Source organism: Zonotrichia leucophrys, chromosome 13 (genome assembly GCF_028769735.1).
Source record: "Zonotrichia leucophrys gambelii isolate GWCS_2022_RI chromosome 13, RI_Zleu_2.0, whole genome shotgun sequence".
NCBI lineage: Eukaryota > Metazoa > Chordata > Aves > Passeriformes > Passerellidae > Zonotrichia > Zonotrichia leucophrys.
This window is the reverse complement of record NC_088183.1, coordinates 7089684-7348224: the sequence shown is the minus strand read 5'-3', so window position 1 is coordinate 7348224 and position 258541 is coordinate 7089684. Positions and strand designations below refer to the sequence as shown.

At 42.4% G+C, this 258541-nt stretch overlaps 3 protein-coding genes across 4 annotated transcripts; 1 reads left to right on the top strand and 2 right to left on the bottom strand.

The window, feature by feature from the left end:
* The first annotated feature begins 30154 nt into the window (after positions 1–30154).
* CNOT6 (CCR4-NOT transcription complex subunit 6) lies at positions 30155–62835 on the top strand. Of its 2 annotated transcripts, none has more exons than XM_064724938.1 (12): positions 30155–30326; positions 44634–44747; positions 47258–47444; positions 50809–50894; positions 51858–51947; positions 52051–52119; positions 53525–53682; positions 54189–54343; positions 55290–55444; positions 56403–56633; positions 57890–58092; positions 58750–62835. In XM_064724938.1, the coding sequence occupies exons 2-12, from the start codon at positions 44636–44638 to the stop codon at positions 58960–58962; spliced, it is 1659 nt and encodes a 552-aa protein (XP_064581008.1). In that variant the 5' UTR covers positions 30155–30326; positions 44634–44635; the 3' UTR covers positions 58963–62835. The 2 variants fall into 2 exon arrangements, with proteins under 2 accessions (XP_064581008.1, XP_064581007.1); XM_064724937.1 differs by having other exon boundaries at positions 51858–51962.
* A 10698-nt stretch (positions 62836–73533) lies between these two features.
* On the bottom strand, positions 73534–78305 carry LOC135453630 (uncharacterized). Its single transcript, XM_064724882.1, has 2 exons — positions 78160–78305; positions 73534–76488 (listed from the first exon to the last, which is right to left on the bottom strand). Exon 2 carries the CDS (start codon positions 76484–76486, stop codon positions 75497–75499), a length of 990 nt encoding a protein of 329 aa, XP_064580952.1. The 5' UTR covers positions 76487–76488; positions 78160–78305; the 3' UTR covers positions 73534–75496.
* Positions 78306–86795: 8490 nt separating this feature from the next.
* ADAMTS2 (ADAM metallopeptidase with thrombospondin type 1 motif 2) lies at positions 86796–257350 on the bottom strand. Its single transcript, XM_064725057.1, has 22 exons — positions 257155–257350; positions 255855–256216; positions 195160–195319; positions 143338–143540; positions 132297–132380; positions 121575–121731; positions 120646–120751; positions 118884–119027; positions 116245–116377; positions 114673–114786; positions 107557–107702; positions 105977–106152; positions 102017–102150; positions 101082–101205; positions 100382–100462; positions 98730–98893; positions 97434–97593; positions 96230–96362; positions 93794–94001; positions 93319–93448; positions 92235–92324; positions 86796–87943 (listed from the first exon to the last, which is right to left on the bottom strand). The coding sequence occupies exons 1-22, from the start codon at positions 257240–257242 to the stop codon at positions 87483–87485; spliced, it is 3558 nt and encodes a 1185-aa protein (XP_064581127.1). The 5' UTR covers positions 257243–257350; the 3' UTR covers positions 86796–87482.
* Positions 257351–258541: the final 1191 nt, after the last annotated feature.

Below are 258541 nucleotides of genomic sequence, written 5' to 3'. Positions count from 1 at the left end.
CTGCAAGAAAGAGAAGCTCAAGAGTGGTGTCAGCTGAGCAAGAGGCAGGGAAAATACAACCTAGAGAAAGTACAAATCATCTTCTAGCTAACCAATTCAAATTAAAATTGACAGATTTGGGCTGATGAGTAGAATTGTAGAATGAGTAGAAAGACAAGATACAAGCATGTAGCTACCAAAGAGTTGTAAAAGACTCACAGAGATATTCAGTCTCTTGTGTGTATTTGCTGAAAAATTACCTGTAATTGTGTTGCTGAACTGTCTGTAGATCCTCAGGGCAGAATCCAGCTGGTTACACAGAAAGGATGAACAGATTGGTGGCGTCTTCCTGACTTGTACTGGCCATGACTTGGTTGCCTTTGTGCTATCTACAGCCATAATTCAGGGAACCTGGCTCACCTTTTACTGGGTTATAGACCTGTCTAAACAAACAAACTCAAAGTGTAGCTGGGCTAAAATAACAGCAGAGGTTAAAGACAGGGCCTCCAAGGAAAATAACTGAATAGCACAATTTGGCAAAGAGCTAAAGCTGAACATTGTGTTTTGTTCCCAGTGCTCCTAATGAAGATCTAAAGTAGAAAACTTAGAATTGTTTGTATCACCTCAGGAGGAAACTGGGTAGTTTAGGATTCTGCAGCAGAAATGAATCCTAGAAGACAGCTAGAGAGGTGATTTCAAGTTTCACCATTTTTAGATGCTCACTTGGAGTCTCTCTGATGGAAACCCCTCTGTAACACCTGGTGCTTCATTGTGACTCCAGCTCTCTGAGAACATCACTCCTTTGCAGAGAAGGGTGTTTAAGATAACAACGAGGACAATGCTTTAAACAAGATAGCAGACAATGGCACTGAGTTTGAAAAGCTCCTCAGAGACACTGGTTTAGAGCAGGGTGAGCCATACCTGACACTAATTGTAGCAGATCGTGACTCCTTCAGTCACATTACACACAGAGTTGGATGTTGGGGGTGGGAGAGCTTGGATTAGGACAGCTCAGTAGCTTTCATTTGCACTGCAAAGTCTATCAGATTTGGGTTTTTAATTTGACACAGCAGTTTTGACCCTCATAAAAAGAAATTTTTCCTTGATCTTTACATTCAACTCAGCCAGTCTTACAGTTCCCCAGCAGGGCAGCCTGATGAAAACAGGCTGCTGTTGGAGGTTCTGCTTTCTGTACAAATCCAGGCTTGCACATTAGCTAAGCCATATTTGCTGCAGGGGAAGAACTGTTGATTTTTGTTTTTTCTTTCCCATCCCATTTTTTCTTTTCTCTGGGGCATCCATCCTAACATCTCATCCTCTGAACAACACCTGGGCATGCATGACACCACCAGAGAGGCAGGAGCAGCCAGAACTTTACCTCTGAGCAAAGTTACTCAGTGGCCATCTGAACATTTACACTGGATGTTTTCCTTTTCAGCTTCCACCAAAGGGTGTTTGTTTTTATCCACTCCTTTTATTTCCTCAGTAGCAGCAGAGATGTTTTGAATAAGGCAAGGGGAATACTTCTGATTGTTTGGATTCTGTTCAACATAGGCAGATTTATGTGTTTACCCTGGAAATGACTTATTGGATCATACTTTGAGCAGAGCCAGGGAGCCCCCTTGCCTCCACCTCCCCCAGCCAGTCCCCAGGGCTCGGCCATAATGTGGTTTTCATTATAAGCAGAAGCATTTTCTTCCTTACTACAGTATTTTTCATTATGCAGGGAGGAGAATAACTAGGAAACTCAACCTCTGAAGGAAAAAAAAAAAATTAAAATTACTGGGGGAGGGCAATAAAGGTCTTTTAGACTCATATGTGTGCAGTGGTGTTAAAGATGTGATGATGGAAGGTGTTGGAAGCCTTATCCTGTGTCTACAGTGCAGCAATGTGATAAAGTAAGGATTGGTTTAGAACAGACCTCAAGACTCAGTTTGGATCTTTGGTGTGCCCAGGTTATTGCTGAAGTTCAGGTGAATTGATTTGATTTGGTTTTTCCAGTGGTGATTTTACCAAGGGAACATTCCTGCTTGCCAGCCCACCAGCCCCTTGTAGCTGAGTGAAATTGATAAATGAAACTGATTGTTTCTAGAAAGATGAAGGTGTTGATGAAATTCCTCTTCAGTTTCACCTTTATTTGGGCTTTATTTTTCCCGTGCCTTCATTATATGTGGGTTAATCAAATCCAAGATCTCTCTCTTGTTTCTGCCATGTCCCTACAATGAGCTCTGCAGGAATACCAGAACATAAACTTTTTTGCCTGGAGGAGGAGAGGACAGAGATCCCCTGGGTGAAGAATTAATTGCCACTTTTTGGTGACAAAAGTATTCATCCCAGTAACTTGCTGAGTGACTGAGCTTTTGCAAAGCTTTTTTGCCAGCTTCATTCACATCACATTTGCTCTGCTGTGAAGGATTAGAGCCCAATTGCCTCCTCAAAAAAAACCACTTTTGTAGTTATGTTACCTGCAAGAAGAGCTGGGACACCAGCAGGGAGATCAATCTCGTGCATGTGAACCCCACTCACCCCAGCTCCCAATTCCTGCACAACAGGAGCCCACTTGCTGCAGACCCCAGGGAGTGTGGGTTGCTGTGAACATTTCCGCAGTTTCTTGTCCCATGGAAGTGTCCTAATAAATCCCCAAAATAGCATCAGAGCTTGGAGGGATTCCTGCCTCTGCAGCCCCTCATATATATCAGTTTCAGAGGCTGATATGTATTGAATTACCAGAGTTAGCATCTTGGTAGAAGAGAAATTCCACTGGATGACAGAAAGATCTCCTGTTACCCTCCTGAGGGGGGAAGAAGGGAAGGGCTGTAGGGCAGAACTGCTCTTTGACATGTCAAGTTCCAGCCACAAGAGGTTATCTCAAACATCTGCTGTTGATTTGCCTGACTCTGGAGGCAGACACACATTTCACACAGCAACTCTGCCTCTGCATTTGGTGTGCAGAGGCAAACCAAAATTTCTTTTGCCTTCTGTTTTTCTTTTTCATCTCTCACTCCATCAGTGTGGGTTAGTGTGGAGGAAGTTTTACTGAGTGATTTCCTGGTTTATGTGATATTTTTACTTTAATGAGGATGAGAGATGATGAAGCTGAGCAGTGAACAAGTCCATCTAAAATTCTGAGGTTTCCATGTGAATTCCTGGTGTGGGGTTCATGCACCCCTCCCACAGCATCAGGCATCACAAGCCTTTGATGCATGAGACATGGCACAGTCACCTCTCCACAAAACGAGACATTTCCAAATTAATATATTTTCTCTTTTGATACTTCCTTTTCAGCTGTGGCCTTGCATGAGATATCCCAATTTTGCTGGTTTGCAAAGAAAACACAAAGGCTAGCAGATATAATCACTGAGGATATTGAGCAAGGAACCATTTACCCAATACTTGAGCCATTCTCCAGATGTACCTAGAGCATCCCTACCATATCACATGGAATTTTCTGTGGCAGAGAAGACCAGCTGCCAGGCCTGGGACAGAAAGAGCACTGCTGAAACTCTTCTAGAGACATTTTATTAGACATTTCCAGTGTAATAGCAAAGCTTGGAGCAGTGTGACATTTCTCACTTTGGGTGGGACAAATGATATTTCATTAATCATTGCTTGTTTTGGAGTTACATCACTGTCCATGAAATTGAAAAACAGAATATGTGGTGTAGTTTCGATAGGTTTGACCATCAAATTACGCAAGTCATCCTTCCATAGTAGGGAAGTGAACAGGTCACTCTCATGCTCACAACGCCCAGTGTGGCTTTTTTCCATTTCCTAATGTCTTTTTCAGCTGAAAGTGGCTGTGCCTAAGTCACACTGAAAATGACACAACTGAAACATTTCGTCAGTGACTTCAGCTGTACCAATGATAATGCTGAAGATGCAGACTGTCCCAGCAAAAAAACTTCTGTTTTCCATGTGTTAAAAACCAGGCATAGAGCTGCTAGAGCAAGGCTTGGTTAAAATTTGCCAGTAATATTTTAAATAACTGACACCAGGGAGTTTTGTAACTCGCCATATTTATGCATGGGAAATGCACAAGCCAGTTGCCATCCCCCTTCAGTGTTTCAAGGCAGGGCTGGCCATTTCCAGCTGTGACCTTTGCCCACGCTGGTGCATTGCTCAAGGACAGTAAAATGAACACCACAGGGATGGGTGAATTCTTTGTGGGATCCAAGCTATGCTCTGCTGGGTACCCAGATCCAGCCAGCTGCCCTTTGCAGCAGGGGGCCCTTGTAGGTGTGGGCTTTTCTGGTCAGAGCATTTCTGTGTGCGCAGCACAAGCCAGGATCCCACAGCAGATGCTGGAATTTTTGTGCCAACTATAATCCTAGAGAGGCACTGGAGATTTGGCCAGGTCTTGTTCCTGTTGAAGGTAATGGATTTTGACACCATTCTCAATGGGCAGCACAATCAGTCTTCCAGGGGGGATTCTCCCCCATGTGTGATTAAATGTGTGTACAAGCTCCTGAGTCAGTATTTCATCGGTCATTCCTTTAATTGAGTTTGTACTTTTCAGACATACAAAATAAACATTGATTTCCTATGTTAAATGGAGAGCAATAAATTGGCGTTGCACACTTTTATTATCAGGAAATAGTATAATACCCAGGAATCAGAAATGTGCAGGTTTGTGTGCTGTACAGCTAAGCCCAGGATGAAAAATTCCCATTACTGGTATCAGAAAAAGACTTTGCTCAACAGTGTTTATTCACATACATGATGTAAATTTATGTTTGTACATGAAGCATGATGTGGCCAGCCCATAAAAATGTAGAGAATGATAAAGCAAGAGAAACAATATATAAAATTATAATCTTCTGCCTCTACAATATTCAGCTACATCTGTGTTGAATCAGAGTTTGGCTGCTGAGGATGAGCTTTCAGAATATGTTGTTCCCATTTTTGGTTCTTTAGGGAATTGGGGAGCTTTTCCTCTGAATTTTCATAAGCTCATCTTTTCATATGGCAAAGAGCTCACCAATTACAGAGTCACAGTGTGGTAGACAGGCAGAAGAAAATGCTAAATGGAATTTTATTCTTTACATTTTTTAAACTTCATGTACCCACAAAGTCTTGGGCAGAAAGCTCCTTGGCACAAAACCATTACATGGCTGGGAGGCAGACACTCTCTGATTTCTGAAGTGGAAGAAACCAAGATGTTGGAGCCTGATATGCTACTGCACAGGCTAAAATAACAATTAGTGAATAGTTTCCACCCTGAAATTCCAATATCCAAATATAGTCTGAGACCCTACTGCCACACCAGGAATGGAGCTGGGAAGTCCCTGTAGTAGCTGGTAACAGAAATGACTATTGAGAGACAAGGTTTAAGTAATTAAAGAAAATATAGAAGCCAAGAGTACAAGTAGCTGGCTACATTTTAAGACCCAAGACTCAGAATATGCCATCTGTTGTATGTTGATTTTTAATGAATTTCTGTACAGTTCAGTTCTCATCCCTCTTTGAAGATCTATCATTTACCAGGTAGAGTAAAAAAGCTCATTCCCTGCAGTTGTTTCCCATCAACAATTCATGATCAAGAGTTGACCACGTCCATTGAAGCTGCTCAAAGAGTGAGCCTGTAATTCAGAAATGGCCAATTTCTGTGTGCTGGAAGGCTCACTTCATTTCCAGCCCCATATTCACATGGCAGCTCCCATAACCCAATAACCCCTGCCTGACCCTGCCACAGGCAATGTTCCTGGGGGCCAAATCAAAATCCACAGCTTTTCTATTTCAGATCTAGCTCCTTCTCCTAAACCATAGCTACATGGTTGATTGGAATTGGGATTTTTTAGTAAGTGGGGTTGTGCACTGCAGACTCAGCCTGGGAGACCTCAGTGTGTGATGTGACCAGCCCATGCTGAGCACAGCAGTGATGCTGCAGCCCCACAGCTGCAGTGCCACCCCTGACAGGGCCTGGGTGAAGGCCATTTAATTAATAAATATTTTCAGCACAACAGTGAAGCTTTTCAGGTTGACAGTGAGGGGTTCTGAATTGAATATGCAGCCCAGGTAATGCTGGCTGCCCTGTCCTGGTTTTCCTCAGTTATTTTTAATCCTTTGTTGCTATGGGAGGTCTTGCTGGGATGTTTCTGATTTGGAGAGCAGTGTTTTGCATCATTTCCCCTCTAAACCAGACTTGCTTTCTCTGTTGTGGTAAGCAGCGAGACATTATAGTAGTTCACATTTGTTTAGGTTTGTGGATTTTTTTGATGGTAACTACTTACACATCCCCTTTCTGTAGCAGCTGTTTTTCTGTAACTTGCATCTGTGGCATATTTCTGAGGCCAGGAGATAACAGATTTGTTGCTGAATGCAGACATAATGTATGTTGTCAAGGCTCATACACAGTGAAAATCTGCACTGCCTCAGAATGCACCAGGGTTTATTTGTTTTCTCAGTTCAAGCCTCCCTCGGTGATCACTTGCCTGGCTGGAGTTTGGCATAAATTCTGTGCCAGGATCAAGGGAGCTGATAGCTCAGGAATATTTGAACCATTGAGTCAGTTTGGGGTATTGAGGGTAGAGGGGAGACTTTTACACCTACAGCTGTGGGGTTTTAAGGCAATAAAGTACAGCACTGTAAAAGGGTACTGTTTGGTTTCTTATGACACTTAAAATGTTCACAAGAGGGCACAGGAGCCAGCCTTGGTTCGTAGCTGCAGAGAAGGGGCTGTTTGGGCTGTGTGGGCTGTGTGGGGCTGTCAGGCTCCACAGCAGTGATTTGCTGTAGAGGATGTTCACAGTGGCCAGCACAGAGAGCAGAGTGCAAGAGACACAGAAAACATCCCCATGGCACTGACAGCAGGCTGGCAAAATGGGCTGAGCTCTCTGAGTCCCACACTGAACCCAACACAGTTCCTGGGGTTCTGAATCTGAACCTCTCCCATCTCTTTGGCAGCTGTGAGCAGTGATGGGCAGATCACATCCCTTCCACCCCCAGAGGCTCCTCAGACATGGGCAGAGGCTCCTGCTGCTTATTTTGCAGCTCAGAAGTGAGAGCATTCATGTTTTCCATTGCAGCAGTCCTCCCTGCTCTCCACCAGCTGGCACCAAACCCCTCAGCTTGGCAGCTCACTGGAGAGGGGAAGGAAACCTGACCAGAAAGTATCAGAAAGGCAGAAATAATGGATTTTAGGGGAGGGTCTCCTTTATCTGATCTACAGTTTCATGCACCCTGTCAAGACTCACATCTTGACATGTGCCATACATCAAAAGAAAACCCAAAAGAAGAAACAGATTTTTTTGTTTTTTGCTTTCAACTCAACAGAATGGAGGATTTTCTTAAATTTAATAACAAAAGCATTTTCATTTTGCTTCAAACTTCATTTCCTTATGCTTTATCCATCTTCTGAAAGATGCCCACATCTATCTGCTTCAAATTTCTACCTTTTATCATTCAGTACATGGAATAACCATTATAGCACCTGAATGTGCCTGAAGTCTCATTTCACATTCAGATGTAGAAAAACAGGATAAACCTCTATTGCAAGTTATCAGAGGTAACACCAGTTACACTACCAGCATCTTTCCTTGATATCTCATTTCCTAAAGAACAGGAATGTGGTAGATCTCACCAAGATTTCAGTAAAGGCTTTGGTTAGTTCTTACCAGGAAAATCAAAGAAACTGGGGGAAAGGGGCATTAATAAAGAACTGTTGATAAAATAATTCCCCCAGTTAAAGAGAAAACATTGATTTTTCATGGAAAAGGGAAACACCAAATCAGCAGCAGAAAAAGGAACTATTGACTGCCCACGTCACTTAGGGAGTTCCTCAAAGACAGATTTTGAGAAGTGACATCCTCAGTCCACACAAGTGAGAGTGGACATTGATTGCTTTCTATAAATACCTGGAAAGATAATGCCTGTGAGAGAGAAGAGCTATTTAAGAGCCATTTTTGCAGGGGAACAGATGAGTTTAAGTGACAACCAGACCATCTGAGCAGTGGGGTCTGGAACCGCCTCCAACAGGCACAGAATCCAACAACCTGCACCACAAACTGTGGCATTCCCCAGGAGGGGGTTTTGTGAATTATTCCCAGATTTATCTCACTGCTCACCCCTGCAGGATGTGCCACAGAGGTGGCAGCTGTTCCTTAGCCCTGCAGGTATCACAGACCGAGCAGTGGTGGGTGATGCTCCAGCTCCTCTCCCAGCCCTGTTGTACTCTCTGGCCTCTGGGCATTGCACAAATCCAGGCTCTGGCTCCTTCCTCCTGCAGCATGGAGGTGTCAAGTTCCAGCCTCTGAAAGCCTCAGAGAGAAACTTGTCTCTGAAATAAATCAATGCTGAGCTCAGCAATGCCAAAGGTGTAAAAATCCTCATGTGCTGCAGGCATGCAGGGGGCACAGGAGGGCTGGGCTGGTCTCTGAGATAAACTGAGGGTCCCTGAGCCCTCCATGAGGACTGGCACAAGGCAGCCCATCCCTTCTAGCACCTTCCTCCCTCTGCTCTCCATCCTTCTGCCTGGTGTGCATCCCCCTGAGGGAACAAGGAGGCACACAGCACAGGGATGATGCCCAGCACAGAGGTAGACATGGGGTTCTAGCAGGGTCATTTGCCACCTCCTCTGTGGTCTGTTAACCTCCCTATGAGGGGTGTAAACAGGTGAAATGAAGCTGCACATCCTTGCCAGGCAGGGTGGAGCTGTGGCCAGCCCTCTCCAAGGCTGCTGTTGTGGGCATGCTGTGCCTGGGAGCAGTGGGTGCTGTCTGAAGGGCAGGAGGAAGGAGCTGGCTCCTGTGCAAGGGTCACAATTTGACCCTCAAAACCAAAGAATGTGAAGTCAACTTGTGAGGATTAGAGATGCTGGGATTCAGATTTCTTTTGAGTTTTTCTCTGCGCTTTAAAAATCCCACAAAGCACGGAGGATAAAAAAATGCACCCAAGCAGTCTGAAATTCTTCTGGCTTCCAGCTCAGCTCGGGATGACTGTGGCACAATGGATTCCAGATGCTGAATTTCCGGCAGTGGCTCTCACACACCCACACACACACACACAGAGACACACACTCACACACACACACACAGTCCCTCAGACATAACCCCACACTCCTACACACAGCAGAGGCTGGCAGCATGACAAACAGACATTGCAGACTCCCAAACTCATTCCCCCAGACCTGACTAATGCACAGGCTAGTCAATATTTTGGATCTTTTTGGGTTAGGGTTAGTGTGATGGTGGTCACAGGGGTCTTATGTTGAATTAAGATACGGAGATCTGACTCCATGTTTCAGAAGGCTTGATTTATTACTTTATGATATATATTACATTAAAACTATACTAAAAGAATAGAAGGCTAGCTAAGCTAAGAATAGAAAAAGATAACAAAGGCAACTGTCTCGGACTGTCTGAGCCAGCTGGGCTGTGATTGGCCATTAATTAGAAACATCCAAGATGGGCCAATCACAGATCCACCTGTTGCATTCCACAGCAGCAGATAATCATTGCTTACATTTTGTTCCTGAGGCCTCTCAGCTTCTCAGGAGGAAAAAATTCTAAGGAAAGGATTTTTCATAAAAAGATGTCTGTGACAGGTTAGGGTTATGCCTAGGGTTGGGGTTTTTAAAGCAGAAAGCCCCGAGCTCCAGGCACACTGCAGCAGCAAAAGGCATCCCAAAGGGAGAGCAAAACTGCCACAACATGGCTGCATCCACAGCTTTTTCCTTGGGACCATCCCTAACCCTAGGCTGATTTTGAAAGAGGTCTGTTTTATTTCTAAACTTGCTGCTGCTCATAAGTCTAAATCTCAGAACTGGCTCTGTTGCTTTCCTAATTAAATGCGAAATATCCCCTTATCTTCTCACCTTAAAAATCAGCCATTGAACACTCCATTGTGCAACTTCGTCTGCTCCTGCGTGGGTGGTTTGGGGCTGGATGAATTCCTCTAGCTGGAAAGCAACTGGAAACAATTTTGCATCACAATTTTTTCTCTCTTTGCATCACGATCTTCTCTCACGAGAAGAGAAGAGAAGAGAAGAGAAGAGAAGAGAAGAGAAGAGAAGAGAAGAGAAGAGAAGAGAAGAGAAGAGAAGAGAAGAGAAGAGAAGAGAAGAGAAGAGAAGAGAGAAAAAAGAGAAAAGAGAAAAGAGAAAAGAGAAAAGAGAAAAGAGAAAAGAGAAAAGAGAAAAGAGAAAAGAGAAAAGAGAAAAGAGAGAAAAGAGAAAAGAGAAAGAGGAGAGGAAAATGCAGGACAGGATGACATTGCCAAGCTGCTGTGCAGAGGCTTAGCTGTTAACAACAACAGGGGAATCAGTCCCTTGGCATTGAGATGGGCCCACAGGATTTGTTAAAGGGACTTGGCTGGGGACAGAGAGCCTGAGTTATTGCTTGGATAAAGGGAAGACATCCAGGCCTGATGGGCTTCCCATCAAGATTTCCTGGAGAGGAGAAAATCTCTGCAGAATCCTGCCCTGACCTTTTTCCATGCTCCTGTGCCTGCCCAGAGCTCACTGGTCTCTTACCCAAGCCAGAAAGGATTTACCTTGGCACCCAAGACTGGATCATGTTAGTTATTGTTTGGGCTTTTTAGACTTAGGGTTGGCTAGAAAACAGCATTATATTTAATAATAATAACAAAGAAATGGAAGCTTCAATGTTTATTTCCTTATTTCTTAGAAATGAAATTGAAACTTTCCAAGAAAATTAGCTCCCCACAACTCACCCTCATAAATCTTCCAGTCAGCTTGACTTCAGGGGAGGTGTTTGCTTGCTTGTTTTTGGTCTTTTTTAGTAAAAAACATAATCAAAATTTCCCAGTCTTTTTGTCTGCTATGGAAGTAGGCAGGGAAAGAGACTGAATGGATGTTTTCAAATGTTTTAAAGCACCCCTAAATAATTTGGAGGTCTGGAAGAAGCCATATTTCCTTGGTGAGGGTCAGCTTTCACCCCAGCCGGAACCAGCTGCAGCTGCAGTTAGAGACAACAGAAAAGCCCATGACAGATGGCACATATATAAATATAAATATATAAATATATATATTTGTGCTATATATATATATATATATATATTTGTGTGTACATGCCAATCCATACAGCCATCCACCTTTGCAAAATGTTTTGTGACCCCTCAAACGGACTTCTTCAGAGCAAAATATTAATATTGCTTCATTGTGGCAGGAAAGCAGCTTTCCACCTCAAGAGCTTTGTCAGCTAATGGGGAACAAAAAAAACTTAACTGCTTGCTGGAAATGCAGAAATTAATTGCACACAATTTCATTGAATTCCTGGGGAAAAAATATTTAGTATCTTAACAGCTTTTAAATAAATGGACTGCCAACTGCAAACAGCTGAGCTCCAGAGAGAGGGCTTGGCTCACAGTGGGAACCAGCCCAGGGCTAACTGCTAACGTGGCTTTTATTCAGTGCTTTTTCTCCAGGTATGGCTGTCATCCAAGAGGATGATAAACTGCAACACCTTATAATTATTCCAGCAAAAACAACTTGGAACAATGCATTTGAAATTAAAGGGTGCCTTAAAGATAGAAAGAGCGGTGAATATACTTTCAGTACCTCTTTGTATTATTCTTCAAGGACAAAACTCTGTCTTCTCTACAGTTTATATGAAGTGGGAGAAAATCTGACAGCTCCCAAAACTACTGGACACCCCATGTGCCAGCAGTGACTTTGGCTGGGCTGTTCTGAACCATCCTTCCCCCAGGCTTATCAGTGGAATATGGCTAGCTCCCCAAAAATATTCTATTCACACTTTAATCTTCCAGCACTTCAGAGAGCCTCTCAGCAGATCTGTGGTGCTCCAGCAACTGCAGTCCATCAAATGCCTTTAAGAATGCAAAAAAAAATGATAAGAAAGGCTGTGGATGAGATGCTGGGCTGGGAGTCAGGAGGGTTTAGTGCTGCTCCAGCACAGCCAGGACCAGCCAGGCAGGGTGGGGAGCTCTCCCCAGCACCCCACGCTCCCCTCCCACTCTGTTTCATCCTTTTGGGGCATGGAGCCTTCAGGGAAAGCAGCACGTGTGTGAGGCCAAAGGCAGCGTGGAGCAGCTCCACTCTCATATTGGGCTTTTAGGCATCAGTGAAATACCAACAAGAATATATTGACTCAGACAGCAGCACTCCCCTCCTCTCCATCACCACTCGTGCATGGCAAACACAGCCCAAGCCCTCAGCAGCTCCTGCCCACACCCAAAAATCCCCCCAAGCTGCCCTGGCCCCCCAGGAGCTGCCTCTGCAGAAAGGGCTCTGTATCTGCACCAGCAAGGTCAACAACTCCTGACACTTGTTCAAATAAAGGCTCAAATTCATCTGACTGCTGTGGTCTCTGAGGGCTTCCTGGAATTGTGTGGGGGGGGGGTGTGTATCTGTGTCTGTGTGTGTGTGTGTGTGTGTGTGTGTGTGTGTCTGTGTGTCTGTGTGTGTGTGTGTGTCTGTGTGTGTGTGTCTGTGTCTGTGTGTGTGTGTGTGTCTGTGTGTGTGTCTGTGTGTGTGTCTGTGTCTGTGTCTGTGTGTCTGTGTGTGTGTCTCTGTGTGTGTGTGTGTGTGTCTGTGTCTGTGTCTGTGTGTCTGTGTGTGTGTCTGAGTGTCTGTGTATGTGTGTATCTGTGTGTGTGTGTCTGTGTGTGTGTGTGTGTGTGTCTGTGTGTGTCTGTGTGTCTGTGTGTGTGTCTGTGTGTCTGTGTGTATCTGTGTGTCTGTCTGTGTGTGCCATGGAAACAGGATGGTGAGAGGCAGCAGGCTCATGCTGGGCAGGAGGGTGCTCATCAGGGTGTTCCCCTTCAGGGGCTCATCAGGGTGTCCCCCTTGAGGAGCTGCTGCAGCCTCTGGAGAGCAGGAGGTTGACCCTGAGGAATTTAGCAGACCCCTCTATTCATTTCTGAAGGAGGAAAGGAATTAGGATATGAAATGAAAGCTGAAGACAGGATTAGGGCAGAGGGAGCTAAAGGGGAGGCATGTTGAGTCAAGCGCCCTATTCCTAAAATCTTATCCAATATTTTTTAAACAAAGTTAATGAAAATTTTTCCAGCCATAGTTCTCTTCAGATTTGTGTTTTCTTCTCCCATGATTTGTAGCATGACCTTGTTATTTATGAGAAATGTGAAGGCAAAGGGATATATGTGCATTAGGAGCACTGAAACTCAGACCTTTACAGGACTTTTCTCATAGAACCTCAGAACATCTGTTTATTTTATCACATCCAATTACCATGGAGATGTGAACACCCTGTGTTATTCACAGGAAGATGACATAGCTATTCTTCTGCAAAACAGAAATTGCTTTTTAAGTATTTCCAATCATAAATCAGGAAAACACCCAAAAATCCACGTTCCACCCATGGCCCAAAACACCACACCCTATTCTGTCAATTTAAAATAAATGACTGTGATAACCTTCAGCTCAATGTGATCATGAACTATTGATTTGTCCTTCTGGGAATAGACAAGGAAAATTGTCCAGAGAGTGCAAGCTCTCCTGCATGAACCTCATTTTTCTGGTTTCCTTTCAAACCCCACTTTCCATTACCTCAGAGTGAGTTATGTCCTATTAGCATTAACTAAATAAGGGGATGTCCCATCTTTATTTAAAACCAACAAAGCCCAGCATCCCTCAGTATGTCACTGAGGTGAGGATGATGCTGGCTGAGGTACAGCCCCAGCATCTCAGGGAACACCAGCACTGCCTTGGAGGGGCTCGGGAGCACTGGGGGGGATGTGCTGCTCCTGGGCCTCCTGATCTGTTTGGATAATTAGAACTCAGCTGTATTGGGAATTAATTCAGCGCCTCCGGCTCTTCCAGCATTACAAGGACAATTGCCAGGCACAAGGTTTTCCTTTGTAAAATGCAGCTTTAGTCTCATAATCCCAGGCTGATATTTCACCCTCCAGCTATTTCCCACATTTTTTTAATGATTAAAGTAGGCTTTCAATTAACATGTCTTATGGATCAGATACCACCTGCAGATACAAACATAAACATCAAGAAAAGAAAGGTTGCTCAAAGGCTAGAGAAAAATCCCATACTTTGTCACTTCTTTAAATCCAACCAGCCTGATAGGGAGCAGATGCTCTTGCTGGTGCCTCTGGAGGAGGAGAGGTTGAGTTTTCTGTTTGTTCACCATTCAGCACAACCTCCATCAGCAGCAGCACTGCTGAGTTCTGTGGTACTGTGGGACACAAAAGGGATCATCCTATAAATGAGTGACTTGTTTAATGCAAGAGGAATACAAACAGGCATGATTATCCATTTAAAAAATATTTTAATAAATAGCTTCATATGTCAGGTTATTTTTCTGCAGGATTGTACACATTGGTGAGTGAGAGGAAATTCCATTCTCTTATACCTTTGCACCATTAGGAAAGCAGCCCTCGAAATCTGAAATGACTGGCTAATATTATCAGAATAAAACTGCACACTGCAGGAACTCCAGCTGATATGAAATGAAGATGACTTATCTGGCTGCAATTTCCACTGGGGAAACCACAGGTTTGCAGAGCTTTAGCTCTGGCCAGGGGCACGGCCAGCTGAGCTCATCGGGGCCCTCAGCAGTGATGCAAAACAAGAATTGTGCAAGTCTCTGAGATAACTTGTCTGCTCTCCTGGGAGAGAGAGCAGCAGGGTTTCAGAGGGCTTCCAACCTGCAATGGAATATTTTCTTGTGGAATTCAATCAGAGGCTCACAAATGTTTAAGGTTATATAGGCTGTTAAGTGGTCTGGAATACACAATTGTAAATGTTTGTGTACCCTTTTGCAATTTTTACAGATGAAAAGGTTGTATCACGGGCTGTGTTTACACTTTAAAAATTTTAGGTGGTCACTAAGTTAGAAGAGCTTTGCTTGGCTTAATTCTGAGTTTAGCTCATCAAAACTTGGTCTTCTCTGCTCTCAAAGTGTTGTACCCACATGGGCTTGGTGTCTGTGTGCCCCTGCCCTCCCCTGGCAGGTAAATCAGGGTCTGGCAGGGCAGGGGCAGGGAGGGCACAGCTGGCACAAAATCTGTCACACATCTCAGGCTCCCCAGCACCTGCTGTGTGCAGGGGGCACTTTGCTGACTAACAGCCTATTCAGGCCCAGCAGGCACAATTAGGATCAAATCAGGGTCCTGCTGTGCTGAGGAGTGTGTTCTTCTGGAGAGCTGCAAATTTATACATGATGAGAGCCACGAGGATGGAGAGCACAAAACATATTAGTGTTTTTAAAACATGTAACATTCGTGGAGTGTTTTTTTCCCAAGTTAGCACTAACTCTCCTCCTTTTGACTTTTTGTTATGTGAGTCATAGCTAGTCAGGTAACACAGCAGCAAAAATAAAAATCAGAGGGAGATCTGAGGGTGAGGAGTCCTGGTCTTTGGAGTGAAGTAGAGCTGGGGATCAAGACACTAAAGCCAGGAGAGAGGCAGAGGAAGGAGCTGCCACGTCAATGAGAAAGAGCCACATCACTTTTGGAAAAGGACAGTGCAGGGTAGGAGCAGGTACAAGGGGATGGTGACAGAAGAGAGAGGTGCTGGTTTACAAAAACCCTGGCATATGGGTTCACATGTACCTCAATCAAAACACTTCTAAAGGCTTACTAAGAACCAAAGGAAACACTGTTGGTTGAAAATAGGTATTTATCCCCAAATCATCGTACCTTCAAATTAAGAACTTAGGAATTGCTAATAAGTAATAATATGCTCGTAACTGTGTCATAAATTCCACCCCTTTCCCTGCAAAGGCAGCTGTGATAACAAAGTTGATTTTCCTTCCCATTTCTTACAGGCAACTGAATGATTGTGGAAAATCCAGTGATCTGTGTAAATTCTGCTTTGTGGCTGGCACAGCTGAGCTGGACTTTTTATGGAGCAAAATGTCCTGAGTGGGGAAGCTCTGCAGTGCCTCACTACAGGCACAGCCAAACCAGGGCACACCAGCCTTGCTCCTGCTCCTGCTGGTTTTGGAATTGGGACCCCAGGACCCTCCTAAAATACCCCACTGGGCAACTGTCCTGGGGCATTTCACCAAAGGCAAAGGCAGCCTGGGTTGTAGAAAGCAAACTGCAAATATTTTACAGCATTCTTTTTAAATGGCTTGTTCTCCAGTTCAGCTTCTTGGCTGTTTTCCAGAGATGGGTATCCAGAATACTTCCTTTGAACTGCTTGGAAGGGAGTAGCTGTCCCTTGGAGTTGTGGTTAGTCCCTCTGGGAAGGTACCAAAGAGAAGCAGCACATCACAGCCCCCTTTCTAATATTGATAAGTGCACATGGATCATCTGTAACACAGCCCATGCTGTAAGGCCAGCTATTGATTAGAGCAAAGAAACAGATCTAAATGAGCAAAGGGAGAACAGTGATGACTTTGAGCTGGAATTCATTGCTGGTCATTCTTCAAACCAGAGCTCTGCCATCCAGGAAACACCCAACCCTCCTCCTGTTTTCTGGGGCCAGTTACACCTACTGAAGGTCAAATATCTTTATCTTACAGCTGATGGCTTGACCAGAGCACCTGAGTGGATACAGAAAACTCATGAGAATTCTGTGGTTTGGGTTGTAAAGCAGGCAAAAATGACAATTGCTTAGTCCCCTGTAACATTTTGAAACCTACTTTTTATATATTACTAAGCTATGTATGAGGCAATGATCAGTTCTGACTGAGAAATCTGGAATTTGTGTGTTCAGCTGTTACTTGTGATATAGGAAGGAAAACATCTGCATCAATTCAGTCACTTCTGTGAGCAACAGTGTAGATCCAGACACTACAGAGCAGGCAGAACTTGTATTAAAAATCTGATGATTAGGACATATTTGTGCACCATTTTAAAAATCTTTTAGTACATTTAAAAATATAACAAACAACTAACAAACAAAAAGCAAGTCTTTTACATCTGCCCGCAGTGGTAACCAGTTAGAGCTAAACCCAGAAATATCTGGGTTTTTTTACAGCTTGGTTATGTGGAACATTACTTTTTCTGTACATGGCAGTGCAGCAGTTCAAAAACAAAGGTCTTTTATGGACAAGCTACAGGCCATTCAAAATACTGCCCAACAGCTCTCCTGCCAAATGAGGAGGATTTTACACCATATAACAACATAGTGTAACACACCCAACACACCCTGTGACGCACCAAGGAACTCTGTGTCACCCACAAAGTTACTGGAAGTGATGCTAACAGAGGTAGTTCTCTTTAAAAGCGTTTTTTCACCCTGAATTGTGTGGGTTGGCTTTTTCATCTGAGCTGAAGAGGTGGTCTGAGAAGCCTCATTTGAATTCAGTCAGTCCAGCACGAAGGAAAATTTGCTTCTTTAGAAGTGCTTGAATGTTTCCATTAAATTGCTTTTTTCTCTCCTAGAGGCTTTATAACCATTCAAGGCACTCCAACACCGAATTTACATATACCACCAGTCTCAGTAAGAACAACAAAATTATCCACACTCATTGTAAAAGCACTGAGCTGCTCTGTAGGGCCATGATGAGCCCATACACAGCAAGAACCAGCCAGTCCTTTGATCTGAACCTACACATCCCACTCTTGGAAAAGCAGGATTGAGGCTGCAGTCTGCTTTTCAGTGATAACTGACAGGATTCCATCTGAACTCATGAGAACTCTCCCATCCAAGAAACAGAGGGTATCTCTGCATTGGCTTTGTCGCTGCTGGCTCTGGAGCAGATGTCCCCTCTGCATTCCTGCCCCTGATCACCTCCACTCCCCTCTGCCCTCTGCAGCCTGGGCTGCTCTCCTCTTCCAGCTCTCCCATGGTGAGGAGCCAGAAGGTGAACACTTCACCTGCTGCACTGTGTTATGATTTTCTTCATTCAGAAGAAGAAAATCTGTGAGAGATTTTCTGTGCTGGAGAGATACAGTTTGTGACAGGGCCAGCATGTTCCTTAGGGCTGTACAAGCCTACAGCATAGTACACTAGAAAAATGCACATAATAAAACACCCTGAACAATCCTGACCTCCACAAGCATCACCTCAGCACCAGAAATACTTAAATGAGAACTGTGTAAGCTGAGAAAAACACAGGTATGTTCTGAATCTCTTCAGGCAAAGCTCCAGCTGAGAAGCTCTTTTTTCCTACCAAACAAGACTCACAGGATCTGGGCTCTGTAGGGAAATTGGCCACAGCATCCTCTCATAGAAAGGAAAACCTTTTCCCTCTGGCTGGACCCTACTAAACCCACACATCTATAGGAAAAGCTCTAAATACATTTTCAGCTTGCCCTTGTTCAGACCCACTTGGGAACACCTCAGATTCACCATTTCCTTAATTTAAACATTTTGCATCTGAAAGCTGCAGATATGAAAGGTCAGCTGGGGATTCTTATCAGCTTTACCAGAGTTTTCCATGGGAATGTCCCATTAGGGTGCTGTGTCTCCACCAAGCAGGGTGGAGTTGCTCTGATTACTAATGCTCTCCTCAGCCCCATCTATATCTAAGAGCAGGACACTGAGGGAGTTCCTGCCTGTCCTGGCCAGGAGCCAGAGAACTGAACCTCTGACATCCCACAGAGCTCATGCACAGGGAGGGACACAGACTTTAATCTGCTCACCCATCACTAACAACAGAAGAACTCTGTTTTGGGCCAAAATTAAGTTGCCTATCTTGTCACTTGGGCTAGAAAACAGCACCAAATGGCAGTCAAGGGACTCATTTAAGCATTACACCATGTGAACCACCACCAAGAGGGTTGAATGGCAGGCCTTTCCAAATAGAGAAACACCTGTATCACTTGGCCTTTCAGACTAAAAGTGCTTCTGTTCCTGAATGAATGCCTGTGACCTGTCTCTGAGAAATTTTATCTATTTTTTTTTAAGCCAGAACTGAGAAACAAAGTTAAAATCATTCACATCACTAAGCAAAACCAGATTGTCCCAGTTCCACCTCCATGCTGGTGTTTATTCACAATTTGGGTTCTTTTGCTGGGAGGCCCAAGGATGTCACACAAAGGAAGGATTTTGTCCTGGACCCTGCTCCAGCCCCTGATACCACCATGATATCACCCCAGCTATGAGAAGATGGAAGGGATATTGAGGTTTTAGTTTCTGTTGACAGAGCTGGGCAGGATCCTGCACATCCACATCCCTCCTCCAATTAATAGCATGTTCCCTGCTGTGCTGAAATTAAATAATAAAGAGCTGACCAGCCTGCTGGGGACATCTCTAACAACGTGAGCCATCTGCACTCCTACCATGGGTGGTTCCTCCCACGTCACCACAGTGAAGGTTACTGGCAGGACACCCAGTCTACTTCAGGACTTGTTCCCTGAGCTGTCCTATCATCCCATCCTGAAGGGAATTTTGCTTACACACTCTGATATTTCTGCAAGCAACACCCTTCTGAAGCAGCATGTTGCAATTACACGTCAGAATTTGGCTGTTTCACCAGAAATTTCATATCAGTTACTACTTCTACATTTACTTGAGAACAAATAAGTCACTGTTAGCAAACCCCCTTATTCTCTACTTCAGATGTGTCTTTCATAGGATGGTTTACTAGAGTATTTTTTTTTTTAATGTAAGCTTTACAAAAAATAACTTTACAAAAATGCAATGTCATTGAGGAGCCATTTTTGCTATTAACAGTCACCATGTGATTTACCAGCTACTGGGACACAAAATTAATATTCACTTTTCTGGAAAAGCTGGGGTTTGGCTCAAATGCAACTCTGGAAAGCAGGAGGACTGCAGTGGTAATTCATCTTCTAGATTATCCAGATGAAAATGAATGAGGTTTTACTGGTAAAAGTTTAATGAAACAAAAGGTTATATTGCCACATAAGGTAATAAGCACCTGCCTGAGAAAGCTTGGCACAGGAAAACAGAAGGCACAGTGACTAGAGTGTATTGAGAACCAATTTAAACTGCTCAGAAGTTCTGCAAGATTTCAAATTCTGGCCAGTTCCTGGGAAAATGGTTACTTTTTCTAAATTTAAGTTTGGAACAGAATACCAGCATGGTGCTGCAGAAGAAAAGTTCTGGTTTGTCTAAATCAAGACATAAAAGCTCAACACAATTTAATTACAATAGGCTCATAGTTCAATCCTGAGAAAACTTAAGCAGTTCAAAACAAGTGGAGCCAAGTTGAATCACATATTCCTGTGACAGTATCCATTTCCTAGAGCATTTCCTAGGGCATTTCTGCTCTCCCTGCTATAAATGAATATATACAGATAAGAGTTTAGGCACATAATATTTTTACAAAAGCAGCTACACCTGCAAACACGGGCCACATGAGAGGGTTCAGCCTCCTGGCACTCCTGCCCTGGGCTGACAAGGAAACAACCCAGTGGTTATCCCAGTGGCCAAACTGCAAGTGTTGCTGTCCACATGTGGGCGTTTGTAAGGGCAGTCTGAAAGCAATTATAAACCCAGTCAAACAAGAAACCTGAGGTTAGATTGTCTTAATTTCATTTAAGACATGTGATTGAAGCTCTGCTTTTTAGGCCATAGTAGACTGTCATAACATGTCAGTTAATTACATAAGCCCAGTTATTAAAAAACAAACAAGTTTTCACTTTTATTGGAGCTGAAATATTTCCAAAGCCAGCAGTAAACAAAGTGTCTGTATTAAATAAATCTCAGGATGAATGTGTTATTGACACATGGATTAACTGGACTGGATGTTTCAGAGCCACGTCCGTGCCTTTGCCCGTGCAGATGCTCTCACCAGGCCAACAAAAAGTATTATCTTATCACAAACCCTGCAGGAATATTTGTCCAAAAATGCTTCCATTGCTCCTGTTGCCCCTCAGCTTGCAGGGGAGAGGGGTCTGTACATTTTGCCTGCCAGCTGGAGGGTGGGCTCAGCCCTGCCTGTCTGACACGCTGCCCTGGCCACCTTCACACCTCTCAGGGGGATTTTGGGCTGGAGGAGTGCTCCTTTCAGCAGCCCTGGTGGCTGATGCAACCACTTTAATTCACTTTAGTTCAGGTCCGCAGAGTCTGCCTGAGCTCGCTGCTGCTCCCAGCCCGGTGCTCTGCTGGCTCAGCATTACCTGGGCACTTCCACAGGGAAATGATCCAGCAAGGATTGCAGCCGAGCCAAGACAGGCTCTCTCGGTTACACTGCAAAGGAACAGAGGAAAGTGTCTGTGGAAATGTCAGGGGCTTGGGATTTCGTGGAAAAACTGAAAAACTTGGAGGCAAGCCAGGTGCTCATCCTCTCCAGAAGCAGCCTTCCCACCCCTTCCCTTTGTAGAAAATCAGATGAAGCTTTGCAAAGCCTAATTCTTTAAAAAACCCCAAAAGTGATGAAATGAACATGTGCTACCACCTGCTGTCCATTATTTGGAAGAGCAGGGTCCCCAGCAGGGCCTGGCACCCACGGTTTCCCGCAGCCCCAGGTCCCACCCTGGCCCCAGGACATTGAGAGCAGCTTCAGCCCATGCAGGGCCAGTCTTGGGGAGATCAGGGGCACCTGTCACCCCGGAGAGAAGGCATTTTGTTGAATTCTCCTGAACAAACAGCAGCATCGAGGAGAGAATCAGGAAATGAGGTTAAAGAGAATGTCAGAAAGTGCCCAGGCTGATGCAGTTTCTTGTGGCGTCAGATCCATGGACAGACATGGAGGTGCCAAAATGGAGAAAACAGCTCCAGACATCCACGTCCTGGGTGCTCTCTGGGGCCCCTCAGCACCCCTGGCACATCCCTGACAGGCAGCTGCTGTCACAAACAGCCATTAAGGCCAACGATTCACCGAATAAATATGGGTTTAAATAGACCAATTCCTGTACAGGTCACTTCACTTCCACACGTCCCCACCAGGGACTGGCAACTCAAATCTGAAGCAATAAATCACCTCGGGCTGGCAAGAATAACGGCCCAGAGCTCACGAACACAAAGAATGCATTTAATCCTTTTCTGTTGCTGTGGTGAGCAAACAGAGCGTGCCCCGTGCATTAGGCAGCTCTCTGTGTTAATGTATTACCTATAATTATTTGTAGAACAGAACAGAGACCAGTGGAGTCAGTCCAGGTACTCACCACTCATTGTAGCCAAAGGCTCCCAGGAATCATCATCTTCCCAAAGTGCTGATGAAGAAAGAATTAAGGGAGTAAAAGGGTTTGGTTCTAATTTTAAAAAGAGCCACATATGTCCTGAACCAATGGTAACACATAAGATCTTACAGGGGCAAAAAAAAAAGAAAAAAATTCTGGACACATCCAAAATCTTCCTTTATCCTTCTCAAGCTGTGCAGAGGCTTCTCTTTTTGCAAGGGCCCTGGGCATCAATGTTACCCATCTCAAATTCTTTTTGCAACATGTCACTGGTCCGTGGTGTCTCCCATCCAAAACCCTCAAAACACTTCTACAGTTAATTAACCAAGCACATTGTTTTACAAAGATTAAACAAAGGAATCCCTCACATACAATGTTACACAGCTGAGCAGCAGACTCTAAAGAGCAGCTGAGTGCAGAACACATTACAGACATGTCCCAAGCAGCCAAAGTGCTCAGCTGGGCTGGCAGAGACCACCCATCAAACAATTCTGAATAAGAGATTGGGAAGAAGTTGCCTTTTCCAAGAACATGTGTCAAAATAAAGTATGGCTAAATTTAATTAATAAATGGCTCAGATATAATACTCTGATCAACTGCAACAGAAGGTTGGATTGCAGCAGATATTTCATGGGTAACTCCCCTGGACTTCCCCAGCCTGCTGCAGTTTGCTCTGAAAGGAACCCTCACCAGGTCGGTTTGGAAGGGATCATTTCCATCAGCAATCGTACCCCAGTTCTATCTGAAACCATTTCTGTACAGCCAACATGCTGGAACAATGGAATAAAAAGGCCAATACAGCATCAATAAAAGTAGAAAGGCTAAAGGTAATCAGAAAGAAAGCAAAAAAGGCAAATAAGGTAATTCAGGCTTTACAAATACGTCAAGGGTTTTTCTCTAACTTTCCATCTGCCATGAAGACAAGAAAGAAATATTCTCTGGTGAAATAAAAATGAGCAAAGGAAGAAAACAACATGTGTGTTAAAGCCATTTTTCCAAAGCCTCAATGGCATTTCTCTGCCACAGCACTCCACATCTCTCCGTAGGCTCGAGCCAGCGAGCGGATGCTGGGTTACTTCACTCTCATAGCATGAACTCGTACTCCTTGCTATTCTCAATCTGTCACATTCAACAATCACATGTGAAAATGACTCAGGCTGCCAGTTGTCTCAGTGTTGTGCTCGTTGAGCATTTGCCAGTTCCTCAGGAGTAGGCTTGATATTGAAAGCCACACTTTGGGAAACGTGATTTTGCCTGAGCCTGCTGCATTAGGCTCAGACATTTTGGGTTTTTTTTTGTCTGACAAATTTTTGTCCTTTTTTTAATATTGCAGACCAACAGTTCTGGACACAGAGGAAACAACAGCAGGTCAGATCAGTGGCTTGTTCAACTTGGCATTTTGTTAGTCCTGGGGGCATTTATTCCAAGTGCCTAATATTTTAGAAGGAATGGAAAAGCCCTTAATGTGCCACACCAATCATCAGCTGTAAACAGACAAATTTTCTTCCTGTCACCTGCAGTGATCACCTGGGAAGCAGGCAGTGATTTTCACCCTCTTTTTGAGCAGAAGCTGTTCCGTGGTGCCGCCTTTTAGCCAGCATGGCTGCAGACACTGAGTCACCCCCCAGCCTGTGCTCCCTCAGCTCAGTGAGGTCTCCCAGTGCTTGGAAACAAAACTCTTCCAGTTTCATCACCTCAGCCCCAATGCCTGCCTTCAAAGCCTTCAAAAAACAACAGAGCCCCAAGGTGCTGCTGCCTCCTCTGAGTGCAGGGGCATCCTGTGGTGATCCTCCCACACACAAGGATGTGCCCACACTGCCTTGGGTGATCCTGCTCCAGATATCCCAAAGCAATGGATCTGGTCCTACAGGCAGGGAGCAAACTAATGTGTAGCTCCAAGAGAGGCTGAAAAGTTTTCATATTTAATTATTTTGGCTGCGCTGGTGTTTGACTCAATACTATGTTGTCCCCTCTCTCTGCATACCTGATATCCTAAGGAAAGTGTTTTGTCAATTCAGATAATATTATTACAGAAATAGCCACACTTAACTACCAGCTAAATTTATTTGGTAATTTTGTAATTTTTTTTGCAACCACCAATGAAAAAAGCCCCCAAGAATAGCAGGCCTATAATAGCCTCAAGATTAAAGGGTACTTTATAAATTCTCTGGAGGGTGTTTTCCCAACCAGAGACCGTCCTTAGCTAAAATTCTTCAGATAAATAATAATAATCTCCTATACAAAACATTCAGTAATGAGGACATTCAACGTCTTGGAAATGTGAAACACATTCCATAAAGAAGACTATGCATAATTTAATTGGAAATTTTATGAAGTTGCTCACTGTTAAATAAGCAAAATTTAGGCCTAAGATTTGACACAGTCAATAATAATATTAAGAGATTGATTCCAAAATCCTTGTGCAACCCTTTTATTGTTATTCAAAGTAATTAATCTGACTTGCTGATTTACGAAAGGTAAACAATATATCACTCATTCTGTCCCTCAAATATCAAAAGTAAGATCATAGGGATAACAAAGAAAGTTTGCTACATTTCCTAATAATGTAGAAAATTGATTTTTTCTTCAGGAAGCCTCTCCAGCGTCCCCCAGTTCCACAGATAGCTGTCTGAAAGCATACGGTTTGTGTAAAGCCTGTGTGTACCATATGCACGTATCACTTCACTTGCCACTGAAACAGTTGTGTCATGGGTGGAATGTGGCAACTCTACCCACACACAGTAATGTGATACAACAGATGAAGATAGTGGAAAGCCGTGAAACTGTACGGAGAAATTTAAGTAGATTGAGTCCATCTCTACTTCAATGGGAATTAGATCAGGCCCCAAATGAGAATTTATGCATGACAGCTGGATTAACATATATATTTCCTGAAAGACAGTACCTTTATAAACTGAAGAGTTCCATAGTGTCACACTGGAGCATTAGTTCATTTTTTATTAAGAGAGAAACCATCATTTTGTAATTCACGGTAATTTCCTCCAGGACATAGGTCTCCTTAGTTATCTCTTTTGATTCCTGATCCTACTTAATTTGCAAGGGATGAGACTGCAGCAGGGACAGCTTAGTGTATATTTGAGTTATAGTCCTCATATATTCTGGTTCATGAGCAGGAAGAAGCGCGAGCACGAGAGACCCAATTAAATTAAAAGTTCCGCACTCTTCCATTTCAGCGAACGGTCAGGCGACAAATGATTACAGCATTATTGCATTTTCTTACACAAGAAAAACTGCCCACCCTCTTCTTTTTTAATAAAAAAAGCCCCATGCCCAGTGGGCAGTGGCCTGCCTGCCTGACCCACGGTGTGAAATCCTGGCACTGTGGAAAGCTGGAGCTTCCCACCCGTGGCATGAAGCTCCATCAGCCATGCAGTGCCACGGCAGGGGGAAGCTTTACAATGCAGGAGCACAGATGGGATCAGCTTGCAAGTAAATATGTTTCTGTTGCTAGAGAAAAGCATAGAAAGCGACGATGAATAAAGATGAAAAATAAGATGCTGACAGAGGAAGAAGAAAAAGCCGCCAAAATGGGTACAAAGGGAAGAGGATCTGGTAGAAAACACCAAAGATCTGGATGGGTAGTTTGAACACTGGCTTTCCTTCCATTAAAGAGAATCCTTCCATCTTACATCAATAATGCCATTATTTGGCATTTAACCTCTCCGTTGTGACTCCATAACTGGGCATTCAGGTATTTCATAGCAATTTGCTCTATTCACTCACATACATAAAAGCTTTTGCCGTGAAAGGCAAAGCCTTATGCTCTTTTTGCAGAGCTTTGAATGCAACCAGGAGCTCTGCCCATGTAATGAATGCAGGCAGGTCATACCATTAACATTTCTTTCCTATTATTAACTTAGTTCTAGTATGAAAAGATGGATATCATCTTGGAGAAAGGTGACCAAGAGTTAGACAGGTGATTCTAGGAACAAAAACATGCAAGAATCAGCCTGTGTCTAAAAAATGACAATGAGGTAAACAACATCATGGTTCATAAATCCAGCTTCCTAACAGACTTCAGATTTTAATATTTGATTAGGACAAGTAAGAATTAATGGCATTCTTAGATCTGTTACTTCACTGCTACAGTATAGCACAAATGTACACATTAGGAAGAATTAATGACTCAATGCTCCACAGACCTGCATGCTTGAGATAGAGAACAAGACTCAATGCACATTTTAAACTGCTGCAACCCTGACAGTTTATCAAATATCTAAATAATTGTAAGAGTAATCTAAACATAGTACACAAGCATATCAGGTGATGGCAGAGTTATATGGTAGTATCCATAACCAGAAAAAAGGAGTTCAAAACTCTTCTCTTGCTGTGGAAGTCTTCCTGCTAAAATGCAGATATTTCTAGAAAGAAAGCTTTTGATCATATTCAGTTTCTTTCAAAGTACTTATTCCACTTTTGTCTAACAATGCATATTAAAGTAATTCTAAGGCTGCAAAGCCCTTACCTACAAATTGTGCCATCCCAGGATTAAAATTCCTGAATTCATCTCTGTTGTGGATATGCATAAGGGGAAATTTCAATTACCTTTTTACATACAGGTCTTCTGGAAACCACTGAACTCCATTCCATGCGGAGAAAAGCAGGAATATTAATTGCCTCAATGCTTTTTGTATGGAGCTTTCACTGTAGTTTTAATGCTCAATAAACATCAAAGATTTATCTTTACTATCCAGCTGTGAAAGAAGATGCTCTTACATTCACTCGGTAGATGGAGAACAGGCCATAAAACTTAAGGCTGAAATCATTAAAAATGCAATGATTTCAGAAGCACAATATGAGTGCTCCAAGTCCTCATTTTTCAGACTACCTGTCATTTTAGGCATATGCCATGTTCAGAGCAGCTATCCCACTGATCTCAGCCATGGAAGCCATGCTGCAGTTCAGATCCCTGTATCTATACCCACACAGAGTGAAAATGCAGACCATGATGAGGCTCTGCCCTCCTATTTGGGATCCCTCTCCACCTCCCACTTACTCCTTCTTTCCTTCTCATTATCTCCCCTGCTTTACCATAACTGTGCTCTCCTCTTTGATTCCTTTCCTGCCTCCAGTTATGTTGCTTTTGTCACATTTCCTGGGCACACAAAGTGAGGGAGTGGGTAGGACTGAACTTTTCCTTGGTCACCCCTTCTGTAACCCCAGACACAAGAGATCCCACAAGCCACAACCCCGCTGTGCCTGCTCTCCCTCAGGTTGGCATGACCATGAGCCATGCAGGATGGAGGTCATCCTTTACCACATAGAACTTAGAAGTCAAACAAGCCTGTACTGTGCAACTGTATATAGATACTTCAAGAGTACATCTTTACCAAATTTAGCAATTTAAACAAAGCAAAAAAGTACCATTGCTCTGCCACAAAGACAACTCTCTACCACAAGTTTCACATCCCTCTGTCAGTGCACAGAAGCACCAGAACCTTGAACCATCTGTGTTCGTCAAACGGACCCAGTGGCCTCCCTGAGGCCTCCCAGGCACACTCCCAGCTCCACTTGGACATGTGCCTTCAGAGAGGAGATGGTGGGGGATACTGAGATTTTTTAAACTACTCACAGCAAATACTTCCATCTCCAAGTGTAAACTGAGAAATGTTGTAGGACATTCACCTGCATAGTGTGGCACACGCAATTGTGTGGTACAGGAGATTTGGCCCAGCTGAAGGCTTATTCCACAGTACAAAAAAGCATTTTTGGTTTAGAGTTAATGAATGAAAACTTACACTCGGAGTACAGTACATCTAATGTTGTGTTTTAAATGGTGGCCAATTTCTGCTTAACCTGGTTGTCTTTTACAGCACTCCTGTCCCAAACTCAGGACAAGAGCACTCAGTGTGACTTGGCAGCTCCTGAGATGTATGGAACTGTCATGGGCAGGTAAAAGATTAATGGGAAGGGCTCTCTCTTGATTGATGAATCTGTGACCTTGAGCAACCAGAGCACTTGCACCAAGTATATCTGCCATGTGAGACAGACAAAATGAAAGAGGCTCATGTTACACTCTCAGATCTCATTAAGCACCCAGACCAGAAACACCGATACTGGCACTGGCCATCTGCTCTGCTGTTTGCCTGGTTACAGGTCTGATAACACTTTCAGGGAGCAAAAGTTAATCAGACGTACAGATGAGCAATAGCACTGCTGCACAGGAAATTCAGTGGAACATAACAGTTTCTAAAAAAAACCCCCACATACCTGTTTTTACTTCATTCTGCTCTTTCAAACCACACAAGCTGGCGGTTAAAAAAATTGTTGACATAAAAGGCTGTAACTTTAGGCTCTCCAAATATTGACTTTTTTTATAAATAACCTGTAAAATCATAATAAAGTTCACTAACTTGAAATCTGCCAAATTGCAGTGATCTCCTGTTACAAACAGGATTGTTTGTAATTGCTTTTAAAATATTTTCTCTAATGTTCTCATTTGCTTATCTCAGTTATTTGAGAATTATTTTCTGTCTTGTTTCTCCACTCACAGTGTTGCAGGCCTTTCCATGTTTAATGTACTATTACCCCAGCATCCATCCCTGAAGAATAAAGGTTCCCTGCAAGCATTTTTCGAGAGACTTATGATCAACTGAATTTTCTTTGCTGAGCAGCAATTCCTGGAAAATCCTGCAACGTATTCAAAGGCTTTCCTACTGCTTTTGGAGAATTAGCTCTGGGCAAAATGATATAGTCTACTGAGGCCATATCTGACCCAGAAAGTATTAACTGAAGAATGTGCAGGACAGCTGCTTATCAGAAAGAAAAGACATGCAGTGGAGGAGAATGACAAGTAGAGCTACTGGAGTCAGTTGTGAATGACTGTCAGCTCTCCAGAGCCAGCCAGCTCGGGGAAGCAGATACGGCATTCTGCCGGAGCCCGTGCGCATCCGTAATGGAGCAGGCTCGGATATCTTAGCACAGGACTGCACCATGTGGAGAGGAGATAGTTTATCATCCAAGAGCATTTCAGATATATGATATGATAAGGCTGAGTAGAAATCTGAAGTATAGCAGGATTATTTCCAGCCAAGTGTCAACCCTTCCGTGGAGGACGTTCTGTGAGCAGGTTTGGTCAGCAGCATGCCAGGGTCATGTTTTCCAAAGCACTGATCTCCACGGATGGGGGTGGTGCTCCTCAGAAGCCGGACCTGGCACCATCCTCTTTCACACTGAGTTCAAAGAGAATGCCTCGCTGCACAACAGTGTGAGTGCCATTTATTTCCAGCTACATATCCACTCATACCTAAATGCAGGCCTCAATTCCTATTCAGCTTTCCCAGATCATAAACAGGGCTCTGGGACAGTTCTGGGTATCTGGGACAATGTTTTTGTTTTCACTATTCCTTTGGATGAAGTGATGTGTACCAAGTGACCATTTGCCACAGCATCATCAATTATTCAGCATTTTAACCCTCTGAAAAACTGACAAAATCCTTAATTTGGAAGTCATTATTTAGGCGTTTTGCTAGTATTACACCATGGATGGCACTTCCCCACCATCATTTCACTTGGCATCTCTCATCATAAAGTGTTGTTGTGCAGGGACAATAATAATAACGCTTAATGAGAACGTACTTTATTTTTCTAAATATCTTGGTTTGCATCCAATAATCAGTTCATGGAGAAAATTACGTGAGCCACAATGTGAGTTTCAAGAAGGTGCTGCGGGCGATTCTGGGGGACATTTCACAGTAAACATTGTTCCCGAGTGTGTCGCAGGGAAAGATCCAAGGCACTGGTCTCCCATTAAAAACACAAACATAGAAGACATGTTGTCTTTCCTAAAAAGCGTTTGGCCTATCACCCACATCGTCTCTGAGCTCATTCACTTCAAGGCTGAGTTCCCCACTTGGCCTTTTTCAGGAGAATTTAAAAGTTCGTTTCCAAACAAGTGACTATTCCCATTCGCCTTCTGTGGCCTCCTACTAGGAGCCCCATTCCTGCCATGCCCCACTTGCACGGCTCCAGCCTCCCTCCGCAGCCCCCCCGTTACTTTCACCCACTTTTCCTGAGCCGTACCCCCAAACCCGCTCCCAACTCCTCCCTCCGCATCCCCCCTGGCCCTGCCGCCCCTCCCCGGCCTCCCTCCGCGGCCGCGGAGCGTGCGCGCAGTGCGGGCGGCCTGGGCAGGTGGGGCGGAGAGCGGAGCGGAGCGGAGAGCAGGAGGAGGAGGAGGAGAGGAAGAAGGAGGAGGAGGAGGCGGAGGAGGGGGGCCGGCCCGCCCGCAGCCGCCGCCGCCGCCAGCGCCGCCATGATGCTTGTTTGCTTTCAATGAGTGTGAGGAGGAGGCGGGGGGGAGCTGCTCTCCCGTCCGGCCCGCGGCAGGAAACAAAGAGCCAGGCAGGCGGCGGAGCGAGGGCGGCGGGGGGACGGGGATGCTGCAGCCACAGGTAGGGGCGGCCCTGGCGCCCGGCCCGGAGCGGGGGGCTCTGCCCGGGGGGGTGGGGGGGCAGCACTGCGGGAGGAGCGCGCTGAGGGGGGACCGGCGCTAGCACGGCCAGGGGGGACCCCCGGGCTCGGCGGGGAGAAGCCCCCGCGCCGCGACGTTTGGGGGTGTCAGGGGGGCCCGAGGCCCCTCTGGACGTGGGGGAGGTCCGGGGTGGGGGGGTGTGCTGGGCCTGGGCAGCCGCTGCTGCGAGGACGCCCGGAGGAGGCTCCGCGGCCGGGGAGGCGGCGGGGAACGGCGGCTTTGGAAGCGGGGGCGGCGGGGAGGGGGCTCCGCACGGCCGGGCCGAGCCCCGCGAGCGCCCACCGGCGAGCGGGAGGCAGGGAAGGAGGCTGGGAGGGAGCCGGGCCGGGCGGCGCCGCGCAGGAGCCCGGCTGTGTTTGCATCGAGAGGCAATTAAGAGAAATTAGTATAATGGCATCTGGAAGCCTGAAGTTGTTTTTTTGTTTTTGTTGTTGTTGTTATTATTATTGGTGCTGGTAGGTTTTGTTGTTTTTGTTGGCTTTTTTTTTTTTTCCCTCACCGTGCAATTGAGTTTAAAATAATTTTTAACAAAAGGCCGAGGGAAATGACATCAATCGGGGGAACTGCCCGTCCACCCTCCACGCACGGCGCCCCGCGCCGCTGCCTCCCCGGAGGCCGATCCGCCTGGCTGGGCGCGCACCGAGGGGCGGCAGCGCTGCCTGTCAGCGGAGCGCTTCGCCTGCTCCGGAAGGAGCCGCGGCAGCCGCCCGCCCTCCGTCCTTCCCTCCCCGCCCCGCCGGCAGCGGGAGCCGCGGCCGCGCTGGCGCCGGGGCCGGAGCGCCGCTCGCTCGTTCCGGCGGAGGGAGCGGCGGGGCGGGCGGGAGCCCTGAGTGGCAGCGGCGGCGGCCAATGCGGAGCCGCACGGGCTGTGAGTGACAGCGGCGGCGGCCAATGGGGAGGCGCGGGGGGCGGGCGCGCGCGGCCGCGGGACAGGCGCATGCAGGGATAAACAGAGGGAATTGGGGCGGGGGGCGGCGGGGCTGGGATTGCGATCGCGGCGGCCCCACTGTCGGTCCGTAACCGGGCGGGGCCCGAGCGGGGTCCCTGCTTCGGCTGCGGCACGAGGAATGAGCGCCTGGGCTGCCCGCCGAACCGCATCGTGCGGGGGAGCGGGCGGTGGGCAGATCCCGCACCCCCCGGTCCGTGCTGGGGCTCACAGGACAGCCTTTCCTCCTCCAGAATTTTATGGAGAGCGTTAAGCCTGGGATCAGACAAGGCTTTAGAAAAGGAGATATCTAATGCACCTGTCTGTGTCTTGGTATCTATGGTGAACACGTATTTTATCAGCATTTTTTCCACAAACATTAAAAATTCATACGAAACCTATAGGTTGTAGTCCTAGGTTGGACTTGATGATCTTAGAGGTCTTCTCTAACCTGATTCTTTACTGCTTTGCTTTGTGTAATGTGAGAACTACATTCAAAACAAATTCAGTAAGCTAAAGGTTTTGTTGGCTTTTTTGTTCTGTGTTTTTTTGTTTTGTTTGTTTGTTTGTTTTTTAGTACAGCCATCTGTATTTCCACAAATGCACAGAAAATTGCATCACTGTAAATAGGAATTCATGGATGGTATTTGCTTTGTAACTAGAGTTGCAGATTGCCTGTTTTTTCATTTGATTTCTGGGGCTTATTTTCATAATCTAGATTTCAGCACAGTGGGTAACTAATTCAAAATCCAAGGGATTAAGAAATACCTGTGGTATTTGTCTGGCTTAAATACAAAGATGTGCAAGTGTTGACTGGTAATTGTATTGTATCTCGCATTTCTTTTCATTCTGGAGCAGGTCTCGTAATTGGGAATTTATCAACATTTCCACTGGGGTAATTTTACAGGATTATCCGCCCTCTGTTCTTCCTGCTGGTTCATCTGGACTCTGTGGAGTTTGCTGCTAGCAATGAAGCCTTCTGTGGGGGTTTATTCATGCTATTACTGAAATGGAGCCCTTCGCATTTGGATTAACTCTTTGTTCACTTTTCACCTGAATCGTTTGGATCAGCCCATGTTTAAAAAGGATCCTACCAAGCATCTTTTCTGTTTGCATTCTGAAGTTGAACTCTGAATACAGTCTCATGTTCAGGCTGTTTACTGTGCTTGAGTTTTAGAGGAAGAATTGAAATATAAAGATAGATGAAACTGTAATACTGGAGGGGCAGGTAAATACATTTGACATTTTATACACGAAGACTTGAAAACATGTTCTGAAGGGTCACAAATTGAATGAGCATGGTACCTTTTCAAGATAAGGCTGTACTAGATATTAGGAAGACATTCTTATAACCAAGTGCAATGTTTGTGGTGGAAACCACTGTCTTCAAAATGGTTCCAAGACTGAGCAAACTGAAAATTTTTTCCCAACATATGAACAAAAGAGTCTATATTTGAAAGTGTGGCTGTATAAAAAAATGGTTCTGTTAATCTGTTGCCAAAAAACTTAAATATTAGTGCTCATAGCACACTGTGCCATGCTGTTTGGCTCACCACTGTGCCAGGAGTCCATGTGGTGAACCAGAATTCTTCATCCACTTGTGCAGGCCCTGTTGCAGAGGCCCTGGTTCTGTTTGCTAACAGACTGGTGAATTTTAAATTATTATCTGTTTTTGTCACGTCCTTTTGGCTGTACACTTTTGTATGTGCAGTCTGAGCATTACACCCCAGTCTCAAACAGGGCCACATTAGGCAAAGTTGCTACACAGAAATCTTTAGGTATGAGAATGCCTTCAGTCTTCAGAATTGAAGGGATGTACAAGAATTGACACTTATTTCTATTTTCAGGAAGTATGTGTAGTATTGAACAATTACAGTTGTGCACATTGGGCTTTAAAAAGCTGCCAGTGGCCTTAAAACGCCACAAGAATATTCTCCACAGACCCAACCACCAGATTTTAGTTCTAGTTGCATGAGGCAGAGGTTGAGCCATGCCCAGTTGCATACAAAGTATCTGGGGTTTTCAATCCATATATTGAGGTTTTACACTACTTCCCATGTCAAAACACTGCCATTACTGATTCCAGTCTAAATTTAGCCTTCTCCATGGTGTAATTTTGAAAGCTTTATGCATAAATTGCTCAAGCTGAGTCACTGCAGGGTTTCATCTGTTTTGTTCCTTCTAAAGTCTTGGTGCTTCACACTTGGAAGTGTGATTATTGTACAATAGCCTGCAAGATTATTAGCATTGTGTTAAGTGACATAATTTATGTTCTTACATTGAAATTGGGCTGTACAAGTCCACTCAACAAGGGAGCCTTGGCATCAACTTGGGGACCTGCACTCTCAGTTTCTACATGGAGCAGTTTCTGCAGCTGACATCTTTGAGAGTTTACAAATGCTTAGGCAGGTCCCAAAGAAAAAGCTGTTTAAATGCTTAACATGTACTTTTAGCTGCTAATTGCACTTCCAAGATGGTGCTTGTTTAAAAAAAAAAGATTGGCAACAACTCAGTTTTTCCTTTTGTCAGACTCCAACATGAATCCTTTTGTTAATGCCTTGGAGGCCTTTTTTCTAGTGTATAAATCAAGGAGGGACTAGGAGCAGTAAATATATACAGTTGTTTATTTTAGAACTAAAATACTTGCTGTTAGGATTCCAATTTATGCTACAGTGGAGAGCTGCAGGAAGAGATTGATTTGACTTCAGATTTTTGTAGACTGGGAATGCTGTTAGTTGTTCTGTGGAGGCTGCCAGCTCGACATTGTGATCACAGCCTGGATATTTGGATGGCTCTCTTGTGCACCTTAGTTCATGTTCCTGGTATGCAGCCTTTATTCTGCAAGTGAAGGGGCTCCCTACCTGAAGACCTTCCTAAAGTTTTTGTTCCATTTTATAATACCAGTATCTCCAAAGCATCCTTTGAGCTTCCCCCTTTCTCCAGCAAGGCAGCAGTTGCAATTGGAAGACTGGGGTTTTCCAGAACATGCTGAAGCAATTTGAGTGATGGATCCTGTCATGAAGGTGCAGCATCTTGCCATGGTTAGGAGACCAGGAATATACAGTAATGTCATATCCTGCATGTTACAAATTATATGCAGCTTTATTGCTTGAGCTATTTTGGAGTGTATTGATGGGTGAGATGTGGATCCTGCACATTGATCTAACTTAAATGCCTCTCCACAAAAGTATCTCTCTGCATAAATCAGTTTGCAAAGTCAGGGATCAGGAAGAAACTTGCTCCTGAGACAGATCTTCCTTGTGATTTTTGCAACAAAGGCCACGTTTAGCCAACACCTCCAAAGACAGAGGGTTTGAAACTAAACTAAAACACCACCGGGGCTGGCCGTGCGCCATCTGATGTGTATCACCTGTCAGAGCAAGGAAATGGCTTCATAATGGCTGAGTGTAAAAAGTACTGGGGGATTTTATGCCACACTCTGACCATTAATGCTTTTAAATATTGTTTTAAAGAAGTTTTAACAGTTGCTCACCCAGCAGAGGAGCTTTGTTTGACAAAGCAAAGGTCTTGTGGATCAAGGGGAATTTCAGTGCAGCATGAATCACAATTCATCTGCAGAGTACTTTCAGGAATGGGAGCTTTTAGGAACAACTAATAAGGGTGAAGAATAATTAAAACTAGTAAGGAATCCTGTTTTGATGAGGAGCATGAAAGATCCACCTCTGGAGATTTGCAGTGGCCAGTCATGGCAGAGGTGCTTTCTGTACAGGGGACTAGATCACCTCATGGTTTCTTCTGATTTAGTAGGTCAGGACGTCTCTCTAGGGGCAGAATTTGGAAAGCTGCTGCTTTGGTTGCTCATCATCCATATCAGTACAAGCATTGCCAGAGTAATGCTCAAAACCAGCCAAGGATGTGGCTGAGCAGTGATACTTCATTATTTAAAAAGCCCCAGCCCCCACAGCCTCAAAGCCCCACTTTCTTAGCTGAGTCTCACTGTTGGTTTTCAGTATTGTCTCACAAACAGCTGCATCAACACAACTGAGAGAGGTGGTGCAGTGGAACATGGGGACAGGAAAGAAGTCTTGAGTTGGCTTTTTGCACAAGAACGTGGTTGTGGAAAAACATTTCTGGGCTTGTTGGTTAAATTTGAAGTAAAACCAATCTGTGAATTATTTGCTTGCTGTCAGGATGTGGCTAGATGTGTTGAGCATCAACTGTGCAATGACTTCTGTAACATCCTGACCTTCAGTTAGTTTAGCAACACTAATACTAACAAGCATTTAGGTATCTTGAAATTGTGTTCTAGGAAGGCAGAGATTTTTGGATATAGACACTGACATCTCTTGTCAAGCTCTAGTTCAGTTCTACAGCAGGAATGCTGAAAATGAGCTCATGTCCAAACTTCATTTAAAGTAGCTGAGTTCTCTCTTACTCCTTAGTTCTGTTGTGAGACTAAGAAATAGTGTTTTGTGTGGTGACTTCTGGTTTTCCCCCATGGAACAACAGAAATGTGGTAAGCATTCTGCAGACACATAAAGGAAAATGTGGTAAGGAACATGTTGGTGCATGTGCCAGTATTTAGAGTAGCTTACTGAGTTGGACCAAGATGAGAAATTTTGCACTAGGTCCCCTAAACAAAATCAGTGCTCTGTGTATTGTGAAGAATCATAACTAAATTGTCAAATATGATTGGATACAACCAGTGGAGTGGGAGTTTTATTATATTATTGTTTTGGAGTGTAAGGCTATTCTCAGCTTTCTAGAGACATTTGTAGGTGAAGGCTTTTAAGCCTTGGTCTTTATAAAACCTGAAGCTAAATGTTTTACAACACAGCTTTTCCTTTTTAAAGCTGGTCTTTTAGGTTCCATCTGACTTGTACAGTACACAGTTCTGTATGCAATTTATTTAAATTCTTAAAGTAATTAGTGAAGCTGACATCTCTTTAATATATTGGCTTTTCAGAATACACTAACAGAATGTGCAAAAAGCTGAATGCTGTGTGGTACTCATTAACCAGCCAATGTGGTTCCAGGGGTACCAGTTAAGGTCAGGCTTTGCTTTGCAATTTGGTTTTGTGTTAGTGTTTGTTTTGTATACAGCAGCCTTTTACTAGAGTCATAATTAGATACAATTTCTGATCATTAAGAGCTATTCTAATCATCTGGACCATGTTTGCAACACTGAGAACATTTGGATATCATGTTTCTAATGATTATATGTTGTGCAGGGGAAGGGGTGGGAATTTGAGGGGTTTTTATCATGGCTCTGATACAACAGGTCTGTCTTGGAGATCTGTCTAGAAGATGGAGGCATCAGGGACCTCTGTCCTCAGTTGTGCCTTTTTTACTCTGACCATTTTAGATTTCTCTTCTGAACCTAAACTAGTTTTAGTAGCAGCTGAACATGGAAGTGGCAATTGCTTCTTTGCATTAGTGAAATGATGGTAAACAAGTTTTTCACACTTGTGCAAGCTTTAGAGGATTACATGTACACCATTAAAACATGGAGCTGCACATTGCTTATCTGTGGGAAATTGTAATAGGCAGGGCTTGGGTAGAAAAAGTAGAAGTTGGGAAAATGACATCCTCCCTAGGCCTGCCACTGCCAGCTGGAGCCAGCCAGTTTGCATCTCCATAAACAAGTTGTTATGAAGGACAAAGAAACCTTAATTAAATTTGAAATACCTGCAGGTCAAAATTTAATACGCTCTTCTTAAAAATATGAAATGACTGAGTTTTGTACTTACCAAAATTTAAAGCCTGTTCTAGTCAGGCTAATGGAGTCTTCCTGATTTGAAGACAGCAAGTAAATCCTTTGACATTTATGGCCCAGTTTATCTGAACCAGGATGCTTTGCTTGGGTTTCAGGAGGGTTATGTTTCATTTTAGTCAGCTTTGGCTAGATTAAGGGGTTTGCTGAACTTTAACAGCTTTATAGATTTTTAAAAGAATATTAAAGCATTTGTCAGCTTCTGAGTTTTCTCTAGTAGAACTTATATATGCAAATTCAAATAACTCATCTGATTAATAATATTCCAGATACACTTACATGAATTCATGGATATTGAGTTAATCAGTATCTTGTATTTATTATTACACATGTTCACATGCATGTTCACAGCCCACAGCATTATCTCAAGTCTGAAAAAGAGGAAGGGTAACTCGTGGGTTTGTATTGGCAGTTGTTTAAAATTACAGTTTTAGAAGTCCTCAAAATAGGATGGAGAAGCATTACATCCCTGATGAAGCCATTAAATCTTACTATGCTAACAGCCACTAAAATGTGATCCTAGGGAGTGAAAAAGCACTTGGAATGAATCAATTGACTTCATCTTGACTCAACAGCTTTTTTTAAAATAATTTTAATTTAGATTATTCCAACATTGAGCTATAAATTGGGTTCAAGGGATGTTGACACCTTCCCACATGTTACAGTTGAGTCTCTTGCGAGGGGGGAGTGTTTCAGGAGTTGTCCTGGTGCTGCTGCAGTTCTGCCTGTGCCCACAGCTGGTGCGTGCCATCCCCTCCCCACGCTAGGCAAAAGGAAATTTTTAACTTAGAGCATGTGTTCTGAAAAATCCAGGTGTTGACCTTCAGCTGATTTCCCAATCAGATTTTTCCTAGCCTCATTTTTTCAATACCAAATGCTTACTGTAAAAAAAAAAATATTACTTGAACAGCTTTTTTTCAAATAAAATGCCAAGAGTGTTTGTACTAGTCCACAAATAATAGGTGTTTACACAACAGAGTTGGTATTTGCCTTGAAGTAGCATACTAGTAGGGAAAAAATAAATATGTGGTTTCTTGCAACACTGGTGTTTTCTTTGTATATATTTCAATAGAGGGATCTGGTTCTTGTCTACAAAGTTAAATGTAAGGTTTTATTTCAGTAGATATGCCAGTCCTTAAATTTCTGTTTATTCAGCCTCAGAATATTTATGACTTTAGTTCTGATGTACTATAGTGTGGATTTCTCAATTCAGAGGTAGATATAATTATTTTGGATTTTTTTTTTCTCTTGAGTGATGGCTCACACCTGTTTTCCTGAACTTTGGTTTATCTGCTTGTGTATTGTAGCAAAATATATTTTTCAGATATATTGCATGTTACAATACATTGTAGAAAAATACATTCTGTATAAAATACATGTAGTAACTATGTGTAACATAAATATATATTGTATAATATATTGCAACATAGTACACATTATGTAGCAAGTCATGTTTCTTGGCAGAATGTGAGTATTCTTCCATAATATGGTGTGTACCTGCTAGTAGTTGGGAAATTCAAAACCAGAGGCACATATTAAGATTTATTTTTAAAAAAACAAAATTTCAATTTAGTATGTTTTGAATAAGACATTTGTAGAAATAAGATAACATGAAGTTTAGAAGTCTTTGTAGGAACAGTATCAGGATAAAAAAAAACCATCCAGTTCTCTTGTTATGTCTTAGATGGGTGGGGTGGTGTCAAATTATTTTAAATAAGGATTTAACTGAGTTACATTAAATGTACTTCACAGGGCACTTGAGGTTTAGCTGGGTTGCATTGGGTATTTGATTCCTTTCCCCATCATGGTATCTTGCCCATGAATATTTTTCCATCAGTTTTCAGTATTGACATCACTCTCGAGTTTGTTGCCCAGGCATGGAACAGGCTGAGGATAAATTCAGTCATTGACTCAACTCATCAAGTCAAGTGTGTAAATTCTGCAGGGACTGACCTTTATCCTAAACCCTGTTCAAGCTGCTGTGGCTTTTCTGTGAGGACGTGCCAGATGTTGCACCTTGTCATCCTGGCCAGGGACAGTGTTGTTGCTTATTTGCCCGTACTTCAAGCTGAAATGTAATTAAGTTCCCATAGAAATTCATGACTTGCTGAGTAAAGCACCACCAGAGAGGACAGGGAAAGCAGCAAGCTTGATTCATGTTGGAAAAGCACTTTTTAAACAAGGGGTGGTGGGTCTTTGAGTAGGAAAGGGCAAATCTGCAGTTTTATAGTAAAACTGAAATATAGCACTATGAAATTATCTTAAAGATTTTTTTCCAAAGTAGAGTAGTTATCTTTTAGAGGTACTTGTATTCCCTTTGAAGAAGGTCACTGTTTGGAGTTGAAAGCAGAAATTCCTGTTAATTCTAATAAAGCTCAACAGTAGAAATTAACCCTTTCCATACAGATTAACACATCTGATCAGCCTATACATTGCTAGACCTGCTACAGCCTTAAGTTATCTAAAATGCAATGTACTTTGCCTTCAGTTAGGATTTCAGACTTTGTTCAGTGTTACTGTTTAACTGGGTGAGGGTAGCTGGAAGCAAGGGTTTGCTTCCTGCTATGGAAGAAGAGATTTTGTGTCAGTGTGGCCAGAAGTGCCATTATGGTGCTGTCCTGATTTCAACAGCTGCAGATCCACACATGCATATACAGGAATAATAACACAGGAGTGCAATCTCCCTCAAATATATATTTTTTCCTCTTTCCCCCCTTAGCCAGTTTAATTCTCTTCACCAGCTCCTTTGTTATCAGACAAAAGTCAATGCTGATGCAAGAGTGAAGTGGAAATACAGGGTCCTGGGGAGGAGGAACTGCAGCAGGACCAGCTTAGTTCTGCTTCATGCATTGTAAAACCACAGTGCAAGTGGTAGAGGGTGGGGAAGATCCTAAATTAACTTTGAATTCAAAACAGACCAGTCAATTTAAGAAACATTTATATTTGTGGGGAAGGTCATTGAAACCCATTTTAAGTGAAACTTGGGATTGCATGGAAAAGAGCTTCAGGGTTATAGGCACAAGGTTACAAAAGAATGGTCTGGGGTGAGCTTCCAGTTAGAGTTTGGAGAGAGAAAGGGGAAAAAAAAGTCTCTCATATGTGCTATTGTTTTCTTATGAAATCTTTGAGCAACTTAATAGATTGCTTTCTATCCTGCTACTTTTCAGCAGTTGAGAAGTAATTTATTTGGCAAGTAATACTGCACTGCATCAACAAATGGAAAATATTGTCCAATTGTCTTGTTACTCCTTACTTTATTAGGTCTAGATTTGCATCATTTATGTACTGTTTTTAATTAAAGTAGCAAAAGTTTGAGTAATTCTGCACTTGATCAGGTGTGGTGCTGCTTTGTTTACTTTCCCCTCCTGGCTATCTCCAGATCTGCTTTAGTGTGTCAGTGACAAGTAAAAGCAAGGGGAAGGAGGGGAATTCAAAAGAAGTCACTGATATGTGTTAGGAGCTTTCAGAAGCAGTTGTAATGCTTCAACATTGGGATTGAATTGAAATATTTCTAAAGGTACTCCCAGATTTGTAAATGGGTTTTATAGATAGTTCATAGTAACTATGGAAATAGTTATTTCGGAATAGTTGATTGGATCAGCTGAAATGACATCTGAACACTGTGTTGCTCTTACTTGTTCATAATTTTCTACACAATTTTAGAATTCAAGTTTCCCTAATTTAAAGATGATGTTTTAGGGGCAAACTTGACTTCTACATCCATAGTAATGGTATAAAAGATTGTACTTGGCCTGCAGGAGTTGTCCAATTTGTTTAGTTTTGAAATCAAGGTAATTTATCATGGTATTGTAGAAAGCATTTCAGGAAATGAAGAATTGCTGCAGTATTGGGGTGCTTAAAAAACCCCCAAAACCTTAATCTCAAAGTGCCTGCTCACCTACTTATTTTGTTTAAATCTTCTCATCATCTTCCAGTTTCTACCCTTCCACAGAAGGGTAGAACAGGAAAAAAAGCTGTCACCTTTACTGCCCTGTCACTCATAGCAGGCTCATTTCTCCATTTTGAAGACATTATTTATTGGTAGTTTCCCCAGTCACCTGGAGCATAGTCTAGCTTCCACTTTGCACATGTCCATAGCCAAGGACACTTAGCATTCCAAATGTCTTGTCAGGCAATGAGCTGAATTCCCTTCATTCTTCTGTGAGTAGCAGAGTATCTAAACCACCTTGGCCTCCTGGAAATCCTTTCTAGACCATCAGCTCCTGCTGACGTGGTGCCCTCCATGGGCCTGGTGCTGTGGCTGGTGGTGACACTGTCCTTGTCCAGCACAGCCCCAGTGCCCAGGCTGGCCGTGCATGGCCTGCCTGCAGCCATGGCTGTCACCTGGAGGGACAGGCAGCACCTGGGAACACTGGGCTTTGTCTGCAGTGCTCTGTTCTGAGGGAAGCCAGAGCTCCATCCCCCACCTGCTGCAGGAGCCAGCTTTGTCAGCCCTTGACATAACAAAGCTCAGGTTTTTCCTTCTCTTCCTTGTCCCTGTCACCCTTCCCTGAAGGGGCTGTTGGTCCCTGTTGTCCCTCACCCTGTCCCAGTGCCAGTCTCTCAGCACCTCTGTACAAACAAGGGCTCAGGGCAGTGTCTGCACTGGAGGCTTGAGCTGGAATTCCTGTGTCCCACCTGGGCCCTGCTGAGCTCATGGGCCTTGCTTGGCTCAGTTTCTGTGGGGAAAGGGGTGTTCATTCTGTGTGGGGACTGAGTGACCCACGGTGGGGGTGGGCAGCCACACTCAGTACAGCTCTCAAGCTTTTCTGTTTCTACAGCTATTAAAATAACAATTTTAGTCACCTGGTACAAGGTAGTAAACTATTTCATTTGCATTCAAACATACTTAATGTCCTTTTCATTAAATTTATGTAGTCTGGAGCATTTTCCAGGAATCCATGTCATATCTTTGTTATAAAGATTTTCTCCTTTACAAACTGATTTACTGTATGCAGTAAGAACCTAACATTAATGGTGTTTCACCATCTGTATTGGTGTAAGTGAAAATTACAGGTGGTATAAGCTCTTTTGAAAATTACCATGATGATTGTTAAGAGCTGCAGTTATCAATGTTTCTAAGGATGTTCAACACTATTTTATGGGTCTTACTAAAAATTACTTTAGTCTGACAAAACTCTATTACTTAATCTGATGTTTACTTTACCTCAGCTTTTATGTTTTACTGTAGCAGCTTAGCAGGTGCTAAATTTGGATTTGGGGAGGTGGAGAAAGGAGACAGTAAGAGACTGATTTTCTTGAACTGCTCAATGCTGTGAAGTTTTGAAATGCAATTGAAGGTGTTGTGCTTGTATTTTCTGCTGTACTGTGAGATGCTATCCAAAATTAGCCTTCCTGTCAGTTCCTGAGACATTTTGAGTTGTGGGTGATAGATGAAGATGTGCTAATGCCTGGTGTGACAGTGTCCTGGATGTGCCTGTGCCAGTGATGCTCTTGGGCAGCAGTAGCTCCTTCAGCCAGGAGGCTCTCAGGCATTTGCTGCTTTTTTGGCACCTGGTAACCCTAAACAGCAGGGACTCATCCTCTGAGAAATGCAGCAGTGAGGAGGGAAAACCATCCAGAGCAGGAGCTTTATTATAGAGAGGGAGGGTGACTTCATTGAGATGGAGTGACTGGGAGTACAGGATCATCAGGATCCAGTGTTAAACCCCCAAATTCTTAAATCTCTAATTGTTTTAGTGTACATTAACAAAACCCACTGGAAAAGTATGTCATCCTCTCCTAGCAGTGAGCAGTGATACAGTGCTGGTACCAGCAAAGCTGTTAATTAGTGCATGTGATTGAGTGTGCTCTGGGGAGCGTTCGTGTTCCTGTACTGAATGAGATTTCTGTCTTTGCTATACCTGCTTCTCGAAAAATTGGAACATATTTATTAATTCAGGGAGCAGCAGGAAGAGAAAGCAGTAAATGTCTGACTAAGGTAAATGTTTCCTGACAAGCTGGAGCATTCCTACTTGGTCTTTGTGAATTATATATAATTATGTGTAGAAATTTCAGAAGAGATGCTCTGTACATTACTCTGATATATATTTTTGCATATTTACTGCGGGAAGAAGTTAGGCTTTTACATTTCTGGAGATTGTAATCCACTCTCCTCTCATTTAATTAGTGAAGTTTGATGAAAAAAAGTGTTACACTTGGCGATTCCCACACCCTGGGTACTCAAATGCCTTCACTCTGGAAGGAGCCTCACCCAGCTGCTATTTATAATCTGATCCTTTTACCCACAATTCACTTCTTAAAGGGGAATTTCTTTTCACTGCAGAAATCTGGTTTTGACCAGTAGTGGGAGTGGGAAAGGGAAGGAGGAGTGTGACTTAGTAAAAGAGCTGTTATATTAAAGTAAGCATGTGATACCTAAAAGCTTTATTTTAATTAAGATGCATAATTGTCAGAAAGTTTTGGTGGATTTCTTTTGTTTTGTTTAACATGCAGAGTAAACATTTTTGAGTAAAATCAGTAAACAGATGATAAGTCTGGTTGATAGTCTTATTTACTAGGAGTTATTCTTTGATTTTTTTTTTTAAATATAATGACAACATTTTTCAGTTTGTCACAGGAAATGAAAAAATGAGAAAGCCTTAAAAGACTTGGTAGGAAGATGTCCTTAGAAATTTGACCAGTATTGCTGCTTGCTTATTGAGTGCATTTGGGTAGTATTACCATATTGCTGAAATGTATTTTGATGAATAATTGCATAATGTTGCTTGTAATATGTTTTTAAGTGTTATTTGAGCCAGCATTGTTTAATTTCTCTATTTCATATAAATAGATTTATAGCTTGTTGTTTGTTGGAGAGGAATGTTTGCTTCTCTGTCATGGTGCATGATTGAGTATGGTAAAAAGAACCTAGAAAAATTATTCTTATAAAGTTACCAGGAATGATGTGAAAAAGAATGAGACGAATGAAGTTAAATTTTGGTATAAAATACCTGGTGGAAGAAAGTGATAGAAATATTTACCTTGGGTGCAATATTTTCAATAATACCTTGGGTTGCAGAGAGTAGGGTGAAGGTTAGATTAAAACCTATCACTTTGCAGATTTAAAGAATTGAGGATCTTTTTGAAACCTTAATTCTTTTCTTGATGCTGATTTGTGTGAAAAGCTGAGAATTGCAGTAAACCTGGAACTGATGGGTAATCAGAGTTATTAGCAAATATTTTCTCTAAGGGTATGAGATCCCTGTGGTCATGGTCATCCCTTGTTGAAGAAACAGGAGCCTGCAGTGGGATGTGTTGGTTTTGAGGAACACAACATAGCCATGGAAGGTGGTGGGACAATTTCTAAACTGCTTTGCAGATTCTGGTGAATTTTTGAAGGGGGCTAAGCTGTTGTCTGCCATTCCAGGAGTCTTAGGAATCTGTTTTTCTATTTTATAGCAGTGTTTTCTCTTCAGCAACATTTGTAAATTGGCACATTATCTGTAGTTTGGAGAAGTATTTGGTACAAAAGCCGAGTATGAAATTTAACTGAAATGGGAATTACCTTCTGAAGAATTCTCAGTATGTAATATCTCAGTTAATCCCTTGCCTTTTGGTTTCAACAGGAATGCCCAAGGAAAAGTACGATCCACCTGATCCACGGAGGATGTACACAATTATGTCCTCAGAGGAAGCAGCCAATGGAAAGAAATCACACTGGGCAGAGTTGGAAATAAGTGGTAAGGAACTGAGGCATGGTCCTGAGTTAAGAACTCACTGCAAGTAGTGTGGGCTTGGAAAATCTGGGGTGGAGTTACCTACCTTGAAATGAGCCAGCAGAGCACAGGGAAAGCTGAGGGTGTGTGGGGGGAAGAGCTTGGGCTGGGATAACACAGGGAGCTGTGGGAGGGGTAAAGGTGGGGCAAGTGGGAAATCCCCATGTGTAGGAAAGTTTTCAAGGTGACGATATGGATGTGAAAGTGAGAGCATGAATTGAAGATTTAACTTCTCAAAGAGAACAAGGTGAAGTTGGGGTTGATCTGTAGTGGTATGTTCTTACTGTAGGTAATGTAACAACAAGGTATTAGTCCATGAAGCAAAAGTTTTCTGTTTAAAAGCAGTTGTAAATTTTGCTTTGCTCTTAAGAGTAAAAACAAACACCAAAGCCTCCACAATCTGTGCAAGCTTTGAGATATTATTGTTGGACTCTTGAATCTTTTCTGAAAAGGTCAGAATTCATAAGCATGTATTTCAACTGGTCAACCAGTCTCTTGATTTGTAGAGTAAATCCTGAGTTTGCTACAAAAAGTGTTTAACAGGAAATTCAAGCAAATATTTTAAGAATTAAAAAATTTTGTGACATTTTAAACTTAGGCTGTAATTTTGTGTAGATACAAAGGTTCTTTAAGCAAGGGCAAAAATTGCCATGTGGGATTTAAAATGGCTGTAGAGAAATTTGAGAAGAAGAGAAATTTATAGAAGAAGGAGTAAACAAACAGTTCTTCAGATTGTGAAGAATCTTTCCATCCAATTCACTGAATCTGTGCCTTGCTTCCAGTACCACGTGCCTCCCCATGTGAATAGCATTCTTTACTGAAGGTTACAGATGCAGAAACCCAGTTAAATGCTGCTTCAGGAATCAGCATTATACATCAGCATTAGGCTTGGAATCCTCTTGGACATCTGCTGCTCTGCATAGGAAGTGCATTAAGTGATGGCTCTTTCCTTTCATGCCTGGTAATCTCACTGTAGACTGATTCCCGCCGAGGGAGGTGCTGCAGTGGAGAGCCTGGATCAGGGATGTTGATTGGAAATCCTTTCAGCTGCAAGGCTTTCTATGATCACAGTCACCTGTTTGCATTGGGGGTGGGGGAGAGGTGCTAATTCACTTTTAAAATGCAAAGAGCTATCCATTTGTGTTTAAAGCCTTTCAAAAGATTTCTTATTGAGCATTAGAGGAGCATCAATCCCTTAAGAACTGTATGCATTTGCCTTGCAAAATAAAATGGGCAGTGTTTTTTGTTTCATTCGTGTTCACACTGTCCTTTCCTTGCAAAATACTTGGTCACATAATACAGCTAGCCACAAATGTTTTAACTGATGTCATTTAAATCGTGTTTTTTCATGACAGGCTTTTTTATGCTTTGTTTTGTTACAGCTCACTGGAAATTATGCCACTATTAAACATTTTGTTGCCAGGGACTGAGTCCCAGATGCACATGTCTCAGAGTAACCTTCCCTGGGCACTAAATATGAATTCTTGAATTATGAATTATTATTCTTGAATATGAATTATTTTGGAGAAAATAATTTAAGGAAGGGAATTAACAAGTGTGTGTGTTGGTATAATATTAACTAGATTGTTGTTAACCTTGATGAGTCACAGTGGGCATTTTAAAGTTCTTCCAGCTAACGTTTTGCCTTGGAAAAACTGGTAATGGTACTCCTAATGCTTTTGGTACAGTGAAATGATTTATGTAAATGAAAAAGGATTTCCCCTTGGAGGAAAAAACTCTTGGAGACAAGAAATATTTTGAGACCTTCTGATGATATCTCACATTCTTTGCAGGCAGCAGTGTAAAAATCTTGATTCTGTCACACAAATCCATGTTTCCACACTTCAGTTTATACAAAAAATCATACCTTTTTTAAAATATCTGGCAATAGTTGATACAGCTTTTCGTTGAATGCCAGATGGAAATCCATGCTCTCAACTAAGCATCTTAGTCACCCTAAATATAGTGTTTCTATCTGTTCTTGGCTGGATTAATGCCATAGAGTAAAGATTTTTTGGTTTGAAAGATGTGCAGAAATAAGGGATGAACCAAAGCACTGTCTTTCATCTCAGACACAAACTATAATTGAAAAAAATCTGTTTCTTACACTTCTGTTAATGATAAATCATGGTCAGCTAGTTATTATGTTTTGTCTTGTATGGAACTAGATAAAGACAGATGTTTAAGCCTTAAATATGGATGAGGAAAAACAACCTCAAGCATCCTTGGAAATATCTTGCATTTTCTCACACAATGACAAATGTTTCATCTATAGAATTAGTGTTTATGGAATTTACATTGAATAAAATAATAATAATAGTAATAATAGTAATAATAATAATAATAATAATAATACCCACAAGCAAAACTCCCCCTCAAATTCCCCTGCCCCATACACACTTGAGAAATGTGCTATTATTGCCAAATCTATGGATTTTAAATGTTCTGTTTTCTCTTGTACCTTTCTTCCACAGGGAAAGTGAGAAGCTTAAGTTCATCTTTGTGGACACTGACCCATTTGACAGCTTTGCATCTCAGTGACAATTCCTTATCCCGTATTCCTTCAGACATTGCCAAGCTTCACAATCTGGTATATCTGGACTTGTCCTCTAATAAAATCCGCAGTTTACCAGCAGAGCTCGGAAACATGGTGTCACTCAGGTATGTAAATCCTATCAGGAGTTAAAATTCTTCTTTTATTATCTTTGTAGCAATAGTTCAAATTTCAGCATAAGTAAAATCCCCTTTTCTCCCTTCTTATCTGCCTCCCTGAATACTTGCTGTGGGCTGTGCAGCTACAGCAGTACTGGCTTTTGTGTGATCTCCTGTTCTGATGTATGACAGCACAGAATGAGCCTCAGAAGTGCTTGGTTTGATGGCAGTCACCCATTTTATATTTTTCCTTATCAGGTTTCCTCTCAGGCATCTCTTTCCAGATTTTTTTACAAATATTTTATGTGGTGTTTGTCTCAAAGAGTAAGTGAAGCACCAAAAAAAAATTGCTTTTAACTCATAGTAAGGTAGTAAAAAGATCAGATTAAACATTTATAATTGTGTTGACTACAATGTTGTCCTCTTTATTCACATTCAGTAATTATATTTAACAATAGTTCTTGTTCTGTTTATTGTATAACAATTGCAACATCTAGGATCATCTAGTATGTCAGTATCATCTCCTCCCCACCTTTGCTGTGATGTAACTGCATTCCTGTGCAAACTGGGGAGGAGAAAAAAAATGTTGTAATCACAGCTTTTCAAGTTTTTTTTCCCTTCAGTTTTGCAGTGCCAAGATGTACAAAGTTAGCCTGGAAGTGAAATGTGAATAATGGTGCCTATTTAGATTGCACTTAAGGCTGCAGCATTTTACTTTGTAAAAACACTGTTACATAAATATATAAATTATTTATGTAAGAGTAAATATTTACAGGCAACAGTCTTTTGCCCTTGACCCAAAGGAAGAGCCTTATCTTGGGTTTATTAGACAGTTGCCAGTAATTGCCTTCATTGCTTTTAATTTTGAAGATACTTCTGAACAGCTTTCTCAAATCCAGAAAATGCAGAGTCTGAAAGTAACAAGAATGTTATTAGAGCAATGGACTGCCAGCACAGCTTTCATGAAATTGGAAGCAAAACAAGTTTGCACATAGAAATATCTGTCATTGCATTTTCCTCCCCTTTAGAAAAGTCTGCTCTGTTGGAGAGGATTAAACTAGCTGATTAAATTGGTGCTAAAAGCTCAAATTCCAGAGCAGTTCAAGCCTCAACCTTGGAGGCTGAGCAAAGGGACCTTGCTTTTTGAAGTATAATTGGCAGCTCTGTTTTGTAGCATGTTGTATAGTTGCTTTCAACTGGAGAGGAGTCTGTTCTAAGCTCCAGTTCTTTGCATTACTATTTCAATTAAAAGCAGTTATTAGTTACAGGTTTCTTCCCTTGTTTATTCAACTCCTTGGATATTGTGAAGTAGCAGCCCTAGATTTACTGGAATAGTCTCAAATTCATCTTTGTACTTAATTAGCCTCCTTTCAGTCTTTTTAAAACATTTTTGTAAATGTAACACTTGTGACATGGAGATAGCTTAGCAGTGCAGAGTCATCAGTAATGTCAAGTCATTATGCATTCTTCCCAACACCACTTCTGATTTATTCTGGCCAATTCTATGAAGCTGCAGCTCTTGAGAGTCCTAAGTTTCTTCTGAGCAGATGAGGGTAAATCTTGTAAATGTGAAATGTGTAGCTAAGGTCTAGGATCACATAAGCTTTCTATTTATGACCACAACACAGCACTTGAGCCCAAATCTCTAGTTGTGCATGAACCCATTGTGCTCCTCAGTAATTGCAGCTGCTCCGTGGTTTTTTTTTTACTGTAGTGTAAGTGAAGAAAAGCCAAAAGCACATCCTATATGTGAGAGCACATTGCAGGTCCCAGCTGGGCCAGGATTTTGTGTTCCAAGCTGGTGTGGCTGCAGACTCTTCCCCTGGAGTCTGGGAAGTTGTTCAAACTAATGGTAATTCAACCATGGGCATTGCTGATATCCCAAGCCACAGAAATCATTTGTGCTCTCAACACTGAGAGCTGATAACAGCTCCCCCCCCAGCTCCCACACCTGGAGCTCTGGGTTTGGTCTGTACTGTAGAGCTCTCCCAAGACTCCTTTCATCTCCCTTTTTACTGCAAGTAGTTGAAAAAAGAGATGTCAGAGCAGTAGGATTTCTGATCTTTGCAGAAAAAGGAGAGAAAAATAAACAGTGTAACATGTTATCTTGGAAAGCTCAGCTGTAAAACAGATCCTCTTGATATGCTTGAAAGAGCTTGAGTGCACCCCCAGTACATTTGCAGGTGACACAGAGATGGGTGGAAAGGTTGATGTGCTGGAGGGCAGGAAGGCTCACAGAGGGATCTGGACAGGCTGGGACCGTGGGCTCAGTGCTGTGAGTTCCCTCAGGGGAGGTGCTGGCTCCTGCACTTGGGTCACAGCCCAGCAGTGCTCCAGGCTGGGGGAGCAGGGTCTGGGAGGCTCCCTGGTGGGGGTGTCAGCAGCAGCTGAGCATGAGCCAGGTGTGCCCAGGGGGCTGAGAAAGCTGATGGCACCTGGCCTGGACCAGCAATAGTGTGGCAGCAAGACCAGGGCAGTGACTGTCCCCTGTGCTGACACTGCAGTCAAATCCTGGGGTCGGTTCTGGGCTGCTTAGGACAAGGAAGACACTGAACCCCTCCAATGCTGTTCTGGAGAAATCAACAAGAGTTAAATTAACTCCTGCTTCCAGGTTTCCTTTTTCTTTTTGTTGCCCAGAAATATTTATCAAGTCTCTAGATACCAAGTTCTGAACACTTTTGAGCAGCAAGTTTATTTCAAGTTCTATTTCATAGAATCAATCTCTGATTAGTGGGGATCCATTTAGGAAAGTGAAAAGTTTATTTTTTCTGCCCAGTTTGTTGGCATATCAGAATTCAGAATATGAATTCTGCTCCTGTCTGTATATTGCTTTTGTGAGTTTCAAAGCACATATTTTGTCTTACCACTGAAATTATGAACCCAAACCAACAGAAAATTACCGCTGCAAATGACTATGGTAATAAAATGACTATGTAATAAATAACTATGGTAATGCCATCACTGTAATCATACTGCCGTGATCTTGGATTTTTAATTTGATTTCAGGGATGTAATTTCCCTTTATTTCTTAATCACAGCTGACCTGTTTCATGGTCTGATTTGTCTGAGCTGTTACTGCATCATCACTTGTAGATTCTAAAGTGTTTAATTATTGCTAATGTTCACAAAATGTCTGACTTTTTAAGATAAACTCTCCAAACAGATCCTTTCCTGTGTACTTCAACATAATGTGTTTTGTCTGGTGTATGTGTCTGAGTACAGCAGGATTTCCCTAACAATTGCTGTTTAGTCTCTGAATTTTTCAATATTGTGCTTTGCTACTATATTGATTCTCTTCTAGTTCAATTTTTGTACTGCTGCAGATAAACATTGCTCTGTTTTCAGACCCATATGATTCTTGCTCTGTCTACAGGGAACTACATTTAAATAACAACCTGTTACGAGTTTTACCTTTTGAGCTGGGAAAACTGTTCCAGTTACAGACTTTGGGTCTGAAAGGTACTGCTGTTTTTTTCTTGGTGTCTGTGCTTCTTTAGTGATACTGCTGCTGAGCTGTAATGGCTGTAGTCTGCTAGTTCAGAAAATGTTACTGATTAGCAATCCAGATGTAGCTGCTCACTCCACATTTATAAATACTGTTGCTTAGGGATTATTTAGAAAAATAACAGGTTTGACAGAGCAGTGCCCATAGAAAGAGGTTTCCTTTTCTTTTTGCAAACTGTGCAGAAGCTTTCTGTTGCTTACATGGGGGTTGAATGCAATTCTGCTTTAACTAAGAAATAGTCTGTGGTTAACTGGGGTACATCTCCAGCCAGAAAGGGAACATCCTTTGTACAGCTGCAGCGTTCTGTGCTGTTTGTGCAAACAGCAATTTAAGGCTTTTCCTTTCCCCCCCCGCCTCTGAACTTTATGGAGCCTAGCTGTAAAATTGCTGACCTTGGGGAATTTTGAGTCCCTAAATCAGAAGCCCTGAGAGATATAATGCCTCTATACACTCTTAAGTTTCAAAAGTCTGTTTATCTCCCCCTTAAAACTGGGCACTTGCAGTGTGTGTTGTCCATGACAGCTTCTGCAATCTGCTTATGTTTGGCAGATGGCAGAGTCTCTGCTGAGGTCTGACTGTCAGATCAGCTGCTGGGGGATGTCTCACACTGAGCAGAGGTGGCTCCTGTGTTTGGGCTCATCAGCTCTGCCTGTTGTACCACAAGTTCTTCCCTGCTCTTAGTCCAAGCACCACCTTTGGGATGCTCAGTCCCACAGCAGAATCAGCAGGGAATATTGTTAAACTTCACTAGGGCTGTCCACACATGCAGAGTTTTATGGGACTGAAGACCTGAGATCTGTAATCCTGAAGTAGTTCATAGTAGATCTTGTCTCCAAGATGTCAGCTTTCAACACTGATATGCAAGTCTGCAATAGTTCTGTGTATTTTATTCAATATTCCTGTGAATTGGTTTGTAGGAAACCCACTTACACAGGATATTCTGAACCTGTATCAGGAACCAGATGGGACACGACGGCTACTGAACTATTTGCTTGATAATTTGGCAGGTACTGCAAAAAGAAGTAAGTGATCATTCTTCAAACATTTCTTTCTGCTGTGTTAAATAAATGTGATTATCACTTGTATCTCTATTTTAAAATGTTCCCATAGTTTCGACAGAACAGCCACCTCCAAGATCCTGGATTATGTTGCAAGAACCAGACCGTACAAGACCAACAGGTACTGTTACACTTCAAGATTTCTCATTTCTTCTATTTTCCTTTTAATAAAAGCTGTTGATCTTTACTGGAAAAGAAGTTAATGCTTAAATTAACCAGTCATCTCGGCAGTGCTGACCAGCCAGCTGAAGTCATTCTATCCCAGTTGGAACGCCTGTTCCAGATTTACCCATCTTTCACTCTAAAGTAATTTATTTTTAATTAACGTCCCCCTCACAGGAATTGAAACTGTTGGCCACAATTAGTTAAATGGTGTGGAATTATAACAGGCTCAATTTAACATTCGTTGAAGAATAAAAAAATTGAAGCATTTGAGCATGATTTCCAAAAAATGTACAATTAAGTAACCAGGGTATCATCCTTGATTCAGCATTTTTCTTGCTGTTGGGATTCAGGTCATGTTTAATTCTTTGCCTTTTTTTTTTTTTTTGCCTGCATAAATTGTTTAAAACACAGTTTTTTCTATTTAGCTGCACACCAGAAATCTTAGTGTATTTCTCAATTATTGCAGTGTCTTCTCTTTCAGGACTGATAATTCTCCCATTATTAAGGTGATTGCTTCAAAGATCATGATGTTAATGCAGTGTCTGTTTTGTTGTCACCTATTTATTGGTTTTCAAAATGCTAGACTTTGACCCCAATCAGACCAAGATTCTTTTCTTCAGTTCAGTATATCTTCAGTGATCTTGTTTCTTTTTTCTACATTTGAGAGGAGCTTCCGAGTCTTTGTTGTACTACAAATTCTTTAAGTGCTTTTTAAAAACAAACCAACCTATAAAACCCAGCAAAACAACCCCCAAATCCATGCTGCTGGATTACCTGTCAAATTGCCCCAACCTGTCTCATTATTGCTCCTGTTTCAAATTAATAGAGAGGAGATATTTCTTGTCCTATGCCTGAATGGCTTTTTGAGGTGAAAATATTTAAGGGGTAAATTTGCCTACACTTTTTCTTTGTGTGAAAGGATCCTCACCCTGCCTATGGATCTGTTACAGTTTGTGGTGGCAATAATTAAGGTAGATTTTAAAGACTCTAAGTGTAGACTTGCAGACCTTTGTGTGGCTGGCAGATACAAGTGTTCAAATACTCTTACTTTGTTTTGAGTTTTTCACAGTACAGCACCACTTAGCATAAAACACATTTTTCTGCTCTTCACTGTGTTAACCATATAAAGGGGGGGTGTTTGTTTCCTAATTAAATGCTAGAAGACAGCTGCCATAAGTCCAAACATGTAATTTGTCTCCCTAGAAGAACTAACAATTTTTTTAGCACTGATACACATGCTGTGTTTTGGTTGAAACAAATGAAGCGTGAATTGATAAATTTGCAGAAGACAAAAGTCAAGAACACAATTGTAATTTTTTTTTAAAATCTATCAGTGTGTAAGTAAAATTATTGTTCTGCAGCCTTGTTCTCTGTCATGTGTTACAACGTCCTCTGTGACAAATATGCCACCCGGCAGCTGTATGGCTATTGTCCATCCTGGGCCTTGAACTGGGAATACAGAAAAAAAGCCATTATGCAGGAAATACTGAGCTGCAATGCTGACATCATAAGTCTGCAGGTAAAAAAAATACACCATTCTTTCTTTTCCTTTTCTATTCCCGTGTGCTGGTTTCTTCACATTAAGTGTATTTTTAGTAAACGGTCTGCTTTCAAAACCTTCTGCAAACAAAAGAAAAAGAAGTGGTGTTTAGAACATTATTTGTTGCTTGACATCAAAAGAAGGCTCAGCCCCCGCAGTTGGAATGGGAACCAGCAGCCCCTGATCAAAGCAGTGTTGGTGGGGGTGGCTTTGTGCCTGTGTGTGTATGTGGGGCTGTAATTGACACATTTTCAAGTAAGAGGCTTGAGATAATCATAACTCCAGGGATTACAGAAATTCATTTATATTTTCTTAAAATAAGGATATTGCTCTTGAATTTGCATTCTCTGATGTACTTAATTTTTAGATTTTTTTCCCCTTAAATCTAATTTGAAAGTGATTTACACTTCTGAAGAGTCTAAATAATATCTGTCTTCTATATTTTGCTAGTAGTACATTCATGCTGTGCTTCCTTAACTTTACAGGAGGTTGAAACGGAGCAGTACTACAGTTTTTTCCTGGTAGAATTGAAAGAACGTGGCTATAATGGATTCTTCAGTCCAAAATCTAGAGCTAGGACAATGTCAGAACAGGAAAGAAAACATGTTGATGGTTGTGCAATATTTTTCAAAACAGAAAAGTAAGTGATGTGGTTTGCTAAGCCTTCTGTTGTCTCTTGCTATCTTCTACATAATTTCTCAGGTGGTTCTTACAAGTCACAGTTGGGCTTTAACTGTTGTTTTGTAGCCAGGCAGGGTTTTGATAAAAACCATTCCTACCCCTGGAAAGACTGGTTTATATGACAGAGATCATTCTGTGTGGGACTAGCAATAAAAATTTAACCTTGAAATATTGAGTTGAATGACATTTCATTCTGTTTGAGCAGTGCTGGTTGGGAGTTCACTGAATTATCCTTCACTTGTTGAGTGTAATAATAGAAAATGAAGGAAATAATGAAAAAATGAAGCAGATTTTCTTGCCTTTTGTGGTTTTGAGTAAAGGAATTTGTAATCCCCCAAATTGCAGAAATAAGGCCTCAGATGACATTGACTTTTTGATACATTAGCCTTTGGTAAGGCAAACAACAAGGGATCACTGCACATTTCTGTAAAAAATCCTAATCATTTAAGAGCTGCAGCACTTACTGGTTGTGTCATATTGCACTGTACAGCTTTGGATGTGATGGTAATAATGTCCCTTCCTGCTTCCATTCCTCTGTATCCATAAGTAAATGTAGGTACCAGGTTTGCAACCTAGTGGCTTGGAAAATTATTTACTCCCTCTCTGTCAATTCTGCCTATTTGAACTAGGAACAAATGCAGAGTTAGAAACAAGCATGACTTTTCTAAAATACCTCTCTCACTATCAACAAAATATTTTAATTGTATCTAAGGTACTATAAACTACATGAAAAATGCTGTGAAAATTATATCACTTGATTTCAATTTAGGATTTTATGAAATTATGTGACTGACTGAGATTTTCACATCATAAATATGTTTGAGCTTTAATTAAAAGAATTACTGATAACATTTCCAACTGTATCTGGCGGCTGAAAACAATTACATATGATGTTTTTCTTTCAGATTTACTTTGGTCCAAAAGCATACTGTTGAGTTCAATCAACTAGCAATGGCAAACTCAGAAGGTTCAGAGGCTATGCTGAACAGAGTTATGACAAAAGATAACATTGGAGTCGCTGTTCTGTTAGAACTGCGAAAGGAATTGATAGAAATGTCATGTAAGTCCCATTTCATTTATTTTCTAAATAGATGTTATGTTGTAAATAAAAAAAAAAAATCACTGTTATTATAATAAACAAGAGAAGCTAGGTTCTGCACATGAATTTGGCTTTGCAGTTTGTAAGTTCAGGCAAATTTATTTCCAAAAAGAATTTTGGGGAAAAGTCATATTGCTTAAATAATGAGGGTTTTGTTTTCCTCACTTGTATTTTTAAGGAAAAAAAAGATAAAAAAACTTGGGTGATTTTGTTGTTTGGGTTTTTTTTCTTAAAACTGTGTACAAGTATCACAGAATCAGGTGGTGTTAGTTGTGTGTTTCTGTATCATGTATCTCCATCATTTTTACTTATTTTCTTTGCTGTCATGCCTAAATAAACTGTTTGTTCTGCCCTGTCATTCTTAATTTAGGAAATGTAAATTGGCTTTATAAGTATCACAGTGGGAACCTACTCAACCTGTGTTATATTTATCCAAATGATATTTTATCAATTCAGATTGTAGCAAACAAGCCTTTTAAGAAACACTTCCAGCAAGAGAGGTAACTTAGAATGTGGACGACTTAGAATTCAGAGCTTGCTGCCTAATAAGATATGAACAGAGCCTGTTTGCTATCATAGCCTGAGGAAAGCTGCTGTAATTTTTTAGAAAAACATTATTTGCCTGTAATTAGGATTATCCATTACTTATGTTAATTTTCAGTGAATACAAAAGCATTACATGTAGGAAGATAGTCTGTTAATGGTTTTGAATGTATCATTCCTAATGCCTTCTATCAACTAAAATACTTGTTAAATGTAAGAGTAGTTACCTGACCCTCTTCATTCAAATGGTTTTAACCCTCTTGAAGTCATACTGGTATTTTATTTTTTTGTCCCCTTAAACATTTTGTTTAAATTTTTATAATAGTATTTAATGTCGCTGACTGATTTTAAATGAATAACTGATTTTAAATTTTAGCTGGAAAGCCACATCTTGGGATGGAAAAGCAGCTAGTTCTTGTAGCTAATGCACATATGCATTGGGACCCAGATTATTCTGATGTGAAGCTGGTTCAGACTATGATGTTCCTGTCCGAGGTAAAGAACATTATTGATAAAGCTTCTCGTAGTCTCAAGCCTGGTGTTTCGGGAGAGCTTGGAACCATTCCACTTGTACTGTGTGCAGATCTCAATTCTCTACCAGACTCTGGTAAGAGTTCTATTTCTTATTCTTTAGACTGTTTCAAGTGTGTAACAATTGTAAACTTTTCTGTTTGGAGAATGCATTGTTTGATAATATCATTGTTTGATAATATAAGCTCTAAGGGAAGGGAAGGAGGAGAGAGAACTGTTTCATTTGTGAGTGACCTTATTGCTTGTGCTGTAGTAAGTTTTATCTGATCTTTCAGAAGCATTTCCACTGTGATTTTGTTCCTTGTTTGTTCCTGTATTTTAAAATATCTTCCAAAAATAACTGGAAACATGAGTGTGTTGCTGATAATTCTGTTTCCTTAATTTTAAGTGTGAAAAGATATTTTACCTTTAAATTTGCTACCATACAGTCATTTTCTGTCGTGTTTTAGAACTTCTAAAATTCAATACATCCCCTTCAGAGGGGGCCTTTCCAGAGCTCTCTGTTAGCATGGGACTTTGTTTCTTGACTGCATGGCAACTTTATAAAGTGCAAGGAAAGAACACATTCAGTGGCTGCCACCTTGCTTGCTCAGGTACCCAGCTGAAGTGCTGTACTCAGGAGCCATCCTCCATCTCCATTCCTGGTCCCCTTCCTTCTGGCTCCATCTTGGCAACCCTTATCATCTGATAGGGTTTTAAGGAGCAGTTACTGCTCAGCAGTAATGGAAATGGGATTCTTTTTGATCCAAGGGAGATCAGTATCACTAGTTGTGATTGCAATGACCAGTTCATGTGTCTGGTTGTCTTCAAAACAGCTTTACTGCTTCTTTTACCTTCCAAAACTTTTAACACAGATGTTCTGAAATTGAGGCACAACCGCTGTTTTCTGTGACACAAATCTAATCAATTTGGCTCTGCAGCCTCTTTAAAGTTAACTTCTTTTGAAGCAGTGTTTCAGAAGTTGGCTTTTTTGCAACACTTCAGCTGAAGAACATTAAACAGCGGGACCTGAGCACAAAAACAAGAAGAGGCAGCCAATAACTAGCATTGATAGAATTTTACTTCTGATTTTTTTCATCTTCCCCTTCCCAATCTATGCCTTATTAATCTTCTCTTTTTTCCTAATCGAAGTGTGTCACTTTGTTCTAGGTGATATTTGCTCTTGATACACATTGCCCTGCAGTATTTTAAAAGAACTGCTGTTGACTGTACTGTGTATTGTTAAGGTTTTGGGTACATAAAGCTTAAAGTTGCATGCCTGACTTTAAGTGCCTACACTTATTTGCTGAATGTTTGTTAATACCTTCTTGTTTGTAATGTGTCTCCTCACAGGTGTTGTTGAGTACTTGAGCACTGGTGGAGTGGAAACAAACCACAAAGATTTTAAGGAACTGAGATACAATGAAAGTCTTACTAACTTCAGCTGTAATGGAAAAAATGGGACAACAAATGGAAGAATTACACATGGTTTCAAGTTGAAGAGTGCCTATGAGAATGGTCTAATGCCTTATACAAATTACACATTTGACTTCAAGGTAAGGACTTGCTTATATTTTGGAAAGGTTTTCCATTTTCAAGTGTAACTAATGTGATTTGCTCTATGAAGTTGTTACATAAGTTAATCTGTGCAGCTAAGTTCACCAAGTTTATACTTAAAACATAGCAAACTAGAATGTCTAACACTTCAGTCTCCTAGAAACCATCTTATTCTTTTTAATAACTTGCAACAGCTTTGCAAGAGTTGGGGTGCTCTTAACCTTCACTGTAAACAGAAGGAGTTTGTATTTTGATACTCCAAGCTAAATGACAGAGGCACTTAAGCTGTCAAGTGCAAGGAAATAATCCATGTTGCTTCTGGAAAAGTCTGAGCTCTCTGTTGGGAAAACAGAGATTGTTTTTTTTCCTCTTAAAAATCAGTGAAATGTGATTTGAAGCTCTCTGGGAGGTTGGAAATTGAAACCCACAAAAGCATAGCAGAAGTGATAAAGGGTGGCCTTTTCTTTTGTTTTCCTAATCTATATTGAGCATCCCACTCGATATAGGAAGAAGAAATCTCCTAAATTGTGATGTGCTATAAAGAAGGAGTGGGATATTTCATTACTTGTAATGCTGAGCTCACCTTTTGTTTGGAATAATAACTTGAGACAAGAATAAATACTGACAATAATCTTTTTTTTCCCCTCTTGTTTTAGGGTATTATTGATTACATCTTCTACTCTAAACCTCAGCTAAACATACTTGGCATTCTTGGACCTTTGGATCATCATTGGTTAATAGAGAACAATATAAGTGGTTGTCCACATCCACTCATCCCTTCTGACCACTTCTCACTTTTTGCACAACTGGAGCTTTTGCTGCCTTTCCTGCCTCCTGTAAATGGAATCCATCTCCCTGGCAGGAGGTAGTCAAATACATTTTAGAGGGCAACCTCAATCTAACTTGTACAATTGTAAAATCTGAATATAGAGGAGTGAGGTATGGCCAACAGGGATTTTTTTTCTTAATAATCTTAATCTTAAATCTAATTATTTGCTAAAGACATAGTAAAAGCCAGGTGCTATCAACAGACACAATTCTGAGCCCAATATACTTTGTATACTGTTCCACAGCGATCGGTGCATTTGCACCTTTCTTTAATACATTACAATTAACCTTCCTGTTTCTTTTCTCCAACGTGACATTTTCATGCCTTGAAATAGGGAATTGTTATACAGTGTATTCTCTTTGCACAGTTATCTGTAGCACTACTTTTTTGAGGCCAGTAGGAACATCCACAGAACATTCTCCGTACTTCACTCCCTCCTTTTTCAGACTTGTTTGTAAAATATAGAATTTGAATTTAGCCTTTATTGATTGTATATGAACAACAGAAAACCTGATTTATGAGATTTTGTACTTTAAAAAAAAAAAAGAAAAATCAGATTTGGAAAATGATTGTATTGTAAACTAAGGCTAAATTTTTATCTGTTTTCATGTGTTATAAAGGCCAGCGTGTAAAAGAGGTTGTCACAGGTTTTCTCTGCTAATGATTTGCACTGTTAGGGTTTCGTTAGCCCTTTTATACTACTTTTTATGTTCAATTGAGAACGTGGCTTTCAAAATCCAAACCTATAAAATATTAATATCTTACAGAGATAACGAAATACATTCTATTTCTGATAAAAAAAAAAGAAAGAGGCATAGAGTTCTCACAGAACAGATAAGCTGAGCAGTGAATATAAGTAGACCTGTATGGATTGAAAGTTATTGCTGATGTGTACACAGTCAGACATTTTTTTCATCTCTAACTTTTGAAGTAAAATCTAGGATACTTGTGTACAGCTTCTTCATTTCTGTTTTGAGTATTTGTCCTATCTCCACTGTGCCTGCTTAAATTTGTTCTCAACTAGCACTGCCTGTGCATGCAGAGAGATCCTGTGCATCCTCTTTTATTTTTTTAAATAATGTTAACACTTGTGAAAATTTTATGAAGATACTTTTGTATAAGCTGTGGCATCTTTTTTCCTTTGTGAAGCATTGAATATCACACTTTGGAACATGTTCAGGTTATGGGTACACAGTTTCTAGCTTCTAATGCCCATGCACTGCTTCTTTCAGTGTCATTGCACAGTGCTGTTTTTCCCACTAAGAACTACTATCATGTGGATTCTCTTTCATTTGTGTGTTCCTCAGTTTCTGAAAGTATAATTCCTTGAAGATAAAACCTAGCCCTACATTTTCTATTAATGAAGCAGTGTAAAATAAATGCGTCTTCAGTACAGGTCCCAAAGACAATTCTTCAGATCATATTTTAAAGTGACCAAGTCTTATTTTAAAGTGTCAAGCAAGACCGAAGTTATAGTGTACCCTCAGTGCCATTTGTGTCATGAAGCCAAGTATATAACAGCTTACAAATTTAACTTGTCTATTTGTATCCTGAAAGGGAGAATTCATCATCTCCTTAAACTAATACAACTTGAATAATAAATGTAAAAAAATAAAATTAATAATGGAGATAGAGCTTGGTCTTAAACAGCTTTTGTTTCAGCTGCGGGCAGGGAAGCAAAAGGACACTGAGCATTAAGAGAAAACTTTCTAAATATTGTGAATTTTTTATATATAAGAGAATTGATTGGTAATAATGATTCAAAATTTTATTGAAAAGTATCAGCACACAAGTGTGCTCAAACCGTTCTGTTTTAAGCTCAAAGAAAAATTGCAAACAGTTCGGATGTGTAAAATGTACATTTTAAAATTTCAATACGAGAAATTTTGATCTTGAATCCTTGTCTGGGACCTGATCTCTTGGGGTTATCTTGTTTTGGTTTTAGTTGTAAAAACACCAAACATGTCCAGTTTATAATCAGTACATTGAAATGCTGGTAGTATTGCTGTAGTAGATTTAATGCGTAGTGTTATTTTTTTTCTGTTTGTTTTTTGGGGTTTTTTTGTAAAGTGTGAATAAAAGGTGTTTTACTCATGTTTCCTTAATGATGTCTTGGTAATGTACATCATGACAATTTCCAGTAATGATGAGCCAATTTAGCTTGTCAGACTAAGCAAACTATTTTTGTTTTCTGATATCTGGATTGTGTAAGGAGTCCAGAAAGCTTTACAGAAGGGGAAGGGAAGCACTTACTCATTTTGTATTTTTTTAGAGGGGGATAATTTACTTTAATAGATGCTGGAGCTTGAGTGCACTTGTTAGATTCTAAAGGTTTGAGCTTTATCCAGTATGTGTTCTCCTCTATTGCTTAGTCTTAAAAAATATTTGAATTTATGACAGCATGTGAAAATATGGCCCCTTGTGCTTTTGGAGACACAACTGTTCCTGCTTAGTCACCTTATGGTCTAAGGGTCCATTTGAAAACCATTTCCTCCAGCTTTTATAGTAGTCCATCAGGTCCTGATTGAAAACCCTCTGAATCCATTGAAGACACTCCTTTGACTTCACTGGGTTTTAACTGGACAGCAGCTGTGACTCGGGGGCTGAAGGAAGGAAGGAGAAATGTTTTGAAAATAGGGAAAGACCAGATGGCACCAAAACAGAGCTGAGATAAACTTTGTCAAACAATCTCTCAAAGAAAATACATTCTTGTGTCAAACAAATCTAACTCAAAAGTCTCAATTTCCAGCTATAACATAGAATAAGGCAATAAACCGTGTCTTCACAAAATCAAGATGTTTGCTTCATAGTTTTTAACATGAAATGGTTATTTGCAATATTTTTATTCGAGGTGGTTTTGGGTGTTGCCATAATGTACCTTCAGTGTTCTTGTTGTAAAAGCACATACAGCAAAAGTCACAGAACATCCTTGGGGTTGAAAGGATTTATTTAGGTAAGACCAGGCTTTTTTCCACTTAAAATACACTCTGCCATATCTTGTCTAGTTTTATTTACATTTACCAAGAGTTCTGGGTGTCAAAGTGTAAATTGAACTACACCCTTAACTAAAACAATTGTTTAGAGTACAAGACTAATACCACGAGTTACTGCTTTTAACATAACGCAAGTAGGGGGGAAAGAGCATATAAATTGGTGTGTGTTGTAATTATTTTGTCCTTTTAGCAGCTTTAAATTAAAGGTAAAATTGGCTAGCATTGGACTGAACTGATTTTTAGAACATTGTATGCATCTTTGATGTAACTTCAGCAAATCTTTCAAGGTTGTTTTTTTTTTTTTTATAGCAGGCTTAGAAAATAGCTTATGCTTTGCTTTTTCAACCATGCAAAACCTGCATGAAAGACAAAATAATTGCAACACCATTGTGGGGGAGGGGGAAAAAGAAAACTAATTACACTGTAAAACTTTGAAAAGTTCAGTTAACCGCTTCAGTAGCAAAGCCTTTCTCATCCAGCCGGACACAGTATTTTTTAGTATGTTAACTGCTATTCTTTTCTTTTGGTTGCATAAATTTGTAACACTTAAGTGTCTTGGTATGTTTAAGTAGTGTCTAAAATAGAATATCTTAGTCTTTATTCACAGTACTTCTGTATAATGTGTAATGCACTGGACTAACTCTTGTTTACCATTCATGTAACAAAAACCAGCACATTATCTGCACTAAGCTCAAAGAATGTTGCATTTGTCTATAGGCAGCTCTTCAATAAGATAAATGGGAAACTGAATATGGTCTGATGGTAAACAAGGGCTTTTACTGTTCTCTTCAGTGGAACTTTCTTCTTGGTCAAATTTTAACTAGTTAGTATTATATTTATATACAGGGTCTTCTTTTTCTTTACCAATGTATTTTCCTACTCATAGCTGACCAATAAATCCAGTATCTGTTTCAAACCTTCTTGAAGTCTAATTCATATTTTAACTTGACTTTTAAAGGTCTTCCTCAAGAGTTACAGCCAAAGTGAGTGAAGTGTGTGAAGGGTGTAATGGAAGCATAAGGAACTTGTTAATCCCAGAAGGACCTTGCTATGCTTCCTGATCTGCACACCAGAAATCTGCTCTGGTCACTTGGGTTTGGATTGCAAAGTGAAGGCATGATCAGAAGTGCCTCCAGAGCTTGTGGAGAGCCCTGTCCAAACCTTCTCAGAGCTCAGCTCCTTGTGTTCATGGCTGGCCACCCTCTGACCCTCCAGGTCAGTCTGTAGGATCAGCTGTGCCGTGGAGGTTTTGTCTTGTCCTGTAGACCCCACTCCTTCCTTCCTCTTACTGCTCCAGAAGAACAAAGACTTGGGGTCTGACAGCAGGAAGGGATTCAAATACTCAGTTTGCTGTGGGAGGGAAACAAAGTGAAGACTTTTTCAACTTCTTTTTCAGGAATGAGATGCAGCAAACTCTTGTCTTTGGTTTATTTTCATACCCCGTTCTTTCTCTGCGGGTGCTGCTGTCTCAGTGTCTGTAACAGCCTCACTACATTTGGTGTGATGTTCCCATCACTGCCAGCAGGACACATCACACACCTGAGCACATTTGTGTGTGTGTGGAACACTGAGGCACCCAATACCTCTCCTGGCACCACTGCCCTCCTCAGAGCCCCTGTTCTGTGTTTGGTGCTGCTTTGCTATGAAATAAATTATCTACTTCTGTGTGCCAATAAATACCACAGACCCCACAATGTTCAGCTTGTTTGTAGGTTTAAAATGTGCTCTGTTGAAGCAGCTGTAAGTCCCCAGCAGTGTGATGGGTCCCTTTGCAGGCCTAGCTATGATTTCTCTTTGGTTTTGTGTCTTGGGTGAGATGTTAATTCCCAACACATTTGCAGGATTGCCACTAGATGGTGCGGGAAACACAGATTTCAGCTGCACACAGCCTGAACCTGCTTCACTGCGTGCACAGAGTGTGCCTTGTAGAATTATTCTAAAGAATATTTGTGGGAATTCAGGCCCAGGGATGAACCTTTTCTAGTGGCAGCAGCTGGTTTGGTAACTTCCATGCCAATTAATACTGGTTTTGTAAATCCAGCTGTCATGATGGGAGTGAAAGGGACCTACTTGGTCCTCAGTGACAAAATTATTCAGTAGGGCCTTCCCTTGTTGCATTAATCAATCTACTTAAGGTTGTATTTTCAGGTGAGCACAGTTGTTACATGGTTCCAGACTGGAGTTTACAAGCTCCTAAATAGAATGTGCAAACCTGACATGTAAGTATGGGGAGAGCTGTTTGTAGGAAACTGCCAAAACTAACAGAGAGGCCAGTGTCCTTGTCAGAGAATGTGGGGAGAAAGCAGCACCTCTCCCTCAAAGGCAAAGGACTGAGCTGAGCCTGTGTCCTGTCATCAGCCAGGTCAAAGAAATCTTGCCTTTGCTTAACTTGCAGTAAAATAACTGGAGCTATTTTAATAGAATTGACTGCACAACCTCTCTGGACAGACCCTGATTACTGGTCCTTCATACCCCATATCCACTGGCTGTTCAGTGACAGAAAAAAGTTGGATTTGGGCCTTCTAGGGTGAGAAGCTCCCAAATCAAAGCAGTTAACAGTGTGGCTTGTCTTTTCTACTGGCACTGGTGAGGCAGAGGAACCTTAAAACTTGTGAAATTGAGCCCAAAGAGAGAAAGGTAAGTGGAAAGGACAAGACTCAGCCAGGTACATGAAGTGACCTCTTGGGAGAAGCCATACTTCTCTAAAGGTGAGTGTTCTGGTTCTTTCCTTGCTTTTCATCCTCCTTTCCCAACCCAAGGGCAGTAATGGTTTACTCTCTAGGTGTTCCCTTACTCTGTATAGAAAGCAGTAAATCTAATTAAGCTATTTATAGGGATCTTTGGTACAGTTGAATATTTTCTTATTCCAAAATAAGCCTAGTGTTCTCACAGTTTATCAGTTTTTAAAAGATAAGGTACATTTGGGTGACATCTTCCTAGTGTATCAGTGGACAGCACTGATTTATTTCAAAAAGCTAGATATTTATTGTAAAAAAGCACACACTACAGAAAATAAAAACATACACACCCTCCTTCTGGGTTTTAGTGACCACAGAGATTTAAGTAACACAGAGGTCACTTGATGAGGCTGCACTTTTTTTTTTTTTTTAATATAGTTTTATGTTTTCTCTGCAGTTTTCTGGTCTCTGGGAACTTGCCAGGCTCCAGTGGTTTGTGAGAGTGCTTCATGGTGGTGGGGTGCTGGGAACCAAATCCTTTCCACACTTGTGCACTCATGTGTGTCATGGGGTGTGTGTGCTGCCAGCCATGGAGCAGCTGCTGCAGGCCCAGAAGGATGAATTACAGATTATTGAGCAAGGGAAACCAATGGAGATGGTGAATATTTGCCTAATTCTGAAAACTGAGCTTCAGGGGAACCTCATCCCACTCCAGAGCTCTCTGGAAGGAGGCTGCAGCCCATGGGGGTTGGTCTCTTCTGCAGCAGCACAAGAGGAAATGGTCTGTCAGGAAAAGTTTACATTGGATATTAGATTTCTCTAGAAATTTATTCATGCAAAGGGTAGTTAAGCATTGGAACAGGCTTCCCAGAGAAGTGATGGAGTGGCCACCCCTGGAGGGATTTAAAGGATGTTTAGCTGTGGCCCCTGGGGACAAGGTGGGCTTGGCAGGGCTGGGTTAATGGCTGCCCAGGTTTCCAGTGGATAATAACAGCAACACCCAGGAAAACTCCACTTGCACTGCCCAGGGAGACAAGATCAAATCAAACATGCTTTTCTCCTTCAGCTGCTCTTTGATTTTCAGTTTCTACTTCACAAATTTATGCTTTTTCATGTCCTTTGCAGTGTTTAAGTTGGTGTGTGAGGCAGCTGAAGGTTTTCAGTGCCTTAGCTGTTCTCTGAGAGGCTGCACCCTGTGTAGGTGGGGGCTATGCCTGCTAATGCTTGCAGGTTGTAAACTAGGAGTATTTCTGGTGTAAATTGAGGTGGTAGACTACAGGAAGGATTGGGATTACCCCGTGTAACATTTTCTCTCCCAAGTGGAATTATTTATCCACAGACCAGTGAGGGAGGAGGAAGATGAACAAAAGGTAGAAATTTGGGTCTTGGCCCAAAACAGCCAACAGGAAATTTTCCATTGACTCCACTGGGCTTTCACAGGGCAAACACAATCAGGAGCACAGAAAATGAAAATCCCATGTGCAGCCTGTCTTCCTGAGACCTGTCCTCACTCCCCAGAGCCCTGCAGGCACCAGGGCAGTGTCTGACCTGTGGCACCCAACACAGGATTCACATCCCACTGAACAGAGTTTGCATTTTTGGTGGGTCCTGTGCCAAGACTCTGGCATGGCTGTACAATTTAATTAAGCTTTCAATTTGATAGTGTGAAAACTGCAGTTTCAACTTGTTCCATCAGCCTCAGGAGTCATCCAGCCTTTCCCTTACATTTGTCCATGTACTCATGTCCTGTAGGAACTGGTGAAATGAAAAAAGAGAAGGAACCACCTGGCACTGCAACACGTGTTCCTCTTTTACCTCTGTGATTATTTGCTTGCTCTGAAAAATCTGTTCCTATATAATTATTTTTTTCTTATACGTTTGGGTAATCTTTTTCCCTAAGTAGGAATGATTCCCATCCTACAGAAAGCAGAAATAATTCCAAAAGCCAGAACTGACTGAAAATCCTGGGTGTCTGGGTGGTGGAGCAGGTCACTCCTGCAGTCCCCAGCTTGGACTCTGGGGTTGGTTCTGCTCCCTCTTGTCCTGCAGGAGAGAATCTCATCCCATGAGCTGAGGGACGTCAGCAAGGGTAAAACTGCTCTGCATTGAGCAGAAAGATTCATTTCTGTGCAGATCAAATGGTGTGAGGAGGGTACAGAGCCATGGCCTTGTCCTGCTGGAGCTCCTCTCCACAGCAGGATGAGCAATGTCCCTTCAGTCTGTCAGGAGCATTGGCTCCCTCCTGTCCCCAGCACAAGGAATGCCTGTGGTGCAGGGCTTTGTTTCCACAGTGATTTTAAAGGTACTGTACTGCTGGCCTGGAACACTCTGTACAAGGTTCTGAGAGCAAGGACTTCTTGAATACATCTGCAAATGTTCTGATCCATAAAGATACCTAAGTCTGTCTTGTCTGTTGAGGTACAATGGAGCTGAGAGACCTTGGGAGCTCCTTTGGGTCAGGATGTGCAAAAAACACTTCTCTAAAAAAAAACAAAACCAATTATGTGTGACAAACTCCTGTGTAAATGTGGTGCTTGATACTGTTGATGAGAAAGGAAAGAATTCTAATAAAGGCTAATTACAATGTTTGGTTTGATAGCTGGGGCCTCACAGCCCCCACAGGTCTCAAAGTGAGTCAGGCCATATTAGCCATTACTATTTCTGGAAGAACAGGGAAAAAGGAAATGATAAAAATATTTTCAATTTCCCTTTGAAAATAAATTGCTAGAATTAGTATTAGATACAAGAAAATGTGACTAGGCGGTTTGGGGAGGGTTTGTTTCTTAGTCAATTTTGGGCAGCAAATACAAAAATGAGTGGCTTCAAACTGACAGAGGGCAGGGTTATATTGGGTATTAGGAAGTTCTTCCCTGTGAGACCCTGGCAAAGACTCCCAGAGAAGCTGCGGCTGCTCCATCCCTGGAAATATTCAAGATCAGCCTGGATGGGGCTTGGAGAAACCTGCTCTAGTGGGAGATGTCCCTGCCCATGGCAGGGGGCTGGAATGAGATGATCTTTAAAGTCCAAACCATCTATGATGCTATGAAAATTTGGAATACAATGGGCATCACAGATTTTGCCAAGCCTAATGGGGTGATGTTTAAATGTTTTTCTTTCTAGCTTGTATCCTTTGCAATGCACTGTAGGAAGGAGGCTTCATCTTAGGGCACAAAATCCAAAGATTTCTCTTGCCTGTCTGAGATCACCAGGTAATTTTCTGCTGCCAGCATGAGCCTCAGAGAGACTTTTCTCTCAGCATGCTGTTGTTGAGGACAGTGCAGTTTAATGAAGTGAACTGATGTGCTCAGAGCAGCTGCACTGCCCTTGCTGTCACATGCAGTGCCTTGTGCCTGCTGGCCAATTGTGCCAGGAGCACTTCTGCATGTCAGAAAAATGTGCAGGGATTATGGATGTTTGTCAGCATCTTTCTACTGAAAAATAAAGCCTAGGAAAAGGTTATACTGGGCACCCCAGCCTCCACCTTCCACCTCCATGGCAAGTCCCACCTTGGAGCACTGGTGCAGCATCTGCCAACCTGGAGAGTGAGCTCTATTCCAGAATCCTGAGGATTTTGCTCCTCTTTTCCTTGTTGCAAGACCTAACCTGTTTGGCTCTCTTTGGTGGTGGAAACCACCACTCCCATTATCCCCCTAACACTTCCCTATGATACCACTGTTGGCTTCTGGATCCAGCTATTCACCCCACATATTTTCCTGGTTAACACTATTGTACAGTTATATAATTAATTTGGTTAATTATGCTTAGAAGAGTTTCAGGGTGGAGACACAAGCAGCGCATCTGCAGCCAGTTTATTGTGTGGTTCATTCCCTTCTTGAGAAATTGTTGATCTGAAGCTTAGAGGCAGCACAGAAAGGAAACTTTCATTTTCTGCCTTTAAGATGACAAGGGGAGGGTTTTGCTGAGCGCTGCAGCAAGGATCAGTTGTCACTTTGGTCTCAAGAACTTCCTAGAGCAGGCAGTGCTTTATTATTCCAGGGAAGAGAAGACACTTTGCAATAGATCCTGCTATTTGTTGTTGCTATAAAAAGCCTGGGAAAGGGAGGTGGGGAGGAATCTGTTCTAAACCCAGCTCAGCCCTTCAGGGAAGCACAACACTTCATTTCTCTTGTATTTCTTTGACCCAGTTAGCATTGCACAAAAGTTCCTGATCACAGGACTGTCTAATCCTCTCTTGGATCCTGCTGAATTTTATCTTGTTGACATCCTGCAGCAATTAATTCCAGGAGCTGACCCTGCACAGCAAGGAGGGTGCTGTTTTCTGTCTGTGTGCCCTTGTTCCAGCTCTGAGCAGGGGCTGCACGGAGGGTCAGCACAGGATCTGGCACCTGAGGCAGGGATGTCACCAACCCTGGAGGGCTGGGGATGCCTCACAGCCCAGCACACCTGAGGGAAAGCTGAGCATTGACTGAGCAGCTCAAATGCCACCAGAGCCTGGCTGTGCTTTATGTCAGCTCGTGGTGCCTGAAGGAGCAGGGGCAGTGATGTTTGTGGGGAGAGCTGGGACTGAGCCAGGCTGGGAGAGCTGCTCCCCATCAACTCTTCTGGGCAGGAGCAGGAACTCACCTGCAATATTTGTACCACCAAACTCTTCTTACCTGCAGACAGTGCCAGTCACCACCACTGGCACAGTCACCCCCAGTGCCGCTTAGACCCCATCTGTCCTAAGCTAGAGTCTAGATGGATGGATGTTTGGGTATTAGGAAGTTCTTCCCTGTGAGGCCCTGGCAAAGATTCCCAGAGAAGCTGTGGCTGCTCCATCCCTGGAAATATTTAAGGTCAGGCTGGATGGGGTTTGGAGAAACCTGGTCTAGGGGAAGATGTCCCCACCCATGTGGGGACCTGGATGTTTCTGGATCCAAAACTGACAATGATCAGGCCTGTGCTTGTATTGGCTTCCCCTAAAAAAACAGTTTTATTTTTTACTGTTTTGCACAGCTGGCTCTGTGAGCAAGGACCATGTGCAGGTTCCTTTGCTCTTTGTGCAAATCCAGCTCAATCTGAAGCTCCCAGCTCGCCCCACTAAATGGCTGGAATGGTTTGTGGGCTCAGCATTCAGGGGTGCTCACTCTGCATTTCCACAGCCCCAGCTCCACAGGGCTGGGCTGGCACTGCTGGGCAGCCATGAAGGGCACTGGTGAGCCAATATCACAATTTATTCTGAGCAGTTTCTGCTGATTCTGTAGCATGACCTGAGGGGGAGTGTGAAGAACATCTGGAGCAAATTTGGTATTTCTTTTGTAATTTCTTTGGAGCCTGGACATTTGAGATGTGGCATCTCCCTGTTCTGAAGCTGAGCTAGTGGAGCTCAGCCAGTGCTCATTGAGTGAGTTGGAACAATATAAAAACACAAAATAATTAAGGTTGGAAAAGCCCTCTAAGATCACTGACTTCAGCCCAGCACTGCCAAACTCACTGCTAAGCCATGTGGGTTCCCAAGTGCCACACCTACATGGTTTTTAACACTTCCAGGGACAGTGATTCCACCATTTCCTTGGCAGCATGTTCCAGGGCTTGACAACCCATCCAGAAATTTTCCCAATATGAAATCTAAACCTCTCCTAATCTAAACCCAGCTTGAGGCCCTTTCCTCTGGTCCTGCCACTTGTTACCTGGGAGGAGGGACCAGCACCCACCTGGCCACAGCCTCCTGTCAGAGGGTTTTAGAGCAGCCCAGCACCTCTCTGTGAACCATGTTCTGTCCCACATCCTCACCATCCAGGAAAAAACAACAAAACACTCAGCTGAGCACGGCTGACCTGCAAATGTGACATTGTGCTGGCAGATGAGATGTGGCCGTGTCCCTGCTGGCTCCCTCTGCTCTCCCCCTGCCTGACCATGGCCCTGCAGAGCAGGATTTGCTGGTCCCGAGGGACAGAGCCCCTGCAGGTGTGTGAGGCACAGGCAGGTAAAGCCCTGTGGTTCACACACAGCTTTTGCTGAGCTCACAGCAGGCTGGTGGGGCTTTCAGCTGGGTTAATTTAAAAGCAAAGACAAGAAACAGTGGATGCAATGCTAATACACACAAATAAATAAAGTAATAATTTGATTTTTCTCATCAGCTGCTCTTAGAAATCTGTGCTTTGAATGCAGCACCCCATTATCCCCATTAAAAGCCCATTCCAAAGCACTTAAAGGCTCCCTTTGATTTAAATGGCATTTGGTCAAAATTTATGAAGCAACAAGCTGGTATTCTAAAAATGCCCAGTCTTTCTACAGCTCTTTGCAACAGCCCTAGGAAGCATTGCCTCCAGGAGTATTAATTCCAGGAAGGCTGCAATTACCAGGAACAATATCTCTCTATTTACACAACATGTATTTTGCATCAGCTCTAGCTCGTGTCAAGCAAATTAGATTATCCTTGAGAATCCCTGAGCACGGGGAAAGGCCACAAGCCCATGTGGCACTTCAGGGGTCATCCCTGCTGTCAACTGTGGCCCAGATAAGTGATGCCAGCCACAAAAACACACGTGGGCCCTGGTGAGCAAGGCAGGGCCTGAACGTTCTGTCTCTCCAAACACAAGCAGCAAAGCTTTCAGCCATCACTTCAGAGCTCTCCTCTGCCCATGGTTACAGCTGCAAATGGAAAATACAAAACACTTTGCCATTAATCACAGTGCTGATGGTTCAGTCAAGGTTTCGTTCAAAGCTAAGGGATTCCTGCTTAGTCACTAAATGCAGTTTAACTTCATTCTGCACCATGATAAATGAAGTAGTCTCTGCTCAGGAAGGCTCAAAGTTAATTAAAATATGCCCTTAATGAGCAATTAGGCCCAAATGCAGGCATTTCAGGGCAGGGGGAAAGCCTGAAGCACCCCCCACAAAGTCCCTGCTTGCTGCTGAGCTGTCCTTGGGTTTTGCCTCGGGCTCAGGTCTGATCTCCTTTAAAGGTGGGAGCTTTAAGTTTTCCTTGGAGCTTCAAGAATTGGACTTTTTTTTTCTGAAATCAAAAATAGCTGCTTTAACCCTAACTTTAGACTTAAAGACCTTTTTGGGAACTGATTTTGCTAGCCTTGCTCATAGCCCTCCAGCCTCTCCCTGCTTGTGTGCAGCCCTTTGATCTGCTCCTGCTTGTCTCTCACGTTACAGTCCCTGTCTGTAATCACGCTGCACTGCTCAGATTTCGGTTTGTTTATCACCATCTCTCTTGCTGGCTGTGTGGGCACAGCATCACTCCTGAGTGGGTGAGGCTCTCTGTGCTGCAGGAGTTTCTGAGCTCCTGCACTGCACAGGTCTGATCATCACGGAGCTGTTTATTCCTCACCTTTGGTTTCAGCTGATGGGTATCTTTGTCACTTAAAGACAAGAATCTGAGGAAAAAGTGGGACAGTTTTCCTTCTGCCTTGCCATCTCTGGTTTGTAAATTCTGGTCATGATTTTCTGTGTCCAAACGCATTTACGGTTTGCAGCAGGGAGAGGCTGCATGACCATGCAAGCAAAATTGCCATGAATGCTCACAGTTTGCTGTGAACTGGATGTGAAGTCTGAGACTGAAAGCTGCTGGTGGGATTTGGATACCAATTCCCCATTCAAATTAATCCAAATCCCTTTGGCAGTCCTGATGATCTCAATAAATGAGATTTTTCTGCCAGTGACTTCAAATGCAGAGCCTGCCATGAGATTGGCCGTGGAAGCAGCACGGCTTTTATCTCTCTCTGTGACCTAAATTCCCAGATAAGGTTTTCTTTCTTGTCTGGAAGCACTTCTGAGCAGGCAGCAACTTCTGCAGGCTGATCCTGACCAGTGATTCCTCAGGGGCTGTTCTGCAGAGAGGGAGGAGGGGGAGCATTTTCTGATGGCCCAGGTGAGCACCCATGGGGAGAACAGGGAGAAAAGTGCTGTGTAACCACAGGCCACGTTATCCCACCCAACAGCATCCATTTGTTTTGCTTTGGTAGGGGTGCAGGCTCCCTCAGCAGCTGGGGGGCAGAGAGGCTGTGACAGGGAGGGACAAGGCTGCCCCAGTCCCCATCCCCTCCCTGAACCAGCCCCAGGTACACCTGCAGCAGGTGGATGATGTTGTACAGCTGCAGAACTGCCTTGTCCAGGGGACTGGTGCCTCTTTAATTGTCCAGTGATTTCACAAGGACCAACATGGGAATTTCTGCAGAGCTGATGGTGAAGAAGGTGAGGACTGTGCTTTTCAAAAGAGGATTTAAGTGAACTTGGATAGAGAAAACTCTCCCTGTCTGCTGCCTCTGTCCTGTGTTAAACCAGCTTTTCTTTTCTTACCTGTCACAGCTTTTACTGCACAGCTGGGATTCCTCAGCCTGGGGCTCCTGACCCTGCTGGGAGCTGCCCTGCTCATCACTGGCACCACCAGCCCCACATTTCCCTCCTCCCTTCCCTGCCTTGCCACTTCTCAGACCCTAATTTACCCCTCTGTCTCTTTGCCCCCATCTTTGCTGCATCCCAGCAGCTTTGGCTCCTCTTTAAAACCCAGCTGCTTGAGCAGAATCTCAATTTTTACTGAAGTATTCTCCAGAAAGAGCCAGTTCACTCCAAAGCTTCCCTGCTCCAAACCTGGCTGCTCCTGGAGCTAACACTGTGTTTTTGAATGGTTCCAGCTCTGAGCCCAACCCTGCCACCACCCCAGCCCCCCAAATCTGCTCCCAGTCCCACGTCAGAGGAGTTGGAGGCTTTTCCCAGCCTCCTGGGCTGCATCTCTCTGCTGCTGTGCCTCTTTGCTCTGGAGACAGAAGGTGATGGGTTTCAGGGGGGCAGAGACTTGCAGGATTGTGGCAGCTGAGAGGAAATCCCAGCCCTGGGCAGCAGCTGCTGGAGGGGTGAGGTGTGAAGGCCTTTGGTGACCTGGCAGAGTGAGGAGGTGCTTGCGTGGCAAGGCACAGCGCAGCCTGTGTGCTGTGGATCAGCCCAGCACTAAAAATAATGCCCTGTGGAATGCAGGATGGAAACAACAACTGGATGGAAGGATTTTATTTGTTTCCTCTGTCAAAAGCAGTGATACATGCAGTTGGCACAAGACTTGTTAGGCATTAGAGTCATAAATATTCACATGGAGAGGAATTTAAATGACAGCAGAGCAGTGAGGACAAGCATTGCTTAAACCCCAGCATTTACCTGAGAAGGGAGGGACAGGTGTGGAGGAGGCAGAGCAGGCTGGGACCTCCTGGGTTCAACTTTCTCCATCAGCTTTAATGAGTGCTGGAGCCACCTTCACTTCCATTCTTGCGGTGTGGTTAGTTCAAAAACAGAGCTGAGAAGCAGCTCAGCTCCATAGCACTAATGAGTTTCAACAGGAGAAAAAAATATTTGAGGTAAGAGATGTGAGGATGAGAAGCTCAAACACTCTCACCTTTTGATCCTTGAGCATATTTACACTCATGTTGGTGCTGAGTAGAAATTGCTTTTTCACTTAATCTGCTTGAGGGTGGTTTGGAAATCACTTGTGAGCATTTTTATAATTGCAGCTTTCCAATGCTGTTTTTCATCTTAGCTGCTGTTGAGCAAACAGCCTGGTCCCTCTGCTCTCCACTGTGCCAAAACATTTATTCCTAGTAATAATCAGGCTGGTATTGCTTTGCAGTTTGCTCAGCTACATCTCCTGACTGGCTACAGAGAGTGTGACACCAGAGTGTGACATCAGAGTGTGACACCAGACACAGGTGGGTGAGGTTGCTCTGACTGCAGGAGAAAGTGCCAATGGCAGCTCCTCTGATGGAGAAGTCTCTGTGGCAGTGAGGGGATGTGCCCACTGCCCCATGCCAGGGCCTTCCAGCCCTGTGGGAATGCTTCTTTTCCTGCAGACATCCCAGGTAGCAATTCCATCAGCACGAACTGTTTGTATGTGCTGTGTGCTGGGTGGTTGGGACATGCACATTTGCTTTTTCCATGTCTCAGTCTTGCAGCACGAAGCAAAGCTCAGTCAACACCATCAGCATGGTCAGCTGGGTGAGAACACAGGAGCACAGGTATGAAGGGAAACACAAGTTATTATTTTACATTCAGGTTCTATCAGCAGCAGCCCAGCATCCCTGGGCTGCCCCTCAGCCAGGGCTGCTCTTCTGAGCCTGGAGAGCTCTGTGTGGGCTCCTGGGCCCCACACCTGAGCAGCAAAGCCCGTGGGTGCCCGTGGTGAGCAGCCTGGCTGTGGCAGTGCAGAGTCCCACACGATGCCTGCTTACAGCTGGCTCCACAGCAGCCACAGCCCAGCACAGCAAAGCCCACCAGGGCCCCCAGCTCTCCTCCTGACAGGGCTGAGTCCAGGAGTAAAGGGAACACAGTTGGGACAGGGTGAGCACCAGGAAAATCCCCACCCAAGGAGTTGTAATATTCTCCACCTTGCCACCAGCAAATCCTCATAAACGACTTCTTATGATTTTTAAGAGATAATTCTTTATGCTGCTGCTCTAGTGGGTGACCTCTCCTGGGATCCTGGTGCTGAGGCAGGGATCTGTGATGGGTCTCCCAGTAAATGTGTGTGTCAGGGAGTGCATTTCCTACTGTCCGAGCCTTGGGCAAAGGGCTCCTTTCTGGATAGCTGTGCTCTAGTGTCAGCAACATCTGCCTGCTTGGCACTGGAACTTCAGTGTTCCCACTTCTTCTCCAGCACAGATGGGATTTGTGTTCTCTCCAGCTCTCTCCAGCTCTTCTTCATGCTCAGGGCAGTTCTAGGCAGTAGGTGGGAGGAAATGCTTCATGAACTGTTGCCTTTCCAAAATAAGAACTGATTGCTGTTTCCTTAGCAGATGAGACCCTGAATTGTCCCTTTGCCCATGGATGAGGGATATGATGGATCACAAGAGTCTGCCTGACTCGCATGCATGTTCAAGCCATGTTTTCTGTGTGAGGACTCCAGGGAGAGCTGCTAGAGCACAGGGTTGGTTACATCTTGTGAATAAAATTATTCTGAGCAGCTACTTCTTCACACTTCAGCAATGGCTGGGAGCAAACAAGCTTTTATCTTTGCTTCTTTCCAGATGCATCTGTGCTCTGAAATCCAGTTATGGATGGTGGCTTTTTTAGGTACCTGGAAAGACTGGAAGTATCTCTGCTTAGTGGGAACATCACCCATGACATTTTTGTGACACTGAGAAGTTTTTCTTCCTTCTTTTTCATCTATGCCTGCTGTATTGAGCAAATTCTGCTTTCCTACAAAGCAGGGCAGGGCTGGGTTTCCTGCCACCTTCTCTCTGGCTGAGGGTGCTAATTGCTCTTCAGAGTTAACAAACATGGGACCGTTTTCTTTCTGGCTGTGATTATTCCCTAAAACTATTCCCTCATCCCTTCTGAGATATCTCATCTCTGAGCATACTGCTTCTTTCTGAACTGGCCTTGGGGAGGGAAGCCTTGGAAAACTGAACACTCGTGGAAAACTGGTTTTCCCTGTGCTTTTTTCTTCCAGGTTTGTGGGATGAAGGTCACCATTTGGGGCAGAAGAGTTGCACTCTGAGTAACCAGTGCTGGCACTTTCACCATTGGAAGAAGCCTTGGAGGAGCAAAGATTTCCTGCATTGGTGTAAATTTGTTCCAGGGGATCCTCTCTGGACCAAAAGTCGCTTTCTGCAGGTGGGACTTTTCCCAGTGGCACCACACTAGAGATGAAATTGGTCAATTTACATTTTGACCTTTCCTGCTGCGTCCCCACAAGCGATGGAGAACCTGACACATCCTCAAGGGTCTTCAGGGTCTTTCTGTCCTTACCCTTACGTCTGCTTTCCAGAAGGGCTGGGAAGGTGGGTCTGGCGAGGTGGCAGATGGACTGGATGTAGTCATCACTGGAGTGTGAGTCTGGGCTGGCTGCAGCACTCTCAGCACACTTGGGGTTGCTGCTGGGCTCCTCCATTGCTTCCTCGTGGGTTTCCCGAATGGTTGGGAGAGGCTTGGAAAGGCTCAGCCTGATGCGGGGTGCCATGGCTGCAAAGAGCAGAGCAGAGCTGATCAGCATGTGAAAACCTGCCCTGGTATAGAAACCCTGGCCTGGCTTCTGCCTGAGCCACCTGATGTCTTCTCGAGGTAAACATGGCTGGTAACAAAAACCGCACTTTGAAAGTTTGCTGGCAGTACTTTCATATCCATGGCTTCATAAATGTGCCAAAGAAGCCAGGTCATTAAATGTGGCAGTAAATAGAGGGTTCATTAAGGAGATCAGCAATGGTGCTCTCTCCCTCCTTAAGCAATGCAAGGCAGCACAGCTGGAGAGGAATGGGGCAGAGGCATGAGCTTCTCACTGCCCTTGGGGGAGCAGCAAGGCACAAACTGCTGTCCTTATTAATCTCCATGTCTGTTCACTGTGACAGGGCTCTGACTGCACCCTTAGCCCAAGCAGGAGCTGAACCCAGCAGGAGAGAGCTGCCCTGCCCCTGTGGGGAGCACCACCTACATAAAGCAACATTACAGCGGTCCCTTCTAGAAACTGTAAGAGAGAATGTACAGGGTCACTTTTATATATATATATATATATAAAATTTATTTATTTTATTTTTTTAATGTAGTTCATAAATGTAGTTATGAAGAGGTAGGTCCTCCCCTAAGTGCATACATAGAGTCAAAGGGATTTAATTAATATTTAATTTATATTCAAATACTCATCCTCAACTCATTTTAGGGTGGATTTCCATCAAACTGCTCCTACTACTCAGTTAAATATATTGAATTACAAATTTTTCTGTATATTTTGTGCTGCAGTGTTTTCTAACTGTACTGATTTTTTATTTTTTTTCCAAACACTCCCCTCTGTGCTTTGCTTATCTGCCCTTCTGGCAGAAATGACCACACTGCCTGGATGATTTTTTTTTTTTTACTGCTTCTCCCAATGAAATTTGTATGTGACTAATCTGCAGACACAATATAGCTTTGTTGTGTGATTAAACGCAAAAGTGCTTTGCTGGCTATTTTAATGCCTTGCTTGTCATTGCTGTAAATAAATCTGGCTTTGTTGAGCCTCCCTGCAAAGCTGCAGATCACACACGGAGCACAAATGAGCAGCTCGTGCCGAGCTCGCCGGGTCCGTCCCTGCCCAGGCTGCTGTGGCCCTCCCTGCTTTTCCTATGTGCTGCTGGAACAGCCAGCCAAGCTGGGATTTGCTGCCCTGAGAGCAGGAGATGCTTGTTTTAAACCTCAGGGCCCTTTTAGTATCCTTTTCCCTGCCTGCTCTGTTTCTCTCATGTCTCCAAGCCTTGAAGGAAAGGTTTATTCCTTCTTTCCCCCCCAGTCCCGGCCTGAGCCCGGCAGTGTCAGAGCCGGGGCCCGGCAATGAGAGCGAGGATGCTGCTGGCGAGGGGCGCGGGCATCCCCTGCTAAACCCCGATAGCGCTAATCAGCAACTGAGTCCTGCCAGCACGCCCTTCCTCCGGAAGGAAATTTAAATCACCTATTTGCAGGTAAAGAACTCTTCCGATGAAGGGATGGATCAGATCCCGCCTGGCCGCGATCCCCTTGGCCCTGGGCACCTCCTGCGGCCCCCGCGGAGCTGCGCCCGCTGCCTGCAGCCCTCCCACCGTGCCGTGAGCATCCCTGGCTGTCAGCACCCCGGGTATCCCTGGCAACCCCCGGCACGCAGCCCGCGGCCAGACCCGCTCCCCTTACCTGGGCTGCTGCGGTCTCCCCCGGCTGCGCGGCTCTGCCCCGCTCCCCGCTCCCCGCTCCAGCACGGAGATGTGCTGTCTGACACCAACCCATGCGCCAGCTCCCAGCCTCAGTCAGCTGATCCCGCTGCCTGTTGTGTTGCTGCTGCTAAATATATCCCGCTGGCTGCCTGCCCTGCCGAGCCGCAGCCGCCGGGCGCCCAGGCAGGCACCGGGGCAGCCCGCGGGCACCGGCCGGGAATGGCCATCCCACACCCCAAATCCCAAATCCCACATCCCCGTGGCTCATTGCCCGCCGGGAATAGCCATCCCACACCCCAAATCCCTGCGCCTCTTTGCCGGCCGGGAATGGCCATCTCACATGCCAAATCCCACATCCCTGCGGCTCATCGCCCGCAAGGAATGGCCATCCCACATCCTGCATCCCAAATCCCTGCGGCTCATCTCCCGGCCGGGAATGGCCATCCCAAATCCCAAATCCCTGCAGCTCATCGCCCGCTGGGAATGGCCATCCCACATCACAAATCCCAAATTCCTGTGGCTCATTGCCCGGCTGGGAATGGCCATCCCAAATCCCTGTGGCTCATCTCCTGGCCGGGAATGGCCATCCCACATCCCAAATCCCAAATCCCTGTGGCTCATCACCCACTGGGAATGGCCATCCCACATCTCACATCCCTGTGGCTCATCTCCTGGCCGGGAATGGCCATCCCACATTCCAAATCCCTGCAGTTCATTGCCTGGTGACCACTCCCCGTGCAGAAGGGACCGCGGAGCTGCGGCCGTGCTGCAGGAGGGGAAGGGCTGCCCATGCTCCAGGCTGGGTGGGAAAAGAGGAGATGTAGCTCCTTCATGCTTTATTGCTGGAAGGGGAATCCTTAGGGATTGGGGCTGTTTTTCTTCCTTCTCTGCCTTATTTTGTGAACAAATTTGTGCTGGTTTTCCCAAGAGGCTGTGGGTGTTTGCAGCTTCTTTAGCGCTGCTCTCTGCTCTCTTCTGTCCCTGCTTCCATTCTGCTCTGAGAGGAGCATCCCTAGGCCAAGCTGTGCCTCCCTGGGCTGAACCACACATCCCTGGACTGAGCCACACATCCCTGGGCTGAGCTCTACATCCCTGGATTAGGCCCTACATCCTGGGCCAAGCTGTACCTCCCTGGGCTGAGCTGTGCACCCCCAGGCTGAGCTCTGCATCCCTGGATTCAGCTGCCTATCCACGTTGCTGTGGAGGCACAGCAGCAGCAGCCAGCCCTGCCAGGCACCTCTCAGGGCTGTGCTCCACCAACCCCCTCTCCCAGTGCTCCCAGGATCATCCCCATTTGTGTTTCTCTGAGACCACACAAGTGCATTACAGCAAATTGCTTTGCCAGGAGGACTGGCAGCATCCGACCTTGTGGGTCCCTGGGCAGCAGGGATTTGCCTTTGTTTCATGGCTTATTAACATGCTGCAAACTGATTGCAATTCTGGAGCAACCCCAGTGTCCCTCTCATGGCCTCTCTTGCAGCACCACGTTGCGTGGGGAGATGAATTGTCATGTTGCAGCAGAATCTTCCTTCTGTATTTATTTCCCAATGCTGTCCTCAGAGGCAGCCCCAACAGCTGCTGCTCTTTCCTGGGAATAACCATCCCACACAACATCCCTGCGTGCCCAGTGTGACTGCATTTCTGAGCCTTGCTGCTCCCCACAGTGCCTGTCCTGACCTGCTGGAGGGATGAAGAAAAAAGCAGAAATTTTTAATTAAAAATCACTACTTTAGTTTTAATGCAAATATCCTGTGTTACCAGCATTCAGGCTGGAATTGGCTTTAACAGCTGATTTAGTCACCCAAGCCCACACTCATCATTCAGGTTTTTTTTTTAATCTCCATTAAAAAGAAATAAGCAGCTCAGCAGACTTGTGCATCCTTTTGGGATATGGTTCCAAGCAGATTTTTTTTTTTCTGGAAATAGCCATTGCTTATTATTTCAACATAACAGGTACGTAAGCTTAAGCTATTTCTCTGGACTTCTGGTGCCAAACAGCTGAATTTAGCTGAAATGACCCACAACCTTTCAGGCATTAAATTCAGTAACAGCAATGATCATCAGGGATCATGCTGTAGCAACTCAGACCTTCAATTTTTCCTTCTTGCTTGCAAGAAACGTGATTACCATCTAAAGGAAAAAAACCCTCAGACATCAGCTATGCTAAGCAGCTGCAGTATGGAGCTTGGGAAAAACATTTTGTGAGGAAGATCACTGAGCTGGAAACAAACTCCAAACGTGCAGATGTGCATGGATACATCCTCTTTAAAATGAGTCTTCAAGATGGTTCCTCTGCCCTGGTGAGTCTCTCCTCCCTGCAGGAGCTACCTCCTTCTTAAAGGTATGATGCAGTGAATAGAACATGCTACATGGGAGGGACAAATATAATATACCTCTTATTTTGTTTACCTCATCCACAGCTATTTGGTTTCTTCTTTCATCACCTGCATCCTCAAAAAAATCTTAATTTAAAAGAAACAAGGTGCAACTTTGAATGCTTGCTACAAGAATGCCATTTCTGTTATTACTGATCTGCCTATGATTAAATTGTACCTTTGCATAGATGAATTTTTCATCATCATTTTAGATTATATATGTCCCAAAGTGCCTGAACGCTGGTGTGGGTTGGTCCCTCTTGGATGCACCACACAAAAAGGCTGGAGAGTGAGCACTGTGAATTGTTGCAGGTCTCAGTGAGGGCAGCACTGCCATCACTTGAAACCTTCTCCTGCCAGGGCCACATGAAACCCCCTGTCCTGCCAGCAGCCCAGGCTACCTAAAACAGGTTTGTCTTCCCATAGCTGCTGTGTTTCTTTAATAAAAGATTTTTAAAAATTAAATTACAATCATCAGTGGAACCTCTTGTTACATTACTGGCCTCTAAATTTTCTTCTGGAGGGACTGGAATATGTTTAGATGCCTTAAGTAATAACCTCAGAAAACAGCTTATTCTTGAGTTATTTTCGGTGTTTTGGCTGGTTGGATTGATCGTGGCTCTATTTCTCCACTGCAGGTGCTGTCTGTGTTTCTGTCCTGCAGGATCCCTCCTCCCGGCAGGGCACGATGCAGCCCCGCAGCATCTCCGGCTCCATCCGCCCGTGATGGGCGCTGAGCCGAGGGTGTCTGACTCCCCTGGCCCTTCCCGAGCGCATCCCCCCGGACCCAGGGATTTTCCCGGCGGGGTCACGGTCCAGCGCCGCTCCATACTCGCAGTTCTTGTGCCGTGCCACCATCTAGCGGCGGCTGCAGAGAGCCCGGCCTGCCGGGAGCCCCGGGGCCGCTGGGGCTGCGCGGATCGGCTCCGTCCGGGGGATGCTGGGCACAGCGCTCTGCTGATGGAGCGGAAAACCCAGAGGTTAACCCGGATCAGGCTTCTCCCACACGTGTCATCCTGCTCTGCCCCTTCCTTTAATGAGATTTAGAAGTGCTTGATGTGGTTCTGCGGCTCCATCGCTCCGGGCCCTGCTCAGCTTTGGGAAGCGGCTAAAGGAGGAGGGACTGGGAAAGGTGGTGGGGAGAGGGAAGGGGGAGAGCAAAGGTGAGCAATGAACGCGCACACACACACACACACAATCACGCACACACAAACACACATATGCAAACACATATTCACATGCACACACACACACACACATATTCACATGCACACACACACACAAACACACATATGCAAACACATATTCACATGCACACACACACACATATTCACATGAACATACACACACGTACAAACACATATTCACATGGACACACACACACACACATGTATCCACATGCACACACACATCCCTAGGAGATTTCCAGGCATTTCTCTCCCAGGAAAGCTCAGGAGCCTTTTCTGACCCCGGTGAGCAAAGCCCAGTGTTGAGCCAGAACACGCTGTGGGAACGCCCTGGAAATCATCCTGTGCCCCCCTCGCTGTGGGAAAGGGGAGTTGAATTTGCACAGCACTTCGGAGGAGCTGCTGCCTTCTGCCTGGTGTAATTAAGAATAACCTGAAAATTGCTTTCCTGGCCTAGAATTGCAGCTCCTTGAGCTGCTTTAAAAAAAAAAAAAAATAATCCTCAGAGCCAGATGATGGTGAAAAGGAATAAAAATGTGATGTAGGCAAGGAGAGGAAGAGAAGGCCTCCTGTGGGTGTCATCTTTTGTCATTTGAGACAGAGAAAACAAGACCAGGAGGAGGGAGATGTGTTGGACATGACTGACCCCACCTTGGGTGTCCCTCATGTCTGGGGTGTGGGTGTGAGACCCTTTGCCATGGACACTCCAGAAATCTCAAAACCTATGAAAGCAGAAGGCAATTAAATACAACCCTTGTCACAGCTGTAAATGCTGCATGAATTATCACAGTAAATGAACCCCATGTTTGGGCTTGTCCACTGTTTTATTGGGGCATTTAAATGTGTAAATTACTTTTCCAGATGGAAAGTGTTGAGGTGGCTCGTTACCTGATTAAAGGATGCTGGACTTGAATGCACTTGAATAATCACAGTAAGCAGGGATCTTTCAAATCCTCAAGCAACAAACTTCAATCAGATGAGAAAGATTCAATTATGCTTTAAAGGGAATCCAGCTACATGTGTGCAGGATACAGCAGGAGAATGTGTGCAGATGAATGTCATGGAAAGGAGCAATTACTTCATCAATAGGACATGCAAAGCAGAATTCACTCATCAGTCCTGAATAGAAGCCCAAATAACGGAGCCTTTAAAAGAGATGATACATGGACCAGGATGGATTTGGGCCTGAAGCAGATTTAAGTGAGTTTGATTAATTTCTGTGCAGTTGTCAACTGAGGTTTTGTCCAGTGACTTCATGATATTTAGCCTTGGATAATGGATGTTGTAACAAGGATGTAGGACTTTGGCAGTAAGTGTATCCCAATCCCACTTCATTAAATTGTAGAAATTCAATTGGTTTTGAACCTGATGATGCTGGTTCTTCCTCCTCCAGCATCTCTGCATAACATTGACTCAATGAAAAAAGCACAGGGAAAAGCCAAACACTTTTTTTTTGCAAAAGAACACAGACATTTAAATTTAATAAATTATAAAATTAAAGATTCTAATTTGTATATACATTTTTAATATACAAGAAATGGCTATTTATTGCAATTTCTGTTAAGGCATATGTAAGTGAATGGACGTTGCATATAGATATTCAGATGAACATAGCTAATACTGTGCATTGTAGGTGAGTAAATAAGATATTAAATGCATTATGTAATAAAATAAAATAAAAACCCCTTTGAGTACTGGTAAAGCACCATTTCTAGAATTTCTCAAAATATCTGAAAGCATTCTATGGAAGTGTTGTGAGACTCTAAATATTGAATGGATATATGGATATAAAAAGTGATGCATTCATAATAGATAACAGAAATTTTTAAAGAAATGATGGTGAAAAAAATGGCAGATGACTGAAGCCAAAGAAAGCAGAATTTGTTTGGGATTTTTTTCATGAGAAGCTGTCACTTGGATTTTAAGTTTAGACAGCCAGAAAAATGACAATTGAGAAAACTGTACCTGCATGGTGAGATCATTAATACATTGCTTTGTGGGAGCACATTACCTCTTCTCTCAGATCTCTGAGATGGTCTCTGCAGGAATATATTTGTTTATAAACTTGCTTTAGTTTCTGGGGATTAAGTTACATTAAAATATGGCTTTCTGCTTGTTGTGTCTGGAAATGCAGCACCTGGGCAATAGCAAACTGGTTACAGAAGATCCACTGTGATGATGTTCTTGCCCAATTACAGCATTGTAGAGAAGGTGAAGCAGTTGTCAAAGTTCAACCAAACAAAAAAATGACCAAATTTTCCACTGCATGACACAGAAATAAGATCAGCTCAGGAGAGCAAAATTGATAAAGAAACCTTTTGTCCTGGGCTGCTTTTTCTTTATCAATACAGCTCGGTGTTGTGTTTTCTAGTAGAAGTGATGTACATGTTCTTGGGGAACTGCTGAAAAAAACACCTTCTGAAGAGCACATGGCAGCTTGAAAAGAAGGCAGCTTTTCTGGTATGAAGAGACTTAACTTCCCCCCTTCTCATACAGGAAGAGTGTGAAGAGAAGGCAGCTGGTGGCTCCTGCTCCTCAAAGAGATGGTGCATCAGCCTCTCGGTGTCTTGAGCAATGTAGACTGAAGCTGCTGCCTCTAGCAGTTTAGTGTTCTACCCAAAAAAACAGCTAGAGAAATATTCAGTAGAATTTAAACCATTGAAAAACAAATCAAATTAAATCTCCCAAAAGGTGAGACTGAGAAGAGAACAAGCCCTTCCAAAATGCAGATGCCACCAGGCATTGCATTGGGTTCCTAATGAAGACAGGACCTAACATAGCCCCAGACCAGCCTTCCAGGAGGCTGTTCCTGCTCTCTGAGGCAGCAGAACTTTCCACTTTATCTGGAAAAATGCTTTTTTGAGCTGTGGGCACTGCCTCCTGTGGTATTTCTTCACACTGCCTGGTTGACTAAGCCTATTCCAGAAGCCAGGGCAGAACAGAATCTATTAGATGAGTTACCTCAGGGGATTGGAGCAATGGGTCTTGAAAAACCCCAGAGGGTAAGACTGGTACCCTCCAGGCAGCAAACTTGTAACTCCCCATCTGCATAAATCCAGCTCCAACCCCTTCTATCTTTGGGTTTGTAAAAATTTTTCCTAAGTTTCATATGCTTGGATGAGCTTCCTAGTCTATGAAAAAGCTGGGGGTTGTGGTTTATTTTTATTGTCCACAGAGCTAAAAGGATATTAACTTGAAGGGGAAAAGATGAGTTTTATACTAACCACATCAGTGTAAAGGAAACATGGAAGGCAAGAAACACTATGACTACAGGCTGGGAGCTGCAGAAGTGTCTCCCGTGGCACAGCAGCTGGAATGATGTTGATTTAGACACATCTCCCTTGCTTATAAATAGAATGGTGAGGTTTTTTCCCTTCAGTGCTCATTACTACATTGCTGTTGTGCACAGATGTGACCTGACCCTACACTGTTGTTAAAAGTTGTCCCATCTGTAGGCAACCACAAATCCCTTGGCACAAGGCTGCCTGGGCCTGCCTGCACACCGTGGCTGTGTGACAGCCAGCAGGGCTGGGACAGGGGGACAGGACACCAAGGACAAGCACCCTTTGTCTGCAGGGGAACACTCCATGTCCCAGCAGTGAAAGTCTGGGGTGGAACTGTTCCCACTGTGCTGCCAAACTGCACAGCCTGAGTTTCACTCCTCCAAACCAGAACAGATTTTTGCTTGTGCTTGCTGCTGCTTCCACATCTGCAGCCACGTCTGCTTGGCCCAGGAGATGTTTCCTAATGCTCTGGACTCTTAGCAGGCCTGTTGGGCTTCCCTGCTATCCTGGTCTTCATTGTAGCTCTCATCCCTGCACTGAGCTGCTCCAAGTGTATCACCGTGGTCCTGTGTAAGAAGGGGACTGGATGCCATGACCCCAGCTGGAAACATTCCTTCTCTTCTTGGGATAGTATCTCCATGAAAATTTTTTCTTAGACCAGGCTTGTGCTTCAAAAGCTTGTGGCCACAGTTCAGGCCAAAACAGTGCCATATGTAGGTGCTGTAAAGCCTGAGGTTCCTGCAGCCTCTTGCCTCCTTTCCAGCAGGAATGGCTCATTTGGAAGAGGAGACTGGGCAGTTCATTCAGTCAAGGTGGTCAAGGGCAGACGGTAGATCACAGAGAGTCACACGTGCTTCACCTTGCAATACCTGTGAAGCTCTTTGCCAGCAGCTGGGCCAGAGAAGAGCTCACACATTGCTGGGAATGCAGCACATTCCCAATAATTTTGTGACTCTATATATGGGTTTATTGCTGGTGCTGCTTCAAACCAGGACCAGCTCAGGCTGGAGGGTGAGATCTTCCTCTCAGACTGGAAAATATGAACTTGGAGCCACCAAACCTGCCTAGTGGTAAAGAGAGGATTTCAGGGAAGCCCCGGACTCTGCAGGAGATTTACCAGCAAAGAAGAAACAAATAGAAGAATCCAAGCCAGGAAAAAATCTGCTCAGATGCCACCCACAGCAGGAACCAGTCCATGCTCCCTGTCTCGGCAGAGTTAGAGCCAAGCTGAGTTCATCTTCTGCTCTCCAACCAGGAATTCAAAATGACCTATGAAAACCATGATGACCCTGAGGGGGAAAAAAGTACTCAAAGGGTTGTCAGGTTACACATCTTAAAGTTTTCTAGCAGACCTGGTGCTGTGAATACACAATGTGTGTGTGTGTGTTCATGTAAGGGCACAGCAAACAGTTGTTCACTTCTGCACCAATAAAGCTGTCCTAAGGAAAGGAAGATAATATAAAATTAATTTCTCAAAAATAACTGCATCCTATGTGGGGGTAAAAAAATGTTTGTCTTAACAAAGCACCAAAGAAAAGACAACAAGAATCCAGTCATCTTTAAGTTAAACAGAATGTGGGTAGAAAAAAAATCAGACCAATAAAAAAAGCACCAACCAATAAGGATCACTGAGGCTGTTGCATTACAGGAACCTAAAGATTATAAAAAATATGGATAATTGTAAACAGAAAGACTAGGATGTTGTCAGTCCAAGTTGGCCAGATCTACCCTACTAAATGTCTTGCATGTGTCCAAAAGTTTAAAAGAATTCTTTGAAATTGTTTATGGAATTATGTAAACTACTGTTTGTCAGTTTTTAATTTACACATAAATATATGGCTACAGAGTTTTCTCTGTATTTTCTTACACAGCCCTGGTTCAGGAAGCTGCGTGAGCACATGCTGAGCTGTGGCCACAGAGGCAGCTCTGCCAGGGTCAGCCAAACCAAGCCTGGCATGTGCCAGGAGCCTTCCCGAAGCTGGCTGTGCTAGTGCCAGGGTTTGTGCAAGGCACAGAAGCATCACAGGAGTGCTGACCCCCTGCTTGTCAGAGTTAAAGGGATTTTTTATCTTGGGACTGCTTTCTGCCATACTGTGTGACTCCCATTGCCATTCCCAAGCAGTTTTACATAGGCATAGAAGACTTTAGGGAGCCTGTGACTGAGAAACCTGCTAACCTGACCTAAGTAACCTGGTTTGTTTGGATTCAGTGGGACACTCTAGGGATATTGCACTAACACTCTGCTGTACCCTGTACACCTAACCTAGCCATCAAAGTGTTCAGATTAGCACTTATGAAACAATCTGTCATTTCCATTTATAGTAGGCTTGAGAATTTGGTATCTCTGCCATAGCACCACTTCGATTTTTCCCCATTCTTAGTCTCTACGATGGCCAATACTATGATGTTGGTAACATCTCTATAAGAGAAAAATGTTGCTTGTGCCATATTTCCATTTTAGTTTATTTTCCTAAGAGTCTCTCTTTTCATTTTCTCAGCGATCAGCTCCTGAATTCTTTGATTCCTTGTCCTTTCATAAGGCCTCCTCCGTGTAATGATGTTGTGCTGTGGTACTTCGTTATCCAACCCATCAACTTTGTAGGGAACATCCACTGCATTGATTTCTGGGTGCTCCTCGGTGGCATTGGAAGGGGGTGCCCGTGTTTTGGGAAGCAGGGGAGGGCTGGTGGCAGACTGTGTGGTGGGCACTCCCACGGGAGGGCCGAGGGTGGTCAGGAGCTCCTCCTCAATGACATTATTCTTATTTACATTGGCACTGGTTACATTGCCATCCTCTGTTAGGTTGCTGTACATGTTGCAGGACTTGCAACACAGCTTATGGTACCCAGGAATGGAGCAGTAACGGGAGAGAACTTCCATGCGACAAAACATTGACTTGTCTCCTTGACAATGATCTTCTGAAAGAGAAAAAGGGAACAGATAAATAAAGAGCATCTCCACATTAATCAGAAAAAGAAACACAGCTGAAGCTTTGGCAGTGGGCGGAGGGCTTGATATTTAAAGTGGGTTGGGAAACTGGCAAATGAGCCTTCTACAAGCAGAAGCAGGCTTATATTCAACCTAAAAGTCAACTCCAAGAGTTGCAAAAGCTGACCTGAACTGTATGTACCAGCCCCATCCAAGCTCTAGACCATCACACTTGAATTTTTGCCTTCACATCCTGGAAGCTCTACCCTTAAGACCGTGAAGCCACAAAGAATTGTGTTACTGTCTTGGTTTATACTTTAAACCCACTGATTGTGCTGTGCTGTTTCTAAATCTACACTGAACTCCCACAAAGTCATGAAGTTTTATATTAAGAAATCTATTTTTTCCCTATTTGCTCCTTTTAATGCTTTTCTGCAACCAAACAGTGACTAACCACAGTCAGGGGTAACATATATTTACCCAGACTGTCTCAGGAAAGTCGAGTCCTATTTTGATAATGCTCAGAATTAGTCCATCTCCACTAATCGGGATGATATTGTTGCCAGGTACCCCTACTCTGAAAATAGCAGTGTTTTCTCAGCATGTGTCTTGTTTGAGAGAAAAGTGGTGCCATCAGGCTTTTCTACTCCTTCCTAGAAGGGAGCTGATATCTTTGGAACAACAAACTCCAGTCCAATGGAGCCAAGCCAGCCCATTAAAGACTGTGAGACTAAGTAAAAGTCCTGATTTTTGTGTCAATGACTGTAATAAAAGAGAAAGAATAATAATCTATAGGCTTTAAGCTGTCAATAGCTGTGACAACAATTTGCTCTATATGGTGTTATGGCAGATCCTTATCTTGGTGAAATGCAGGTGGCAAATTGTAGGCTGAGGCATTAAAGGTGAAGTGGTCAAAGTGTTCCTGCCTGGGAAACATAAACAGAAGCCTACTCAGAGATTCCCCAAGCCCTTGTGATTTCTGCTCAGGGGAGGCAGAGGACTGTATGCATTGGTGGGGAATGGGTGGTGAGGGTCTAGCAGGCTCCTTGGAGAGAAAGCTGCCTGTCCTCTGTCCCACACAGACACCCCTCAGCTCCATCCTCTGCCTCCAGGATGAAGTAATGGAGCCAGGCACTGCAGGGAAGGAAAAATCCCAACATGCAGCCCATGCTGAGAGAAGAGTCAGAGGGTTTGTAGGAGAGGAGAGGGCTGAGGAGAAAAGCAGACTGACCAACACTTGGCATCATCACTAATAAAACATCTTCTCTGTGACCAGAGTGCTGAGACAGAGATGAAATCACTTGTCTCTCTCCCCCTGCTCTTACTACATTTCCACCTACTCTTACAGTAAAGGCTGAGTAACTCCAATTAGCTGCTTTTATTTAGAGTGCACCCGATGTGAGACAGCGCTCTCAGCCTGATCTGGAGTCACATTTCACCCTCCTGCTACAGCACTGCCTCGTGTCAGCACCCTCACAGCAAAGGAGAGAAGCAGAGCAGGTTCAGCCATAAAAGGGGATTTGGAAAGCGTAGGTGCCACCTCTCCACTCATCCTCAGTTAACAAAACAGGGCATCGTGGGTGTTTCATTGGCAAACATATCAGTCTAAAATAAACTAATAGCTGGTGCTGCTGCTCTAAAATGCTAGTGCTGGCTGAGGCATTTGAAAACACCTCCTGTACATTGTACCTATGCTCTGATTGTTGCTTTTGTTGCAGAAAAGCAAAATTCTAGTTCCTGCTTTAGAATGGGCCAGGTATTTTTCATGTTTTTCAAATACTAAACTGAAATACTGCTGGAGATTAGGCATGACTCCTTCCTTAGGAACATAAAAATAGTACCTTGGTTTTGGAGAGATTTTCAAACCAGCCTTTAAGAGCTGGAACTGTTCATACCTGCATGCACAGCTCCATACAAAGGCCTGAATGTGCCTATACAATTTATCTATATTTTTACATACCCCATAAGAGTCTCCTTTGAAAATTTTGCCTTGTGATGCATGACCCTTATGCATATTCCTCCAAATGGCTTCCATAATAAAAGCCAAGAGGTACAATATTTAAATGCAATTTTAACAAGGCAGGTCTGTTTTTGGCTTTGTAAGAATCAGTAACAGCACCTTTAGAAAAATGCCTTTTTTCCTAACAAAAACATGCAATGTCAAGCCTAATAATACATGGAAATGAAACTGCATTATGTAATAAGTTTAGTGACATCTCATAAGTTGTATAAATAAACTCTGCAACTTCTCAATGCCAGAATAAAATTTTGATCCTCTATCCAAACCAAAATATCCAGATTTGCTGAACTTTTATTTATTTTTACTTGCAGTATGCATGACAGACTGGAAGTATATATTCAAAACATCAGTAAGAAAAAAATAAATCAGTTTCACAGTCACTTTGGTACACATTAGTCTCATAAAAAAATATTGAAAAGCAAACTGAATTGGCACATCTTTAATATTATGTTAAATACATACAAAACACTAATAAAATATCCCTGATAAACCAAAGTGCATATAGACATAGTGCACAATGCCCAGATACCTTATTGCACCATTCTCTATAGCCACCCATCTCTTGAAACATCACTAAACATTGTCTATTTAAAGGTAACAGTCATGAATATATTTATACAGTTAAACACCGATTATTTTACATAACAGTATTCAGTGCCAGATACGTGTCTTTGCTTTTTCACCTTGTCATGTAAATTGTTAACATGTTTCAGGAAATATTAACAGCAAAATTTTAATATGTGATCACATGATAATGACAAGTTTGAAGTGCTACACTGTTGACGACCCAAAGATTCAAAAATGCCACTTTTCCAAAAATTATTATCAAAGCAATAAGGTAGTAATTTGCTCCAAGACTGCAGTTTTACATTTCTACTATTGGTACTGACTGTCACAAAGAAGTTTATGACTTGTGAATTCCAAATCTTCAACACAAACACAGAAGGTGAAGCACGAATGCCAGTTAAATCTCAGTAAGTCAGGCCACAATCCTGTCTCCATGAAGATATGGATATGCACTGTGCAAATCAACCTCCAATTTAATTTACCACCTTCCAATAGCTATCATTCAAGTAAAAACACTCCATATGAAGATTAACTCAAGGTACCAGTGTACTGTTCATATTTAAAGCTGGATCTGGTAAATTAATGCCATTTACATTTCAACATTAAGGCATTTTTCTAAAATTCATCTCCTAAGCAAAAAAAGCAATAAAAATTGAGGTAATTCTGTAGTAGTTCACACTGTTATGTTTGCCAGTTGACACATCTAAGAGCACACACACGCACACACACACACACACACACAACCATACCAGTCAAGTCAGACATGCACATGGTGAAAAAAGACCAGAGATGTAATGAGTATAAACAGCTCCATGCTGAGCAGCTGGAGACATTGTAGTCAATGAAAACATCATATTGCCTCCGCCACGTCAAGGAAAACACCACCACGCCACCTTCACCATGGACCATGCCTGCTCTGCTTTGGGTTTGGTTCTAAAGTGAAAATGAGTAAAACTGGCAAAAATTGTGCGATGGAAAAAAATGAACGCAGCTTTTCTCGAGGAAAAACCCTCCAAACGACCACCAGGAGTGTGGCCAGAGCAATGGCATCAGAGCAGCAGGGAAAGTACCGACAGAAACTCAGCTTCTGCTTCCCAGTGAGCCCTCCACGGGTCACAAACGTAAAGGTGAGGGTCAGGAATAAAAAAATGAGCAGCAAGGGTGAGGAAAGCAACAGCACCACAAAGGAAAATGGAATGAAAAATTCTTCCACTCATCAGACTACCCTGTCAGCGAACTGAAACCAGAGAGTTACGAGATTTCGGGTTTTTAGATAAAGGAGAACTTTAGCACTACAAGGTGTCATTATTGTGATGTGATCACATTCACAATAAGTTCTCAGTTTTGCTATCAAACTGAACATCAGGAACCAGTAAGAGCCTTTTTTCACCACCACCAAGCAACAAGCAAACCGATCCCAGCTCCCTTTCAGAGGACTGCAACATACTGTGGAGATCCAACTTCACACATCCAACACTTCAAGACCTCCACCACCAGTGCTACGCAAGCTCCAGAGAAGAAAGACACCGAGCACCGAGTGCCTGGTGTGAAAAAACAGATTCAGCCCAAGATTTAAACTTGGCAAAGTCAAGGGAACTTTCCGCATAGAGAGAAGAAGAGAGCAAAAGGCAAAGTCCACATTCGATGTGGCATGCATTTAAGGGCAAAGGCAGAGTTATAAATGGGTCTTTTACTTGAAGATATTTTCTGGATGGGGTAGTCTGGATCGGGTCTTGACAGCCATTGTATCATGTAGGTTTTCTTTGAAGGATCAGAAACGTTTCCTTGAATAGAGGAAAAAAAAAAGATGCAACACAACATATGTTAGGCAGCATTAAATTGTTGTCCTGTCAGAAGGGGACAAGCTCAGAGAGTGAGTGGGCTCCAGTTGTGAAGGAGCCCAGGGAAGGATTACAACCAAGCTGATTTTGGGCAAAAGGAGCTGTTTGGGGAGGTTGCTACAGCTCGTGCCCAACGCTTCACAACCAACACTGAAGACAGCCCAAGGGCCAGTTCTCCAGCAGCCCTTCTCATGGCAGGGTCACACATCCCCAGAGACATGCAGTCTAGTTTAGTTACAGTGCCTCATTAAAATCTTTGTATTGGAGACTATAATTGACAGCTTCTTCTAATTAATTAGAAATCAAAAGCTACCCTGAGAAATACATCAGGAAAAAAGAATATGAATGACTTAATAATAGGAATATGTGAAATGATCTCACAAACATAATTTGCAAACAGCTGAAAAGCTAACAAGGATAAAGGCCTTATTGCCCTGGATTAAGGAGGAACAAATTAATTACAGCTTCTAAAAACTGAGTTAGATAACCCCTGCAGATAACTTATGTTTGACAGAATGAAAAAGAATGGAACTGTTGGTGGAGGTGGGGAAAGCAAAGAGGCATCCTTGGTTAGCCACAGCCCAGCAGCCCTTGCCAAGCCCCACAGGTCTCAGGGGTGCAGGGCTGGACTCAGGCACTGCTCCTCTCCCAAGGCAGCTGTTGGCTGCTGGCCACATCTGGCCATCAGCACTGTGCTGAGGTCTGCCCCAGGCTCTCAGGCTGTCCTGGGCCAAGCAGAGCTCCCCAGAAGGAGAAGAGTGCCCAAGAAGCCCATGGGCCCCACAGCAGCTCCATATTTGGAATTCTACTCAAAACAGAGACTATGGAGAAGTGCCCCCACCTCAGCACACAAGTATCAATTAAATGAAGGCATTGCAAATAATTAAACAGTTATTTTTTCAACAAGTAACAGAAGCTATAGAGGAGAAGCCCTTACTGGGACAGGGAGGTAGTCTGCAGATCCTGACGCTCTCTGGTTTGCTGTCCTTGCACAGGCCGATGACATTGTCCCTGGTGCGGCACAGCACCGGCCGATCCTGGGTGCCATTGCCACAGCTGACAGAGCACTGAAAGGACAGGCACAGTTACACTCCAGCCACCCTCTGCAAACAACACATCAGAAATTAGCTTTGCAATTTTAAACTGCCCTTGATTCGAGCTGACATGGTACATTATTTGAACCACTGTAGAAGAGAAGCATGAGGGAGAGCCACTCACTGCTTCTTGTGGTCCACCAGTAATTGTGAAACACTCCAAGAATGAGCTGTGGTCTGAGCAATAAACAAAAAACTGCACATGCAAGCCATCTATCCACAGACCCATCTATTCACACATACAGGGATGGCATTACTCGTCATGCCCATTCCACCAGACAGAGATTAGTTGTGTGAGGCCTCCGGGAAGAGACTGACCTGTGACCAGGGTCCTATTCTCCACTGTGCTGGGCACAGCTCCCGGTTGCAGGGCCTCCTGCCCTCGGGGCGGTCGTTGTTGCAGTACTTGGTGTGCACGGAGCGGTTGGTGTTGTCGTGCAGGGGCTGGATGCAGCGCACAGACCGCACCTGGTACCCCGTCTTCCCACAGGATTTGCTGCAAGGCTCCCACTCCCCTGTAACCCAGCTGGGTTGGTGAAAAGAGAGCGAGCAGGGTAAAAGTCAAACTGTTGATCTGTAACTCTCAAGCACAGTTTTAACGTGATGTTAATACTAGTTCTAATATGCAGAAAATGAGAAGATATGAAAAAAGAAACCATAAGTAGTTATGGTGAGGGTTATTTGACTGCCCCTGAAATGTCATTAATAAGACCCAGATCTTCGATATTACTCTTTCGCATTATCTCCAAGGTAAGCATTACTATTACTTTGCTGTATTTCCTGCCCTTTCCAAAACTGCACATAAAAATATGATCACTTTTATGTCAAAAGCAGCCACCCAAGGGTGCTGCTGAGCTTCCCAGGTCTGGGTGCATGAGATGTGCCTGGTCTCATAATGCAGCACAAACCAGTTGGTTGAATGAAGCCAAAACATCTGGGTGAAAAAATCCTGCCTGGCCCACATCTGGGCATTCCATGGACCATATCCCTGGCCATGTTAGACTCAATCTGCTGAAGCACTGGCAAACCCAGTGCTGTGAGTGCTGAGCTTGGGCAGATCAGGGTCCTCATCGTCATAAATGTTTGGTTTGGGGGAAGGCAACACCCCACTGAAAACCAGAAAGGTCGAGTTCATAATTTCTAAATCAGTTGGGCCACTGAAAAATGAAATCTACAGTTTGTAATGTGGTGTGGTTGAAACTCTCACTGATCACCCAAACCTCATTAATTACTCATTAATTACAGCTACAAATTGTAAAGGACTTAGAGAAGAACAGCAGGGACAGACAGCACCAAAGGAAGTTTATCTAGACTACTGAAAGCTTGGTTAAAATTAAGTGAAGACATGCAGCAGTCTATAAATATTTACAGAGTGCAGACTTCTGCAAGATGGAAATATTGTTCCACTTAACAATGTTTTTGGGATCAACTTCACCAAAAAATAGACATAGTCTGGAGAAACACCCTGAGCTTGAAAAAATTGTCCTGAAATACTCATAAAATCCTGAGTTTGGAAATGGTCAAAAAATAGTACAAGGCACTGCACTACACATTCCAGTTAATCAGAAAGTAACAATTTCTCCCAACTTTCTCTTTGTAACCTACAAAAATTACACAGCTGTGAAGAAATGCAAGAGCTGCGAAGCCAGGAATCCTGAGGTGACTTCTGAGACAAAGAAGAGTTTTTCCCAGAAGTGAAGAAGCGGCATATTAGTGTAGGGGGTGTCCCAGAGCTTTGTAAAACTCCTTAATAATTGCCTCTCCTATGTACCAGAGCAAAACGCTTGGATGACATTCTATGGAAACAGAGCTAACTGAAACTTCAGGGATCCAAGTACAATTTAGGATCCTATTGAGCCTTTGTGGTACCTGGGCCCAATTATATCTGCAGCTGAAAGGAGGATACAGTCCTTTCCAGAGAGCCTGAGATATGGTTAGGTCATTACTTCAGTTTTCCAATAAATAAATGTTCAACCCTGACCCATGCAGAGTTTATGGGGCACAGTTTCTTGCCTTTTCTCTCTTTCAAATCTTTTTCTTTTGAAAGGAAGTTAGGAAATATTGTGGTATGTTCTATTTATTTGCTGTGATTCCTGGAACCTACACTTGGTCCCCAGAGATAAAAGCTGGGATCAACATATTCCTTTCTTGTTGCAGTAGTAGCACAAAGAATATATTAGTCCTACATGTGGCAGGAATAACCTGCTGCCAGTCAAAAAAATCACCTGTAAAATGTGAAATAAAATATTTATAACACTTGACTATGTAGAGCTATAAATGAAGGTACAACAGGCATTTCGTGCTGTACAAGGGCAGCCAGAGAAATCTAACAGGTCAAATATTTTCCCTGTGTTTAAATGTCCAAAAATATGCTGTGAACTTTATGAAGATCTGGATTTGAGAGACTGGACATTGACATTAGTTGTCTTCTGCAGCACTCTGTACATTTGCTCTGACATGGTTAATTCACACTGTGTAAAATCCACTGGTATAAATTGAATTTATGTCTATTTTGTATCACCTCACGATGGCCTGAACACAAAAGTATGGATCAGGACAGCACTTATTTTCTAACCCAACTTATTTCATAAGTCACAGGAACCAGCAATCACAGAATATTTCTATGAGCAGAACAGAGCATGAGATGCTCACAGTCCTGGGCCCCTGCAATGGCCATAAAGGCGAAGCTAAAGCCACCTTGAGGTGCCATTGCTGGCTGGGTGAGAAGCCCCTGCACCTCCAGGGGATGCTTACATGGGCTGGGAGCACTCCTGGAGGTTGCACACCCTGCGGATGGGCTTGGGCTTCTGGATGAGCTCGCAGTAGCTGCGATGAACCATCTTGTGGTCGGTCTTCCTGCGGCAGCCGTACTTGGTGAACTGGTAGCCTGGGGAGAGACACTGCCCTTACTCTGAGGGCTGGCACCCCTCACAGGGCTCCAGCTGCAGAGGAACTGCACAGATCCTGTCAAGGGCTGCAGCAGGAACTGCAGAGGAACATGCTACCAAAGGAGGGGTAAGCTGCACTGAATAAAGACTTGCAGCTCAAATTTAACACCCAAATTGTTCACCCCCTATATTTTTCACTCCTTTAATCACAGAATCACTGGGTTGGAAGAGACCTTTAAGATCATCAAGTCCAACCCAGCCCAACACCTCAACTAAACCACAGCAACCAATGCCACATCCAGTCTTCATTTAAACACATCCAGGGATGGTGACTCCACCACCACCCCGGGCAGAACATTCCAGAACTTTATCACTCTTTCAATTAAAAACCTTTTCCTGATATTCAGCCTATATTTCCCTTGACACAGCTTGAGACAGTGTCCTCTGGCTCTGTCAGTGCTGCCTGGACAAAGAGACCAACCCCACCTGACAACAGCCACCTTTCAGTGAGTTATAGAGAGTGATAAGGTCACCTCTGAGTCTCCTTTTCTCCTAAACTGAGGAGCCAGAACTGGACACAGCACTCAAGGTGCGACCTCACCATGAAAATAACACTTATATAATGTTTAATGAAAATAACAGCCAAATCTAGCATCTCAAAAACATTCTGAAAACCTCTCCAGTGACAATCCAATGCTGCAACCTGACCATCCACCTGGGGAACAGCACCAGCCTTCACATGTGGCCCCAAAAAGGAGTCTGACATTGCAAAAGCCACATCATTGGATGGGGATTTACAAAGGGCTGCCCCATGACACCTTGAGGTTCAGCACCTCCACAGCTTGGGAGACCCTCATCCAAATCTTGTACATTTGTCCAATTTTTTAGTTTCATAATCATAAATCAGAAATGAATCAGCCCAGATCTGCCCCCAAACCATTTAAATCAGATTTTAATCCCATTGACTATTTATTTATCTCTTACTTAAATAAAACTCCTCCCATATTCTGATCTCCTTAATGTCTCATGGCAATAAATGAATTTTGCATGATCTGAGATTTTGTTTTTACCTCCTCCACAAGGTTTTGAACACTGGGACCATTTCTTCAAAGCCCATTCATATGACAGTGAGTCCTCCTCCAAAACATTATTGTTATCTACATTCAAGGAATCTTCATGGATCATGTACTTGTAAGTCAAAGATATCTTGGCACCACCATGAGGAATCACCTAATAAGCAAAGGAGATGTAATGAAAAAAGATATGAAAGGCTGATATCAGGAGCTCTGTGAGATGATGTGAAATAGTGATCATGGCTCACATACAAAAACATCCCCTAAGGGATTTCAACCTTTCAGCTGCACTCAACATATTTTTTCCTTGATGAAAAAGTATCTCCATCCTTATGACACAGAGTTTCTAAACTGCATATTAAGAAAGACTGTGGTTGATTTAGACTTATTTTCCTTGCCAGCATTGGACTGACATCATGATACTAAATTTTTCCATATCCCATCACAAAGGAAGGAAATTTTGTACTGAAATGATAACGGATAGTTCCACTAAAAGACAAAGCAAATTCAACTGCAGAAATAAGTGAAACCGGCAAAGAAAATTGCTCATATTTCTGATAAAACACAAATATTCTTATGATAGTCCTGGAATTCTGCAAAGCTTTTTACTTAATCTTGACAGAAATATAAACTATTCAGAAAGAGGTTTTGTTATCACACTGCACTAAGACAAATGCAAGAAAACAGATCTCAATTTGAGCAAAGTGCAAAATATTTGTCCTTTGGAAACATAGCATTTATTCTTCCTTTGAAGTTCAGCTGGTGTAGATCAACACATTACAGTTGTTTTCAGAGGGATTTTAAATCAACTTACCCCTGAATTGAAGTCTACTCTTTGCTAGTTTGCAATGAAAAAAGGAATATGTTTGGGTGGTTTTGGGAACTGTGGAACTGTTTTGCCCTGAAAAAGGGAGCCAGGATCACAGGAATCCTGCATCTGCCTTTGCAGGATACACTTTCAAAACATAGATGGGAGAGGGAACTATTAGATCTAGCTGATATGAACCACTCTGACCTTTTTTTGATTGGTGCTCACATGTCAGATAGGATAAGTAAGCTGCAGCCTTTACTCAGTGGCTGATTGCTATGCCAGCCACAGGAAATAATCACGACAGCTGGTTGCTCAACACATAACCCTGAATTATAACAGCAATGAGCTGGGAGAAAGGAATTAAAATACATCTCCTATTGTCTTATAATTGAAGCAGATGTCTTCTGGTAACTCACAAGAGGAATGTGAAGGAAAGGCTAGCCCACTCTGGCTGTGTGGAAGGTGGTTTCCATTTGGCTTACCAGGATGATGATCCCGTGCCGCAGCGGCCCCATGGTCTGCACCGTCTCTCTGTCGTCGTCATTCCGATATTCCCACTCCACACCCATGTCAATGAAGACCTTGGAGTCTGGCACATAGTTGTCCTCACTTAGAATGAATTTCCCTGTTTCACGATTTTTAATGGCTGGGAGCAACACAAGAAAAGTGAATATAAGAGGTTTGTTTCTCATCTCCAGTTTTGTTCTGCCTGTGTCCCAGGGGATGAAGCTGAAAAGGCCAGTGTGCATTTTCCCTCTCTTCCCTCTCAGGTTTGGAAAGACTTTTTCAGGTGTTTCACTGAACTGTCAATGCTTTTCTGCTCAGCTCCAGGAACATCAGTTGTCCTTTTTTTTCCTTTTTCATAGCCTTCCTTGCCAGGGAAATGAGGCCAATGCAGCTGCACTGCAGGGGTCGAGCTGCCTGCTCCCATATAACAACTTCTGAATCCACTGGCCAAATCCGAGCCAATTTGAGAGCCAGTGGGGGTCCCAGAGCTATTCAGCTCTTTCATATGTTGTAAGGCAGCTCAGAGGGTTGTTACTGCTCCATCAGAGGAAGGCTACTGAGCTAACCCCCAGCAGGTCCCCACAGTGAGAGAGGGACACTAGAAACAGCATTAATTCTCCTGCTCAGATCCAGTCCTGACACCAGCACAGCCCTGTTAAGCTCCTGCTGCTCTGCAGACACCTGCCACTGCACACAGAGCCTTGTTCCTCTTTTCAGCTCCCACCAGTGCTCCATCCTTTACCTGGAGAGACTTGAGCCACCTTTGGATGAGGACAGGTTTTCACCTGAGATGGAACATTTGCCCTCCTCGTTAGAAGAAGCAGGGACTGTTTGTTATGTAACCCCAGATTTTAACTCCATTCTCTGCCTGGCAGATACCTGAGCATCCTGCTCCCTCAGCAGTGGCCAAGGCAGCGAGCCAGCTGTCCATGTGCACAGCACTCACCCACCTTGGCAGAACTTTGGACAAGGGCTGCTCCCTGAGCCACAGGGCCAGGCTGCCCTGGGCAGCCAGGGAAGCGTTCACTGGGGAGAAGCTGGGATGGTTCACACTATGATTAGCAGATCATTCACTGTGAATCTACTTCCAATTAATAGCAGCCTACCAGTCACTGCTTCCCATTGATTACAGGGCCCGGGAGGAGTGGATTTCCATTACCTCCTGAACTGCTGGATTGATTTGGCAGCCTCATGTCAGTACTGTTAGCAGTGGGGCAGAATCTGGAACAGATCTGGATATAGCTGGGAAATTACTGAGGGTGGGAAGCATGAAAGATGCACACAAAGACCATGGAATGGTTTGGGTTGAAAAAGACTTTGAAGATCATCTACTTCCAATGCCCAATGATAATGCACTGCACCCCACAAAGTAACCCAGTGCCTCTTCCAGCAGCTTTCACACATCACATGCACATACCAACACAGAGATCTGGCTGGGACACCCTGGAATACAGCACAGGGAAATCAAATTGCCAAACAAGTTTCCTAATTTAACATACTTAGAGAAAGTACATGGTGTGGGTGGGTAATGGGTAAACAAATGTATAAACACATTGTCAGCCTCCAGAGACAAAAATAAACACCAGAAAAAATATTCTGACTGAAAATCTTCCTACTTTTTACTTACCAAGATGATGAGTGGTGGCATCTGTTTCCTGTATAAGTAAATGTCTTGCACCAGCAGGAATTTCAAACATCTTAACGTACCCTATATTGAGGTATTTGAAAAGATAGTTATGGATTAATATGCTACAAAATAATAAATTAATTATTAATTAATATGCCCAGGGTGGGTTTGTCTTAGATTTTTAAATAAATCTTATTTTCTGAAAGCAAGGTGCATTAAACAAGATGAAGCAATCCAGCATTATTCCCATTCCCATTTCTGTGCCAGATGAGGGAACATAACAGGGACAAAGGGCTTTGGGCCAGTAGAAAGGTGCCTGAAGTATCACAACAGACTTGGCTTCAGACTAAAATGAGCTTTAAGACCACACAACCTCCTGCCTGACAGAGCCTGCTGATGGGACATTACTGCAGCACTGGAGTGACAGAGCACTGGCTGACATCAGCTGCACAAGCCCAACAAGGAGCAGGGAAGCCCTGTCCCATGCATGCACAGGCCTTGGTATCAGCAGCTTTAACTGCTCACTGGACAGAAGTCTTACTTTCAAATTATAAACACATGTGGAAGTAAGTCCAGATTGTTTATTGGAATTAATGATGCTGCAAATGATTTTTAATTGTCCTGGTACTTTCCATGAAACATAAGAGACTGAGAAAAATACCCTGAATTCCCCAAGACAAACCACACTGGATGTACTGACCTTGCTTTTTTGGTATTCTTGAAAATGTTCTTTTCACCACTTTGCAGTGGGAATTATCTCCTCCACAGACACCACACTTATCTTCCTGCTTTGTGGAACCTATGACCCTGTCACACCCAACTTTCTGTGCACAAAAGAGAGAAACAGTCATTCTTATTTATCCACCATTCAATTCAAATGTGCCTTCCCTTTACATATCAACCCCCTGATTCTGCCTCATCAAAGCAGCACACCTCGTAGTGTTCTCCTGGAAGATCAACACCTAAACAGAATTTTAATACTTCCAGTTCCTATAATAGCTGTCAACTGGCTGATTATATTTTCATATTATGCTTCACAGTGGTTCTCTCACTGAAGGAAAGCAGCATGGTTAAAGGAAAGCTCTTAAGCCTCAGCTTATCTTAAGACAGATACTTAAATTCCAGGAGAATCTAGGCATCTATATGGGGATAAGCACCTCCACCAGTGTTTTGCTAGTCAGATACTCATTCCTTTGAAAGATGACCTGCAGCAGATCCCAACTTGGAGGAACTGTCATTGATTTTTTAAAAGTAGCATGATCAAATACCAAGAGTAAGTACATCAGCCATATCCTAACACCACTTTCCTTGAAAGCTGCTGTGTGTTCCTATTTGATTGTACATTCCACCCCCACTAAACCCCAGCAGGGAGAGCTTTCCTTGAAAGCTAATTGTAATAGCTCATCTTAAAATACTGCACGAAATGTTTCTTGTGTAGGTAGGTGCTTTTGGAATCTAGTCACATGCATGGCAACTGTGAATATCACACATAATATTGTGACAATAATCCTAATGAAATCTCCTTATTGCCCAAAGTGTTTATTATTATACATAGTCATGCTCAGAGAAGCACTCAAGGTAGAGTTTGAGTTGTTTTCACCCTGCTGAGCCGTGCAGGAGCCCCCAGGCCCTCACCAGGCAGTCTCCCCTCACACAGATGCTGTAAGCATCCTTGTAGGAGCAGCGGGTCCCGTCATGCACCATCCTCTTCATGTACACCACATCCCCTGTCTCCTTGGATTCACAGTACAGGTGGCACCTCTCCTTGGCTGAAAAACAAAACAACCCAGATTGTGCACGTTCAGCCCCCAGTTTAGTTGCTGATGTTGTGAGCAGCTCTTTCAGTAGTGTTGGCTCTCCCTTCTTCCTTGCACACATCACAGAGCCCAACGTTGTGCCCATAAATCATTGATGCTCATCCCCTTTGAAAAATTCTGTGATGTCTTGGAAAATGCTGAATCATAAAGCATTCATGTGTCACCATTTGGAGACAGGCTTAAAAATAACAGATCATTGACTTTGAGGGGGGGATCTATTTAATCCTTTGCAGATGATGCAATCTGGCAGAGCTCTCCTCAGTTGCATGACTACCTGTGAGAGATGCTGGTTTCTCCTGCACTGCACTTAAATGAAAAAAAGCCAAATTAATTTTCCCATTAAAAGCAGCTGTTTGACACTGAGTGAACCTGGCATCCAAAATTTCTTCAGAGACAGCTGGGACATAGCATTTCATCGTAACCACAAAGTTAATTTTCCCTCATGGTTATACTTGTATTTATGATAATTTAAACCATTAAACAAGATGAGATGTCAAAAAGATTCAGACAAAAAACATTTTTTTACTCCTAACACATGCACCAACAGCCAGACAAGTGGTATTTTCTCTAATCTGTTCCAAAGAGCTAAGAACAAAAAATGAAGCTGAAAATGACTAGTCAGTGGCTGAATAAAGTTGTATTCCAGTAGTGTATTTCATTTTATCCATGTCTCTTGCTGTCCTCAGCCCCATAATAGGATTCACTATGCTTTCCTTGGCACTGCAGAGCAGATGGCCTTTCTGCTAGATGAAACAAATAGAGATTCTGCTATTTTAACATGATTAAAAGTTGGAGTGCTTTTCCCACCATTTAAAACAATAACAACCTTTCCATTGTAGCAGTTCAACTGAAATAAATCTTCACAGGCCCTTTGCATTCTTCCCCTGTACAGTTCCATGGCCTCTGCCCTCTTTTTATAAAGTCCTTGTTATTGCTGTTGGTGTCCTCAAAGCCACTGGGTATTGGTACATCAGAGACCTTTGCTACTGCTCCCAAACCATGCAGAGAAGCCATGCTGAAAATCCAGGGTCTAGTCTATTAAAACAGGTACCTTGTTTGTGCAAATTCTTAATAGGAGACTATTAAGATCATAATAACGACAGTCCTAATGTATATATTAGAAACATTAAGCTGTGCACAGGATGGATGTGCACACAGCACCCCTGGGTATGCAGCCACCCCCACCCCACACACAGCACACATTCACTGCCTGTGATTAAATGAAAATGTCAGCAGGTCTCACTGGGTGCCAACAGCTCTGCACAAGGGCTTCATTTTAGAGATGGTTCTGCTCTCACTGCTCCATAGAACAGTAAATGTGTAAGTGCTGCTAAATTAGACCCTGCTATTGCAAAGAATTATTTTCTTCCTGTGCTATTCACTGGTGCTGGGCACAGTAGAGGTGCAGGAGCATGGATATGATGGTGTGTCTGTCCAGTCCCTGCTCTCTGAGTCCTTCTCATTTAACCCAGGCTGGGAGCTCATGGCCAGAGTCCCTCCCTGCTGCCCTGGCAGATGCACAGGGAGATGCAGCAGCCTGTGAGCATAGCAGGGTGAGGACCTGGGGGCTCAGAGGGCCTGGAACAGGAGACAACGGGGCATGAGATGCTCAAGGACACACTGAGCACACTGGTGTACCCCAGCTCAGTGGCTTTTCTCTGCCCACAGCATGAGGCTCTCCTCTCTGTTCCTCTGCCCTGCACAATGTGTCAGACACGTCCAGCTGAGCTGCCTGTGAAGTGTATGGATTTATGTCACTTCTGAGCCACAACTGCATTATCCTCACAAGTATGCCACTGATATGCCTTATCCTTACAAAAGGGAGTTTTGAATAGATTAGAGTTCCAGCATAAGCTTGTCTCTGGCCTTATTTTCACACAAAAGCTGTTCCCTCTAATAACCCTGCCCAGGTAAATGTAACTCTCAAGGTGGCTGCAGTTATACCACAGTTATATTGGAAACCAGCAGTGCCCAGGGATCAGTGCTCAGACATCAATGAGCTGGTTTCTGACCCAGAAGCCATTGAATTTAATTGAAAAAAATCTGATTTGTTTCACTGGTCTTTGCAGCAGACTGCTCCAAAGGCTAAATCATAAGCAAAGGTCCTGCAGACCACAGCCTTCATCCCTCCACCCTGTGCCAGCAAAGCTATTTCATGAAATTAAGCTGTGAGGCTGTGTCTGTGCCTTTGAAAATCCCAGACTGACAAACTGACCAAGATGGCATGAAAAGAATGAGGGAACTCTGAGAACTATTTGGGAAGAAAGTCAGGCAAATTAATTGTAAGGAATTTGCTATTAATTTCTGGCAGAGGATCCTCTCACTGGAATGCAAAATGATTCACCCAAAGTGACCCTTCCCCTCCCAGCAAGGGCAGCTGGGCTGAGGATGGGGTGGGTGCTCAGAACCTGCCCCTTGCCAGGCCAACCCTGCCCTCAAGAATTTGCCATTCAAGTAAGGTGTTGGGGTTCAAAAACAGTGAGCAGCTCACACTGCTCATTCAACAAGCTGAGACTCATTGCCCTCTGCCTCTTTGTTTGCTAAAACATCTCAGAGTGTTTTCTGGCAAGAGCAGACACGGCCCAAAGCAACCAGCTGCACTTGCACTGACAGTTAAGCTGAGGCATTAACAGGAACAGGAACATTTTTGTTCTAGGAGGTGATCTCTGTCGACCTTGCTGGTCTGAGAGCCAGCACCCATCCAACCCAACAGCTGCCTCCAACAGTGCCAGCAGCGTTTGGAGGAAGACAGGAACAAACTGGAAACCTTTTTTTCAGAATATTCTCCCAGTTCCTCCTACACTGCAGCTTGGGGACTTCCAAAATCATGACTTGGTGTTTAATGGCTCTTAATGGACTGTAGAACTGTCAAGAATTTTTCAAAATAATTTCTAAAACTTTCTGGCATCAGCAGTCTTCTGTGGCAGTGAATTTCAAGATAATTAGATGCTTTCTATTAAGCCTTTCCTCTTATTTGTTTTAAATCTGCCACCTGATAATTTTATTTGATGTTCCCAGGCTCGTGTTATGAGAAACTCAATAATCATTCCACGTTCAGTCTCTCTGGGCCACTCCCAACTCTGTAACTCTATCTTTTTAATCTACATCCTTGCTTTTCCAGGGTGAAAAGTCCTGGTTTATTTAAACTCTCCTCACCCAGAAGTCATTATTTATGTTTGCTTTATTCTGGCTGGAGTTCAGCTGTGGGTGTTTTAGCAGCTTGGGCAGCAGTGAGATGATGGGCACAACCTGAGCTGCATTGGCTGAGCATTTAAAGTGCAGGCTCAATGTGCAAGTACATGGGGGCAGGTTGTGCTCTCCATCTGTCCCTTCCCAGTCACTGAACTGGTCTTTTCCTAAAGTTATTCCCAGCCTTTCTCTTCAGAGCCCACCATCCACACACACACCACTTTTTACCCCCACATCCATTACTGGCATTCATTAACACCAAACTTCCTTTGCCTTCTTGTGTTCCCTACTTTCACAAGGTCTCTCAGAGTGGGTCATCCTCCCATACAAAACTATTCCCTTTTATCTCATGGTGAATCCATTTAACAGCTGGCACTGGGGAACAGTGTCCAAAGTTATTTGAAAATCCAAGTGCATTGTACAAATTGAGTCACTCATACACTGATACTCACTGATCCCTCCAAACACCTCCTAACAGATTTAGGAGGCATGATTTCCTGGGAAGAAGTTTTAGCCCTCCCTATATAATTTTTATTCATATTTGTAATTTGTATTTGAATTTAGCTTTCACAGGAGAGGGGCTGCTCACCATCAACATGTTCATAGGGCAGCCAGTGATGTTTGGTGTTCTGGTACTCAAAGTAGGGGTCCCACTGCCGGCACTGCTCCTCTCTGAAGTCCTCAAAGTCCTTGGGACACTCCTGGGTGTTGCACAGCTGGAATTCGTAGCTCGGCCCCACACATGTGCGGCCTCCGTTGGCAGGACTGAGACAGGCAGAGAAGCCCATGGTTAGTTTTGCTTTTATTTCATTAATGAAGTGTCTATTAAATATTTTGAGGAGCCATTTGTTTCCCAGTCATGTCAGCAGGCAGTTGATGAAGCTAGGCCTGAATTTCTGATACGTGAAATACGTATTTCCTTTCAAAACCCACTGTCATTATTTAGCTGTTAAAAAGTAACTTCTGCAAGAAGAGGTTTAAACTACTTGATAAAGGCAAGAAAAGCCTTTTTCTTGGTGTAGCCAGGAAAGGAAAGCACAGCAGAACTCATTCACATTCACCCCTAATGCAGCAGCAAAGGCAGAGCAGCCCAGCCCAGTGTGTGCCCCCAGGCAGATGTGCACCAGATCCCTGGCACATCTGGCAATGCAGAGCTCAGGACCTGTAGCTGGGTTTTCATTTTCTTCCAGGAAACACAGAAAATGTTTTAAATAGCATGTTAGGCTTTTCCTACATGCAAATAGGTTTTACAACTAAAGCTGTGCCCACAATTATAAAGGTCACTTCTCTGTTGCCAAAGTTATAAAGGCTGAAAAGAGAACTGGCAAATGTTTTCTTAACAGAACAATTTCCATTGGAAAATGCTGCTTCATAAAACTCAATTTAAAAAAAAAAAAACAAATCAATGATAAGATGATTTTTAATACTAGCCAAGTTCAATTGCTTTATCAACAAACCAAGAAATTCAATGTTAAAAGTACTCTCTGTTAAAATCATTTAATCCCAACAATTGTTTTAGTCCTTGCTGTTAAGATCTTGACATTTTATGATACCACACTAAGATAGCAATAATTACACATTTCCTATCATATTTATATACCAATCTTTATTAACTATTCTTTACTTCCACTGTTACTGAAATTGAATCATTCTACATTATCTAGATGACCCATATGTAAGTTATTAAAGCAAGACAATTCAAATTCCTAAAATTAACTTTGAGGAAAGTTCTGATCTCAGGACCTTTGTTCCAACTTGGAATCAAACCAGTTTTAAAATATTTTAAGATCTTCTTGTTGAAATATCCTAAAAGGTGGATTAAAGAAAACTTTTTAAAAGGTTTTAAAAAAATCCGGTCAATCACTGCTATTATTTCATACTCACACTTTAAAAAGAGATATATAGGACCATAAACTTTTACTTATGCTTTACATAGTACTGTATTAGTCCTTGTAACTGCATAACCAGTTTAATGGATGGATAAACTGAGAAATAAAGATGATTCATGACTTGCTAAGGGCCAAAAGTAGAATTTCTGACAACGTATGCTACGGGTCAGCTTTAACAAACACCACTCAGCATCCTTTCCTACACTGCTGTCCTGGCCATGCCCTGAGGATCCCTGTGCACACACACCAGTGGAGCCCCCCACCATGGGGTGTCACTTACTGTGGGTTGTCACACTGCCGGGTCCTGTACTTCACCCCGGTGCCACACGTGCGGGAGCAAGAGCCAAACTTGCTCCAAGCCCCCCAGTGCCCATCCTGCTTCAGGATGTCTGGTGTGAGCCAGATGCAGTGACCTTTAAAGCAGTGCTGAAAGAGAGAATCGGATGTCAGAATGATTAGATTATTAACTTACATCTGATGAGAAGCTGTTGTACCACACATTTTAATTTTCAGTGCAAGTTCTGGATTTTTTTCACCTCTCCAGAAGAAAGTAGAGGGACTTGCTGTCAGATTGTGCCCATGATCCCAAACTCACTCAGATTTTACAACCTTACATGTCAGTATGCACATGTATGCACGCAGGTTTCAAGTCTACCAAGTTTGTTAAACTGTTGTCAGTGTTACATTTCCTCATCACCTGTCTGCAGCAGGGATATCATTTAAGGGAAATGGCAGAATCCCAAATCTAACAGTAACATCCTGCCTCCACTACTGCCTGCAGCCTCTTCAAGCAGCACTGTCAGGAGCTGTGGCCACAGCACCATCCTGCCCAGCCACTCCCAAATCCACACACATATTCCTATTATAAATGCAATGAGCAGTGTCAAGGAATTAAAGCAAGCTCCCATTGTAGACTATTAATGCTTTTAATTAATGCTATTAATTAAAAGCTTTTGCAGTGTCTCCCTGGAGATCTCATGGTAGACCTGACCAAAAAACCAGAAGGCATTCCTTAGGGACAGCCCTGAGCAGTCCTGCAGCTGCACAGTTCATCACGCCCTACCACACTTTCTCCTTTCTTTTACCTGGCTTTTAATACAGTCATTCCACTGCAGCTGAAACACAAAATTTGCTACATTCCCCAAACTATTAAGGGATTTATTTTATTTCTTTAAAAGGCTTCATAACTCCAGTACTGATCATCTCTACTGTCATCTCCTGTTAAAGAAACCTGTCAATGCCTTTCCACCAATTTCTCCAGGCCCTAATCATGGAATTTTTTTCTCAGCTGAAGTCACAAAGAATTCTTCTCAAGGATCACAAGATTCTGGCCCCTTTCAGTACTATTTCTGCTTTCATAAAAGTCTACTGATGAAGTGTGGGTGCTGGAAAATATATTCCAGCAAACAAACGACTTTGCATGAGGCTGTCACAGTTTGCCTGCGTTAACGGTTACTGCTGGGATGAGAGCTCTGGCTCAGGAGCACAGATGGCTGCAACAACAAGTGAAATCAGTCACTTACTTTCCTTAACATTCAAGTCAACAACAACATTTTACACAGCTTAACAAGCCCTGGAACGCAGGAATTTGGCAGGCTGCACAAGACAAGCATATGGCTAAATGCATGCTGCCAGCAAAAACAAAATCAGAAGATATATAACAGGAGAGTGTTCTTGAGCAGAGAGTGATTAGTGATCTGGAAGGCAAATCTAAAAGTGAAGGATAATCATTAATAATGCTGAATTTCAAGAGGGAATCATTAGAATGGTGACAAGGCACAGCTTACTGGTTCACTAATCTGCTCAGTGACTGGCCTATATTCATGCAATTTATTTTGGGGCTGATTTGGTTGGACAAGGAGTAGAAGAGAGAGTAAAAATTAGGTTTCAACTATTTTTTTTCTTTCCCATGACTTCAGATATTCAAAGTCAAAACCTATTGAAATAGATGAGTTACCACAAAGCCAATTACACCAATCCTGCTCCAGAGCTGTAATGGGCAGATTTTTCTTAGATGTTTGACAGAACAAGAGATAATTCAGCAAAGCATGAAAGAAATGCAAAATGCTAATATGTCCTTTGCTTTTTTTGATTTAGAAGCTCAGGGCTGTACCCTTCAGGGACTGTTTACTTATGGCTTTAGAGAGGTTTGTTTGAACAAACAGTTTGAGTCGTGGGGCCCTGTGCTGCCAGGGGACCATTCAGTGATGTGGGGGAAGCTGGCAGCGTCTCAGCTTGTCAATAGACATTTCAGCTGGGCTTGCAAGCAGATGTGAAGTGACAGCTCCTGATCTGTGCTTGCTCACACATCCTTTTATCAGGCTGCTGCATCTCTCAGGTGTAAGTTCCACAGCAGTGACCAAATCCATTTCAGGAGCCATTTAGCCTATGTTCATTGTGTGATCATCCAGAATCCAGTGCTTGGACTCATGGAGGAGAGGGAGAGACGTGTGATGACACTGTGCTTCCAGCAGGATGTAGGTTTGCAACAACCTCTAATAAACCCCCTCTCTGACATTGAGACTGGTCCCTCAACTGGAAGGCAAACATGGAATTATGTTATTGACTTTGCTGTGTAAAGAGAAGAGCAGCACTGATTTTCAGTGCAGAAGCTGGTCAGATGCTGATTGTTGGGAATTTGAGGCAGAGCTATTAGGAGAGAAGCATTTGTGTAAAATGAGTCATGCCCAACTCTGCCTTTTTTTTTTGTGGATTAAAAGAAAGAAGCCTACAGAAAACAAAATGATTCACTAATGAATCTTACTCTGTGCAGATCCGTGCAAGAAAATGCATGAGAAGGTAAAACCAGAGACAGAGCAATCTCCAGTGTAATAAAGGAAGTTAAAGCCAACCCTTCCTATTGCTACTACATTAACTACATAATGAGGTGGAAAAGAGCCAATTTCAAGCACTATTCCCTTTGCAAACAGAGGGTTTCACTTAAAGAATGAAGCATATTAAAGCAATTTTCTTTTTTAAATGAGAAAAAAATGGGTAAATGCAAATCGTTTTCTTAGTTGAAGATGACTTCTTGCAGTCTCGCCTATTTTTCTGGCAAACAGGGCAGTCCAAAACAAGTGCAATTTCCAGGAGAGGGAGCTTAAATTTCTTGCAGTAAAACATTCCACTGCTGTTTTCAGCAGTTCTTTGAAACAACTGCTGTGGATGCCAAAAAAAGAGCCAGTGTGTTCCTGTGGGCTTAACACATCTGCAAGTCAATTTTCCAAGAAAAGACTTGAAGATCTTCTGTGGGTATCTGTAACTATTTTATACTGGGCACCAGTGGGCACCTCTCTGATCTCACTTGATGCTCCAGTATCTACCAAGTAACCCCTCATACTGCAGCAAGGCTGGGGTGCTCAGTTCTCCTCACTGTCCTGGGGTCCCATCAGGAGGGGGTTACTGATTTATTTGCATTCCCCATCACACGCAGCCTGGCTCGCTCTGCTCCATCTGTTTGAAATAATTGGTTGCAAGGGATGAACTGAAAGTTCCAACACTGAGGACTACTCTGAGGCAGTAAAAGTTTCTTCAGTGGAGAAGCAAGTGTTCTCCATTCCTGTGGTGACTAACACAGCACACACTCACCCATCTGTCTCCTGTCTCCAAGAGAAGCTGAGGTCAGCTTTCTCAGTGGGAAATTAACTGCATTGCTTTGAGTACACATTAGTGTTTTCAGAACCCTCTTTTCTTGGTCCATCTTTCTTCTCAAAACTATCTATTTATTTCAATATTTAACCATTCCCTTCCTTTCCTGACACAATAAAAGATCATTCCAAGTTTTACTCAGATCATCTCATTAGCACAGTGCAAGCAAAGAGAAGACCTGCTAGGCTTGTGCTGGATCCTTGGCACAGAAGCCAAACCCAAGAGCAACATCAGCTTGGTTGGCAGGGGCAGCTACCAGGCTCTTAACCTCTCTCCAAGAAAAGAAAAAAAAGGAGGCTCAGGTGCTGCAAACCTTGATGTTAGTCACTGCAGCAAGCAGATGGACTCAAACATGTGATCTCCCTGCGTGACTGACTCCGGGTTTTATTTCTACCCTGTGGAGAGCAGTTAGCTACTTCAGCCGACATAAATGTCTCCCCAGAAGAGTAATATTTTTAAAAAATGGAATAACAAAAACTGATGATAGATTTCTGAACTTTGCCTGGATTCAGAAGCCTGAGGCTAATGGTAGAGCTGACAGAATTGTATACAAGTAAATAAATTGTCAGCTGACAGCATATGTTTTCTTTCAATCTACAGAATGCTGGGCAGAGTTAAGCTTTGCACAGTTATATCTTGTCTGCATGGTTTACTACAGCAATTTATGGAGTGTCTGTTACTCCACAGTAAGACTCTGAACCTCCATGTGCTTAACTTTACACACTGGAGTTATTTTGTGGAAGGTAATGTGACCATAGCAAGGGGCTGCATCACCAAAGCCTCACAAAACTGATAGAAACTTCCCTCTTGTTGTTGAAAACTCTATCTGGTTTTAAATAATACACTGGGAGCAGTATAAATTATTCTATTTCCTTTAGGATTCTGCCAAAATAGTAGTTTTCTGACTGGGAAGGTCCAGGAGAATATGTTATTTTTTTTTCTTTAAACCCAGCAAATATTAGTTTGCTGCCAATTAACATAATAGTTGCTCAGCATCTCCACTTGCACAAGAAGACATATTAAGAAGTTTTCAAAATGGCAGAACCTCACTCTTTTGGCAACTTAGTTCATATGACCACAGGCACAGAAAAGCTTACAAACATTTACATAAATATATATGTATTTACATAAGTATATGTGTATTTATATATATATATATATATATATATAACATTATCTGTACACATACATAGACATGTATAGACAGCATTAGAAACTCTCATCTTCCCTTTCAAAGGGTAATGTCTGGGACATGCAGGACACAGCCTGGGTATGCAGACACACGTCCCTTCCCATTCTGCCTGCCAAAATATCCTCCAGATTTCACATCTCCCACGTGGCTTGCCCCTTGACCATCAGTTGGGAAGGAGGCAGCTGGACTGGATTCTCCTCCATGGCATCTTGCTGGATTTGGGATCAGTTTTCAGTTATGTGAACACCAGCCCTAGGTGAGAACATCCACGCACCGCCTCCCCAGCACCACTTTCATTCCTGGCATCCCGTCCCCTCAGCTGCAGCAAAGCCAGGATGTTTCTGTGACACATCAGCAGAGTTGTGATTGGTTTTGAGCTTAAAATAGGCCCTGGGAATTAGTGGTATGAAATCATGAAAACTGCAAGTCTCTAAAGTGGGAAACAAATGAATCTTTCTCAATCAACATCTTTAATTGCTTATGTTTCTGTACTTTTCTTTTCTGGCATGATTCCAAAGAAAATAGGTGATTATGTTTGAAATTATTTTCCATTTTTCTCAAGTGCTGATGAGTTATCCTGGGAGATGTACCTGAAGGGAAGCTGCCCCACAGCAACTGAGTCCCAGCTTTGGGCAATAAATGCATTTTACAGCCCCATGCATTCAGGCAGGAGCCTCTGGTATTGCCCCAGTTGGTGAAGAGAGTGAACAGGGGAAGGCAAAATCAAGTGCAGAGATGAAAAGGAAAGGAACAGATGTAAAAGCATTGATCTGATGTACCTGTATTAAAAACACCAACATCTAATAAATACACTGGTCAAATGCTGAGCTCAGACACATAAAGTCAGCTATATAACCTCCAGAACTCATACTATTTTAAAAAACCTACACCATTTAGTTCAGACTGCTGAGCTTTATCTAATAAAATGGTTTTCATTTTACATCATTTTCTCAGGTTCTTCTGGAAGGTGGCAGCAAGTTTATTTATCAAAAAACTGGGACAGCTCCCTTGAGAATAAAACAGAGTCCTATCATCTACTTCAGAATGTGCACATACTCTCTTGCATCTCTGCAGAGCTCAAAAGCCTGGCTGTCTGCACAGCTTGCTGAAGCCTTGGATCCCAAGTTCCAGTCCAAAGAAAATTTTTACAGCTGAGTTGCATAATATCCTGACAAACTGTTTATAATGGAAGCACTGACAGATCCTTAACTGTAGGGTTACAAATTCCTTTTTTCTCCTCATTTCTGTTCAAGTACTAATATGAATGAAGAGTGCAGGGAAGAGGGTGATGCAACAAAATGGAATATAACTTTTTTCTTTTTCAGTTGGGAGTCATGAATATTTTTAATATAAAAATCAAAATAGAGAAAAGTGCATCCAAATAAATTGTCTAAAATTTTGGATTGTAATCTAGTTTTTTTAAAAAAAAATTTAATCAGAAACAAAGCTTTTGTAACAGGAATAATTTAAAGAAGAGAAAACCAGAAGGGAGTGGTTTGAATAGAGCGTGACTTGCTGGGGAATTAATTTAACATCACTTTTTCATAAAAAAGACTTTTCAAGCCATAACAGCAGCTGCTAATATGGTTCATTTATCGCATCAATGATGTCATACACTGGTTGTAAAAAAACCTTTCCAAGTAGCGACATCTTCCTCTCCCCCTCAGTCACTGCATCCAAAGCCCAGGGAAGCCAGATTTTTTTCATCAGACTTCAAAGGATTTGGAGCTCAGACCCAGAGTGAGCAGAGTGTGATCTCCAGGGAGGAGAACCAGGAGTGGCTCCAGCGCGGTGGCTGCGTGGCCAGAGCTCTCTGAGCCTTTGCCACCCCACACATCCCTGCACTGCTCCTCGTGCCTCCCTGGGCTCTCATCAAACCTGCACATCCGCCTCCACAGATCTGCCCTTCTCTGCTCACAGCCCCTCTGGGCTGCCGTGTGGGTTCTCTCTAGCTGGCACTCAGCTCCCACATCCATCCCTTCCCTCCGGGAAGCTCCAGGGCCGTGGCTTGGATGTTTCTCCAGCTCCCACTGCTCTCTGTATTAGGGAGGCCAGGCAGCACCATGGCAACATTGCTGGTCCAAGCAAACACCCTGACCTCAAAAGAGTCATAGGAGAGAGGAAATTTCCCCATTTTGGCTTTGCCACAGAGACTTGTGTGGGGCAGATCCTGCCATGACCTGCCTGAGGATGGGGTTTAATGGTCACAGAGCGGCCAAGCAGGACACACCAGCCCTCACCCCATGTCCTCCCCTCACACTGCTCAGAATCACAGAATATTCTGAGTTGGATGGGACCCACAAGGATAGGCAAGTCCAGCTCTTGAGTCAATGGCCCCTACAGGGACCAAACCCATGTGCTATTCACACCAAGCTCCAACCAGCTGAGCTAATTCTCAGCACATCACTTGCCCTCAGGAGTTTGCCCCACATCTTAGCAAACCTCAGGTCCTCCAGACAGGGTCTCCTCTTTCTCCTCTTGATTTTGAGGGGAACATCCCCAGCTGCACACAAACACACATGAACACACACAGGTGTGTGGGTGCACAGCTCTCACCTTCCCTGGTGCACACATGGTCCCGTCCAGCGGAGGCCCTTTCTTGGTTTTGCAGAAATAGGGGTTCTCGGGGTGGCTGCACCACAGCTGCTTGCAGGGATCAAATGTACGGAACTGGAACACACAAAACAAAATCAGAGTGGATGATGTTTGAGAGAGCTCCCACTGGAAACTGCAACAGGAGCTGCAGATGGGGGGGTTCCTTTCCTAGGTGTAAAATTCCAGCTGTTGGTGCTGATCCCTGAGGAGCACCGTGATGTCTGTGGATTGAATATTTGAGCATACAGAATCATGACTCTGAGGTGAGATCCCATCTGCATGAGATGGAATAAAGTCAAACAAAAATAGTTTTACACAAATGACCAACCAGTTTGCTCAGGCAGTGAGACACACACTGCCTTTTCTTACAGCTTCTCCAAATGGGGCTGCTTCCTTTGGCAAACAAAGCAAAAAATCCTTGTGCACCCATGGGAGATGGAAATGAGCTGCTCAGACTTCAGCTCAGCTGTTGTAATCCCCTTCTTAGGGGGATGGAAATTTGAGATGAGGTCCCCAATCCAAAGAATAAATCAGCATTTTACCTACAATGCAAAGGCTTCTGTAGGATAGGATGGGAAGCACCCACCACAAAACATACTAAATCATGATGTCTGGACATGCTTTTGGCTATTCTGAACAAAGAAAAATAGAAAGCCTCCATCTCCCAGGCTCTGCAGGATGGCTGTAAGAAAAGATTCTCTTTGGCTGGGACATTCTTCCAAGGCAGCTTCAGAGGGAATTGAGTAAAGACACAACACTACAGCTCATGCTGTAAAGGTCCTCATCCATTATCTAGGGACACTGCTCGGCTCATATATTCCTGCAGATGGGAATGAAAGCAGAAATGTTATGTGTCAGCAGCTGCCAGCAGCTGAAAACATCTCTTTCCATTTAATATTTAGTTCTACTTGAGGGGCTGGAGGTGGGAGACACAGCCCTGCTGCAGAAGACTTTATTTTCTGAGGCCAGTCCGCTGAGAATAGCAATAAACTTGCCTTGCTTTAAACTTAGACTTTGCCTCTTATTTTCCTCATACACAAGAGCCAGCCGTGTCACAAGAGCCCTTACAAGTTGCTTTACTCGCTGTGATGCCTATTTTCTCTTGCAAGGTATCAAAATACATCACACTTTCCATAAAATTGGATCATAAAAGCATGCTGCCCTGTGCTAGCACTACGAGATGTGGCAGCAAATCCATCTCCTTCACATCCGGGTGGGAGTTTTGTAGCAAAATAACCAGCTGCCAGCAAGAGGAGGCTCAATAACACAGCAAGTTTGTTTGCTTGACAACTACAGATATTTATGAAACTGCAAAATAATTACTTCTGTAACTCCAGTTAGAAAAAGACAAAAAATAAGAGATATTTAGAATAACATATATGTCAACATCCAGTTGTTAATCCTTGCTTACAGATAAGAAGGCACAGCATCTTTCACTGTGGGCTTCACTACACTGTCCCTTTTAAGGACATTTCAGAGACACTTAGAGCACGCCTGGATGAGAAACAGCAGCAGCTAAAGTTAAGTACTCACAGCTGTGCACATCATGTATCCCAGCCCGAAGTCAAAGCGGCACTGCTCATTCATGGAGTAGTGAATCCCTGGCAGCTGTGGAAGGGAGGGCCAGTCGTGTTCGAAGGGATCATCCCGCAGACAATCGTAGGAGCTGCAACAGGCAACAATTACAGGAACAGATGGGGCTGTGAGGCTTGCACAGTGTTTGTGGTTTCGTTGCCTTTTTGTTCCAAACAAAATAGAGCCTGCAATTTCTCAGATCCTGATCCTGAAGAGCAGCTAATATCACAATTATGGTCACATTCACTTTAGCATGTCGTATCTACCTTCAATGGATTCTACACATCTTTTTTTGAAGCCCTTCCATTGTAATTTCCATTTAGCTTGCAGGTAAATTCCTATCCGTCTCCAGGCCCCTTATGTGAAAAGAATCAAAGGAAGAATCCACATGAGACCAGGAAGAAAAGAAAGTTTAATTAATTTTCCATTTGCGGAATTTCTTGCTGCCTGCAGCTGTCTCTCAAATGAGGTTTCAAAAGCAGAGGCCAGGGTAACCAGCCCAGAATACCACTGAGCTTACAGCTTCCCTGTGTCCTCCCTGAGAAGCAGTGACTCATTTACAGACTTCAGTAGGGTTTGTTCCCTCTCTCTGCTTCTCCTCATCACTCCCAACTCCATCCATAGTTTAAAATGAGTTTTCTTTCTGTGTGATCAATGTGGAAGTTTCTCCTCTTCTCCTAAAGAGAACAGCCTGTAGAATTACATCTGACCAAGTCATGCCAGCTCAAGGCCTGATGCCAATCCCACCAAATGGTTAACACAGTGTAAGAACTGGTTTATTCACAACACCAACCCAGTCCACAGGATCTCTGAAATGTCTCCCAGTTATTTAACAGACATGAGGACACCATACACGAGCCTATCCTGGCAATCATTAAGGTTGCCTTGAAGTTACCAATAGCTGAAAGCAGAATTTTGAGGTTAGATTTACTTCAAAGCAAACCATCATTCTGCTTTGTTATAAGACATTTTATAAATAGTTGTATTTAAAAGAACATAAAGCAGCCCTCTAGGCCAGATGATTTTTATTTAATGGCTAAAGCTCTGGAGGATCTTGCTAATTGAAACAATCACACTTCCCTCACAATGTTTTTATTCTTTATTGCCACGCCTAAGATATCTACAATAATAAAAATACTGACAAAAAGACTGACTCATGTTTACTTCATGTATTTTGCTCTACTTTTTTCCTACTCATTTTCAGCTTTTGCTGGTTATGGTGGTAGCTTTCCCATATTTTTTGTAAAATTTGCACATAATAAGGGGAGGGTTTTTTCTGTAAGGAGCAAAAATAAAAGGTCATAAACAACAGAATTTGTCAGGGAACTCTACACAGATCTAATGCCTGAAGTGTCAGGTCCAAAAAGGAATGCAAGGGGCATGGATGAAGCTGTTTAAACAGCTTTTGCATTTAAGGTACTGAAAGAAAAATTAACAACTGAAGACCTGATTCTGGAACCATGTATGCTCTTCAGATATCTACTAAAGTCAAGAAAAGCCCTGAGCACTTGAAGGGCAGATTTTCCTCTCTAGGCAGCACCATCTTGTCACTGACAGATATCATAAGCAACAAATGGCAAGACAGACACGACACTGCTGGGTAGCCAAGGCAGCGCTCAGCTAGAGATTAGAGTAGGGAGGGAGGAAAGTTTGCAATGAGATTCATAACAGGGCCTTCCATCACCCCTGAGAGGACAGCAAATACACCCTCAATGTCCAGAAAACAAACAGACATAAATGAAATGAGAATAATTTAGAATGGGTTGATATTGCATTTGCGGGGTGCCCCAATGAAGGAAGGAATGATGAATCTGACTCCATGCTCTCAGAAGGCTAATTTATTACTTTATGATACTATGTTATATTAAAGAATATTATACTATACTAAGGAATACAGAAAGGATACTTACAGAAGGCTAAAATGATAATAATGAAACCTCATGACTGTCTCCAGAGTCCCAACAGAGTTGGCACTGATTGGACAATGAGTGAAAACAACCCACATCAAAAACCAATAAAACAGTCATCTGTGGGTAAACAATCTCCAAACACATTCCAAAGGAGCAAAACACAGGAGAATCAAATGAGATAAGAATTGTATCTCTTTTCTCTGAAGCTTCTCAGCTTCCCAGAAGAAAAATCCTGGGTGAAGGGAGTTTTCAGAAAATGTGAATCTGACAGGCTGCCATCAAAGTGAAGGCGAGAGGCAGAAGCGTTCCCTCAAGGAGGGCCAGGGCTGCCCAGTGGTACTCACTGGAGGGAGCGGTACTCACTGGAGGTAACAGTACTCACTGGAGGTAGCAGTACTCACTGGGGGATAGCAGTACTCACTGGAGGGAGCAGTACTCACTGGGGGTAGCAGTACTCACTGTAGGCAGTGTAACTCACTGTAGGTAGTGTCACTCACTGGAGGCAGTGTTACTCACTGGAGGCAGTGTTACTCACTGGAGGTAACAGTACTCACTGTAGGCAGTGTAACTCACTGTAGGCAGTGTTACTCACTGGAGGCAGTGTTACTCACTGGAGGCAGCGCTACCCACTGGAGGCAGCGCTACCCACTGGAGGTAGCAGTACTCGCTGTAGGCAGTGTTACTCACTGGAGGTAGCGGTTCAGCTCCTGCTGGCTGCAGCGGGACCAGTGGAAGCGGTGGAAGGCTGCCTGCACCAGGGGGGCCATGATGCTGCCCAGCCGGACCTCGTCCCCACAGCGGTTCCCTTGGCCGTCGTGCTCCATTCCTAAACTGCCCCCAACAGAGACACAGAGGTGATGTTGTGGGTGGGCTCTGAGTGCTGTCCCTCCCCATGTCACCAGGGCTTGGTGCCAGCAAGGTTCTGAACTCCCACTGCCCTTGTTCACATGAGCAATTCATGGGGAATAAGGGTGAGGACGGAGCTAGAGCTGGTCAAGAGTAACTCCCACATGGAAGGATTGACCCTGGCGAGTACCTTCATGTCATCAGCCTAATCCACTTTCAAAAAAAACCTAAAAATGCCTTTTGTGGGCTTTGTGCACACACACATTTGTGAATTACTACAGCTAAATGTGAATCCATTTCTGAATTACTGAGCCTGCCCACCCTCCAGGAATTCTAACAGAAACGTTCCCAGGCTCTAATCTGGAGCTATTCAGGGCTTTATATAACTCTTCTAAAAAAATCACACCTTAGCTTGATTCAAAGTATTTTGCAACTGCAGACAATTGTTTTGCATGGAAATAAAGAAAGGCAGCACAGAGAACGCTAGTTCAGACAAGCTGCTGCTGTTGCCCAGGAGCAATCCCACATTGTTTAAATGTGAAACAGCCTGGAAAGCGGTGGATGCTCTCTAGAAAATTACCCCAAATTACAGATGGTTTAAAATTTCTTTTTGGATTTATTATTAATATATTTGATCCTTTCCTTTGTTAGAATCTTATACTGTATTTTTAATAAGCACTATTGGACTAATGTGGGCAATATATGTCCATAGTTAAACCAAATCAACACATTGGGGCTGAATATGACTTGAGGGATTACAAACTTTCTGCAGTCTCTTTTAAAGTCCATGCTGTGTTCTTTTCATTCCTAATTCAAAAATTCTGGAATCGAATACTATCTGAGTCTCAAATAGGTGTCTCTGTCTAACTAAGAGATATGTTTATGGTGATTTCAATAAATTTTGGCACTTCATTGTTTAAAAAAAGAGAAAGGGCCTGCAGGCTTTCTCAGGAAAAACAGAATAGATGGAAACTGTTCAGAAAAAGCCTTCTGGTACCTGTTATTCTACCAAAGAGAAAATGGGAAATCAGTGGGAGTTCTCTGGAGGGAGAACAGAGAAACTAAAAAGATCTGGGAAAAGCCAAAGCTCTGACAACTGCTGCTCAGGCATCGGTTCAAATCACGTCAACAGGTAAAAGGATTACATTTTTTATATGAGATATATAGAACAGTTGGAACTGCAGTGCTTGGCACCTTGCTTCTATACAGTATTGTTTCCTTTATCAGCACTAACATATACAGATTATGTGCTTATTTAGTATGGATTGCTTGCAAGAATACTGTGTTCCACTGCCTCAGTGAATTCATATTTCTTTATTATGGGTACTTTTTATTTCCGCCAGGAGACTATAATACATCATTCAATCTAGTCCCACAGCAGCCCTGGAAGATATTTTGGTATTATTTTTTCCCATTTGAAAATCCCAAAATATAAAGCTTATTTAAGATCATAAAAAAAGCTTTGTGAGAGCTGAGACTCAAAACCAGAGCTCTAAACTCTAAATATTGTTTCTTAACAACAGTTGCATCTGTTCAATGTCAACAGCATTTGTTAGTACCAAAAACCATTTAAGGCACAACACAGATGTCCAGTTGTACTCACACATGTCCAGTTTCATGAGCCACCACAAATGCAGATGAAAACCCATCTTCATGGTTGAGAGTGCAGCTCCGGACAGGATGGCACATCCCAGTGACGGGGGCATAGCCTGTGAGAAGCACCAAGGGTTTCAGAAAATGAACAAGTACAGAAAAATCAGCGTGGTGGGAAGTTCTAGGGTGAGCTCTTTCCTTTGTTGTGACTCAAGTATAGTTGAAGTGGTCCTCTGCCCCCAAACTTTTAATGATGTGCTCCTTCATCTAGGAAACAGGCGAAACCAGCCTTGAACAAATGAAAACTTCCTGGCTCACCAAGGAAATTCTTGTCACCTCTTGGACTGCCCTACAGTCGCCTTTCCTAAGTGCATAAGACAACAGAGGCAAAGAGCACCACGTGCTGCTGATGGAGGAGCCCAACACCACCCCTCAGGTAGCAAAGCCCCATCCCTGTGTTGACAGCAGTTCTGGCCAACTCAAAACCAATGGGAAAGTTCTGAGATTTCTCCCATCTGGTGAAAAACCTGATCTCACAGGAGGCAGAGGTCTCAAAAAAGGAAAAAGGGGACAGTACTTGGCCCTGCTGTTCCAAACCTCTCCATAACAACATTTCTTGCAATTTGGCTGTAACACAGCAACAGCTTTGAAACTTTTAAAACACAAAATCTATTATTTAATCTTGGGGCATTTCCAGGACTGTTTACATATGTATCCCATTTTCTTTGCTTCAGTGAGAACACAAAAATGATCCAATAGATAATCAGTAAGAAAGAATCAAATAACAAATAAAGCAGCTACAACTGAGAATGGCCCAGCACAGAGCTCTTGGGGAGAGATAACACTGAGCACAGCTCAGCAAAAGATGTACAGTTAAACTTCACGTGGTTAGCCTGGCTCATTAATAAATGCAAATGCAAACCAAAGCCAGGCACACACCTTGCATGCCTGATGGACCAAAATCCTGCCTGGTGAGGAAGATGGCGTGATCATGGTACTCGGCGTGCCCCGTGTCGGGTTTCTGCTGCAGGTAGGCCCAACGACACACGTTCTCCAGGCTTTGGGAGGGGTTCCCAATCTCTATCAGACTCATGGACTGCAGTCACAATGGGAAAAAAATTACACCAAGAGTTATTTATTAGAAGTGTAGGCAATTTTTTTCCCAACTTTTTCAGGCACTTGACTAAGCATCCCATTTCCATTACAAGTTTGTTCTTAATTAAGAGATACTTACACTTCAGAAACAAATTTTACTGGATCAAGGAAGCAATAGAATAGCTAAATTCATGGTTAGATTGCGAATTCTGCATTTATGAGATCTCAGATGTAACAAAATTTTAAAAATAGACAAGAAATAAAAAGATGGGTATTTTAATGACAAAACTGATACTGGGTTGGGCACTCTTATTATTTCTATGCAACCCTGGCATCAGTTTACATCTCTTTATCATCTCTTTATCATCACTTCCAGACTGGATACACAGTTCCTGATGGAGCCCACGTCCCTTTTGGAACCACAACAGACTCAACCAGGACAGACTGACCCAGTGTGGGGATGATCAATGCCTAATGGCCAAGAAAAGCCTATCACAACAACTGCAGAGAGCCAGCACCGTGTCCTGTCCATCACTGCTTTTGTCATGAAATGGAGATGCTTAGGCTGTTCTGGCAGACCTTGGCACATTCTTGGATGCTCTGTTGGTGTAAAACCAAGTCCACTTTTTCAGCTGTACTTGAACCATTACTTCCAGAAATGGACATTCTCAGTGACTGTCTTTTAAATTGCATTTTCTTTATCCCATTACTCATCTGAAGATCGTTCAGAAGGTAGAACACAACTTCCCACTGAGGGATGCCATTCTCCATGTAAACCACAGGTTACATGGGTGGTGCACTGACACAGCTTGGCTGGTTCCAGTGAGCTGAAGTGTTAGGTGAGGTGCAAAGAACAGTTCTCTTGAGCAAGGAAGAGAAAGGTATTTTAAAATCCAACTATTACATTTGCCTCTTCTTTTTTTTCTGGTTTTTTTTTTTTTTAGTAGTACTTTCTTAGGAGCTCTCAGCTAATTCTGCTTGATACTGCGCCCTGCTAAGACTTTGTAAAGCTTATTGTATGTGGGATACTCCAGAATGTATGACTAACTGACCTGTCCCAGGACTTCCAAGATTTGTAAGAACTACAGATGTGAACCCTGGCTTTTCATTTGCAAAAATTATATTACCATGACAACACTGTAATCATAACAAAACCCATTACAGTTTAGATGCTATACTGTACTGCAAGCATTTGTCATTCCAAAATACTTAATGTAGAGCAAAACTTAGCCTATGCCAAAAATAAGAGAGAAGTAATACAATTCATGTTTAAATACAGATGTATTTGACGTGTCCTCTAATTGAATGCATGATGGAGTACATAGAGTATTGACTACATGAAAAAGAAAACCCTCAAAGGGTTGTGGAGGAACAACTGGAATTGATAAAACAAGTGTCTGCCAAACTGAGGTCTGATTTTGGCTAAACTAAGATATTACAATTCTGCAAATGTTCAGAAAAACAAATTTATAAACCAAATAGAGCACAGTTTGGACTCTGATACCACTGTGGAATGAAAAAGTTGTAATATAATCCTGTATTGGATCATACTGCTTCCAGCCATAATTCCCTTGGAAATTGAACTAATAACTGTATTTAAAATGGTGGGACAGTTGTGGTGCCTTTATTGAATCTTTGTATATTTATAAGAACATACTTAAACAAACTTTGAGTTACTAATACAGGGCAAAATCCTGGCTCTCCAAGAAAAATCCTAGTCTGTTAAAAGGGTTTGACTGTTGCTGAGATCTTTAATAACATCCATCAGTGGTAAAACAAAAACAAACAAGCAAACAAACACAAAACTTATCTATATCACCTTCACTCTTATTTCTCTAAAACTGCGCAAAAAAGATCAATTCCTTCAAGGAGCTCAATAAAAGTATCTGACTGCAAGACTCAAAAGCAAAGAATGCCGCAAAATGAAGTTGAGAAACCTCTAGTTTTCTAATACTTTCTGATGTTTGCTAATACTTCCTTATTTCATAATGACCTCCTTGTGTACATTCTATCAAATGAAAAATTGCATTATTTAAGACACAATGATCAGAAAACAATGAAAACACACACCCTATCAACATATGCTTTGTTTAAGGGTATCCAATTATTTGCAAAGAAGTCTTGAATTTGCATGATCAGCAAAAAAGCACAGAAAATAAAATGTCAATTATTTCCTAATAACCACTGCTTTATAGCTGCCCTCTGTCATCTCTTCCCTGCCCGCTAAACCAAGCCCTTGTTGGTGTTTATCACAAAAGCAAAATGTTTGTCTCTGAATGAACCAAGGGAGCAGGTTTCAGCGCTGCTCTGATTAACATCGAGTCTGCCAGGGGCCAGAGCAGTCTGGCACAGCAGAGCAGCAGCTCCCGTGGCTCAGGCCCTGCCCTGGCATTGCCATGAGTCAACAACTCCTTCACTGGATTCTGAGTCCATTCCAGGAGCAAAACCACAGGCTCAGTCCAAGAGAACCTCAATGCTTACTTATCAAAACACTGATTTTAGAGTTTGTCTTCAAGCAAATGAAGTTGGACCAAGTGGATAACGTGGAGCATGGTGGGGTTTTTGCATCTAACACAATAGGGAGAAAGAAAAAAAAACCCTTTCACATAAAAGGGGAAACTGAGAACACACAAGTCCTAGAAAATATGTTTTAGCTGACCCAACTTTTTGCCAACGACACAACTTTATCATAAAACTGAGCCTTACTGCTCTTTAAGCTGGGAAACAAGACATCCAGTAGGAAGCCAATTATTTTGAGTGTCCGTGTGCTATGAATGTAGCAAGTCTAGGTCCTGTAAGTGAGGAGGACTTCAAAGAGTGAGAGGAAAAACTCAGTCTGTCTGCTGAGTACTCCAAGTCCACTGAGCACTCAAGTCATCTGGTCACTAATCCCTTGTCTTTCCCCACTGTAATGGAACAGCCTGAAAAGAGAAACCCACTTGATTCCTAGCAAATTTTCACCTGAACATCCACTTTCTGCAATTTGCCAAAGACTTTCAGATCAGAAAGGCTCCATCAGTGCTAACAGCAAATATTGCATGTCTGGGGAACCATCAGGGAGTCAAGCTCACTGTGCTGTGCAACTGCACTGGCTGAGACTGAAGAACCACGAACACCATGGTCCTCTCCTGACAGCAGGCAATGCCATGGCCAGGGAAGGGAATTAGTGTTTCCCTCCAAAGAACCTCCAATGCTCCAGTGGTCTTTGGGTCAGAGACTTCTAAGCCAGGCATGCCTTTGTATAGAATTTTATCCACTTTTCCAGCTGCCTTGTCTTTACAGATAGATGCTGCTGTCCTGAAGAAAGGAGTCTGGGAGATTGTGGGACCAGGCAGAGCTTGTTAGTAGACAGGGCAGATGTCATATGTTTTAGAAGGATGTTGTCCAAAAATTACTCTTGTAGAGATATCAGATAACACTTAATAATATTTTCTTTTGGAAACCAATGTGGGCTTTCATCAGAGCCCAGATATTTTATTAAGTGGACAAAGCAAATAAGGAAGAGGAAAAGAGATGAGCTGTGTGCTGTAATAAGGGCTGAAAGGTAAAATCCCTCTTGTCACACAGCAAACAGGGGAAACTGGGGGCCAGCAGGCTGCACATGGAGAAGAGGTGTAGGTGTTACTCTTGGCCAGCAAAGGGCTCACACTGCCAGCAACCCACAGGTCCTGCAGCTGGCTGGGAGCTCTGACCTGGCTGGGAAGGACCTCTTTCCAAGCAGGACAGCAGGCCTGTGGAGAGCATTACTCAGCTGATCAGCAGGAAAACTGCCAGTGGAAAGAGAAACTTTCCTTCTCACAGCAAGAAAAGCAAAAATATCTATGAACTGCTGATGGAAACAGATGGAGATGTTGGCCAAGAAGTGGAAAGGGCTCAGCTGGGAAAACATCCCCCAGGCGAGGAGATACCACAGAGGGTGACGAGGACATTCTGCCCTACAGAACTAGCTGAGGCCTTTTCTCTGGGAAACTAAACATCTACCTATGCTGCACATTTCCCTTCCTTTTTTTGATTCTGCCTTCATTTCTTCTTCACTCTCTTCCTTCTTAGATGGAAGCAACAACAACCAAAAACAAAACCAAAAAAAAAAAAAAAAAAAAAAAAAAAAAAAAGAAGAAGACAACTGAGTTGCAATTACCGTTATCATTCATACAAAGAGGCAAAGCAGGGCAGTAAGAAGTGGTTGAAAGCCAGAGAGGTCTCTGAACCTTCTTATCCTTTGGGATGTTATCAGTTCTCTCATATGAACACACTGAAGAACAAGTCATTCATGAAGCTGTGGAAAGTCCTTAAAATACTTGTGGAGATTGGAGATTGTGGGGAAAGGAAGAAATAAGTATTTCTTTTTTCTTTAACAATGTCAAAGTTATCTTAGAAGAAAGCTGCAAAATTAGTCTACATTCTACCCAAGCCATTCAAGAATGTTCAAGCTGCCAGCCCATGGGAAAGACACACTGGAGTCACACACAGAATGGCAGCTCCCCTTAAACAAATATTTCATTTAACTGATATTTGGCAGCACTGGGTACAACTTTGCAAAAGTGATGATGAGCAGGTACCTGGTGATAAGAATATAAGAAATTTAGGCTGGTCAGAAGCTTGGGACCTTTCCTAACTCATCCATTAGGTGGTGCTCCAAGAGAACCAACGGAGAAGGCTTTGCAGCTCTTCAGTAGCTCCAGGAGGAGCAGAAATATTCTTAACATGACAGGCTTCAAACTATAGCAGGAAAAGTTGGACCACAGCAGTGCACACGTTCAGGAAACAATTTAACATATGACTTTCCCTTCCTGAATGTGTAAAATCTCTGCAAAACACACTGTTTACATTGCTTCTACTTGGCATTTCTATTGCTCATTGGATATTGGATTATAACTCCTATATTCTTCTTTCATCCTGAACAAGGCAAGCAAAAGATAAATAAATACAATTATTGAATGTCCATGGTAACCAAACTAACAAAAATAGCTCATTCAGCAAACTGTCATTTCTCATTCAAGGGATTTGTAAAGCTTTCTTATGGCAGCAGTTTGTAAACATTTTTCAGTATCTTATTCTGTATAAATGTAAGCAGATCAGGAGTACAAAGTACTGTTTATGCTATCAGCCAGCTCCACATTCTTCAAGGTCCCAACAAAACACACTAGGAAACTTTTTTATAAACTCTAAGTCTAATATAGAAATAAGGGAATTCAACAATTCACCCAGATAAAATTCAGGATGGCAATATCTCTTCTCTTTATCCTCATATGAAACATATGAAAACAGTGCAAAAATATGAACAGCTGCCAAAATGCTACATCATATGTAGGTCCTGGCCTTGCAACTCAGCCTGTGCAGAACTGGTTACTGGACATGGCCAAATGCTGGGGTCAACAACTCCATCTTCAGACACATCTGTAAGGTCAGGGCTTGATTCCTGCTGATTCTTTCAGGTCTTCTGCATCTACCAATGTCAGTGGAAAAAAAAGATACTCAACTCACATTCATGAGCTAGTACAAGGAGAGGCTGGAGGAGGCTCAGGAAGATTTCAATAGATTTAAAAACCTATTGGGCAGGGAATAAAGATGACTGAGACAGTCTGGAAAGTGGGACCCAGAGAAAGGAGAAGAGGCAATAGGCAAGAAAAAAAGCATTTAGGAGTGTTACCGTATTTTACCATAAGAGTGGCCAAACATTGGGAAGGGTTGTCCAGAGAGGTTATTGAGTCTCTGGAAATATTCAAAACCAAGCTGGACAAAGTCCTGAACAACCTGCTCCAGGTGACCTTGCTCTGAGCAGGGGAGCTGGACTAGATGAGGTTCATTCCAAGCACAGCTGCTCATGGCCCTAATGTGCAGCTAAAACCTCCTTGCATTGCCAGGCACAGGTGCTCTCAGCCAGAGCCTTTGCACTTTAGTGGGAGAGGTGGAGGTGCTCATCCCTTTCCCTCCAGGGAAACATCAGGGTCAACAGCAAAATAGTAAAGACAAACACCAGATTTAAGGAATAAACCTGATTTGTGCTTCCAAGGCTGCCTTATGGGAAACAGAGATCAAGAAGAACCTGACTCAGACTGAACCAGCACTTCCATCCTGGCTGAACCAGGAACATCTCCCCTGCTTGTATCAAGCTTAGACATGAAAAGGTCAGATGGCAGAGATAAAGAGAGCATCATTGTATGAAAATATCAAAGGTAAAGCCCTGTCCCCAGTGTAGGCAGCAGGAGCTCTGCTAATGTCTCAGATATACAAAATTGAAAATTCCTTCTCAGTTGGACAGTCCTGTCCTATGAGGTTGCAGGCATCCATCCCATAGCACCTTCTTCTTCAACTGCTACCTCAAAGGGTTTTCTTCCCTCCTCGCAGCTATTTGAGAGGCTCTCTGCAGTGGTAGTCAGGTTCTTCTTTCACTCTGACCAAGCTAACACATGGTCAGAGTCCAGCCACTTGTTTTGATGCCAGCACTGGTTTACAGCTTATGTGGCTTTTCTCTCCCTCCTGGTTGCATTTCCAGATGCCACGGAGCACAGCCAGCATCCCTCAGCCCATCCCACCCTGCTCCAGGCTGAATACACTCAGGCTGTGCATGGTGCCAGAGGAGAGCTCAGGGTGTCCTGCGCTGCCACACTCACATTTCCCTCACAAATCCTCAGGGGGCTGCATTTATTGAAAACCTGCAGTCCCTGCAAAATTCTTTCCAAGTGTTTTTTCATTAATCACTGAATTAATTACATCCATCCCAGCTAACCTGTGCTTTCCTCTGTGCTGTGCAGGGGCAGCTCATCTGCACACAGAGTCACCATTGTCAGTGGACAGAGCGTGGGGCTGCAGCCAGGAATTTATGAGGTCTTATCCCCAGCCTGCCAGTGGCCTTCCGTGTGGCCTTGGAAAATAACACTTAACATCTTTGTTTTTTTAGCTGTAAAATGGGAATAATAATCTTTATTCATTCACCTCAAAGAGGCGATGAGAGGATTTTATGCAGTGCTCAGTGTTTAAATGTTTCCAAACAAATTTTAGAATAACCAGTCAGGGCTTTTAAATGCATGCTCAGCTCATCTCTTGCAACCTCCTCTGCACTTGGTGCTCGTGGTTGCTTTGCTTATTTCCCTGAGTATTCTAGAGCTAGCTGTATTATAGAGCTGTTACAACCAAAATAGGTCTAAGTGGAATAATTTGCACAAACATTGAATTATATTAATCTCAAATATACCCGCAGTTGCCAAAATTTGGAACCAATCTTCCTACTACTGAAGTCAAAAAGGCAGAAATGAGCCAGCTCATTTTTTTCCCATTTGAAGAAAAATGCACTGCATGAACCCTGTTTACTTACTTGCAGTATCCCATCCCATCAAAAAAGCCAGTGACTTTGGAAGTCAATGTCAAGAAAATGCAGAGAAATGCATTGTGACTTCTGAAGCCAACACAGATATGGAGCAGCCTTTGCAGAACATATTTTTCTATCTAATGATGGAATTGATAAATGAGTGGGCAGCAGCAAGGCACAGCTGAAGCCTTCACATCAGTCTGTGGTACATCATTTGCAGGAAGTACTAAGAGAAAAGTGGGGAGTCAGGGAAGGGCTGGCAGCTCCTGCAAAGTCCTGCAAATCTACCCCAGCCCCAGCCCAGCCACACTCTGCCTGCTCCCCAAACACCACCCAGCCAGAGCCCAAGCCTGGTGCCCTTGGCAGGGCTCAGCCTGCCACCCCCTCAAAGTCCTGAGGTGATAACTCACACAAAGTGCTAATTCAGTAAAACCATGTCAGATCTTTTCAATTCATCCCCGAAGTAATTTCAGCATGTGATCGCCAAGGAATATGTTCCATTTTTCCATCTTACACATATTAATGCTGTTCCTGAAATTACTGAAACTTCTGCATGTACACTTGCCTGTGTTTGAGAATATTAAAATATAAGTACATTTGAAAGAGTGGAGTACCTTCAAGCAAGAACCAGTGAAAGGTTGGTTGCTATGCAACTCAAGTATTGTCCATATTATTCTTATCAACAGATGACATATTGTATAAAATAATATAATCATCTGAAAAACCCACAATCCAGTAGAAGGCTGCTCAGGGGTGGAGAATTGGCAATAGCTGAGAGTGCTGTCATAAACCTGACGTTGATGGTACATACTTCATCAATTACAGAACCATAATGTAATTATTATGATTATTTAAATGGCACCCTTGATAATATATATAAATTGCCTGCAGTGAAGCAAATGAATCTGAAGATATTAGCTCCATGCTTTCAAAAGAAATGCTTACTCAAACAAGACTGGGATAACATTTTCATGTTGTGAAGCCAACCACGCTGCTTCATTCATGCACTGCCTTAACTTCTACAAGTACCCCACTAAATACTATGTGTTTTGAATATATATTTTCCTAAAAATTGTTAGTGCTCATGTGTGGGACAGTAAAATATTCAAGGCTTTTTTCTAATCCCTCAGAACAGGTTCAGAAAATAAGAACTATACACTTCTCTATGCTTTTCCACTGCTAAATTATCCCAAAACTTTAAAGAAAAATCTCCTCACCTTCTACTCCCTGGTACTGGGAGTCCTCTTATCAGGAACTTTAAAAACATGAACAGAAAAGGATGTATTCTTATACAGCCATGGCATGCAGGTTCTCACATCTTAAAGTAGAGGAGTTTTGGAATTATATCTTTTATATATACTTTTTACTATTTTTAGAAAGCTATAGATTGTCTTTCATGTAAACAAGAATCAGATATGGAAATGCAAGAAAAATTATCTTTGGGACAAGTTTGTGATAGCAGAATTATTCCACTGAAACCAGCAGGATAACTCAGAAGGTAAAGCCTTGTCCACTGCAGATTGTGGATGTAGAATCCAGAAGCAGAATATCCACAAGCAGATTACACAGACCTGCAAATGCTACTTCTGTGATGTGGCCAAAGACCTGCCAAAAAATGCTGGATTCTGTCCTCCACCCCAACTCTCCTCTCTAAAGAATATGAAACTGGTAACTTTCAAATTATAAATGGACAAATCTTTGCTCTTCACAAGAAAACAAAGATCCTTAAGATGGAATGATGACTGCTGTAGCCACTGTCTGCCATCTGGAAAATGGCAGAAATAGCCAGAGCTCACACTGAGGTAGATCTATAGGGCTAAAGATGAATAATAATAAACACATAACAATTATGAAATACCTATGTACTAAGGACTGCAAAGAAGTGACTAGCCCAGGCACTAATTCTGCTGGCTTCCACCACTATTGCAACATCAGATTCATAAGTCAATTTGCAATCAATTTTTGCCACTATAGCAATGACAAGGATATATCAACCATTTTGTAATTCAATGTTAACTACACACTCCATGAAGTTTCAATCACAAAATGGCAAATATGACCTTTTTTTACATTTACCTTAGGACATACATCTGATAAAGCTTATTCAAAGTGCATAACTACATCATTATCATCACTGCAGGAAAAGCAGAGATAGATTGGTGTGTTTAGTTCTCAGATGGGGAAGCTCCAACAGAAAAATTTAACCTGTATCCAGGTAATCAGTCTCCTGCAGAGGCCAGACTAAACCTGAGAGCTCCCTCATTTGCACCAGGGAGGGAAATTCTGAGCTGGTATTGAGCAGGACAAGCTGGTGAATGCAGGGAAGTTTCACCATCTGCTCTGGCTCTTTGCTGACAGCATTCCAGCAACTTCCATGAACAGACATGGAGTCATCCAGAATCCAGGGTTCCTACATGAACATGGAAATCCCAGCAACTCCAGTCACAGGAAGGTGTATTGGATGTTAACACTCTGCTCTGAGCAGCTGGGCCTGATGCTGCATTTGAGGCACTAAAATCACATGTCCTTAACCAAAGCAGTTATCAACATACTTGAAACGTCCTGTTCTTGTTCCCATGGAATCTGATGTTGACTTGGCAGTAACAGGACACAGGTACTGAACAGATCAATACTATTGAAACCCATTTAACATTTTGTTCCTTTTTACCCAGGTTTTGTCTGTGGACCATCCCCTTCCACAGAAAATGAGAGAAAGAACACTTGATATTTTTAATTACAGATTTGATCTGCAGAGCTCTCTTCTTCTGGCCCCTATTCCACAGAACACCCATTTTACTTTAAGCACATGTGTAGTTCCCCTGATAATAAGCACAAGTATAAATGAGTTCTTAGAAAGCAGCCATAGCCCTCAGCATCTTGCAGAGCTGACCTTGTGTTTACTGTTACTTACATACACTTGAACCAGAACACAATTGTGTTTTCTGTAGGAACTAAAATGTTCTCTATGTTTCATGGACTATTCCAAACAAATCTGAAAAGACAGACTGCCAGAGCTAAGCAGTAACATCAAGTGACACAGGGAAAACCCAGAAGAAATTGAAATTATTTGAAATGTAAAGTTTAAATGATAAACAGATATATATAAACATGAAAGTTCTTTATATTCACGAACTAGTAAGGATAATATATATGGATTAAAATACAAAACAAATACATGTCCCCAGTAACTGCACTGTTCATAAAAGAAAGAAGTCTAGAGATATTGATATCCTCCATTTAAATTAACCTTTCCTTACCTTGCCGTAGCTCAGCAGGATTATCCTCACCAAGACAACGTTAATGTGAGCACCCAGGGACTCATCATGATAAATTTCATTAACCTGCAAAAGAGTTCAGTGCTTTAACAATGGTAACTATGAAGGCAGTGATACAGCCAGTACCTTTTATGCTCTGTCATTAGGCCAGACACCGCTTTGTGATCATATTTAAAACATGAAAAACTCCACTAATGAGAGAGGGAATGGGGTTTTTCCAAACTCTGCTGTAATCTCCCAACAGGCCATAATTTAGGGAATAATTTAAAATAGAGAACAATAGATTTATAGATATATAGATATACATATAGATATATATAGAGAGAGAGACACTTCAGATTACCAGGTGTATAAGTGCCACTCTAATTGCACTTGGAGGTATCTTGGTGCACCCACACCATGCAGCTGAGCTGACCCATGTGTACCCACTGGAGCCTGGAGCATGGCAAAATCTCAAATATCCAGGCAAAATCCCAAATATCTCTCTGCTGAGCAGGAACGTGCATAGGGAAGGGGATGAGTGAGCAGAGAGACAGGACCTCTCTCCCAAGAGCCATTCACTGGATCAGCTCAGCTGCACCCTGTAACTCTTCCATCTGGGACCCATCATATCACACTCTGCCAAGAGGATGTGCCTCCCCCAAAAAGCTGGTCAGGCACATGAGCTGGCTTTATTGTGTGTCAAAACTCATCAGTGTTAAACTTTGCAAGTAGAACAAAAGCTACAAAATGCCAGCAAGTTAAAATTGTCTTCTTTCTTTGTATACCAGAGCTACACAGCTGAACATGCACATGGGGAAATCACCCCAGGAACGATGAAAAGAAAACTGTAAATATTTAGAGTAGAGAATGCAATGTGGATGAATAACAATTACTTAGGAAACACTGCTACAGGCAAGCTGGGCAAATATTAACTGTTAACGAGGCTGATTTAAGTATTCAGTGATGAAGACTGCATGAGACTTGGCCAAATGGCAGGGGTTTAGCTTTACAAATTAGAAGAGGCAGATGAGATCCCTGCAAGGCAAGTTCCTTCCCTAAAACCTCCTTCCCTTGGTAAAGGTTGCACCAAACTGAACTGTTTTGCTGGATGTACCTAGATTTCATTTATTCCTGCAAACTAGATTCATTACTTCAAGCTAATAAATAACTTTCAGGGAACCTTTCATTTGAAACATGGTAAATAATGTCCTGCTACTTCAATCAGCCCCAGTTTTAATGGCCCATATTTTATCTCTTCAAAAACCATTAAAATTAAATACATCAGTGTAGGTTTTGCTAAGCAATCCCCGCTGACATTTTAAAGTGAATTTTAATTCGTTTCATCAGTATTTTTTGACAGAAGAGCCTTATTTTATGCCTGGTAGATATCCAAGTTTTCAACAGTCCTGAGTGTCCTGCTGAACCACAGCTCCAGGAGGAGGCTCACACCCTCCAGGGCACCTGGGGAACATTCTGGGGCATGCCTGGGATGCAGGTTGATGAGCAAGCAGATCCTTGGATTAAAATGGTGGATGAGGAGCCCACGGCTATGAGTGGCCTCAGGGGCTTCTGTTTTCCTTGCAGGGTAGAAGGAGCTGATTATGCTCAAATCTGCTTTGTGAACAACCCCTCTAGAAATCAGATCATCTCTTTGCATGTTTAAATAAGACTTTAGAAGACTAACTTTATATTCTAAAATTTTTAAAACGCTCTTAATTTTACTTTGAGGACCATTGCTCAACACAAACTATAAAGAGGTAAGACATAAACACATTTTGCTTTACAAAAATTCTTTCACCCAGGAAAAAGACCCTTGAATGCTGTCAAGGGAGACAGGGATATTAATTTGCCTCCCTCTTTGTGTGGTGAGAAGAGAGTACTCACATCAAGGATATGAGGTTGAAATAAGCTGCAAATTACCTGTACATGAAATGAGTATTAAACAAAAAACTGCTGTGTATAGAGGACAGTAAACACAGCATGTAAATAAGTATTTAATTAGTTCATAAAGCATAATCCAAATTGGTGCACACCACTCTCTCATTAACATCCAGAATTTAACCTAAGCCTCTTTTAACAATCGTTGAGTAACCGAACAACTGTATCGTTGTTGTGTGCCAAAGGGAAACTTGGCTTGAAAACATTGATGGAACAGAATTAAAACACTGTTTGACTATTCATGCAAATGACATCTAACAAACAAACTGTGAATGAGCAGAAAAGCACAAGCACTGTAAAAAGCAGCTTGGTTCTCTTGGGATCCTGGATTTTCTGCGAGACAGCAGGCCAATTCAAAGCTCTGGGCCTTGGTTTCATTAATAAGGATGAGTCCAAGCCCTCTTCACCCAGCATCTTCCTCTGACCTAAACTGTGGTTTGCTAGGAGTGTCTCACTGCACATGAATAATATGCTGAAATAGATGCTTTTCCTTCTTTTCAGCACAGCCTAAATCACACCTATTTGTTGCAGGAATCTGTTAGAGATACAAAATCCAAACGAATGTTGTGCTCTCAGAGGTTCATGAAAATGCACACACTGAAAGGCCCAACACTGTCCCTAGCTCAGATTCCCCACATTTCCACCTCTTATTTCAACAGGAAAGCAGAGTCAAGCTAATGCAGCTCAATGCATAGGGCAGAAGATGACCAACCAGCCTGTGCAATCAGAAAGCTCCAGGCTTGAGAGCAACTCACAACTTTGAAATTTAGTGTTTGATAGCACAGACAGCCAGACAATGGAGATACATGTTCACATGTCTGTGCAATAAATACACACAGCTCTGGAAAAGACTGCAAGTACTTTCCCAGCCCTGCATCTTCATGTACTTCAGCAGGACATCCTGGTTCATATCAACAGAAGAAAAGCCAGAGTCAATCTCCTGTTGTTCTTAGATCAGTAAGTCTAAAATTAAATTGCTGCATAGGAGGAAAAAAGTACACAGAGACCATCCCATAATCACAGCTCCTGTACTGAAGGCAGTGAATGAATTAAATCTTATTAAATGTCCTACAGTGATTCAGCATTTATAGAGGGTGATGAAGAAGGCTGGGTAAATCTCAAAGAATTCAAAGCACAGTGAAATACTGTAAAGAGACTTTTATCAAGCTGTTGTAGTTCACTAACTATTTTGGGATATCTTTGGTTTCTTTTTCTGGGATATTTCAAAGGAAAACACACATTTCTATTTAAAGTTTCTGTGTAGAAATCAGGCTAGCACAGATTGGTGCTACATAAGAAAAACAAAGACTTTATTTACTTTTTTTTTCATCTGTCCCTCTCTGCTAATTTTATAATTCTCCTGCCTTGAGGAAGTTTCAAGTCAGCACAGTAAGCACATAGAATACATCAAAAAGTTAAAGGCAAGCCAAGCACCAGTGAGGTGCCTCATGCTTTGTAAAAGAAGCACTGGAAAGTTTTGATTACTGAGCAAAGCACTGCCTGATCCTAAAAGGGAATTTTGAAAGCTCCTGTAACACAAATAGTAATCAACAGCCTGCAGTTCTGCTAGTCTTGGTGCAGAGCAGGTTACCTGCTGGTAGAGCTGGCAGGATTTTTAGGCAAAGTCAGGTGGTTCCCTGGATCCCTAATTAAACCAATGCACCATAGGAGAATAATCTGTGTATTTTGGCAAATCATCAGCAAACTCATTCATGCACTTAGAAGGAGTCCCAGCCTTGCAGAGTTTGTTAGTATCTGCTCTGCAAAAGGCAGATCATTTCATCAGAACACAACTCCTGAAGCATAAAGCATCGGGTCCTTCCTGAGGCAGCTCCATGGGTTGCTCCTCACGCCTGGGTGAGCGCTGCTGCCCCAGGCTCCTGAGCACACACCCCTGCTGGACATTTCACAGCTTCCACCTCGGGCACCATCAGTGTCAAACAGCTCTGACCCAGCACCAGGGGCCATCAGAGGGCACATCTGACCCTTTGCAGAGGGCACAAACCAAGAGTCATCTGGTTTTGCAGCCACCACAGTTTGCTGATCCATCCAAGCTGATTAGCCTGCTCTTTGATCACCCAGCATCCTTACACAACCACTGCTGCAGAAACTACTGATGGCTACGTGCTCCCAGGCAGAGCTGGGACCATGTGTGGATCTCTGCCAGAGCAATCCTGGAGAAGCTGGAGAGCATCAGCTCCTTCCCTGTGGGATGGCAGAGCTGCTGGCAAGCCATTGTCAGAGCCCAGCCCGAGATGCAGCTCATTCATCAGCTCATAATTATCTGCAGCAAAGCCTCGGTGCCTGGTGGGCATCCAGTGATTGTCTATTTCTGTAAGAAATGTCTGGTTTGAATTACAGGATAGGAACCAGAAATGTCATGGTGGATACTGAGCACAAACTTCTGTAATCTGACCCTCCCAAAAGCGTTTCCCTCTCACTTTATTTTTCTGTGGTCCCGCTTCAAACACCACTGTGCTCTTCGATTTTCATCACCTTTTTTATGCTTTTGAAGATCCCAAATGAGCATTTCTGACATTCCCAAAGCTTTATCTTAATCCCACAGGAATAATGTTACATCAATTCCTCTGGTGGATGTACTATGGTCCCACAGAAAGTCATACAGCAAATCACCCTTTCTAGTCCTTACAAGGCATTTCCTCATTTCCTCAGAGAGGAACCCTCTTTTTTTCCTGAAATCTTTATTGAGCATCACAAGGAAAAAAGAAGAATGAAAGCACACAAGACATGTGAAACTTAAAGGTCAAACTGTGATCCCACATTTGGAAAACATCTATCATTCTGCTCAAAACCACATACACCGGGCAGTTTTAGAAGAGCTTGGCAATGTACATTTTGAACCAGAGATAGGAATCTCACTTTTTCTATACAAATATGAGTCTGAGTCCTGATTTACCTTCTCTGGTGTCAGAGTCAGTAGGTGTTACCAAGTCCAAGTTAGCTGCTTCTGATCAAAATGAAAAACATTCCCCAGCAGATGTGTTGGCAAGGCACTAGGTAGCTTCGTGTTACCAGCCTCTATCTCATCTTCGACTGTAACATTGGCTTTAGAAAGGTCATAGACTTTGTTTTCTGACTTCATGACTAATTTATTTTTCTTAGTTCCTCCCGCAGGCTCTTGGAACTTCTCATTCCTGCTCATAAACCACTGCTGTGAGAAGTTTCTCTAAACACTGTAAATTACCTTTGCGCCAACAGACTCAGTATTTTTCTGAATTACTGTCTCAAGATCATGCTAATAAAATCAACATCATAAAATAATTAAGCAGACTGATTTATCACTTTACTACAAGGGATAGGGGTGTGGTGTCAAAGTAATAAATATGGTGACCTCTTTAAATCTGAGTGTTTGGTAAAGAAAAGCGCCCAGAATTTGAAAGCTGATCCTAGTCATCCACACTCCATCACACAAACCACACTGCCACAACTCAGAAGTCCCTGGCTGAAACCTTTGTGGCTAAAGCTCATGTTGGTATTTGGAGTAAAGATAAAAATCATCTTTTAACAGTACCTACCCTCTACCTTCAGGATGGTACCAAAACCTGTGTGATAGGGCAGCAAGGCACATTCCAGGTACCAATAATGAGCAATGCTCACCTAATTGACACTGGGAATAAAATCCCTGTGAAAATGAGCACAACCTGTAAGAGTTCTGAGAGGATCTTTCCTGCAGGAACCCCTGAATGCTCAAGCACAACTACAGCTTCCACTGTAGGGTGGCAATCAAGATAATGAACAAAAATAACCTCATGTAGGCCTCTTCAGACACTGTTCACACCAGTCACAGCTACTGGTGTATAATGAACAGTCAAAATGTGGAGTTAACTCACATACATAAATTTAAACTTTCAAACAAGCTGTAATTCAGCTACAGACAGCTGAAGTCCCTCAGATGAATAGAGCTGGACTTACATTTGTTATTTGTGAAACTTCTTAGAGTTAGTTCAAATTTAAAGTGCCCATATTCAAATAAACTGATTTTAAATAATGAGCATTGGAGCTTATGAATTATTTAATTTTCAAAAATCCAGTTGAATTCTACATTATTGAACTATCCTTGCTGCCTAAAAGAAATACTTTTTAGTTTAAAAAGCATGATTCTGAAGACAGGGAGCACCATTATTTCAATGTATTCAATCATCACTTTCTTTTTAGCAGCTAGAATTAGACATGCTTTCAGGTTTTTATCCAACTGTCAGTTAGAAACCGATGGCATTTCTGCCCTTTCCTCTCATTAGGGACTTGCTGTTCTGTACCTGCAAATCTTCATCCCTCATCAGCCAGAGATACAAGAGCAGAAATCTCATCTATAATAGTAGTATCATGTACATCCTATTAAAGAGGACAGATAACACATTCAGCAGCGCCTCAGGGCCACAATTTCAAAGACATGTGTAGTGCTGAAAGATGCAGGTGAAAGACTCCAGGGACTTTCCAAAGCCCCCAGCTGCATAACTCTCATTGATTTCAGTTATTCAAATGAAAAGTTGTTTAATGTATTTGTTCTGGAGTTGAGGTTTCACTTGAAGGCTGGGGGATACATAATCCCATGAGCTAATTTTTAATACTGATTCTCACTGATTTCAAAGGCAGGTAAATGACTAAATACTCAGATAAATCTGGCCCAGAGTGAGGCATAGCTCTTATTTAGAGTCTATCTCCCTTTGAAATAACAGCAATTAGGCACTTAGCTTCTTTGAGGGGATGGGCTTTAGTATCACAAATATTTTGGCCATATTTACATTAAATAAGTATATATAAATATTTTAATATCAGCTCTTTTACAGTAAAGGAATGGAAAAGAATTTAAAGATTTTTACCCCTGAAAATTGCTTAATCCTCAAAACTACTTTTAAGAGAGTTATGAAGCAGTGAATTTCAGCACCAGTACTGGGTACCAACAACATCCATTTCAAAATCAATTTACCCTTTAGGTTGAAAAAGCTCTTTAAGATTATGAAGTCCAACCATCAACCCCCGCACTGTCAAGGTCACCACTAAACCACAACCCCAAGTGCCACATGCAAATATCTTCTAATCATCTCCAGGGATGGTGACTCCACCACTTCCCTGGGCAGCCTGTTCCAATGCTTAACAACCATTAAGAGATTTTTCCAAATATTCAATCTAAACATCACCTGGAGCAACTTGAGGCCATGTCCAGATCCCACTGCAGAGCCTTCAGCCCTCCAGCAGATCAACACTCCCATCTACCTTGGTGTCATGAACTGAGGATTCACTCAATTCCCTAATCCAGATCACTGCTATTGAGCACTGCTGGACCTGGGGATACCACTTTGGACTGGCCACCAGCTGGATTTGGTTCCATTTACCACCACCCTTTGGATTTGACCACCCAGCCAGATTTTTATGCTCTGATCAGTGCACCCATCCAAGCCATTCAGCTCAATGACATCCATTCTGTGCCCTTCTCCTCCCAGAGCATCCTGCAGTGAAAACCTTTCCTTTCCCAAGCAACAAGGTAATTCTACAACACCACTTCTAGCCTTGCACTTTTCTAGTATTTCCCAAGCAATTGTACAGGCAGATACAATTACTGGGGGGGTTGAGATGCTTTCTTGCTGAAATTGAATTACCTTCTATGTTCTTGAGTAACTACAGAACTACAAGATTCCACCCAAATATGTCTCCTCTGTGGAAATGCTCCTGCATGCTATAAATACAAAGTTAATTTGTGCAATGTGTGGGCTCACACTTGGAAATGCAGAGGACTGTGCAGGCCAATATCCCTCCCAGGAAAAAGCACAGCATGACGCGCAATGAAAATGGTGCAAGCGAGGGGCAGCGAGGTCTCCAAAGTGAAAACAATGGCATCTTTTCCAAAGGTGACTGAATGTCCCCGTGGTGCTGAGCCCAGAAAAGAGAGGAGGTCAAGAGAAACCAGAGTTTTGTCAGAGGAAATGACTGGAGGATGAAAAAGGGGAGGCATGAGGCCGAGCTCACTGCAGTGGAACGGCTGGAGCACAGTCAGACGATACGTGGCTGCAGCCCAACGTGTTAAAAATCCTCTGGCATCCATCACCATTTGTTTGGGAGTGACTTCATTTCCAAACTTTGGGATAAATATTAGCACAGCTATTCAAGATAGCCAGGACACCCAGCCCCTGTTTTTTCTCACTTCATGGCTTTTAGGTGTGGACTGTAACACATCACTTGAGCTGCACAAAACAGATTTTACTGAATTTACAGTCATTGCGCTGAGCTTGGAAAAAAAAAATATATTGTTTTGATTGGGTTGGTGGTAGGGTTCCACCCAAGATCCCTGGGAAAAGTTAGTTAAGGACAACTGTTCACGCCATCACACACAAAGAGATCAGGCACAGTGGGAGAAGCAGCCATGCTGGGAGTTGCTTCTGGGAAAGTAATGTCTTGCCCCAGGAGGGACAATCCACCTAAGGTTTATTTCATTTTTGGAACCTCAGAAATTCAACTATTTGATTACCTGTTTTATCTCCAGTAAATATCTTCACTATTATTTAATTTCATTACCATGCATTCTTGATTTTATGCTTACTACCTCGTTACCATACAAAGCTAATTGATTCTATGCCTTGTTAGTACAGGAAGCTAATTGATTACATCCTAAATCCAGCAGGGTACACACAATCTGATTCTTATGAGAGGATCTCCAATTAGATTTAAAAATACAGCTGGAATTGTTTGTCACTCTTTTTCAGTGTGGACCTACACATCTCATCAGAGACACACTGCACACGTGACCCCTAGCAGCCAGGCACCCCAAGGCCTCTTATAGTGGGCTCATTTTCTAAACAAAAACCCCCCAAAATTCAAAGAGGTAGAAGAGAGGGCAATGGAGGAGTCACTGTGAACCTCAGGAAAGGAGAACAAAGCCATGTTCTGTACAGAATTACACCTTGCACCCATCCAGCAATGAGGGCAAGAGCTGGAGTTGCCTTGTGGAGAGGAAGGAGAGGTTCTGCATTGTGTTGTCCTTGGCACAATCCGAGTCCCCAGCACCATCTGCAGCAATAAACCCCTCCTGCCTCTCTGTGCTGGAGCTGGAAATGGGGCTGGTTACCATCACCACCCCTCTGCTGAAATACAGAGAAAAAACTCTAGAAACCAGCTGACTTTTGAGAGAAAGAACAGGACAACACTGATGACTGCCAGCAACTTTCCAGTGCCTTTCAAGAGGCCTTGAGGATTTCAAGCAGCTCCTCGAATTTGGGCACAAGGCATGGGACACATCCTCAGTCCCCAAAAGACGTTTCTACCTCAGAGCCCTCAACAGAAAAATTGCTGCCTGTGCCAAGAGCTGCTGTGCCCTGTGGGGATGGTTACACAGGCTGCACTTTCTAAACCACTTGCAGAGACAGGCTGCTGAAGAGCTGTTATTTCTTGCAATTTGTGTCTTGGTTTGGTTTACTAAAATTAGGAAAAAGTATATTCCAGAGCTGGAACATTTATGGCTTCTTTACCATTACTGTATATTTTAATTCTTAAAAATAGATTTAAGTGACATGATAAGTAAAGAGTCCTGTTTAATCTATTTTGGCCTGTTTGCCACATTCCTGGTTTGGCCTGTTTGACTTGTTAATTTAGAGATGCATAAAACCATCTGTTTCACTGTAGACTTTGTTTTAGGCCTCAGAGGAAACAAACCACACAAATAAATTAAATTCACTATGTCATTTCTGTTAGAATATATGCATTTACAGCCATCAGAGCAGACACCAAGTACTCCATAATTCTAATGTCAGAGCAGGTTTTTAACTATTTACAATGCTGTTATAAAAAGTCATAACTGAATTTATATCACACAAGGGATTTTCTCAAATTGTATTCCACCTCTAATTTAAAATGAAAAACAGTGATATTCTGCACATTGCTAAAAGAACGTAATAAAGAAGGAAAAAAACTAAGCTTCATAATTAAAAAAATATATCTTGGAAAAACTGCATCCCAGACAAATCTACCTAACAGCCTGGATTTCTGCCTCTGTGGTTTGCAACGTGAAAGGAGTCATCTACAGGCTCATCCTCTTGACACGACTGTAAACTTCAGCAGTCAGACTCCATTTGTCAAAAACAGAGCAGACCTACAATTTTTTTACTCAACACTATTTTACTAAGAATACACATTCACTGAGGCCAAAGCTTTTTCAGAAGTGTGTCTTTTTGAGAAAAGACTCCTGTTCCAGACGAGAAGGAGAAGGAAGAAAGTCATCCCCAAATGAGTTGCCTATGAGGGGGGCTACCACTGACTTCTATTTCTTTGGCAAAAGAATAAAATATATTTGGATTTTTATCTGTACTATGGATGGTTTTTCAAGTCTTCATTCTTTTCCAAAAAATAGTGTCCTTGCTTACTGTCTGGGGTGTTAGAGGGCTGCTGCATTGATATTTAGAAATAAAAAGTGATTCTTTCAAACATAATATTCCCTAGTGTCTCCTTTCATCACTCCTACACTATATAGCCTATTACACAGACTATGGTTATGAAGATTAAATATTTAACTAAGGAAACCTAAAGATGTCAGTCATGGAGTAAATACTAAATCAATTTAAGAAGGCTCAGAGTTACACTGCATAACATTTTACTGCAGTGTGAACAAGGAGCAGGGAGGTGGCCTGGGACCTAAAGTGGCTGTTGAGAAATCAAAGAATTCAGCAGAGTAGTTTTAAAAATTTAAAAGCCAGTTGTAATTTCTGTTAGAATCTTATTTGAAGAGAGCTCTCCAAACCATGTTCCTCAGCAGGAAGCTTAGGTTAAGGGAATATACAGCTGAAACATAATGACTTCCAAAAACCTGAGCCCCTGACCTTGTGTCCCACCCACCAAAGCACATAAGAAGGACTTTGAACATTTTAACAGTCCCACACTCAGCTTCTGTCTTGGCTCCTTTCTCTTTTTTTCTTTTTTTTTATTTTTGCTTTTCCCCTATTGGATTTTCTGAAAGTGGCCTGGATTTCCCTCCTAGAGTTATTTTATCTCCTGCCACGAACAAAATCTGTTACGTCTTATTCAAATGGCTTGCCCAACCTACATTCCCAGGCCTTTCAGAGCCTTCCCACAGGGCAGCGAGCGGGGCTGTACTCACAATGTTCATCAAGGTCAGCAGGTACTTCTGAACGTGTTCTTTCCCATGGAACTGCACCACTGAGTCATCCACGCCCAGGAGCACCTCGATGTTGTAGTCGTCCTCGGTGGCGTGCCGGCGGCGGCGCCGCCTCCAGCCCTGCACCTGCTCCTCAGCGAGGCCCACGGCGCTGCCCAGAGGGTCCAGGACAGTGAGGTTGGAGCCTGGGAGCAAACACACAGAGAGTTACCAGCCAGGAGACGTTCAGGTTTCAGCTCAGATTCATTTGAAGTAGCAGCATTTGTTGTGTTCTGAGCGTTGTATAACAGCGTTAGTTTCACGAAATGTCAGTTAAAACTACCTAAATGAGAATTTAGGTGACCCAAAATGTTTTTGTTTTGCAAGGTAAAAGCAATACTTTCTACAAAGTAATACTGCACAATAAATACAGGCCCCAAAGAGCAGCAGGTCATACCAATGTCTTGATGAGAAGAACAGAGCTGTTTGAGTAAAATACTTGTTGCTTAAAAGTACTTCTAACTGAAATGCATGTCCAGGGATCCTATGCTACCCAGTGTAGCCTCTATTTAGAACAATTAGAGATCTGATCTTACTGCCCACAGATTCCTATTTCCAGGTAAGTGCAGCTGCCAGCACAGCCTTTTGCCATCCCCTCAGGTACCACCAAACCAGTCCCCCCAGCCTCAACCCTTTAGCTCCTTTCTGTTACACACATGCACTCCAACAGTAGTGAAATGGATCCTATTTATCATCACATCTCAGCGCCACATTTTAGATACGAGATTAATAAATTTATAGCTATGTCCACAATTTTTTTAACAGCTTTTCATCCTTCATTCCAAATTTTCCATGTCACTTTGCATTACTGCATGTCACAGGCCAGCCCACCAGGCACAACAGTTGTCTCCTTCATTACTAATGATTTCTAACAGTTACTGTGATATGAAAAGCATGTTCCCTGACAGGATGGACATGCTTAATGTGGCACTTATCTACTAAAAATTAACATGAAAATATGGAATCTTGACATTTCATCCTACAGCATAACAATGATTATCATTCATATCATTATTACCATTTGCATTATATGAGTCTGGAATCACTACTGAGAACCTCTTGATTTTAGGAAGTGTCAGGAAAGACTCAGAGAGGTCAGCAAAAGTGCAGAGAGGGCTGTGGGTTGAGTAAAGGTCCCAATGCTTCATTCACAGAAATATAATGGGAAGCAAAGGGAGGAAGCCCAAGCCATCACCTTCAAACTAGAAATGAGAAACAGCTCTTGGAAACGTTACAAAAGTGGATTCTCCATTTCCACTTATTGAAGTTTTCACATCAAAAGTGGCTGCTTGGGAAGGGAATGAGTCACCAGATCACTGGGCTCATTACAAGAACATCTGTGCTCTTGCCTGAACCTTGCTGCCTCAGGCTGCTGTGTCAGCAGGTCCTGGGCAATGAGCAGCCTGAGCAGAGCGCCCTCAACTCCCCACTGAGGTGACAATAACACACCAACCTGCACAGCCTGTATGTCCCCAGGAGGGACACACACCAGGCATCCCCAGTCCCCATGGAGCACACAGGTTACCAGCCAGAGAGGCTGTGTCTTGTGTGCTGAGAAGCTGCTCTCTGCTCTCCTTAAAGAGACCAAAGGACAGCCCCTGAAAGACACAGCTTCCTGCCAGATTCCCGCAAGCTTCAAGGACACTCTTGTCCTGAGAGCCACAGCTGCAGGATCTCCTCTGCACTGCACTGGCAGAGCTGCCCTTGCTCTGTGCACAGAGAGAAGGTGCCATGTGGTCTCCAACACCCCCATGGAACCTGTGTCCTTCTCCCCAAAGAGCAGCATTTGATGTAGCTAACAAGCACAACCACCACATTCTCATTGCCAGCCTCAGGGCTCCCAGCAGCTCCTGCTCTTGGGGCCACAACTTTTACAATTATTCCAGTCAGAATCCATGATTCAGCATGATAATTCATCCCTCATGCAGAGCCAGCTGCCACTCCCAGGTGTACCATGGAGGGTGAATGAGCCTGGCCTGGCAGCACTGGAGGCAGCTCCATCAGGCTCCAGCCCTGCCTGCTGGATTTCTCCACAGGAAAACCTCAGTGTTAAAATTTCCTTGCTAGTGCTCAGGAGTAATGACCAAGCCATCACTACGGGATCATGGGGCAATCATATATTCATTATCTATAAGACAAATCATAGTTACTGTAAAATATGACCATAAATCTTAAAAGCTCTGTAGAAAAGTAAGCCTAGGCTGGCAGGGGCTGCAGGTCATGTCTTCTCTCTGCTCTGCATAAAAAGCTAAAGCAATCAGCAGCAAGGCAAAGCTATCAGAGAGAAGCAACTGCAGAACAGCAGTGCTGGGCAGGGGGAGAGCCTGAGCCATGCACTGAGGTTGTGAACAGCAAGCTCTGCTGCTGGGGGGCTGTTATTTGGGTGGGTGATTGGCTGTCAAGGCATCTTGAGCTTTTGTGCTTTTATTTCTCTCCCTTATGTGTCAAACTAACTCCTGACACAGTACCTTTATTCCTGCTGTGAGTAAATCAGCCAGAGGCAAAATGTGATCCTACCATCCTGCAGCAAAAACTGCCTGTCCTCCCTCTTTGCTGCTCACTTCATCACTGTCACACTGTAGTCCCTACAGTCCTGCCAACTCCTCAGAAAAGTTATCAGGAGGTTCCCTGGAAGTCATCTCCCTCCCACTAGGTGCCAAGCAACCACTTTATATTTTCTTGGGAGCAAAAAAATTCCACATATACACAATTCCTTCACCCCTCAGCTGTTCCCCTCAGGACAACACACCCAGTGTTGGGCACTGGCACCTCTGAGGCACCAACCCCATGTGCTTCCCAGCAGAGGGAAAGCCACACTGGCTCCAGCTGGTGCTGGAACCATCCCAAGACCAGAAACACAGCTCAAAACATTCACAACAGTAGCTGCAAAGATTTCTGGTTCATATCCCAATTTCCCACCCAGTGCTCCTTCCCAGAGGCTGTCCCTGGGCAGGCAGGGATGCCTCCACACACGCCTGACCACAAACCCCACAGAGCCCTCCTCCAGTGCTGCTCTGCCTCCCAGGCTCCTGGATGATGAATTGCTGGATTTGCTGGACCATGTGATGCTATTCCCATGTTGGATTTGCTCCTAAATGACAGTTACATCCAAGTGAAATTAATACCCATATCTTAGCAAAGAGGAAGAGAAACAAAGTTGCATATGTAGTAAATGAAATATTTGTGGTGTTTTGGCATCTTAACTTTCCTTAGTCAACGTCACAACTTTGCTGTATCATGGTACTGCTAACAATATGATAGAAAAGCTCAAGAGAAAGCACAAAGAACTAAATAAGACACCAAATTCGTCCTTCACGTTTTCCACATTACATTCCTTCTGATAGCCCCTGCACTTTGCACAGTGACACCACAAAAGTAGTCTCAAACTGCACTGTTTTACTAAATCATCACAAGACCTCTCCCTCAGATGTCAATTTTCAGCAACTTTTGCCAAATCAGCCACTAATCACTGGTGCCAACTTTGTTTTCAATCTCCCAAGAGGAGACACTTGGCATTTGCAGAGCCTCACACCAGCCTGTGTTGAAACCCTCTTGCTCTTGCTAGGAAAAATTCACATTTGTGAAAATTAATCACTCACAGAGAAGCTTCTATTTCCCTCTGTTGCTGCTCATTCAGAATAAATCAAATGACAGCCGCACTCTAACAGTTCAACAAAATTCCCTCAAAACCCCTATTTTTTTCCTAAAGCCAGCTACAAACTTCACAATATTTAAAAAAACCAAAAAACCCTCAGATACTTCAGTAATTTTCTCCTACCACTGTAGACCATCTTCCAGGGAAGGAATAAAAAGTGCCCAAGTTGTCAAATAGTGTTGCCTTTGCACATCTTCAGAAGAATTCCCCATCTGCAACAGTTTGGGATGACACCACCTTATTTTCTGGGAATTTTTGCCTTGCTCATGAATGTTTGATATCACGTTCTTTATGGAAACCCAATTACATGACATCTCCTGATTCTGCCTCACCCATCATGGCAGGCAAAGCTCAAACAGATGCTCTGAGTTACTGAAGCATGAACACACTGCTGCCATAAAAACTCCCTCTCCCTGTGTTTTCTGTCACTCCCTTTAGGACATCCACCAAACCCACAGTTGCTGGCTCATGCTCTTGTTTGGTTTTTTTCATGACCTCTTTCAAAAAGGCTCAGGAAAATACAGCTGCACCTTATGAAACAACTGGACTTTACCAGCCTTAGGGTTCCCCAATCTCACAGCAGCAATATTGTGCTAATAAAGCAGTTTCTAATATTTTATCTCCTCTTTCTGATAGGGAGAAGGGAACTTTCTGGCAAGCCCAGAGCAGAGGCCAGGATGAGCAGCTGGGAGACTGAACTGTGTGTCATGTTCACAGCCATCATCTGCAGCTTGTCAGCACAGCAACGAGCTGGAATTTCATTTCAAACCTGGGTGTGCAGCATTCAGCCCAGGCAGCCACCATTGAAATGCAGCTGGTTTGCTTTTGTGGACACTTCATCTGTCAGCGTGGGAGCAGACGAACGCCTGAGCCGACTGCTGAGCACCTTCTCTGCAGCCACACGAGGATCAGCACTGCTGAGCTGCTGCTTTGCCACTCATCTCCATTCCTGGGACACATTGCTGGAGGAACTCCCAGCTCCCCATTCCTTGCTGCAAACCAGCAGTTTTGTGTTGTTGTTTTCATGTTTTTCACCCCAGTGACTCAGGCAGATGTGGAGCACAGCTGGAGCCTGCTCTGCTGGGGTGGCAAACACTTCTGTGACAGCGCAGGGGCTTGGGGCACCCAGCCCTGCTCAGCTGCACCACAGCTTGGTGGCAGTGCCACTCCAAGCCTGGGACTGCAATCCCAGCCCAGGCACGAGCCCATCCATCCCTCTGTGCTGCAGATGCAGGAGGAACAAGCTCACAGAAGCAGGCAGGGTGGACTTGCTTTAGCTCTCAGCTTCCCACTGCTCAAGTACATCTGCACCTCTGGAAAAGCACCAAACCCTGCTGACAGCTTGACAGAAAATTGCTCTTTTGGGAATTGCACCTTCAATCATGAGCCATCCTTCTGCAACGCTCCCTGCCACTTGGATCCTGGGGGCTTCTCTTGTGTCAGTGCTCTGTGATCAACTGATCCCTAATTAGCCTCCAATTAGCCTGTTCATGCATTTTACCAAAACCCTCATTTGCCTTCGATGGTAAATTGAAGCCCAGCCCATGGAGGTTGGAGTCAACAATGAACAGTCATTAGCCTTGGATTTTATCTCCTAGTGATTTATTCTCCCATTTTTAAGTTCCTTCATTTGGGGTTTTGTTTTTCATTACAGTTGCACACATCCATGTTGTGTTATGGTCATTTCTTAATCAATAGTTTCTCAGATTTTTTATTTCTTTAAAAACTTATTTCTGATGGTTTTACAGCCATGCTCACCTTCCTCTGCTCCCTGCTTTGTTTTCCAAATGTCCTCTACTTGTCTTTCTTCTCCCCCCTAACCATCCTGCTTAGCTACATTGGTGTTTCATAATTTATAAATCCCTTTCCCATACTGCAGTCTGAATTTGGACCCTTCTGCTATAGATCACTCATAAGAAAACTGGGTAAAGGCAGCAGGGAATTAAAATGGGAGAAAGCTTCTGTGAGGTGAAAGCAAATTGAAAACAGCCTAAACAAGAGGAAATCCATGGAGTGAACTTGGTACACGATAACCAAGTCAGCCCTGTTTAAAAGGCATCTCCAGGAGGACACTGCCTCAACACAGTTTTAACTTGGAGCTCAATTTTTGTGGGATTCTTGTGATTTCTTGAATCACAGGTTAACAATGGCTGCTACTTGGTGAATCCTTAACCAAGAGCAATCACTGCAGCAGAATTCTCTTGAGGAGTGGGATCAAATTCCTCCTCTCACATATTTTTACATAAACCAAAAGTAAGACCACACTAGTAAACAAAAGATTGGGTATGCACCAGGCATCCTCTCCAACTTCCCAAATTGTTGTCCTGCCCTGATGTGCAAAGAAGCAGCATTTAACAGGAAGATTTTAGGCTGTGTGCTTTGCTGACCACATGATCTCATTACAAGCTCTCTGCCTCTGAGTTATGGCAATGCTGTTTCTGGTCAAATCACATTTTAACAAGAGCCAGCTCCACCTTTCATCTGGCCAGGGGGAGTTTGCCGTGGCTGTTGGGGTAAGTTGGGCTGGGCTCTGCAAAAATAGGTCTCAGACTCCAGCTGCATAAGGCCAGCAGACAGAGCAGCTGAATTCCTGCTGGAATGATCTGGTCCTGCACTTGAAATCAGGAGTTTCAAGTATTTAACAGTATTTCATACAGACAGCAATTGTAAATTCCTTGGGGCAGAGCTATTGTCCCCCCTTTGCAGAGTGAATGCACATTCTTGCAAACACACAGACACAAGCAATGTTCTTTTTTTCCTTGTCACTTTTGCAACAGCACAGTGACTTTGAAACTTGGGACATGCTCAAGTGCCTGCCTGAATCATAAAGTCACAAAACTGTTTGGGTTGGAAGGGACCTTAAAGCTCATCCCATTGCTCTCTCCTGCCATGGGCAGGGACACTTTCCACTGTCCCAGGGTACTCCAAGCCCTGTCCAATGTCCAACCTGGCCTGGACACTTCCAGGCTGCACTGGGCATCCTGCGCCAGGATCTCACCACCCACAGGGAAGAATTTTTTCTCAATATGCAATCTAAACCTAGATCAGAGAATCAGGATTATTAAAAAAAAACCAAAGATGAACCCACCAAAGTTAAAAGAAAAAAAAAAAGTCTTTCCAAAGGATAAACCAATTAGTGCAGTGAAAACGGCCAGGTGGACACAGTAGCAAGTGGACAGGCCAGAGGCACAAAGAATATCCACAGTTAGGTGTTGCCAGGGAGATTTTTTTCTGGCTTATCACAAGAGAAAAGATATCACAATACTAAAAAGAGAAGTTGAATACTAAATTGATCTCATCAGGGCCAGAGTCACACAAAGAATAACACAAAGATAAGAGATAATTGCACTGTTAGAAGATTAAATGAGAGCAAGGTAATAGAATACCCCAGGCTAAAACTTTATTTTTCCAAATGGTGAAACATAGTGCGTTAAAATTTTAACTTTCGTCTTACAACATAATAGTCAAAAAGAGGAAATGAAAGAAATGGCAAACCAGCCAGGAAACCAGCTTGTGTGACCTGGTTGAAATAGAGCTCTCTGGGATCCAAATACAAAATTTTTCCAACAGCAAAACTTATCCTTTGGAAAATTTTCAGCTATCAGCCTTACTAATGCAAACACAGGTTTCACAGTTTAGCACCAAATAATGCAGGAGCAAGAAGTCCAAACAGTGCTTTAAAGTAAGCTCAAAAAGGGGCAAAGAAAGCTACTCTAGAAAACTAATTTAGAAGCCAACTTTTAAGTTTCACTGACTTAATTGATTGCATCTGAGAAGTGCTATCTGGCAAATATTTTGGCAAGTCATTGTAAGCTGGCCTGTGTTGCAGAGCCTGTGACTTGCAGAACGAGGTGCCTGATTTACCACACCCCAGCCACTCTGAGAGCCCCCATCTGGCCTGGGACAAGGGCTCCATCCCTCCCAAGGCCTGCAGTGCTCCCTGTGCCTGGGCAGAGCAGGATTTGCTCTGCATGGATCACAGGGAGCCACAGAGGGAGCTCAGCGAGCTCAATCTCATTTGCAGCTAATGCATAATTAATTAAACTGCAGATTCAGCCACGTCTCCACACAGGCACTGGGCACAGAGCCACAGCTCCACAGAGTTCTGTGAGCCCCAAAGACCCCACCTGAAGCCCCAAAGGCAAAGGATCAGGAGCTGACCACAACTCACCTTTCCCAAGCAGGCTTTAACCCAGTGTTTATGGGCTGTGTGAGTCCAAGTCTGCCACCAAGATACTCAGATGCCCAATCCATATTCCAAGCATGATTAAATTACAGCAAATTAGCACATTAAGTAAGCTGCCAAGCTGACCCCATGGCTTTGTAGGTGGCATGTCTAACAATCCCACTTGCATTTTTAACAGAATGAAATGCCAAGCTGTGGTACAGGACCTGAATAACAACAGATTACATGGGATGGCAGTTGTCTTTACATAAACCAAGTATTCCCTAAGAAAAGGAAATGAAGTTTAATTACAGTTCAAGAAAATAACATTAAAAAACACACAGGTAATAGAAGTCAAATTTCTAGCCAGGGCAGGAAGGTGAGATGAGGGAGAAAAGGCAAAGAAATACCTAAAATAATCATGCATCATTGAAATATTACTGAAAAATAATGACTGAAGCAAATATGCATCTTTCCTATGCTTTTTAGCCATAAACCTCAAGTCTTTTCTTTCGGCAACATTCCAAAGTGGAATTATTCTATCCTTTTTAAAGGCCAGCACTTTTCTCAGTTATAAAGTCTCACAAAGTTGTAAATTATACAATTGAATGTTCTCAATGTCAAGTAGAATATAAAACTCATCAGTGTAAACAATGTACAGCAAAAATGACAATGCAAACAGCTCCTGTTTCCTACATAATCATAATGATCTTTTAATTAGACAGAGTAAACATTCTGCTCATTTCACCTTGCGAAGAAAAGCATAGGAAGGAGAAAATCTTCCCAAATTCTAAGGCAAAACAGGTCTCATTTTGCAATATCAGTGAGTTCAACAGACTTCTTGTACATCTCAAAAAATTTTGCCATAAAACAGCAGTCAGACAAAGGAAAAGAAGGTAAATTGAGTATTACAAGAAGAAAACCTCATCCAGACAGGCTGAGCAAAAGCAGGGCAACACACGATGCCTTGGCTACTTCTGCTAGCAGGATTTAACACTGAGAGAGAAAGAGTTATAATTTTACCTATGTTTTGAAAATATCCTTGTTGCTAAATCTGCCTGGACCTTCTGCACCAACAAACTCAGCTGCAATTGATTAGAGAGTGCAGGAAAGACAAAACTCACTTGGAGGATGCAGGAGTTTCTTAAACTTCAAAATGACAGTAAAAACTCCTGAAAGAGAGAATCAGCCTCTGCTCTAGGGAAGGCGCAGGAGGTTTAGTCCCAAGGCAGTTCAAAATCAAGGGCAAAGGCTTCTTTTGTTATTTGTACAAGAGCTCTCAATCTGTCAGGCCCCACAAAAGGCAAACTGTGAAATGCTGCCCTTCTGTTGTGGTGGGTGGGTGGGAGATGGGTCCTGGCAATGACAGCAGAGAAGAGATGCTTTAAATGGGCAGTCCTGTTCATGAGCATGGGCTGGGGCTGGAGAGAGGGGAAAAGAAGGTAGGGAGGAAGGAAAGCAGATGAATGGGTGTGAGGATAACAAAACCCTCTGGGGAAAGGGCAAATTTAGAGGCAGAAGTTGTGAGGACACAAATGCAAAAGAAGAAAGTGAAAAGAAATCACTGTTGGTTTTCCTGCTGCAGTTCCCCACTGGCCCTAGGAAAGCAAAGTCAGGGCTTCCTCCCACATCCCACTCCCCATCCCTGAAAGCTGTGTCCTGGGAACAGCCCCGGAGCTCCAGGGAACACAAGGACAAATGCCAAGGTATGCCAGGCAAACCATCTCCCCAGCACCTGCAGGCAGGGCTTTAATGTTCCTTTCTCAAGATAAATTTAGCATTAATATCTGGGAGCTTTAGAGGGATTAGAACAGGTCAGCATGCATTTATTTCATTTTCTGGCAGGTCCAAAATATTTTTAATTCCGTTCAGGTCAAATGGACTTGAATACTGAACTTTTTTTAATGTGAACAAAAAAAACATTTCAGTTCATCTGAAATCCAGTTTTACTCATTTGATATGAAATCAAGCCCTTCAAGTCTCAATGCAGAGAATAATTTCAAATTATAAAATAACTCAAGGGAAAGAAGGGAGATGGTTTGTTTGGAATGCTCTGCCATGAAACACCCTACATTTTCAGGATTTTTTTCTTTTTTATCAGTGTGAAGTTCAGTGAAAAAATCCAGATTTTTTATCACCAATAGAAATTTCACCCAACTCAACTGTAAGTGCCAAGACTAAAAGGAGTTTCCATTTCCTCTCTCCACCATCTACCCCCCTTCCCCCAAAGGAACGATCATCATTTCAGGACGTCTGTATTTTTGTTGGTTTATTCACATATTATTGATAAACAAGCTGTACTCAGCGCTGACTGGCTTGTCCTCTGAATTGGCTTGTAGCCTAATCAAGCTCAGGTCATTTTTCTGCTAAATGAGATGTAGTTGGTAAGATGTAGTGCTCCTTGGCAGGCAGCAGACAACTCTCCTATAGGGACAAATCAAACCCACCTCAAAATAAAAGCCTTTCAAGAATTAGGTAGCAAGGAATTTATCTCCTGAATTAAAGATATCATCTTTGTGCAAATAAGGCTTAAAGTGGTCAGAAACTGCATTTGTATTCCCTTTGCAGTGTGCTATAAAATTGCTTTAATAGTAATGAATGCTCTGCTCTTTCTACAGAGAATGAAATGAGACTTTGAAAAGAAAATGCACAATGGGCAGTAAGAAGGGCTGGGAAGTCTCTTATATATAGACATACATACATATACATATATACATACATACATACATGTATATATATATGCATGTATATATATACACACTCATATATATAGATATACTTACATGTAATAATGCTAAAATAAGAGAACTATATATTTTAACAAAGGTGGCTGGAGGGTTGATGGATGGACAGCTCTCTTGATAGCTAACATTTCTATTAGAAATGTTTTTAAATTAAATCAAACATTAGAAAACTATCAGAAACAACAGAAAATTGAGATATTAAGTTTTTTTTAACTCAAATTCTCTTTAAATGGTTTTAACCCAATTGGGAGCTAAGAGGACTAGACAAGTCAATGGATGTTAGAGAAACAGTGGATGCTGCTAAGGATAAAAGTAGACAGCTGTTCCAAAGCTCCAAGTAGTTTTTGCCTCTGGAACTGGAACAGTATTTAAAGACCATTTAGCCTCCAGCCTGTTACTCTTGCATAGTAAGAAATGGAAATGTTAAAGCCAACACCAAAAAAAAAAAAAAAATCCTTTCAGATTTCCTTAAAAAGCAGTTGCTAAAGTAACCAAGAAGTTTACTGAGAGCAATGCTAACATACATGATAAAGACTTCCAGTAATTAACACATTCTCTCTAAAACTAGTAAAAACAGAGTCACTCCAGATCTGAGTTCCTGCAATGAATTTTGGGTTTTAGCTGAATACTGGGCTGGATTAGTTGAACTCTATCACCTGTTTCCACCTAGTTAAGAACTGGCTAACCAAGCCACTCCAAGTTTACCTTATTGTAAAGATACCTGTGATCAGTTGAACGAAAATCACAGGGGAAAAAAACAGAAATACAAAAACCTTCCACAAAGCATCAGCTGCAACACCCACAGTTTATGTTCCATTTTGGGAATCGAGAGGTAAAAAGATGTCCCTGAGTATATTCATCTTCTTTATTCTTCCAAAAACCTAAATGTTTAGGTAATAGATCATACAAATTCTGATAATACTAATTATTATTGCATTGTGCTAATATAAGTAATAACGTGGTTCCCTCATTTGAAGTCAGAATAGACTCCATCCACTTTCAGTTCTTGCTGAATAAGAGAATATTATTTCTTCAGTGTTTCAACATAGAAATCCTTTATATTTTCCCATTACTCCAAAAAGAAAAGCCTACAAAGATAAACAGCAAAGTTAACACTAACTGAACTTACTTTAAAGGAATAAAGTGACATTTGTAGCAAAGGGGAAGGAAGGCTGGAGGGAAAAGTAACATTTTTTGGCAGCTGAAGAAGGCACATGTTGGGTGTCAGGGTCTGTCTCTTCAACAGATTATTGTTCCCCAAGAGCAACTTCCTGCCTGTCTCCTCAGCAACACAAGTCCCACAAATACAGTCTCCTTTCAGTTCACCTATTGTACCTGTTCAACCAGATCTGAGACCACAAAGCAGTGCTGGAAAAAAAAAAAAAGAATGTTTTTGAAAAGTCATACAAAACAGCATTTACTTGTCCAACAACAGTGCTACTCAGTTATGAAATAAGACATGAAAGTACCACAGTCAATAACGACTCCTCTTTGCTGTGGTGCCCTGGAAGCCCCCATGAGTCCTCAACAATTACTTTGGGCTTGCAGGACTCTGAATGATCTTGTGCAGCGTGGGAGCTGGACATGTATTTATTGAAGCTGACACTAATCAATACCCATCACTTTCTCACCGGTTTCAACTTTATTAGAAAAATGATAGCAGCAGCTGCTGCTGCCCCAGTGAGCCTCAGAAGAAAGCCGAGGGTTGGTGGCATCCAGCTGCTCTCAGCGCCCGGTTCTCCAGGCTCTTCTAGTGAGCTCCAGGCTGCCTTTCAGTGCAAAGCTTTCCATTCGACCTTTCCCATATTTCTCTTAGGATCAGAGAATTTTAATGTGTTACTTTTTCGCTCTTTCAAATCTATTTCTGGCTAATCTTCCCTAAAATTTCTGAAGCATTCGGAAAGGTTTCTTACATTCTGGTTGTAGTCCAAGGTGCCTTGGTTCCAAATACTGCAGTGCAGCTGGGCAACTCTTACATTTTGCTGAATAACGGGTTCACCAAAAAACAAAGTAGTGGTTGTTTTGAACAAAGTAGTGGTTGTTTTGAAGTTATTTTCAAATCAATCACAGGGGGTTTTAGGGATTAAAAGAAAATAATGGAGTAAGGACCCACATTTCATTTTGGTGAACATTTATTTCACATTGTGAAAGTGCCCAACCAGCTCAGGCTACAGCAGAGAGGAGGACACAAAATCACGGAATAATTTTGGATGCAAAGAAATCTTAAATGTCATCTAGTCCAACTCCCCTGTGATGAGCAGAGACATCATCAATTAGCTGCTCAAAACCTCATCCAGGTTGATGACCTGACCTTGAGTTGTTTCTCAGGATGGGGCATCTACCTGGGACAGTCAACCTTGCCAGCACAGGTGTGTTCATCTTCCAGTGACAGAAGCCTTTGGGAATTCAACCAGGAATATGAGGGAGATCCTCAACCCTTCCCGTGAGAGCTTGATTTGTTTTTTTGGTGGTTTTGTTTTGTTGTTTTGTTGTTTTTGGTTTTTTTTGCAGAGATTGCCTCATTTTAAGTTTTGAGCTTTTAGCCTTGACCTTGACTTCTGACCATTTGAATGGGAGATCATTCTCCAACGCTAGCAATGGATCTTAGCCTGGCTAAAAATCAGAAAATATCAATTCTGAGCAACCAGCTTGTGTAGGAAGAGGAGAGGGGAGGAACACACACCAAATAAACCCAACTTCAATGAAAGCAATTACAATATGTAAAAAGGGGAACAAAACAGTTTGTGAAGGGAAAATTCTTTAAAAGTTTTTGGGGTTTTTTTCCTCACAAAGTAAGAGTGTCAAACTGTGGTATGAAATCAGGGCAGCAACCACTGCCCATTGCATGGGTTTTAGCTGTCTCTTCTGACAAAAGGTCGGCTCAGCAGTGAGGTTTTTATGTCTGGGGGAGATAAATATTCTTGGAAAATTCCACTAAAGTTATGGTTTAAAAATTCATCTGGAAAGCCAAGCAATGCCGTGGGAGACAAAAGAGAACACCAGTATTTGGATCACCTAAAGTACAAGGAAAGTCAGCAAAGAACAAATTGTCTGAAGCATTAACCTGCCAGGATTATATCTTAACGTCACAAATTTCAGATCCATTTGAAGTCTCACAAGAGAGAAACTAAAGCCACTGATTGAACTTCCTTGTGAAAAGATTTTTAAAAACCCAAAACCTATAGAGTGCAGCATGTGGTCTTGCCTATATGTCCTGAATTCACCCAGGGAAACCAACTCCTCTTGCAAAACCCCTCAGTTGCCATTAGTCAGGGAAAGCAGAGGGTAAAATAAAAGTACTTTCTCATCCAGCTGCAAAAGCAGCTCCTGTCTCTTTGTTTCCCAGCCTTCCACACGTGGATCTAGCTCAATCCAGACATCACTTACAGCAATCAACCTCAGCAAGGCCAAACCATGCCCAGGGGCCTGTGAGCAACATCCTGCCCTGCTGGTGTCAGCACTTAACTTCAACAGGGACAAGTTTCCACCTTCTCCCTCCTTGCAACTCAGAACAACCTCCAGAAAACCAACCCCCTTCCCCAAAGGCAAGTCATGGCAAAACCCCAACAGGTTCTGTAGATAACTATCTGAGCAAGGAAAGGTTCATGCCAAAACGCATGTGGAAGAGGGAAGAAGGGTTGTTTAGGTTTGGAGAGAAGATTGCTTTGTTTGGCAGGTACTTGTAGAGCATGACCATGGAGCCAGAGGGTTTTGGGAAGAAGCATTTTAATGCCATTTTAATGTGCTTTCAAGCGCTGGACCACTGATGGAAACACTGGTGCAGAACTGCAAGAAGCAAGGCTGGCAGGGCCAAGCTGAGCCATTTGATGTACGTGGGACCACCAAGCTCAGCTGGCACCAGCACAGCCTTCCTCCACCCCCTGCCTTCCTGACACACCTTGGAATAATGCCCATGTAAGCAATACCAGCTCTCAGCTTTTGAAGTTTCCCCAGATTTATGGATGCATGGGAGAGCAAGAGGCCAAGACAAGAATAGACACCCCAGGAGCTTCCAGTGCTTCCCCTTGGCACCTTGTGAGGGAAGGAAAGAGGCTGGGAAGGCACATCCAGGGGCTGAACTTGTACCAGGGCAGGAAAAGCAGGGCCAGCACTTTCACCAGGCTCTGAACTCTGCTCCTGCCAGACCTGCTCCCACTGGAAATCCTGCAGGGCAAGGAGTGTCCCTCACCAGAGCTGGGATTTCCAGCCCAGGCTGGGCATTCTGTATAATTCTCATGTAAAGCAGCTGATAGCAACAGGCCATTTTCTCCCTGGGGCCAAATGCTTTCCAAAACTTTTGTAAATCTCTTAACATGAGGCTACCACAGCTCCATAATTATGGATGGGGCAGAAGGAGTAGACAAGCTGAATTAGGCTTCCAATTGCATGTCTAATTTATGTACAACTGCGGCAATTATAGATGCAAATTAAATAACTGTGCAGAAAATGGGTTTTATTAGCCATAACTAAAACCCAATAAAACTCAGTAACTCATGCACATCTCTGTACTGAATACGCCTCTTCAGAATGTCAATTGGAAATGTGAGAAAAGACCAGGATTTTCTATTACCTAATCTGAACAAAAGGAAAAAAAAGTATGAACTGTCAGAGCATGTCTTTCTACCACAACAAAACAAACAGGAGACCTAATTGGCAATTTCAGAGCAACACATTGTTTTACAGCCAGCAGTTCTATGCAGCTTTTAAACACATTATTTATACTCAATCTTTCATGCCTGACATGGCTGAGAAAAGTCTCATCTAATAAAACCATATGCTAAATGGAACTCAGTTGCACAAGAGGCCTGTTCTGACTGCCTGGCAGGCTGGGATTTAAAAGTTTAAACTGAAAGCTGAGTTCTTGTGCTTGACTTTGCAGCCTTTCTGAGATTTGGGAAGGTGGGGGCTTCTCAGCATCACATCAACAGGGTCCAAGGCTGTGAAAAGCCTCTCTGGATGTTTTAATGCTGAAACCTCTCAAATCTTCTGTCATTCAGACTTAGCATGAGAGCTGTCATGTCTAAGGAGCCAGCGCTTACCTGTCAATTTGTTTAAAAGCAATAAAAAAATTGTTCCCATTAAATCAAGGTTAATCTTTCGGCACAGTTCTTACACAATTCCCTGCTATGTGTGATTAAACCACATATATATAACACAAACACCTGGACAAAAGTTTATATATATCACAGTGTGTCTGCACTGTTTGTTTGCATCATTCCTTGTTTTGCAAAGGACGGGGGATTTTCCTGCCTGGTTGCATTGCACACATGGAAGTTGGTAACTGGGAATGACCACTGGCCTCACCTCAGGATCCCAGGGGGCTCCAGTAGCCCTGCAGGTCAGAGCAGACCATCAATGCACAGCCAGGATCTCCCCCTGGAGCAGAGGTAATTCCCACACCCATCCATCCATCCTTCCCCATCTGGCTGCAGGCAGAGGCTTAGAAAGGCTCTGTTCTCCCAGGACACACATGCCAGGTGGGGTGGGATTGCCAGGTCCCTGCCCCAGGGCACTCTGGCAGCCACAGGCAGGGCCAGGAGGAGGCACAAACACCCAGCTCCTGGCAGGGATGGGCAGCAGACACCAGGAGTGGAGCAGGCAGAGTGCCACGGTCCCTCGGTCCCCTTGTCCCCAGACGGCACTGAAGGTGGCTTCCACGGGCACTCTCCTCTCCTACAGACATCCATGGGCACTCCCCACATCCTCAGCTGTCCCACTCCATGATGGAGCACTTCCAACACAACATCCTCTCCAGTGCACACTGCAACACAGGTGGCATTTAGCCCAGAAATCAGCAGAAACATGGTTATTCCTACACCACTTCCCAATGGACCTAGTCCTGGATTCAGTGTCCTACCAGCCATGAGCCTCTCCTGCCAAGCCACAGCGTGGACACTCATTCTGGATGCGGAAACTTCAACATTTAAATACACCACAAGCACTGACTTCCCTTTATCTCTTGTGGCAGTTATATCCTCAAACAACTCCAGCAAATTACTTAAACATGACTTCCCTTGCCTGAATGTCTGCCAGGTAGTCTTAATTAAACTGTGCATTCCCACATACACTCTCCACAACACCCTAAGGGAGGTTTCCAAGATTTCCTCATTTTGTGTATTCCCTTGAATCATCTATCATTAAACAGCAATAATGATAAGCAAAATGAAAAAGACAAGAATAGTTTTGTATCTGCAGAAAGATAATGCACCAAAAATAACTAACTAGAAACCAGTTATTAGAGGGGTCGTCGTGCCTCTCCCAAACACAGATCCTGAGATGCTGAGCACTTCCCTACAGCTACTGAAGAATAAACTTTTCAAACCTCATGGTGATGAACACAGAGTAAAATCCATGTACAAGTTCAGATCAGGTCTTACCATAAGAAGGATAATCTAAGTTGCTGAAAGAGAAGAAGGATTTTTCTTATAATTCAAATAGGAGAAGAATTTACATGGAATCATCTTCAACTTTCTTAACCAAGAGATTCATATCTAACACATTACCATTTGATAATTAAATTTTTATGCTGCAGTTCTAGATGCAGATGTTACAGATTCCATTAAAAGCTTTAAAAACCCCAACCCTCAGTGAGCCCACTGCTCTCCCAAACCTGGTCCCTCCTCTTAAATCAATGGTAGATCTGCAGGAGCATCCTGAGGCCACCAACTGCAAACAGCTCTGCAACAGAGCAGAGGGCAGGCAGGGCTCAGCACAGCCAGCCTTGGCACTCCAAGCAAACACCTTCTCTTCTGGAAATGGAGATTTCATAACCCTGGGAACAGCCAAAGGACAGAGAATGAACCACACTCTCCAAACCTGCAGCTGACAGTCACATCAGTGGGGCTGTAGCACAGCAGGAGCAGCACCCGGGGCCCCAGGAGCCTGTGACAGTGTGTGACATCCAGAGAAGGTGAGTAAGGTAATGTAAGGCACAGGTTTACTAATCCTGTCGAGAAAAAAAATCAGTTTAAGGAGATTTAGGATTTACACTTATCCCATGCCTGATTTAAAAAGATATTTTAAGGTATCATGCATTTGTTTCTAGATGTATTTTGTAGCTGACCCATTTCCCTTCATAATTAATTGGGGTCTTATTTTACTCCAGGATCAAGGGAGGGAAAAATGACCTGGGTTGCATCTGGACTGACGTAACAAAGTTGCTTAAATTCTGGGTACAAGGTTGTTGTTGCTGATGAGTGGAGGAGGAGAAAAATCACCTTGATTTTATGACCCAAGCTTGACTTCACATAGGTCAGTGCTCAAAGAAATGCTCTATTTCCAACAGTACAGTGAAATCTGGCAGCATTTCACAGCAATGCATATGGAAGTCCACAATGTCATCCCTGCAAAGTCATCTTTCAAAGCTACCCACAGCTGCACCATGCCACCAAAAATTCCTCCACTGCAACCTAGACCAGGTTATGTCAGGCACATAAAAACAAAGCTGGGATTTTACAGTAGAAACGGAATATTTTGAAAAAATTAAAAATAATAGTAAAAACAACTCCCAACAACCTTTTAATCAAAACCAATGTTTTAATAACTCAGGAAACTACCTGCTCCTACACCTGCTGCTGCTGGTCAATTGGCTGAGCACACTGATATGAGGTGCAGGGTTAGGATGCTGGGAAAGGAGATGAAGCAAATTATGGGAAAATGGGAGGAGGAGAGTTACACACATCAGCAAACTTTGCCTTCTTAAAATAGATTTTAAAACAGGGGATATGGAGCAAAAGATCTAAGAAGAGGACAGTTAGAGTTATTCACAGTGCTCTAGAGAGCAGGAAGCTCTGAGATAAATGACTCCTACCACAGGAAATACACAGGTACATCCATTTCTGATTTGGACCTTGCATGTGCAGCTGGTGTGAAACCACAGCCAGGAGTGGCCATTGACAGCCGTGGTTTGTGGGCTGTGCTTCCACAGGGGCAGGATGCAGACACTGCAGCCAGCAGACCTGCTGGGATCTGCCTGCCAGACATCATTGTCTTGCATTGCATACTGTGCATCTGTGTTAAAATTTAATGAAGACCTGGGTACAGCTATCAATAAGGATGGACAAAAGTGAGTCCTGTGTGCAGGAGGTCTCTGTGCAGCTGAGGAGAGGAGTCACTTTCAGGCTTGCAGGCACAACACCACACACGGGGACTTTGCTAGTGCAGCATCCCCAAGAGTCAGCACATCACCAGATGCCATCGATCCGTGCCAAGTTATGCAAGGTCTAGAGCACACTGCCTACAGAAACTTGACAAAGTAGAGACCCTTTTAGCACTTAACCTGAGATTTTGCTAAGATTCGCTTAATCTGTGCTCTTAAAGTACATTTTAAAAAGCAAAATTAATCAATAACTCCACCATTAAATTGCATTACTTTGCATAAGTAATTTGGGACAATACATTAAGTAAATGAATGAATAATCCTTGAAATCTACATTCAGTAGGACAACAGCTTTAATAGCAAATCTCTGCTGGAAGGAAAACCAGCTATTCAGATGACTAAATCTACAAGGCAATTTAGGAAAAAAAAAATCAGTTTCATATTGGAAGCAAGTAGATTAACTTTAACAGACACCAGCATAGCAATTTATAGTTATTACAATTTTTTTGACATCATAAATCTCCAATTTCAGCAGCCAGAGTAGGTGAAGCTTTAAGAACAAAGAGCTCATTGATTCAGTATGTCTGTGCAGTTTAATTCTGAGAAATCGATCATTGTGCATTTCCTCCAACACTTTTTTTTTGTAGCATCCTCCTAAAAAATTTATTATTATTGCTTATTGCTAAAATAGAAACGGTGATTCCACCACTCGCAGCCCTAGTAAATCATAGTTTAATGCTGCATGGCTGCCCTGCTTATATAAAGGGATAGCTCAGTTTATTATGAAGAAAACTGTTATTAAATGTTTCTCAGTTGTGTTTATAATTGTGGCTATTATTTTAAGAAATCTGTTTTCTTTGACTATATTTCCCTCGCCCCACCTATGTCATGTCAAGCTCTTGGAATCACCTCTAAAGGAAAGGGTCACTTTTGGTTTATGAAGTATCCCTAGGCAAAAGCCAGAAGCTATAAACATGAATTTTTCATTATATTAATTGTCCTAGTTTAACTATGCTACATGACTCTTCAAGATAACCGATACAGAATTTTAATTGTGTGTGAAATATTCAGTCTTCATAAGCCTCCTTCCTAACCTTTTTTATACTGGAGGGAGCTTCTGCCAACAAACACTGCCTCTTAGCTAATGCTCAACTTTCTCTGTAATTCACTTTCCTGACCTTTTATTTTGACATTTTCACCTCATATATTAATTTCTGCCTGCACTGAATACTGCAGCATTATAATTACTTACATATAAACCTTTCATCACATCTTTCTTTGGATTTTGTTAGAAAATGCTGTATATCAAATGAAAGCAAATTTCAGGATAATCAGCTGGCCTTTCAGCAGAACAGGGAGATGGCAGCAGGAGGAGATGATCCCACCTAAGAGCTTTTTGTGCCTCCAAGGCTGGGTCAGAAGAGTCTTCTGCTTTGAGAGAGCAGCACAGAGCACCCAAAAGAGAAGAACCTGCCTTTCCAATCCTCCCAGGGGCCCTGTGGATGCCTCCTCAGCCTCGTCCTTGCTCAGATTTAGAGCAGCAATAAATTAAGGAGGACACTGATCACCCTTCCAAGCACATCCCAGGAACCCCCACTGCCTCATTCAACCTTCAGACAAGCTTGAGGATTACCCTTCTCATCCTGCTCCCTCCATCAATGGGTATTGCTGGTAATCTAAACCTCATTTTCCAGTGAGTTTATTACCCATATCAAAAAAAAAAAAAAAAAAAAACAAGGGAAAAACAAACAAACAAACCAACGAAACACAAAAAAACCCAAAAACAAAACAAAGAACCCATGCAGGTTTTACTGTATATTTATTTTGTCTAGAGCTCATTCACACACCATAGCAAACAGGTAAGGTGCAGTGGCACACTGCATGTGGTCACATTCCATTGAGAGTTTTTCTCACCTGATTTCCACACTAGTAACAAGGAAAATGCACAAGGCATGGTTCAGGTGATCAGCTTTAGCAAGATGGTGTCCATTGGACCTGACAGCTCCTAAATGCAGCCCAGTGACCCCCCTGAGGGTCTCCCACAGTGAAGACAGCACAGAGCACACAGATGTTCGTGCCTCCCTGCAGGGATCACACATCCCCAACAGAGCCTGCCCTGCCTCACCCCATGTCCAGCTGGCAACAGGCACAGGGTCCAGCAGCTGTTCTCCATGGCATTTCTGACTCTCCAGGATACAGATGTGATTTTCCAAAATGCCCAAGGGACTGCAATATCCCACAGTGACTTCCACACAACCTCATGGATTTCAGCCCTCCTCTCTCTTGCCGGCTCCTCTTCCCAACACAGTGTGTCAAGCATTGTTCCAGGGACAGGCCAATGCTGGGATGACAACCCATGAAAAGCAAGAGCAGGATTTAATTTCTCAAAACCCCAGCCTAACTTTTTTCAGCTTCTGTTCCATCAGATATCATAAAAAATATTTAAATTCATTCCCCAGCAGCTGCCTTTAGAAAGTCTCTTGGATGTGACTGCTTTAAATACAATTCCAGACTTTTTTTAGGTTTTTCATCTTTTAGTTGCACTGAAGGAATCTTAGGACCTTCACAGCTGTCACAAATTTTTGATACGTAGACAGAAGAGATTTTCAAATAACGTGTGCAGGCAGCACAGATGTTCTTGCATTGTTCTTCCAGCTTCCATGCAGCCAAGGCCCTTAGTTCTGTTATTTACCATGGAGACCAGTGAAAAACTAATCCAAATATGTGGGTGAATTGAAGTAACCTTGTCAATAGTTCTGAGAAGTGGGTATGTGCTCAGCTGATCAAGAGAGACAGAAAAACCTGCCAAAGCCATTTCAAACATCATGCAGTGTGAGCTGCAGGCACACTGGAACTGTGCATCAGTGGAAAATCTCCACAATTCTGCTATCCAGCCTTTTATTTTACTAGCTAATAAAAATATAACTCCTGTTTGCAGACAGGAACAGCTGGGTATCCTTTAGGTAGAGGTCTAAGTCATCTTCTAGTATCCTGAACATTAAACAGACTGAGACCCCCAGTGAGATATTCAATGTGCAGGAAAAAATGGCACAACAGAGAAAAGGAAAGGTGCAACAGATTATGTTTGTGCTGCCATATATTAAATACATTTTCTGGAGTAGAAAAGGATGTAGGAGCAACACCACAGATACTACTGGGCCACTCAGTCTTTCCTATAAGGCATTTCATAATTCTCTTCCTTCCCCTTATCAAGGTCCTGTCTTGCAGCACAGAGTTTAGTGTCTGTTCAAACCTCCACTCCAAAATGTGAAAGCACATTTTCAACTCCAGACAATAATGAGACTTTCCCACTAACTAAGAATGCCACAATTTCATCCTAATCTTTGCAAGATAACCAAAATGCAACTAGGAACATAAGCAATACTGAGCAGACATCATCTGTGCCAGAGATAATCGTGTCACTGTGAAGACTGGGAGGTATTTATCCCATATTTTTGCTTTCCAAGACCTCCAGAGCAGTGTCAGTACACTTGGAGAGATCATTAGCTCAACCAACATGCAGCCTCACTGGTCTCAAAATCAAAAGAGAAGTCAGCCCAAAACCCCAAACACAGTTTTTGCTTTTGACTTGCTAGGAAGAAGCAGAGAGCTCACAATCATTGTCCCACTATTTTTTAAATACCATTTCAAATCTCTCTGTGCAGATTATTTCAAAGCTTGATCCCAGCTCACCGCAGAGTGATGCTCTTGTGGAACTCCTATAATGGGAAAAGAGCAGGCAGCACAATGGCTATTTATCAGAGCACATTGTAGGAGAGAAGTCTGTGCCCATAAAAGCACAGCCAGGTCCCTTGGGCCTGTCCAGACACCAGCACTGCTATTTAATGCTGGAAGCTGGAGGAACATTCTGAATCCTGGAATGCAAGTCAGTAAATTGAACAAGTGAAGTTTCTTTCTTCTTTAACCCATTGCAAGGAATTTTCAGCAAAGTTTTGAAACCCAGATAGTATGGATGTTTTATACCCAGATAGTATGGATGCTTTATGCCCAGAACAACCAAATAGTAAGAAAGGCAGAATGAAGTTAGTTGTATTGGAGTTTGCTATGTGTGTTCAGTGAGTACCTGCACAGTCTGAGGGATGTTTCAGATGGTTCCAGCCATCTTCTTGTGAAGGATGTCCAGCCTGTACTTACACAACTTAATCACTAGGAATACCATCCTGCTCTGAGAACATAGATGCAAATCTATTTTTTTTTACTTAAAATTCTAAGTTAAAAAAATAAATTAATTCTTCCTTTCTATTTTTATGTCTTTACTTGCTAGGATTTCTCTCACTGTAGTCTCAATGTTGGGTATACCTCATTTTTGTTACTCCTAAATTAGGGATAATTTCATCATCTAAATGTATCATCTTTTTAGATTACCCCCAACTGTAATTATACATAGCCATTTTTGGCAATATGCGATTTCCAGTCAAAAATTACTCTGATTCTTTTCTATCAAGGTTAGGAGTAACTGAAGGCAGATAAATTGGTGTTAAGGAAAACAAAGGTTAAACTTATCAAGGAATATATCCTGTGCTATCCCAAACCCATATATTAACTAAAAATTGGCTGAGTAATACCATAAGTATTTGTTTTATTTAGTGTAGGAATGGCCCCCAGTTAAATGCAGTAACAGAGATTGTATTCTGCAGAGAGGGTCATGAGCCCTGGGAGAGGCACACACAGAGCCAGCACCATAAAGCAAAACTGTCTGCAAGAAAGTTTGTTAATCTCTGCTATGGGACATTTCCATTAAAACATGTTTCATAAAGCCACAGGTTCATTCTGCCAAACCCAGGCAGTGAGACCGACCCAGCAGCAAGCAGACCTGTCTCTGTTTAATGAGCATTTCAACAAAACCTGCATTTACCCAAAGACTAACAGCAAGTCATGTTCTGCACCATTTCCCAAGACAGATACCTGAATCCAAACCTATGAGCCCACAAACTTTTCTTTACTCTGCTATACAAGCAGGGGATAAATTCTTCTAAAACCTGAGTACTCATGTAGCAGTTAAAGCATTCCAAAAGCAACTGGATTTTATATTCATAATAATATTCAAAAACATCTTTAACACTTCCTTTATAGTAGGAGATAGCATAAGTTTAAGAGAAAAAATTGAGATAAGAATAAACAAGACAGAAGAGAAGGCTAAGGCCACTTATTACAAATACACAAAAAAAATATCACTACAACATCTCAAAATGATAGATTACTTTTCTTTCAGCAGACCCCAAAGGTCAGAGGATTTGAATGACTTTGGAAAAAAGAACACATTAAGTCTGAAGCTGAAAATTCGCTGCAGAGAGTGTCTAGACAGCAAGTCTTGAATCTCCCTCCTAAATCAACCGAGCTGCAGCTCAGCTGTCCCTGCCATGCTGTCATGCTGGGTGAGGGAAAAGTCTTGGTGAGGAGCAGCCCCCAAAGCCACAAAGGTGAGCTCTGAGGGCCTGGGATGCTGCCCTGAGAGCAGGGCCAGCCCATCCCACCCTGCACAGAGGTGCTCTGTGTGAAGAGGGTGGGTTTTTAAGGAGTCAGAAATGTTCTGCCTGAGCTTCCAGGTGGATTTAACAACCACATCTGCAGCAGCAGCACTGAGAACAGGAGCAGCAGCCAAATTTTTAATCTACAGCTCTCAAAATACTTACAAAAGAGACTTTTATTGTTACACCATGGTACAGAGAGGGAAATGTAGCTCTGGGAGGGAAAGTGACTGATGGAGAGCAGACAGTACCACCAAAACATCCTACCTGCACCCCTTTGCTCTCTGGAGGTGCCCACCAGCTATTCTGCACCTTTAATAACAGCAAATCTTCCAACTCTCATTCTTTTCAGGTATGCTCTGACTGCAGGCATAAGAAAACTTAGGATCATCAGAAGTTTAGTGTCTGTTTTTCCCCACAGAAAATAATATGAAACTCCTTCCATAATTTCTTATTCCACTGTCAGTCTGGATCTCCTTCAAAGACTCAGCTAAAACATTGGGCTATATTTTGTATACCAGAGGGTAAAAGCTGTAAATTGATTCACTTTGGGTGCTGTCTTCTTCAAATATAATTTATCAGACCCACCTCACTGTGAGGAATATTATGCAGGGGAGGAAGAGTGATAAATGCCATTAATGACTGGCCTGAGAACACGCAGGATGGAGCAGTGGGATAATGAATAGTGGGGGACTCCTACCTCCTGGTCATGGCTACAGATCATTAGACAAAGATATTGTTTTATGCTACAACAGGTTCAGACACATTCCATTCTTCTATTTAATCCATGGAAAAGAGATTTAGCTGAGAAACAGATATGCAATAATTAAAAAATAACAGAGAAACTTCCTTTATTCTGCCTTTTTAAAATTTATTTCTCTCTTCCATTCATTCCTTTGCTTATTTTTCCTCCTCTCCCACCCAAAACATCCTTTTTTGTTGTTTTTGGGTTTTATTTCCCCCAGATAGAGACAGAGAGAAGTCATACCATCATGACTGTGCCTTAATCTTTGCCAGTCCTTGGTCTGACTCTGTCTAATTTCAGAAAAGATCTTGGAGCTAATAAACAATTATACCACAGCAGAAAGCCACCTTTGGAAGATGAATTGCAGAAAGAATTAAACAGCAATTTTTTTTAACGTTTCCTTTTTTTTTTTTTTGGCTAAGCAGACAGAAATTGCAAAAATATTTTGAACAGTCTAATGGCTTTGGGATTCACGGGGTGAGACTTATGAATTTGGTAGCAACTGCATGCAAATATCAGTAGTTTCATACAGCCATTCCACTGAGGAGAAAATTTTAAAAAATCTTGAAGAATAAATGGGGAGAGAAAGGAACGAAGGGGTGGTGCAGAAATGGAAATGTCAGAGAATGTCGCAGACAGAGGGTAGGTATGGGAATTACAGATCCAGAGCAAATCTGCTGGAGATGTTAAGAGCTGGCAAAAGATCAAAGTGATAAGGAGGAGGAATGGAAATAACCTTTAATTCTGTGCCTATAAGAGGATGTCAAGAAAACATTGCAGCAAAGGCCAGCCAAGGTAACATGGAAAGGGGCCTAGTCATGCGCTGGGAGCTCTGCTCATCTCAGTCCAAGCCTACAGCTTTTGTCCCACTTTAAAACCATTCTCCTAAAAACATAGCACAGAGAAGCTCTGAAACAAAGCTGAAATACTTAGGGGGTATTTAGAAAACCAAGGCTATAACTGCAGATTTGTGACTCTTTGGACATCCCAGCTCTGCAAAGCTGCATTTTCACTGCTCCTCTTCCAGACACGGCAATGAGGCAATTCCACTGCCCCTTAGTGCCATCACCATGTATAATTAGGTGACAGAGCAGAGACACAAATGACAAATGGGCCTTTGCTCCCAGCACTGTTCCCCTCCTGGAGACATTTGGATATCCACTGTACCCTGCCCTGAATGACTGCTCTGGGCTTACTAAGAAGAGAAGTAATGAGCAGATTCTTCCCATTGGAAATCTCATCACTGCTGCTTTCTCCAGAGCAGGTACAACCTGCCCAGGTGCTCCCAGTGCAGGTTGTACAGCCCAAATCCCCATCCTGGAGGACACACAAGCTCAGCCAAACCCTTGTCTACTTGCCCCCAAAGCTTTGCTAGAGTACTCTAAACTTGAGTTAAGATTTTCCTGAATGTCATCTCTGATCCAAACATGTTTTTGTCTTTTGAACACCTGTTTATGCCTTCCTCATCCTCATCCCAAAGTGCCAAAACACTGCCAGGAAAGGGCTGAGGATATGACAGCTTGTTCCCAATCTAAAAACGCCAGAGAAATCTTAACTTCACCACAGTAACAAAACCAGCTTTGCACAACTTGAGATCCTGAAAAAACTTGGCTAAAACCTGGAGAACTGCTCAGCTTTTGAGCAGCATCCGAATTGAACCACAGGGAAAAACTGAGGTTCGTTCATCACTAATTAAGGGCTTAACTGACATTACCAATGCTTAGCATATGTTCCTCCCTATTAGCTTCCAAGAACAACAACAGGCACGCAAGATTATTTTGAGCTGGAGTTGAAATAAGGTGAAATATACCTTAGGCCAACAAAGTTTTCCAGAAGGAACAAACATTTTGTTTACTCTGAAGTAAATTCTAAGACACAAAGTATTTACTCAACTTCAGCAAACACAGCCATGGATCAGCCCCATTTCCAGCAAACTGAAGTCAGTTTTATTCTTAATTCTTCATTTCAGCAATTTCAGCTTGGTAATATAAACCTGAGTGGTGATAAACCATATCATATTAATGCTCATTACATTAAATTAGCACATTTTTTGAAGTTGAAAAGTTTTTCTATGGATAGTTATACAGATTCTCCTGGTTACAACAGGGTTGATATCTTGTCTGTCTGCATGATATTTTCTCTAATGCACAGGGATACAATATCCAACACACAATATGTGCAATATATATTTGTGATGGGAACTACCCACACTGAGCCCTATCAAAGACTTCAAAAAGGCTAAAGTGAGCTCTGTGGAGCACAGAACTTGCTTCACAGGAGAAGTTTAATCCTAAAATGGATTTCTTTCCATGTTATGGTTTCAAACTACACAGTGCTCACTAACACCCTTATCTGCAGACACATATGGAGTTCCAGAAAACTTGCTATGATGCTTTTATATTTAAAAGTTTATACGGTCAGAGGCTCGGATGTCATTATTCATATGAGCAAATAAAATTTCAGAACTGCAAGGCACTATGGAAAATGTCAAAGGCAGTTCATCTCATTTTCATATAAGATTTTACCCTCATCATTTCATCAACATCATTTAATGTTATTGTTTGCTATACAGAGGAAAAAAAATATCACTTCTATATTTAAAATGGAACACTCAATTAATAAAGCAGCATATTTATTTATTACATTTTAAAAATCAATCTGGCTCTTACTAAAGCTAGCAGAAAATACCATTGATTCCACTGGGAAATGGGTCAGGCCTTCAAATATAGGCCAAAAGAATAAGGTTTCCTGTAAATGTAGAATAGATTATAGCACTGAAAGGCCCAAAGTCATCACATCCCAGCTCTCCTACAAATACTGGGTGGAGGGACAGGAGGTTTCTCCCATTTGGCTCTGGCTAACTCAGTTCAGTGCAAGGGGAAGGGCTCACCCAATGGCTTTTGTAACACAACCCAGATTTGGTACATGCACCTGAACTGAAAGCAAGTGAAAACAAGTGAAAACATTGTCATTTTCTTCAGGGATCAAAATTTCCATCACTGAAAATTTCCATCTATTTACTTTTCTGTGTCCTGTCACATGGCAGTTTAATACTTCAGGGCTGAACTCCTGCCAGCTCTCCCTTCCTACCAGCACTGATAGCTTTTGCTAGAAAACCAGTATCACTGGCTTAAATAAACAGCTGGCAGCAGGCAGATTTCCACCCACTGTGAAAAGGTCAAATGCATCCCAGACTATTTTTAGTGTGTATTTAGGGCCCATTCAAGCTTGATTTATGCCCTCTTTTAATTCAGAGAATACAGAATAATATAAAGTTGCAATACTTTAAGACTTGTTAAGGAAACATCTAAATAGAAACCTAATGACCTTCCAGTGAACCAAGTTTGATTTCAGTATGATTAGCAACAGAAATGAAAATTCATTTTCTTGCAATAAAGGACAGTTGACTTCATCATTATGTTAGAAATTAGTCTTAAACCAATTATGTTTTGAAAGCATTGCTAGTGTTTTACACTGTCTGGTGAAGTAGTTTTATCTGTCAAAATCCAAACACAAGCTAATTGGGATGTTCTCAGTCTCCAAGTGCTTTTTGGTGCCTAAAATGTCTTCAGGAAGCCTGACTCCTCAAGCAAGCGTGGATCAGCAATTTTTGAAAACAAGGCCTTTGCAAAAGTATAAAAAGTGTAACTTAGCAGGTACCTTAAAAATGTAGGTCACCTGTTAAACTCAGTGGAAAAATAATCAGGATGCTTGTTCTCTTCAAGCTACCCAAACTGGCTATGAAATTTGATTTCCCTTCTATAGATTGCCAAAGTCAACTGTTGGTGTAAGAGATGCTCTGTTTTGATGTTGCTTCTGTGTGGAAAGATGATGTGCTAAGAACAGCTGAAGGAAACTCAAATACATCTGCAAATACATCCAGGGCAGAGCCCTTCATGAGATGGGCTGTGAAGGGGCTTCCAGCATGATTCCAGGGCCTGGGGGGAGAAAAAGAAGCTGTGCAAAAAAGTCCCACCTCTCATCAGGGCCTAAAAATCAACTAGGAAATGTTTTTTCTATCCAGGCATAAGAAAGTTTTGATTCTCATCAAACACATTTCAAAGTAATGTAGAACAGGAAAAAAAAAATAGTTGTACTCTGTAGTGGGAAAGGGGGAGAAAAATCAGGAATTAGATTTAGTTCTTGAATAGCAACTGTCACACCAAGAATTTGGCAGCCACAAGTGACCATAATGAAGAGAAAAAAAGCAGTTATTTACTACTTCTCCTGGTCATCAGTTTGTGCATTTAGCTCTCCCTGAAGATGACGGATGGATGGATGGATGGATGGATGGATGGATGGATGGATGGATGGATGGATGGATGGATGGATGGATGGACGGACGGACAGGAAAGACTCTTTCACACATCCAGAGCAACAAATGCCAACAACCTAAAAATCTGTCACTGGAGACTTTACCTGTCTCCCAGAAACTGTAATTGCTTTCTTAGTATCACTAATGAACTGAATCTCTGTAACCTACATTCAAGCTGTCAAATCTTGCATCCCACTAAGAGTCACAAAAGCCAACATATCTCTTTGCTCTGCATAAAACATACACTATTTTCACTAATTAAACTGTGGGATATAGAGGCAATTTAGCTGTCTATTCATTTCTTAGACATATGCTGCTTTACTTGAAAATATTTCTTAACTGAAAAATCTGGGTTAACTTCAAAAAAACGACCATGAGAGCAGGTTGGTAAATTTATATGATGGAATACAGATAAGATTTTAAAATAAAATAGAATTTCTAGCAATGAAAAAAAACATTATTTATTAAATTTTGTTTTCCCATATCCACATGAAGCGTAGCTCTACTGCCCTCCCATCCTGCCAAACATCCTTCTACCACTGGCATCTTTACAGGTAAATACAAGGAACATTTGGAAAGGTACCTTCTTGCCCATATAAGCTCTAAGAATTCCTCAGTATTATCTCTGGGAATTAAGAAAGAAACTGAAACTTTTTAACTCAGCAAATGAGATGGGGTGGTTTGCCCTTATTCCTTTCAGGAGAGTAATCATTTCTGCTTGACTTCTCTGTCTTTTTGCTACATCCACAGTCTTTGCTCAGTAGCTCCAGGAAATTGGCCTTTGAGTTGAAATCCTGCACAAACTTCATGCACCCACCCCAGTGAGAAATCTTTTTTATACTTTCATGTTTGTGTATTTGTTGCACACCCTTCAGAACCATCCACTCAGTACATCCAGTAGGAAGGTCGAGTCAGCTGAGTACAGTTTAGGAAAGCTTAGCCTCTCATGAGCTCCTTTCCATCCTGGAACCTGCTGTACCAGAGGTCTGTCCTATAAAAACACTGCACAGATGCAGTGGAATTTCCCTGACACACCCAGCTCATGGCTGTTGTTATCCTCACAACACCCTGAATCTCTCACACACCTTCCCCTGCAGGCAACTCAAACTAGGTCACTATCCATGGGCTGAGTCATCGTGCCCAGCTGGAGCCTCTGATGCAGCTGGCTGTTCAGGAATCTGCTCACCTGAGATTCTCTAAACAGTCAACAAACATAAAAAGGCATCTCCTGACAGTGATTCAGAAAAAGACACCAACAAAATGCTCCAAATCCTTTTCCAGAGGAAAGCAGTGATTGTCACACAGATTTCTAGAAAATTATGAGGGCAAAAGAAAAACTCTGTGACTAAATATTTTAATGCACATCCTTTGATACTACATTTTGAAGAGCAACATTTTTTGAAATGAGGAAAATCAGTCAAAGAAGCCCAGACATTTATAATATGGCATTTGCAATACCACTTATCCATAGCATAACTAGAGATCATTTAGGCTTTCTCCAGCAGTCTGGTGCTAGCTGTGGATGAACTCCCACTGGAAGTACTTCAGGAATCAATCACTGCCCAGCAATCCATCAGAAAACACAATGAACCATAGCAATGGGAAACAAAATTTACAGATGATCCTTTCAGCTCTCTAATACCAAAAAATAGAAATCCCATGTTTAAATAGCATTTCTAAAGCATCCAATGTCAAAGGTTTTCTTAGCTACAAAGGTTGCTTACTGAAAATGCTTTAATAATGCTCATGTGACCCTAACCCTGAACCCCAGCCTTTATGTATCATGATGCAAATTTTAGATCTTCATCTACTTTTATTTCCATTGAACCCTTGACCTCCTGAATCATGTCTATGCATGGTTATTGCAAGAAATAACCATGCATAGACATGACTGAGGAGAGGACAGTAAATAGTTTTCCATGGAATATCTTTGATCACATGTTGCAAAAAATGAGAAGCATGTTGGGGAGTGTCTAAGGAAGGGATACAAAGTGATGTGCTGGAGAAGCAAACTCTGCTCTTCCACATGCACCACAAAGATTTTTCTGTGCAGGTAAGTATGTGCTGTAGCCATCTGGCCTGAGACATCAGCCTTGGATTTTAAAAATACTCAAGTTTTACAATCTGCAGCTGGGCATTACAGTTGCTCAGTGTGTTCTGACTGTTTAAAGCACTCCAAAAAAGGTGCTTCAAATGGGCCAGTCAGAACACAAGGGAAGTTCCAGCTCCAACCACTGGTTACTTGGTTCTCTCCTCAGCAAGATGCAGAAAAAACACTCTCTTCCTGTGGAGGGCTATAAAAACAGAATCATTAGTGGCTGTGAAACATCTACTTAGAGCATCAGAGAAAAACCCTGGAGAAAGTTCAGTCATCAGAGCAGGGTTGAAGGGAAACCCTGGAGAGCAAACAGAAAACAAAACCCAAAGTAGCTTCTCTGTGGAGAGCCATTTTTAGCCTGCTCATCAAGCACGGCCTGAGCAGCAGTGCCAAAAGCCAGGCTGGCCCAGGCCTCAGGCCTGGCAGACACCTGACACAAAAACCTTCAGCCCAAACCAGGGAGGCTTGGCAGATTTTTAGCAAAACTAAATCCGAGTTCAATAATAGGAAGCACCATGTCAGCGATAGCTGACACTACCCACTCTGCTTACAACTCTGCCATGTCTCCAGATAAACCGCCAGCTTCCAGCTGCCCACACGGAGATTCATTGAGGCGCCCGCAGGAAAGAACCGCGCTGCTTTGTTCGGGGGAAAGTGTGAAATTTATCATATGCCTTTTATTTTTTGCTTTCCCTTTTCCCCTTACTTCAGACTGACAAGTGCAAATTAAAATTTCACACCCAGCCTCATACAGGGAGCATGAAATTCTGATTTGGAGGATTTAGGTAGATTTCTCCAGGATTACATGGATGGCAGCTGCCCAAGTCGGTGCCACTGGGCCTGTCCTGGCCAGCCTGCCCTGCCCTTGGGCAAAACCTTCTTGTTGCAAATGTTTAAAGAGGAGGCAATGCAGATGTAGCACTAAGAGAACTACTGCATATGCATCTCCTTTATAATTGATAAAAACAAAATATATTTCTACTGGGAAGTACTCTCAGAGGGACTGAGGCTGTACTCTATGCAGAGATGTCTGGTTGTCAGTGTCACTGCAACAGAGGCACTTACAGGGCTCTGCTACAGAAAACTGACTTACAGATAATCCAAAGATTCTCATATTTAAACATCTAAAACTTAATGCATGATTAACATTGAACACAGATTTTTACTGTGCCATTTCTAGGAACAAGAAAGGATTTATTATTTTGGATAAAACATTTTTTAGATAATAAATATCCTTTGAAGCTTATTGACATTTATGATGTAATAAATAATAATTTAATAAATCAAAGACTGCAGTGAACTGGTGAGCAAACCATTTAAAGTAGTAGGTTGGCTATATTGGGTAGGAATTTTATGGCACCAGTTCCTGTTTTAGTTAGTATAGCCCACAGCACAGACATTCAATGAGCTACTTTTCTCTTTGCAGAGAACCACATTCTCCCCATTTTTTGAGATGATCTAGCACATGGAAATGAAAAAGGTGGGACTAGAGTCAACTCTCAGTTGTGCTGGTAGATATTTAGGGCAATCTCAATATACTCAATGTCCTTGAAGAGTTCTGGACCATCAACAGTGTAATTGAAAGAAGTTAATGACTCCAACTCTTAAAAAGCCTCCATACAACAAGTCCTAGGAATCCAACACTTGCGTTATTAAGGGTTTTGGTAGTCATTACATTTGATTAACTCCGAAACCTTTTTCTAATTCAAAGTCAGGATGTGATGGCATTCCAACACCACACAGCCACAACACTTCTGGAAAAGCATCCTTTACAGAAAACAACTACACCCAGTGTCAAAACAGCACTGCAGGATTAACAGCGGCCTCCACATTTGAACATTATTTTGTCCCAGTTTTGAATCCATAAAAAACAACTCTGCTCAGTCAGGATGTTTTAATCACTGAGACTTATTTGGGAATACAAATGTATGAATAAGAGTCATTCCTCCATCCAACACCACCAAACCACAGCAGAACATGAACTCTGCTCAAGGACACACTTTTACTCAGCTGAGGACTCTGCTGCCAAGCTGCCTACCCATTGCTATATTTTTCTTGTTTTAAGGGTGTGGAAATCTTTGTTCATTTTAAGGCATCCTTCTGGTTTATTGTCATAGATCACTTACCTTCTGAGTGATAATCATCAGTACAAGCACCACTGGGGGTACTGGGATAAAGGTGCCTCATCCCAAGCAGAGTTTGTCTTCTCCCAGAACTAGGTTACACAACAACACCAGCGAGGTTGCATCATTTTAACTACAGGAGGTTACATTAGTACAATTTCTGTATTTACATAAAGATGAAGAAAAAACATAATGATCTACAGGAACTAAAAAGTACATCTTGATTGAAAGATGGCTGAGACAACCTGATAACAGCTTATATGTCTACAAAACACTGGCACATGGAAGAGAAGGAATTTTTTTTAAGAAGAAAGTGGGGGAGGGTTAGCTACAAAGGATAGATTGTGAAAAATTATTAAACTTAGACCCAAGAAAACATTTTAAAGCAGTGAGATCATTTAGACTACAATGTAGGCTCCAAGTGCAAATTGTTGAATTTCTTCCTCTGGAATTCTGCTAAATGAGTTTGAACAATGCACAGGAGGGAGTGGTGGGACGGGGGCTCAGGACGCACCAAAGGACCAAGGAGATCATTTCCGTAGCAGACAGAGGATACTGACACTGCTGCACAAGTGACTGCAGGGATCTGGAATATCTGGCTTCTGAAGCTAAATGAACAATAAACAACTCACATTCTAACTGCATTTCTGGGGCTTTGCTTGCGCTGAGAAATCATCCATCAATGGAAGGCAGGGCGGCGCGGGGAGAGACAGATGTGAGGAGAGCAGGGTGGGCTGTGAGCGCTGCAGAGTGTCCCTCCACAGGGAATCTTGTGGGCTACACAGAAATTAACTACATTTCCTGCCCGCTTGGCCAGAGGGAGTGCATATGCAGAATAAAAAGTAACAGCCTCTTAAAGACGAGTAAAATTTGAGAATGCTGCAGTTAAGAAACAGATTGGAAATATCAAGTCAAAACAGGGCTTTGATTTTAATACAGGAAACCATTATCAAACACTCATAGCAAGGACAAAAATACAGTCAGCACCAACTAATAACAAGGCAAATGGCTTACACCAAACAGTCTCCATTTCATGTAGACAAAGGCTAATATGTATGAATTTATCTAACCAAGAACTTAGAGACTTGGTGATACATCATTTGCACCAAATCTGTAACTTTATTTTTAATTTTTTTTCCTTCATGAATTAGACACTACTTGGAAAATTCAAGCTACATTTCAATCCTGCTTTGATAAGAAAGGCTATAAAATCAAAATAGGCTCTGATTTTGGCCAAAATTTTTCTGTATTTTTCCAGAAGGGAAAAAAACAAAACCAGAAAGAGAAAAAAATAAGATATACCTTTGTGGGTGGCCTCCTGCAAAACTGGCAGAAGAAACCCACTGCTTTCCAGTTTCACTTCTATATTCAGACATGTTTGCATAACTTTTGCATTTGGAAAGGATCTTTCATATTTCAGGGAAAGATGGTTCTAGTAAGAAAAAAATTCCATACCCAATAACAACTTCCTTTTGTCTTCTTCATTCTAAGTTTAGCAAAGAACGCTTCATCTTGTTCAACAATACAATCCAAAACCCACTGAAACTTGATTCTTATCAAGCACAATGCTAACAAAGCCCTTGGGAACAGTACATGCTTGAGACCAAGGTTTTGACTTTATTTTGTTCATCCAGGCTTTCTCTTGCTTCTGCTCTTTATCTTCCCAGAAATTTCACCCAGGTGGAACTAGAGAACACTGTTGGCCTCACTATTCTAAATGTCCAGATGCCTGACCAAGCTAGTGGTGTTTTGAACCACTCCTCCAAGGAAAAGCACTGGCCATAAGGTAATTAGCGCTAGAAGCCCAATAAATTTGGTACAGTTGCAAGATACTGGAACAAGTGAGCCACACACATACCCAGTAAACTGGGGACATTTTTCAGCATTGTCTCACATGTTAAGAGCATGCTCTGAAATCTCCTAAGCACGTGCAGCAAGCAGGATGTAACTGGTATGTACTGGGATTACAGCATGTAGGTGGACCTGTGCTGCAGGACATGCAGCACACAGAGTCCCAGTCTTGCATATTAAATCCCACACAACTTGGATGCTGCAGATCCACTCTGGTCAAAGCACACACAGATCCCTTTTTGGAAAATCCTGACAGAATGATGATCCACAGAGCCTGACAGATTTGTCCAAGTCCTATTAAAAAATCCATCAAAAAAATCAGGTGACACTGAAATTTTTCATGCAACTCAATCATTTAGCCATAAGCATATAGACTTCTTGCAAGATACAGCTAAATCAGCAAAGAACAACACTTCAGATTGGAAGGCAGATTGGAAGATTTGAGTATCTTGACACCGCCTAATTAAGCTATGCTGCTTTTCACACCAGAGCTGCCGGCAGAAGGTAAAACATATTGCAAGCATACAGTTCTCTGTACAAGCAGACACTAAATGGCACTCCTGCCTTGCTTCCTCACTCCTCTCCGTGCCATCCCACCTAGCCTGGTGCTGGCAGGGAAGCACTGCACAGGGCAAGCACCAGAGCTGCTCTTCCCCAGGGATCAGGGGAGCTGTGCTGCTCTCCTCACCCAGCCTGCCCAGGAGCCAAGGGCACCACATGGCCACGCTCCAAGCACAGGAGATTCCTCCTTGCAAAGGGCAAGAGCCTGGAGCAAAGGAAGCACCTGCAGCTGTAGAGTGTCTTCAGACCCCTCTGCAAAGGGAGAGCAGATTCCAGCTGGATTTCCACAGCAGCCTCCTCTTCCAGCCCGAGGTCAACACTTCCAAGGGAAGGAAATTCACCCCAAGCTCTTGGCAGTGTTTCTGAAACATCCTGTTAAGCACTTTGTGGGTGTTTTTTAAGAGCCAAACGTGGAATGAAATGAAGTCCAAGGGTTTACACTGTTGTTAAGATGACTGTGAGAGGGAGAAACAAGAGGGGAGCAGTTAATGGGAATGCAGGGGTCAGACCAGGAACTTCAAAGTCTGTAGGAGCCTTATTGATTCTCCCTTCAGATCCTGAAACCAATAAAATTATCTTCTTGAGATCCTTTCTATAAAGGCTGAAGACAGTGATTTCTCCTGGGTATCTGAACAACTTTAAGCTTGTTTTTAAAAACTTGAACTATTTACCTTTATTACGAAGGAAGTGAGAAGGGTATTTGCACATGACAATGACTTCTGGAAGAATGTGGAGAGACCAATACTGCAGGATGTTTTTGGTGTTAGCGCCCAGGAACTGTGTTTTTATCCTTTTTAATATATCAGAATATGTGCTTTTCTTGGATTTAATTAATATTTTGGGATTTTGGGAGCAAGGTTTTGTGTTTCAAGCCAAATTTGCCCATGAATGAGAAATTCTTCTAAATGCTAACACAGTATCAAATTCTTCCAACAATTTCACTGTAAATTGGGAGAACAAAAAAGTGAGACAGTAAAAGGCCTCATGCAACATGACATCTTGGCATAAAGTGGTCAAAATACTGAGAGGGCATGATGGGTTCTGTGGAAAAATGTAAATGAGAAGCCTGAAAGATACAGGGACATCTGGGAAACATAGGAATCACCAAGACATAACCTGGAGACCTAAATTAGACCAATTGTTGTTAAAAAAATAAAGAAAAAAAAGTGGCTCACTTGGATAAGGAAGAAAAGGAAAGAAAGTGGAAAGACCAGTAACAACAGAGTTGATGAGTCAAAATTTTAGACTTCTTGCTGTTACACTGTAGAGCTGAAATAATTTTGATGAATTGAAGAAACATATAGAAGCACAGCCCAATGTGAATTCAATCAATTATTGAAATCAGTTGAGAAGTTGTCAGAAAATTGCAGCAGAGGGATGAAAAGATACTTCCATATGCACAAAAAGCAGTGATTTTTTGAAAGTACTCTAGGAAAAGGCATGACGCATTTCCTGAAAATTGGATTATAAACAAAGTATGAATAGAATAATGAGAGTGAGCACAGTGAAGTACATATCTAAAGAGAAAGCTGTACAAAGAAAATTCAGAAAATTATTTAATTGGAAACCACAAGAAGGAATGGAGGTGCAATTGTTACTGATAGAGTTTAACAAAATTAGACCCCACCTCTGAATGCATCTAACAAAGGCTGGAGGAAGAAGCACCTGACCAGGTGAGAGAAGAAAGTGCTCATTAAAACAAAACGGAGCAGCACTGAAATCCCATGACAAATAACCTGGTCACTTTTGATCTGGAAGTTTCTTATCTGGTTCATTAATGACAAATTGGCTGAACTGGTTGAAACTAATGATGTGTTGCTTGATATAAGGGAGGGTATTGACAAAGCATAAGTGGGGAGGAAAAAACCCATCTCCTGATGGCTGAGATGTTAAAGGCAGGAAAATACTGCCTGAATTCTGAGCAAATGAGATGAATGTGTATGACATTGTCACAAGTCTTTGTCTGTGTCCTAAATGGTGAAGGCACATCTGCTGCAACTGGGTAGCAGCACAAAACACACAACCTCTGCAAGCTGCACAGTGGGAAACCAGGGGAAAATAAATATATTTTCAAAGGGGCTCTGATAATTTTTCCTGAACAATGAAAGATGTTGCTGTTGCTGTTGATGTTGCCTCTCAACAGGCATAAAAGGAATGTTAGAGAGCAAGCACCTGTGCAGTGCAACTTCATTAGGAATGCCTGGATCCATTCTATCATGTCCATATATACACTCAATCATTAGCAATATACAGGTCATGTTTTCAATGCTCAGTTCTCAACATAGCTTCAAGTTACAAAATCTCAAAGTAAATCATGAAACCAGAAGGTACAAAATTAATCTAAACAGCAGCAAAGACACTTTGCAGTTCAGGCAAATTCAGACAGGCAGTTTCCCACAGCCTTGTACTGGGTCTGCCCCAAATAAACTCACTGGGAATTTTTCCATTAAAATCAGTGTGAACAGGATCAAGTGCATGGCTTGGCTGAACCCTATCCACTTGCCAACCAGTAATTTATTATTACAAAGGCAGTTCCCAGAAATGAATTCTCATAGGGTCTGTGAGAATTAGCTATCACATAGCACGCCTTGCCTACGAGGATTTTGAAGGACACACTGTAATTTATTGGTGGGAGTAGAGTTCCATCTCACATTGCAAACAGTCCAAATTTTCCTTTAAAAAACTTTAAAAACCTGAAATAATCTTAAGGAAGCAATGTGGCTTCCTAGCAAAGGGGATTCTTTCCTCCAAAGGTTGTTGGAAATGCCTCCGCCGTCACCTCAGAGACAATCAGGCTTTCCAGCTGTCTGACCTGAGACCCACAAGGTCTGTAAATCCTACCAGTGCCATCAATCTGATCTGCTGCAAATCTCCAGACACCAGAGACACACCAGTTTCCTTGCAAGGAACGCTCTGCCCTTTGCCAGCGCTTTTCTCCAGGGTTTCAGCAGCACAAAAGAACATCTAATTCTCCTCAGGACTTCTGGTAAGAGGCTCCCATGTGGAACAGTGGGCAATCCATCATTATGGAGCAGTAAACACCTCCTCAGAGATCTAGGGCTTAACTAATTCTGGCCATGTGCCCTTCCCACCCATATCCCACCACCATCACCAATGACCAGAGGAACAGATGCACCAAGGGCCACCTCAGGCGCCCCAAAGTCTGTTAGCACCTGGAATTAAAGGATAATAAGACTTGCTACAATGTTTTAGCAATCATCCCACCTCTATTCCACATCAAGCCACAAATACAAACCAGACCCACAGCCAAAAAATGGCAGCAATTGATCCCTTGGGGCTGGAATGTGATGTTACTCACCACCAGTGGAGTCTTAAACAAAACTTCCACTTAACTTTCAAGCATAGATTCTATTCCAAAGCCTGTGTTTTCTTGTCTGCATTTTGTTGCTATGCTGTTGCCTGCACATTTTGCAGGCATGGTAGATTTTGCCAGTCTTCCAAAAATATTCTGCTTCAGTAATATATGACCTGGAGGTTAATATCTGAAATGCTACAATGGGTTGCCATGGAAATGTCAATACCATCCATTTCACTGCACACATTTAATTGGGATATCCCAGAAAAATACCTGGAAATTTAGTAATTATATTCAAGTCATCTTACAGTGACTCAAAATCAGATTTTCCCCTTTTCACATATTTTACTCCATTGAAGTTGGAGCAGCCTTTTGGGGCTTCCTAGGACATTTAATACCCTTAGCTGGAGACTTGGGGCTGCTTTTTTGTAACCATTTCATAGTTTAACAAGCCTCCAGAGGCTCTGCTTACAGAAAAACACAGCAAAAAATACTTCAGCTTGTGAGTAGAATATGAAGTTAACATGTATGATTTTCAGCCTGCTCTTTAGTCAACAATTTCTTAGGAGGGTCTGGGAAAAGGCTACATTGAACTGGCAAAAAGAACAGCCAGCAAGTCTGTGAACAAGGACTCAAGCAGAGATTTAATCTATGGCTTTGGACAATATAATATTTTAAGCTCAGGCCCCTGAAAGGTCTGATTCCCCAACCTCAAGAAATACATTTTTTGATGTATTGAAGAAAGAATCTGCTTTAAAAGCCACATAACAAATAGATACAAGCCCCAAATATCTAGGGTTTGGCATCCCCAGTTTCATTGTGAATAAAATGTAAACGAGAGCTCTGTAAAAAGAGATCCAAACTTCTGCCCTGCTCCACAGGGAAAAAGGCATGCACGACTGCAATGTGTTCATTACTATATATAACAGGGTCTCTCTAAAAATGGAAAACCCTAGAAAGAAAGAAACCCAGTATGATGAATGAACTCTGAACACTATGATCTAGCAAAGCTCAATTAGACAAACAGAATTGCTGCCCACTCAGCAACAACAAAACACAGCTCACAAGAGGTAATTGTCAGGGCTTGCTAATTTCATATATTTTAATAGTCAGGAAGGGCAGCTTCTCATGTCACTGTTTGGATACTGTTGCTATCACTCACAGCAGATGCTTTCCCACAAAGTGACCTGGGTTTGCTGGTCTGTGGATGAACAGCGTTTCCAAAATGTCATGACTCCCCACATCCAAAGATCCATTCAAAAACCTGCATCACTTAAAACCAGAGCAGTCATTTATTCCTAAAATACTTCACAAAAGAAAAAAAAAAAAAAAAAAAAAGAGACAGAAAAAAGAGAAAATGGTTTCTATTTCTTTAAAAGTTATAAAAAGCCCTGCAGCAGCAAGGTAAAATTTCCTGTCGAGCATGCAAGGTGGTTTTTGAAGGAGGTGCAGGGATGGGCATTTTGAAGGCAGCTGCTTCAGGCAGAAAACATTTTTTAGTGTCTCTCATCATTCACTATCTGCAAACACCTTCAACAACTGCAGTATGTCTTCACAAGTACCACAGGAAAAAAGATCTTCCTGACAAACAAACAGACATGGTCACAAAGTGCAGAGACACCTGATGAGATTACAAGTTTAAAAGATTCCTACAGGTGGCAGTTCATGAAAACCACCATTAGGCCTGTCTTTTCAGGTTACTCTTAGACTGAGCATGTCTTATGTGCAACTCTCTCTCTGGGTAAAAGAATCCTTCCTCAAATGTTCTGTAAATAATCACTCCAATGTTTACAAAGCTATGATTGTTGAAGCAATGCTAAAATATTAGTGTTACCAGGAAAAAAAAACAACCCATGTCTCTTAAAATTGACAGTCTGTATTGACCAAACTCTGCAAAATGGAGCAGAGCCTAGGGAAATGAATTTTGATCCAAGGACAACTGTCTGGAGCCCAGCAGCGCTACAGAAGGGGATCCTGAGCACTGTGAGGCTCCTGCAGCAGGGCAGCAGCGAGGGACCGTGGGGCTGAGCCACCAGGGCTGCTGCTCCCAGCTCCTCCCCTGCTCTGAGGGATTTCTGGGCACCCTTCCTCACACACCCACCAGGCAACGCTGCAAAGGCTGCTGAGAAACCTCCCCTGAAGAGCTGCCTACCTGTGGAACTGCCAGCTCTGAAGTGGAAATGAAACCCATCCCCAACCCCCTCAGCATCCAGATTGTGATTAATAATTTTTCCCCTTGAAAGCAGCACACGTTGACGGGCAGCCGAGCCGTGCCAGATGGTCCAAGCACACACACAGAGCTGGAACAAGGAAGGGACTGCTCAAAAACTCAGAGATAAAAGGAAGAGCAAAGATGCATCTCAGGCTTTTAATCAAAGAACCTGCTGACAAGTGAAATACACAGTATTTAACCCATTAACAAGCATTGCAGTTCCATGAGCTGAGCAACAATATCACATAGAACATTAAGGACCTGTTGGTCTGCAGGAGATTTCACCTTTTGCACGGGAATGGGACAGGTGGACACCAGAACCAGGTGCCACTCTCTGAGGGTCTCTTTCCAGAAATGCAGCCAGTGGAGCACAGGGTCTCCATGGGCACTGAGGAAAGCAATGCAGTGATTAAATTGCTTGCCTTGGCTCTGTTGGAACACCCAACAGCTTCCAGCTGGTGGCTGCATCCCTTCCAGCAATGAGGTTCAGGTAGCAACAGCTGGCAAGAGGCTGTGGCCAGTGAGAGAGGGGACTGTCATTAGCAGGGTGTTATACTGCTTTAAACCAATTACCCGACCATGCCTTTGCTCTCATTGCAATAGTAAACTTTCAGTAATGGGGTATCAGGATGCAGGTGTGTGCAGGCAGTGTTGCAGGGATCAAGAAAACACCTCAATATTAACAGATAGCCATTGTTTGACTTGAAAATTCTTCATGGTCCTGCTGACAGACCATTTGTAATCTAATATGCAAATGTTAAGTAAAACTACTCCCAAGGTTTATATTCAAATGAGCAAAGACATTCAAATTCAAACTATTACCAGCAAATATGTATGTGGGACTTTATGATCTACACAGTTTGGGATAAAGTATTTAGGAAAATAATTATGAATCATTTGTAACACAATCATTTAGAAAAAGCAGAGTTTGCATTCATAGTTTGCAGTAACAGTTTCTGCTACTGCTTTATCCCACTTATGCACTGTTTTGAAACAGTGTTTCTGCTCTATGGAAAAGCACAAATTTTCAAGAAGAAATTCATTCACTACTGTTACCAAACTGCAGATCCAAAGCAAGTGTAATCAAAAACTTTGCTGTTTTCCTCCTGGGCTAAGACATTCTTGCCTTTTAGAATTTCAGGAAAGCACAGGGGAAAAGAACCTTGCACTAGCTGAAAGGAAAGTTAACACTGCTGTTGCTTGTTCTTCAAATGAAAGTTATTTTTACCTAAAAAGTCCAAGCAGCCCCAAGCACTGCTTAGAGAACTCAAAATACAAAAAGCACCAAAAAAATAAGGAAGAGTCACAACATGGATATGGAAAGCTATTACCCAACACAGGCTTTAGCTCTAACCTAAGGCTGGGCAGACCAGGCACCTCCTTCATACCAACCACAGGGTTACCACAGGTGCAGTGCCCACCTCCTGCAGGGTGGAACACATGCTTGGCTAAAGCATAAACATCCAAGAAGCACGAGCTTCCCTGCTCATGCCTGCACTGGCACACACCAGGGGCAGGGTCTGCATCCTCCCCTCAGCCTGGCTACAAAGGGCAGGAGGGCTCTGTGTCCTCTGTCTCACTCAGCAGCAGTGCCTGCCCTGCCCAGCTCCCCCAGCACTGCTGGGTCTCTCTGACCCAACAGGACCTGTGGCTGCAAGGGGGAGGCAGGACAAGCAGGAGTCCTGGCTCTGGCTCTAGGGCAAGGGGGAGAGCAGCTTTTAGAGGGAACAGTGCATAATTCAGTGTTTAAATACATTATATAATGCAGAATTCAGCACATACAGAGTCAGCTAAACAAACAGCCCTTTAGCTCAGGCAGTGGCTTTTGCTTTGGAGGTGCCCAGTGATGTCAGGATGAAGGACCAGCTCTGGGCACTGAAAGGTTCTCCTTTAAACCAGCATTGAGCTCATGAGCAACACAGGGGTGTATGGAAGTGTTTGGTGGCAGCCATGAAAATCAGTGCAGAGTAAGACCAAGCCATTTGTTTCCCATTCTCCAGCTGGGTTCACACCATCATAAATGCAGAGACCCTTCCAGTGGCCATTCTGCAAGCACCAAGATAACAGCCCCACACAGCACTGCTGCTCTGGCCAGCCCTTGAGGAGCACATCTCACAGAGCAGAGAACAGTCAGAACCAGCTGGAATACATTTTTAATCCTTGGGCCACTTCACAAGGCCTCACATGTGGCTCTCCTGTTGTGAGAAATGATAGAAATGTAGATGTTTTAAGGATATGCCTCTCTCTTGAAGCTCTGGGCTTGCCCATCACTTTCACTTGATGATGTCTTTCAGCCTCATCAAACCACTGCATCATCATCATCATAATCATGGACAGCAGATGAAATTTATGTCACACTTTTTGTCAGAAAGCATTTTAAACTGAAAACACTTATCAGCATTTTCTACTTAGAGCTTATTTTAGTGGTGCCTACCAGATGCTATTTTGTGTATTGTTATCAAACACAGAGTTTGAATCCCATGGTACAAAACAGCAAACACTACACGCTACCCATATTTTTGAATTCTCACAGTCAGAATCCATTTCCTAAACAGAGATACGGGTTGCAGAACACTTTCAGTTTGTCAGGACAGAATATTAAGGTCTTTCTGTGAACAAGTTTCTCCCTCTTTGAGCCTGGCAGGACCCGCTGGATCCTCGCCATCCTCTGTTTTTCTCAGCAGGTTGGACAACACGAACACAGCTTGTAAATAAACAAACCACAACAGGATGACACTTCACAGAAAAACACACCAGTAAATGTGAAATTGCAAAAACCTTGTGGGTGTGCACATGCATTTTCATAAGGCAAACCTCCCCACACGCCTGTGGGCGGCTGCACACCCTCACACATGAGAGCTCTGGCTGGGCTCCTGCAGGCAGAGTCTGACTTCCCAACTGCTGCTCCAGTGAACTCTGCCCTTCCACAGGGCTTCTGCCAGCAAGACACGGGGTCAGCTTGCAGTGGAAACAAGGTTTATGTCACCCTCGTCCACAAGGCAAATATTTTGATCTCTCTTTCCTCCCAGGAGACTGAGAGGCTAAATCCATTAAGGATTGTGAGATCAATGGATATTAGAAGGAAGTTCACTAAAATGAACTTTAATGAAATCTGCTGAAAGTGTTTTGTCTTTATAAGCAAGTGTTGACTAAATGCAAACACAAACAAGTGATTAATCAACCTCAGTTTCACACTCCCCCAAAGCTGAATTTAGGATGTGAAAGAAGGATAGAAGGATTAGCTGATACAAGATGTGAAAAATGAAATGAGTGCTTTCTGAATATTTTCATCAGAGCTGATCACAAAAATTTTACGGGAGTACTCATTTGAGAACTGGAAACTTGTTTTATACGCCAATATCAATTTTATTATAATTTTGTTATATTTAGTAAAATTTGGTAATATTCAACTCCAGCTATGAGCTGTTCACAGTAATCATTTTGGAGAGCCTTTTAGAGCTTGAATTTAGCAGAGGAGCTAAAATGAACTCATCAGTTAAGAATTAAATTATTTTATTTTTATATTAGCTGTCAATACAGGCAAATCACTGATATTTAAACAAGTACAAATAATTAAGTCCTTCACCCTTAATCAATGCATATCTGAATGGAAGTAACTTGCTCCAGTAACTTGCCTCATAACCACAACAGAAACCCATTCAGAATAAAAAATCCATTTAGCCTAAGGTATGTACCTGAATCCCACTGAAATCAATTTGATTTAAGTACCTGCTCAAAGCTGAGCCTGCACTGAAGTGTTTCCTCAAAGTCTACACAGATCCCAAGCTGCCTAATGAGAAAGACAGGGACAAATACAGAAACTGAGCTTCTTCGCATACTATTATTATGTTCCTGTATTCCAGGAAGATAATAATAGTTTAGCAACAGTTTATTACAGCTTGGTGGGGTGCGTGGGAGAGGGAGATGACAGCTCAGTGCCGGGAACCTGGAGTGGAGCTGGGCCGGGTGGCAGCTCTGCTCCAGCTCCAGGCCACCCCACCAATTTTTAATTCTGTACCAGAGGATTTGTGTTCCTGGTGAAACAAAATAGTACTGCAGCAACTACAGATTTGATATAATGAAAAAATAATAGTGGGAAACTATTTCATGAACGTTCAATAATTTTGGAGGTGATTTAGAGCACCTGGAAAAAGGAGATGTTTAATTAAAAGAAAAATCCTTTGAAGATGGAATATACTTCCCAAAGCACTCCAAAATTCAAAAAAGCACACTGCAAAGGTAGCCCACACAGCTTTGCCTGGTCCTGATATGCATATTGCACACCACGCATCAGGAGCTACATGAGCACATCCCCATCGAAAAACTGATCAAAATTACTGATATTGAGAAAAAAATCAATTCAATCAATTTCATAATAATTTTATTTCCTGCAGAATGAAAATGACAACCCCAGAAGCACTGGGGAGTTTGATTTTTTACCTGACACCATTCTGTGGCCCTGCTAAGACCACCCACTGAGGAAGTCCACAGCAGAAAACTCCATCAACTCTGGAGAAAAATAGGCTATTCCTGCTATTTCCCATCCAGTACATTTAAAAGCATTGTTCATTAGCCTTCACCTGCTCATCCCACATGATTTACTGCACAACTGTAAAAGTAGAAACCTTTAGATTTTTCCCCAAAATTACTGCAAGGATCTCATTTTCCTAGCAAAGAACTGCCTGATCAGCTGTAATGCAGATGGCTGGGAAGGGTGATATCCCATGGCCTAAGACCATTTTTCCTGGAGATTTGTTTTTCCCATGAGTGCTTAACCTTGCTTCTGAGTCAAAAGCTGATTTGCCACTGAATTCTCAATCTTCCTCTTCCCAGAAATCCCCATGAATCTGCAATGTGGAATTCAGAGAAAACCCAAGACAGGAGAGAAAGACAGATGTATTTATCATGCACAGATGATGTAGGAAGGAGACAAAAAATATTGTCATCAGAGTCTTACTGACTGCAAAATAAGGGAGCAGTAATTAATCAGCAAGAGTGCAAGCTGAGAGGAAATATTGATTGGATTTGGAGAAACTTCAGTTTCCTGAAGAAACTGTTCCCCTGCAAAGGTAACCAGGAAAGTTTGTGTAAATTAGAATGGCAGTTGGCCAGCCAGCAGCCAGTCTGAGCCATTTCAGGCAATCCAGAAAAATATACACCAGATGCACGTTGGTTTCTAAAGAGTAATTTAAATACATTAGTAAATCAATGGCATTGACAGCTTGATGGACTATGATGGAGGAGTCTTCCTCTGAAATATCATCTCCAAAACCTGCAAAGCTCTGGCAACTTTGTTACAACTTTATAATATTTTTACCTTTCATCTTTTCAAAAAGCTTCCAGAGTGGAGTTGTTTCGGCCTAATTTTACATGGATTTCTCCCCTGCTGACTGGCCCCTAACTTTTTAGGGTTCCTAAATGTCAAAGAGAGGAGGGCCAGGAGATGCCAGTGAGAGGACTGAGGACCAGCTCAGCTCTGCTGAAGTTTGGGTCAGTCAGAAAGAGGCTGGCTACCACTATTGAGTAGAAGCAGAAAATTATTTCTGTCTTTTTATCTGACTTGCATGTGCTTACTGCTGGGGGGATGATTTTACCTCAATGTAAAAATAAAACTAAATAATTGAAAAATTTACCAAAAAAAATTTAAAAATCGTGGTGTTTGCCCCAGGAAGAACATCAGAGGGTCACCATAAATGATCACATCATTCAGCACCAAGGCACAACTCCTCTGCTGCTCTGACCTCCAGCAACCCCAGGTTTTGCCATGGGAAGGGGTCACAAATCTCCAGCAGAGCTGTGGGTTTGCCCACCCTGTCAGCCCAGAGCTGTTCGTGATGGGACTTGTGTCAGACTCTGCTTGGCCATTCCAAGGGATTTAATTGGCACTTACAGAAACAAAACCTTTCTGGTTTAAGCACATTTGGGGAGTTACCTTACTGTCTTCATCAGTAATGAACTGCTCTTGGCTGAGGTCATCTTTCATCTGCACAGTAAATAAAACTGTCACTAAAGCTGAGTTTCTGTTTCTCATCAATCATACAATACAATAAAACTAAGAGTACAGTACTTGAACGACATTTTTTAGAGAAAAGGCAAACCTTAAGGACATTTTAGTATAATCATTTCCTTTCAGCTGATCAACATAACAGACACAGTAATTTAGGTGGAGAAATGTGATATTAAAGCTTACAAACCTGATAATCAGATTGCCTTTAGAGGCAAAAATCAAGCTAGCTTTCCAGGCCTCACCATAGCCATTAATTAAATACTTAGCACCTCTTCAGTTAACATTCAAAGAACATTTAAGCAAAAACTCAGCAGTTTCAAGAAAAAACAACCCACTCTAGCTTATCTTTTTAATTCCAGTTCTATTATGTAGGTAGTTTTACTGCTATCAAGGAACATTTCTCATGTTTGTAAGAAGGAATTCAACTGGAAATATTAAAATATGTTCAACATGATGCTTATTTTTATCTAAAGGAAGATAAATTATTATGTGTATGCAAGCACTAAAAGCAGTTGCCAGAGAAAATAGGATTTATTCTCACCACACCTGCAATATTTCAGCCACTACAGGAAAATATTTCTCTTTCTGAAACAATTAGCCTAATTTGTAGTGAGCTCACACAGACTTTTAGAGTATTACTCTGCTAAAGATTATTACTTGCCTAAAATATGATGCTTACATTTTTCCAGTACATTAACAAATAGCACTGTTTGAAAGAAGACCAGGCAGAAATATTACACCCCATACTCTGTGATTCTCCCAAACCCCAGATAATCCCACACCAGTCAAAACAAATTATTCAGGTTGCCAAAACAAGTAGTAACATTTCCCAATCTTCTGATAATGTTTTACGTAAATGCAGAAGCGAATCTGGCACAGTCTGGAACCAGGGCAGGGCAGATCTCTCCCAGCACATTCCACTTCTCAAAACCCAGCACATCAGCAGAGCCTTCACAACACAAGATGCACACCTTGATCTCTGCAGGGCTTGGGAGGTTGTGGGTTTGCTTGTTTACAATTTTCAGACAGATGGAATCTCGGTTTTCTCTAATTATAATATAAAAGATAGATAACAGTGCATGGAAAATGCTAGAAAAACCCTGCTGTCAGGTCCATCTCACCACATCTGTTGACATAATTTAGAATTTATTTACATGGTGTGGAAAATGCAATCTTAATTTTTTTTTTTTTTAGGTTTTTTGAATCCTCACTCCCAAGCAGTCAATGGATCTTCCTTTACTCCTGGCTGCCTTTTGGGGTGTTCAGCTGCCCCCCAGCCTCAGGGACCTTTGTGTCATTGCCTTGCAGCCCCATGCTGGAGCTCTCTGCCAGGGCAGCTGAGGGAGATGCACATTGCCTGGGGGCATTTTCTTCAACAAACCACCCTCCAAAACAACTGCTTTTAGTAGAAAATCCCAAACCCTTGTGCCTTGTGAGGTCCAGTGGCCACTGCCCGCTGCAGACCCAAGACTTTGAAATGGTGGCTGATCCTCTCAACTCCAAGTTCATGGAGTTTTCAATTCCTTCACCTCCTGTTTCGCTGAGGAGAGAACAGCTTGTCCTATTTCTTGTGAAAAGAGTGCCAAAGATAGGAATATTTATAAGGAATTTGTATCTATCTATCCAAACCAAAACATTCAAAAATCATGACTCACAATCCCCTCCCAAATCATGGGATTAAATTAACATATCATGGGATTTTAAAAGATGCTGTTTTAAAAATTATGGAATACTTAAATTTTGTTTGTCACGCATTACCTTAAAATATTTACATAGCCAGAAACTACACATTTTTATCAACAGTTAAAAGAAGCAGAAGCTTACCTAGGGAAAAAAAATCATCACATATTCATAAGATTCCTGGAGGCTGGACCTTTAAAAATAGTCCAAGTGTTACAATTCATCACATGTAAATTTATGGGATTTGGCAACAATGCACTTGTCTCCAGGGATATTGGAAAGAGGGGGAGTGCTCTTGGTTAACCTTTTTTATTTTAATAGATACAGCATGCTGAAAGTGCCCCACTAAGTATTTCCTAACTCAGCCCATCAATCAGTTTAGAACACTATGGAAACACACAGCTGAGTGTGCTTATCAATGCCCAATCACTAAATATTTTGGTGTTAACCAAAACTCAATGCATTCTGGAAAAAGACCAAGTGGAAAATAAAATTACAATTTGTGAAAGCACATCCTGTCCATGCCTTTTGCCTAGAGCAATCAGAGGTGGGAAGCCAGATTTAATAAAAAAAAAAAAAAGTAGAGAACAAACCATTTTCAAGTGGTTGTTCACTTTTGTTATTAAAGGCAAAGACAATTTCATGGAAAAAAATCCCCTTTACCCTACAGTTTTTATTTTTACTGATTTTTGGTAACAATGGGGGTTTTTTTCCAAAATAAAAACTAAGTTTCCAAATCAAAAGGTGATGGTGTAGAAGGGAAGATTATTGCCCTTAGCATTCTTTCCTCAGTTTAAAAATTTGAAATACCACAACCATTCCTACCTGTCCCCACACCTGCTGTACCAGACAAGGTCACTGCTACTTCTCAGCCCAGCCTCCCTTTTGCTTTTCAATCCCACAGTGCTGGCTGGTGGCTGTGATTGCTTTGTGCCTTTTTACCACAGTTTGCAAAGTGCAGCCCCGACACAGGGGAGGTGACAGACACCGAGTCTGGTGGCATCAGACACGGCGTGTGGCTTTGCTGCATCTCAGAGCCTCCTCCAGCAGGTACCAGGTGCCAGTAACTGAGCTGATCTACAGTTTGTGCTTTTCTGTGTACCACACTCCTACTCCTGAGGAATATTTACCATCCAAAACCAAAAATACTGCCATAAGGTGTGAACAACATCAAGTCTCTTTTGTTTAAGAGGAAACACAGCGAGCGGCTGGTATTTTCCAACATGCAATAATTTTATAAACATTCACTAATAGAGCAACTTCCACCATACCTGCCATCCAACCCTTCTGGGGATTGTGGTATTCAGACTCCTGCAGTACCCAGATCTGCTCCACAGTGAGTACAAAGGCAACAGAGAACAACTCACCAAAGCTCTGTGTCAGTCACAAAATTCACAGGTCATTTCCAAAGTGCAGAAAAAAAATTGGTTGAATGATATTGCTTGCTTTCTTTTTAATCCTTGTTCCAATCTGAACAGTGAGAAATTTATATTGTCCCTGGGGCCCAAATTTCAGTGCCTCATCCCTATGGCCTTCTGTTTCTTCATTCCTATACTTTAAACCCCACTATACTGAAATAAGATAATACTAGGGTGTGAGTGACAAACAACTCTGCAGTTTGGTACACACATTTGGAACAAAAATGTAGCTATTTTGTTGTTTCCACTCAAATGACCCAGTTAATTTCAGTGTTAACATCAGCTGTCAAAACATCCTCTTAGCATATTTGCATCCCTTATTTATTCAGAAAAAAAAGGTGCAATAACCAGGCAGTTATCAGAGAAATAGAAAACACTACACGGAATGGATGTTTATATTTAATTCTTGTTATTCCATCACTGTCTATCACATACTTAGTACATTATATTCCACACTTGGCAACACACAGATAAATCCAGAAAGTTTGTGTTCATACTGGAGATACCCTTATTTTGCTTTTGGGACTAATGCAGCCCAGTGAAGACAATGTCGATAAAGCCCATGTACCATGCCAGCCTCAGTGTCCTGCTTGCAGCTGTCCAATACAACGTTTGCACAGCCAGCACTGCCACCTGTCCCAGCAGCCACAGCCACCTCTGCACTGATGTCACCCACCATCCCCTTCCTCTGCTCTGGCCCAGGGCTTGGGGGGACACACGACTTTATGTTGGCCATCCATCTCTGGAGACAAGGAATCTCCTCAAGGCAAAGACAGTGCCACCATCCCAGAGATGGTTTTGGCTGCTGCAATGTTTGCTTAGCCCATAGGAAGTGTTCAACACGTTCCCTACTTTTCCCTCCTCGGAAGGAGAGTGTGGATGCCGTGGGACAGAAAGAGAGAAACGGCAAGCATTTCTCACAGCGGCTTGAGAGAAGTTTTAGGGAGCTAGAAAGATGTGATAACTTGTTGACTCTAAACAATTTGCAGGTGGTGTTTTTCTACTTTATTTTTCTGCTCCTCTCAAGGACAGTGTGTGAGAAAGATGTTTCTGTTAGTTAGCCAATAGAATAGAATCTATCGTGCCACTCTATAAAAACCGCATGGCTCTTTTGAATAAAACCTTCTTTTCCTTTTCTATGATCCTGCCTCTGGCCTGTTCCTGCCCTGACCCCGGTGCAAGAGTGACAGGAGAGCACATTTCCACTTTGAAGGATAAAAAAGCCACAGGTGGCAGATGACATTGGCTCCGTGCCTTCAGCTGCACCTCATCCCAGAGCCCGCCTTACCTCTGTACACGGTATCCACGTCCTCACCAGGAAGCTGCTTCCTGGCAGCTGCTCTGCGATAGACCACGTGTGTTCTGCCTCCTTCCTCCTCCTCCTCCTGGGCTCCCCTCTCCAGAGGCTCGATGAAGAACTCGTCCTTGTCCGTGCGGATCATGCCAGCCTGCAGCACAGGGCAGAGATGGAGCACTTTGCATTACTGCACGTACAGCAGGCACTGCCAGCAAACAGTTACAATATGCTTAAGCACACTTTAGTGCTCTCTAGAGAGCAATTAGGATGCAGAGAGGAAACCAGGTGAATTCTTTATTAGAGCAAAACAAAGCATTGTTTTCCCAGCTTGACAAGAAAGGACAAAAGGTACAACTCTGAACCAAAAGGATTTCTCCTTGAGCCACACAAGCCAACTATAGGCCTAAGAATCTGTCTAGGAAATCACCCTCTCCATTGAAAAACATCTACAATGGAAGTTACTATGACCTTAGCTATCCATCAGGCCCAGACCACTCCAGTGTTTACTATTTCTGCTAAATAAAGGAGCAGATCAGTGCCATAAGCTGATGTGCACTTCAACAGTCAAAAGTTGTAGAGTCAGCCTTTCTGTCCAGAAGCAAGATAGAAAAATACTGCATCTTGCTTTCAGGCAGCTAAGCTTTGTGATTATTTCCCCTGTGACACAAAGCCAACAAAATAACCTTTCAAGAATTAGCTACAACTAGTTTGAGGGTCAGTAGTGTGTTGTTAAAAAATAACCCAACTTATTCAGATTGGACCAGATACCCTGGTATGAAAATGGAAATTTGCACTTCTACAAAGCGTGCCAAAAGAACATCATCCAAGCAATTCTCATTGTGTTCAGGGGAAATCCTTAGAAAGACTGAAAACTTTAAAAAAGAAAAGGAGTTTTTGTCATCTTTATGCAGGTGAAACAACTTGGGTACCTGGATCACCTGGGCTTGTCTCCTCTTGCAATCCTGCCCAACTGCAGGAGGTCACAGCAGCCAAGGGCTGCTTGCAGAGATGGTTGGCTTGAATCAATTTTTTCTGCATGTTTGCACATCTATGTTTGAGAACTTCAGCTACTGAACTCTCAGCTTGCAGACAGTCTTACTATTAACACACATGAAATTGGTCCAGATCCAGCCTCCAGAAGCTCCTTCATCACATTCTTTCCCACTCTGCCCAGAGACAATGCTGGAGACACTGCAGTTTATAATTTGTACCGTGACACTCTCCATCTTGCTACCTGAGCTTCTGGGAGCCTAAATCCCCTGTTCAGTGAAGCCTTACCTCAAGTTTCCAGGGGAACCAGTTTGGCTCCTTTGAACCCAGTATCCTCACTTGAAACAAGCACATCTAAACACACTTATCATATTCCAGCACCAAAGTTCTCATACAGCACATATTTTTCTTCTACAAGCAACAAACTACATTCCTACTGCTATAAATACAGTATGTTCACTGGTTCCCTCCTTGGAAAAATGTCAGGTTCATTTGTCATGTCTTAACTTACATTAGGCAAGATTTCCAGTCCCAGAATTCGTATATATAATGTATACAAAAACAGATTGGAGAGGAAGGATTAAAGAAGCAAAATTTTATCAAAGCAATTTAAGCTGATGCCATCCTGCCTGTATAGAGACAACTGAATTTGAAAATCCTGCTTATTCTTAACTAATTTAGATTCTACATCAGACACAGAAAAGGTGAGACACCTCAGCAGCTCAAGGAAGTCAAGACAACCAAGAAAATAAGTGCTGAACCCAAAGAGACAGCAACTGATCTTTTACTGAAAAGGGGAATACATGAAAAATTCAGACTTGATGTTGCTCTCCTTTTAATGTTATTCTAACTACATAACACACACAGTTCTTATGGATATTAAATATTATATCCAGAAATTTGAAAATCCTTTTATGATAAAAATACAACTAAACATCAAGAAGGAACAAGCATTTGCAAGTTCAACAGCACAGGATACAATGCACATCCCATACTACACCCAAGAGAAATACACTGAGAGCTTGACTGTTATGTGAAAAATATGTGATTATGGTTTTTGCAAGTGAAAAAAGCACCACGGTTGTGCACATGTTCTTATGTATTTTTGGATACATTAAGCCTAATATTAACTAAGCAGCTAATGCCAGACCATAGTTTGGGATGCAGACCATAATTCAGGATACAGGGGGAAATGCTGCTGTACATTGTGTGCTGCAGGGAGTACTGATGGGAGTTTGGAGGAATTTAGATCATCTAAGAAAATTTACAAAGCAACAATGTCTGCAATCAGTAGTTGAACTGATTGGACAGAGGAACAACTCTTATAGGTGAACTTTAGCTTCCAGGGTATGATGGCCTTTTCAAAATGAAAACTGTTGGTCACAGTGAATTCTCCTCTCTGAGAAGATGAAGGTGACACCCTGGGACAGGCTGTAAGACTAAACAGAAAGAGGTATTTGAATGCTGAATCCCAGGACATAAAACAGTGCTTAAACACTGACATTTCCTGCAGATCATTGTGCCTGGTATTGGCCCTTTTTTGTGCAGAGAAATTGATGTGGCACTGGAAGATGCCAAAGAGCAGGACATCATCAGGTGTTCTCATTCCCCACTCTGCTTCTTGGATGGACATGACACCACTCTGCACATCCCCATGGCAGCATCCCCCCTACTTCTGTAGAAAGGAAGGAATTTAACCTTCAAACACAGAATCATAGAATCTCCTGAGATGGAAGGGCCCCCAAGGACCATTAAAGCCCAACTCCTGGCTGCATGGCTGAATGTTCTTTTTCTCATTTCAATCTTGGTCTACACTGAAATTTCTCTTTTAGTGCAGAAAAACTCAACAATTATTTTTGATTGGAATTATTAGGAAAAAATGTATGTTTGAACTGTAAAATTTTTATATTTTTAGATATGCTGCATGTCCTACACGGTCTTTGATTTAGCCAACATATTGTCATGAAATAAAATAAAGTAAGAAAGATAAGAATATCTGTTTCAAACTTTAAGAAGAAAATTCATGTAGATGGAAAGGCAGAGTTCCTACAGCAATCCACAGTTCAAGTCATCTGCCTAATAATACAACCACAACTATAAATGATTCATTAAGAAATATGTGGGGCTCCTGAAAGTCTCCACCACACATTTCCTTACTGCTTTGAGCAAGACATTTAACCTCTTTACTTCCATTTCTCCACCTCTGAACCAGCATAACTACAGTGTTGCAGGATAATTGCATGGCCTGATTTGGGTGTTTTTTTGGTCAAATGCTTTGAACGTGGAAAGTTCAAGATGAATCGCCTAATGCATTTTTTTCTGATACTACTCAGAACACCCTCAAAAAGCCACCATGAAAGGGAGATTGCTTTTAGTCATCAACTCAACACCAGTGTTGTGCACAGCCAAGCAAGCAATAGGGCAGCAAACAAGTCAGCAGAGGCTTGCCCACATCCTTCACCTTCACCCTCCACCAGTCCTGTTCTTTTCCACAGCTTCCATCACCCCTGTGCCCGCCCATCATGCCACGACCACTGTCAGACAACCACCAAGTTTGTGATGACAACAGAAAGCCTTCAGGTTGCTGCAATTTCCTGGAGAATGCCTAAGATAGAAATGCTATATTGTTTGAGCACACCTGTGCCTTCCCTTCAACTGGAAGGGCTTCAGAAAATCCTTGCACAGTCATCTTCTGGACATTTACTCCACAAGATGTGAAAACAGATTTAAGCCTTTCAATTGCCCGTTTCCCCAAAAGTTCTGAACAGAATCACAGCAAGTAATTCACAAACTAAGAGCTTAAAAGTACCTGTTATTGTAGTGTTTTTCTATCCTATACTGCTCACCACCCATCCCAGGAATGCTGTACTTCCAAGCATTATGGATTAGCAGTGATCACCCTGCTCTGCCACCCTGCAGATTACACACTGTGCAATCCATAATCAGGCGTGGAATTGTGCATCTCCATGGACAGGAAATCCAATTCTGGAAAAATTGCTAAGCTCTTACCTCTTCTCTCCTCCTCTGGGACTTTTAACATGAAACTAAGCTGAATATAGGAATATTGATGATGGCAGGTGGGATTGTGTCCTGTGACTAATGAAAATATAAATTAATAGAAAAAGTGTTTGCCTTTGAAATGCACGAAATTGTAGCAAAGAGCCTACAATATCCCCCTATTTCCCAAAGCGGGACATCCCCAGGTCTTCCTTGCAAGGGCTTTTAGATCCCAGCTGCAAATTACTCAAGTCAAGCACTGCTTGGCACTCATTAATATGCATTAAAGACTAGAGCAGAAAACACTTAATCAAAAGGAAATGGCAGTTCAGAGAATCAAAACCTCTGCTAAGGTTGGCAAGGCGGTTATTTAGAAGTGAAAGCCACACAGAAAAAAAAATCACATGGAAGACTGAGAATGAATGTCCTGTCTAATTATGACACCAATTACACTGATAAGCCACAAATGAGTCCATTTGTGGATCACACGGAGTTGGGGTCTAGAGTTCCACTCATCTCTTTTGAGGGTAACAGGGCTCCTGTGCATCCCTGGTGACCTCCTCCCAAGGCTTTCAGGGATCACAGGATCTACATGTACTGGCAATGGCCACAGCCTCACGGGCTTTCTGCCCAGGTTAATGACGCTAATCCCATCCCACACGATGGAGATCTCCTCCCCAGCCCAGGGGACCTGCCAGAGCTTTGCCACCACACCACAGAGCTCAGCAAAACAGCAGGTTTCTTCTCCCATCTCCTCAACACTCCCAGCCCCTCCTGCATTTCTTAAAGACATTCCTCAGAAGCCTAATTTGACAGAAAAACTGCCTGGCATATTTAGATCTATAGAAAACTCCAGGTTTTGGAGTGTTAGCTCCTGTGGATAATTAAATGTCTCTCTGGCTCTGCACTTGGTGAGCGACTTAATTGTCTCCTCATTGCATTCAGATCACAGCTCCTGGTTCTGGGCTGTAATGAAGTAACCCATCCAGCGGCTGCTTCAGGACTCCAGAGCCTCAGCCCATCCTGAAACCAGGAGTTTAATTAATGCTCATTTTCTTCCTCATTAGTACAGATTTACAAAGCTTCTCATTGCCATAAAAAGGCAGATTTACCTCCCAATCTCCAAGCACATGATACAGATAGGAAGATAAATGCAAACAAAGCTGAAATTAGTATTTTTTTTAAATCCACGTAACTGGTTAATTAATTAAATCAGTAACCCAGAAAAACAGTATTTCAGAAACTCTTAGAAATAGCATTTCTGTAAATAAAGATCTAATTTTTTTTAGTATTTGATTCTGAAAGAGGTAAGTAGCCAAATTACATACCTGCATATGAACAAATCCCAAACACAGTCTTGAAATACAGGCTATTTTCTTGAGACAAAAGCAACTCACAAACTCTCTGATATTTACCCTCAGTGCCTGGGTTATGAGCTTGCACTCCCTGCAATGCCAATGAACACTCCAGATGGAAACTGGCAATATGGGATTCTCCCAACAATCAATTCACAGAGAATCTGAGAAAGGCTTGCATTTAAATGTAGAGTTGCCAAAAATACTCTGTGGATAACTTGAAAGGGAAAATATTTAGATTTTCATGGCAAGATATTGGACAAAGCCTTATTCCATGTTTATATCAATGTGCTTTTACCTAAAAACACATTTCTCCACATTTGAACCAAAGTGGCATTAGCAGAGCAGAGAATTTGCAAACAAATCCCTCATGTTACTTCCATGATCCTTCTCTAGGTCTTGGAATCACAGGAACATGATTTTTTCAGACAACAATAGATGTGTCCTCCCAACATGAAAGCCAAGTACAGAAACACTCTTTGCTCAGTTACAATGGAATGGACCTGGTGCACCAGGAGCTCCAGTGACTGGAGCGAGTGCACCCAGGAAGTTGAGGCAGAGCTATGGACATGACACAGGCCTTCCAAACTCACCCCTGACCACATGGGATCTCTCTGTATTTCCCCTTGTGCAACAAGTTCATTCCCAATCACACAGTGCATTGATTTAGGAATAGATGAGTTTGGAATTTTACTTCCATTCAGCTTAATTTATGTAGATAATAATGAAAAAAAAAAAAAAACCCCAAACTTTCTTATGTCATATTTGCATTTGATTCTTTGGGAACATTCCTCCAACTAGTGAAGCATTGCAGAAGAAGAATTGTTCAGTGCTGCAAATTCATCCTCCTTTACAGTGAAAGGAAGTTCTGAAGGAATTGTGGCAAATATTTGGGACACACTGGCACTTACTGTGCTGCATGCCCCTGCTGCCCTCAATCTACACTGATCTATTCAGGCCCAGATTAGACGGGGAAGAAAGTTTCTAACTGATCATATATACTTTTGTTACTTTTAGTATTTTTCAGCTTTTTTTTTCAAATTGGTTTGCAGTTAAGTCATGTTATTTTCACATATTCTCAAAAAAAAAAAAAAAAGGGGGTGAATAATATTGGTACACATAAGAATCACACAGCTAGACTGACAGAGAGGCAGAGCCTTCTGGGTCACCCTATGGAAGCTGTGTGTCCCTTAGGGTCCCCATTTATTCCCTGCATGGGGGTAAGGTCACATTTTCAGTGCACTTTGAGATCTACTAATGAATAGCACCATACAGGAATTACTGCTACTGAGAGCTCTTTCATGACAGGCTCCTTTCTACAGTCCTTGTTGCTCAAGGGAGGATGGGTATCCATCCATTCATGCATCTACAGACTTCCACTGCTACCAAAAATAAAATTTTGTTCCCAGAGCTCAGCTTAGTCACTACACAATTGCAGGTGTGATTGATAACAGCAGGGGGACAAATCTGAGCCAATATAACCTGAAGTTAAGAGAGCTGCATTAGTTTATAGCAGATGGGAATTTGGACCCAAATCTTGCAGTTTTATGGTATAATTCATTTTAGGAACTCAGAAGTGTTTTCTGTGGTTTTTAAGGGACACAATAGCGAGACAGACTGCGTCTCATTCTCAGTGAAGCATCGAGAAAACAGACACAATTTGTGATTTCACAAAGCAATGCCAGCAGATTTCCAGACAAAGGTCCTGGCCAAAGGGCCTGGCTTTCACCAGTGAGCAATGCTAAAAACACTGCTTTCAACTTCTCTGCCTTTACAAGAAAATTTCCAAATTCTCACCTCTGTCACTCCCATATTGCCAGCGCCTGCCCAGGGCCAGCAGCAGCAGCAGACCAGGCACAGCCCCAAGCACTTCCCCCAGTAAATCTCCTGCCTCTGTCCCTCACGACCTGCCCTGTCCTAGCAGCCGCTCACCTACGAATCCTCAGAGACCCAAGAGCTAAATCTCATTTTCAACAAGCTGAGGTAATATACAAACCCAGAACTTTCACTATTTGCCACAGATACTCCTTTTGCAGAGCACAGCCTGCAAAAGTAGAAAGGGCTCTGAAGCAGGCAAATTCAGAGCAGATCCCCCTGCAGCTGTACAGGGAATAGCCTGGCACCTCTGCCAGCTTGGCTCCCACCTTTCAGATACTGCCACCAGCCTCATCCCCAAAAGTGTTACAATTGTGTAGCTTTTGAGACACAAGCAGCTCCTTTAGCTAAAATAATGCATAAGCAAGAATATTTTGGAAATTCTCTAGGCTTGATGCCCACAGGTATGTGTAATTCCGAGTGGGAAAGAGGTGAGTTATTAAATAGCTGTTAAGAATGAAAATGATAAATGTGGCAGATCTTGCAGACTCAGGGGATTGTAAACTTGATTGTTGTTGTTGCAAGCAGGGAATAGTAATTGCAGTGCCCTGAAACTGAGTTTCTCAACTTTAATCTTTCAGGGAGGAAAAGCATGAATATCAAGTCCTGAATTTGCTAACAGCAAGATTCAAAAAGATTAACTTTCCCAATTTTGACACACAGAACCATTTGAAATAAGGCATTTCTGAGGACACTAACAAAACACATAGTTGAGTCTTCCCCTCAGCAATAAAACTTAATTGACATTCTGCAAGAAAACATAACAAGTCCAACTGGAAAGCTCCTCAGCTCAAATCCTCACAAAATGGGACAGTTACTACACAAATTTATTTTCAAAAATATATTTGCTTAAGGCACAAATCACCACCCACTTAAGTCAATGGGTGTCACATTCATAAGTCTCAAGGTCAGAATTTATAAATGGATTTGTAAATACTAAAGCAGTTTAGGCTCATATTTTATATAAGACAGGCCATAGAGTTTTTATCAAAGCATCACTGCAGCCTCCCAAAAATTGTCTGCAGCAGGGCTGGAACACATCCACTAATGGGTAGGAAACAGAGTCCAGGGCTTTGCTATGGTAAACAAGATAAAAAGATCCAGACCACAGAAAACTGCGGGAAAAGGATTACTGTATTAAAAATTTTAAAAAAATGTTTACTATATTAAATTAATCTGAGTGGAAACCCAGCATTTAAAGTAATTCCAAATTATCCTGTAGAAGTCCTAACTCTTTGCTTAGGAGGATGTTCTGCAGCAGCACTGCACATCCAGAGGAGCCTGTGAGCTGCAGGGCAGCAGGAGCCAGCCCTGGCCTGGCCATTCCCATCTCCTGCTCCTCCAGTGCCCACACAGCCACAGCATGGGCAGGTCTGGGGAGCTCACCCCAAAATCCCCACCCTGGGAAGGCCCTTTAGGGCAGAACCCAGTGACCCTGGGCTGCAGCCTCTGACATTTTTGCTACCACAAGGAAAGGCCCTCAGCAGGTAAATTTCCCAGGTGGGAGAGAGCATCTTATCTCACACACTTCATACTGCTCCATGTAAAAGCTCAAAACCCAAAGCCAGCCACAGGTCTGGATTCGTGGGTTGGAAATCTGACAGGGTCTTTCTCTGCTAAATGCCAGCTTCACTCTAACAGGATGCCCATAAGAGTGCAGGAAAACAAAAGTAACAAAAACTTGCTGCAACTGGGGCTTGTTTTTCTTTCCACATCCTATAGCCAGGCTTATTTTAACCTTCTTTCTCTTGCCCTGTGTTGGAGAAATGGACCTGGAAAGCAGTTTTTCAAATGAGAGCATGAAAACCTAATGAGAGATGAGCTTTCAATTTTATACTGCACTCAGCTGTAGGCTCCCAGTACAAGATGTCAACAAAGTGCAAGATACAGTACAAAAACTAAAATAATTAATCCCTGGAGGAACAGGCTTATTAAGAAGGATTAAATCAAAGAATTAATGCGCACTATTTGTCTGTGTGACAAAGACGAAGGGAGGCATATGATAACTCTCCAAGATCTGAAAGCATAGAAAGAATAAGAATTGCTGATGAGAAAAGCTTGGACATACCAGGAAACAAAAAAAAAAATAAACTCTGACAAGAAATTCTAGCCTGCAATATTGTAGGCAGTCTTATGCAAAAACCAACTAAAATCTTGCCCTTAAAAATATTTAAACACCTTATTTTTCACACTGCACTAGTATCTACAGTTCAAGGACCAAGGTTTAGGCATTGCACAATAACAAAGACATTTTAGCAGACTTCTGCAGAGAAAAAAATAAAGAACATCATCTGAGTCCAGAACAGGCTCAGGGAGCTCAGCAGTACCTGGTGATCTACATCCTTGGAAAAGCAAAATCAAACATGAGTTAAGTTCAGACACCAAAGACAATCATCTGCTACTGCAGTTGAAGGTAGACTGGTAGTGATGTTTGATTTTGGAAAAGCACCTATACTCTTAGGCAAAAGTTAAAAGAAATTTGTCTGTTTTCCAAAAAAAAAAATAAATTAATATCCAGCAGGACTCGGGTAGCTGGAAGCTGGACACAACATGCATTGAGTCAAAAGGAGCCTGTAAAGGAACATAAGAGAGTATGGAAAATAAAGGCAAAGCAAGAAACATAAGTCAGCCTGTAAATCTTTCAGAACTACTAGAAATCAAATTACACGCCATATGTCAGTGGGCTAATGTATTCACACCAGTAGAGCTGGGTTAGCACCACCACACATTCTGGTAGGTTTACAACTGGTGTGTGTTTATTTGGACAATACTATTACTATAGAAGATATTAAGAAAGCTCTTCAAGAGGTGGGGTGGTTTCCATAATTTACACATCTACTATTAAATGATGTGGCTTTCTTACTTGCAGTTGTATTTAAAATCTCATGGGATTATTTTATAATGAAACAGACATTATTAATTTAGATTACTAGGGAGAGAGAAAAAAAAAACCCAAACATTTGTAGTTCTTGAGACAACAACAGTGCTTACAAACTTCCCAAAGTCAGCTGTCCAAGTACAGTCACAAGAACTACCAGCTTGGAATAAGGGTCAGAGGAAATACTCTAGTAAGGGTGCCAGTTATCTACCTCTATAAATGCAAAAATCATTATCAGTTTTCAAAAAAAAAAATCAGATAAACTGTATCTATCCCCCTACTCACTCTAAAGTCAATTTTTGCAATTGTGTTTTTAAGTCTTGTCTAGAGGAGTACCAAACATCCAGCCCAGGGCAAAGCAGCCAAGGGCACCAAGGGTGCTGCTGGGGTCAGCAGGGAGATGGGGGCATCCAGGGCCTGACAGGAAACATCCCTCACCCAGCAAACAGAGATTCCAACCAGCCCATGCTCATCCCAGACCAGGCAGGCGAACTGACACACTGGTGGTGAGTTGTGGCCGTGTGACCAGTGAGCCACTGAGCTTCACAACGAATTTCCAAATGTGTTTAAAAAATTACAAAGGAGGTCAACGTAGTCCTTGCACTTCCACTTGGAATTTGCTGCTAACTACACAATTTAGATTAGAGATAGCAGAAGCCCAAGAGACAGAACTCAGGAAGATCAAGGAATGAATGCACAGGAACCTGTCAAATGGAAGATAACACTGACAAAAAACTAAAATGTTTTGTTAGAAACATTTAACCAACCTACACACAAGTCCTAAATTAGCTACTTCCAACTCACGTGAGGGATGGACAACCATTGCAACAAGTTCAATAAATATTTCCCTTCACTTCACTCTACAAACTCAATCGTCACCAAAACAGGAAAAAAGTGTGTTTAAATACGGGATAAAAAAAGACAAGACAGATGGCATTGTTTTGTTGTTACACAAGTCAGTCCTATAGCTGCACTGAAAACACTGGATGCAGGATGCCTGCAAATACAACCTAACTGAAATGTTTCAAAGTTGTTGAATGGGAATGACCAGGATCTCAAACCCATCCTCATTTCAGCTGGGAGATTGAAAACATTAAATATTTGTTTTAACATGAATGAGAAGGACAGAGAAACACAATTAATGGTGTAATAAGGACTACCTGAAAGTCGTATCTTCATTTCACAATAGAGTATCAATTAGGTTAAATATTCTTTCCCCCATCTCCTTTTGCCTAAAACAAATCACAGAGTAAATCTACAGGTTTTTATTCTCCAGCTGACATTTTATAGCAAATTAAAGACCTTTAATACAAACAGTGAGGAGCCTCAGAAGCTCCCGGGTGCCCCAGAAAGAACAGTAGCAGGTCTGGACTTCTTGATTTTGGACTCCTGCCAGACCAAAAGACTTTATTAAATGAAAATGCCCAGAGGATCCTAAAGAGAACATCTCTTTTAGTTTATTTGTTTAACTAGTGATATTGCTTCATATTTATGGGCTGAGTTTGTGCTAGTAGCTTTTTGTTTTTACAAGTCAGCATTCCAGATGACCCAGGTTTCACAGGACTTACACCCACTGTGACAGTTTTACAACCTGTTGTAGCTGCCCCACACAACACAGCCAAAGCCAAGCTGCTCTTTTGGTAACACTGTCAGGTTTCCAGCTCTCCTTCAACAGGTTTCAAATTCTATTTAGGTCCCTCATCTCTATGGAAACTGCCAACTCCACGGAGCCTCACAGCACCGCGCTGGAGGAAAGCAATCCCCCGTTCCTCACTGGGGAAATGAGAGGAGGGCAAGCTGGATGACTTGCCCAAGGACATGTAGGAACTCTGTGGCAGAGATGGGAAATCAAAGGTCCTGGAGACCAAGTCCAGAGCATGATCCACAAGGTGCCCTTTTCACTCCCACCAGCAAAATCCTCCCTTCAGGCAGCTCTCAGCATCAGAGTCATTTCTAACCAGACCATGGCTCTCAGTTCAAATGCAGGAGAGGTGTGGGATATCTCATTACCTGCTGTTCCTGTTCTACTGTGCTGCAAGGAGTTGGTCAACCAGTGACCTTCTCTGCCAGCTGTTCACCACCAGTCCCAACTGGCCATGGCACTGCAACAAGGAGCTTCACACAATCAGACTGTCATGGGATTCATCTGAACTCTGGGGAAGCAGGAATTTCACAAAACTATTAAGGTTGTTTTAAAAAGTTTTCCAGATTTTATCATTTTTCACACAGTCTGCAATTCTCCTTCCTGGCTTTTGAAAAAGGACACACAGCTGTGCTTTGGATCACAGCTGTGACTTCTGGCAGCAGGCAGGGGAGGCCCAGGGCCGGGCTGGGGTAGCAGTGTCACCCTGAGCTACCTGGGGCTTCTCATCAGCCAGGAGAGACCAGTCCCCCTTGCTGGCATGGAGGGTGAGGTGCTGTGGGCTCCTGCACTGTCACAGCATTTCTGAGCTGTGAAATATCCTCAGGATCTGCTGTGCTGAGTAGAACCACTGGGAAAAAAAATTACCTTGTGTATGAAAGGCAGTGGGGAAGATACAGGATGAAAAATCCAATCAATGTTGTGTTTTCCTGCACTTGAAGTCAGTTTTCTTTCTTATGTTTGCTCCCTCAAGTGTTTGTTTTGTTGTATTTGGTCTGTTTTGGTGTTATCCAGGCTCCTACCAATCCTCAATTTTCACATCCATCTTTTCCACAGATCCTGAGAATATTCTCTGCCTTTTCCAAAGAGCTCACTGGGTTTTGTGTCTCTGCAGAACAGATGGCACAACACTCAGATCTGCTTTAATAACTGAACCAATGCAGTCTCTTTGTTCTGCTCTGCTCACAGCTGCTGGGTGAGCGGTTCCTCTGCAGGCCAAGGACAGGGATGCTGTGGCCCTCGGCTGGCAGTGGGCAGGACCAGGCACTCTCCAGACCCCCTGGACCCAAACTGGCCTGTGGGCAGCATGGATGGGCACAGTCATGGCATCTCCCAGCTGGCAGCACAAGGATCAAACACCAAAAGGCACCTTCCTCCCAGGTCCTCATGAAAAACAAACCTTGAGAAAGCATTAAAGTGCAATGGGAGGTAGGGAGAACTAGAAGAACAAAAGAACAAGATATGCTGACTCTCCCAGAAGAGCCTGAGGATAAGTACTGTCATTTTAAACCATATTTCAACTTCTTAAGCAGCCTCCCATCAGTCAGAATTACAGTTTGTGGAAGGAACCTGTCCCATCTTGGAAAGCCAGAGGCCACATAGCCTCGTGACAGCAGGCTGGGATCACACAGCTTCTGAGCAGAGCCAAGCAGTGACAATTAACCCCTGGCTTGCCAAGAGCTCTGCAGTGTTGGCAGACACAGGGAGCCATCCCCGAAAGTTGTGCCTGGTGTTTAAACAGCCTTTAACAGCCTGCTGTGGTCAGACCACATAGTGCTGCAGACAGGACCAACACCTTCCTCAGGTGGGTTCTCCTGTGCACAAAGTGCCAATTCCAGGTTAGTGGCACAGATTTCTTCTGGGCACAATGGCCTCAAAAGAAAGATGACGATGAGTTCACACTTCCAACTGATCTCATCAGCAACCAGAGGTGTGTTTGAAAAAGCCTTTCCTCCTCTTCCACAGACACAACGTCCAATTTTAGAGCAACACGGAAATATTTCAGGCCACTTCAATTCAGTAAGGAATTTTCAGATACACATTTTTGGTGCCCACTTGGGCTAATACTCAATAGAAACATGATAAATTACCATGGAGAAGGAGATGTCATTTTTCAACCCATGGAGATAATCCTAGAGGAGGAAGAGAGGAAGCATAAGGAAGTAATGAGCTCTGAGGTCTTGCTTTGGGAAAAAAAAGCCTGTGTAGAAGAAAGGGATCAATAAAACACCTGTGTGTTCCCAGAGCTCAGACTCCTCCTGGATTTACACTGGACAGGTGATTCTCAAAGCATTACACTTGGGATGTCTTTGCTCTATCAGCCAATACTGATACAGACAAAACTTTATATGTATCAACACATCCTCAGTTATAAACACATCACTGTGTTCATGGGAACCAAATTATTTTAGCATGAACCAACTCTTTCATCCACTCACCAACGCCTATATTCATTCCAAGTGTGGTGTATTTGTAATTGGTCACTAAAGGTAGTGACACTCATAATAGCTCTGACAGAAACAGTCTTTGGGATCTACTTCCTACCTTGGGCAAAGAGGAGGTAGAAATGAGAGCAGAGTAGTAAAGGCCAACATTTTTCTACAAGATTTAAAGATTTCTCTTAGAGAGTTTATGCTGATTTTTTATAGTTTATTGGAAGAAAAGGAAAAAAGTCATTTTATTTCAGTCTCAGAGGAATTAAAAACTATTTCTTTTTTATTTTACTCTCTCCAAGTCTTTTTATGTATCCTTCAAGAATGAACAAAAGTTTGCTTTTTTCCACATCTTGTAGAGATTTTTTTAAATTAGCATAATGCTTTAAAATTAATTGCATTTTTAAAATAAGAAAAACTCCAGCTTTCTTGCAGGCAGCTAGTGTAACACACGATTATGCAAACCACAACCAATATTTTGGTGCCAAAAATACAGCTCAGCAGAGAGATGTATAAATACTGGCCAAACCTTGGAAAGTTCAAGTTACAGAAGTAGATAACAGAGCTCTCCTTTCAGCAGCTATTCAAATTTCCTTCCTTTTTAGCTCCTTGGAAAGGAATCAATTAAAAACCAAACATTAATACAACTTCTACACCATTTTTTTATTGCTTCTATCTCATGGGATAAACTAAATCACACCTTAAAAATTGCCCTTAACATCTCCTTTCAAAAAGCAATGTCATTCGCTATGGCCAGAGCTCTCTGTGCTCAGCTCCTGGGGCTATAAAAGCAAAACCTCAAAAACAATAAAATTCTGGTAGCAGAAACTGGGCTCTGGAACTCTGTTCCTCTCCAAGACTTGCACAAGACTCTGCAGCAACCAAGACACTTGGCACTCGTGAAAGTGTGGGCAAACAGAGGGGTTTCCTATTTTACAAGTGATTCATAGGAGAGAAATTGCTGAAAGACCCACTTACTTTCAAATTTGTTTTTGCTCTCTGCAAGGCAAACTTGGGCATTTATAGATTTCTTTATAGATCAGTACTTGTACAAATTTTATAGAGGGCTAAAATTAACATGCAGGTATTCATAACTACTTACTAATACTACTTTAAAGAGAGCTGAAATATAAGTATTTGTAAGCATTAAATATTTGTATGCATTAAAAAGTAGCTTTCAAACCTGAACCTGATCTTTCTTCAGTGAAGCACACCGGCAAAGACCAGCCAGGTACCTGGCATGTGTGTCCAAAACAATGGCCAGGGCCTGATACTGGGAGGCCCCTGAGAATTTCACAGGGAAAAAAATCATTACATTAGAATGTAGGTACAGCACAGCCCATGTGATTGCATTATCTAATGTGACTACAGCATTTCTCAAAAGAATTGGATTCATATGGAAAACACATGGATAGAGAAACCTTGAAACAAACTTCTCCATCTGTCACCTTTCCCTCCCATAAGTGCTGTCTCACTGAACAGTCAGGCTTAGCCTCCACTCTTCTCAGCAAGGAAAGGACTAACCATACTCTAAATTCTCACTGGAAATGCCTAACTTAGAATAGTTGCCACTCCTAATATCAGAATCCATGGCTGTAGCACTGTGCTTAAAAAAGCACATCCCTCCATGCAGTGCACACCTATGGGGACCTGGTCTCATTCTCCTGCTCTATAGAAGACAATGGGTCAGTTAATGGGCTGGGGTTTTTTCCATTTGTTCTCTACTTCTCTATTCTGCATCTTTTTAGTGAAGCATGTCCTAATGAGTTAATGCTCATTAATAATACACATAGGTTTATTGGGATTTGGTTTTCTTCTTTCCCTTGACCCAAGTATAAAGAACTGCACACTGAAAAAAATATATAAATATTTGGAGGGGTTGGTCTTTGTATGCATTTCAAACAGCACATTGTGCCTCCCCTACACACTGCTTTTAGGGATGTGTAATGTCAAATCTAAACAGGTTATGTTCATCTCATCTATTATTAACTAAGAATCTTCTGTACAGATTTCAGTATATGTTTACTCTGTGAAAACCTACACAGTACAATCTACAGCTAAGAGCAATAGTAGACACCTACAGAGTCAGAGAAAAAGGAGGAAGAATTCTGCAAAGCAAATGTACAAATCTAAATAGATCCTATTATATTGCTCTGACTCTGTGGAAAAGGGAGAACAAATATTGAACATGCAGTATTATCATTTATTTCGGCTGAAGTCACACAGGAGTAAAGAGGCATTGTGTAAATATATAACCCACAAATTGCTGATGATCAAACTACAGCCCTGCACACAAGGATTAGATACAAAAAACAAACCAGGAGTGGGGTAAACACCAGGTAATCAGAAAGAATTAGGATCTGCCAATACACAGCAGCTGGAGAGCTTGGGAGAGGCCAAGCCAAGAGCAGTGCTGTTGTTTGCACATGAAATCACAGAATCATCTAGGTTGGAAAATACCTTTAAGATCATCGAGTCCAACCCTCAAACACAGGATCCAAAGCACACAGCCCCAGGGGCTGACTCCATATGGGAGGCACATGTCAGGCTGAGGGCATAAAACCATGCAAGAAATGATGAAAAAGCAGCACAGGTTACAACAGATTGCCAGAGTTATCAATTGAAATGCGACAAACGATCCCTGTGGGCAATACTATTTCAAGAAGTGTCTACCTGGCAGGGGAGCAGCTGACTCCAGGAGCGTGGGCTGCCAGCCTGTGCTTTCCTGAAGTTGCACTTTCAGGACTCCTCCAGCAGCTTGGGAAAAATTACACACATTTCTTCAAGTTCTTACAGGATTTTAAATTGCATTTATAATGACAACTTAATCATTGAGATAGACTGGAAAGAGAGGCAGCAAAACAGAATGTTTGACAAGGGCAGCTTCGCTTCCCAGCCCAGCACAGAGTGGTGAAGTGCAGCCTGAGCCCCTGCAGCCAGCAAACCTGGCAGTGGGAATACACAGCACCTTGTCAAATGAGCAGCAGTGTTCATGTCTAATGCCTTTAATTTTGAATTTTGGAATCTGGTGCATTCATAAAGCCTGGCATAATGGGACAAGGAAGTTTGGAGCAATTTCTGCACATCAGTGTTACAGTAGCTCTCAATTTAGAAAAAGTGTAAAGATATATAGTTTTCATTAGCTGACAAGATTTGTAAAAATTATGGGGAAGATAGTTGAAGGGAACTAATTCTTGCTACTGTGCAACTGAGTCCATGTTTTTAAAACAAGTAAAAGAAAAAATAAGAATAAGAATTAAAAAAAAAAACACAAACCAATCTACTTACAGACAATTTTACACCATCTGAGCCTGACATGGATTTGTTCTGACCCATTATTAGAAGCAGAATAACACACAAAAAGTCAGAGTTCTTCTTTATTCTTCAAGCTTAGCCCCAAAAAGTCAACACTAGAATCTGATCACATTGCCATGATGGAGATAGTCTTTGTATTGGTTACTCCAAAAATCAGAAGTTCAGTTTCAAAGTATGTAGAAGACAAAAAAATGTGACAACCTATTTTTAATAATGTAACTGCTTCATCTGTCTTATAATGAAATAATTTTTTGGCAGAACAGCTGGCTGAAACATGAAATTCTGGCAATACAATATTTCCATAAACTTATGAATCAGAATACTCTGGAATTTTAATCAATCCTTTCAACAATGCAAAACTTAGCAAGTTATGATAATCTAATTTTAAAAAATTAAAATAAATCCTGGAATGTCTGCATTCACTGTAACACATGAGCTTCTAAACATCAACTCCTCACAGCAAACCTCTTGTAAATGAGTTACAAAGTAAGGATTACTGACAGAAATTATTTGGTGTATAATTTTAATTAACAACTGAATTCAAGTAAGCCATGCTTTATTCCCAGGCAATTCAAAACAGAAAGAGGTGACATTCATAAAATAAATTACTCTTTATGAATTATTCACCCAGTTCTAATATCTTTTTCAGACTTTCCAATCTGTTCACTAAACCCTACTGTGAAAAGCTCAATACCATATTCATTAAAATAAACTTAACTGAACCCTGAAGGAAAGCACACACAGATTGGTCATTACAACCAACTGTTCTGCATCTGAAATTCCTGTTTTACACAAATGCAGAATGTGTTCTCTTACCTGCATTTTAAAAGACACTTCAACACCTGGATTACAAGCGCTATCCTTAAAAAGAAACTAAAGATATCTGGGCATGACCTACTGACCTACTTCCTATACAATCACGGGCAGACTTCGAAGATGTTGGCTCTGTCCTGTAGTGTTGGATGTCATAAAACTCAGGATGAAGCCCCAATCACAGACCTGGGCCCTTGCCATGTGAAAGAACATGCTTAAGGTAAGGTGAGTCACAGGCTAAGAGAGCAAACTTTCCACATCCTGACTTTCCCCCTGCACTGAATCATCACTTGGGTCTGTCAAGAGCAGGAGAGGGGTACAGGCTCCTGAAACAGCAGCTCTTGGTCCACACTGCCAGGATGCAATCCCAGACCCTTTAGTGACTCATGACCTCAAATCCTACGAAACACAAACTCAGCACACTCATTGACCTTTGTTGGGGAGCACAGTGCAGTGATGAATGAAGAGGAACTGGAGCTGCTGCTGTCTGCATTACTCACCATGGAGAGTTCACTTCTCCCATATTAGTAAATACAAAAATATGCAGTTTTATCATCAGCCAAATAGCCAGGCTGTGGTCCACAGAGGATAGTCTGGCAGCCATTGCTGCAAGGTTTCTCCATTTGGTTTGCTATTACGTTAAATAAGACTTCTCAGATCTCTCTCATAACAGTCATCTGGTGTGTTATCTCTCATGTATATGAGGAGAGCTGTTTTCCTGAAAGCTGATGTCTCATTGTAACCAGCATATGTCAGGGAATTGCAGATCAGCACATTACAGAGCCCTGCTGTAGTCCCAGCCCTGATAGGAAATGCAGCAGCACACCAGAGGACAGGACCATGCATGAGAGGCCCTGCTCTGCTGGGAGCCTGAGCACATCCTGCTCTGGGCACACAGGGATCCCAAAAGCCAGGCAGCACTGAGGGAGGAGATTCACAGTGCAAATCTAATATTTACATTCTTTCCCACAATCTTAGCCAAATTGTCAATGGTCTGTTGGCAGCTCAAGTAAACATGGAAGTATTCAAAAGCAGGGAAAGGATCACAATTCTGCATTGTAGGACAATAAACAAGAGCAGCCAGGACAGATAGTGATGCACCTCAGAACAACTTCTGTTCCTGTGACCAGGGAGAAGCCTGTGCTCACTGAGGAGGGTCTTGTGACATTTCTGTGCTGGTGTTACTATGCAAAGGGGATGGAGAAACAGAGAATAGCAGAGGCAGGGTCACCCTTTGAAAGGCTATAAAGGGTGTCCCATTCCCTTTCTGAGAAATATATCAGTATTAAACAAACTAGCTCTATTCTCAACTCCTCTATTGTAATTTGCAGTGTCTGAATTCTCCAAAAATCCCAAGGAAGTTGCTGCTTCTTATTTTTGAAGGAAAATCTAAATCTTACATAGGTGTTTCTGAGCAAATTTAGGGCTTGAGAGGGTGAGGGAAAGTGTTCTTTTCAGAGGGAAAATTGACTCAAAATTTCCAACTAACCCTAATGGATCTACAGCTGTGTTCCCTCTGCTACATCACCACCCTGACCCTATGCAGCCACAGCCTCCTCTTTGCATCCAAGAAACATGACTAACGTGCTGGAGGAGTAATCTGATAACTCAAAATGCTGGACAATGACCTCTCATTTCCACTCTGTACCAGCCTAAAACCCCAGAAAACATTTTCCTTGGAATGTCAGATGACCTGCAGATGAAAAACACTTAAGATAAATCCTCTGTTTGCTGTGAGCAGGAAGGAAGATGGAACAGGATGACCCACAACTTAAAACACCAGAGGGAAGCAAGAAAGAAAAGAGGCAAAGGCAGAATGGGAGAGAAAGCAGAACCTGCAGTAAATGGCATAGAGGTCCAAAAGAAAAGGAGGATAACAGGGTTTCAACTGAAATGTCACAAGCAGTTTGTTAAGCAGCTGCCACCAGTGAATTTTTAGAAATGAGAAATTTATATCACAGGAAATAAAGGTGACGGAAATTGATCATGCCAAGAACATAATTCAAAGTTTCTTTCTCACCACATACATACCTGGAATTATTTCTTATAAATTTTATGTCTTTAAAGGAGAGAGAACCAAGCCCATCTCACTATTCTCAGAGATCACTGCCTGGCACATCAATAACATCTATCAGGAATGACCCACAGCAAGGGAACACTCATGTGCAGTTCAACAGCTGCACATTGTTTCAAAGATGAACACAAACAGACAAAATACATTTTGTGCTATTTTAATATCGACATATTTAAACATATCTAGTAGGTAAAGGAAATCAAAATCCAAAGTGCTAGCAGACTGCCAAAACCAAAAGAAAAACCCCATGGTGTTGCTGTTGGCTCCAAAGAAAATGGTTTGTCCCTTCTTCCAAGAATTTTAAAAGTTAGTGATAGAAAGCAAAAGGAGGAGAGAAAAACATAGATCTAAAAAGAAGAAAATTACCATGTAAATGGAAACTACATACTGGGTCCCATATGTGTATCACATTCTTCTGCTCATGGTGTGCATCAGCTCTGTAACTCACAATTTCAGGTCAATACTCTCCACTGGCACTGTCCTCTCTAACACGCACCTACTCTGAGCATTAACACACTCTGTGTTTTATTTTTGTTTGTGTAGAGGTAAAGGGAAGGACCATCTCTAAGTAGAAGTCAACTTACATCATTATTAGAACATGAGTTTCCATGGGGAGCTTCACAGATCAAAGTTCTGATCTCCTCTCTGGAAATGAGTTTTTCCCTACCTGAAGGAGCAGGTGGGGAAGGCTTTGAACCCAGAGGAGCCTCTCACTTGTGATCAAGGAGTTGAGAGGTGAGGGGCTGAGGTGACCCCATTCTCAGCCATCAGTGACATCTGTGCCAGCGTTTTTTGTAAACCAGATTACTTAGAAAGAGGACATTCCACTCCACTATGTAGCTGTTGCTGCAACTGATTTAAAAACAGGATTGTGGGCACCAATCAGGAAAGCAGATCTCAAAACATATGAAAGGGGAAAATGTGGATGATGAGATCTGCATTTGAGCCATATTTAAGGTGCTTGAAGCAGTTTGGAAAGAAATCTTAGCTTTGCAGGCTCCCTTCTAGATAAAGAGGCATCACGCTCCAAAGACAGAAAGATGAGCAGAAAAAGCAGAAGCAAATGAATCAACCAGTTCCACAAAGTTGATGCACATAAATTAAAGCTCACTAAGTGCTGGGGATTATGTTCATCTGAAAGAAGAATCTGTTTGTCATAACTTAATCCTACCCAGACGAACATTCAGCAACTACACTCACTTCACTGCCAGAAAAGACCATTCTGGCAGAGGCTTGAGATGCTCTAGCTAAGTCACAGTAACTTCACAATTTTAAAGAGTTTTGACCAAAATTTTATGTTCTTCAAATAAACCATGCTCAAGCATTGTTAAAAATCTCTTAAGTGTATTAGACCCAATAAATAAGTCATCATATTTTAGGGAAAATAAGCAACCACTCACAGCTTCAGAGTGGGATGACTTTACACCTGCTATTAATCTTCATGTACTTGTGGCTGGGACCTTTGGCTTTGGCCACTTTCAAGGCAGAAAAACCTGATTAATGGGAAAACAGATGGTAACTGATATGATAAAACACTTATTCCTTACAGACAGAAACAACACAATCACATTTACATCTAGTGCAACCCAATTCCCCCTGCCCTCCCAAGAAGTGCAATACAATCACAGCTCCTGCTCCACAGCTGTGTTTCCTCAAGGAAGAAGAGAAGGATCAAGTATGTGAACACAGAGAATTCCCATTGGTAGAAAGACAACAAAAACAAGATTGAACAGTCTGTGAATTCAGACCGATAACCTAAGTTTTTGCCACCACTTTTCCTCTCATTGCACCACCAAAATTAAATGAACCTGGAACAAGTTATAAATCAGCCTTTATAAAAATAGGATTTGTTGTCTTTAAATGCACAGAGTTCTGCCATCCTGCAACTCATGACTTCTGCAGCCTTTGCACTTTAAGGGACATTAATTCAAATGAATACAGTAGCAGACCACTGCCATATATTACACTCTGTTTTTACAGATGTACATAGTTTTCCAATTGAAAGATAAAATAATGCAAACCTAGGCAGGGGAATTAGGCATGCAGGCAGAGTCAGTGTACAGGTATGAAATACAAAGCAGGACTGGCATGCTGACAGGACATTGCTATTCTCTAGGAAAATCTAACATTTTAAGTGGGTAAAGTGTGCTGCTCAAGAACATCCAAATGGCCAAACACAGCTTCCTGTTTACATAAATTAATAGGAGATTAGTCCTTTCCAAGCTTTGAGTTCAGCAAGTGACGTGTAAATTCCATGTGACTCACAAATCCTTTGCACATGGCCCAAGTGCACATGGGATTTTCCATCCCGAGCCAGCACTTGAGTCCAACATTTTCCTGTAATGTTGATTTCTGGGAATGGAGATAGAAACTCTAAGATCTTTTTTCAGTCCATCCTTCTAAAGACATGTGGTAACTTTGTTTTTCAGGAGCAAGCCTGGTAAAAATGCAGACCAGATGGACATGCATGGCTGTTGTGAGCCCTCCAAAGAAACACACACTATCTTCTCTGTCTGAGGCCAATGTCCTGAAATACAATGCCTGTATTTCTCCCGAAGAATCGTGAGTGATCTTACCCACTTCATTCCTAACATAAGAGTTAGAATAAAAGTCCTCTACAGATGTCAAGTAGTCTACAGGGTGACCACAAGATGGTAAGAAAGATGGAAAGCAAATTCCTACCATGTTGGGAATTGCATCTGTTTTCCTCAAGGGGAATATTCAAATCCACCTCCACTGGATTTTCAAGCCTCGTGCATGCCACAATAAACCAGTAAGCTCTGAAGAGCTGATGGCTTTGTTTTCCCCTGAGGCCAAGTGCTTCCACCACAAAGAGGGACCGATGGCTGCCCCACTGCCAGGGTGGGAAAGGCACACTCCCAGCAAGGGCGGGCATCACACTCGCTCCACACTAATTGGAAGAATCATCTGCTGCCTGTTTCAGCTGGCCTTGCAACCTCTTCACACACAGTCCAAACACTCCTCGTGGGAAAGCTGGCAAAAGCCCCAGAGAATTACAAAATGATGAATTTTGCTTGGACAAGAGATTGCCAGAGTTAATTATGAACCATTATTTAGACATATTGGTGAGGAAGACATAACAATTCTCAACACTCAGACTTATTATGAGGCCTGCCAAATTCCTGCCTCTGGGTTCAACGCTGCACGTAGACCAAGACATTCCTTCAGAAATTGGCATTGATGAAATTTTATGAATAAGCAAAACATCCCATTAGCAAGGGGTCTCTGAACACCCATTAGTCAGAGCAGCAATAAAAGCATGGGATGGAGCAGCCTACATGGTCACCCTGTCCCAATAACATGGATCGTGAGAAATGGATTTGCAGCCACTGAAAGACCCAAGAATGTTGATAGCTTGGGAACAGGCTGAAATTTTGCCCTGTTAAGTGGAAAGACTAGGGAAATGAATTTTCACATTGCCAAGAAATCAAATCAAATTTAATTTCCCATCTTGGGCTTTTTTGAATCTTCTCAACTTCTTGCAAATCATTCATTATGCCAAGAAAATATCTTAAAAATATCACAACGAACACAAACCCCATACTGCTAAGGCAAATGGTGAGTTAGAAAAAGAAAACATTTTCTCCAGTGTCTGAAATGCTTTGGTGCCAACTAAGAGGAGATGGGAGAAGTATCATAATAAGAAACTGAGAATTTAGTACATGGAGACTGATGAGATATTTGGACAATATAATATAGGAAAGCTATGAGAACTGCATTAACAGCAAAGCTCCAAGCCACTCCTAACCGCAATAATGAGATGTGCTGATGGAATTGTGGAGAAATGTGAGAGTTTTTTCATAAAATATGATGCATAACAGCAAATGTCTCTCCTCACTGGGCCAAAACAGACACAGAGATTCTCTGTCTAAATAGAGAATGATAAAGATATGATAGCAGTGTTTCTGAGCCTACTGATTGCCTGTGAAGCTCCAGGATCCCCAGCTGCAATAAGAACCAATATTCTCAGTACTTTGAGACTCCCAAATAAAAGTCCAATATCCTGTTTCCAAAGGTGTCCTGTAATTCCTTCCTAAGAAATTATGTAAGACTAAGTGGTATTAAACATCATCCCTCCTGCAAACTTGCAAGCCAGTGATGGTCTCCAGAATATACCTCCTACTTCCAGCAAAGTGCTTGTCTGGGATTTCCTGCAGCAGTGCTGGTGAATGGATACTTCCAGCCCTTAATCAATTTTCCTTCTGTGAATCTCCGATGATTTTTTGAACTCTTGCAGCACTTTACCATCCACAGTATCACTCAGCAAAACGTTCCATGGCTTTATTGCACTGAGCTCACTTCCTTGAGCTTGTCTGAAACTGCTTTCTCTAAGTTTTACTTGATGTCTCTTAGTTGCTACATAGGAAGAGACATGGGACCTTCTCCTGCTCACTCATGATTTTATAGATCTTGATATCTCAGTTTCACTTTCCATCTCCTCCACCTGGGATTGTTGTGTCCTTTGCAACACTCTTTGAACTGCCCTTGGAGACAGGCCCATGGCAGTCCCCATTCCACTCTCAGGCCCAAAAACAGCTTCATTTGGTTCCCACACTGCCATAAGAACAGTCTGATCCTCCAGAGTCTCAGCTGAGGAAGAGATTTGTGGAAATGCTACATATTACCACTGCAATTCACTGGCTGCTCTTCTCTACATTCTCAGTTCTCTAATAGTACCATATTCCATAGCTTTGTTTTATATTGTTTTGGTATTACACATCATACCTCCTGCAAACTTATCACAGAGGTCCCATCTAAAGGTTTAATCTCAATTCAAAGTTAAGCTTCAATCTGAATATAAGATTTGCAAGTTATAATTCAAGGTGACAGAACACTATTGTTGATGAAAAGTGACAGACAGCAAAATTAGTGGTTTATCCTTACACAACCACAGCTTCTGCTATCCCAGTGAAGTCTGTTTTCTACCACTGTAAAGTTCAAGCAATTCATGCTTAGAGGAAAGAACTCATTTCACAATTTTATCACTGTTGTTATGATACCAGCAGGGGTTTCTTTTAAAGCCTGCTCTGGCAGGAGCATAACTCCCTGAGATTCTCTCTCTGCATTTAAAACAAAACAGCTCAAACTGTTGTGGTTGCAGAGAAACATTTGAACTTTAACACAATCTTAAAAGCTCAGGGGAGGTGTCAGATATAAACCCAAATATGATGAGAAATTAAACAACAAATCTGGGGATTTTTCACCAGATCTCATTTTCTGAGCAATTGGATTTAGTACATGAACCTCCCTCTACTCTCTACAGATTATCTGTCTGTTTCCTAACGCTGTGCCTGCAGCTCATGCAAGTTTAAAACAGGTTCCTTGGTATTCATTTCACCATGAAGTTCAGCTCAGGCTCATCAGTCTTTTTGAGATGAGGGAGGCTGCAGTTACAGGTTGTTTTGGAGGGGTTTTGGCTTCTCCTTCAAGCTCTTGCTGTCTCAGCAACTGCATGTGGTCTACACAAGCTGCAATCACACCTTTGACTCAAGGGCCACAAATCTAAATTGAGTTCAGAAGGAGTCCAGGTTGGATTTAGCAGCTCAGAGCTTCACTCTGCTGCTTTCCACAGTTCAGAGTACAACTGAAACATCTTTTTCATTCTGCACAACACACTAAGTTACAAAATAATACTCACATACTCCAAATTCATGTTGCAGTTTGTATCCAACTTCCATGTATTTATGTCTGTTTATATTAAATCATTGCATATTTTAAGCCTTTACATAAGATGGGAACCTAAAAATGGTAAAAGCTGCTCCAGGAAATTGGTATTCACTCACAGTTTGTTTACACTTGATTCAGAACTTCTTTTCAAAAACTTCTCTGAATTATTATTAGCAGCTTTTACACAACTCTGAAAACATACAGATCATTTTACATGAAGAACACTCTCTGTCCTTAAAACTTAATCATAGACTGAGTTAAACTGGAGTCAGATTTCACAATCATCTTCTCAATCTGAGAATATAAATGGCAATGTTTGTAAGTATAAATATAAGTGGCAATTGTCCTTGCCATGGCAGGGGGTTGGAACTAGATGATCTCTAAGGTCCCTTCCAACCCAAACCATTCTATGATTCATTCCATGAATGTGCCCTCATTTGAACAAAATGGCTTAGAAGTCAGCTAAATACATGTTTGGCTGAAACAAGCAGGCATTTATCTGACAATCTTGGCATGTTCAAAAGTTATTTACAGCTAATGAGAAAAATGGGGAGTTTGAAGATACAGCGCGTCAAACACTGAACATTATAAAACTGTTCTACAATTGTCCTAGGCATGATCAGTGCAGGCTTTCTAGCTACATTGTGTGCCCGGCTCTGGGACCTCATCCTACCCATCCCCTTTAATTTGTTTGTGGCCTTGGTCAACTCTGAGCCTGTTGGTATTTCCAAGCTTCCCTCAGCCCCACATTCAAGCCTCTAGTTTCCAACCATGTCTGAACACGTCCCCAAACACTACTGAGAAATCTCAGAAGTTTCCAGGTAGCTCTCAGAGGAAATATTCCAGCTGTGAAACAGCAAATTATTTATTTTTCATTTTCCCCCTTTCTATTTTTTAATAGAAACACATTAAGTTGCTCCCACATTGGTTATTTTAGTTGTCTCTCATTTGTAGCTGCAATGAATTGGCAGAAGACAACTCTGCCAAGCTCCTATTCTCACATCAAGCTTTTACATTCTAGATGTTCCTCTAAAAACAAAGGTGCTTTTTCCCCCCCTCTCAATGGGCAGGCAGCTCAGACACCAGAAATCCATGAGGAAACCACAGGCTACAACCATCTCTCTCCATCCATTCCCAGAGCCCAGAGTTGACATGGAAGTGTTTCCATGGGATGGCAAGGGGAAATTGGTATTTGGAAAGGGAGGTCTACAATTTTACCACTTTAAAGCTTGTCTGGTCCTTCCGAAGGAGAATGTCATATTCATGGGGTTACAGGGTAGGAGAGGATAAGGACAGGAATGCTGTTTCATGAAGACCTTCTGATGGCACAAGAGGAAGAGTTCTCCCATCCATCTTCCAGAACAGTCAGCACTGACACTCCTACGAGTTCCTGCTTTGGTTTGAGTTTCAACATCTCATCACTTGAAAGTTCTTAGTAGCTGCACAAGTTGCAGCCAAAGCATTCCAGGCCTCTGAGTGTCCAGCTATCACTTGTGATCCCTGACAGTTGCTAGACATTTCCCTGAAAGTAAAAGAAAGAAAAAAGCCCCAAAACCCCATACACTCATGCCTTAAGAACCAGCCAAAATCCTGAGACAAGCAGTACCCCATTTATCTGGAGAATCTGACATCCACTCCTGACATGTAAAGCTGGACCTTCTAATCTAGCCAATTTGTAAAACTACAGGAATTCATTCCAGTGCTGCACAGCAGGCACTCTCCAACAGAAAATCAATTCCAATGAGCAAAGACTGTGGAAAGCACAGAATACTTATTTTAGTATTTGGGGAAAGCTGAGGTGGTTATTAATTTTTGTTTTACCATTATTATCAATATATTTTCCAATGCATACATCTAAAAGTTTCCAGGGAAACAGGGCATCAGATGAGGCAGAAATTATCTTCCTACTTATAAGCTTGTTGGGTTTAGTGCTATTGTGACCCTCTTCAAAATGTATTGCAGATCCCAATGGATGATGCACAGCAGAGAGAAAAAGACACTTCCAGTGCATTCACAAAATCACACAATTCTGGACACAGAGCCTAACTTAGTGCTCTTTTCTGAGATATATCCAAGCATGAAGCCATTCCACTCTTAAGTCAGGTTAACACACCACTATTTCTCAAAATTTTACAAAGAAATTTTAGTCCTAAAACAGAACATATCAGAATCATAAATCCCCAAACTCCATATCCTGAAAGCAACCAAAACCCTGTCAGACTGGATTCGCACCCTGAGCTCACAATAGGAACCAAAACACTTGCTCAAAAGCAGATAGTTTTCTCTACCCCACTAAATATTTAAACCACATATTATTGTGGAATCTTTTGTCCATCCACAGCAAACAAATGAGAACTCAGGAGAAAATCCTGACACTTCCTAAATATTTGCTGTCAGGCTGAGAAATGCCACTGTCCATTGACGGGCTCTGAAAAAAGCAGAATTTTGGGACATTTGACCGCTCACTGGAAGAATCAAGCAGGGTCGAGCCCAGAGCCGTGGTGGGATCAGACATTGCAGATCACACTGAAGGAATTCTACAGCCCCTACTGATTATTCAAATTACAGCAGCCCTTTGAGGAACTGAGAATTAACCACAGTGCTTGCTCCTCCAGTTCCCAGTGGGACCAGGATATAGTACAGAATAGACTCCCAGACCTAAAATCAATTATTGAAGTTTTTGAAATCTGTTGCCTTTTTAATTTTAAGTAACTGTAAATTCACTCTCCTGGTTTTCTCCAAAGCCCCATAGGATCAAGTTTCAGTTCCTGTCTTTAAACTTACATGTTCATATTCGTACAGTGGACTTTGAAAAAGAAATAAACAAAAAAGCAATCACTTGTAAACAACAACTTAGTACAGCCAAAAATGTATGCTCAGCATCAAGAGACAAAAAAAGAATGTAAAAAACTAAAAAGATATCTTTTTTTTTTTTTTTTTACATTATTCTGTATTTGGGGGTGGAACAGCAGGATTGAGCCAAATTGCTTTAAATTGGCTTTACTGCAACACATCCCCAGGAGGATTTAAACCCAGAAAATGAGAGCAGAAGCCTTGGTGTTCAGCCCATGAGCTGTCTGGATCAAAGGTTACAGAAGAAATCATAAAGCCACATAATCATTTGTCCCTTGACATGTAGGACCTCTCCTAGAGCAGGTTCTGCCCAAATTCTCTGCAAAATAACTGCTAGCAGTAATGATATCTATAAACTGTGTTCACAAGGCAGTGATATGGCAGGTTTTTGAGTTCTTCAAAGGGATTAGTGAATTTCACGCTTGTCAGAAAGCAGATAAATCTTAATACTCCTCTTTGTTTTGCAACCAAATAATGACTGTTTAAGAATAGTTCTTATTCCTTAATTCTTTGCTTGAGTAATGGAATATTTTATGCAGATGAAATTTGTCCCTGTCTGTGACCCCTGCGTATTTTAATAGAATATTTAATTATAGGCCAATAATTCCAGCATACCACAATGAGTTGATTTCACAATCCCCATTTGCATTGCAATTCCAATTCCAGTTATTTTTCACACACACTTGCTGACAAGGCTGCAGGTCCAAAGACTCCATCAAATACACCTGCCAAGTCACAGCAATTGCAAGCAGTGAGAACTACATTAAACATCCTGTTTATAGCATTAAGTGTATATGTTTAATAGAGCACAAATGGCAAAGCCTCATGTCTCCCACATCTTTCCCTGTAAAGTAAGGTAAGTGTTAGAAGTAGTTTGCTTGTCTGGAAGGGAAACACGCATTTTTCTACAGCTGCTTATCTCATTTCAAGTTTCAACCTTAAGGGGTAAATAGTGTGAGGATTTAAGAATAAATCTCAGTGAAACACATGGAAGATTTACTACAGACAATTTGAAAATGTAAAAGGGGAAGAACATTCTGACAGAAAATTATTTAGGTCACTGGGATAATTCATTGCCAAGTGCCCTAGAATTTATAATGCCACTAGCTCACTCTAGTATTTATATTTATGCATTAGCACTTACACTACATATAATGATTCTGACACATGCACTTCACAAACACTTTTATATCAATAAACATCTTCATATTGAGAAGACATTTTTTCTTGTGTTTTTAAGGGCCAAAAATTTTGACTCCTTTTCTCCACATGATCTCTAGTACTGATGAGTGAAACCACAACAGTTTCATTACCACTTTGTAAAATTAATTGCATAACCCTTCCACAAAGAAAAGGGCTGACATCCTGCAGAGTTTTTAATTCTCCTCATGTCTTTCTACCTGCTGACTACACCAAACATTTTCATTCCTTAGTACCACTTCCATCTTATTCAAAGGTGTTTTAAGATCTGAACTGAAAATCCTGCCCTCTGCTTCCCAGCCCCATTGCCAATCAGCTCCAGACTCCTCTAGCAGAAAGAGAATTTTGTTCCATATTTTTTGTATTAACATCTTTGGGATTTTGGAATGCTTCACACTTCCTAAAATCAGATCCAATGTCAACATTCATACCTTTGGAGACTAAGGAAATTCCTGTGGCCTGATCCATGCTACTCAAGTGTTGTGCTGAGAGGTTAGCAATCTACTCGAAGCCACAAATTAGGGTGAGAATCCTTCAGGAACTCTAACAATAGTCTGGATTGCTGTTAAAAGAGCATTTGCTGGTAAGTTAGCTGCAAAAAAGAAGTTGATCAGTAAAGTTACTTACTAAATGCTTTGCAGAAATTTATTACCGTTTTCAGCTGTTTTCCAAAAGTTCTAGTAATGAACAAAAGATTCTCATATCCTCCCTCTTTTGCACTTAAACTTACTAACTATCCCCAGCTTCCTAACTAAGAAGCACACTCTTGGATGGAAAGGCCACCAGGCAGTCACTTCTTCTGCATGTTCACTTTCATTATCTGCAACTTTCCATGATGTGTGTCAACTATTCCATTGCCTTTGGATATTTATTCTTTGCTATTTTCCCAACAATGAGCTACATGTAGGGAAACTTCTCTTTCTCTTAGACTCCTGCAATGCACAGTGGCTGCAAAATCAACACAGCACTAGGAGCAGTGCGATTAAGCTTCTGCAGTTTCTGAATTAGCAGGAAACTCATAATGACTTGTGGCTACACGTCTATGAGACAGAACTCTATCCTCTAGCTCAACCAGCTTCCTAAACAGACACCAGATTGTAAAATGGGCACTTAGATTCCTTGTGTTCATGTAACAATTTCACTGATCACAACAGAGTTAGTGTCTCTTCCCATCAGTGCACAGCAATGAGTTGTACCTTCCAAAATCTCCATCATAAAACACTGAAGACCATTTTCAGAATAAAATTGTTTAATATATGTATCACAAAATGAATTTCCTTGAATTATTCCATTTACTTCAGAAATCTACAGTAAAAAAATTTATTGGCATTGTCCCACGCTATTTGTCTTCACGGTCATAACACACAGCGATCGTAGAAACTGGCAGAACTGCTATGGAGACTTCTGCTCTTGGTGAATATTCTGTTTAGAGGGCAGCGTAGTGTAACTGCAAGACAAAACCCTGGCTTTGTCCTAGCCCTGCCACTGACCCATCTGTGTAATTGCCACAGATTGCTGGTTTGTGAAATGGAGATGGGAAAGGGACAACCTCGCACGTGCGCGGCACCCGCACCAGCGGCAGAAGGCACACGGCAGTCCGGGAGGTTTCTTCCACTCCATGCTCTTAAAAATCCTTAATTCACATTAAGTTCTTTGAGGTCCTCAAATAATTGAGGCTCTTTTCATAGAGCACTTTGCATCAATTCCCTATGGGGTGTAAAGGGGAAGGAAATAATTCTTGGAAATTGGAACATAATCTGACCAATGTTCTTACTATTTTAACATTATCCAGATTTACCTTCTTCAAAGTAGATCAATAAAATATGTGTTCTATTGCAGTGGAAATGAGTAGGCATACAAAACAAACTGTAACTTAAGTTCTAAAAAAAAATCAAAACCCAAATCCAAGGTGGATTTATCCATATCAGCAGCCTACCATTAGTCCAGACACCACTTCCAACCTGTTCACAAGCCTTTCCCAACATGAGTAGCTTCCACTGAAGTTCCATCACAGTAAGCTGAGCTACACTGAGAAGTTACAAATTAAAGAAAGTGGTAAATATTATCATCCTGCAGATGCTCTCCTATAAAAGCCAGGCTCATCTTCAGCTTTGGTCAATCCAGTTCCAGAAGCTGTTGCAGGTCACAAGGAAACTTCCATAGCACAGAGCAATGTCACGCTGGAGAATGACACCAAACACCAGAGTACATTCTGTGCATGGCAAGTAATCTGGACAGAGGGGATGTCAGCACTGGGATATGTCATTTGGCTGTGACAGCAGTTATTTCAAAATTCAGGAGCAAAGGAAAATATCTCAAGATTAAAATCTTGGCAGGTATAATAAAATAGATAAATAAAATAGGTTGTGAAATCTCAGTTCATGAACCTTACTAATAGATTAGGTTCTTACAACTGGATTACAAGTAAGCATTTAAAAAGCATGTCTTTGAGGGGAAGGGGAGTTATTCTCTTTTTTTTTTAAAGGAGGATCAAAGGAGGAGGACCAGGATGAGAAACTGCCTGCAAATCTCAGTACAACAGGAAAGAAAGAAAGAAGAAAAATCTCACATAAAGCCAAGAATAAAATGGATAAGTGGACAGAAAAGAATCCCTCCCTCTTTCATCATCTTCTCTTAAGTTTCAGGCAGAATTTCTCTTAAATTGTAGGCTTGGAGCAGTGAAAAATGAAATGGGGCATTTGTAATCACAATGGAAGCAAGAGAATATATCAAAACAGCTCTGGGCACAAATGCATTAGCTGGGACAGCAAGCCCACTGCCTAAGCCTGCCTCCACAACTCCCTGCCCTGGTCATAAATTAGTCTTAACATAATGGGAAGCATCATCATCACAGAAGAGGTAGACCTTGCCTCTGGGAGCCAAACAGCAAAATACACCAGGAGGAGAGAGGAGAAGAAATTGCAGCACCAATCTCCAGCGATGCTCTGCTGCAGGTGTCCGAACTGGGACTCTCCAGCTCCTTCTGCTACTGGCACAGGTGCTCCACGTGGCCCCTGGCAAGGGGAGGGACACAGGGACTTGGCAGTGCCTCATGGTGGTCTTTTTAATATCGCTTAAAGCCTTTCTGAAATCTTTTTTCAAACTATAGCAGAGCAAGGGATGGATAATTAAAAATAAGATGAAGTTTTCATCATTTCATCAAGATCAAAGGTGAAGGTAAAGGAGCATGTGGGTCCTGAGGGACCTGTTTTCCCCACCATGGCAGTCAGCTATTGTCATAAGACATGGATCTGTATTTTATTCAGACAGTTTTGCTTAACAGAATAAGCTAAGATGCATCATCTCATTTTCATAAGGAGCCTCAGGGGACAGAGTAAAAACACCCATCCTGAACAAGTTAGAGCATTTAAATATAAAAGTATGAGGGGGAAAAAAGGTAGAGCAGAATGCAGAACACTGTCCAGCTACAGAGACTAATGAACAATGACCCAAGTTCATTTACCATCATCTAACTGAACTTCCTTAGTGTAAGCAGGGCTTGGGATAAATTGGGACATTTATTTCAGCTGACAGGACCAGAGTAAACAAGTAGATGCTTTTTAATTTCTCCTCCTAGTTAGGGGGCCATAAAAAGTCCAGGGAAAAGAAACTACACAGAAGATTTAGATTAGCACAAGAAATTTAACATTGCCACCTGAGCAAACGTTTGTCTTAAAAAGCTTCTTTTCATTTCTTAAGTTCAGAATGGCTCATCCTTAAAGAAAAGAACAACTTTTACTCTTGTACACATCCCTGCTCTCTTTTCTGCCTGCATGCTGGTGTCCTGAGCATCCCTTTTTCTCTCTTCACCAGAGCAGCAGTGGTTTAAAATCCTCTTGCATCTTGTGAGGAAAACAAAACAAAACAAACACCATCACCACTAGTTAAACTAAAACTGGAACACTGAGATCTGTGTGTAAGTTTGGCTCTTCAAATCCCACACTAAACACTTAAAAGTGACCTAATTTTAAACACGCAACTTCCTTTCATTCCATTTAAATTACAGAGCTAGACTGGCCACAATACTGACTGCAGCTGCCTGTATCATCAACCCAAGGAAAGTGCAGCCCTGATATCACACCTGAAGCAGCGTTTCTAATTCAAAGACAATTAAAGAAGGGGTTAAGAACACCTTGGGTACTTTATCCCTGAGTAAAATAACACCACCCTGTCTCACACAGAAAGGATACACCAAGGAAAACCAGTTATCACAATGCCATGCATGAGCCTGTCTGCTAAGTAGGAACATGGGGAGTCTATGCCATCATCATTTAGGAAAATTAAGCAGTGCTGTGACACGTGTGTAATGTAACCAGGACTTTACACACAGCATCAATTTGTGCTATCTATAGGAAGTGTTCCCTTTATGGAGGATAATGCCTTGGCTCTCATAAGTTATATCAGTTTTTCATCAAATTTTATCTCACTTTTTATTGCTGTTGTTTAAGCCTTTAGGGCATCAAAGTTTTTCCAAAACCTTTCCCGGATACAGAAGCCTTAGGAATCTGCTGTATATACTACTTTCCTTGCAGCTATCTCTGTTGAAGACTTTTTTAATTACAAAATGGCTTTTGGAAGGCACAGGAGTGGTTCATCAAATTACTGCCTAGAGCACAGTATAAAACCCAATGCCAACAAGGGGGCACGTTCAGGATTTCAGTCTTGAAGGTCAGAAATACCAACTGTAATGAAAGATGGTTCAGTTTCAAAGTGCTAAATGACAGCTGTGGTCCAGAGATTTTTTTGTCAGATGTGCAGGAAGGCAGAATCATAAAGAGGAGAAATTGGTGCATGCACATCTGGTAGAACAGCATCCAGTGATTTCCTAGGGCATAATAAGGTTTTAAAAGGTAAGTTTCAAAAAGGCAGGTTTCAAAAAGTCACCAAAAAAGATATCAATGCATATGAAACTTCTTTATAAGCAGCTAAAAAATTCACTGTCTTGTTCTTGGATCCAGTCCATAGCCTGGAGACAATTGTGGAATGCCTCACTCAACATCAGCGATCAAGGTCTGAAGAGCTGAGTGAGAGAAGAGCAGGAACTCTGCATAGAGCAACCCTTCATATACATAGATTCCAATTTCATTTCTTATATGAGAGGAGAGGGAAGAGCTCTCTCGCTTTGGAAGAATATTTGAGTCAAAGATATATACTATTATTAAGAGTTACATTAATGCACTTGATTGAGCCTGCAGAATTCTAGTCATCACAAAAAATAAGTAAAAAAAAACAGTGGAAATTCTGGAACTTTACAGTGTACGGTATATACTGCTTTTCAGACATTTTCCCTGATCACTTCTGATCATGACCAGATGTATGAAAAATCTCTGATAAGCGCAAAGCAATATTTTCAAATTAAAAGTCGTGTTTTCATTCTAGATACAACTCAACATATATTTTGCATTAAGAAATGCTGCCAAATTTTATCACTTAATTTGAAAAAATCCTCCTTTTCCTTAGTGTGCAAATTGCTACATTCCAAGCACATCCTACACAGCCTGGCCAAATTAACATATTCTAATAAATCTTAGCAGATATCCATTTCACTTGTCCTACAAGTCAATATGACAAGGAGGAATGTTGCCTATGATGCTATTAGAAATATTTAGAAAAGAAGGTACAAAACATGGGCATGAATAACTCAGTGATAAAGACTTGTCTTTTTTTCTTCTCCCAAATTATATCCTCACTGATTCATCCCATTCTTTAATATCAAAGCCTATTGTCCAACAGGTCATGTGTAATTTCTACCTTTTAATTGCAAGTTCATCTCTTGCATTTTCAGTCCATACTTTTCCAGAGAGTTCAGCTCCAGTCTTTCCTCACCCTGGTTTACTTAGTTGCATAATAGAACCTTATTAAAGATTACAGTCTGCTGCAAATGGCTTTCTTCTGCCTGGAACTACAGAAAGAACTGAACTAAGGCAGGCAGCATTTCAACAATAAGTCAGACTAATTCCAGCAAGGCAAACTAAATAATTTTCTGTCCCAATTACTTTGGATAATCTTGAATTTAGTCTTATGCCATCTCTCTATGCAGTATTTTGCCATGAACTAGAGAATTGCTAATGCACCCTGACTTGCTTAATTGGAAGCTGAAGCATAATTGATATCAAAACAGATATCAGAGGAAAACGTTAGCCAGTTCACCAGATTTCCCATGCCCAAAAAACTTCAACTGACTCATTAAGAAATTACTGTAAGAAATGAGATATGGAAGAGCAGTGACATCCTAATTAACAGAACAGGAAGCACATAATCAGCAGGAGAACTGTTTTGTGTAGTGGGTGCACTGTGAGATTTTTCAAGTAAATAAGGCAAATGCTGTGTGCCCAAATGTGCCCAAACTCACATTTCCCTGCATTGATGGTGCAGTTTTCTCAATAGCACAAACTACTGAGAGTTTAAATAAATCTGTCCAACAGTCAAGTCTTAGTAATCTGCCTATCAAAAAATAGATCAGTTTAAAAGATATTTGAAATCTTAACCTTATCTCTTGAGATTATATCCACCTCCTGTCTGTTTCATTTATTTAAAAAAATACTTTTGCTCAATTGCAGAAGAATGTATTTTAACCAGAAATAGGCCAAGACTAAAAGATTTCTTCCAAGTCCTTAACAATTCAGGTGGGGCACCCATCCAAATCTGCTTTGGATGCAAGTCAGATGCAAAACTGGAGAAAAACTGTTCTCTTGTTCCAGTTCAAATATGGACAAAATCTCAAAATCTGTCTTCAGACAATGAACATGTGCCTCAGATGAAACATAATTAAAAATACTGTTCTCCTTCATCTCCTGTTTTAATTCTTTGTAGACAGTCCCACTTTGCCCTCTCGCACCATTTCACCCAGCCCTGCTGATGGTCCATGTGACTGAAGCAAAGCCATCTCCTCTTCCCAGCTAGAGACTTTCCAGAACTTTCTCCTGTTCCAAATTTAACACTTCACCAAAATACAGTGTGATCCCTTCCATTTCCAAAGTAGATTCCCACAGATTAATACACATGGATTTATGAATCAACACACAGGAAGTTTAATGTGAGAAGTTCCTCCCTTTCTGTAACCACACTCCATATTCTCAGGTACAGGAACTATATTGGAATAGAGTTATATCCAGTCATTAATTAAAGCCTTAATCCATCCCACAGGAAACTAGCAGAGGATTTATTTTCTGCAAAACCCCGCTATAAGAAAGGCTGATCTACACTTACCACGTGTTTAAAATCAGCAGTTTTTCCTCCCTCATTAACCCTCCTTCATTTTCACTTCCACCTCATAAAAATCACTTGCAAAAACCTCAGAAATACCGGATTAATAAAAACAAAGAAAATCTGACTTGCACAGGGTTTCTTACATCATGACCACCTTCCTCACCCCAGCAGCTGCCTGGGAGCCTGAGCAGAGCAGACCACACGTGGGTGATGCCAGACACCTCCTGCTTCCCCCAGCTTCCAGCCCAGCCACGCTCCAGGAGTGGGGCAGGTAAAGGACACAGAATAAAATTATTCCTCACCCAAATATACAAGCTGTGCACAAAATCACCCATGAGCACCTTGCTATTTGGGTGGCAACTAACCTCTCCTGTAACGTTAGAGGAAAAATGGGTAAGTTCAATTCCTTAAAAGCTTAAGAGTTCAGCATAACATATAAGGAACAATTTTTTTCCCCTACAACAATCTGCTCTTTGGCACTGCCTCAGAATACTTTACTGCCACGTCTTACTTCGAAATGGGAGGATGCCAAGAATGAGATAAGTGCAGACATCCATGACTGGGAAACACAAGTAAAAGGCCTTCTCCAGAGCCAATTACAGCCTTTGACACACAAGCACTTAAAAAAAAAAAAAAACAAACTTACACTAAACAAAGTAAAAGCAACAGTAAATGTCTCTCTCTCACTGCATTCAAGTAGAAACTTAGAAACTCAACATTCATTTCTTTAGATTAAAAGGCTCTCGTTCTTTCTTAATTAAAAGCTTAAAAATATCCAGTCAAATTGAAAAAAGCATTTGTTTTTTCAGAACACAAGTCTTCATCCTCAAAAAAATACAAATGCCCACATTATTACATTAAGAAGAGATTATTCCTTATCTGCTATTCAATGAATGGAAACCCAGATTACAGCTGAGACTTGCATGAGATATAACTGATGTAGTGGCCAGATTTGTCTCCTGACAGTTTCATTTGGCTTTTGTCTTCCTTAAATGTCTGATAGCACTTTACCATATAATTTTATCAGCAGTTTTTTCCACTACTAAATATTGTAGTCAAGATGACCAAAAAAAAAGGCAATGTGACCACAGTCTTCATTTGAAACCTTTTAGTTTGGCATATTTCCTTTTGGAAAAGGAAGAGCTAACTTAAGTCAATTAGGGAAAACGTGGTATGAATACTTTATAAACCATCAGGAAAAAAAACTGAGTCAAATTAAATAAGCCACAGCAAGTAATTGGCTATTGAGATTCAGCTTCATGCACACTTAAGCCTATCAAGTATCCTAAACTGACCCATTCTGCATCCACCATTCTTGCCTGATTAGAAAAATCCAGGTGCATGAAGCCAGAAGTGAGCAGGGGAAAGTCCATATAACAGAATGACAATACCAAGGTATGAAATGATTTTCACTCAAATGAAAAGAGCTCTGAAATCTCTAAAATCAAGCAAGTTCATGAGCGAATATCTTTCCACTAGCCAGACCAAATGAAACTGAAAATTACCTTCAAATAACAGTAGAAATGTGCTTTAGCTCCTCTTTCTCTTGCCTGACCTGTTCACATTGCCTCATCCAAGAGCTCTAGCAACTTCTAAGTCCAGGCTCCCACTTTTCCTTTTTTTGCTAAGTACAGTGATGCTCACCACTGTTATTGCAGAGGACAGATATAGATAATTTAGCTCCCTGTATAAATCTACAAAAACTCAAATTCCACCACAACTTTGAGAATCAGTGGAAGTTTCAAACTCCTGCTTTTCTGAGAGGGCTGATTTGGGTCTCAGCTACTTCCTTAGGCTGGCTGCAGCACAACTTCAGGTGATTTTGTGGTTTGTGCTGTCCAAGAGATCAATCAGCAGCATCATAAACATTCTTGGTGATATTGGAAATAAAAGGCAAAGGACCATAGCAATATTTTTGTGAGCATGTGCAAAAACACTCCAGAAGAAGCTAAGGCAGAGCCCTCGCAGCTGCTGCAGCATTGGCACAGCAATGGGAAAGGGGCAGGAGCCCTGATGAGAGGGAGAATCCGAAAAATGATTGAATTGGTTTTATTCAAAGTTTCCACACAGAGGAGAATTTACCTTTGGCCTAAAACCAGGAATAAAAAACTCAGTCCAAAAAGAATGCTTTGGCCAGGGCCACATACAGCTTGAAAAGGGGGCTTCTTGTGAGAGCTGGAGCACTGTGGTTTGTCTGGCATTTGCTATCACATGTTTTGCATTTTCTTTTCTTAATGACATTATGCTCTCTGTAAGTACTGGAAGTAACAGAGATTTACTTCTTTTACCCATTTTCCCATATGTCCTAGAGGTGCACTACCATCATTTGCCAATTTATTCCATTTTATAAGTATTTAAGGGATTTTGAATATACAATAGTCTAAACTATTCAGCCCAAATTTAATTTCATCATGTTTTATGTTCATTTTCTGTGAGTTCCACAAAAAGAGTCAATTGTCTTTTGCAAAAGGTGCTACTTGGATCAATATACAGTATAACGTTTCAAGCACACTGAAATATAATGATATACACAGACTACTCCAAGAAACCTTCCTTTTCCAGTATTTTCCATAAATCTTAAACCAGAAACTGAAAAGAAGGGGTTTTTGTTTTTTTCCTAAAGGAAAGAGCAATATGTACTTGGTAAGGTCTATGCAGAAGATTAAAATAAAGGTTATACAAAAAGAAAAAACAATGACCCTGATGCCTGAAAAAAAGAAAATTATCCTTAAATTAACTTTCATCCGTTGGCTTTTAATTGTACTGACCCAAATAATTCAATAATTCTCAATTTCAAAATTGGTGCAACCATTTCATTATGAAAGTAACATAGTATTACAGTCACTTTTTGTTGGACTCAGCTGAGCTGACCTCTCTCAAGCCTTCAGCATTGCCACTTGCACTGATTTCCTACAAATGGGAAAGAGAGGGATGCTTTACCACCTCTTCCTCACATGGGTCATGTCTGTGGTCTGGGGGCGATTAAAGAAGGGAGATCAAAGAGCCACGGAGGCAGGAGGCTGCGTGTGCCACATTGGGTCCACTTTCTCTTTATGATCCAAAAAAGGTCTCTCAACCACCCCCAGCTTTACCCTCTCCTTGTGTGGGGAGGCTGATCCAGCACCTTGAAGGAGCTGCCAGGAAGCAGAAGGAGCCCAGGGAGCTGCAGCTCATCAGCAGCTCAGAGGGCGACAGCTCCAGCAAGGGAGAAGGGGGGCAGACACAAATGTTGGGACACTGAAGTCCCAAATTTCCCTCTCTCAGAAGCAGTGGGTGATGCTGGATTCAGTTTGGGCCTCAACATGCAGAAAAGAACAAAATAAGAGGGAGAATCAAGGAAGGGACAAACACTTCAGAACTGTTCATGTAAGAACAACTCTGGAGAACAGTAGCATTCCTTACAAATCAGGGGCAAAGAAAGGCAATACTGAAACTCAGTAATTCCCTCAGCAATAACAGAACAGAACTTTGCCAGTCTTCCAAAGAGGATTTGAAGATGGCATTTATTGTTTTACACTTCAGTGAACAAAAGATGCAGAAAACTAACAGAAGAGAGTAACAAGTGTGTTTACACAGCTAGAATTTCAAGAGGAGCAGCTGTATTTTGAAAGGAAGGAAAGGTCACTTTCTTCTCTGAAACTGGATTTAAGGAGCACAGAAAACACCAAGTTTTAGATTATTTGTCTTAAAGATTTGTCTGATTCAGAAGCAAAACAGAAATTTTTTATCTGAAAATAAATGCCTGCAAAGTGACCAGAAGGCTTCAAATTTTTTTTTCCAAAAAGAGACTTTTTTAATATTAATTATCTCATTTCCTGATTAGCAAACTAAAAGTATGAAATTGTTTTCCCTCTGGCTATAACCCAGCTAGATCAAAGCACTGGCCCAAGAACATACTGTACCAGATCAGTTATGGAGAAAGTCCACAAGAAATTCAAGCATCTCTACTCCTCATCTCTCCTGATAATCACCCCAGCATATAAACATGGGCTCCTCATGACCCATACTGACAGATATGTGCCCAGATGGTTTTATAACTGGTTTTTGTTGCACTTATTACTTCAGCACAAACAGTATCTGCAGAGTTCATGCCCAGTCCTAGAAAAATCACTGAGTTCATGCCACTGTCACTTCTCTTGCCAGGTCTCACAGGGAAAGGTTTATTCCATAGCTGGGAGAACCATCCCCTTTGAGGAATACCAGAGGGTCACAGCTCCCCTAGAACTGTAGGGCCAGTGAGGGGCACAGGGACACCTTCAGCAGGTTCCTAAGAGTTAAACATCACCATGATATCTATTTTAGTGAAGACAGAGGAAAGAATCTACACCCACATCTTTTGAATGCACAGAGTCATCAATAAAAGGAGCCTCCTGCTCCAAGCCATAAAGTCATAAATCAAGACAAAACAAGCCATTGACCTGTTTTTAGTCTTATGTGCAGATGCACCACTGCAGTGAGGGTTTAAGGCCATGACAAGTCCTGCTGCATAAATCAGCTCTCTCCTACATAATGGTGTGAAGGATAAATCCAAATCCACTCTGACAGCCAAAACAGGGCCTTGGTACTGTGGTGGGGGGCCACTGGCTGCATGCCAGATGCCCACCAAAGCCAGTCCACCACTCCCCTCCTCAGATGGACAGAGGATATAAAATATAACAAAATTTTCTAGGCTGAGATAAGGGCAGGGAGAGATCATTCACCAATTACTGCCACAGGCAAAACTCAACTTGGGGAAAATTAATTTAATTTATTACCAATCAAATCACAGTATAGTAATGAGAAATAAAACCAAATCTTAAAACCACCTTCCACTTTATCCCTCTGTTCTTCCCAAGCTCAGTTTCACTCCTGAATTCTCTGCCTCCTTCCCTACAATGGTGCAGTGAGATGGGGAATGGGGGCTGTGGTCAGTTCGTCACACATTGTCTGTGCTGCTCTTTCCTCCTCAAGGGGAGGACTCCTCACACGCTTGCCCAGATCCATTGTGGGCTCCTCCTTGGGCTGCAGGGGGATCTCTGCTCTCTCATGTTCCTTCGTGGGCTGCATGGGGACCTCCAGCCCCACCATGGGGAATCTCTGCTCCAGCACCCACAGCACCTCCTCCCTTTCTGCTGCACTGACCCTGGGGTCTGCAGAGCTGTGCTCTCACATATTCTCGCTCCTCTGACACAGCTGCAAGCCCTTTCCCTTCTTCTACAACATGTTACGAGGCACTGCCACCATCACTGATGGGCTCAGCCTTGGCCAGCAGCGAGTCCCTTTTGGAGCCAGTGGCACTGGGGACATGGGGGGGATTTTAGCAGCTGCTCACAGAAGCCACCACTCTAGTCCCCACACACACATACCAAAACCTGGCCTCACCAACCTGATACTAATGTTCCTCTCTGTTTGGGAAAGTGGAGCTATCCTGTAGGAAGGTGTTTGTATAAATACTACAAAGACTGAGAAGTGATTATTATCTTCCAAAAAGCAGTGTTAATACAGGTTTTAAAAAGAGATCAATGGGCACTTTTGTATTAGTCACATTTTTGGCAGCTCATCCATATCTGCAAATATATATTTTAGAAGATCAAGTCAGCAGCCAGCCCATGCTACAGTCAGAAAAAGGAAGACAGTAAAAGCACTTATCATCCAATTATATCAGTGCCCCCTCCTAGAGAATGTTTTACAGTCATGTCTGGCTAGTCAAACCAATTTCTCTTTACTGCTCACTGGAACACCATCTCTTCTATTTCCTCCAAGTTGACTAGGGCTTTTCTGTACTCCAGTTCTTTTATTTCATAAATGTTTTGCAAATACACTCTCACTTGGATTAGGCTGCACTTAACCTGCACTTACCATTCCCCGAGTTTAAAATGAAAAGCATCAGAGCAACAGAGGGAGATCTGGTGTACATCACTGTCCAAAGCCTGTGTGTGTCCAGGGTCAAGAACAACTCTGCTGAACACAGAACAGAGAAGCAGGTGCACCTGACAAAAGTCAGACAGCCCAAAAACACACAGTGCAGAGAATCAGACACAGAACCCACTGACAAAGAGTCCTGGGGGAAAACCCAGGCTTTGAGTGAGTTGTTGACCTTGGAGCTGGGAGCAGGAATCTGTGTCCCATTGCCTGAGCTCAGTTAGAACTCAAAGAACTTCCTTATTCTTTGTAAGCAAGCAGGAGGTACAAAGAATATCTGAGTCCATCACCTTTCCCTAACTTCAGCTGTCTGCAAGAACCTTACAGTTTTTGGCAAATCTCACTCATGTCCAAAGAGGCAGCAGTACATGCAAATGCTTTATAGTTTAAAATGTCGTATGTTGATGCTGACAAGTTCAAGACATGAGAAGAGGTTGCTATGGAAACACATGCAGTATTGCCTGGAACATAAGGCAACATTTTACATTAGGAATTTTTTAAAAAAATCAACCTTGGACCAGCAAATTAGTTGGTTGCCAAATTAGGTTTAGGATGGGAAAAAATCAGCTTGTCATTTGCTCTCAGACGAAATATTTTTGTTTAGAAACAATAAAGTTAAATGTAATGGAAGCATTTTCATTATACTTTGGATTATTTTCCTTGTCTCAGAGCAAAAAAGTAATTTCATATTGAAAGAGTTTCTTTTGAAGCAAATCCATCTCTATATTCCCATGTGCTGGAGTCTACATCTAATTTTCTTTTTATAATTAATGAAATCACTTTAATGAATGGTTATGTTCTTTGAAAGGTTAAACCTTTAACTCTTACATAACCTTACTTGCCTGTGTACCCACATTGGCCAACAGAACAAATATAGGGGTAGAACTGATCAGAAGAGAGCAGGATTGCACCCTTGGGCAGTCTGGCAGTTCTCAGCTGTTTCCTGAGCCCTGTTTTATAACCATGTCTGCAACCTGTCACCATTGCAAGGTGACACCTGCCTTTCTGGGGTATTGCTGTGCAGTGGCATCTTTCAATGCCAATCTCTTCTGCTTCGTTCCCTGCCCTCCCAACAAGCACAAGAACAATTCTGAATTCCCCAAATAACAGTTTTACTCTGCAGGCCTCACAAAAAGCCCGATTCTAAAACACAATTCCTACACACCCATGTACTCAAGGGGAATAAAAACCCTCTCCACTTAATCTTTCTTACATAAAGCATAAAGACTTTTGTTTTTCCTTCTGAAAACTTTCTATGAGTTATCCACTGGATTTGAAGGAGAAGATTTATAAAAAGGGGATACAGGGTTCTACTTCTGACACTTTATTTTTGGAAGCACAGAAAAGCATTTGAGCTGCTGGGCCGCAGACTGACTCTTTCATCTTTTCCTATTTTGAGTATTCTAGAAAATTTCAGTCTACTAGAACATTTATTTGTTTAGGCATTTCTGCCATCACAGAATTGAAAAATGGACTAATCTACAATTCAACCTAAATTACACTCCAAACTGCAGCTGTAGCTGACAAGACCTCATGATTTTTGCAAGGAGAAGGCCAAGATACACTTACAAACACAGAAGATGGGGTCATGGTATCAGCGTGGCATGATCAACATTTTTGCCTGATAACTTTAGTAGAAATCTAACTCAAATAACAGACATCATTTCTTCATAAATACCTGAGCAATGAAGGTGGGAAAACCTCTTTTTTGCTAAGTTTAAGAGAGAGGGTGCTTGGAAATCTGATGACAAGCATCTGAAATGCAAAAAACCTTTTGAACTGGCTTAACAGCACTGTCCTTCAATAAATGCAGCAGCAGGCAAACAATGCCAGCAAGTTGTTTTTAGAAAACATCTCATTTAGGGTTGTGCTGTCAAAGACACCTAAGGAGAACTGACAGCCAAACACAGATGGGCTCCTCATGTCCTCAAAACCTCAGCTTACATGGTTACAGCTGAATCCCAACACACCCAGCTTGTTTCAAACGAGGGGTGTTTTCCAGCCATCCCACTGTCACAGGGAAATTCCTGGAAATGCTTTTTATGAGTGCAGACCTCCTGTCTCAGCAGGCTGTAGGCTACTGAATTCAAGAGCCACTGCTGCCACCCAGGCTCAGTGGGTCACAGCAAGAGGAATGAGGAACAGCATTTCTGAGTTTTAAATGCCAGATCCTTTTAACATCCATCCAGCAGCCCCTATAAATTCATTTATTACTGTATTTTTAAGCTGTCTGTACATGTTTGGGTTTTGGCCCGTTCCAGAACAGCCTTTTTTAATTTTATTTTTTAAATAAAACCCATTTTTTATGCAGATCTTCCAGACACAAAAGATATTAACTTTTACTTTACCTTCTACTTACAACATCAATAACAATGAAAAGCTGTTTCTCTTTTCTTTGGAATCTAGTATATCTGTGTTCCTTAAGAAGCTTACAAGAATACTCAGACAAAGTAAAAGCAAATTATTAGTATCCAATTTCAATGTTGTTTAAAGCATAACTTTTTCTTCTGTCACACCTCACTTCCCTTTTTTTCTTATTATTACCTTGAATAAGGTAATATTTATTGACTAAATGTGTCTATGAAAACTTGAAAATAGGCAGGATAAATGTAAGGATCTTTATAAATTCATTTCTCTTAAAAATACACCATGTATTTTTGTCAGAAGGACTGAGGCAGAGAAATATGGAAAAGCTCATCTGTAAAGATGCTGAGACTTTGGCTGCAGTTCACTCAACTTCACAGGGCTCATCACAACAGTATTTGGCTCTCCCCTCCTCTGTTTTCTTCACTACTAATGGATACTTTACTATTTAATTAGTGCAGCATGATCCAAATCCCATCAAAGTCAATAAAACTCTTTTCATTTATGTTAACGGGCTTTGGACCAACTCCTGGTTTAATACCAGAATCAAATAAAACACCCCTAGGAAAAGAACAGATATACCAAGCTTACACTTTAAAGTACAATCTTAAAACCTTCCTAAGGTTTTTACCTGCTTTAAAGTAAATCTCCTTATTGAACACCTTACAAAACCAGCTGGACAGCTCTTTTTTTGCCAGTGTGATTAAAGTGTCAGAAGGCATCTAAAAGTGTGCAGAGCTTCACTGTGAAAAACCTTCCCATGGCAGAGGGTGAGGCCTTCCTGAAGCTTTTCCTGGGGCTCCTGTGCTGGGCAAGGACAGGAGGGTTCACCCTGGGAGGACAGACCTGGCCACAGAACTGTTTAAAAGCTCCTGACACAAACCCTTGTTCTTTCTCTGGCTCCACCAACACTGGGTCTGTTGGGCTGATCTGCAGGAAACTTCAGCAATGTCCTTCAGCCACTGAGGCTGCTTGGGCAGAGACGTCCCCACCTGAGCAGGTGGCGCCAGGGCCCAGCTGAGGGGAGCTCTGTTCAGCAGAGCCCTCAGTTCTGGTGCTGCACAGCTGATCCTCCACAACCACTCTAATCAAACCAGCAGGAGAGAGCACCAGCTATTTTTGTCACACAGAGGAGAGAGGAGCCTTCCTGCTCTTAGACTATACCCCAGTCACTGCAGAAAGCAATGAACCACAAAGCAAGCAAAATGACACTATGTAAACAGGGAGATTAAACCTTCTCCTGATACTTTTGACCCATTTTGGCAATTCCAAGCAAGCCACACAAAGCCACCACATCATTTCTAGCATAACAGCCTGCTTTAATTGACTGGCACATTAAACATCAAAGTTCTGTGAAAAGTTTGACCACAGAAATCACGTTCAGAAATCACATCCAACCAATGCTGACTCAGCAGCAGAGCCACTGGATCCTTTTTTTAAATTCTCAAAAGCCCAAACAAGAAACCCAAACTTGTGCTGTTGATTTTAATGTGTTTTTTGCATTTCACACTACTCCAACCTAGCAGCACAGTAGGCTGTGGGACAAATTTCCTTGAAAACAACTTTGGCAGAATGTTAACAGAGAAAGAAGAAAATTCAGGGTGAGGATGAGAGGAGCTTCAGCCCCTTCTGGGCTGGAGCTGTGACCCTTCCCATGGAATCAATCACAGCAGCTCTGGAGGGGACTGTCCTGCAGCACACCAGGACACGTTGGTGATGTGGGCACGAGTCTCCAGCTCCCTGCTCCCATCACCCAGTGACTCACCTTGCACTGACACCTGCACTGGGCTGGGAGGTGCAGGAACCTCCCTTTTCTCTCCATGGAGTCAGATTACCGCCCTGCCCTACAAATTTACACTGAGGATAAATGGGAACATCACCTCTTGCTTCATTGTCCCTTCTAGAGCTACTCACCAAAGAAGAATATTCACTGAGCAAGGATTCTGTTGTGAATTGCCAGGAAATTCAGTGGTTTCTGCTCTTTCCTGCTGCATGGGCCACTCACAAGCTATCCTCACCACCTCAGCACTCCAGTGCCAGTGCTCAGCATCTTGCCCTGCTGACACTGATCAGATGTCTCCAACTGCTCTTTCTTTTGGCCTTCTCTCTGACACATCCCTTCCTCTCCCCCAAATCCCACACAGAGGCAGTCATCTCACTGCTCTGAGCACTACACTTCTCCACAGGAACCACAGTGCATTTTTCCCCAGTGAAGGAAGTCTTTCCAGCTCACGAAAGGGAGAGCAGAACTGCCCAGCAGCAGCCAGAGGGGAGGGAGGTAGACTTCCAAACAATCTGTGCAGCTTTGGAACTCAAACCCATTCGCTGTGGTGGAGCAAATTCGCCAGTTTTTGGCAGCCATTTCAAAGATGGCCATTTGCTCCACGTTCCTCAGCAAAGGAGGGATGCTGACAAGGTCCTTGGCTCTGTGAAGGTGAGGAGTGAGAAGCTACAGGCTCAACCATCCCCTAGAACCAGCTCCAGGGAGGACATCATTACAAGGTGAAAGCTGCCTCCACACAGAGTAGAAAACACAAGTATTAGGGCTAATCTAGCCAGCACACTGTGAGATATAGAGGATTAGATTTGGCCTGATAGGTCTCTGACGTCAGTGAAAAGTGGTCTTAATATAAACAAATATAAAATGAAAAGGGGAAAAAAACCAATGCTTTCCCACAGTGGGATAGCTAGAATCTAGTGTGGAACTTGCAAGCAGTGATTCAATACTCCAAAAATTATAACCTTGGGTTAAAGACTGCATGGAGTTCATTCTGGAAGTGCACTATAAAAGTGTTACCTAAACACAAATAGTTCTTAAACCCACAAGTCAAAGCAAACACCTCTTCAAATCACCCAAAAGGAACCCAAAATTGCCAGAAGCAGCTAAGTCCTTCAAAGACCTAAGTATATCCATCACAGATGAATTTCACATCACTGGCATTGCATTTATTCAACAGTTTTCCTAGTCTTCTCATGATTTCTACAGGCTTGCATAATAACATGAAAATGTCACAAAAATTATGTCAGAATGGCAATCCAGAGGCAGGGAGCCACAAGGCCTTCAGTGAGCTTTGTGTGACAAGAAGAAGTGCCTGGAGCTGTGTCTTTAACCCATCTGCCCATTCGAGACCAGGGACCCTTCAAAGGTCCTGGGATTCCCAGTCTCCCTTTCCAGTGCACTTTGCCATTTCCAAAAAGCAAACCCTAAATACATTACTTAGTGGAATCTCATGAAAACATATGCACATTCCCAGATCTTGTGTGTCCTGCTGGCTCCCAAGAAGGACTGTATCTCTTTTCAAACCATGGGAGCCTGCAACCCAGACTGTCAGAGGAGGGCATATCTCCACATGAGTGTGAAAACATCTAATTACATAAGGCCAGGTCTTCAGCTAATGCAAAGTGACAGAGCTCCCAGAAATCCATGGAGATATGATGATGCAGATTAACAGAAGTTTGGCTCATTATAATTCAATGGACCCAACTTCTAATTTTCCCATCTAGTGACAGATTGTTGGAATCCTGACCACCAGAACCTCAGAGTGCAATGGGGAGTCGAAAGGAGATGATAGCATCAGGGAAAGTAAACTCCAGTTTGGCTGAAAGCATATTTATGATCTAGGAGTTTCAATTAGCTGTTGCTGAGTTATCACAAAAGTCTGTTGAACAGATGTGCAATTAGTGTTTTTCTCATGTTGTTCTCTCTTGTGACTTGGGTTTTTTCTTTTTTTTTTTTGTTGGGGGATTGTATTTGGCGTTTGGGTGGGGTTTTTTGCAAGTGATGCTAGTTTTATTGAGGTCAAAACTAACATCTTAGGCAGGGAAAGCTCTTCCCACCACCCCAGCAGTGCAGAAGCAGAGGCAGTGTCAGCAGGAAAATCTTTCTCCTTTCTGGCCTCATCTTCACAGGAATATGGAGACAGAAATCTGTCAGAATGAGCCTGCAAATTCAAGGCAGCTGGAATTGCCTCATCCTCCTGGCATGGACTGGAGGGTTTCTCCTGATCCCTCCCCCTTACTTAATGCATCACCTCTTCTGTGGTGGGGATGTGGTGTGAGGCAGAAGGGGAAGAAGGTTCAGCAGAGCTATTTCAGGGTTAGAGGCACACAGTTCTGTCCTGTTCCCTCCAGCACACGGGGTATAAACAGCCATGGGAAAAGCTGCACTAGAGCTGCTCACACTCACCTCCCTCCCCACAGCACTGCACCAGGGGACAGAGAACAAGGTGAAAGACAAGGTTGTGATGTGGAATACTCCATGGCCTGCTTTTTGTCCCAAATACTCTGCTAATCAACCTGTCCACACAAAGCCAAATGGAGCCAGTGAAACTAAACACATTCACTTCAGCAGCTTTGGAACAGACCCAAAAAACAGCTACTTGCCATGGGACCTTATGCAAAATTATGCTGGATCATGACACAAACATTGACAGAAATGACACAAACATTGACAGAAATCTGGGTTTTTCCTGTGTGATTTTCTGTTTAGATAAATGCAAGCTTACACTGTATTTTCACAGATTCAGCATTTTTATTCTATTTTATAAGATGTGTATGATTACTGTTGGGCTTAATTTGACTGCAGTGAACTAAGCACTTTATTTTCACAGAAATTCATTACACTCTCCTACTGAGGAGATTAAATTAATTCAAAACATCTTGTAAATGGTCTTGTCTTTCTTTGCTTGTCTATTGCTTATCCAGACTGAGTTTCATATTACTCTGAAAGAAGAATAAATCATCCTTTGATTAATCCCATTTTTACACTTGCTGCTTATGTCAGCCTTACCTGCTGTAATTTTGCAAACAAATTTAATATTGACAGACACCTCTTAGCACTTATTTGGGAATTAAATATTTTGGTTTACTGATGAATGGTGGATTTGCAATTTCTACAATGAAACCTAAAACTATTCAAAAACACTGATTTCAAGCTTGGTTATAAATCTGAAATCAATCCAAATTAATCTCTAAACTTTCTTTAATCCTGAGGTATCTAGTGGTATTGAACAGAAGTGGCACAAAATTTCGGCTTCTGGGATTTTTTGTTGATTAAAAATATTGTGACCCTATGTATGTTCATGGTGCTTTACAGAGAGTGTTTTGAAGTCTGAAAGACACCATTTTATCTAGCTATTACTCTAGGTATATAAAAACTTTTAGACATTTTCAGCCTTGCAAGCTTCAAAGCCTGTCATCTTCCAATATAACTCCTGTCACATGAGAGTGTTGGCACGTGAAAGACTCTCACTCAGCTGACTTCATGGTCAGGTAGTGATTTATTTCTCAAAGACTGTTTCTTAAGTACATTCTGTTTTGCAGAATGCTTTCTGAACAACATCTCTCACATTCCTTCCACAGCTCCTCTCCTTGGAGGAAGGGGAAAGCCTTGAAATTTTAACACTCTGAAAAATGAAGAAGTATATTCTTCTGCATATGAGTTGGATGAACATGATTTACCCAAAAGCCATGATTTAAAACAAATAAACCCACTATAAAAACAGTAACCACAGCCTGTGCTGCCACCTACCCTTGGTTAATCTCTGTGTTTTCTGTGGGCTTATTCCCAAGTGTGGGCTCTGTCCTGGGAACAGGAATGCAATGCAGGTGATGCGATGGCCATGGGCACCAGCCTGGTACCAGCCCTGGGAGTCCCACACTTCACCAGGGGAGAAATGCAAGATGCAGCTGCTTAGGGCAGGTACTGGATGTTAGTTCTGCCCTTTGCATATGGGGGAAAGAGCAGAGAAATGAGAATTGCAGAACCATGGAATCATTTAGATTTTAAGTCCAGCCATTAACACAGGAATGTTAAGTCCACACTAAACCACGGCCCCAGGTGCCACATCTGTACCTCCCTGAGCTGCCTGTTCCAAGGTTTGACAGCCCTTTTGGTGAGGAAGTTTTTCCTAGCATCTAATCTAAAAATTCAGCAAGTGCTTTCCCCTCTTCCTTTCTAAATTCAATCATTTTACTGTATTTGAATTGAAATGTAAATGGTGCATTACTATGCTTAGCTCTTGAAACAGTTTTACTCCCAAGAAAGTAAGCCTTTCTTTCCTGTTGGACTCGATGTATTATTTTGACTTTCTCCCTTCTATACTCTACAATACTCACTAAATCATGCCAAAAAAGCTCATGTTCAGAAACAAAACTTGAAAGAGAAATCCCTCCCACGGACCAAACTGTGCAAGAGTAGCCCTGAGTCTGCAGTGCCCGTCCTGGTGTGTGGTGTGAAGGTGGTGCCTGCATTTGCCTGAGGGGGCTGATGAGTGTCCAGAGCTGCACTGGACCTGCTGGAAGCTGCTGCTGCAGCCCCCAGGGCACAGAGGGAGGAGGAGAGGTGAGAGAGGGACTGCCCACACCCTTGGGAAGCAGGCACAGCAGCAGGCTGACAGAGCTGCACCCAGAGCTCCTGTAGAAATTTGCTGCATCATCCACAAAATTCAATGTCTCCTGCCATTTCATGGACTGCTTCTTGTCAGGATTGTAAGTGATGGGGTAAAGGAAAAGATCTGCTGGCCAGCCTGCTCATTAGCCAGCCTGCTCATTAGCCATGCAGGCTCTTCTCCACACATCCACTTCATTATTCTTACAGTGGCAGTAAATCAGAAAATACACTAATAAAGGCTTTAAGACTCACATCAAGGTGTGGCTCTGCGCTACCCTAAACCTCAGGTAGATAGTCTGATTTCATGTTTTTCAAAAAACAGCTTAAAGGTTCGCCATATGCCAGGTATTTCCTTCCAGCTTTCTTACCTCAAAAACTGTAAAAATCATTCCTCTTCATTGCAGGGCAATAACAGCAACCTATAGTCCACACACTTAGTGAAGAGAAATAACTTAAATGCATAAATTAGCTGTATGTAGTTACAGGTAGAAGGAGCTCTTCTTATTCACAGATACCAGTGATGTCCACTGACTTTCTCATTACAGGATTAGTAGGCTTCACACTTAATTTCAGTGGAAAATAGATTGTAATTTGTCCCCTGAGGTGCAAGAGGCTAGAGGTTAAATGCTGGGAAAAAGCAGTCTGACCATATAATGAAATTCAAACACAGAGGTGGCAACTATAGGAAAAGCTAAAGGGAATGACAGTAGCAAAGAAGTTAAAGTTGCTGTATTTATAGCTCACCACATCAAAAGAGAAGTGGCAACATTGTACTTTGCAGGTGGAAGAGTCAGAAAGTACCAGGGACATTAGGCAATTCCAACCTCTGAATTCTCCACAGAAAGCTGCAAAAGTGAGGAATTAATAGTGTCTTTATTTTGAAAAGAAGGGTCACAAATGCAGCAATAAGGGGGGAAAATACTAAATTTTACATAAGCCAATTTAAAAGGAATAAAAAATATATAAACTTGATGGTTAACACTGAAAAACTTCTGCACACTTGGGATGCCAAGTCCAAAAAGTAACAGCAAGTTGTACAAATGGGACTTCCATTTCAGCAAGAGAAAGATCTGGAAAACAAACAGAAGGGGCATGAAGGAGGGGGAAAAGCAAGTGTATAAATCAGTGGTGAGGGGAGGTTGTCTCTGTGGCATTAGAGAGGATAAAATGATACTGAAATTACAATGGTCAGTAAATGAACCTCCCCCACCTGCGGGCAGCCAGCCCACAGAACCCACAGCAGTGCACAAAGTCTCACAGAGGCACACACAAGACAAAACACACAAGGTGTAAAGAGAAACTCATCTGTACTGTAAAGTGACACTTTCAAAACAACATACTTGGGATGATTTTCACTGGCCAGGGGATTTTTGGGACTTCAAGAAAGAAAACTGGCATCTCTGTCTTTTCCTTGAGGGAAACACTTTAAAACTCTTTCTTTAAACAAAAAAAAAAAAAAAAAAACAGTTACTTAGAAGAAAAAGCAGAAACATTAATGCTGAGGTTCACACTTACAACTCCAAGAACTCCAGATCTGAAGAAAGTACCAGACGTTTTGAGACCTGGGAATAACTGAGAAGATCTATAACAGAAGCTGTGATTTAGATATGAGGAAGCAACGTGCTCTTCTGCACTTGAAGAGGACACTCTTTTTTTCAATGTTACAGTTTAATAGAACAGAGCTGAAAATAGCGTGTGAAATGTGGGCCTTTCATTTGCAGACTATTAAAGCTGGGAACCCGCTGTGTCAAGACTCTGCAAACAAAGATGAATTTAAAACACACTCAGATAAAGGGGCTAAAGGAACCAGATGTGATGTGTCAGAGAACTTACTGAAACTTTGGAAGAAAGAAAGCAATAAAGGGACAAGGTTATCCAAAAAGGAGGGTGTGCACATCAGAGCAAGGTTGTGCAACCCCCTGCAAGACACTCAAGACCTGCTCCCTGGCTCTGTTCTAATCAGACCCAGTATGAGAAATGTCCTGGTGTGCCATTAAGTAATGGCATGACCTGCTTACAAAGCAACAGTCACCATAAATAAAAAGTACTCTGAAGTAGGTCGAATAAAACATCAGAGTGATCTCTGGAGAAAAGGTCCTGTTCCATACAACAGCTGGAATTCTGGTTGATCCAAAAAAAATTTTTTTTAACCTTCTGTAGCAAAAAATAAACATGGAACTAACCTTAAATGTGGCAATGCCTTGCCATCTGCAGGAGCCTTGAATTCCCAGGGAACAGCCTCCCCACATTGTGAAGAAGCAGCAAGCTGGGAGGTAACGGAGCTAATAGCACTTTTTGAGGGACAGACCTCTGGAAGCTAAGAGGGACAGACTTCTCAAAATAGATGTTCTGCTTACTCCAGAAATTAATTATGACCTTATCAAAATTAGTTCCTATATTTGGGTCTTTCAAGATGGGAAGTAGGAGACACCACAGGCCCCTTTGCTTGGATATATAGAGTTTAATATTCTGGCTGGAAAATTAGTTTTTGTGTGGTCAAAGGGCATAGTACAGCTGAGACTCTACTACAATGAGGACAATGCAACACAAGGTCAAATAGGACATAAATACTTATATTTTATCCAAAGGCCTAAAACATACCACAAAGATACCAGTTTTGATTGCCTGAGGATACTCTGTCCAGATGGTGTCCACCTGTATGATGTAGGAAATTACTTGCTCTGGTCTCAGATAAAATGTAGGTGAGATAATCCATGCACAGAAGATGCAAAGAAAAAAAAAAACCCACAGTATTTACTGATGACAGAGTCTCTTTTAAGGACAGCAGAGGATAATTTACTCCAGTCAGAGGCTGAATCATAGTGTTTACACTCTTCATCTTTCACACTGTAACTTTTAAAAGGGAAAGCCTATGCAATTTACACAGCAGAAGGGACTGTCCAACTAGGCTCATGTTGGCCAGGGAAATGAAGAGCAGAAACCAGAGAATGGGTTACAAGGCAAAGTCTCTGTCCTGTGAAAACATGGACATGCTGGAGCGTTAGGCATCAAAAGAGCTCCATTGCTCTGCCAGGCAGCACAGGTCTTTTAAATGATGTGTGCAGAGGGGGATGCGCAGTCAGGCCCTGATTGTGCAAGAATTCACATATATGCTTGGCTTAGCCATGGGAAAAGCCCAGCTGAATTCAAAATGCCCTTGAAAATGGGTTAATGGTGATCCCACTGATCATCTGCAGAGGAAGGACTGCTGTTTCCTTAATGAGAATGGCTTTTACATTTTGTTCTATACTGTGTCATAGAACCTATTTGCACTTCTTCTGCTACTGTATTACAGTTCTACTTATCAAAAAAACCAACAGTGAATTTTGCTATTACATTAAAAAATGGAGAAAGAAAAAAAAATTAAAAAATCCACGCAGATGGTGACTTTGGTTTGATTTTGGTTTAATTTAATGAGAAAATGCTCCCAAATGAAAAGATCATATGAGCCCAAATATCTCCTTAAAATGGATCCAACCCCATCATATTGTAAATGCTAAGAATTTAGCATACAGAAAAGGAATTACTGGAATTATTTGTAGCACGCATCTGTTTTAACTGTCAGGCACTAGACCTGACCAGACTTTGAAGATAATATTGTGCTACCTTGAGCTCTGCTTTTTTACTACATCACAAACCAGTGTAATCCAAAAACCAGATCAAAAAGAAACACGACTAAATTATAAATCCATATGAAAGCAGGAGATGGATGTCTAAAAGGAAAAATAACACAGTTACATAAGCATGTCTGCCTTCTCCTGGTATATTCATTGTGAGTAGCTCCTTCACCCTCTTATGCAGGTAAACTACATGTTCCACCTAAGGTGAGTTAGATTCACCTTCAACTCTGTGGACAGTCCCAAGAAAACACCTCTGCCAGGACAGTACATAACAATATAACCTTAAAATTCACTTACTTCAAAGGGATCAAACGCATGCTCAAAGTGAAGAAGAACTATACTGAACAGTGCTAGACTTCACAAAGTGACTAAATCCCTTTAGGAATGCAAGGAAAGTGGCAGGAGGAAGGGGAGAAAGGTGAGCATTTCACATGGGTAGCTGGAATTGCTCTCAGGAAACATCATTGACTGGATCTGAACATGAGATTCTACATTTCCACTTTAGAAATTAGATTATATGAATACAACCCTGTAAAATAAAAACTGAGGGAAAAAGTTTCGTTCTCTGATTGAAAACAGGAAAGAAAATACTCATAATATAAATAATACCTAACAACATCTTGGGACAACTGGCATATATGCACTTGTATTGACACCATCCAGCTCCTGAGGATCCATGACTGGTTAGGAAAGGGAAATGCATCACCACAAACCCACCCAGGTGAGCCCAGGGCTACAGATACTGCAGCATTGGGCATGAGTCGAGAAAGCACTGCTGGTGTCCCAAGCATTTCTAGAAGAAACAGAGCCTGGGCAAGCAGCCAGCCAGCCAGCAGGCTGCTCAAAAACAGTTTGGGAGGGTTAGCAGGAGCACAGGAAAGACTGAAACGTTGTAGAGCAAACCCTGCCTCGTTCATCACGAGAACAAACAAGTCCTCTGTACTTGTAAGGTGTCACTCTTGGTACCCCCAGCCATGTAACACTTACAGCTCATGTAGAAAACAAACAAGCAGAGATGGCTTGAAAAGCTCAGTTTCTATATATCTTCTTCTAATAACTTTTCAATTTAGTGACAATACTGTGAAATTTTTGGACAGCTGATCTTTTAGCTTTATAAAAAGCAGAGGATTATACTAATGGAGCCAAACTAGGACACCGCAATGTGTTACCGAGACTGATGTTCCTTCCTTTGCTTCCATGGATGCAGTCAGATCACATTGATTGTTCATCATGGAGTAGTGATCCTCAGTCTTCTCAGTCCTGTCAGTACATCTGACTCTGCACTGCAGCCTAAGTTAATCATGTGTTCATTATCCACTTCAGATGTGCTGTGGATATTGTGTTTTTCCTGTCTAAGCACACATTCTAGCTCATAAACTACAAATGTCATTAGGAGACTGGGAGGGACTTTATGTCTCTGAATTTCCACAACCAAATAGAAGACATTTTTGGCACATCTGCCTCAAGCACTGCAGAAATATTTATCAAAAATCTAGATGTGTAAAGAGTTCTTCTACAATGGCACGTTCATCTGCTGAGGTGAAGAAAGACAGTTCCCATAGTTACACAATAATCTGGAAGGATTATCATAATCCTAGCTTTTTCTTGTTTTATAGCATTTTTTACAGCCTTCAACCACTCTCCTTCACAACCCTTGGAGAGGACAGCCAGCTCCCTCATCCTCTGCATCCACAAGTAAGAATCTGGCCAAGGACCAAGAACACACTCAAAGCACAATGCCTTCCACCACAGCCTGCAGGCCACGGAGAGCTGACCATGCTTGCTCTGCCCACTCGGTGGAGAAATAGTTTGAATGCTGTCAGGCCAACCAAGATGATAACAAGTTGTCCCAAGTGTTTTTATCTTAAGTGGGAAAGCTTTCACAGTACTTTTTTTTTAATATGGTAAAAATCACATTCATAATTCAGAAAGCTGTTAAAAATCTATTGATTAGCTTTAACTTTGATTTTCATCCACAATTTTTAATGACCCGCTCCAGCTCTGACAACACACCTAGATTGCATACTTCAGAAGTTCTCTTCATCTGCCTCAGATTTGATTTCTAGATCAATAAATTTTCTGTTGAATTCTGATACAGAAAACTGTGAGTTCCCAAACTAATGAGTATCTCTTTGGTCAGGGCAGCAGATCTTCATCATACAGTACAGTTCAAAAGCCCCTTCACAAATCTATAAATTCCTTCCAACAACTTCTCATTTGGCAATACCAATTCCACCAGCCAGACTCTTCTAAGACAATAACTGGAAAATAAGACATAGTTGGTAGTACAGAGCAAACCAAAAGGGCTGTTCAAAGGAGAAAACATCAGAAGTTGGCAAGGTGGCAGATGCATCTGCTGACTTAAACCAGATTCAGTCAACAAAAATTTGCAATGAAAAAAATCAAAGTAGGACACTTCAAGTTCAGTGTTGTTTCAGCCCTGATGGCTGATGCAAAAGTCAGAAGACCACAAGAAGATGTCAAACCACCTTCAAAAGCAAGCACTTCAAAAATAAATACTAGGAATTGAATTAATCAAGTTTACAATGTAAAATTCTAACACTTGTTAGTTGACAGCTCAGTTGTAAGAGAGATCCACCATCCTTATCTCCAGAATAACCTAGAAAATGTAGTGGAAATACTCAGGCCAGTGGAAGAAAACTAGGTGTGAAGTAAAACCAGACATAGAAAAACAGTTGACAATAGCTTTGTCCATGACTTTATTCACATCCAAATGTCAATAAACCCAAGAAAAGCATCCAGCCCAGTGCTCTCTAAGTATGTCTTGCTGGCAACTCATTGCTCCAAGGACTCTTCAATACTCCTTGCAAAACATAAGAAATAAAGGGAGAGACAATCACAAGTAGTATTACCTTCTGTGGTTACTTGCTTATTATTTCTATCCCCACAGCAATGGCTTTTGGAGAAACATTGGTATAATTCCTTTGAGTTCGTGTAATTCTATTGATAATCTGTTTTATACACTCACCCCACAAGAAAGAAAGAAACTGAGATGGAGGGAAAGGGTAGAGATGGAACATGGTACCCAAGGGACTGGAGTTCAATTTGTTGTTCCAAAACAGATTTACTGCACAATCTCAGGGAAATCTTTACAGCCTAAAGGTATTGAGGCAATGCTTCCTGCACGAAGGCTTCAGTGACCTGGGCAAAAAAACCACATCTGTGCACTGCAACATCTACCATGTACATACACCCAGCAGGAATCAGTAATCCATTTCCAAACGTATTAGCATAACCACAGAAGTTGTAATTCCATGTGAAAATCATTCAAATTAGAATGTGGCACCTCCCAGCCCAGACCAACTCTCCAGCTTCTTCTAATGGAAACAAGACCACTGGAAAAGGCAGGCACATGGGTTGGGCATACAGGTTGAAAACTACAATTCCTTTGGTAGTTTTCTGGATTCCAGTCTTTTATGAGTGCATTTATTATTGCATTGAGGCCTGGCTTCACACCTTTGTATTTGAGACGTAACAAATGTGAAAAAAAGCAGTAATTTATAAAGCATTTCATTTACATCTTCATTTTATAAACCATTCTCATTCTTTGTCATTTTTACAGGCAACATGAGACCTTGGATCTTTAGAGTCTTGTCCAAGGTTTGGCTTTAATTCCTGTTCTGTTTTATCATAACTCTTTTGTCTAAATATAAGGAGCCCACATTCAGGCAAACACTGGAAGAAAGCAAGAACAAGCTCCCCCCCTGCCCTTACAGTCAACACCTGCGCTGAGGAAAAGAACACAAGGTGAGGAGTAGCCATCAACAAGATCTTCCTCCACCTTTCAGCACAGATGAACAAGGAAGAAGAGCTTCTGCTCTGCCCCAGTTTTAAAAGTAAATCTTGAGCAAGTAAATTTGCCTTACACAAAATGATCTGAGCTAGACACAAGGAGAGCACAGAACTTTTGCTTCCCCCCCGAGGCAGAACTGCAGGCTCACACTCTGCTCTCTGACTGGCTCTTCTTGCTCAGTCCTGGTGCTTTGCTTACCCTCAGCCAGCTGTCCACATCAAACAACTGCAGCATTAAAACCTGCTTCTCAAAACAGGAATGCACATGGCTAGGAGAAACCACAGGAAAGGAAAGACTAAGGGGAAAAGTATTTGATTCCCTTCCATTCTCAGATAGCCAACATACTATCTCCATACATGTCATCTTCTTGGCACAGCAAATGAACAACTTCCTATGACTAAATAAATAGAAATACAACTGACTCCTACTGGCTCTTTATGCAGAGGCAGAATGCATTACAATTAAGCAATCTCAAAATTACAAACTCTAAAGGCTAGAGCAAGGAAATACAGGCTGGATAAACTGGTCATTATAAAGGAAAATATAGCCCCTTTCTCACTGAACAAATTGCTGTGCAGTAATTATTGTTCAAATGACAGTGTGACAGTTTAGGATGTCAGGGACAAACAGTGATAATCTGAGTGCTGAACATGCACTCCAGAACAGAAAGCTGCAGCCAGTTTTAAAGCACACAGCTTTGACAAATGTATCACAGGGGGCTGTTTTGCTCGTAAAACTCAAAGTCTTCTGCAACTTTTCATCAATCACTTGATTAGGCAATGAAACTCACCACGTGAAATATCCAAGAAAACAGACCCTGAATAAATTTAAATTTTCCAGGACAAAACCGTATTTTACCTATCAAATGTGTTTCCAGGGTAGTCCAGCCCATTATTTGGGATTAACTCTTTCTAATATTTACCCTTGCAGGCTGTAAGTGAGAAGTGGAAGCAGATGCCGAGAACTTGCCACTTAACCTTCTGCTTTTGAGCATCAGAGCCCTCAAGTAACTTTACCACAAATCAGCATAAATGCTGGTTTCAGCTGCTCTGTTCCAGAGTAGCTACCTCAGAGCATGTGCTCAAACTTCTAGTGCCACTGTCTGTAAAGCAGCGCTTGGTGCAGCACAGCTATTCCCACACAAGGGAACATTAGTTAATTTGCATTCACAGTTACCATATGAGGTGTGAGTTTCTGACAGTCCACACATTTTATATTTAAAGACTGTAGGAAATTAATATAATTATCTTTGATATAATAACAAAAGTAACTTACCAGTCCATCGCAATTGCTGATAGCAACTGAAGCATTTGGCAGATCAGTGATATCCCCAACATAGAGGCAATTCCCATAGAGAGGTTCAATATGAGTCTCCTCAGAGTCCTCCTGCCACTCAACTGTTGCTCCAGGGGCCACAAGCCTGGAGTTTGGCCTCAACCTGAAGTGAAACTCTCTTCCAAAAACAGTGACATTGTAAAATATCTGCTCATTTGCTGCTTCACGTTGCGAGTCCTCCACAGCTCTCCTGAAGCGTGCTTTTGGCGGTCCAGACACCAAGTGGGATAGGAACCTGCCCTCTGAATCAGTGCTTGTGGGGATGACAAGGCTGTACTCCTCTATATTCCTCAGGATTGAATCTTTACAGGGAGAAAGCAAGAGAGGACAGAGATACTAGAACTAAACATATCCTGATGCCGCGGGATTTTTATTCCATTATTCATTAGCACAGCAGACACTTACATAAGGCAGATGGACACTGCACTCTTTGCAGGCACTTGGCTCACCTGCATGAAGTGTGCAGAGTTCACTCAAACTTGCCTTTTCTTCCCCAAAATACCAGACGGCAGCGTGAGCCTCCCCACCCTGAGAAGACCCCGCACTCTCCCCTGCAGCGAGGTCCCGCTCCCCTTTGCCCACCCAGCCCGGACCCCGCACCCCTGCACGCCCAGTTAGTGACCGGGTCGCCTCGGGGACTTTGGGGGTTTCCCGGGTGGCCAGCGCTGAAGACAGGGCGTTGATTCACTTCGAGACTGCTCGCAGGGGCAGGGGCTGAGTTTGCAGGTGGTAAGCCTGCAAGGCAAAGGCACGTCCCCCAAACTACCCCCGGTGCGGCGGGTTTGAGTCGAGCGGCGATGGGGACGCCGCGGGCAGCGATCGGGAGCGGTCTCAGTGGGGAGCCCGGGAGTTTCGGACGGAGGAGATGCCCGGGCAAGAGGAGGAGGAGGCAGAGGAGCTGCCATGTGTTTCAGCCCGCACGGGGAGCCCCAGGCACCGCTCCCTGCCCGCCGGGGCTCGCCCGCTCCACGGGGCAGCAGCGGGCGGCGCGGGGCTGCGGGCAGCGCTGTCACTGCCGGGCGCTCCCGGCTCCCTTCCCCGCCGGCGGCGCGGCTGCCCGGTCCCCGTCCCCGCCTGCCGCTCGCAGGAAACAACTGGAAACCCGGCAAAAGTAGCCGCAGAAGAAGTTCAAGGGGAGCCGAAAGACGCGGGGCGGAGAGCCGCTACTTGGGACGGGCGGGCTGCGGGCACCGGCGGGGCAGGGCGAGCAGCCCCGAAGGCGTCCCGGCGGAGACCTTACCTCTGTCCCCGGGGCGCCGCAGGGCGCCGGCGGGCAGGGCGAGCGCGCAGCAGAGCAGGAGGCAGGCGATGCCCGCGGGAGGGTCCATCGCGGCGGTCCCGGCCGGACGCGGGGGCCGGCGCCCGGGCTGCCCGCAGCCGGGTCGGGCCAGGCGGCAGCCCCGCTCCGCGCTGCTCCGCTCCGCTCAGCGCTGCCCCGCGCCCCGCCGCCCGCGCATTCGCCCAGCCGCAGCCGCAGCGGCAGTGGCGGCCGCGCTCCCGGCTCGCAGAGAAGCAGAGACACCAGGAGGCGGCGGGGGTATAGTACTGGAAGCACAGGGCGTGCGGAGTGAAGTCAGGCTGATTGACAGAGGCGCTGCCACACGGCGCAGCCCGGCCGCGGGCAGCGGGGACGGGACCGCCCGCCCCGCCGGGGCAGCCCCCGCGCCGCCCCCGCCGCGCCCCGGGCAGCCCCGGCCGGCAGCGCCCGCCCCGCGCCGCGCCCCGCTCCGGGACGGGCCCGCCGGCGGCGACGGGAGTTGGCAGAACGCGGGGGAAGAGAAAAGAAACGCCCCGCGCCGGGCTCGGGAGCCCCCGGGAAGCGGGGCAGCGTCCCGCGGGCTGCGCCGTCCCGGCTGTGCATCCATATGGAAACGACCAGAGACAGGCGAGGCTGACAAACTTAAGGCACCTCGGCCTGAGTTGTGTTGCACTCCTGGTTTACAGTTGACAGCAGGGACCCAAATGGAAAAAGTGCCACCAGCAGAGGCAAATCACGGTCAGGGAATCTTCATCTGATCCAATAAATTACTCTAAGCAGCCATTTCACAGGAAAAATTGTCAGGGCTATTTGCTAATAAGACTGAAATCGCTTCCTGCAATCTTATATTAAATATCTGCAACTGGAGAGATAGACCTTGAAAGTCTTTAGGAATACTATAAATACAATATAGAAGAAGGATTTTTAAATAATTAAAAAATCAAGAGTGGCCTTTATGGTAAAAAACAAGTTATATTTGTTTCCATATGGCCAGGAAAAAATGCCATACTGCTTATTCCCTTCAAATAATGTGTATATTTACTCAGCTTTTACATTGCTGGGATCATCTGCTGTTTTCACCTCTTCGCTCTTTAACCTTGCAGAATCCTATTAGCCCTTCTTGTGCTCCTGCTGGCCCTGCCAGCCCACAACCCTACCTACCCCAGGCTGATTCTCACTGTATCTGCATGTGTTAGACCTCTCTGGAAAGCTGCAGGCAATAACTTCCTGCAGGAAGCTGGTCTTCTGCCAAGGAATTTTCCTGGCTATCCTTGAATATTCTTGCTCCTCTATGACTAAGGGTCCAGCTATTACCTTCCACCCCTGTATAATGGATACAAATGAAGGGTATAGAAGAAAAATAACAGCA

What these genes read in the sequence shown, in the direction of transcription:
- CNOT6 (XM_064724937.1), top strand. Translation starts at nt 44,636, where the DNA reads ATGCCCAAGGAAAAGTACGATCCACCTGATCCACGGAGGATGTACACA. An exon ending in GGCAGAGTTGGAAATAAGTG is followed by an intron (nt 44,748 to 47,257) that starts GTAAGGAACTGA and finishes TTTCTTCCACAG; the next exon opens with GGAAAGTGAGAAGCTTAAGT. An exon ending in GGAAACATGGTGTCACTCAG is followed by an intron (nt 47,445 to 50,808) that starts GTATGTAAATCC and finishes CTCTGTCTACAG; the next exon opens with GGAACTACATTTAAATAACA.
- LOC135453630 (XM_064724882.1), bottom strand. Translation starts at nt 76,486, where the DNA reads ATGGCACCCCGCATCAGGCTGAGCCTTTCCAAGCCTCTCCCAACCATT.
- ADAMTS2 (XM_064725057.1), bottom strand. Translation starts at nt 257,242, where the DNA reads ATGGACCCTCCCGCGGGCATCGCCTGCCTCCTGCTCTGCTGCGCGCTC. An exon ending in CGTGGATACCGTGTACAGAG is followed by an intron (nt 143,541 to 195,159) that starts GTAAGGCGGGCT and finishes GTTTGCTCCCAG; the next exon opens with GCTCCAACCTCACTGTCCTG. An exon ending in TGCTGACCTTGATGAACATT is followed by an intron (nt 132,381 to 143,337) that starts GTGAGTACAGCC and finishes ACTCTTTTGCAG; the next exon opens with GTTAATGAAATTTATCATGA.